At 41.3% G+C, this 264382-nt stretch overlaps 3 protein-coding genes across 15 annotated transcripts; all 3 read right to left on the reverse strand.

Annotated features, from left to right (window-relative positions):
- Positions 1-20653: 20653 nt before the first annotated feature.
- Positions 20654-60843, reverse strand: MND1 (meiotic nuclear divisions 1). The gene is made up of 8 exons (XM_068171177.1): positions 60733-60843; positions 59423-59488; positions 58226-58283; positions 56172-56320; positions 37436-37510; positions 35513-35627; positions 22405-22449; positions 20654-20871 (listed from the first exon to the last, which is right to left on the reverse strand). Exons 1-8 carry the CDS (start codon positions 60733-60735, stop codon positions 20765-20767), a joined length of 618 nt encoding a protein of 205 aa, XP_068027278.1. The 5' UTR covers positions 60736-60843; the 3' UTR covers positions 20654-20764.
- Positions 60844-65165: 4322 nt separating this feature from the next.
- On the reverse strand, positions 65166-189615 carry TRIM2 (tripartite motif containing 2). Of its 13 annotated transcripts, XM_068137263.1 has the most exons (14): positions 189268-189615; positions 188823-188949; positions 183968-184136; positions 105824-106005; positions 103467-103704; positions 96431-96582; positions 95578-95758; positions 91859-92582; positions 83486-83589; positions 82047-82214; positions 74970-75150; positions 73357-73427; positions 70601-70741; positions 65166-69626 (listed from the first exon to the last, which is right to left on the reverse strand). In XM_068137263.1, exons 4-14 carry the CDS (start codon positions 105955-105957, stop codon positions 69474-69476), a joined length of 2247 nt encoding a protein of 748 aa, XP_067993364.1. In that variant the 5' UTR covers positions 105958-106005; positions 183968-184136; positions 188823-188949; positions 189268-189615; the 3' UTR covers positions 65166-69473. The 13 variants fall into 13 exon arrangements, with proteins under 13 accessions (XP_067993364.1, XP_067993362.1, XP_067993367.1 ...); XM_068137261.1 differs by having other exon boundaries at positions 188823-189615; XM_068137266.1 differs by lacking the exons at positions 183968-184136; positions 188823-188949; positions 189268-189615 and adding exons at positions 126080-126222; positions 127461-127744.
- A 33889-nt stretch (positions 189616-223504) lies between these two features.
- On the reverse strand, positions 223505-262223 carry FHDC1 (FH2 domain containing 1). The gene is made up of 12 exons (XM_068137274.1): positions 262147-262223; positions 257078-257707; positions 249956-250017; positions 249340-249442; positions 239618-239703; positions 239428-239528; positions 236721-236791; positions 236511-236618; positions 235534-235604; positions 233181-233298; positions 230589-230753; positions 223505-227599 (listed from the first exon to the last, which is right to left on the reverse strand). The coding sequence occupies exons 2-12, from the start codon at positions 257555-257557 to the stop codon at positions 225557-225559; spliced, it is 3408 nt and encodes a 1135-aa protein (XP_067993375.1). The 5' UTR covers positions 257558-257707; positions 262147-262223; the 3' UTR covers positions 223505-225556.
- Positions 262224-264382: the final 2159 nt, after the last annotated feature.

Below are 264382 nucleotides of genomic sequence, written 5' to 3' on the forward strand. Positions count from 1 at the left end.
AAGAGCAAGGCATGAGCAAGGCGTGAGCCAAGGCACAGACGACTGGAAATCAGCCTGTATATAAATCTTGTCCAAAGTTCGACTGGGCCAATAGGGCAACTGAAACCAGCACCTAGATACCCAGTGAGAAGGGGTGTTCTGACCAGGCTGTGGTCAATACAGATGCCCTCACCCCAGATACAGGTTGTTTAGTAGACGTGCATGGTCCTGTCCCCTTTGTTCCTTTTCCTGCGTTACCCTGACTTTCTGCAGGAAGGAGGGAGGAGGGGGGGCCATGTCTAGACACTTTAGGGTCTGTCTGGATTTGTGCTGGGGCCGTTTGGCCCTACTGTGACAAGCGGAAGCTCCTGTGCTATAGTTTATATCCATTACTCCTAGTCCTATCACAGGGTGCAACTGAGAAGAACCTGGTTGGGCAAGAGAGGTGACCTGAGCTCCAGTCTGGGCTGGAACTGAGCTCACCTGTTTCCCCTGTGAAAAGCAAGGGGCACATTTACAGCTTTGGAAAACAGAGGGGGGCCATGAGACTTTCTGTAGTACCGGTACAGCCACTTCAACTTGGTAGCGCAGCTGAACACCTTCCATTCTTGAAGATTTTTCAGATGCAATGATCAGCATTGGGAGAAAATCAGGGCCACGATGCAGCTGTTGAGATTGAAGAGGAGGTGTGTGTTGCATAACAAACATCAGATGGGAGCCGATGACCTAGTTATGTTCCCACTCTTGAGCCTCTCTGCATCACTTAACCAGGAAAATATGCCTAGGACTGTTCTTCATGAATGAAATGAGATAAAATTAAATGTACCTGCTGCTAAATTAATGGGGATGCTCCTAAGCCAGCCCCAGGAAGGCCAGGAGAGTTGTCACCTACCATTGAAGGCACAGGAAGACAAGGGAGGGAGAATACTGGGTAGGTAGAGCAGAAGGGAAGTGGAAGGGGAAGCTTTTCCTCACAGATGAGGCTCAAAGTTACTTCTGCAGTCATAAGAGAATGGATATTTGGGTTCTTTCAGGCTGAAACATCCAACTTTATGGACCTTGGTTGCACAGGAGGGGACCCAAACCTCCTGTGTCTCGCAGTACCCATTGCCCCAATGGTTTCTGCTGCCCCATCTTCTCTTGGCCATGCTTGATGGGTGCCAGCCCTGTGCTCTCCCAGTGAGGGTTCTTCTTCCCCCATAGCCCATAGAACTTCCTGCCACAAGCCAGCATGTGACAAAGAATCATAGAATGGCATAATCGTTTAGGTTGGAAAAGACCTTTAAGATCAAGTCCACCACTGAACCATGTCACTAAGTGCCAAAGCTGCACATCTTCTAAATACTTTCAGGGACTGTGAACTAACCACTTCCCTTTGTAGCCTGTTCCAAAGCATGACAATCCTTATGGTGAAGAAATTTTTCCTAACATGCAATGCCACTCTCTGCTCACATCACATCCCTACCATCACATCCCTCACCATCTAGTTATGCGCACATTGACACCTCACTTTTGTAGCCTCACTGAAGATCTGTCAATGAGAAGGAGCTCTGTGCACAGGACACAGGAGGGAAACAAAGGCTGTGGGTATGTCCCCGCTCACCCTTTTTGCTGGTACTCTTCCATTCCCCGGAAAGTAGTGACTAATCCAGAGCTGATAGACGGACCCCTCTCAACTAGAAAAGCAAACAACTGCTTAAACATTTGGGTGAGGAGCTTGTCAGTAGGGAACCTGGCCCATGCTGCTCCCCCAGCTACCTGTAAATGTGTCAGTGGTCCTCCATAGCTTGCAGAGATATTGACAATGCTGTTTTCCAGTTAGGGAAGAATTTTTTTTGAGGCTATACACGTACTTACTATTCATGTGAAACAAATCACTGTGCTGGCATACTTTAAGATCTTTGACTTGTTTTTCAGTAGTAGGACGTGCTGATGAAATATTTATTTTTACTTTATCCTTTTCCCGTGAACTGCAGAGAAAAAGAGCTGAATTTCACCTACAGCAATCTGGAGATACTGTTGTAAAGTTCTACGAATCATAAAGAATATTGCAGTTAATCCAGCCTTAAATGCCATTACAAATTCCCATTACTTTCAGCATGGGAAAGGCTACTTGGCTTTCAAAAAAGGCATGGTGCTTTATGGGAACACTGGGCAAAATTAACTTCTGGGGGAACTGAGCCCAGCAGAAGCCTTTTTAGTCAAAGTATGCAATCGTTTCATTTGCAGCCACATATTGCACCACGTGGCTTGTCATAAGTATATTGATCTGCTTAGGGGGTTGCAATAGGTACAGTTGGAGAGATGGTTTGCACCAAAGGTGATATGTTTTTAAAAAGAAAGCCCCAGGGAAGTGGTCAGCCTGCTCAGGAGTATTATCTTTACCTTGTCATCCCCAGTCAGATAATCAACAGTCTTAAGCCCCATTGGTATGGGCTAAAATATTCCCATTATGGGGTCTGCAGCCATCTCTGGTGGAGTCCAGGGCTTCTTCTCATCTTCCCCAGCAGCCTCCCCACCTCACTTGGGCTTTGCATTATCTGCCCTGTGGCTGTACATCCCCACACCCACCCTGCACACCCAGGGCTGGTCCTATCAGCAAGTGCAGCTATGTTCAGTCTTCTCTGATAAGGCTGCAAATCCCAAAGGGAGATTGAGGGAGGATAGCACCTTCACTTGGGTCACCCCCTCTCCCAGTTAGCTCATATTTCATCAGAATGGCAGCATTTTCCCAAACACCTGCCACTGGGTGACTAGGCAAATCATCACAAGTTCAGTCCTACACAGGGAAAATTGAGTCCTGCTGGCCTCTGTCATAGAGCTACATGCTCCCCAAAGATCAGCTCATGGGTGAGCACACAGGGCAGGAAAAAGAGATAGAGAAAGAGGACCTGGCAGGGCACAGCCATAAATTTCTGCACTTGGTTCCCTGTGTGAAAACTAAAGATAAAGCAGCCCTCCCTTTTCTCCCCCGTGTTTGCCCAGCTTGCTTGTTTAGCCAGCCGGCTTTCTGGAGCAGAGGTACTTCTACCATCCCAGTGTTTGTGTAACTCCCGGTGGAGCAGGGCCGCGATCTCCATCAGGCTGCCTCTGCATCATTAGAATAATAAAACAATATGGGAACAAGAGATTCTCTCTTCCTCCTGGTGACAATTACCGTCATGCACCTCCCCCATCTCTCACTTCCCCGGCAACGATTTTCAGCAGAGCTCCTGAGTGCAGCTCTGGCTGTGCTGAGTCTAATTCTTTTAAAGTCTAATTCAGCCTGATGAGAGCACCCAGGACAAAGCCTGCCTTGGCAACGTAATTAAAGAAGTACAAATTGTTTCTAAAACCTCATGCTGGCAGGACTCTTGCAATTAATGACCACTTGTCAATGTTGAGGCTTGTCGGGAAGGAATCACTCTCATCTTAGACACCCCATCTGGGTCAGCAGCCCATCGCCTCTTTGGGGACGGGAAAGCGAAGAGGCAGCATGGCACTGCCCCAGTAAGCTGCTAATGACACCATACTCATTACTACGGATGACAAACACTCTGCTCTTCTTTCTAAGCAGAATTTTTGCCAGCTCACTTTGACTTTCCAGGCTGTAATTAAACACAGACAGAAAAATAGGGTGCTTACCTACCTGGCCTACTTTCTTCATTTCTCCCCCTCTCACATGCGTTTTACGTTGGAAAAATCGGCACAGTAAAGCAAGCATCTCTGTGATGACAGGGAAGACTTGATGACTGCAGGAAAATCTTAAGTTATTTTAACAGGGGGGGTCTGTGAAAAGTCAAGGAAAAAAAATCCCAGCTTTTTATGGGATTCTGTCTCTGGAACTCAAATAAGAGAACAGCTTTTTATATATGTGTGTGTGTGTGTGTATATATATATATATATCTCCCAAGCTTCTCTGTGTACTACATTAAAATAAGGAAAGATAGTACATTATTTTTATTTTAGAAAGTGAGGTTACTGTTGTGGTATCAATAACATGCTAGGTAATTCAAAAAATATGCTGACACACTCTGTCCTTTCCTTGCCCTGCTCTGCCTACATTTTTTAGCACATACAGTGCATCCACTTGAAAGCGTGGTGGATCCTTGCACACAGCAGGATTTTGCAGTCTCCTGCGGGACCCACCATGTTACAATAGCGTTCAAAGCTTTATAAGCTTCATTTAGTTCCAGCAAGCTTGTTGGAGCATTGTCTGTGCTTAAAGAGGCATTTAAAACTGAAGCGAAGCTTTGAAAGCTTCAGAGACAATGACGCTGGACTCCCTAAACCCGTGAGTTCAGTGCATGGTTTGAAGTGGTGGCATGATGTACAAAACATGACACGCTGCTCTGAGAGCCCTGTAGTAACTAGGCACCAGAGAGGGGGGGAGCAGAAAATCTGGGGTGCCTGTTGGCTTTCACGCCTGAATATCACACTATACTGAGGGGAAGAAAAGCATCCTTATTTTTTTCTGCCCTTGAGATTTGTACCCATGCACATTTATTCTGTCACTCTGGAATGATTTCTAAGCCATTGCCAAGTGCATTTCTAAGCTGTTACGAATAAAAGAAAACGGTGCCTGGAGCGCACACAATAAAAACAGGCAGCAACGCAGCAGCTGTGCCACGAGGAGATGTCTGGCTTCTGTGACTCCCCCGTCCTGCAGTGTGAGATGTTTGCACATCCCTGGACTGAGCAAAAGGCAGCATTTAATGCAGAATTATGCTGTCTGCGAGCTGAGGGAAATAGCAGCAAAACAGGCACAGTAAAGCCAGGCTTTCCCTGAAAGGCATTTGTTTTTCAAGGTATAGCCCCACTTGTCACCATTTCTAGACAAGGGCATGTTATGTGTATAACCACAGTGATAACTGTGCCAATGGCATCTCAGGACAAGAGGAAGACATCTTTTTGACTACCCTACCCCATACCACCTCACTCAGGCTTTGAAGGTCATCCCCAGGCTTGGGCTGTAGCAGCACAAAGTACCTGCTCCTGCCTTGTAGTACTTCCCTGGTAAAGCCCCTGGTGCTTGGCTGCGGGCAAAAGCTTCTCAGTCACCTCAGCTGCCAGCAAGAAAGATGAAGAGAGTGAAATCCATGCAAAAATAGGAATGATCCATGTAAAATCACACCTGATGGATCAAGTCAGCTACATGATGCCCATAAGCAGATTGAAAGGACTGTCTGCAGCAAACAGGTACTCTGCATGCCAGTTTCGTGCAAAGCCATGAGGCATGACTGGGTTTGGAAACTAAACAGTAAGACAGGATTTAACAGAATGACAAATACTGTCAATAAAAGCTGGGCATACCTTGGTGCTGTGGCAGTGCTTGGAGAGCCACATCATGTCTTAGGGGCTGCACCTTGTTTTTAAGACCACAGTATTTCATCGGGGTGCAGCTGCAGGGAAAGCTCAATGGAGTGGAAAAGGGAGGGGGTGTAAGCCACAGCAGAGTGACCATGTAGTTTAATTTTCAACTTCAATAGCTGTAGGAGGTTGTATCAGAGGTAAAATGTAGTTTCACTTAACCTCAGTCCAGCAGAGCTGTTTTTCACTGCAACTGAAAACATGGAAAATAAACCAGTTGGAAGCAAATAATGGGCAGGGGAAATTTTAACCCAAAGGCGTAAAGCCTCATAAAGGTGTAAAGCACTCAGAATCAGTTTAGAATTGCAGCATGTCAGAAGAAAGCTTAGCTGTTAAGGATGCAGCTGTTCCATGTGTGTGCAGATGCATTTGAGGGAGGAAAATGCACTGATACTGGGAAAAAAAAAAAAGGCAGCACAAAAATCAGGAAGAGTTCAAAATACAACTAAATTGGAAACAGTACTGTTAAAAGCTTACTTAAACACTGTAAAATATTGCTGTAGCTCCTGTCTGAAGTCCTGAAGTGCTACTACAACAAAAATAAACATGCTGATAAAATATTAGAGAGAACAGCCACAGCAGACTCCCAGAGAAGTGAATTTGCCCATGCCATGCTCCAGGCCTGCCTCCAAAGCTGGCTTCCCAGCTCAGGATCTAATGTTAATAGGTTACAGATGTTCTGTAAGAAAAAAGAAGTTAAATGTGTTTATTTCTTTCGTGGTACAGGTCAGAGGGCAGTTAGGGGAACAGTCAGAAACCTGTGAGTTGCAGTTACATGATCAAATAACCCCTTCTGGAAAAAGATGTTGCCTTGCAAAATTATCCCCTGCCCCACAGCCACCCCGTTTTGATGGCAAGTGAAGTTTCACTTCCACCTGAAACTGAGGGGGAATTTAGGTAACTTAGAAAAAGCAGTGTGAAGTGCAGAGTTTGTGAAGTACCAGGGATTTTTCAAGCCACAGTCTTAAGACCATCTCTTTTTCTACACCCTCAGAGAAGGTGGGATCTGGCTGCTGCCCTGCTGAGTGCCAGGGCACCACAGAGCACACACAGGTCAGGCTCTCCAGCTCACTGCCTGTTCTGTGAGAGCTGTTATGAGGAGGCATTACCTCTGGGCATTTTCAGACAACTAGCACAGCTGCAGGCACCACTTTCTCATCAAGCACCCTTCCCCAGCACCTTGCTCTTTCAGTAAATTAAGCAAGGGTCTAATGCTTTAGGGCAAAGAAAAGCCAGAATAACAACTCATCTGACATGGAAAAAGGAAGGAGACAGGACCTGAGCTCAACCCACAGCATCAACAGCACTCCTTTCTGGATGTCTATATTGTGCAGAGCAGTAAAATCCTAGGCAAGAGTTCAGTATCTCAGGATAGCCCTGCAGATACAGTGTACTGAAGTCCTCTCCAGGGCCCCAACTCCACCACCACAGAAGTCAAATGTTCCATGGCATGCTCCTTCCAGGGGTGGCAAGCATGGCTGCCAAGCTACAAACAAGCATTTCTCAAAGGACACAAAATATACATGAACCCCACAGAAAGCTCAGCTAAGGAAATGTGGGTAGGTAATACTTTGCCCTAGGTCAGAAGCCACATCATCCCCTCACTTGAAATGGTTGGATTTCTGTGGAGTCTCTGCAGAAACCTTTGATATGTGGTGGACCCCACAGCACAGCAGAGTGCAGGGGGTCCTGGGCTGCCCTGAGAAAGCCAAGAGAGCAACACTTCTATTCCTATAGCCAGGGATCAGGCTAGATACTTTTGACTTTCTAATCTGCTGTCAAATGCTACCAAGAAAAACACTGCAGAACAATCAGATTATTTGGATGTTTTAAAGATTTTTATAATTTTTATTTCCCAGAAAGCAATTTTAGGCTTGTACATTTCTTTTCATGAAACATCTGCAGCTCCCTGCAACTGTAATTGCTGTCATTGTCTTCTGAACATAGCTTCCTTCCAAATAATTGCAGGTACTTTCAGTTCCTTAGGGGGCACATATTTACCTGCAGGGCTTTACCTCAAAGCACCTCTGCCATTTCCCCAGGGATGTGCTTGCATTCTTCTGCTGTACTGACATCCCAGGGCCATGGTCTTTCCAGGTCTTTCACTCACCAGCTATTCCCAGCAGCACAGCTTTCCCAGCCGGATGGGAAGCTGTATAGCTCCAGCACAAGCTGGATGAGGAGCTGTGTGGATCCCATCAGCCGCAGGAGCTGGGTGCCTATTTCTCCATATACCATGCTGAAAGTGTACTCTTGCTAGGTGCCTGAAGGCCACATGGCATTGCTTTTCCAAGCCTGTCCTATATGCTGGGTAACGCTTAAATGAAGTGGAACTGCAGTGTTGCTCTAAAGGGCTTGATAAAACATTAAACAGATTGACCTCTGAAAACAACACATCCATCCTGAGAAATACATTTGGGTTATTCTAATCACTTACATGTTTACATCCAAAATCTGTTTAGTTTCTAGCAAGAAATAAGAAGATGGCTAACATGCAATATTTCCATAGATTCTGCCAAAACACCCATCTGGTGGGTACAGAAGGATGGGGATTTTCTTTAGGATGTCAAAGACTATCATACAAATAGGTTAAATAATAATGGGCTGTGTTTCTATGTAAAACTGTTAGCTCCCTAACATTCAGTGCTTCAGCTTTGCTCTCTGCTTTCTGTGGCATTATTCCTTATGCTGCTGACTGCACACTTGCACTTACATGTTTTCTTATTTTTTGGCTCAGCGGAGCAAGCAGTCAGCTTTTCCCTCATTCCTGAGGGATATCAGGTTACAACAAGTGTTGCTCTGCTGTTCTATACTGACCCAGTGGCATATTAAAAAACACATATTTTCCATTTGATTTTTCTCCTTGCCAAGGTTGGGTTTAATGCCGCTTTTATTCTCCCACATGCTAGTTACTGTTAACAAGCAACTAACTTATTCCCAGATGTAAAAAGGCAGTCAACAACACATGCTGTATTCAGACCCAGTTGGGGATATAGTCTCTGCCAGTCACAAAAATGTCAGTTCATTCCTAAGGAAGGAAATTTCTAGTGCATCCCTACAACTAAACTATTTTTGAGTGAATATATCTTTTGAGGCAGTGGGCAAAGATCTGTGTAGGGAGGCTTCCTGGCCACGTAACAGCACCCTGCAGCTGTGCACATTCCTGCCCCGCTGATGCCTGCCCCTTTCGCAGGCCCAGGTGGGCTCCAGTCCTGGCCCATGGGCACCGTGCCTGCCCCTCGGCCCTGCTATTGGAGCTCACAAGAGCCACCTGGCACATGCATGGCCATGGATGAGCACCTGCCACTGGAGCTCTGGGAAATGGTCAGGTCCCCTTGCTCTCGGTTTTGTTCCAACCAAACCTGAGCAGCAAGTTCAATGGAAAACCAGCCAGGAACACAATGCCAGCTCATTAGAGGTGCGTGCTGAAGCCTGCCAGGTGGTGAATATCCACCTGTCTTCTCCTTGCCCGCCACTGCCATAACTTAGTTTAGTGGTTTCATCTACGTTCTGCAAGAAAAATGTGAGGATAAAATCCGCTGGGGTAGGTCTGACTCCCCACTGGCATTATCCAGTACTGCTCCACCAGCCTGTACCACCATTCAGCTGCCCAGAGCCCATTACCTGAGCTGAGGAGAAACCTAAATGCCACAAGGCCAACATCTGCCCCTGTTTTCCCTTTCTGCTCCCTCTGATGTAGAGGAGGGGTTCATCAACCCCACACTCTCATGAGGGTCAAGGCACAGCTAACACATGGGGTCACCCCAGGATCTTGTTCTGTCTCCAAACTCCTGAGGTCTAGGAGCAGGCTTACTATCTTGCAGATGTGTGCCTTCATCCTTACAGTAAAAAACAAACAAACAACAAACTCCTTACCAGCAGACTTTTTTTTCCTTGTTTACAATTAGGTTAAACAATTTGAATCATTAAGTAGAACTGATGCTAGTAAAATTCTTTTACAGATGTAGTAGAAAATGTTAGTATAAGAATCTCAAGAGGCAATTTAATCACGTCATGATTCCCCAAACACCAAGAGGAGGGATGTAACAGCATTTCCTGCAGCAAAAAAGGGTGAAAGTTTCAGCCTGAAAATACTTTTGTGATTTGGTAATTGCCATGCATGAAAAGCATGAAGCTAGAAGACTAAATAGGCAGAGAGGGACAGTAAATAATACCATATAAAAGCTAGAAACATGTTTTAAGGAATTATGTTGTCTGTTGGCATATTTAATTTTCTCTTAATTAAGGATATAAAGACACAGGATCACTGCTCACTGCAAAACTCTGAATTGGCTGCTTCACTACTGGAATTTATCTGTGAACATATGATAATGGATGTTCATTGCATTAAGTAGCCATCTTGCCAACAGAAAATATGTGAAACTAAAAAGTCAAAAAAAGTCACAGGATAAACTATTTTACATTTCTTTGTATATTTATATCCTAGTATGACATACAATAGCAAGGATGATACTTCCAGAAGTTAATTTTTTGGTGTGAGTAAGGAGCAATGAAAATACAGAAGCATAGATTCCTCATGAGTCATAGTCCTAGCAACCTGCTCTCTCAAGCAGTTTCCTGAGGTCCTCCTTGAACTGAGGGGCCCAGAACTGGACACGATAATCCAAATGTAGCTTCACCAGGGCAGAGTAGAGAGGGAGGACAACCTCTCTTGACATACTAACCACACCCCTTCTAATACACCCTCACTGGCTTTCTTGGCCACAGGAACATATTGCTGGCTCATGGTCAGCCTTCCATCCACTAGGACCCCCAGGTCCTTTTCCCCATCACTGCTCTTCAGCAGGTCAGCTCCCAACCTGTACTGCTCCATGGGGTTGCTTGCTGGAACAGGCTGCCCATGGAGGTGATAGAAGCCCCTTCCCTGCAGGTTTTTAAGGCCAGGCTGGATGTGGCTCTGAGCAACCTGATCTAGTGTGAGGTGTCCCTGCCCATGGCAGGGGGTTTGGAACTAAATGATTCTTGAGGTCCCTTCCAACCCTAACAGCTCTATGATTCTATGAACCTGAGGCAGGAGTTTGCATGGACATACTCCTAACCTACAAAGGGATTCATCAAGGTTTTATGCCAACTCTGCATCAAGAGAGCCAGAGCATCTTTCTTTGCTTTACACAAATCTAAGCATTTTCACTTGGGAAACATTAAATGTAAATTTTAAAAATTGTGTTTAGCATGACCAGCATGTGAAAATAGACCAGCAAATGCTTGATGCAGCTTTCTAAGGAAAAAGAATGCAAGCTCACCTCTAACTCTCCTGGGAAACCCTCCAACTCCAAACATGAAAACAAGGGGGAAAAGCCCAATGGACTAAACTTGAAACTTGGTTTATTTCAGTTTCTAAGTAGTTGAACATAATGCATCTATCCCTCAAAAGCTTTGAAAGCTGATGAGACCGATTCTCAAGGAAAGGACACGAGACTTTTGTCAAGTCCAAAACAAGTTATTCAGGAAAAAAAAAATATATCTGATTTACTGCTTGTTCAGACTCCACGTCCAATCCAAGATTTTGGTCTCTGAAAACAGTAGTGAGCAAAATTACTTCCATTTAGTTTGCACATTCCTGCTGTTTTCAGAACCAGGCACAATGTCTCCTGCAATAAAGGACACTTTACAATCCTGCTGTCTCTGAAAACAGAAAGCTTAAGTGAAAAACAAAATCACAGAACCTCCCTTATTTACTTGGATTCATCTAACTACCCTAGGAAAGAGACCTGAGACTTAAAACTTTTTATGTTTCCACTAATTTCAGTAGAACTTGTCTCCTGAAAAACTCTGAAAAGAGACAGATTCAGAAGTGCCTTGCAGGGCATTTAGCAGAGCTGTACTTGGAAGCCCTGGGGATGTCAAAGCAGATGCTAAAAACCACTTAATGACCTGCTGAGAGGCTGGGAGCAAAAAAAAAAACCAACCAACAACTGTGTTGGGCTTAGAGCACGTTAGCAAAGCTTCAAGTAGGAGAAACTGCACCATGGAGTAAGATCTTTTCCTTAGTTTGCAGATTAAAAGGAGGTATATATAAAAAATAATGAAAGAAAAAAGGATAGCAGCACTATGATGCTCATGGAGAGATGTGTTCAGGCTGGTGCTTTCCAGAGGCTCGGCTGCAATATACCCGCACTTTAAGTTGAATTTGACAGGAGCACATTTTTCATCAAAACTTCTTTGGTCTCACAGCCTTCTGATGCTGCAGAGAGCTGCTTTTCTCCACAGCAGGCTAAAGCTGCATCTCCCATCTCTTTTCAACACACAACAGCTGTTTCTGCAGCAAGACATTACAAAATATGTCGCACTCAAGGCTTGTTTGCAGAGACTCTTTGCATGACTAATCTCTGAGCAATCACAAGCTTTTCTCCAGAGAAGCTCCACAGTGTACAACAGATCACCAGGCTCTGCCTTGACATCAAGTGGTCTGGCTCAGAGGCATCCTGGGGCTGAGATGTAAGGACACATCAGCAATGAGGGAAAGGTGGGAGGTGTGGTAGTGTTACGCTACTTCCCAGGCCTGCTGCAGAGAGTGCTCCAGCAAAATTATTCTGTTTTGATAAAAACGGTGTGATTCAAGAAGCTTTAGTTAAAAGGTAAGATGGAAGCCATATACCAAGGAATTCTGCAGCACAAAGCTTTTTACCCCTGAAGCAAAAGGTACCAATTTCAACTCAGAAGGCAGAAAGGAGTGGGAGAGGGACATTGTGGGGGTGAAATCTAGGGCACACTTAGAGGAGGTGAATGGAGACAAGAGTCCTGGTTCCCTAGAGATGAATAGGATTCAAGTAAAGAGGGAATTTTATTAGGGCTGAGCAGAGAATTCCTAAAAAGGAAATTATTTTCCTCCTTTTCATCGACAAAAACATTGTTCCAGTGACAGAGTTACCATGGAAACCAATTTGGAGAATAACAAGAAAGCATTTATGGTGCAGAGTTTATTTTAAAGGTTAGTGAACCAGCAGCATCCCATTCCCCTAACTGTATTGATAACCTGATCAGATGGCCCCAATAACTAAGATAACACATTTTAAAGTGGTGTGGAATGGCAATGCTAAATGGAGCTGCCACAGCTTTGTATCAGTCTACCTTTATGACCTTCAAAACTGGTCAGGGAGAGGGGACTCAAGTTTCTCCTAAGACACAGCTTTAACCAGGCTGACTGGCACCGCATCTCTCAGCAAGTGAAAGCCAGAGAGTGGTGAGCACCTCTCCTTGGTTTATTTCAATTAGCCTATCCTTTTCTTTTGTGTCATTCCATTTTACTATGAAGGAAGGGTTTTCTCCTCCCTAGACTGAAAATTCACATTTACAAAATGCAAGCCCAAAGAGAGGAAGGCAGCACTCCTGTTCACCAGTGCCTTTACACTCACATACTTTGCTTCTTCCTCTGACTGCTGCACAGACAAGGAAAACTGAAAAATGCCTGCTACCCCAATGGCTACTGTCATGCTGACTACACACTTTGGTGGCAAATAATTTCCTCACTATCTGTGGGGAAGCCACTGAGAAAAGCAACGAATGTTACCTGTAAACTCTAGCATACATTGAAACAAGCACATATCCCCAGACTGCCCATCTGTAATTTACTTCAGCCAAAGCAGCAACAGGTCACTTTTACATTAAGCAGGAAGGGGTTTTCCCATCATTCCAGCCCTTTGATCTCAATAAGCCAGGAAGAGCTGTGACCTTTCAGAAGAGTCCATCACCTCCTGAGTCTGCTTTTTACAGTGAAGGGGTTAATTTCTGCCAGGGTATCTCAAGTCCTAAGGAAGGACAGCTTGCACAGCTGGAGGTATTCTTAATGAGATCATCCCTCTGCAGCAGGGAATAAAAAGCCACTACAATAATGGTTATTGTGATCACGAAATCAATGACACCTAACATTTTCATTCCCATTAAAAAGAAAACAAATAAAAACTGCTTGTATATATTGCCCCAAGGTTTCCCACCTTGAGAACAGCTTTTAAGGCTGAAAGTGGTAATACTCATCATCTGTGAAGTGGAAAAAAAAAATCTGAGGTTCAAGCATGAGGCAGAGATAAGGGAAGACATTTCTAGGGTCTCTCAACATATATGGTCTCTTCTCCCAGGCAACCAGGGGCAGAAAAAGAGGACACAGTCTCAAGTTGCGCCAGGGGAAGTTTAGGCTAGAGGTGAGAAAGTTCTTCACAGAAAGAGTAATTGGCCAGTGGAATGTGCTGCCCAGGGAGGTGGTGGAGTCACCATCCCTGGAGGTGTTAAAAAAACCCCCAACCTGGGTGTGGCACTTGGAGCCATGGTTTAGTTGTCAGGAGGTGCTAAGTATTGGGTAATAGGTTTGAGTTGATGATCTCTGAGGTCTTTTCCAACTTGGTTGATTCTGTGATAAGGTTAAAATGTTGACTTCAGAGTAGAAGTCATGAAGCTTTTTTCTTCCCCTCATCTTTAGTCTTCACTCTGTCTTGTATTTACTTTCCATTTTTATTGCTTCTCCTAGAACAGGAGGCTGGACACATGCATTGTCTGTATTTCAAACTGAAAAGAGAAAAAATATGTGGACATGAGCTCTAAAATAAAGGGACTAACATTCTACTGGCACTGCCACATTTTTTTTTCACGCAAGGCTATCAAGAGCTTTTCAGATTTCCACATGGGTATGAGGCTGTTCCCTTGTGTGCTGTTGCACACAAGCAACCGAGGAGCAGTATCTCCACTCACAGCCACCTGCAGCTCTGCAAAAAGAACCTCGAAGCTCAGGCTTCTGGGGCCAGCCTCTAACGATTACAACCCAAGATGAGACGACACCTGTCAGGTGGAGCAAAGACAAGAGGCAAACCCTTGGCTTTTGCAGGATGTGAGCACAGAAATGGATCAGAAAATAAAGTAACTTAAGCAGATCTGGATACTTTTTAGAGTACTCAGAAATCAAGAAGGTAGTAAAGACTTGACTGCAGAAATGTTTCCTTTTCAAGTAGATTGATTCTGCACAGAACTTCTTCTTCTGCTAGTCTCCTGGCAAAATACCTTTAATTTTAGTAAAAGCTGAAGCTATGTGTCCCAGCGTAATTGTAGTAATTCGTACAAGAGGTGACAGAACCATTCTATGAGCACTGGTGAGGTGAATGGAATTAGCCTCTGAAAAAGAGTACCTTGAAAAAAAAATTACACTGTCAAACAGACAGCTTGACATCAAATGGCTTCTTGTAGTAACTCCACACTGCACCTGCAATCTTATGCCTCTGAATTTATTTATTTGCAAGTGATTGCTTAAACTATTGTAAACTAGTTTACGATGCAAAAGTACTGGCATTAAGTACACTGTATTCACCACTCACTTGCCAAGATAAGCATTTATTAGAGTTATTATATCAGAAATAAAGTTGTCTAGAAGAACTGAGAGGGGAACTGCTGTCAAAATGTAGATCTAACTACAGACCTTGCTAGTGCTTTTTAAGTAGTGAACCCTCCTCCCTCTAGCCAATAATAGCAAACATAAATAGGCAAAAAGCTTTACAACAAGTTGTCACTATTGTTCTACATCTGCTGCCTACCAAAAGCTGGATGATGCAGTAGGGGATTTGTATAGGGCATATTTGCATAGCAAATCAGGAATCAATGCTCTTTGTTCATGATTTTCTAATTTGCAAAGCTGGTGCAGAGAAAGAGGTCAGACAATGCCCGCTCCATTGGCTCAAGACTGACAAGGCAAAAGCCTAAAAAGAATGAACAATATTCAAAATTAAATTCTTTTGTAATTTCCCAAGTTCTGATCAAGCTTACAGCCTAATTTGCATGTCAAAGGGCAGTGAATAGAAATCTCCCTCTGGTTCAGTAACTAGCATAAGCATAGAAGAAAGAGTAAGAATGAAAAATAAGCAACTTCAAAATGCCTACTCAAAATAGTGAAGCTGTATGTCCTACTCGGGCACGCATGGTTTCCTGAGGTTTGTACCATCTTCTAATGAGACAGACAGGAAAAGGCTCCTAGACTTTTTTGGTAAAAAGAAAAGACAACTTCAAAGATACGATAACAAATTTTGACCAAAACATTTTAAACTGAAGGTTTGACTTTGAATTATTTAAGCTATGCTCCTTTTTACCAACTCCCATCTAAGGACAGAACACTAAACCAGTACTTCTGTAACACCTTAATTTTGAAAGGGCCAGAACAAGGTGATGGTTTCCCAAAGATGGATTGGGAGCTGATTTGTTCAAAATAACTTGGCCAAGACAAAATTTACTCACTCATTAAATCATTGACAGTAGTTACAGGAAAACCAGAAGGTATCATCCAGGCCCCTTTTCCTTCCCCCTCCCCCCCTTAAGTAGCTGAAGATGTTAATGATAAATACCTGGTTCAAATCAGTATATAGTGGACAATAATTAAAAAATAATAATATTTTCATCTTTCACATTTCCTTCTCAAACAGGTATGATATTGAGGACCAAGGAGTAAAAAACACAGATCTGCTACAGAGTCTTGACCTTTTTGTTTGTTTTGTTTGTCTGTTGGTTTTTTGGTGGTGGTTTGGGGTGTGGTTTTTTTTTTGTTGGTTGTTTTCTGTGTTTTCTGTTAAAAACAATTAAAATTACTGATCTCACAAACATGCTGACTTAGAATCATAGAATCACAGAATCAGTCAGGGTTGGAAGGGACCACAAGGATCATCTAGTTCCAACCCCCCTGCCATAGGCAGGGACACTTCACAGTAGATCAGGCTGACCAGAGCCTCATCCAACCTGGTCTTAAACACCTCCAGGGATGGGGCCTCAACCACCTCCCTGGACAACCCATTCCAGGGCTTCACCACTCTCACGGTGAGGAATTTCTTCCTCAAGTCCAGTCTGAATCTCCCCACCTCCAGCTTCATTCCATTGCCCCAAGTCCTATCACTACCTGATATCCTGAGAAGTCCCTCCCCAGCCTTCTTGTAGGCTCTCCAGCCACTCTGACCCCAGCCTGTAGCTCTGCATGGGGTTGCCGTGGCCAAAGTGCAGCACCTGGCATTTGGACTTATTAAATGCCATCCCACTGGACATTCTTGACATGCAATCTTCTGCACACAGTTTGAAGAGCCAAGTCTAATGCTTGCCTGCTTATATGCCTGTGCACTGGAAGGTGTGTGTGCTGACTAGGTGTGTCAGCAAGGAGTAAGACAGACAACCATCTGTACAGCTTGCTGTTTGTTGCTTGTTCAAGCTTACATAGTTTCTGTAAGCAGATAGAAAAGGGAAGAGACAGTGGAACAATGGAAGAGAAAATGCTAAAGGGACAAGGAGTAAGTAAGCTGAAGAGAAAGGCTATCACTGCTGTGAAGGCTGATCCCTTAAACACAGGAATAGTCACATGAGCACAGGAATATTCACATGAGAACAGGAATACTCACACGAGCACCGTATCTAGAGAGCACTTAACTGCAAATGTCATTTGTGTGACATCCAGGATTAGCCAAAGACTTTGGCTGTTGAAGCCACCAGATGTGCACTTCTAGGGTGTGCCAATTCAGGCAGGACATCCAATTGCTTCCTCAGAAAAGCTTTGTGTAAATTTACAGTGCCACAAACCCGCAGACTAATAACCATAGCTCCACGAGCAGCAGAACTAACGTCTGGCTGCCAAGAGACAAATTTCCTAGATCCCAGTTCTGAAATGATACACACACTGTCCCATCTCACTCCAGCAATGCTGCCAGACCCTCACAAACTCTATTGCCAGCAGGCACCAAATGCCTTCAGGTTTTTCATGACCATCTTCAACATTTTTCCTTCCTCTTCCCACCTCCAGCATGCTCTAGCCATTCTCAGGTCCCTACACTGGCAGGTGGGAAAGGGAAGGCCGGTATTTATCAGGAAGCCAGCCAAGCAGAACAGATGCATTGTGAGCTTGCACTGCAGCCCTTCAGACTAAACTTGGCTGAAATCCACTGCAAAATTTAGGAATAACGGAAGGGAAAAGGAGGAGGGAAATGACAAAACCCGTAATTGTGCAAGCCTCAGAGCTACAAGAAACGAGGTGCAGATCATCAGCAGCCAGGTCACCTGATTGGTAGAAATGTGCCTGTGTGACAGGAGGGCTCTGTAATGAGCTCTCTAACATCAAAATTCTTAGTCACCATTACAGGTTGATGTTTTTTCCCCATCACTTTCCCATCAAGTTTCAGTTCCAGCTTTGTGACTCAGTCACAGCATCACTCTGCTCTTTGCTTCAGAGCCTGGATTTTCCCTTTTCAAACACATGTGTTACTACACCCCTAAAAAATAATGACATTTCAGAGGCTGCATTAACGAAAGGTTTGCCAGCTGGATTATGTCAAAACCTAAACCTTTGTGACTCTTAGCATTTTGATACTCTGCAAGTACCATGGAAAGGAACCCTGGAGCCCATGCTTGGCTAGATAAAAGCTGAAGAATAATAGGTTGTTTCGGGGTGGACACAGTCACTAAACTTCCATTAGACTGCTATGGTTTTCAAGTAGATCAGGTACAAACAATTTCTCCTATGTCTAGGTTTGTTTCACACTGGCTTACCCAACACTTCAGTCTGCTACTGTAGTGATAAACTCATGAGATTATTTTGAAAAGCTGGACCTGATACTGCTCCTGTCACAGCTGCAGACTGCTGAAAACAACAGCCTTTGATTTTCACACTTTGTACCAGCAGCTGCTTTAATTATAAACCTGAATTGCAATAAGGGCCTAACCTCTTGACTTAACAGTAGAAAATATTTACCTTACATGGGCAAAAAACCTACAAGGCAGAAGGGGGGAAAAAAAAAGAGGAAGACAGATACATAATACAGCTGTGACGTAACCACAAGAATGACAGCAGAAGTGAGCATTTAAACCACGCTGTTTTCATGCCAGATTGTTCAGAAATATCACAGGTTCTATCTGAGGAAAGCTCTGAAGAAACTAACTGCGATACAAAATGAGACCAATTGCTTTCATGTTTGTTACAGGCCCATAATCACAGACATTTCAGGAGAAGGAAAGTAATTTTAACTTAGCAGAAAACAAAAGTCTCAGCTTCTCTTAAAAGTTAGAGTGACCACACATCTCAAACCACATAAAAAGACATGAAACCATGTATGGTGAAGAAGAAAAGCTTCCAAAAGTGAGCAGATTGCCAGTGCCTTGGAATATTCAATGTTCTGTTTTTTGTCTCAGAAAGGATTTGAATTTGCTTTTCCTGTTGAAAGTCACCTACACTAAAGATACAGAATCAAGACAAAGGTAGCACAAAATCAATCGGCTGCACTCGAGGAATAAGCCTCAGTTTGTGAAAACGCAGCCACTTCTTCCGTGCCTGTCTTCAGCTGAGAAATTTCTGTTCTGGCTGTTCCAAAACTGTGTCCTCACAGAAGGAGAGACATTCTCCTGCCAGAATTGCTAACCAACACCAGAAGACAGGAGCAGAAAACAGAGTACCACTGCAGAACTATATTCTATTCTGTACCTATAAAACAAAAGCAAAACTCTAGATGAAAATTATATTGCTAGAAATTCCTTGCACTTGAACTACTCGCTTCCAAAGTATGAGGGCTGTGTTTGACATTTTAAAGGTATTGCTCCTGTTGGCTGATTGTAGCATCTCTAAGCAAGTCTACCTCAGGCAGTTCTTTAGCTGCTATTTATTATACTAAATGGTTTTATTACAGTCCACAATTCTTTCACGCTATGGACAAGAAACCACAGTATTGCAGCTGAACTTACATAGTTGGTCATCTTAATTTTTTTTCTTGAATTTAGAAAGCATCAAAAGCAGTAGAAATCAATAAGAAACCCTTACCCCCACAGGAAGCAGAGAACATCTCCATGCACTAGCTGCTACAGGCCATAAATTACCTGAGACTTCTAGACAAGTAGAAGTTCAACCATGCAAAAGTGATTCTAAGAGGTAAGAGCCACCAAGAAATGTATATGCTCAATGTTCCTTCACACAAACAAGCCTTATGAGTCATCATAATCATCACTTGTGTGTGGCAGATACATGCTGTCAAACACTGATGTGCTAAGGAGCTTCTGACATCCATCAGGTGGTACAGAATAGATTCACAGGAAAGCCAGACATTTTGCTGAAAAAGAATCATTTAAGACAGATAGTCTACAAAGAGCAGAATGAGCTCTTTCTTTAATGCTTCACAGCAGAAAATCCAAGAGTAAAAATAACAACCTAAGCTGCACATGCATCAATACTTCGGTTTGGCACTGTCTCTGAGCTTTGGTGGATGGTACCCCATTCATGGGGCAAAAGCCAGGCCTGGTAAGAAACACTGCGTTCAGCTGAGTACTACCTACCTGCATTAAGCTTTTAGCTGATCAGCATGATGAGGGAGATGATTCTCCCCCTCTATTCTGCTCTTGTGAGACCCCATCTGTAGTTCCGCATCCAGTTATGGTGCCCCAGCATAAAAGTGAGATGGGACTGCTGGAGCAGGTCCAGAGGAGGGACACAAAGATGATCAGAGGGCTGGAACACCTCCCCTATGAGGAGGGACAGGCTGCAAGAGTTGGGGTTGTTCAGCCTGGAGGAAGAGAAGGCTTAAGGGAGATCTTACAGCAGCCTTCCAGTACCTGAAGGGGGGCCTACAAGAAATCCGTGAAGGGACTTTTTGACAAGGGCTTGTAGTGATAGGATGACAGAAAACAGCTTTAAGCTTGAGGAGGGTAGATTTAGACTGGATATTAGTAAGAAATTCTTTACAGTGAGGGTGGGGAGACACTGGAACAGATTGCCCAGGCAGGTTATGAATGCTGCCTCCCTTGAGGTGTTCCAAGCCACGCTGGATAAAGCCTTGAGCAATCTGGTCTAGTGGAAAATGTCCCTGCCCACGACAGGGGGGCAGGAGCTAGATAATCTTTATCGTCCCTTCCAACCTAAGCCATTCTATGAAATCTATGAACAGCAAACAAAATATTGTCACTAAACTTACAAGCAGTTCTAGCAACACACTAAAGACTAACTTGAAATCAGACCTCAGCCCTTCTGCTCACATCCTTACTGCCTTGCTGTTTTCTATTAATGGAGAATGCCTCTTTTCAGTTTCATAAGCAAGATGAAGGAAAAATTGATTCTACTCCATGTTGTCCCCCGATAGTTCCACTCCAAAGTCTTCAATATGTTTAAACATATATCCCTGGAGCCTCTAGCTCTTAGTACTACTTCTAGTTAAGCAAAAGTAGAGTAAAAGACAGTGTCATAATTATTCCCTGTAACCCCTGTCCATTCTTAGTCTGTGTCACAAAAGTTACCAAGAGATTTAGTGTCCAGAGAGGACAAGGGGGAAAAAGGGAAACGCAGCAAATATTTTTAGAATTTTATTAACTTTAACAAAACCTGCAATGTCAAGAGTGGTCACTTGTTTACAGAGGATTCAGATACACATTTAAATGCCAACTGGGAATATTTAACAAGCTATGTACAACTGTGTCAGCCGTCAGCTGCTGAACACTAATCAATGTAATCCAAATCTTCTGGGATTCCAAAGCTTTTGTTAATTCTGTTCTCTTCACATCCGAATTTACGTTTGGCCCAGGACTTTATTGAAAAGATGTTATCTGTAAGCAGAATGAAAAATATTCACTTCTGAATAGTTAGGAAATAATTAATTACAGTCTCAGCTACAACAAAATCCTTTGGTTTGCATTATCTCTGTGTGTATGAAAAAAGCACATAGTAGGGAGCGTCATTAGTAAGTGGAACAGAAAATAGGAGGCTTTTATAAACAACATACTTTTATACAGTACTAAGTAAAATAAGTCTTTTTTTGGAGGCTACCTTTACCTTCTCTTGCTCCTCTTCTGTGAAAACTGAAAACTAGAATGACAGTGTAAGGCTGCTATAGAGTGATGAGGTAAGTGTGAATATGCATAGTAAGTATTTAAAAACTAAGACACTTACTGTGTGACTTAACTACAATCACTTAACTGTAAGGTCCTTCCTAGTTCTGTGTATGTTTGTTCAGACAAAGTACATTTTGTTTGAAAGTTGAAAAAGACACTAAACTAGCTTTATTTCAGTCAACACTTCTCTTTTAGCATCACATTACTATTGTTTCAGCATGTAACTTTTCAATTTAACCTCATTTTTCACTGCAGCATCGACTGAAACTCACTGTGTCATTCCTAACACCCATAAATTGCAGCATTCCTCAAGACAGGAAGTGTTCTGCATCTGCACATCTTAGAAATATTATCTTTTCCTTAACCATCAAACATTGTTTTCAAACTGCCTTTTCCAAATAAGTATGTTACAGCACATAATCCTAATTGTCTAGTTAAATAGCCAAGTACTTTCTACAGGCTGAGGCATAGCTCCTCTCTCAAGACCTTAAGAACAACAGCCTGTCATCAACAGCAGAAAGCCCTGACAACAGTACTCCCAGAAGTTATTTTCAGATACATGAATTCATTTGCCTCTATGCAGTGAACAACCCAGTGCAAGTCAAGGTATAGAACAGTAAAAAAAAAGTGAGATAACCAACGATACTAAGCAGTTCATGAGTAGCAGATGGATTAAAAAAAAAGAAGGACATAAATGTTGATCACTTTGCAAAATGCAAATATAGAGCAATATAGCAAAGCTAAGGAGAGTTAACCTTCCTCAAAAATCATGTAGCATTCTCCCTGCATGTCTAAGATGGTGATTTAAGTTCCACAAACACCTGCTTTATATTAGCATCCATCACGTGGTAGCAGCAATAAGGTTCCACAAAGCATTCTACTCTTGAGAAACATGAAAATTCAGAAAGAAGAATTAAATTTTCTGAATAACTGGATACAACCATCTCTGGCCACTTTCTATTAACAGTTCCCTCAACTTAGGAAGTTTTAACTCAACCACGAAAATGAGCTGCAGGTTTTAACATGGCGTGCACGACAGCACCAGAAGAGCAAGCACATGACATGAAGTGTGTTCAGTAACTACACCAAGAAACTATTATTTTTTTGAATCATGATCATTTATAAGCAAAATACACTTTTGCATGCTTTTGTAGGCGAGGGCTACATCAAGCCTTAATCCAATTTAAAATTAGGTCTTTTACTGAAACTGCTCTGAAGCTGTGTTAAGCAATGTAAATGCATACATACCAGTCCATCTATTGGCTGCCTCCTTGGCTATTTTGTTTGTTTGGCCTGAAAGAAGAAAACAAACAAACAACATCATACATCAGAGTAAAATCATACAACAGTTTCAAGGAAGAGAGATTACACTTTTCTTGATGTCATTTTTAGAGAACCACACAATATAAGGAAGTTATTCCTCTGCTTCTTAAAGGTTCCAGCAAGCAAAGTTAGGTTAAAGAAAAACATGACTAAAGAAGCATAACAGATACTGTATGAACAACTCTGAGTTTTTGAAGTGTATTTTAAAATAAAATAATCCCAGTTTGGTTTGCCTGGGGGCTTAATTAGATGTACCAAGATAGGAACTGGATACATAGCCTGAAGATACTAGAGGCTCTATATAGATAAGGAAACTGCCAAGGGTGGGTAGCAGTCTATCACATTAATCCAAAAGTTTATCATACAGCTCTGAAAGGTCTCCCAGGCTTTGAGAACCCCCTCAATGAAATTAAGACAAAATAATACTCCTAGTTACTAAACCTGGCTTACCTCCCTCACCTCCACTACATAAGACACAACAGTGTCAAGAAAAATTCTTGGATCAGCTTGCTCCCATTAAAATAAGCCAAGAATCAAACCAAGCAAGTTGGTTCGTAACGTGGGAATTTATCAGCATCATTATGGTTCTCACGCCTACACATAACTCAGTTATTCCCAGTCGGACTTGTTAGCACTTGCATGATAATATTCATTTGAATGGTCAGCATTAAATTTGTCTCCAGGGGTACTAAGAAGTGAATACATGATCAGGTATCCATTGTTATAAAGATTGTACTTCAGGCAAAATTCAATTACGTTGACAAATCATCTGCGATTACAGACAGCTAAGCACTCATTATTCTACCCTTACTGCTTCGGTTAGAGAGCTGAAAAATGTTTTGATTGGAGTAAAACACAGTTTCAGAAACAGCACAGTCTCTAGAAGTGACCTACAATTAGAAAGCTTGGGCAGAACATGAAGAAAAGAAAAAAAAAAGGGCAGAAAAAAATAGGGAGTAGGTGAGAGGAAGGCATTTTTGCTCGTTTGCATGCATCAGAAATTCAAGTTATTCCTAGCTTGAGAAAGTTATTCCTCATTTCCTTTGCTGACTGCTCCTTGCCACCCCCACCTTGGTTCAGTTCCTTGGCTGGCAGCAATAGCATTTTGAACAGCACACTACCCAACAAGTCTGCAGAGTAAGGGCTTTCACCGGTCAAGTTTTCAAATGTGTCAGCTATGAGACTTCCCTCAGCACTTTTCTGAAACTCTAGAGCAGCAGAAATGGAAAGCTGTATTTGACTCCTAAGCAATGAAATTTTAAATGAAGGGGAGGAATGTTGGATAGCATTAAACTCCGTGGATCAGAGCTGCAAAGTGACAGCATCCTGATGGCAAGTGAGACAATCACAGCACCTGCTAGATCTCAGCAAAAAGCTCTGCTTTGCTTGAAGCAGCTAAGCAGCTGAGCCCTGTGTTTCTGCATCACACAGAAGCTCTAAGTTCCTGTGGCTTTCAGTAAACAGTCCTGTGCTTAAAGCCCAGTGACCACATGGTATATTAAAAAAAACCACCACCACAAAACCAACAAAAACCCCCACACAATAGTGGCAGCATGAGGCAGTCACCCTTCAAACATTGCTTGTGCATGTTAAAATATGTATATGTGATCATGTGATTTTAATACAAGAATTCTTACTTCTGTCAAAGAAAAGACTGAGGTGACCAACAGATACAGGTTGGGTGACAGGATGATTAGAATGGCAGTGGCTGCCTATAACTGAGCTGTAGCTGGAAATAAAATCATGGTAGCAAGAGTAGGAAGCTATAATGGGGAAATCCCACAGTGGACAGCACCTTCAATGACTGAAATAGCAGAGAAATAACAAACAAAAACCGGCGAAAATCTCGCAACACACCAACCAACCAACATCCCAAAAACCCCACACCCAGAAAATATCCCACACAAACCCACCCCACCAAAACAAACAAACAAGAAACTTCTCAGGGTGAAAGTTTTCATGCACCACCCGGGACTGATCACAGACTGGCAGCAATGTCATGGTAGAAGTGTGGAAGGATGTGCACTGGAGGCAGAACTTCAGGATGGGGAAGGTGACATTCAAACAATCCAGCTCAATATTGAAGAAGAGGTTGCTTCAGTCCTTCAGAGACTGGGACACACATCCCCCATGTTACCCTGCTGCAAAGGGGTTTGGGAGTTGGGGAAGCTAGAGCTGCTAGTAAAGCCTCAGGCACCCGACGTGCCAAGAAACACATTCACAAGAGGCTGGGGCAAGTGTTTGCTGCTTGCGGTTTTCCTTTTATACCAGCTGGCCCACATACCCATGTACATGACAGCACCACAGGGATACACATATGGATTTATCCTGCCATGCTGAAAGTTGCTTAGACCATCAGGCATATTGTACTGATGGCAATGCCAGTTAGCTTGACAAGCAGTAAGACACCCCTGTGTTACTCATGTCCAACCTGAGCAAACTTATGAAAATAAGACAGCTTGTACTGGCTCTTGCCATCAAGTGAGACTACCACTGCAGAATGTCACTGTGCTCTTCTTAACCACTAATTCCTTCACTTGAATTTCCCCCTCACATTTATTCTTTTTAATAAACTACTGTGTCATCACCCCAGCTGCTGCCTCATGGCTACAGGCTGAGCATTTCACAATCTGAAGGAAAGACTGAAGTCCCTTGCGACCAGGCTCAACTCTTGCCTATTATCCCACTGCAGGATCTTGTCTGCCTGCTGTATCCCACACCATACCTGAAAAGAGGAAGGAGAGACAAGCACTAGCAGCCACAGACCTGCCTCACCTGAAGTCACCAGCTACATCTGCATCTTCCAGAGGCCACCAACTCCCATCACAAGAACTGACAGGAATGAAGAAATCTGCACTGTGACTACTTTCTGGAAACCTTTTATAGTTGGTTATTGGGACTTTCATTGGTTGCATTATGTGTATGTGCATTGAGGGTGAGGGAAAGGAGGCTTAGTAAAACAGACATCCCCCAAACACACCTACTTTATGTACTTATGGAACTCAGAGACTTGCTAGTTCTGATTATCTATTCTCTAGCTCCACAGACTCACACAGCCATTAGCCTCCTGGTTTTTGAACAACTGCACTGAAAAAGAAGGTTTAAGATCTAAAGAAGGCATTAGCATGATAACTTAAAAATGTATAGAACAAGAAAGGTTCAGGACATGAAGTGTGAGACGTGTAAAAGAAGCAGCCAACACTGAGGGCAACTGGCTAATTGTCAAAACCAGCACCACTGGGTCCTAAGCTCAGCGGCATCCTGCTGCTGACCAGAGCTGCTGTATTGCACTTGATTTTTAGCATCTACTAAATAGAGTTCCAGTGTAGAAGGCTGTGCAAGACAATGAAAGGGCCAAATTGTGCAGTAGAGGCAAGTGATGCAGGGGGCAACACATGTTCCAGACGCTTCCAGATGTCCCCCTTACCACTCTTAGGCCCTACTTTATATCTATACATCTGCATATAGATATACAATTGCTGTCTGGAAGCAACAGAATAATGCCTTTGTCCTGGACATCACATATTCATTTCCAACAATTGATGGGACAATGCATCAACAGACATTCCTACTCCCACATGTGCAGGACACAAGTCATTCACTTGGCTGAGGCACACACTTGTATCCTCCACTGACCAATTTCAAGCATACTTGCTGTTTTCTAAGCAGGAAAATGGAAACTTGCATTTTGTTTCCTTAAGAAAAGCAACTACTGTGTGTCTAACAATGCAAGGCCCAGAAGCAGCACAACCAGCAACACTAGTCTGTCTGTTATGTTTGCAAAACACACCTGGAAATATGCCCAAGACAGTTGGCCTCTCAAACATTCTCCAAACCTGCTTTCAGGTTCTTTCTAAAAGCTGAAGTCCTGCATATATCATAAAAGGAATATGAAAATAGTAATTGAATAGCATTCAGAATTGGACTGAAAAGGTAACATAGTCCAGCTCCAATAGCTATACTAAAAGAAAATAATTAAAAAAATAATATCTCAACAGCCAGAAGCAGCTCACAACCACCCACAGAAATTAAGAGAGCTGCAGCTTTCTTTCCTCTCAGCTTCTACTGTGTAATTTTCAGGATAACTTTAAAGATTATTGTAAGTAAAGTTTTTATGTGTAATGTGTAAACAAAATTCTCAGGTCCAGGAACTTCTATTTCTACAGAATGACAAAGGCTAGTTCTATTTATAAAACTAGAACAGTTTGGTGCCAGTTTAACCTAGCACAGCTAATGCCACAAGAAAGTTGCATGGATTGCCTCATATAAGACACCTGACTGCAGAAGGAACTGGCACCTTTTCAGGGAGACTGTCACCCATCAACCAGTGGGACTGTTACAGATACATACAACACACATCTGCAAACTTCAGCATTTAGGCAATGGGAGCAATTTTACAGCATGAGTCGCAATTCTTCTGCATGAAATGCAGAGAACAGCTGCAACTGCTCTCAGGGGCCAGTGGGGATTATTAGCCCAAAGATTCCCAATCTCTCCCATGAAAAAAATAAATCAGTCAGGGTAAATTAATTTCATTAGGTGGATTTGAATGCCATTAATAATTTTGCATCCACTCAGATAGAATTTAAATATGAAAAATGGCAAGTACCTTGAGTATGTGAACCTGAACTCCCAACGATTCATTCTTTTGCAGAGTTATCCATTCTCCTCCTCGCAGGCTGCCCTCACTTTCCAGAAACATTAGTTACCTTGGTGTTACCCCATTGTGACAGATTTGTTTCCCTACCTCCCCTAAGAAACATCATTAAATCATCCTTTGATGCACTGTTTCCAAAAATCTTTTCCACTAATGAAAATGTCTCATGCAAATAAAGAGCCTATCTCTAAAGGCCAGGATAGAAGGTGAACACAGAATCACAGAATTATTAAGGCTGGAAAAGACCTCTGAGATCATCAAGTCCACAACATCAGCTAAACAACGTCAAGTGCCACATCCAATCTTTTCTTCAGGACCTCCAGTGACGGTGGTCCACCACCTCTCTGGGCAGCCATTCCAGTGCCTAATCAGCCTTTCTGTGAGGAAGTGCTTCCTAATATCTAAACTAAACCTCCCCTGGTGCAGCTTCATACCATGCCCTCCTGTCCTGTCATGTTGCCTGGGAGAAGAGCCCAACCCCTACCTGACTACAGCTGCCTTTTAGGCAGCTGTGGAGAGTGATAAGGTCCCCTTCTAAGTTTCCTCTTCTCCAGGCTGAACAACCTCAGTTTCCTCAGCCTTTTCTCATATGACTTTCCCTCCAGCCCCCTCACTAGTCTCATTGCTCTCCTGCGGACCTACTGTCCTCCAGAGTATAAAAAGGTAATCTGTAACTCTTACTGACATGTCCACAAATGGACACTCGAGACCCAGACTGAGACTGTAGCTTGCCATTAGAGACCATGGCAATATGGTGATACTCATATTTGAGTATCCTTTGAACTAAGTAGTCTGTAACACCATCAGAGTAACTCACAAAAGAGCAAGAACTGCTTCAAAAGAACGTTTTGTAACCAAGTACTAGGCAGAGATACCTTCACAATGTGTCTTTAGCTTCCCACATGCTTCCCAAAGAAGTATTTCCTCTTACAAGCAGAATAAAGAGCTCTTGTGTAGAAGACTAATAGCACATCAGAATTGTCAGCTCCTTTGAATTCAAAATAACACATCATCCTTCCCCCATATTCCGGTATCCCACATTAGACTTCTGCCCATGATATTAATCAACAGGTCACAATGCTTTAGAATTCATGACTAAATTCAAATCAATGCATAAATATCTTATTTAAATGACATCCCAAATTCAACAGAACTATTTATAGTGACATATTATTAAGAGTATATCTTCTTACATTTAGACTCTGAATGAAATTTCAGAACTACAAGAAGCAGCATTGATGATTATGAAACCTACCTACTGATCCACAGCTACTTTGAAAAGCAAAGAACACAATAAAAGCCACTTGTGGAAGAAAAATACTCAAGAATTTTTTATATATTAATGAATTGAATTAGTAGTTCTGCTGCAACAGATCTGGATGTGTGTATATAAATATGCTTGAAAATAAACTTGAGCAAATACATAATGTAGAGCCAGTCTGGCCTATATGGAGAGAGATGGCAGTGCAGAGTAGAGCTACTAAGCTGATCCACATCTCTAGAAATATGCTTTTAAGGGGTCTATGATCTTTGTTAGTGTGTTTGAAAAAAAAATGTCAAGTCTCATCAGCAAAAGCTCCCCCTGTTCCACATGAAAAGGTCACACTGTCAAATTTCATCAGGACATACATAGTGTCTCTCTGAAAAACATCCAACAGAATCTTTTGGTAGCAATTCTGATAAATTCATCTGTGCTCTACATGCTCTTGCACTTAAGGTTACTATATTCACGTACCCACGGAAAAAGACTGTTTACCTTTTGAGTACTCTACCTGAAAGCCCACAATGAATTCTGAGCTGCAAATCTAAAACACTTTTGTTCCTATCCACACAATAGAGGCAAGCAGTGTGCTTACAAAGGGAATTGAGCACACCAACTTTCTGATTCAGGGCTCCCTAACTCCACTTTGTTTAATTTTCAGAGGACAATTCCTCCTCCCTCACATCATTCACTAACAAACTCTATACACAGAGCACAGCTAGAGGATCTTGCAACCTTCTGTGCCACTGAAGTGCAATTCACAAGGAGGCCCACCACAGCGCGATATGTTTTTTGACCGGTTTAGGATGCAACATTGCTGCATGCCTCATTCATCTCAGAAGCTGCGCAGAAGAGTCTGGAAGGCATTTCAGGAAGTCCTCTCGTCTCTATACCCATGACTCAATGCATTAATACCAATACTGAGCAGATGCACAGACATGACAGACCCTGTCATAAAGCATCATTGATTCTACCTCTCTGACACTGAATTGCTAATCAATACACCTTGAGGACCATTATAAACCAGTTTGAGATTCATGCTGATGCTGTTTCAGAATTGTATTTCCCCAAGTTTGATAGTCACACCACTATGGTTTCCCTACTTTCCTTACCACAATATCATGCAAAACTGAGTCAAAACACCAGATGAAACTTCTCCCAATCTACAAAGGTCTCTTAGAGTGGCAAAGGCCAAAAGGGTCAGTGTTCTTCTGGGTCCTTCTAAATTGGTTCTCTGTTCCAGATATTTTTCTGATATCCCACTCTTTAGTACGCTGTTATGTTTAATTTGGTTAAAGCATTTTGCTTTCTTTTTTAATATAACTTTTGAATTCAGTTTGCCAACCTTCCAAATTAATGATCAGCCATTCAAAGAACAGTATAAGGAGTGGGGGAAGCATAAACCCTCCCCAACCTTAGCATGATGCAATTAATTAAGTTCTTTCACTACTGGTGCACTTCTATGTACATTCTGGTGGAGGGAAAAAAAAGGGGAGGAGTGGGCTTTATGGTTTGGTTTTCATTAGTAGGAAATAGCCCACAAGTTCTATACATTAACATACACTATTTCCTGTCATATTCCTCATCCTGCCTCATCCAGATCTTTGGGAGATGAATACATTAGATATGCAACTTTTTGAAAGACAAGACTAAGTAAAAATAAAGAAATAAAGGAATGCTTGCTTTTCAATCTGTTGGTTTTCTATGTATTTTAAGCGAGTATCTGCTTCACTCCAGAGAAAGTTTAGTTTAACCTTCTAGGGCTAACATAAGTGTGGGTGGAACCCTAGTCTAACTTCAACAGAATGACAAATTTCTAATTGCAGATCTTTGTTAATGGTATTGATGCATAAACCATAAAAAGCACAGCTTGTCTCTCAAATGCCAGGTGCATATTTCATCATCTGTAGCTAGAAAACATCCTCTTTAATTGCAAACTGAACATATTGGATCTGGAGGCGATTAAAAAACCCCCCAACACTCTACAGGCTTGAATCTGTACCCTATTGATCTTGGTGGCACCTAGGCCAGGCTTAGAATTATTTGTAGACATTCATTTTTTTAAGTGAATCATTACTTTTATAAAAATAGCCACTTAATTCGTAACTCAAAGCACCCACAAAGCTCTTCAAATATATTTTCTAAGCCATAGTCTTTGCCACAAAACATAAATGAAAACCCATCATATAATTTTGTCTATTATCAGTGTTTTGATGCATTTGGAGTAAAACTAATGCAACCCATTTTAAAGCCTCTCCATTAGCTAGGGTAGTCGAATCTTAATTTAACTTACCCTTTGAGAACAGGGACTATTCCCAGAATTAGGAAGAAACTCCCCAAAGAATCCAAGGCTTGGTACTAAGTGTTTGTAACATTAAATACATCTGTGTGCATAAAACATTTTCAAATTGATTTGAACATAACAGAACATAATAGCTGGGTGTATCAACAACAAAAATCAAGTCAACAAACAAACAAACCCCCAAAACCCAAACTACACCCTCTGTAAAATCCAACAGCTAAATCAACATTACCTTTCCAGCTTTCATCCTCCAGGTATTAAGACAAATTAAAACACTGATAAACCCAGAACTATTTTCTCACACAGTTTGTATATCCCAATATAACCCTTCAGAATAGCTTGTCAAGCTGAAATTTTCAGTGTTTAGACACATCATTGGAATGGGCTGCCCAGGCAGGTGGTGGAGACACCATCCCTGGAGGTGTTCAAAAAAAGATTGGATGTGGCACTTGGAGCCATGGTTTAGTTGTCAGGAGGTGTTAGGTATTAGGTAATAGGTTGAACTTGATGATCTCTGAGATTTTTTCCAACCTGGCTGATTCTGTGATCAGAATCAGATATTTTTTAAGCACCTACAATAAAAAGAAGATACTTTGAAGTACATACCATGTATAGCAAGACATCTTCATGGTATTCAGTAAAGTCTGGCTGTTTTCTCAAAATTTTATTTTCACACAGCCAGGTAAGTATTAGTTTTAGAAAATAATCTAATCCTGAACTGGGCTGGTAGTGATGCCTCTGAGACCACACTTTTGGAGATGCAAAGGAATAACTGTTTGGGTATTTGTGCCGTTTGAGTCACATACGCCTCTTGCTACAAGATAAAAAAGATAAAAAGAAGTAAAAAGGTTGGCACCAAAATTGTTACATTGCACACCTTGTATCTGGCAGTTTGCTAATTTCTGAGAATTCACACTGTCCACACACGTTCCGTTTGCTGTTTTAAAGGTAAAAGTCTAAGACATGAAAAATTACCAGCAAGTGGACATTCTAAAAACATGGTAAGTGGCCTGAGATTGCTGACTGGCAACATCTAAGACCAGCCCCATAAATATTAGCAATCATCCAGATGGAAGTCACTTCCTTCAGTCAGTGTGTAACTGCTTCTGAGATTAAAGTCCTATACAAAAGGCACAAAGAAACAAAAGAATGGCTACTGTGAAGGGGAAAAAAAAAAAGCCTAGACCAAATAATGCTTAATATAGTATAAATCAACATTTTTCTAATTGCAGTAGAAGAACATGAAGTTAGAAAAAAATCTAAAAGTGTTTATTTTGCAGTGAACACTGAAAATGTTTATCTGCTTCCAGTTACAAGCTGGCCAACAACTCGGAGCAAAATGTTGACACATTTAAGCTGCCAGGCAAACCTCTCTATAAAACTGTCAGAAAAATTCATTAGTTCCCAAAAGTCTGTCTCTGGTGGGCAGAAAGAGATTAAACTTACCAACTTATTATGCAGCAGGTTAATCTTGATCTTACATCGAACTTTTTTTTTTGTCAGCCTTGCAAAAATCTGAAAACTGTTTAAAGTTTGTACCCTCAATGCCTTTGTCCTCTACTGCAATCTTCAGGGAATCTAGCAGCATCACATGTATCCAACTTTGCATACATCCATATTATATTCTATAAGCCTTTCATCTGGAGTAACTAAAGAATCTCCTCTCCACAATAGCTGCTTTCCCATGAGCATATCCTCCAGCCTAAAAAAATCTGCCTCAAAGCTGAGAGACTCTGTCCTGCACCAGCTGAATAAGGATTACAAGTTTAACAGAGAAGTATAAAATCCCACTAGCTTTTTTTTTTTTTCCTTTGGGGGTGGTTGGTTTTTTTTTTTAACTTCAGATGACTGTTGTCAGTTTTACTGCCTTTAATGTTGAGGAAGAATTTATTACTGAATCTTAACTCACACAAGATGATTTGAACAACATTTCCAGGCATCAAAGATAAGCTCAACCAACCACTGAACTGTAGCAGCTGGTGGAAGAAATCCATAGATTAGGCAATTCTAGATAGGTTTTTCACAATACCCTACCTGTAAAATGGAATTATCTCCACAAGACCAGACTATTATGTAGCTTCCTCTAGTGGTCAGTCCCTGTGTATCTTGTTTCCTCTGCTATTTACTGTTGTCAACTGTTACATACAAATACTGAAATTCTGTGTTCAAATGCTACAAAATTGGGAAGGCATTAAAGCTTATACTTAATACAGAAGCCAAGGACATTAGGTCAAAACATTGAGCAAAACATTTGTTACCAATACTAAAAGGACAAGCAGTGAAGTCAGCAAAGCCCAGTATTTTAGCATTCTGATTTGCCCCCTTGAGAATATGCAATATAATGTATTTAGTTACATGGTCAAACATGACTTTCCCATCATAACTTTCAGGAAGCAAGACAGATATTTAACTTCTAGTTGAGTCTTCAGATATTTGTTATGAATCCTCTAGATTTTGTTGTGGCCCTGGAAGTAGTACATGTGTGACTTAATGAGGCTCACTGCAATACAGCAGGTTTGTCTTTGCAATACTCCTTTGAAGGAAAGGGCAATTAAAAAGGCATAGCAAAGAATTCACCAAAATTAAAGGTCACCGAAATCAGATGACAATTTGATAAATCCCTAAAATACCACAACAAAAACCAAGCTCTAGGATATGGGATGAAGGGAAATAGAGTGAAATTTCATACTCAGCATCAGGAAGATTTTCTTACAGGTTGAGCTCATTATGGAAAACCCCAAACGTAGAAATTGGCGACTTCCCATTACAAAATGTATCATATTGAACAAGCCAACTCTTAAGAAGAGTGCAGTTATGTGATGTAACACCCATCTCTGATTTCTGACTCAACATTAATTTATAGTTAATAACCCACTCCAGTAATCTAACTGAAAACAAACCTAATCCTTGTGATATCTGGTATCTCTGAATTGCACACTTAGTACAAAAATCTTATCACATGAAGACCCTAACATCTGTGAACCAATAACTCCAATTACAAGGTTATTCTAAGCAGCAGTAACATTCATGTCTAGCTGAACACCTTCCACTGACTTGAGATTATTTACTGCCTTCCTACTTAAAACCTAAGTTCCTGCATCTTGTTTTGCTTATGCACTTCCCTGCACTCAGGAATAAGAGAAAAGCCCCCTCTACTACTTTTTCAATATTTTTTCCTCTCTTTCTCTTAAATCCTATAAAATTCCATTCAGCTTTGACACAGACATTAAGTCCCCAAAACTGACATCACCATTTATTAATTTCTCTACTGCCAGCAGCAATGTACACTGCCAGGGCAATGACAGCTGATGAAACGTAATGAAGCAGACAAATAATTTCTGAAGCAGTGCTGTGCTAAAGGTAGCCCAAAAAGGCTAACCTCATCAAATTCCTAACTGCTCATGCCTCCACTCCAGAAGCTCATGTGGAGCTTCCACACACTTCAACAAAACCAAAACAAACAAAAACCCCAGCAACAAACCAAAAAACAACAACAAACACCAACAGCAAAAGAGAAAGGCATGACTGAAGTAATGCACAATTGCAATTATTTTCCCTTTCCTCCCCTTTTTTTTTCAGAATGTTAGTCTCTGGCTAAAGCAGTTTGTCTGTCCTAACATTCAAGCTATGATTTGTCGCCTTGTGCCTAGTATTTAGGAACATACCTATTGTGTCTCCCTCAAAAGAGAGGTTCCTCAAATCATGTGGTGCAACATGGGAATCTCAGCAGTTAAAATACCTGGCTCTACATATCCCTCTGCTGTGGGTATCTGCCTAATCTCATTCATTTTTACAGCTGGAATCAGCTGGAATGTGTCTGTTACTCATCCTCAGGAGAGTATCCAGTGAGGGATTTACCGCACAGTAACTAACCTCAAGTCTCAAGTTTGCTTACATCCTTGGGGAAAGATAATGCAGCTGACAAAAAATGTCACAGCCCCTCAAAATAGATAGTATCTGTACAATTTTGAGGTATGCTGCCAACTTTGTTTATGTTCCTGGCTTCCTCTCAGCACATTTCTAAAGCCGTGGACTTTGTTAGAAAAATAAGAAAGATTCAGTCAGAGATCTTCTCAGAAAAAGGTCTGTCTGTGCCTGTTCCTCATCACTCTGCAATGGCATTTTGATATTACAGCAACTGAATATGCAATGGTGTTTGGATAGTAACATCAAAGCCCAATAAATAAAACATGAAGCTTGAAGGAAAGAAAATTCAATAATATTTCATGCATGCTTTTCATTTTCCATTCTCAGAAGGAGACTATTACAAACATTTCAGTGCCCATTTCTGTATTAGTAGTCACTCAGCTCTCCTTGCATTCCATTACAACAGGAAACTCCAACTGGACTACTCCAGCATATCAGACACAATACAAACAGTATAGAATCAATAAGGTTGGAAAAAACCTCAAAGATCATCAAGTCCAACCTGTCACCCAAGACCTCACAACTACTAGACATGGCACCAAGTGCCACGTCCAATCCCCTCTTGAACACCTCCAGGGACAGTGACTCTACCACCTCCCTGGTAGAATCATAGAATCAATAAGGTTGGAAAAGACCTCAAAGTCAACAGTGTAATACCTTACTTATGTGGAAGTGACAATTAAGCATCTCTAATGAAATCCTTAACGAAAGAGACAAGAAAAAGTTAAGTCAAAAGATACCTTGTTTTGCCAGCACAGACCTGAAGGTAAATGGGAGCCAAAGACTCCTCTTGCTACACACAATCTAGGGTTCAGCACACTTAGAAGCTCAGGAATTAATGGCAGAATTAAGGGAGGAAGTTCATAGGCAACACCACAGAACGTACGCATTTCTTCAATGACGTCCGGGTCGCATTCCCTGTACTTGTCTATTTCTGCCTTCAGCTGCTCTTTTTTCTGCCGAAGAGCAGCAAGTTCTTCTATTAGAGCTGCACGTTCTGCCTGAGGATCCCAAGCAGGGCAGGAGATAGGGGAAGATAAAAAATAAACAAAAATCAGTAATTATTGCACAGAATGTTTTTGAAGGCATAAAAAGAGATGTAAATTTAAAAGCTGTTTTCACTGCTGCTTTCTGCGATGAACCAGAATGAGCGTTTTATGCAGAGAGAAAACTCTCAGCAACACTAAATGACACACAATACAAAATGGAAGGTGAAAAAAAAATTAAGATCAGAATCAATAAACAAAAGCACAATTTTCTACCCCTTTTGAATGCAGTACAGTTTGACAAACTCCAAACAGGTCTCTCAGTTGTTTGGTTTAGAAGTTTAAATGATATTGAGTAGTGCCAGTCTTGTAATTAAAGACCAAAATAAAAATCCACAAATAGGGCTGCTGTGTACAAACACCCTCTGAATTTATTTTTCTCATTTTTCCCCACAATGTTTAAGACCAGTGGTCTCAAAAATAAGTTTAGATATTTATGACACGGTAGTCTTTGCTGGGAGAGTGTACAACATTGACCTCAAATGATTGACTTATCAGTAAGGATCTGCAGACACTGACTCAACACAAGCTCTCCCATAGCCAACTCAGCACATACTTCTAATTCAGTCTGTAGTTACTGGCTCATATTCCAAGAATTCATGATAGTGCACTGGACAGCATAAAAAAAAAAGACAGATAGCATGAGTTTGTAAAACATCAGGGGTTTTTTTTAGCCAATGACAATCTCCACAGCAGCCCAGCAGTCTGAGGTGTTTGGAAGTTTTGTTTTGGTTTGGGTTTTGGGGGTGGTTTCTGGTTTGGCCATTTTTTCCCCCTTTCCAAACTTCTATGTTCCCTGTGCTTTTGCTAACAGTCTAGATTCAGCATGTTTTAAGAACACATAATGGAAATCAAAAGCTTCCAGATGCCAGGGGATGGAGGCCAGCAACCTACATCATATTCTAGATTATTTCAAACAACTTCTTGATGTATAATCCAGAACCAAACTGTTTAAGGAATGAGTCAGAACAGGATTTCCAGGATCAACAGCTTCTTGTAACTGGGGCAGGCCACATGGCAGAGAAGCCCAAGTCTCAAACAGTCCATCTGGAAACCTGACAAGCACAACTGCTTGAAAAACCTGCTTGCAATTCCCTGATTACAGTCAAACCCAGAGTATTTCTGTAAGATTTGGCACTTCTCTACAAAATTCAATTGCACCTTTTTATGCACTCATATATTGGAGGTTTAAACCACTTTAAACTGAGCACCTCAAAACAAATGAGTAACTTAGCATACCATATGAAGTGTTTCTAGATAGTGTGTTACTTCATATGTATGGCAAATATGAAGCCTAAACACTATTTTTCAGCGTTAACAGCTTCAGCATCCTAAAAGCACCAAGCTTACATGGCTGCTCAGAAGACTAATTTAGACACCTAGATTATAAATAAGATACATGGAAAAAAAAGACAACCCTCAATGCCTAAGTTTGCAGTTACTAGATTTGGTAGGTCAGCAATCATTGTCAACTTTGGTAGGTTCTGGGTGCTATCTTTAAATTGGAAAGCCTGTAAGATTACCAGCCTTCAGGCAGTCACACATTGTCTCAGCTTTGGAGCAGCCAGTTGACAATATTTTATGCATTAGGGCATGACCAACTAACAAATACACTAATAGCTGATTCTTGTTCTGCCCCTTTCTTGTCTCCAGTACTTAGAATTCTTAATGGATTTCCAAGAATTGCTTTAGTATTTGCAAACCATGCATACTTGTAGTCCTATTTCCCAGTAGGAAATCCTTTCCCACACAAAGCAACTTACGGTGTCTTCACGTCCCATTTTTGATTTCTCAATGCTTTTTTGTAATGCCTCTTTCTTCTGAGTGCTTTCAGCAAACTGATGAAGGAAACAAAGAACAGAACCAACATGTTCAGTAAGATATATAAAATGTACCTATAAAATGTACATACATAGAATTAGATTTAAATAGGCGGACATACACTTCAAAATGTAAAAAATTAATAGATATTTATACCTTGTGTAATAAAAACACATACAAAAGCACCCAAATATAAGTCTGAACCACAGAAAAGAATCACAGGAAGCAGTTTAAAGCCTAAGAAATTTTCACTGTTGTGGCACATATGCATTGTTATACATTGCATGTTCAGCATGGGATCAAAATCCTATTTCACACCATAATATGGTATCTCTGCACAAAGAACTCCATAACATGGAGGCTTTGGATTAGATGATTTCTTTTGGTCCTTTTCCAACTCTCTTTATTCAATGGAAACATTGACAAAAGCTGTAGCAGATCCACTTACTCAGCTGCTGATACCACTCTTCCCAGTCTGGTATGCCATCGGCATGGCCTTTCGCATACTGGTGATTAGAAGCCTCCATAGCTCAAAGGCATGTACAAGCATGACCCTCTTTCTGCACTACATTCACACTGATAGACTTCAGCATCCCCTTTCTTCAGGTTTGAGGCAGAGGAATCTCACAGAAGTCACATCTCCCAGGGCTGTTGTGAATACTCCCTGCATTTTCCTATTATTCCAGGAGGAATAATTCATTAAAAAGGCATCCCTCTCCATTAACCTGCTACTCATCTCAAACCACACCCTTCCAGTTCAGCTGGAAGTTTTCCAAAGACACTGTAAAGTCAGTGTGGGCAGGATGTATGACTTGTCCCTCAGGGACCCAATAGTCAGGATTAGCCAAATAACCATGAAGTATTAAGTAAGAGGAATGAGAATTAAATACAACAAATAAATCTGCTAAAATACAGTTTGGGAACTACTAATTGCATTGGAAACCAACATAAAAGAAAAAAAAATAGTACACTTTGAAAGTTCTTGCTTTTTGCTGAAGCTTTAAGATGTTCTGAATACCAGTCAGGTAGAAAATTAGTATATCAGACTAATTAAGATGATGAATGTGGCTGTCACCAAAAACCCTCACATGAAGCCTTTACTTCCACCTTCCCTTTCTTACTCAGGATCTGAGTGGAAAAGCATTCCTAGATATTCCTTGCTATCCAGATCCGTGATAATTTAACCATATCATTTATATTCCTATGCAGCAGAAACACCAAAACTACATTCATACAATACAAACAGGACTGTTCTGGGACTGTAATCACCTCTTAATTTCTATTTAAACTTGTTTTCAGTCCTTATTTTCAGAAATACGTATTAGCTGCAAATGCGAAGTAAGTACCGGGCAGAGCTTACTGCCCAGATACATATGTGTTCCTGCATGTGCTCAGCCTGGATACATGTGTTCATGCATGTGTGAGCACACATACAGACAACAAGGTCTCCCTTCAAAAACAATGCTTTCATTTTTCTTTAATGTGCATGGAAAATACACTAAGGGCAAGGCATATATAATTTGGGGAAAATTATGTCCAGCTGTTTACTCATGACTCTCACTGCAAGCAACCACAGAGGCAGTGTGGGGTTTCAGTATGTGGCTTGAAGTACACCAACATCTTAGTTTTGGTGGATAGTTAAACAGTACTCTTCCTAGGCTTTCCACAAAATTCTGTAAAATGTTAAGTGCTAGTCCCCACATTATACTGTACCAAGTAGAATCACCAGTACAGAAGAGGACAAGTACTTGGGTGCAGTTTGTAGTTCACAAAGACCAGGGAAGACAAACACCAGAGCACGCATCATTCAGTACCTCTGAACAAAGAATTTTTCTGGAGCTAAGCTTGCAGCGGAAACAGAGAATCCAAAGAACAACTCTAGGCCAACGTACCCCAAGTGCAAAAAATAAACCAGTGCTTTCTGCAAGAGAGGCCATAAAAATGTCACCTCCTGGTTTTGCATATTCATGAAGTTCTCCAGGAATGTTTCTGCACTCTCTATAAATGGAAGCACAGAAGGAGCATTGAGGGAATTGCAATAAAATCATAAAAGCTGGTTTCCAGCTTGGAAGCATGTTTGCAGTATGGCATCTTATTATTTTCTTGACCCTCTATCTTCAACAGCATTTAAGCATGAAAGACGAACAAATGAGGACTATATTTATCAGATTCTGACCTACATAACACGTTAGGTGCCCCAGGGTTAGAAGATCAGATCTTCCTCTCTCAATGAAATGATGATTTTTATAAAATTTTATTGAACATTTTACTTTCTTCCCCAACAGATTTTATTTTTTGTTTGTTTGTTTGGTTTGGACTTTGTTTGTTTAATTCTGACTTCACAATCCAAAACTTCCAAAATAAAATGAAACCACAGCTCTTTGTGTGCATTATTTAGAAGACACAGTCAGTATTCCCATGACAACAAATAAAAGATGAGGACAATGAAAAGAATTGCAGGAGGCAAGACACTGAAAAAAACCCAGAAAATTAAAAATCAAACCTAGGACAAGGGTGCAAACGGCAAGGAACAGATGGCAAGGGTCTGTGGAAGAAATCTATAACGATGGCAGAAGCAGGAAAGCTTTGATACAGAACTGGAAACAAAGCTCAAAATAACTGTACATGAAAGAAGGAAAGACAGCAAGGATAAAGGAGTTTGAGGAAGGATGAATACAGATGATACAATACTTAATTGAGAGGTAAGGGCAAATTCCAGATAATAAGTTACAGGGCATTAAAACTAGAGGGGGGAAAAATAGCAGAATTTGCAAGTGCTGTGTATGCACAAAAGCAGAGAATCACATCTGGCCAAATACAGTGGCTTACTTTCCCACTCACCAGCCTGACTGCAAAGGAGCACAGCAGCAGATGGGAGATTTCAAATCTTGGAATATTTTTCAAGGGAACAGCAAATAAATTCTCAATGAACACAAACCACCCTGAGAGAAATCTGATTCTAGCCCATAGCAATGGGTTGGATCTGAAGAAAAAGCTAACTGTGGTGCTTCTGTGTTTCTTAAGTGAGGTGTCTGGTCTGACACACAAAACAATCTTCTGCCACAAGGGTAACTGACCAGGTGTGGAAAACTATGGCAGAAAGATATTCTACTGTACAGGAGAGTTTTGTCTCTTCAGTCCATCTGACTGCTCCATATCAGTGTACGATTAAGCAAAATGCAAGAAAGCTGGAAAAATGTCACCCAGGGAAAAGCTGTTCAGAGAAGAAAGGGAGACTAAATAATCAAGTTAAAAAAAGTAAAACCAAGATTCTTCACAAGAACATTTTCAGTGTTTGCAAAACATGGTGGGAGTCTGCAAGGAGACAGATTAATGAAGTAAGTAACTAGCATCTACAAAAAAAGAGTTGGGAAGCAGTTACTTTAATTTTACAGACCACTGCAGTAGATTAACCACTGGCCCAGCTTCAGCTTCAACACTAATTCAGACCAAAGCCCCCCAAAAGGACATTCATTCTTACTCTGCAAAGGTCTTTCAATGTTTAGCTATATATTTGTGTAGCAGTTTGCCTGTGCTAAGTGCTGTGTGCTGACGATAACCATCACTTCCAGCACAGTCCTTGGGGTCTGGTTTGAATGAAAGCACACAGATTAGCTGTATACAGGCAATTTATAATGCAGTATGCACACATTATTGCTAGGGTTCCACTGTGGCAGGTCAGTGATGTATGTACATTTGGAAGTGGAACATTTGACCCTGATACACAGCAGCATGTTTCGGCTCTAGCTCTAGACAACTGGATTTTTATCCTCTAGCAAGTTTTTGTCGGTTATATTCCTTCTGGTTCCTCATTCTTAAACCGCTCTAACCACCCATATCCCACTAACCATGTAGCTTGTCTCCCTAGCATGTTAAAATATCTACAAATCTGCTGTAAGCCATGCAAACACAGACCCTAGAGTATGTACACTGGACGAGAATCAAACCAAGGTCTCAAATGCTAACCACCAAGAGCACTCTCAACTGTTAGCAACTGTCATTAGGGTCTTAAAGAGAAATAGCATATGCTCATTTTTCTTTCAGCCAAAAACCTCAACCAAAAATGGTATTAAAAAACTACCGAGCACCACTCACTGAGGCACTACAGAAAAATTCAATACATCAATTTTTTAATTGTTTATAACTTTGCCAAGTTATTTACTCTAGGTTTGAAGCTTGCTATGCTTTGTTTCAGGCCAGAGGCAAGGGCTTGTTTGCTTTTAGCTTAAACAAAAGCAGTTTGAGAGTTTTAGGGTGACATTTGCAGTAGATGGTTGTATTTCTTTCCAATGTTAAGCCTAACCTACCACTGAAACACTTAAATAGAACTGACAGAAAGCACGGAGAGAAAGTACTTCAAAGCGTTCCTCAAGATTTTAAAGAAAGATCAAAAAAAAAAATTTGAAGCCAGAAAGCAGAGTAATAACATACAGAGTAAAAATGCAAAGACTAACAGCCAAAGAACAATCTGAAAAGATTGAAAACAGACCTGTTGTGTTAAAACAAATGCACAGAACAGTGCTAAAAGAAACCAGGCAGTCATTGGTGACTAAAAATACAATTTAAGAGGGGGGAAAAAGAAAGGAAAAAAAAGGGCAGCACACTGATGTGCAGAATTGCTTCCTGTAGTACAAAGCAAGCAACACACAGAAGTAAACTCTGAAGCTAGCTAATTATGCTGGCAGCAGTATAGAGTGTGCTGCTGTGAACTGCGGTGCTGTCCTTTCTGCTCTGCTCTGAGGATGCCTGCCCACCAGCCCTGAAATGACGTTTTTGCACATAACCCACCCAGTGAACTGAACTACAGTAGAAACAGGTCCCAGGTTCACTGGGAGTTTGGTCAGGGATGTGATGTACTTCTAGTGAAGCACAGACAGCAAACATATGCTTGTTAATTACATGCAATTAAAAGATGAGTTGTTTGTTGTTTTTTTTAATGTTTGTGAAAGGAAAAGCAGCATGCAATATCTCACCCCAAGTCACCAGAAGTCATTTCAGCAGTACAAAGTTGGGAATCATGCTTGCTGGGGCTTAGAACAAGCATGAGAGAAGCATCTGGGAAACTGCAATGGTTCAAGACACACAAGGAAGGACAAGAGTAGAGATAAAAGCAATACAGAACAAGATTTATTAACTCAGAAAATTAAGAATAGGCCACAAGATGGTTTTTTTTCCTCAGAGACCACCATAAAACAGATCAGAAACAGACTATAGAAAAAAAGATAGTGTTATGGCTCAACATGTTTCTGTAAGATTTTTTTTCTTAAATACTGCATTATAGGTATATTAGAAAAATGTCCATATAAGAAGCCTCTTCTTTTTATCCATGCCACAAACATTACTTAGGTTTTAATGCAGTGTTTGAAAGAGTCTGTTCAAAAAGTTTGGAGAAGATAGGGAATACACAGAATTTTTCTGGAGGGAAAAACCCCAAAACAATAGACCTGAGCCAAGTTATATTCACTATTCAAGATCAAGGGCTGGTACAATGATGCTTTCAAGTGAATAATACTTGTTCCAAAATATGCTATTAATTCTGCCAGTGTGCAAGCTCTGTCTTTTGAAAGGAGTACTAAAGAGCTTAGCAAGTGAACATTTTTCAGATTTGGATTGTAACTTAGGCCAGTGATTAAAAAAAATTATCAGTCACTCAAGCTAAGTTAGTGATTTTTTTTTCAGGGAACTGAGTATCTGAATTTCCATAAGAATTGTCCTACAAAGCACTATAAAGATTCTCAAAAAATTAGAATTCAGAAGTTACCTCTCTGCACTCATAAGCAGTATTTTTATGTTTTGTTGAAGTATTCATGTGAGTAACAGTCATTTACTTGCTCCTCCCACAAACAACCCCTTATGTGTTTTGAGATTAAATTTAGAATAGAATAGAATTAACCAGGTTGGAAAAAAACTTCAAGATCATCAAGTCTAACCTATCACCCAACACCATTCAATCAACTGAACCATGGCACCAAGTGCCTCATCCAGTCTCCTCTTAAAAACCTCTTAATGGTGACTCCACCACTTCCCTGGGCAGCCCATTCCAATGGCCAATCACTCTTTCTATGAAGAACTTCTTCCTAACATCCAGCCTAAACTTCCCCAGCACAGCTTGAGACTGTGTCCTCTTGTTCTGTTGGTGGTTGCCTGGGAGAAGAGACCAACTCCCACCTGGCTGCAACCTCATTTCAGGTAGTTGTAGAGAGCAATAAGGGATCCTCTAAGCCTCCTCTTCTCCAGGCTAAGCAGCCCCAGCTCCCTCAGCCTCTCCTCATAGGGCTTGTACTCCAAACCCCTCACCAGCTTTGTTGCCCTCCTCTGGACATGTTCCAGCAACTCAACGTCTTTCCTAAACTGAGGGGAAAGATGTTGAGTTGAGTTAGGCCTGTAATTCTCATTTATTTCACATGCTAACACATGAGAATGAGTCTGAAATATCACATGGTAAATTAGGCCTGGCTTTATCCTCAGATTACACTGAGTGTGAGATGAGTCCTCCTTCCTGCAATTGCTTTTTGATAAAGAAGTCATAACAGGTGGGATATCCAGAAGAAACGAATGTGAAATTCCCCCTCTACTGAAACCCTTATCCATACAAGTAAAAACCTTAAATTGTTAGCTGCAATTATTTTAAAGATTATTATTATATAGTGAACCCTTCTACATTAAAATTAGCTTTAAATCAATTTGTTTTCCATCTTTTTAGATTTGCCATCATAGTCAACTTGACGTTTACTTAAAGATGATGTCTTGCCATGCGCCCCATGAGCTTCTGGGTTGGCTCCATTCATTTGCAACCCCATTTGATAAGTATTAGTTATGCAACAGAACACAACCACTCCAGGCCAATCTCCTTAATAGACAAAAAGTGAAAGAAGCAGTTGTGCAGGCTAAATGAAAGAACTGAATTTCTCTGGCTGCTTTCAGAGTTGGCATAATTGGCATGACCTGTGAGACAGATGGCTGTCTACTCAGGTCCAAATACCAAGTATGCCCATTCAACCTTAAAACAACAACAACAACAAAAAAAGCTGCAATGTCTCATTCTTCAATCCCATTTCACTAATGCAGATCAGTCTTTGGCTGAAAGAGCTAAGAGGCATTCACATGACTGCCAAAACAATACAAAAGTATTAAAATTTGAACATGTGAACATGAAGGATGCTTCTTACTGTGTATTAGTGTATTTACTAAACTGACAAAGGCCAAGGAGGCAGATAACAGGTCTGTTCTAGGCAGAAAGAACACTAAAAAATCATTTTGCCTTGGAAAGAAGAGGGGAAAAAAAAAATCCTAATTTTTCCCTGAAGACCTTTTAAATAGTGATACTCTGATCTGCAGGTGTGTGCCCTGACAATGCCTTCAGGGACTAAGCACAGACAGCTCCAAGCTAAAACACAGTATTAAACTGATATTGCCTAAACTTCAGCCCTGCCTAAAGACAACAAAAAAACAAATCAAAACTTCATTCCATAGACTTTTTATTTTTAAAGCCCAAATTCTACAGAGATCTTATCAGCAAAATAGAAACCCACAGTAAAATACATCTATCAAATTTCACATATTCACATTTCTTGCATATTCACTCTTTAGGCCAATTTTGTCATTTCAAAGTAAAGCTCAGATAATGAAGCCATCTCAAATTCCCAATACAGAGAATGAACTACCATGTGTTCAACAGTAAGTAGTAAGCTGTCTGACTGTGACAAGAAAAACCTTTCCTCTGAAGTCTCCCTGCTTCAAACTAACTCCACACATTTTGGTTTTATGCTGGGGTTTAGGGTTTTATTTTTTCCTCATTTCATTCCTTTCAGAAGGGGAAAGTGCTATGTTGTGAGACTTACACAACTGCATGCTAATTTTCTAAAAAAAGAAATATTATATTGCTTAAATGACAAGATTTCATGGTGAAAGTGAACACCCAAATTAAATAAGGTTACAACTAACTGTCTTCATCAAATCCAGCTTTGAAACCAGTGTTGCTTCCACCCTACCCCCCTTACAGCAGAGGCAAACTTACACATTTGCCAGACAGTGCAAAACATGCCTAAGCCTTTAAAATTTCTTGGGATGCTGGGTTTCTGCTGATATGCTGAACTGTCCACACACAGCTGCCATGCCTGCTGTGGGGGGTGGAGAGATGTGCAGAGCATGGGACTACATCTGTGCCACATTTGACTGGGCTTCTGGAGTGAGAGCCCCGTGTTTATTCCCAATTCCTTTGCACTTTAGATGAACAACTTAATTGCAGTATCAGGAGTGGAGCTAGCAGCCAGGATGCAAGCCTCTTCAAAAAGGAAAGGCAAACTCTGTGATAGTATCTCTAAAACCCAGAAATTGTTAGTTTCACAGACCAAAAAAAAAAGTTAGAAAAAGCTAATGTTTCTTCCTGCATTATTTCAGTATGAACATATAATATACACTACTGAGGCACAGTAATAATATACCCTTTTTAAGAGAGTAGGATTTTTCCTTCAAACCTACTTTATAATCTTTAGAGTTATCACAGAGCCAGGCTGTTGGGTTTTTTTAAATTGCTCTTAACTCATGCCAGTTTTCGCTTCTGCTCATCGAGAACGCAGGAAAGGAAAACCTACACTTCACAGTTGCCATCAATCTAGTTACATATTAACAGCTAGTAAAAGGAAAAGCATGGAATTCAACTAATGAACACCAAATTACGAGGTTGCTTAATTCTAACAGAAGCCTCCAGAGCATTGTATTTTTAGAAGCCTGCTATGACAGCAGTAACTAAGCATACTCTCCAGGGCTTTGTAGCATGCTACTAAACATAATTCCAGAAGGCTCTAATTAGTTACAGCATTAGAAGAGTATTCTCTGCTGGACACTTTAGGACTTAGTACATTCAGAATTGTTTCAAGACATCAGCATTTTTCAAGCGCAAGGTGCAAAGAGGTAACAAAAACTCTGGACTCTTTCAAATAAAAATTCACTTTCATCTTCTAAGAGACTGCTCAAGGGAATAAGCTTTACAGGATCAACAAACAAACAGAGAGATAATCAACACATCCTCAGTGTTTATATGACAAAAAAATTCTCAGCCTACTCTTGTTTTTAGGATACTGCTTACTGCTACAGCTCCCACTGGATGGTATGAAGTTAGCTTACCAGCTTCATAGTTACCATACCAGGTTCACAGTCGGCCATTTCTTTATGCATCTAGTCCTTTATTTCAAAACAAAATGTGAGGGTCAGAGGAAGCCCGCAGGCTAAACATAGGGAAGAGTCACTAATTGCCTCTGTTGGGAGACTCTACTATGTACAAGTGACCCAGAAGGGAATGGAATCGACCAGCAGACTGGGGCAGCAGATTACCAAACCAGGCAGGCCAGTGCAGGGAATAAAGTAGAAGGCTAAATGAGATGCCCACAAATATGAGGGAGAAAAGGGAGGCACAGCAGAGATATGGGAAGACTGCCATATCAACCAGCTGAACATGAGCCAGCAGTGTGCCCAGGCAGCCAAGAAGGCCAATGGCATACTGGCCTGCATCAGAAATAGTGTAGCCAGCAGGAGCTGAGGTTGTTTAGCCTGGAGAAGAGGAGGTTCAGGGGAGACCTTACTGCTCTCTACAACTACCTGAAAGGAGGTTGTAACCAGGTGGGGGTTGGTCTCTTCTCCCAGGCAATGAGCACCAGAACAAGAGGACACAGTCTCCAACTGACCCAGGGGAAGTTTAGGCTTGAGGTGAGGAGAAAGTTCTTCACAGAAAGAGTAATTGACCAGTGTAATGTGCTGCCCAGGGAGGTAGTAGAATCACCATCCCTGGAGGTGTTCAAAAAAGGATTGGATGTGGCACATGAAACCATGATTTGCCACGAGGTGTTAGGTATTAGGTAATAGGTTGGACTTGATGATCTTTGAGGTCTTTTCCAACCTTCTTGATTCTATGGATCCTGCCTATGCCATTATAAGGGGCATGAAAGGAGACAACTCTTCAGCAATTGAGACTTTTATTTTTCCTGGAAAGGGACAATTTACTACATCATCTGCAATCTAATAATATTAAATTGTAACTGCACATATTGCAGACAAATGTGTAAACAAACAATTCCTAACACAAGTCACACACATTAGCTGCAAAAGCAAAGATGCACTTCTCTGGTCCTACAGACAATTCTTGAACTATGTTGTCTATACCCTAACATTCATAAAATACATACTAAAAAGACCTCTCTAGGCTTTTCTAAAACATATTTCAGCAAAGCTTAAGATGACAATAAACTTCAGGACATTTGATGCACACAAGTCCTTTACATCCAGTAAATGAAAAAAGTATTAAAAAAAACCATACTGGATACTGAATTACTGCAGCTATTCAATTGACCATAATGTGTAAATCTTGCACCCAAGAAATAAACCATTCTATCAAAAGCATTCAGACTCCAAAAGTGTTGCACATGTACTTCTTAAGGACAGTGCATCACAGCCACAAGCCGAAAAAACAGTGAAACCCTGCATTCAAAGCCATGGACAGTGGTTGACAGTTGGAACAGAGACCTAAGGTACACAAGAAATGCTGTTAAAGGCTGATACACAATCTACTGAAGACACTTGTATGAAGCAATAACAAAAATCTTGCTTCACAGCACTAGGCTACATAGACTCTCCCTGGCAGATTGACCAGCCAGGCTATTCATCTTATCCAGCATCTTCAGCAACCTTACATGACTCCAGGCATCATTAGGCCTGTTACCCCTCACTGAACATCTGTCAACATCTCCATGGATTTGTGCTTTAGTCCAGGACTGATTACTTGAAACCAGTCATCTCCAAACAGTTTCATCTACTCGCAGTCCAGAATCAATCTCCAAACTGTGCCAAAATACCCTGACAATTGGGCGAGTCAACAGAATCAAGGAGGAGGCTGCTGACTCTAACAATGTGGAAATTTCTTGTGCTTTAGTCAGTGCTCTCAAGCAGTCTCTACTCAGCAACTTTTCATGCAGTAATCCAGTAAGAGTATTTGAAGAGGGAAATACACCTGTCTAAAAGGATAGAAATAAACCAAGCTGTGTCTTGAAAGAAATTTCTATTGGTTAAAACTCAAAAGTTTGTTGTGCACATTCTGGACAAATATAGTTCTCTTCCTTCTAGTTCTTGCCAAACAACTCGAGGAGGCTTCAAGCCAGCTTACCCACCAATATGAGTATGTTTTCCATTAACTATTTTCAATGTGCATTTCTTAAAAAAAAATAAAAGGTAATTCCTAATACAGCATTCCCCATTCCTTGAGTCTTTCTTAATATAAAATAAAGCCTTCCTCTTTTCATATTGCAGTGCTCATAAAGACACAAAATTTGGTACATGTGAAGTCACTATCTGCTTGACAACTTCATTCATGGGCTTGTTTTATCTAGCTGTAAAAGGAGAGTTAGTATGTATTGACTTCTACTTTTTCCCCCTTGGCTCAAAACATGAATCATAGGAAGCAAAAATCCCTCCTCTTACCAACCCTAGGGCAGGGATTTAAGGAAAAAAACATCAACTAATCCCTTCCATCTTAATTACCGCTGGCCCAATGCAATACTTAGTGGAAGACAAAAAAAGGAACACCAGAAGCTCTCCATAAGCCTTTGCTTCTCACACAGATCTTGGAAGTGAACACAGGGAACAGCATAAAGTCCACCCTGCAGCCTGCTCTAGAAAGACTTTTTAATCTTTGTTCTAGTACAAAGAGACACCATCCTGCTCTGTCTTACAAAGAACAACAGCTATAATACTATTTAACTTCCCTTTGCAAAGCCTGAGAATACAAAAGAATAACCCAAAGATACAGAAAAATGCAGGCATGAGAAATAAGGTGTGACAATGAACAACAAAACTGAAATTGTTTCAAAGGGAACAGTGAAATGAACCATCACAAAACTAGACTGGGAAAAGGAAGTGAACTGGGTATTTCCCCAGGCTACCGAGTTACAGTGCTCACAGTAGATAGTTACATTAACAAGTGCAAGACATGTGATGATTTTGGTATTTCAGATCCCTAGCTGTTAAAAATACTATACTATGCTGTGGCAATCCTCTATGACCTTATGGCTCAGGCATATATCCCCTGTCATACTGAATGCCAGGCACTCTGCAACGTCACCAAGGACACTGAAATTGCTTCTGCTTTCCTTAAGCTCTCTATCATCAGTACTAAACCCGCCCTGTGCAACTCCAGCTGAGATTCCCCCAGTCAAACTGGCTATGGTGAACACCATGCTGGAGAGATGGGACACTCCTTAACTTCTGAGTGTTGTGGATTACAGAGTCATCAGCCCTTCAGGCTTTAAAGGGGCCTCATTGTTACTAGTCACTTTAATAAACACTTAATTCAAGACACAATAAAGCAAACGAGCAGTAAATCACCTTATCTAAAGCAGACATCACAATTTCAAGTGTTTTACCAAAGACATACATGAAAAAAATGAATGAAAATCTACACTGAATCTGTTTATTCTAAAGTTACATAAGGGAAATTTTTCTTTTCCTCACTCACTGATATCTTCCTACCTTCCTGAAGTGCAGTAAAGTTTTGGGTGCACATATGCCTTCTCCAGCAGTCCTTCACATCTGTATCTCTTCCACAGAAACACGTATATCTTGTGAATAACACACATAGCAACACACAGAACGCAAAAACTGAACAGGCAGCAGCTCTTGCCCTAGCTTGAACATGACTGTGATTAACATGCTGGAGTTGCTCATCTCCAGCCTTTGCATTTTTTGCATGCTATGAAAACGATAAAAGGCCGCAGAATCATCAATAAATGATGACCCTTCTGCTTACACTGCACAGGCTGAATTCTTCCTTAGTTTAATAAACCCCTGAACTTCCAGTATTTTTAGGCCAAGAATGAATCTCTCATTTTGTCAAAATAAAACTGATCATAGGCAATTCAAAACTTCAGAACCCAACTGCCAGGAAAACACTGATAAAGGATTGAAACCCTATCCTTTCACCTCTTCTTATGATAGGGAAAAAGTCAAATACCCTCTCTGTAAAGCTTCCACAGTGCTCTCATCAAAGGTGAAAAAGGTGAAGTTTCATGTAAAAATTCTCCCCCTGTAAGACTGTTAAAACAGTATTCCTCAGTACAAACTCTTGCTCTAGTGTCACCATCTCATAGCTGTACCGATACAGCTATAAACCCATCTAACCAAAATGCAACTTCCAGTATCTTTTTACTTTTTCAGTGGTCCAATTCACAGCTGCATAAACATAACCAAGGGGTAAAGAACAAGCATATGACAGACAACATCAACCTTTTTAAGAGTGGCCACGCCACAGCAAAACAGATTGATACAAAAATCCATAGGGACATATTTTGTGATTCTTACTCTATGAACTATCAGAGAAAAAACTGCAGCAAATGCTAGACAAACTAAAGAAATTCACTGCTCTTTCTTTTCAGAAAACCAGGAAAAGTAATAGTAAACCTGGGTTAGGGAGCAGCACCAAATCCCTAATCAGATCAGCACAAGATTTGCCATATGTGTCAATGCAGGGGATAGTGCCCCTGATAAGGCACCTGCCCCCACAAAGGCAAGTGAAAGATGTGGCAGAGATGGAAGCTATGTCAGAATGATAGAATCGTTAGGAGTGGAAGGGACCTTAAAGATCACCTAGTTCCAACCCCTCTGCCATGGCAGGGAACCCACACAGTAGATCAGGCTGCTCAGAGCCACATCCAGCCTGGCCTAAAAAGCCTCCAGGGATGGGGCTTCTACGACCACCATGGGCAACCTGTTCCAGTGTCTCACCACCCTCATGGTGCAGAATTTCTTCCTAACATGCAGTCTGAATCTACCCATTTCTATTTTTGTTCCATTCCCCCAGTCCTATCATTACTTACAAAAAAAACCCACAACCTCTGTTTCAAGCATTTGTTTTAATTGTCATATCTCTGCCTTAGGGGATCACAGTGATGACATGATAGAATAGAATAAACCAGGTTGGAAGAGACCTTCGAGATCATTGTCTCCAACCTATTATCCAACCCACCTAATCAACTAAACCATTGTACCAAGCACCCTATCAAGTCTCCTCCTGAACACCTCCAATGATGGTGACTCCACCACCTCCCCAGGCAGCCCATTCCAATGGGCAGTCACTCTTTCTGTGGAGAATTTCTTCCTAACCTCCAGCCTAAACCTCCCCTGGCACAGCCTGAGACTGTCCTTCCTGAAAAAATATCTAGAGTATACACAACCACTCTGAGGTGCAACTTCAAACATCTAGACAAAACTGACTTGCTCGTCATTATGAATAATTAGAGACTAAGCTTGGGTGTGGCTCAATAACCACTGAAAAAGCTCTGAAACAAAAAAAAAAAATTTCCATGAACAGTTCCTAAGCCAGCCTCCTTATAGCCACATGCACTGCAAGATGGGAAGAACCATGAGCAACTTGGCTAAAACACAAAGTTCCAACACATGCAGGCAAAAAGGTCCTGCAGCAGGCAGGACCTGTCAGATGTAAGCCTCAGTGCTATGAAATAATATTGAGAATTTGCATCATGGAAAAGACTATTTGTTTCTTCTGTGTTATTTTCAAATGTCTCAGTTCAGCATTTGGGATCACCCTGGGTTTTTTCCCCTATTTACCCATGCCCTCAGCATACAAAGGCCTCCTGGTAAAAAGATTTAACTGCACGATGAAATGAACTGCTAGATTTTTACACCTGCGCTTTAAGTAAGGTGCCTTGCTTCTGGCTTTTAACTGCTGAAGAAAGAGACCAACTCATGTAGCTAACAAGTTACCCGGACATGACATGGGAAGAAAATATATCTCTCAGTGTGCCACAAGCTGTACACAGGAATGATCCAAGAAAGGCAACACACAACAGAAATGGTACAACAGCTTACTTTTTCCCTCTGCCCTGCGTGTTCTGACAAGAAGTTTTCTGATACTCAGTGACTGGATTTAGAAACCCTTAAGTAAATCTGTATGTGTTCACACAAGAAGAATACAAACACTAAAATAACTAATTTGAACTCACAGACAGAATCTGTTATCATCCTGTAAAAATGTTCAGAGATATGCACTGAAAATGCCACCTTTCCACTGTCAACAGATAAGTTATATACAGCTACTGAAAATGTTCTTCTCTGAAATATTTCCACTCTCATCAGAAAAGGTAATGAAAGTAAGTATTGTTAAGGACTTACGGTCTAAAGAGAGCTGACATATCAATAAGCTCATACATTCAGAACAGGTCTTGGCTTGCAACAAGACTATTTCTTTCAACTGGAACAGACTGCAAAACTGTATCAGTAGACTTCCTCACTAAATCTCCTAACATTACAATACATTAACTACATGTCTCTTACAAGTCATAGAATGGCTTGAGTTGGAAGGAACCTTAAAAAAAATCACCTAGTTACAACCCCCCTGCCACAGGCAGGGAGACCTCCCACTACCCCAGGCTGTTCAAAGCCTCATCCAGTATCCACAACTTCTCTGGGCAACCTGTTCCAGTGCCTCACCACCCTCATAATAAAAAACTCCTTAGCCTGGAGAAGAGGAGACTCAGGAGTGACATTATTGCTCTCTACAACTATCTGAAGGGAGGTTGTAGACAGGCAGATGTTGGTCTCTTCTCCCAGGCAACCAGCACCAGAACAAGAGGACACAGTTTCAGGCTGCACCAGGGGAGGTTTAGGTTGGATGTTAGGAAGAAGTTCTATACAGAGAGAATGACTGTCCATTGGAATGGGTTGCCCAGGGAGGTGGTGGAGTCACTGTCATTGGAGGTGTCCAGGAGGAGACTTGATGGGGTGCTTGGTGCCATGGGTTAGTTGTTTAGGTGGGTTGGATTGGTTGATGGGTTGGATGCAATGATCTTGAAGGTCTCTTCTAACCTCATCTATTCTATTCTAATCCAAATCTACCCTGCTCTAGTTTAAAACCATTGGCCCTTGTCTTGTCACCACACACTGTTATAAAAAGTCCCTCTCTAGCTTTCCTGTAGGCCCCCTTCATGTACTGCAAAGGCTGCAAGTCTCCTCAGAGCCTTCTCTTCTCCAGGCTGAGCAGAACCATCTCCCTCAGCCTATCCCCACCGGGGAGGTGCTCCAGCCCTTGATCATCTTTGTGCCACTCCTCTGGACCCTCTCCAACAGATACATGTCCTTCTGGTGTTGGGAACTAAGGAGCTGAACACAGTACTCCAGCTGTGATCTCACAAGAGACTGAATGACCTCCCTTGACCTGCTGGCCACACAACTTTTGATGCAGCACAAGGCACAGCTGGCTTTTTGGGCTGCCAATGCACATTGCGAGCTCATGTCAAGCACCTCATCAACCAGCACTCCCAAGTCTTCCCTAATTCAGTAACAACAAATCAGTTTACATTTCATAATGTACCAATACAAAAAAAGCACAGCACATGTTTGTAGATAACCCCTGGACACTTTGGGTGAAGTACATTAAGCAGATCCTGCAAGGCATTCCAAGGAAGATATTCATCAGAGTATAACAGAGACCTACTCGATTGATTGTCTTTAAAATTCATGATGGGACTGGACCCAAGGGCAAAGACAACAAATATCAACTCCTTCATTGAACCAGTCAGCTTTAATATGGAGTATGAGCAAACCCAGTAATTACCCTAGACCAAATAATTTGCATTCAACAAAACAGTGACACCAGAGTGTTTTACGAACAAAGATTTTTGGCATGGATTTGTTCGGTTGCTCAGTTGGTGTTTACATTTTGGCAGACTAAAGAGCCTGTCTAAATAGCCAGTCTTAAACTTGTGTCAATATATTAATAAGTTCAGGAACTTTATTGGGAAACTCAATTCAAGATCATTGCAGAGTTAAGTTCCATTTCAAAGCTTCACTGAAGTAGGAATCAGTCCATTGTTGCTACCGGTCAATAAAAAGGAATTTAAGCCCTGTCATGCCAGATTGAGTCCGTGCCTGACAACAGTTACAACTATGCCCAGGTAAATCGAGGAAATTTTTCATGTCTGGGCTCATTTGAGCTCTGGAAAGAAAGGCAATAAAGGAGTAGACAAAATTGTCAGTAGCACAACTTGATATTAACCAAGTCTCAGTACACACAAGGTCCAGTTTATATCCATGATTCTAACAGGTTATCTGAGATGTTGAAAAAGTTACTCAAACCAGAGCAAGTCAGTGGTAGAACCTGCAAGTAAAGAGTCGATAATCTTGATGATATATACAGTACCAAAAAAATCTATCTCAAGTAGCATTTTACAACTCATCCAAAGCACCTGCCTGAAAGGTTGTCAATACACAGTTCCAGATAATGGAAAACTGCAGTAGTCCCACCTTGCTGCTACAAACTGGCTCATAAAAATGACATGAAATAGTGAATAAGGAGAACAGAAGTGAAAGTTCTAGCAAGTCTTACTCTTCATTTTGAAAACTGGAGCAAATGCGTTGAGTGTGTGACGTAGTACCAGTACACTCCTCTCTCTGTCAGACCCATGCAAGCAGACACAGAAAACATCTGCAGGTAGCTGTCTAGAACACCCAGACCAGCAACAAAAATATTCAGGGCAAAAGGAAATGATCTAATAGGATGGTTAAAACAGAACAGTGGATTAGACTCTTTCAGTTTAGCAATGACTGAGATTTGCAAGCAATGACAGCACAGTGAGAGTGTAGTGGTCACACTACACTCTATGCATAAGCAAGCAATTTCAACTGCATTGGTCAGGCTACTTAATCTGCTTCGGGAAATGGTCTACAGATTCACAAACTGCTTTTTTCCATTCAAGATGGGGGGGAAAAGGCTTGCTTTTACGCAATTAATTTGGAGCTTTAAAGAAGTGGATGAAGCTGACAATGCTGTACTTAAGATGGCAATGGTGGTCCCAGAGCTGTACCTGAGGAAAATAATGTCTGTAAAAATGTTTGTCTAATTTTGCCTTAATTCAAATAGCTCTTTGATGAATGGACATAATGCTGAACAAGCATGGGAAATGCTGGCAGTATTGTAGTGCAATCAGACCAGAAAGCTAATTTATTGATCTTGTTATCTTGTACTCCAGTTGTATGAATACTTTTCCACTCCAATTATAACAAAGACAGACAGTTCCTAAAAAGTAGGAAAGAAATGGATCAATAGAACAACAACGTCGCAATAAAAGACGCCTTGCTTTCTGCAGAAGATCATGACCAATTTGTTCTCCTCTCCTAATAAAAGCACAAGACAGGATTACAAGTGTTCACAAAGTAAGCTACCGATAAAAGCAGAGAGGAAAGGAGGAATAAAAGAGAGGAAAACACAGCAGGCCAAAAGTAGAAAACACTGACACAGGTACTGGGATTATGATTTTCAGTCCTCTCGTGGCTTTTAGATCATCATCACCACACGATGGCCTACATTACATAGAATACATAAAAGCATATGCTGCCGAAATAATTAAAGGAAGTGCTGTTTTGCATCATGAGTAACATGCTTTCATCAGCAAGTAGACAAAAAAATTCTCTCAACCTCTGACAAGAGCAGCCTCCAAAACTTCTCTGACATGATACCATGATAACAAGAATGTCATACCATGATTCTTATAGCCAAAGCTCTGTGTGTGCACGTACATGTGCACACCTTAGTGCAATACAAACAAGAATGACGAGGTGGTACAAGAGAAAAAGCAAACTCATTCAGGTAAACAAGTACTTTCCTTAAAACAGATTTACCTGAGACTCCAGTTCTTCCAATTTACGCTTCCTGGCATGAAGAGCCTTACTTGGAAAAGCCCAGAAATAATTGGAGGTTCCAATTCTATCAGTGTCCACCATGCCGTCATCAACTAAGCTTTGCAGAATCTCCTTCACTGACATTGAGGCTAATAAAAGAAGTAACACCAAATTAGAACTGCACAGCATCTCAGTTATGGAGAATTACAAATATCATAAGCCATCATCTACAACCATCTGCATGAGTATTTGACTATAATGTCAGCTAACTGGAAGAATTCTAGAGGACACCATGCCTGACATTTCACTTGAAGGGATGAATCTCTTTGAAATCAGCAGTTTATACATAAAGGCTGCTCTTCTGTACAGACTACTACCAGATGTCTGTTAAACAAACACCAGCCATGAATACCATAAAACACGTGCATATTGCAGCACAATACCATAACAAACTCATGAGAGGCTACTTGAGAAATTGCCTTGCAATCTCAATTCTAAAATGGATTAATTTATAATTTCCTGCTTATTAAACCATTTAACAGCAGTACAGACACTGAAGGGATCTGTCTACAGGCTCAGGAGGAGCAGATTTTCCTTTTGATACATTGCTTCAAAGTCATCTGCAGTCAGAAGGATCAAAAACATTTCTGAACACAATTTCTGAAAACATGGTATAATTCACCATTTCAAAAAGGACACCTGTTCCACAAAGCAAAGGAGTGATTACCCTCAAGTGTTGCAGATATAATGACTTCTGAGCTAATTTATACTTTTCAGTATCTGATTTTCAATTTCAAGTTTAAAGGGGATCCCAGATTGGGAACATCCAATCTTTTGAAAGCTATAGGCTGGATGTCAGTATGTCAGGGTTTCCACAAACAAGATGCTTTTCAGCCTAACTAGGGCTTGAGTTGTGTGGCTGAATGCTTTCATATGCAGAGGCAGGATGAATTTGGACTTTTCAAAGGTGTTAATAGCTTTAGAAACTCTACACTTCAGATTTTTAAGTACAAAGTTCTACTGCTTGCATTTACTGTTTTGCATCCTCTTCCTGCACATTACAATAAAAGATGCTCCTTGTCAAACCAATCAAGACAGCACCACACCTTGTCAGCAGCCTGAATGCCTGTTAGTTGCTGACATTAACTGGGGAAAAAAAACCCACAACAACAAAAAACACAACCTGCTTTGCAATATCCACAGGTCTGTATTTCGCTCAACAAATCATTGACTCTGGTAGTGCCACAAAGGTATGCTAGTCAAGGACAGTGGCAACCACACAAACATTATGCTTCAGCTCCCTTTTGCCAATGAACATAGAAAAAGAATGAGGAACATGTTGGAGGAGGGGGGTGGAAATCAACTGCACAGGATAAATAAGCTTGGACCTAATTCTAAACCAATAGATCTCATCAGGAAGGCCTTCATTGAAAAGACAAACCCCTTAGATTTACAGCTGCCCAGTTATTATTTTGAGGCAGAAAGTTCACTGTGTACATCTGAACTAACATTTTAAGGTATTTGTGACAATACAGACAAACATTTACATTCTCTGTTCATTACCTGAGTACATGTAACAATTTCTAGGCGTCTCTGCAAGTCAGGCATCTCAGAGCCTTGGAGAAACCTCATCCTATATTTTAGTGGTTAGGTTGAGGTTAGCTGTGACATTTTGATAATCTCCCATTTTGACCCTAAGTGACAAACACTAGCAAATAGAGGTAGGAATATATTTTTGACGTCACTTTTAACACAACAGCCCTGCCATTGACTGGTCTCCCTTTTTAGCTTTTTCCTTCACATGGGCAGTGATCACTACAATTCCCAGACCTACTCTAGAGGCAGTCTTCTGTCCAGCTCAAAACAAGCAGACTCTGGCAGCAAACACCCAAAATTGGGGGGAGACTGAGCCCAGATGATCCTCAAGGCCCCTTCCTACCTGGGATTCCATGATTCTCCATTATTACAATCATAAACAAAGTTGTCAAGAAAATTTAAACTGTATGGCCAGTCCCAAAAAGGATTAAAGAGTAATAATTTTTGTAAACACTTACTAATCCCTTTTTCTTTTGGAGCAATCTTCTCTATATCCTTCAATTGGAATACATCTTTCTGTGCAAAACATAAAAGACACCTTAGTTCCAAATGGCAGCATCATCTAAACCTGGGTGTTGTTTTACACTAAATCAATGCCAACAACAGTAAGCAGGAAACACACTGCATGTTAATGTTTTGTTAGGCTAATAGGCTGCATATCCCTCATCATAATATTCTGAGAATTTATTGCTATTATTACTAAGCAATAAACTACTACTGTTGTAACAAGACCTGATCTTTTGTGCTCTCAAGTCACCACGTTTTGTGTCAACTGAAACTATGAACATCTTTAGGGCAGAGGGAGCCCAGATTAGATTATCAGCACCAGATGCAGCACGTCGCTAAAGTACTCAAAACACCATGGTAGTTCTTTTAATCAGCAAAACATTACAAATTATATGTCACCATTGCAAGCATAGCTCTGTGTTTGGATCCCCACATTTCCTCTCCCCAGTAACCTCTTTGAGGTCTGCTCTCACCTTTTCTAACATTCAGATTACTTCCTCCTCCCATAAACTGGAATGAGATACTGACTAATCTCATCCTCTCCCTCTTAAGGCTAACAGACTCAAAATGGTAAGATTTGAGCAGGGAGCACATGAAGCATTTGACACCATGTATGCCTTAGCTCCACCTGGGGACAAGTCACCTGATCAGAAACTACATGAATCAGGCTCTGTCCCTGTAATTTATACACTGATGACATAAGGCATCAGTGAAATGCACAGCTGGATATAGAGAGTACATCTACATCTTATTGATGTCTACAACTACCTGAAGGGTGGTTGTAGCCAGGTAGGGGTTGGTCTCTTCTCCCAGGCAACCAGCACCAGAACAAGAGGACACAGTCTCAAACTGCACCAGGGGAAGTTTAGGCTTGAGGTGTGGAGAAAGTTCTTCACAGAAAGAGTTGTTTGCCATTGGAATGGGCTACCCAGGGAAGTGGTGGAGTCACCATCCTTGCAGGTGTTCAAAAAGGGATTGGATGTGGCACTTGAAGCCATGGTTTAGTAGTCATGAGGTGTTGGGTGACAGGTTGGACTTGATGACCTTTTAGGTCTTTTCCAACATTACTGATTCTATGATTCTATCAAGCTCCTTTTAGGATCTATTTTCACACTGATATATACGCAGGACCATTATGCGTAACTTACTGTTTCAAAAAAGATCTCCATCATGCGAGCTCTCTTCTCCTCAAAGCTCAGACCTTTTTTCTTGGACTGTAACAGGAGAAAAAAAAAAAAAGGGGGGGGGGCAAAACCCACAAACAAACAAAAAAACACAACCAACACATTCAGCAATTTGAGTCAATGGAAGTGGGGATTCTAATACCATGATGCTCTGAGAAAGAAGGTATACATTTGTTTCCAAGCCCTGGCAGAAGTTAGTTTATATTATTTTTCACTTCTTAACTTGCTGCTTCCTTCTTAAATCAATCACGCAGTTTTGTGGCATAGCATAAAATGTGAATCGAGCAGAACAGATTAATTTAGATTTTGAAAAATAAACTGAAAAACCAACTCATGTAGCTACAGTAACACACAGACGTGAACTGAAGGAATCTGGTATTTCACAAAAGCACAATTAGTATTTTTTAATGCCTCTTCGTTCTACTTCAGCCAGTGATGCCCTACATCAGCTGTCCACTGTCAGTGTATTAACAGGATCAGAACCAGGAGGCACCATGTACATGCAAGCAAGCACGTGAACAGGAAAGACTGACAACTTCTTCCCAGACAGCCCTAACACCATCAACAGCGACAAAATCCAGAGGCCCACGATGTGAAATTTAAGCAGCGTTTTATTAATTTTCAAGTAGGGCTCTCTTTCAAACCTCTTTGCCAGGTGTTCCACACAAAGCACACCGTTCTTCCTGCTTGAGCCCACTTCCACGCGACCGCAGCCAGAGCAAGCGCAGCCTCTTTACACAGGGCCACGGCTGCCCATCCCCCTGTCTGTCTGTGGGTCTCAGCGGGAGTAGTGGGCACCGTGACCACCTCGAACTATAGTTACAGGGCCTGCTCATCCAGGTTCCAGTTACCTATTTTCACATTTACATTTTCTTTTCAACAAAAATGGACAAAGCAGTGGTCCACGCCATGGCAACACTACACTCCCAGGCCCGGTGTCGTGGCTGTCCATCAGAAGCCCTGCTGCTGGCCCTGCGGCCGCTGGACACATGCGTCCGACAGCAGGCAAGAACCTCCCGCCGCTAGTTCTCGGCGGCCGCATGACGAAGGGAAGGCGAGGCGCTGCCGGCGTTATCCTGGCCCCTCCCCGCTGTTCAGACTGGCGCCAGCGCCGCCATACCCGCCTCGCTCGCCGCTCCCTCAGCAGCCCCACAGCTTCATTAACCTCCCGTCTCAGCTCGGGCACGGCGTCGCGCCACGTCCCGGCTCAGAGTCACCAACGACAGCGGGTAGAGGGAGGAAGAGCAGTCGGCCTTGCCGCGGCCGCCGCTTACCATGTCGCTTCCTGCGCGGGTCAGCGGCGAAGTTTGATTTCGGCGCCACGGGGAAGGAAAAGGACAGCGGGAGGCCGCCTGCGCGGCTCACAGCGCCGCCTGCCGCCGGCCCCGCCCCACCCTGCAGCACGGCAACTCCCGGCGCGCTCCGGGCTGGCGAGCGAAGGGCGATGGGGCGGGGTCGGCTGTCTGGAGCGCCGCGGAAGCAGAGGCGGCCGCAGTGTGACACGGTGAAATTAACGAGAAAGGGAAAAATCTGTTGAGATACATCCTGGAACGTGTCTTTGCGTTTTTATAAAGCGGTCTCGCCGTACTGTAACGCAGGTCGTCACTTCCCCCTCACGTTATGTATTGTACCAGCTTGGATTGTTGTTTTCTTCAACGCTATCAAGGCAGGCGCAGACAAGCGAGGCTGGGCAGCGAAGCTTGTGTCACCAAGTATCTGTGAGCTGCCCGTGGTACAAGTGACAGAGAATGTGTTGAGGTGTAGGGTCACTGCCTGTCACATGCTCTGCATATTGGTTTTTCTGCAGGGTCCAGCACCAAAGGTGAAATAGGAACACATTGATGGTGGTCTAAAAACACGTGTGTTGCATGGCCAGCCCCATATAAGTACAACAGGACATGGAGAAATTAAACCCTCTCTGCCCATATAAAGGAAAGGACCTAGGCACATCTGATGTTACTTGAAACAGCTATTCAGTGCAATGAATGTTCTACCAACTTTAATTACTTTCAGTTTTATTTATTATTTGTGCTGTTAATTACCTTCCTTCAGCTACAGCACTTCAGGGAAATTGCAGTTTAACAGCAGTATGTTGGTTTCTGCCATACTAATTTTAGAGTTTAAATTCAGGCAAGTGAAAACTGCAAGCTGAAATGTTCAGCAGTCACCAGGAAGGTTTTCCATCACTTTTGCAAGCTCTACCTTTTCCTGAAACGGAGGTTCTCCTGAATACAGTCCTGACCCATGTTCATCATTGTGCACACCAGTGTATTCCTAAAAATTAATACAAGTTAGAGCATTATTTATATGAAGCTTGGTACAAACCACAAAGCTTCTTGGACCTTCATACTTCCTTATGCATCACATTTTTAACTCACTAACCTGCAATGAAATCTGTTGGCGAGCCTCCTTATTGGTTGTGAGAGCTCATGTTCTGTCCCCCTGCTTTTCTGTTCCTTTGGCCAGCCCTCAAAGCGAGTATGTCCTCACGCTCCCTGTGGCAGTTGTTTCCCTTCTGTGACTATGATCTCCCGTCTGCCAGGACATGGCCCCCTTCCTGTGCTTTCACAGCCTGAAATAAAACTGGGCTCTGCTCCTTTGTTCACCACTGCCAAGTAAACAGTTGCTATGACGTTTGCAAAGCACCTGTTGCAGCATGCGTTTTCTCCAAGAGACATGTGAGACCAACAGAATGGGTGTCAGAGCTAAGCATGCTGCTAGGAGGAGAGAGAGAGTTGTTTCAGATGGATGCACACTCTGAAGTGGGCTTGAGGCATGTACCTCAGGGCTTCTGTTCAACTCACTTATGAGGCAGCAATTCACCCATCTCCATCAGACCTGAAAGTAGGCCAGAGGAACTACTCAGGTGTCACCTCTGGATGGCTAGAGCACACAACTTAAAGCCACAGCTGGAAGGCATTCCTGGTTTCAGGAGTTGAATGTGATCACAGCAACCAAGCCAGCCTGGCACGTTAGGTCACACTCTGGGGCAATGTTGGGGCAGAAGGCTCAGCAGGTTTTCTCTGCCTATATCCCCTGAGGACATGCAGGCTCAGCCATCCCAAGTGCACTAGCAGTCCTGAAGCCCTTTCATGGCCAAATCACTCGGCCAAATTCATTCTGTAATAAGAGGTTCCTTATCATCATCCAAATTTTGCCGCACAGATCAAAACTAACTAGTTTGAAAGACCACTGGGTGGAAGAGGTCCCAGAGGAAGACTACACAGAAGTAGCTCATGCTGTGCCATGTGAGGTAGTTTTCCATTACTGAAGTAGAATGAACAGCTCCTAAGGGGCTTCAGAATGTCTAATGTGCTATTTCACAAAATGGCTATTCATACACTATTAATACAAAAACAAAACAATGTATGGGAATACTGTGGAATGGGGACTCACAACTGTGGCTTCCTATTAGAAGATTGTTCTCATTTCCCTGTGATTTTCTTAAGTTTCAGTAGTTTGAACTTACCTATGCTAGAAGTCTGACTGACAGTTTAAAGCACCAGTCAAAACAGTTTTTCATCATTGGTGAGGAACAGAAAATTCATTGCTTTGTCAGTGTTGAAATATGCTTAGACAAGATTAAATTTGTGCCCTCCTTCATTTTGCTCTTACAATCTGTAATTGAATTAAATTAATAAACTCTGTTTTGAAAGGAGGTTAAAGTGACAATGGCAGGCAGGAAGGATGGGAAGTAAGAGTGCAAATTGCTCTACTTTAGTTTTGTTACTTTTGTATATATGCACCATGGTGCTGTCTTTAATTACAGGAGCTATTTTTTCATCAGATGGGAAGAATTCAAGGTGACTAGCAGATCTGTGGCTGCCTCCCACAACATCCCTATGACTGACAGTAGAAAGATACTTCAATAGAGCTAGAGGGTGGAGGATGAGGAGAGGTCTTGGACATGCTCACCCATGGGAGGATGTACCAACTCCAAGGTCCAAGCAGTCTGTGGAAGGATGTGGCTGGTTATCAGGAAGCAATGTGATCCACGAGTAATCGAAATAGAGGCCTGTCTCTGCAGCATTTCCTGCCACATTTCATCCTCAGATGAGTGTTTGGACTGTAAACTGGTCCTCCTCCAACACTTAGTGCTGCCACAGTTTTGCTAGCAGAGCTTACCAACTCTCTGAGGTGATTAGCTTAAATACTAGTTTTTGGTAACTAGACATTTCACTAAAACTCAGCCAACAGATCTGAAGTTCAACAGCCTTCATCTGGAGATAGCAATTAACAGCAGTGGCAACTATCTCTTGCACCAGCACAGCTGGGGCCCAGAGACACTGTGTGTCCACAGAGATTACATTGGCTGTTCCAGTTCACCGAGATAGATTTGTCTGCTGCAGATTAGGGAGCACTCACGTGACCTGGCAGCAAAACTATGGGGATGGTTAACTGCAGAACAGCACAGCTGGATGTGAGAGAGAACTTCAGCCTAAGGAAAAAATAAACACCTTTGAACATTGAATGCTATGTGACTGATTATCACTCTGAAGAGAAAGATCCTGATTATGTCAAGATGAGAGCTTAAAATACATTCACCCTTTTGCTATTTTGGCCTTACTCTCCCTGCTGTTGTTTCTCACTGGTAAGACTGGGATCTGGGTTCTGATTTGCAGGACTTCTGTTGCAGCATTTGAGCTGATATTTGAATAAATACCACAGAAAAGCCAAAGAGGAAGTTGGCCATTTACTGCAGAATTTTCCTGGTAAAGGGCAGCATTCCCCAGTTACAGCACCCTGCTTGTCTGTCTGATTTTGCTTACTGGTTGGAAACCTCTGCTCTAATAATCCAGAGAATAAAAAAAATTCTAGGAAGAAAAGACTGGGAATGCAACAAGAGTCAGCTGGTCATTTTGCAGCTCCCAGGACATCCCATGCCATTTCCTTTGTTCTTCGATAGTCTTTATAGCATGGGGAGGAATCGGTGCTCTACAATTCTGAATGTCAAACCAACACAGCTCTGCTTTGAGCTGTGGGACTTTTCTATCTGGCAGACAAAGCAAGCCTTTTGATTACATTAGAGGGTTCAGGGTAAAGATATTGTTTCTGAGTGTCCTGAGACCAAGCAAACACACATCCTCATTATGACCCCTAGGTCCCTCCAGTGAGATTTGTTTCCCACAACATGAGGCATCTGAAGGCTCTCCCTTACTTCTTGAGTGAGTTCCAGTCGCACTGAGTTCTCAAAGGATACAAATTTGAAGAGTTCAGCAGTGACCAGGAAGACATTTACTATCTAAAAAAAAAGTTGACATGAGCTGAAAAATTGTTCTTGCAGGAAAGGAGTCCAACTGAACTCCTAAGACCAATTTTTTGTTCTACAAGAATTTGTTCAGTTTTCTGCAGCAGGCCCTTGAAAGGTTGTAGCATGGCATAGCTGAAAGGTATTGTGTACTTCCATGATACAAATGGAAAAGCTTGCTACTGATGGTCTAACTTCCAGCAATGGAAATGTTCATTCTTATGACTGAAGAAGTAAGGGAGAAGACAAGGAAGCACCAATTCCCTATCTTCTTACCAAGAAAGACCCAGGTCCCTCTTCAGTGTCTACATAAAAGCTAAATACACTCGAGACAAGCCCAGTGTTCTTGGCTTGTGACCTGTGGTGTCAGGGCTTTCTTTCAGAAAAATTACCTGCAGTGTAGGGCCATTTTTAGGCACAGTGAGCATGAGACACATGAAAAATAAATCCTCAACCATGAAACAGAGGAAACAAGCTTTATTTTTATTATTTGAAATTTTTGTGCGTGGTAAAGGTACACATTTGATTCAGGTTTTCCTACATTTCCAAGACAGAGTAATTAGTTTTTGTAATTGTTGGCTAAAGCATCAAGAATAATGTGGCACACAGGAAGCTAAAACTACACACACACACACACACACGCACACACAAACACTTTGATGCGCATCTTTCATCCTTGACCGTAAGTAGACAAAGTCTGTATATAGCCTCAGAGGGATTTAAAAAACAAACCAACCAACCCAAACGAAAGGAACCGAAACTAGAAGAATGTTTCATTATGAGTGTCAAGAGAGTGCAAGGCTTACATGTACACAAAACATATGAGATGGATCCAAAGATGGAATGTACAAAAACCTTTTTTAAAAAAAAAAAATCAAGAAAAAAGACTTACTCCTAGAACTGGAAAGTTGCAGCTTATCAGCTGGTAGAGATTTCTAACAGGGCCTACTGCCATAAACTATGCAGCTTAGGGAACATTCCCATGTCATAAAACCAAAGTAAAGGTGTCAGACTTAAGGCCGTGTTGCTCGCAAACGTCAACTGAACTGCTGTACATTCATTGGAAATGATCTTCATACTCTGTAGCACAAATACCTTCTGTATACTCTCCACAAACAAGTCAAAGCAATCACCGCTCACAATTCCTGCAGAAACTTTTCAGCATACATCATGATTTGATAACTACCTGGCACCCACAACTGAAAGCCATTTCTTCATAGCAAACACAACATATGGGGCACTTGTAGTTCTCATTATGGCAACACTAGATCCTTAGTTATAAAAGATATTGACATAAAATAAAAAGTCCTCTAGTTTTTACAGAACAAAAGAGCATTTACTAACAAATAACTCTTCATACACATTAGGTGAATGCTTGCCTAAACCATTTTCCTTTTCTTTTTCAGCTACATTGCTGTGGCCTGTGTAAAAATCTCTGACTGTCTATGCTGGATTTATCTGAGCACATTCTTTATTCTATTCACAAGACAACGAAAGTACCGTTGGCTAGTTTGTCCTAAAATGCTCCAAATTACACAAGATCTGATAACCTTTTGCGATAACTTTTGAGTCAAAGATTAGTCAAATGAAGCTCATATATTGTTCACCACTCATGCTGTGCTAGTCAATTAGCATTCTGGGGAAGTCAAGGGATCATTTGGTTATACCTGAAATCTGGCAGCAGAATGCCTGTAAGGCCTTTAATAATTGCTAACAACTCAGCAAATCAAGTAGCACAACTGTGATGTTCACTTAATGAGAAAAGAATCTGCCAGATTTTTAGAACAGAATTTCTGCTTTGGTCTCTCTTTGTAAGGTGTGTAAGCCAAGCACTTTAGCTAAGTTGGCTTCAGAAGCACACCACAGAAGTAGCATGTTTCTCAGTTTCCTGGTGCCAGGCAGATAAGGTCGGACCTTAGAAGGGAATGCCCTGTGCCACTAAATGTGGAATTGTAATGGGCAGCATTTGCTCTCAGAAAGAACTCCAAATTAGTGACTTTTTTTTTTTTTTTATGTTCAATTAAGTGCTGCTCTGGTGATAATGTCTGAAGCCTCACTAATGTCTGAAAACCCAAAATATTATTCAATCTTAAGAAAAAATCCACATCATCTCTAAGAGCTGTTAGGTGGGTTGTAAGGGGGGTGTGCAGAACTCCCTATTTCGTGTAGACACACTGGGTTGTCAAAGGTTATAAAAAATCCAAGTAAACAATGGTGAAACAAAGGGACTGAAAATCATCTGAGAGAAAAGTCAATACACGGAACAGCACAGTCTTCATTATATGTTTTGATTTATAGGTTAGGGTCTGATTTCTGTGGTTCTCAGAACAGAAGATTTGGCAATGTTTCCTGAGTGGAAACCATGGAAGTTTAGTAAAACATTCTGAGAATCCAAATCTGGAACTTGATTTTATTAGTAGTATTGGTAACTGACAGCAGCAGCACACCTCTCATTTTCTTTTTATCTCAAACAACCTTTGCAACCTCTTTTCTTCGCTAAGAGATGCAGTTAAAATGCTGCATACCTTTTCTTCATTGATAAATTAGCCATTTAAGGGCATTCCAATGTCAGAAGTTGTTTGCTTGCCAGAAGTTTGCTTATAAGGACACTTCAAAGAAAATTACTTGATCATCAGAAAATTTGATCTACCACTTAGTTAAATGTTGATAGGATACTTTATTGTTTAACAACTGAGAGATCATCTAAAGAATTTTAGGACAAACTCAGTTCAAGCAGAAGATATTTTGTTCTTTCGGTAATAACAGACTTGGTCTTTGTAAGTTCAAAAACATAACCACCAGTTTCTTAGCTGCATTATATAATCCAAACCTTAAGCCTTATACACAGAATTTTTATTCCAGTGAAATAAGAAAACTCTTCTTTGCATGAGAATTTGTAAATTGGCTCTATGTGAAAAAACAAACACTGGAAAGAAAAGAAAACATCTTTAAGAAACAAACTCCAGACTTAAGAATTTGGGGCTCTGCATTTTACAAGTCAAATACATCTTTACAAAAAAAAAAACACTAATGTTCTCAAATTCATTGAAACAACAACCTTAATGGTTTAGAAATAAGACAAATACTTATTATAAGCAATTTAACAAAGATTTATTTCAATTTTGCAAACATGCTTAATATACTCCCCTGTTCCTGACCCAATGCCCTTTTGTTTCAAGGCCCTAAAATGAGAAAAGAAAGACAGTACTTCCCAGGCTACTGTGGGCATTGGCAGCAAGCTCACCAGCTCCTCAAATGAGGTTTAAGAGTGAGCACCACTCTGTCTATACTAGGCTATGTAGCAATTCATCCTTTGACCATGGGATTTAGAAGTAAGAATAAAGCCAATGCTAGTTTATAAAGGACAAGTTCACACTTAAAAAAAAAGCATTCAAAACAGAACAAGTCATATGATTGTAAGCATTTCCAGTTAAATTAATATTTCAACAAAGAACACAGTAGAGGGATCTGGCAGGAAGAAGGAGGGACGCTTTTCAGAGCACTGCCATTGTTAAATGGCATACATAACGTTCCAGTTTGCTGAAATAAGCTACATTTACTTTTTTAAAGTTTATTTCTGTTTCAATCAGTCATACATACATACATACATACAAACAAATTGGTACAAATCTCACAGTCCTTATTTTGTCCTCTAACAAAATTCCCTTTGATGAAGGACTTCAGGAATTGGTTCAAATTCATTCTTATTTGTAATGTATTTTTCATCAAGTAAAACCAAATAGCTTTGGTAACCCTTGGCTTTCCTATACAACCCCTGTTTACCACAGTTCCTTTGGTTGTACAATGTAGGTCCTCCATAGGGGTACCTCTTCTGGCTTTCTGTCCTGTGTGACGCTGCATTTTATTTTGTCGGTTAATACAATGAGTTGCCTTAAGGGAACATGGCAATGAATGCGTATGAAAGAGTGGCACACATGAGGTTAACTGAGTTAACATTGTAATAACCCTGATCCTAACGAACTAGTTTGGTGTCAAAAGGTCTGTCGTTGTACAGGAATCCAGCTCTCACTAATGTATCACTACAATAAAGTTTTTCCAGAGTTTTAGAAACATCAGGGCTCTGCAAAGTCTTTCCAGCACACTGAGCAAGAGGAAGAGTGAAAAACAAGCATGTGAAACAATCCTTCATTAATCCCACATGAGCAGGGAATTTGCATTGATTCTCGTAGTGCTGAACGTTGAGCTGTGTTAGGTCTGATGGCTAGAGCTAGATGGGTTTTGTGAGACTTAACCTTATACTAAAAGGACTTAGTTGTTACAGATAGCAAGACTGAAGAATGTTAAAAGTGTAATACCTACAACGATAATGAGATCTAGAAGATTCCCAGGATCACCTCTGGGTTAAATAATGCATAACAGTGATACTTCTTCAAATTTGGAAGCTCTGAGCAGGAGCTACCCTTTGCAGTCTTCAAAAAGCTTTGGGGACTTTTCCCAATTTTTTTCTCATTTTTGCCTAACTAGTTAATTCCAGTTCCATAAGTTGCAGTTTGTGTTTAATATCACCTTGTCTTTGTGAATTCAGTTAAAGATTCTGTGTATTAACCCTCACAACAAAAGTTCAGTGAGAAACTTAGGAGGTGCAAGTCCTGTGTAAACAAAGTAAGTTTGGAAATTAACACAAGAAGCCTGTAAGAGACTCCTTCATTATTAAAAATGAACTCAAAGTGGGAGATACCCTGCATTGGATCTCTAGGACCAGTCTTTTCTTAAGGATGGACAATTATTCAGCTCCAGAGCTCATGGCTACTGTAAGTATCGGTAGACCTTGAAGCAGTGATTTCCGGAGTCTGCAACTACAACATGGCCATCAGAAGTAAGGGCCAGACCTTGGGGACCATAAAGTGGGTCAGCAGAGGTGTTAATGTAGGATAAAAAGGATCCACTTCCATCAAAAACCTTTGAGGGTGAGAAAGCACAGAAGAAATGATGTTAATAAAAAAGAAAAATAGCAGACACGAGTCTGCTCTCAATTACACCATCACACATCTCATTTCTGAAACAGCTGACATACGCTAGAACAAACAAGGGCAAAATATGATCCAATAAAAATGGGTTTTCTTACTAAAAGAACTCATTAAAGCTGTCAGGATGTCTGGCAAGAATTAAACATCCAACGAAATAAAAAAATTTAAAAAGCACCTTAGCTCTTCCTGGTTCTAAAAGCAGACAGCTACAATAAATATGACTCATTCAGGAACTCAACCAACACCTTGTTTTCCTAACAAGTATTACTGTTTTGGCTAGCAGGACTCTAAGGTTCCCACACAGAGAAAACCAAGAATTTGTTTCCAGTGCTGACGGTGCTTCCTGAGAACAACTCAGCTCTTTCATTTTATATTCAGTGAAAAAAATACATGCACTTATTTATTATAGGTTCTTTTGCAAATAAGATGACTTTGTGATTAGCACTTGAAAGATAAAAAGAATGCAATTCTCATAACATAAAAGCAGAAATTTTTCTCAACATTTAAAAAAGGTGATATAAATCTGCTCCATTTGCCTCAGGACCTCTATAGATAATTTGCTTTTTCATATTTTCCACCGTGTCCCCAGTATTCTGTTATGATGATGATAAATTACTATAATCTCAGCAATGCTTCTAAGCCTCCTAAGCCATCAAACAGCTTTTGGAGAACTACTTGGAAACAAGAGCCTTGATCACAGTAACTATTGGAATTGCTATCAATGACCCTGGAAAGTCCCTGGTCTGATAGCCACATCAGAACACATCAGGTGAACAGACCACCACAAACAACATCATGTCTAATGCTGCTATCCTGTTACTTGGGAAGTCAGAAGACTTTGGTGGCCACAGTTACCAATCCATTAGTTTTCCTAAATAAGCACCTTTGAAACACACAAATATCTACCTGTATCCGGCTGTTTCCCCAGTCTGCTACGATAATATTTCCATTCGAATCTACAGCTACTCCAGTTGGTGCATTAAATTGTCCATTTCCTTCTCCATTTGATCCAAACTTCAGTAAGAATTCTCCCTCCTGATTAAATACCTGCATGAGTTAAAACAAAAACCTGAATATGGAATTAATTTTAAATGTTAGTCATCTACCACTACCAGTTCATTTGTTAACAAAACAGAATCGAGGAGTTCCCAGGAACACAACCCCTCTATCCCTATACACACACATACACATACTGAACAGACAAGAAAAGGTACCCATCTCTTCCTCCAGCTCTATTACACCATGAAATATTTCCCTTCTCATTTGAGCTCATATTTAGCTCAGACACAGTGGTAGATGTCCCCAGAAATCCTGCAGTTTGTGCATCTTAAATTAAGCAGAGCTGACTGGGAGTTGGTCTTACAGAAACACAGCCAAGCTGATGTAGTCTTCTCTGACTTTCATATCAACATATACTGAGAATTGCAGCATGCTGCTCTCTGTACAGACAGTTCATCAACAAATTCTCTGTGATGTTACCAGGTTTAGATGGCAGAAAGATGAAACTGATCAATGACAATTCTGTCAGTGTCTTGGATGCACCAATGGGACCCAGTGAGATACTGGATCTGTCATTTACACACTACCATAGTGTCCCTATTTATTTTTGGCCCATCCTAGACCCTGTCCCAGCTGTTCCACAAGGTCCAACAGCATTCTTAGGGACTGGCTGTGGGATGCAAAAGAGAATGCAAAGACCTGACAAGTGACAAGTGCACACAGAAGTGCAAAGAAGGTGAAAGAAATTAGGAAGTCATCCTATTCTTGAACACCCATAGTGAACAAAGTTAAAAACATATGGGGGAAGAAGTACCAGGTTGGTGCCTTAGATAATGAAATAAAGTAGAAAAAAGTCAACTATTATGGAAAAAAACCCAAAACAACAAACAAAACAACCAAAAAAAAACAACCCAAAATCAAACCCATGAACAAATAAACAGGCAAAAATATATTGCTTTCTTCTTGGGTTAAGACAAGGATGGTGAGTGACTAAATGAGAGCAAAACCCACACTGAGTAGGATTTTCCATGGAAAATTCATGAAGGAGGGAAAACATGAAGGTTGGTTGGAGAGAGATGTTTAATTCAAGACACTGGTGGCATAAAGAGACTTTGGGACCCATAACAGTAAAATTTCTTTATTATTGAACCTAAACTTTACTGTCTGCTTTTCCCCTACCATCTAACAAGTGATAACAGCATCACCCAGATTGCTAATTGCTCTCTAAGTGTTGACTGCCTGTATCAATTTAGAGAACACACAAAAATAAGAATCTTTACCAACTAGTACCCAACTGTAACAAATAATATTTTTGTCCCATTGAGTCACAACAGAAACAGATGGGAATGCTATGTTCTCGTTAGGAATGCAGTAATTATAAATTCACTAAGATGCCACAATTTTTACATCTCTTCACTTGCTTTTTTTATAATTTTAGTTTGCCCTTGTTAACTCTCTCCAGGCATTGTCCTTACCACAGTAAGCCTTGCTGGTAGAAGGGTAATTTATAGAGCCATGGGCCTCCTGCTGCTAAACCACCTAAATGATGTGCTTTAGAGCTCCTGCAGCAGTCTTGGTTTCTTTGTTGTAATCCAAACCATGTGAGTTGCTACTTCCACTCTAATTTCCCAAGGATAAAAGATCTAGATCCCTGTTCAAAAGCTAGATGATTCAGCACTGCTCAGGACATGAGGGTGCCTATGCTCAGTGACAGTGATTTTCTATTTCAGGTGAACAGATAAGATTAACCATTTCAGTTATCAACACTAAAGAATTGGACTGAGAGTTCATCTCTGTGTTCACTCAGAACAGGCAGCCATTAGTGAAATCCCAGGGATTTCACTGGTGTGTGGGACTAGCCCACATGGCCTGAGAACTGAGGTAGGACAGTGTTCTACTGCCTGTGTCCTCCTGTTGCTCCTGCTGCATGTTGAGGGAAGGAAGAAGAGCACAGAAAATGACTGAAGGGAGTTTCATTGCCTGAAACATGCATGGGTAGGTAATTTCTGAAATGGCCTGTAGATCTTTTACATACATTTGTCACAAGATGACAGCCCAACAAGCATCCTTGTTTTGCTTTATTATTGAGACAAATACACCACCCTATTTTACTATGACTGTTTAATAGGCTGTGAGTCACAACTTCCCATGGGCATAAGAACTAGTGGCCAGTGCGAAAGGTACTTGATGAAAACAGCTGCTAAGAGGAAGGGGTTGTAAATGGAACCAGTAATCATAAAGCTTATAGGTATGGAATTAAAGACTGTCAGGTATCTTTCCTTTGTTGTAACTTTGTTCCATTAGGATGTTGGAAGCTTTTCCTGAGAAATTCAAAAAGTTACCAGACTTAACTTAAAATAGGAAAGAACACAGAGTAAATAACAGGTTTGGCAGAGAGCTAATAAAAAATAACTAAGCTGATATTATTTATCTCAGGTGCAACTTATATTTAAGCAATTGAATGAGACAACATTATAATGGCACCAAAAGCAATGGAATGCATCTCCATTATGCAATGCACTGCATGCAAAGGTCTCTGAATGTGCAGCCTGACTTGATACAAATACAGTGTATTCTCTTTGTTTTCAAAAGTACTTCAGTCTCCCCAAGAAATTACCAAGATAAAACAAAAAGCTTTCTAAGTTACCATTAACTGACAGTACCTTGACAGAATGGTTATGAAAATCTGTAACAATAATTTCATTGTTGCTGTTTACAGCTGCAAAATGAGGACCTGCAAGGCAAAGAAGGACAATTAAAATAAAAATAATAACCCCACTTAGCAAAAACAGTTTGCTTAAATAAAAAATATTATTCAGCCTGCCAGAATGTTGTTTTTGGCTTCTGATCAGTAATAGTCAAATTGGGAATATCAATTATGAATTAAGAGTAACTTCATGTTTTAAAAAGCTCGGCATGCCTTTTTGTAAACACAAGTAGTTTATTTTTCAACCAGTTGTCAGCTTGTGTTATCAATAACCATTGATATATACATATATAATAACCATTTCATATACAGATAACTATGTAGATATTTTCGTGCTTATTAACAAGACAAAATATGCTGTGCTTAGGCATTGAGTTGTGTATATACTGAAAATAGTTCTTAAACATGTCCATGCGGAGTCTTCATTGAAATCTCCTATGCTTTGTGTGCTCACTTCTTACAAATGGTAGCTTGAAAACAAGCAAGTACCCAAATCAAAATACTTGATGCTATTTTGAGTTATTAAAAGGTCAGAACTCAGTGTAAACTATAAAAAGAATGAAAACATTTACACTGAAAATACTCATGTGATGACAATTCACCTATTCCATGTAGCCTACCACCAAGAAGAAGTCATACATTTCTCAAAAGCTTTGTTACAGACTTTGCACGCTTATTTGCAGGAAATATTCTTACAAATTTTGAAATAAAAGAAAATAGACATACTCAGAAAATTTTGGTGACACTTAGCTGTGTTAGAGCCAGAGCTCTTATATATTACATATATGGCACTTGTACCGTAAGACACTGCAAAGCTCTCAATTTTTAAATAATAAGCAGTTACACCATTGATGCTATTTCTCTCTTATGCTGTGAACCACTCAGAACATCAGACCAATCTATAACTTACTTATTCAGTGACCCAACACCTGCAAAACAACCTGCATATGTAATTTGGCATCTTATTTTGAATTCTGAAAGAAGAGATTTTCACTCAAAATACATCAGTTTTGGTTGGTTGTTGTTGTCGTTTGTTTGTTTTAAGTTAATTGCATGTTCTAAGTGAAAGACACCATGTGCAAGCAGTCAGTTGACTACAAGTGGGAATTTCCTCCAAGTGGCATTTTCCTTTTGCATAACTGTCTTCCTAATCTCAGTCTTTACACTGATTTTTTAATGGGAAGATACCACTTAAGATACTAGTTAGTGTGTGTGTGATCACTAGAAAACACAAAGCACAGTATTTGAGCTGATTATCATGAACAGCTGGATGTGGGCATTACAAAGCATTTCTAAAATGCTAGTTAAGATCAGTCTTTCTTGGGTCACTGATATTAAATGCTTCCAGGCACAGAGAGGTAGATAAAACAATCTACTTGCAGCTACATTTGCAGAACAGATGTTGCAGTTTTCCTGACCCATTAAATAACTGCTGAGGAGAATAGGAGCTGTATGTTTAGTAGAACCTTTCTGCTACAGGAAAAGCAAGTAGGATATGGCGTCTTCAACATGCTCAAACTTCATGCAAATGTGAGCAGAAGAGGCAAGAAAAGGGGATTTACATATTACCATCAAGTGTACCTGCAAACTGCTTGTCACCATTTCCTCGACTACCGAACCTGGTGACTATTTTCCCATTTGGCTGGAAGATGAAGACACAGCATGCTTTATTGTCCACTACAATTATGTGTCCGTTACGATCCACAGAAACACCTTTAGGGCCCATGAGCTTTCCAGATCCAATTTTGGCCTAAAGGGAAAACACAAAACAGGAAAACACATTGGCATGATAGAAATAAGTTAGTGCAGTTCAGAGACTGTATTACAGAGACAAAGCTGGACAGAAAGACATGTTTGTCATCAAAAATTTCCCAGAGGGATGCAGGTTTTTTTTCAGCTCTTATCCTGTCTTCATTAATTTTATTTTAGCTGAAAATTAAAAACTGCTTTCTGTACATCCTTTCTAGAGTGGAAAATCTGCCACCTCAGTAACTGAATCCAAATACACAACCCATGAGAAACACAATCATCACTATCTTGAAAAACTGCAGCATCTGTCAGAAACCATCACAATGGCAGAAAAGCATAAAGGACTTCAGCCTTCTACGGCATAGTATTCCCTAGTCCAACAACCACCTGATTATGGACGGGGAAACATGGTTGTACCACTGCCTGTTGTATCAAAGCAGTCAGAGCTCATTCTTGGAGCAAACAACCACGTTAGTATCTGAAGGAGATCAAACACCCTTAGTAAGCCCCACATTCCTATTCCATGCTACATTCTCATGGACGAGGTTGCAAGTAAAAATAGGACCCATCCCAAAGTAAAGCCATCTAGGTTCCCTGAGGCTGTCTAGTACAAAGACAATATTATTATACAACTTCTTTCAATCTTAAGTAAGGAAAACTCCAGAGAGTAAGTCTTGCAGCTTCAAGACTATTCTTAGCCAACATGCAATGATCATGTGTTTATTTTATGTCCAGGTACATATGCTGTTATAAATTTCTAAGTATTTAAGCAAAAAGCCACATAATTAAATCACGCTAAAATATCCCCAGGGAAAACTATCAAAAATTACTTTGTGTTCACCAGGGGAAAAATATGAGCAGACCTACAAAATGTATTCAGCTTTGCCTAACAACAAAGCAGCAAAAACATAACCCCAATGCATATATCAGTAGATATATTTCCCTTTAGGGTGACTAAATCATTCTGCCTTCTTTCCTCTGGGATGATTGTGTGTTTGCCTGCATGTGCATCACACCACCTCCTAACCATCACTCCAGGATTCCTATGGAAAAATGACTTAGACTCAAGAGTACAGTGTCTTCCTGTCTGTATAAATACATATGGAAAAAGTAATGAATAACTCTCATACTACATTAATGGGCAGTTAGTGTTGAGAAGAATAATAAAATTCACTATTCTTGGGCCAGGAATTTAAAACTAATTTGCAGGCAGCAATAAACTCTGCCTAGCTAGAATTTGCAGTGCTTTTTACTAAAAATCTCTGTTTCCAGTTTAGATCAAAATACGCTGATGACACATTACTGGGTCTGGCTGAACATATGCTTTGTGTATTTTTATTTCTGAAGGTTTCTTAGAATTAAAGGTTTTATTATTTAGAACAGAACATTATGAAACCAAGTCCCTCCTGTTAAGTGTATGAATGGAAGCATTTTCAGAGTTTTCTGCCATTAGAAATGAATAAAACATAATGAATCATATGACCCCTTATTGCAAATAATGTGTTTAACTGAATTCAGACAAGGACATTACACCCCTTATTTTATAGGCTCTTTATTAATCGAGACTGGTTTTGAAATATGTGTTTAGAAATTCACCCAATTTGAGTGGAAAATATTCTGCTGTGGGATATTCCTAGAAGTAAATAAATCAACTAGCCTATATAAAAATTCATAAAGACTCTTCCAATGTACAAGTAGGTGTGTTAGGGCTTTAAATTTAACTCCACCAATCCTGTTGCTGTCTGACAGGTTTACGATGGTCAGGATTTCATTTACAGATTTCCAAACATTTTTCCTAAGAACTTCCCTAATACAGAGATACAGCTTTGTCACACATTGCAATGTCACATAATAAATGGATTTATCATTCATGTGACTTGTCTTAATTCAGCTGTCACCATTTAACCATACTTCACAGAACTGTTCCTATGTGCACATGCCACCAGTTTTTAGCAGCTTTCTTAATTCTTCTAGTAAGACAAGAATATAAAGAAGTCTGACATGCAAAATGTTTTCTTTCACCTTTTCCCCTTCAAATAGATCTTGACTTGCAGTTGTTTGGCTGATAACAAGTTATCTTACATACAACCATTTAAGACTAGAAAGAAAGTAATTCTCTCCACAAAGGACCAAGAATTGTTCTCCTGGCTTTGTTCTCCAGTTCCTTCACTAGGTTTGAACATGACCACTGGTGCAGAAGTTGATGCTGCTGCTTCACCATGTGTTCACTCCTTAGCATAGCAAGATGTCTTCTCTGAGTTTTCTTGAGCAGTTTCAGAGTAATTTACAAAGGAAGCCAGCACTGTTATCTGCCTTTTATAGATGAGAAAAATAAAGCACTGGGAAGTGAAATGGAAGATCACTAGTTCTCTGTGAGACCCATGGCACAGTAAGAAACAGATGCCCCAGTTCCTAAGACTGTATCTGAGGCTTTATCATTCACAGGACAATACAGCCCTTCATTTTACAAGACTTGTGTTTTGGTGTAACACTAGATTAGAGTTTGTCCATCTCTGCCTTATGCAAGTTTTACAGCCTTGAGAAAATGGAACATCTGCCTCTGTTGCTACCAGTGAGTAAGGAAGGTGACACTTTTCTGCCTGGCAGTGGAGGTTGCTGGGGTGAGGTTGCCCAGTGCTGTTACCAGGGAGATGCCTGGGCCTGGCTCCAGAGGAAATTTGCCTTCTGGTTCACATGACTTTTAAGTCATGTGAAGAGTAAGTGTAAGTAAATACCGAAAGAAGGGGAGACCAACAAAAATAGATCAAGTTCAAAACAGCCCCCTGATAATGCTGAGTTAACAGCTAGCAGCCCACCTGCATCAACAATCATATACAATGGCTTGCAGACCTGGTCCTTTGAAGCAAAACACATTAGGCCTGCATCTATCTCTTTGTGTATCTTAGCAAGAATTGCACAATTAATCTGACAAAACCCCTGTAAGAATTACCATTGCCAATACACAAGAACCTACAAGGCTTTGCCCAGATTCCCACAGGCTAGATCTGTTATATCTGTGTCCTGTGTTTCAACTATATTGTTATGCCTGTCTGCCACATATAAAATGCTTCTACAAATATTTGTATATTTTTCTCTCATAAATATAGCCTGTTGTGTTCAAGCTAAAAATGGTATTTTCTATCATTGATATTTCATCTCTCAATCAGTCTAGTCTCAAGAACTATAAAGTTCAGTGCATTAACCTGTATTAATTCCACAAACTTTTACAACTTTACATGAACTGAAAACAAAGCTAAGCACCACATCAGAGGAACTACTTTTATAATTAATCTTTTCAGTACCTCTCTCCCTGCTGGTAGTGTATAGCATGTAAGTTCCTTGCTTCTCCAGAGCAATGGCTTTTTCCTGGCACCATCTAAATGCTGGATTTACAGCATGTCTTCAGAAGGAAATGAAAACAAGCTTTCCACGCTTGCTGTCCAGATCAAGCCAGTTCACATTTAAGATGTTAATTATTAAGACACTCTTAGGTTACTCAGAATATTTGGATTCTTAACTAAATTACATCTTTGGGGTTCTTGTTTTGCTTTTTTAAATCTTCATGTAATTCAAAGACTTCAGCCAAAACCAAGGGTTTCCTGTGTAGCTGAACATTTTCAAAACTACTTGACAAGGAACTCCCACACTCTCTGCAAACACAAGTAATTTATGTATTTTTAACACTTTCATTGCATATTAGTATTGTCTTTTTGCTTCAAGTCTACACCGTATCTGGATACCTTTAAAAGCATACACACATCTGTTTCCCAGATAGAAGTCAATGAGGACTATGCAAGCACAATTTCCTGTTCACTACAGAGCTTTGAAAAGACTACTCCAAGGAAGGCCATTTCAGGGTACACAAGTTAGCAGCTCAGGACATGAGCTTTTTGGTCATTAAGCTGCCAGCAAATAATCCAAATGGGCAATTTCTCTCCAATGCAAGACACTAGAACTAGGTGACTGTGGTAGAATTTTCCCTGCATGTACTAAGAGGAGCTGGAAGCCTTGTTAGAGCAGGGAAGTTATGACATAGTTGCCATCACAGAAATGTGTTGGGATGACTCACATGACTGGAGCACTGTAATTGATGGCTACAGGCTCTTCAGGAGAGACAGGTGAGGGAGAAGGGGTGGAAGGGTGGCCCTGTACATCAGGGAGGCTCTAGACACCATGGAACTAGAGATTAAGGATGATTGAGTGCCTGTGGATGAGAATTAGAGGGAAGGCCAACAAGGCTGACATCCTGGTTGGAGTCTGTTATAGACCACACAACCAGGATGAAGAGGTTGATGAATTATTTTATAGGCTGTCTCAAGATCACCAGACCTTGTTCTTATGAGCGACTTTAACCTGCCAGATAGCTACTGGGAGCTTAACACAGTAAAAAGAAGGCAGTCTAGAAGGTTCTTAGAGTGTATGGAGGATAGCTTCTTGTCACAGCTGCTGTGTGAGCCTACTAGGGGTAAGGCTTTGCTTGACCTTTTTACAAACAGAGAAGGGCTGGTGGGAGATGTGGTGGTTGGAGGCTGTCTGGGGTCCAGTGACCATGAAATAATTGAGTTTTCAATATGCAGTCAAGCTAAGAGGGGCAGCAACAAAACCTCCACTCTGGACTTCAGGTTACTCAAGGAACTAACTCAGAAGGTACCTTGGGAAAAAGCCCTTAAAAACAAAGGGGTCCAGGAGGGCCGGACCTACATCAAGAAAGAAATCTTGAAGGTGCAGGAACAGGCTGTGCCAATGTGCTGGAAGATGAGCCGCCAGGGTAGATGGCCAGCCTGGATGGGCAATGAGCCTCTGAGTGAAATAAGGGGAAAAAACAAAGGTGTATCATCTTTGGAAGGAAGGAGAGGTAACCCATGAAATGTTGAGGATGTTGCTAAGTCATGTAGGAAAAAGATTAGAGAGGCAAAAGCTTAGAGTGGCCTCTGCTGTGAAGGACAAGAAGAAATGCTTTTATAAATATATTAATGGCAAAAGGAGGGGCAAGGACAACCTCCGCTCCTTAGTGGACATGGAGGGGAACATTGTAACTAAAGATAAGGAAAAGGCAGAGGTGCTTAACACCTTCTTTGCCTCAAATTTTAATAGCAAGATAGGTTGTCTTCCAGGCAGCTGGCCTCCTGAGCTGGCAGATGGAGTCAGGGAGCAGCATAGTTCCCCTGTAATCCAGGAGGAAGTAGTTAGAGACCTGCTCAGCCACTTGGATCCCCACAAGTCCATGGGACTGGATGGGATCCATCCTAGGGTGCTGAGAGAGCTGGCAGATGAGCTGGCCAAGGTGCTGTCCATCATTTTTCAACACTCCTGGCTCATTGGAGAGGTCCCAGAAGACTGGAAGCTGGCCAATGTGGTGCCCATCCACAAGAAGGGCCAGAAGGAGGAGCCAGGAAATTCCAGACCTGTCAGCCTGACCTCAGTGCCAGGCCAAGATTATGGAACAGATCATCTTCAGTGCAATCACACAGTACTTACAGGATGGCCAAGGGATCAGACCCAGCCAGCATGGATTTAGGATTCCAGAGAAGGGCAACAAAGTTGGTGAGGGGTTTAGAGCACAAGCCCTATGAGGAGAGGCTGAGTGAGTTGGGGTTGCTTAGCCTGGAGAAGAGGAGGCTCAGGGGAGACCTTATTGCTCTCTACAACTACCTGAAGGAAGGTTGTAGCCAGGTGGGGGTTGGTCTCTTCTCCCAGACAACCTGTGACAGAATGAGAGGACACAGTCTCAACCTGCACCAGGGGAGGTTTAGGCTGGATGTTAGGAAGAAATTTTTCACAGAAAGAGTGATTGCCCATTGGAATGGGGTGCCCTGGGAGGTGGTAGTGTCACCATCCCTGAAAGTGTTTAAAAAGAGACTGGATGAGGCACTTAGTGCTATGGTTTAGTTGACTAGATGGTGTTGGGTGATAGGTTGGACTCGATGACCTCGAAGGTCTTTTCCAACCTGGTTAATTCTGTATTCTGTAATTCTATTTTGTATTCTTGTCTCACTAACAGTGTGTATGGCTAACCTCTGCTATAGGTGGCTATTTCTAGCATGCATCACCAGACTTGGTAACATGGATTCAGAGAGCAGCACCAAATGGAGGTAACCTTTACTTCTCTCTGAATTGTATCTGAACCCAAGCAAAATAAATATTACAGAGTGGCAAGCATCAGTGGAGTGTAGTAGCTGCCTTCTTACTTTACTCCTGTTAAAAGGATCAGAGTTGCTATAAAAATAAGTGTACTTTTCTCAGAACTGTAACCCAAGACATTATTACTACCTTTCAGGTTTTCCAGCACATTTCACCCCACTTAAAACACTCCTATCTATGCTGCATCACTGTAACAACGTACTGAGTTGCCTTTCCTTGCATTTATTACAGGAATAATACACAAATTATACACTTGATTTGGTCATATGTATGGACTAAATAGAGGAAGTCATCATCAGTCTGATACCTTATTTTTCTCCTCCATATGTCACTGAAGAGCCTCATGTTCTCATAAGTCTTTATGTCTGTTTGTATGTATACACATATATACACACACCTTTCTGTATCCTCACAATAGCAACTACTTGAAGGCTGTTGAGCTAGTCCAGCTAGACTTGATTACATTGGCCATCCTCAACTGTAAGTTACAGAAAGGCATCCAAGCACCCAGCATGGAGAACAATAAAATACAACTTATTGTCTCTGTTTGGTATAACATTAGCATAACAGCTGTGACCTCTTTCTATTACACAGCATGGCTGTGTCATGGGTTTCCACATCGGCACAATGGAATTTGGACTGAGTTGTAACCAAGCTATGTTGTTTCTGGACAGGACAAAAAAAAAATACCATAAACATTTTGCAGTCCTTTTTAAGATGGAGAATGCTCAGGAGAGTTCACATGGCAGTTCATACCTTAAATTTTCCATCTGATGAGAATATGCTAACCCATTTGTTATCATAATCTGCAATAATGATGTCACCACTTGGATGCACAGCCACTCCTGTTGGCCTCTGCAACTGGCCGGGAGATCTTCCTCGTATGCCAAAACGGCTTTTGAACTGACCATCATTGGAAAATATCTGGAACAGAAAACATCCATTTTAAAATTAGGTCTGCATAATTACATCATCTATTTATTGGAGCCTAGGTTTCAGCAAGTCACTAATAGCCAGGAAGAGAGTTAGGAACATTAAGCACTTTTGCACAGTCCATATTTGAAAATGATGTGCCCAGCTTAAGAAGAGGCTTCTACCTGGACTCCAATTTCAAAGTAAAAAACTTCTTTGTACTTCTATTGCACTGTTTCCTCAGTGATCTCAAAGGACTTTAAAAACATAAGTGAATTAAATTTCAGTGTCCCTCTCAGCTGGAAGGAAGTTGCATTATTCCCATAGTAGAATAAGGAAACTGAGGCACTGAGTGACTCAGCCACAGTCAAACACTGCCTGTAGAAAAGATAGGAATAAAAGCTAAAAGAGAATTTCAAGGTTTAATTATCTGACTTAGAGATAAGTACTAGGCCATTTCCTGAGAGATATGTTAGCCACTCAAAATTCTGGTTGTGTCCCCAGGCCAGGTAATTAGACACTAAAGTTCCTCTGAAGTAGCTGCAGATTGTGAGGCTGCTGGTGAGTATTTGACGCTGTCTCTTTGAAAGGCCTGGAAATGAGTTCTTACTGGATGTGGCTTGCTGGTTTTCGCATATTGACGAACAAGCCACACACTGCTGCCTTCATCATTACTACCACATGGGCAGCTTGAAGAGTGATGACAAATTGTTAATGGTAAAAAAGATACATGGCAAGCAAAAGAAAAAGCACAGCTTGATTTTCACTCAGGTCCCAGAAGCCAGTAATTCATGGCTGTTAGGGGTGCTAACACAGAAGAGATTTGATCATGTTATCAGACAGAAAAGTCAACTAAGTAGACTAAATGACATTTGAAAATTACATCCTACATGTTTATTGTTGTATTTGTATTTGCTTAAGAAATTGTTTTTGTGGCTCCTTGCCCTAGCTTTGTATTTGGACGCATGACATGATAAAGTTACAATATAAGATTATAACAAGGAATTGTTACAGATTATTGCAGTGCTTGCTTTCCTTGTTCACTGCCAAATGTCACACGGAAAGGAAATAAACTCTGATATAGATATTAGATATAGTGTAGATCTGAAAAAAGATACCTGTATGTCAAGAAGATTAAATGATAATGGACAATAAACAAGTTAAGCTTCCTCTGCATTTCCTGTATCTATTTGAATTATACAAAATGTCTTTCCCAGAGGACAAAGGTGGCAGAGGTGTGAGGGCTGAGAGACAAAAGTGCTGGAAGCAGCATGTCCTCGTACCTGCACACACTGGTTGTTACTGTCTGCTATCAATACTTTTCCATTTGTAGATGCAGCTACACCTTGAAGATTTGTAAATTCCCCTTTGTTTCTTCCTTTGGTGCCTAGAATTGAACACAAAGCACATAAAGAAATCAGATTATACAGATTAATAAATCAGGACCTAAAATGCCAAGACATGCATTTATTACATCCATTTTCTGTATTAAAGATCCATATTGAAGAGTTCTTATAACTGCTACAACTTTGAAAAGCTATCTTAGTAACAGATCCACAGCTCTAAACACAAGAAGGGATCATTCTTACTCTTTGGCATGTGTGCCATCAAAGCTCCCATCAATGTAATTGTATCTTTGACCTTAATAATTCAAAGTGTTCACACTTTGCCTCTTGAATGAGGGAACTAATAAAATGTTTTCTCCTGAGTGATGGACTTTTAAAAAAATTGTCTGGATTTTTATTCAGAAAGAAGCCAGTGGAAGGGCTGGTACAGTGGAAATACAAGAAGAGAAGCCAAGATAACAAAAACCTGGACAAATGACAAGGGTTTAGTACAATTGGCTAGATCTCCTCAGTGAAGTCACAAAGTTGAGATAAAACATATCAGTGATCATTCTAGCTGGGGCCATTTCAAGACAAGGAAGTTTCCTATTCACTTATACGCAGTTATCAGTTACAGGCTTTAAAATTCCCTTAGAAGGGAAACTCAGATTAAGAATTGGTTTTGAATAATTGGGACTTGTGGGCCAATGAAGATCAACACTTGGAAACTGAATGCTTCTGCAAAGCCATTAGGCTATTCTAATAAAGCAGTGTACGGGCACACCTAGAGGTCCCATTTTTACCAAGAACAAATTCAAGTGATTTATACAGATGTACATGTTTTTCCCCCAGTGGCTTATGGGGATAAGGAGCTGTAAAATGTTGAATTTTCACAAAAGTTCATTAAGTTTAGGGGCCACATTAATTAGATATTTGTTCTGAGACATTCCAAGGAGAGTCACACAATAAACTGATGTCTTAAAAAGGTCAACTCTAAAGTGGCTGGTTCAAATTACACCTAGAGCACAGGAACAATATACAAATTCCTGCTTTGTTTGTAAAGGAGGCTCAGGAGTCTTTAGACAATACTGCAGTTATGATCTTGGACACAAGGTTATTCATAATGAATGAATTAATTTTGAAACACAAATACTCTCTATGCTGTTCTTTCCAAGACTTTGATGCAGTGCTATTTTTCCTGGTAAAGTATTTTTACAAGTATTTGCTGGCTATATATTCACCATTAACTGGTTCCAATATATGACTGAAAAACTTGCGGTTTCTTCTAGCCAGTTAAAAATATCCTGGAGCTCAGTGATTAAAACTGTTCTGACTGTGATGCCCAGTAGAAGACACACATGTTAGCTCTGATTGTATTTAGATTTCATGAGGGGTGTGTATGCTTTGAACCCTCCTTTCTGCTGTGGTGATGGCTGTGGCATACATATTTCCTATCACTAGCTAGAAAGTGGTGTTTAATTCCTTTATACTTGGTGCTGCAACCATGTCCCTTTGTTTCAGGACTTGTTTTCTTGAACTCCATATGCTTCATCTTCTGAACAAGGCAAATACTTCTACATTTTTGTACTGCAAATGGAAAGTACATATTCAGGGAATAGTGAGTTATATGCAAATTACATTACCCATACTTGAGCCATTTATGTGTATTCTTTTAATGAGCAGTGCCTGAGGGAGGCATGCAGTAATTTTTTTCCACCATATGCTAATGATAAATTTCCTTTTTTGCCTTTTAGCCAAAGAGAATGGATGAAAAGGGAGAAACATTTGTCAGAACAGAGCAGGCATAAGCTAGAGCATCTGGAACCAACTAGCACAAAGTTTATGGAATGTATGCTCTCTACCCTTAGAAAAATGTTCTGGAAAGTTGAGGAATTTAATTTTTAAATGTAAGTGATGCCTACACAAAGAGTTAGTGAGAGTGTGCTTCATAGGGACCTTATAAACATAATCATCAAAGGAGAAACAGGAGAATTCACCCAATAATGCCACAGTCATGTTTCACAGGAGTTTAGGAAATCATAATTTACTAGCACAGCCTGCAGATGAAACTCAGTTCCATGCAGTGTCCTTGTACATAGCACTTTGCAGCTATCAAACCTATCACAAATGTTGAAGAGTTCACTATGCCAGCAAATATCTGAATCCAAGCACAGGCAGTGGCATCAGTTCAGACAATGAGAGGAAAGCTTGTAGTAAAGTCAGCATTTGGAAAAGCTGGCTTCTGCAACTTACTCTGACACACCAAAGGATGGTAGTTTCTTCCTGTAAGTAGATTACTCCCTTATAAACTTATCTGTCTGAGACAATCTCCAACAAATCTTCTGCTGCAATACACCACCCCTCTTTAAGCAAGGCACCCCATGCTTTGTCTTCTTTCAGTCATGGGCAGTCACCTATCATTCCTTAGCATAGGGAGGCACCACCATTTCAAATGTACCCAGCTGAAACCAGAGAATGGTTGTGGGATCCTCATTCCTGTTTCCCAAGCAGCCTGGTTTACAGATGAAAGCCTGCATCTTTCATGCCTATCTTTACCCAGCCTTACCTCCCTCCTATTTTGAGCTACTGAGGGGCACAGCTTTACTGCAACTTCTGAGGCAAGTATCTGTGAACTGGGAGAGTTTTCAAAAGGGGACGGCTGAACAGAGTTATGAGGAAACACATTTGTGACATTTGGAACAGCTCCTTTCACACCATCTTTGTATACAGATAATTAACAATCGGATTTGCCTCAGATCTATCTAATTTCTTCTGGCATTACTGAGTGTAGCCTGCACGCACTAATTAATTTAGTTTTGTTGAAAGTGTACAAAAGAGTATCCATTTTCAGCTCAATACAGTCTAACACCCATAAAATGCTTCATAATTTCAATCTTTTATTCTTGAACAATAGAAGCCTGATTGAATTTCCCCAGAAGAATGGAACAGAAAAATCTAAAAGACCATTAATATTACAGGAGATGTTAAAAATTACATTGTGTAACTGCAGAAAGAATTCTGCTCTCTAAGAGCTGGGCCTCTGGACAAACCTGTTGTACAAGGCATATTTTTGATGCTCATAGTAATAGAAGGAGTGGTTCTTGCTGTCTAAGTTTTACTAATATGAATCATAACCTCCCTACTTGCTAGCCTAGATTTACCAGATTCAAAAAAAACATGAAGAAAAACCATGTCACTGCCACCAGCAGGAAGAGAATAGATTCAGAGATATAAAAAACCTTGCAGAAAGATTACAGATTAATGGGGAGACTTTGGAAGTTGAAAGCAGCCATAACCTGTTGTGTAACTACCATTTCTTTTCTGCCTGTAACACATCAAATACTTCTTGGTCTGTTCTCTTCACAGTACTGAAGATAAGTTCTGGGCCCCTCAGTTTGAGAAGGACATTGAGACACTTGAATGTGTCCAGAGAAGGGCAACAAGGCTGGGGAGAGGCCTTGAGCACAAGCCCTATGAGGAGAGGCTGAGGGAGCTGGGATTGTTTAGCCTGGAGAAGAGGAGGCTCAGGGGTGACCTCATTGCCCTCTACAACTACCTGAAAGGTGGTTGTAGCCAGGAAGGGGTTGGTCTCTTCTCCCAGGCAACCAGCACCAGAACAAGGGGACACAGTCTCAAGCTGCGCCAGGGGAACTTTAGGCTCAAGGTGAGGAGAAAGTTCTTCACTGAGAGAGTCATTAGTCATTGGAATGGGCTGCCCGGGGAGGTGGTGGAGTCCCCATCCCTGGAGGTGTTCAAGAGGAGATTGGATGTGGCACTTGGTGCCATGGTCTAGTCATGGGTCTGTGGTGACAGGTTGGACTCGATGATCCTCAAGGTCTCTTCCAACCTTGGCGATACTATGAAAACTGAACAACATGGAAAGATCTACATATATAGGGCATAGACTAGGATCAAGGAGTTGTTTTCTTGTTCCCTATCTTCATTTCTTTTTTCCTCATAGTGCCAAAAGATATTTAGTCAAATCTTACACATTACGAGGATGTGGTACCCTCTCTCTTAACAGACACAGCTGAAACAGAAAAGGCTCTGTAATAAAACTGCATTGAATGAGGTTGTTAAAAGCTATATACTTATTGTAAAATAAATGTCAATGTTTCTAATCCAAGTCCCCAAACAAATGTAAGTCTCAAAATCAATCAGTCTGCTGGATGAAGGCACACAGTGTTTGTAACCTTTAAAGACAAATGAATAATTCAGTAGGAATTCTGGCAGATACTCCAACACACTGTTGGTAGTGAAGTTTGGGTTGATTTGTATTAATTTGCTTTGCACAGCATCTGTCCCTACATGCTTGGCCAAGACCACCTCCAAGCCTTGCTTGTGCAGCACATTTCTGGCCACCACAGCTAAGTGTGCACAAATCCTAGGGGGAGATGCACCTCAGAAGGAGTTCTTTGCTGGTACAGCAGCAAAACCCTGAATTACATGAGTTGAATCAAGACCAGGTCTCTGTCATCAGACCCATGCTATGGATTTTGCCAGCAATGTAATGTCAAAAGGTATGACTACAAAACTATGCAGTGTAGGCCTGGCCAAATTTTACACTGGCCATCACAACCACATAAAGAGTTCATAACAAGCCTCAGAGAGATTTGAGCTCATAAATTGGAAAATAAAATTCTACTTCCCCATTGCCAGGCATTCATCTTTCTACAGACATATAAATTCTGTACAGAAAGCATCTTACTAAACATCTTGCTATTTCATGCTACCTGCTAATGGGTTTGTTCCAGAATTGCAAAACAGAGAATGAAAACCAACCAATTTAAATTTGTCAGAGAGGGCTTTTGCATTTCATGTATCATACTTCTGCACTACATGGAGAAACCACACATGCACAGCCCTTTCTTCTTCAATGCCTGCACGCTGTAATGTGGCCAGGACAGGGCCTTGCTGGAAAGGAAGAGAAGGGATGGAGGAATGGGGAAAAGCAGAGGCTGCAGGAAGATGGTTTCATCCATACAAGGGGCTAACTGCAATCAGAAAAATGCATGTTTTTCTTTTCAAAGAGATGTGTACCCATATAATATACTTGGACTTTTGTAAAAGCTCAAAAAGTATGTGCCTACAGGCAGCCCTGTTCCTTTCAAACAGGACTCCCCAATACAATTTCAGGCAGAGACCTTCAGAGAAAATTGAAGAAGAAACAGCTGATCAAGAATCCTTTTGCTCCCCCTAATCCTTCTTTTAAACTGTGCTAAAGTTATTATTACACAGGCCCTGTTCATGAGTTTTAATGTGAAGTAAATTCACAGTAAGGCTCTGACTTGGTTTCAGCATTGATAGGAGACCAGAAGATGACATCCACACTTAGTAAGGAAGCTGACAGAAGGTACTGTTAGAGGCATTTAAAAAAAAAATGACACAAAACACCACACCCAGAGTGAATTACACACATTAAATGTACCAGCTAAACTTAGATGCTCAGTTACATGACTGAACTGACTGAACTAAAAACACAGTGTGAGGAAAAGGAAAATTGAACTTTATAGCAGAGAGACAACTCTCCATCTGGTTGTATCTGATGCCAGTTCCAAGTATAAATAAATGAAGAGAAAAAGCAGTTCAAGTGAGAAATAGTACCACTACTGTTAAACAGTGTCAAAAATCCCAGTCATGAGAAATGACAGATGAGAAAAAAATGCCAAGGCATATGGCACAGCACTGCAGATCTGGAGCACAAGATGGGGATAGAATAGCTAATGGATGTCACTTATGGCTCTTAGTCCTTCTTTACAAGACACAGGAGAGATTTGCCTGTAAAGGTGGAAGTGGCTGACACTGTCAAGATCCCTCACCTTCATTTACCTCTGCTCAGCATGGGTCTAAGGCACAAAAGCAGGGTAACAGAAAGGAGCCTTCTCTCTCATTTTAGTGCTTTCTACCATCTGCAGACATAGCAAAAAATGTTGTGTAATGATAATTTCCTGGCTATTGTAAACATATTCTTGTTTTCATTTACATAAATCAAGTACATGTGATGCACTGCATGGACATACTCTTAGAGATCACATCCATTAAAAAAAAAGCATGCAGATGTACATTATTGAGAGAGGAGGAAGCAAGAAGCACTCTGTTCTTGTGAATAATGAATTACACCAATATATGAATGTACAGTCAATATCTCAACCTTAAAATGTCTGAATAGAACCACATGCCGTTTTAAGAGCCATGAATAACAGAATTGACAAAAGACATAATGCACAATTCCCCATGAAAGCAAGCATTTCACTGTACTAATGTTGTATTAAAGCTGTCTCTGTTGAACTAGCACAGGAACAATCTCCTGCTAGGAGCCGATCCATTTCCTTCTGCATTAACGCCCATATGTCAGCATATACACAATATCATACTTCATATATTTGGATGCCCATAGGAATATTACAGTATGGTTCTCCAGCACAGCTGTGTGAGCTTTTGGCAGCCCAATTATTAGATTTCTTTTGCCCAGTTTAAAATACAAATCCAGATTTGTCCAGAATTCAACAAAGGGTTTGAAACAGAGATACACAGTTGTGTTGGAAAATAGTGATAAACTTTATTTTTCATTATCTTGTCAACAAGTGAACCAAACCTTAACTTTTTTAAGTAAGCTGAAACTGGATATAAAGGAACTGTTAAATCCATGCATGAAATCCCTGTTAAAATGTCAGAAGTTTGCCTGTCTTCATTAATTTTGCATATTTTGAAAGAGTGTAAAAAGCTAGGGTGTTACAGCTGCAATGACACAAGAGACCTCTCAGATGATGCACACAGAAGCCCAGAGGTACATCTCTGTGTAGAGTCATTCTGTGAAACGAGTGGCTGAGAACTAAACATGTGATAGGACAAAGTGTTGCTCTCAGCTCAGTTTTTCAATAAAATTCTGATCCATATCTCCAAATCTAGATGCTCCTGGGAGGCATCATCAAGCAAAAGCTCTGAGACATGCATAGCTTTTGTTCTGATTATTTTCTCTTCTTTTTCTGGAGTTTGGGTACTAATTTAACAAAGGTTACCTACCAGCTTGGACAGTTAAACATGTTCACTGGCATGCAGGACTAGCTTGACTTCAGTATGAATTGTTCTACATCCTACTTCTAACTTTTGACTCAACAGTCTCCATAAAATCTAGCCATAGTGACAGTAATGCTGGATATCATTGCCTCTGTAAAATGCTTAGATTTGTTGTATTTACAGAGTCACTTATGTTACAAGGAAATGCATCTAGGAAAGATTGGTCATTGAGTGGCTTCACCCAACGCTTACATTGGACTGTCCTCCTCAGGAAGAAAAGTATGCTTGCTGAACACATTTCCTGATAGAAGACCATTATGTTATTGCCTGTACTTTCTGTCAAAGCAAGGAAGCTGTTAGAAATACTGTCAGATAAGAAATCAGATGGGCAGGGTTAACCAACTGACAAATGGTGCCCGGATAAATTTTCCATACAACTACCAAAAAACCTCCATCCATTCTCTGCTACCACGGGGAAAGCCACCCTGCTGACTAGTTGTCAGACTTGGTAATACATACTGCTGACTTGTACATACTAAGAATTAGCTTGCTTTTTAATTTAGTTGTGCAAAGTGAAAAGTATTTTATAGCTATGTAAGGAGACATTACATAAACACAGTACCCCATGGTACTTAAAAAATTATGGATTATTATTATTATAAAGATTTTTAAAGGACACCAAAAGACCTGAAAGAAAACCACAGCAAATGACACCAAACTCTTATATTTTTATAGAGCACTGGAAGTCCACGTATTTAGAGATAACATTACACTATACAAAGAAACAAACATATTTAAATACTGCAGAGAAAAAAGACGAATAAAGGAAATTGGAATTTTATCCTGGGCTGACATAATGAAATGCCTTTATGTAACCACAGGATTTAGTTCCAGATTAATTAATTAGATTAATCATCAGGGAAATGCTTTTAGAGAAGGCATCCTCCTACTCCCCCTCTTGCCATGCAAATTTTGAATGAAGCCATTTAATCTAATCTGAACCATCAATATTATTATATTTCCATTTTACGGTGCTTAATAAAGCACAGAAGAGGCGGTAAAATGTCTTATCCCAAATCAAATGTATGCATTTCTCAACCCAAATTCCAACTACTTACTTGCTGCAAACAGAATTTCTGAAGTATGTGCTTTTAAAATTTACATAAGGACAAATGTCAAGAGACTGAAGATATTATCAAGTTGCTCTACTTAAAGCCTTAACCTTTAAATATTTTAAATAGTGGATTTTTTCCCCTTTTTTTTGTTTGTTCTGTTTTTTCAAGTATGTCACTACATAGCAGGCAAGTCACCTACCTACTCTGAAGATCAAATCATCTTCGATGGGATTCTCTTTTCTTTTGCCAGTGCTGTACATGCTCGCAGGTCTTTTCACAGCTTTCTGCTTCACATGACCGCTGCCAGGAGATTTAACACGCCTCTTAACGCCTTCAGTAGTAGGAGACACATCTGCTGATCTGACCACTTTCAGTTTGAACGGGCTGCCCTTGATATGTTGATCATAAAGTCTCAGTGACAAAGTGAAGTCCCCTTCTTTCTGAACAGTATACAAAAATTCATAAGTGCCGTTTTTATTGTCAAGTATTTCTCCATCTGCTACACTGCCATCAGGTGTGCTCAGCTCAGCAGTGAGGTAAGCATTCCCAGATTTACAGAGCTCCCCATCTTTGTCCTTAGTTGTGATGGTAACCGACATGGGCTGTCCGATCACTGTCTGCCTCAGTCCCTCACCCGTGGCAACTGTTTCAGAGGCGACAGCATTGGTGGTTAAAATAGTACCCAGATTGTGAATGGATTTCTTCAGGCCTTCTGTTTCAACTATGAAGTCCAACTGATCATTTTCACGAGGCTGCAACGGGAAGTCCCGCTCAGCCAGTTCATTCAGCTTGTCACTCATTTGCTTCTTCACCAGCAGAACTTCAGTTTCAGTGCCATGGTTGAGAGCTTGGGCTGTAAAGTTGCTGCAACTTTTAATGCTTTCTTGTCCTTCAAGTAAGGTATCCAGCTGTGTCTGGAGGACCTGTGTGCATTACCAAACACCAGATTAGCACTATGCCACAAGAACTATCCTAGCAAGATGCAGTATGTTATATATCTGAAGGCCTTTGTAAAAACCAAATTTATAATGGTTTATTTTAAAGCATTGTCTTAGAAAAAGTACCACACTGATCCCCCACATGACCTGGGAATATCAATGTGCAACATGAAAAATATACTGGTTTTCAGGCTTCACAGATCCACTGTCACACTAGACACAATTATTGGCCCACTTGTCTGTCTTGTCTCTTTTGTTTAAAACCAAACAAAAAAACCCCAAACAACCAAACCCAACACAAAAACCAAAGCCAAATATAAAAGGTTTAACCTTGCTCCATCTAACTCTCAACAGACACCAGTAATGACATAGTTACTGGGAACTGAGCTGTGTGCACAGAGATACAGATATTTTGGACTCATCAGGCTCATTAATAAAGAGAGGCTGCAAGAAACATCTTTAAACTATTTCTTTAGAGTCAACACAACTTTGGGTTACTGCTCTGTGGAGACAGACAAAAACACAGTTTCAAGATCTGTCTGTACACCCATCCAGATGAAAAGTGTGATTCCTGATCTAAATAAGTGAAGAAAGGAAAAGTCTCCCTAGCAGAAGCAGGTAAATTGATAGCCACTTCAGCAGGCAGAAAAGGAAAATGTAAAGAATGGTTTGTGAATATTGGAAAGAGTTAGGTTGAAGTTTTGGTGGACAGGAAGTACCTACTTTATAGTTAAGACTGAGAAAGAGTTTTTATTATAGGCTCAGTTCTAGCCCTCAGTCTAAAATCCTTGAAACGGTACTGACCTCAAAATTGTTAGCTGTGGGCTGGGAACAAGACTAATTTTTTAATTATTTTTTTTTTTCCCAAATCAGTTTTGCAATGGAATGGAAAAGGGATCCCTGAATTACAACAACCTAGCAGAGAAACTGGTGACAGTTAGGAAAGCTCAGACATTCCAGTTACCCACCATGCTCTCCACAGACAAAATCCTCAGACCAAAGTACCCAGTCACACACATGGTATGTTTTTCCTACAGAGAAGAACTAGGACACAGATATTACTGTAGATTAGAGCAGTTATTTTGTTGGTCACCACTGAAAATGCTTTCAAAACATTTCAATTGATTTTAAAGTAAACTTAGAGATGGTGTGTGTTTATTGTTATGAAATACTTTTCCCTTGCTGAGACACATCATGTGATGACACTGTATTCTAAAGGCATTTTTCTTCTGAATTTTACAAAGCTATCTGCTTTCCATTTACTGGAGAAAAATCCAAGTTACTGATATGGGAAAGCAAACTGATATGCAAGCAAACTGAATGAACACATGTCAAGACTATCCAGAAATTTCAACTTAATCTGTTTTTCTGAGCATCTATAAACCTGATAAGGCATTTCTAATCTGCCTTGTCTTTATTCAAAAATCTAAGTAGTTATAGCTATAGGTAGATAGCATAGCTAACAGAGTCCCAGGGTGACAAAACCCCATATGCTTGGGATAACAAGTTACAAACTGGGGAGGAAGACAGTTTGCAGCTATGTTCTAAACCCATTATTTTCTCAAAAGAGTTTTCTTTCATTACAAATGTGGAAAAATATTAAGTCCTACCATAACACATTTAAAACGTTTCACATATATTCAGCCCACTGGTCAACTGAAAAGACATTGCCAGTTTTCTTTTAGTACAGTGTAGTTGTAGTCCTTCCTTTTATTTTTGCAAGTACATGATCAGAATGATGGAATATTTGGGTTTGAACTATTTTGCTGGACCACTATTCATTCAAAAGTAAAACTCAATTCCAGTTACCCTTTTTAAAACAAACAGGGCAGATGCCTCTTTAACTGTTTATGTTCACCTTTGTAAAAAATTGCTTTTCTCATGCCCCAAAATGGGTCTTAGATTATTTTAAATTATTTTAAATTACTTTAAACAACTGTAAGAAAATTTAACATCATATTCCACTTGGTGTGAACTTTGTACATGCCCTGCATATGTTTGCTTGCTAAGAAAATAAGTTTTCATGAACCTGGGATCTAAGTCCAATTTTTATTTTTATGCTAAAAGCATCTCAGCTGCTGCTTAGCTCTGGAGATTAAATTCTGTGCCATAGACCTGGAGCTGCTTAACCTGCTCAGTAATTGCACAGAATACCCAAATATCCCTATATTATCAAGCACTCTTGAAACACCAGTTGTTGATGCTACTTTTTTTCGAAGGCTACTTAGAGGGAAGAGATCTTTCCGTTCTATACACCAGAAAACTGATGCCCAGGAAGACAAGGACTAAATTCTTTCCTTTGCCTGATTTAGACTTAGTAATTCTCAACAACAATCCTATCCACCAGGCTACAGGATTCTCTTTATAAAGGTACAAATTTCTGGTTTGTTACTCTGAAGCTTAGTCTACAATGCAGGAGTTAACAACACAACATTCAGTCATCCAGGTAGGAAGTCATAGAGTGAATACAGCTCTGGAATCTATCACTCTGCATTCCCCTATAAAAGTGAGACATCCCTCTAATCTTTGTGTCTTCCAGCCACTGATATCTAACATGAAATATGTTACCAGGCATTTGGAAGGAAAATAGTGCTTCAAACCAAACCAGTGAAAACTTCCTCAGTTCTTCAGGAGAAGCTGTTTGGCCTGTGGATCACAAGGTTGTAGCCCAAGGATTTCAGAATTTCCTTTGGAGTTGCCTTATTGTCATCTGCACATCAGTTTGCTGGCTTTAAGCAGATGCCTGTGTAGTGTGCTGGCCATTTTAGATCCTCACACACCATGCACAAAAGGCTACCTGCCCATACAGAGTCTGGATTGTATTTATAAGGACAGCACCCACAAATGAAGCTCTGCAGCACTTGATTTCAGGAAAAGAGTTTTCCTCAGACACAATTTGTCAAAGTGGCGTCCTGCATCATTTGTAAAACCTGGCTGATCAAATTAATAGCTTTTCATTGAAACAAAACATGCAGCTTACTTTGTGTTTAAGGCCATAATTCACTTCCAGTTCCATAAGCAGCACGCTCTTTCGCACATTTAAAGTCTTCTGGAGTTCATCAAAAGTGGAATGAATGTCATCTACAATGCTAGCCTTTTGGTTGGTTAACTGGTGTATGATTTCAGATATAAAATGAAGTGCTGAGTCGATCTCTGGAAGCCTGAGGGAGGGATTAAATTACAAAGATTGCTGTTTCAGAAGTCATTAGACATTGGCCCTTGTCCTGATACCTCTTTACGAAACAATGTCATGAGCAGGCTGTCTTTAAACGCGGTTATTTCCCAGAAGTAAGTTCATTCCTTTTATAACCACAAAGTGATTGTGGTCTGGTAAAATAAGGCTAAGCCAAGACCCTCTGTTGTGGAAATTCATTAGATTTTAGGCTTTTCCCACAATGAGGCCTTGCATCCTCTGTCATTTACGCAAATGTATCTACTTGGGAAAGTGTAACGCAATCTACCCCACATTTTCACTTTTTTTTTAGTCTTTTAGCCACCACAGCATTTGCACTTGTCTTTTAAGCATCTAGTATTATTTATTTATCATGATACTCATGACTGGTTAGTACTTTTCCCCTTACTTTTAAGCCCCTTCTTTGGAGGACATTTGCACCTCTAATGGCTTCTGATTTGTGAAGGGCAGACAGGAATCTTTCGCTCTTTAATCCTTCAGTATGTCATACTTAACACATTTTCTTTTTCTTTATGCTAGCCTCACTATCCCTGTTTTCTAGGTCCATGGCATCAACATATTAAAACATCTACCCAAGATAAGACAGGAAGCCAGAAGTGTAACTTAAAATGGAAAATACTCAGTGGAAACTTTTGTTGACCTTTTGTTGACAGCATCTAACTGGACTTGGAGAGAAGCCTTGTGTTGCTCCACCACATCCTTGAGTGGTACTGTGGGATGCTCTGCATGTTCTCCCTCTGTACACTCTCGGCACATGGCTGTCTCGCAGGACTGGCAGTAAAACTCCATCACCTGGAAAAGTGCACAAGACTAAACTCAAACATGGCAGCAGTAACATCACTCAAAGCACATTTTTTACTGGGTCTTATCCAAGCTTTGAGACGAAGTTCCTCCTTTCTTAGACAACAATAATTTACTGCCTCAAAGACGGCTGTTATATACTTCATATAAAAACGCTGGTTTAAATGTATTTTATTCTATCAGAAAGTGTTCAACCAGCAGCCTGGGAAACAGAATGCTCAACTTCAAGGCTGGCCCTAACAATGTTTCTACTGTGATATAGTAATTTTTGGTGTGTCTCTCAAGTACTCCACAAAACAACTCAAAAAGCAGGGCATTCAAGTCCCTTCACTAACCCAGTCCTTTTTCTCTCCCAGAGGGTCTGACCAAAGAAAGCGTAAATTTAGGCTGTTTTTCATAACAGGGCCACCCATGGAACATGAACTCCATGGAGCTCACCAAGCAGCATGTTTATTTGCTAGTGAAAAGCATTCTAAATGAAACCAATATGCTGCAGGGAATAAATCTCCATCTCATCCCATTACTAATCCCTTAAAACCACCCAAACCTCATACCTGAGATTATAATAAGAGTGCTGATCTACACTTGAAAGAGAAGGAGATTGTTTCAACCTGTTATCTACCCAGCAAGATGCTGTCTGAAGATTAAAAAAAAATAAATTTAAAAAAAAAATCTTTACATGCAGTAAGTACCCTGAATTCTGAATATATTTATGAAACAGAAGAGTACTGTGCCCAAAATCACACATTAGTCAAAATAATGCACATACATGCAAATTCAGCATGAGACTTTCTTTTTAATGCTAGGAAGTCCTTGAGCACAAATCATTTGGGGCTTATTAAAAGTATAAGGAAGCTTGTAGAATATACTTCAAAGTAAGACACTGCCAGCTCTCTTGCATTCAGAACATGGCCATCTGAATCTTGATTAGCTTGGCTGATGTTTCTGGCACCGCTCTCTCTCACATGAAGATGTCTGTAGTGGAGATATTGGTTGACAAGATGGTTGTGTAGAACAGGCTGTTCTCAGAGACCTGCAACAGCCCCATGCAAAGTAGCTGGCTGCTCCAGGACACCTTGAGAATTAGGAAGGGGAAGTAAGAACCATGATTTGCCTGGGGCTATTAATAGGGATTTTCCTCCAATAAGCTCCTTTCCATTTCATTTCCATTCTTCCCTCTTATCTCAATGCACAAGACACAGGATTCACACGCGACAAGGGTTTAGTTATTTGTTGACCATTCATGTATGCCACTCTACAGAAAACATAAAAGCTGCTCCAAATAAACTGTGTAAGATCAAAGGGGGGGAAAAATAGTAGACCACCTAAACAATAACAACCCCCATCAACACTACTCCAGTCACCATGAATTTAGCAGTCTCACCACAGTAAATTCTCTAAGGGCTGACCGTCGCTTTGGTGGGCACTAAGGTCTGATGCAGCCTTAAAGTGCATAAAGAAAATGAGTTAGAATTTAATATTTAAATTATTTTCAAAGGCTTCAAAAATTTGCAACTAGAAACATCAAAAGGAACAACATTTTATGAGGAAATTCTTAAGTCTTCTTATATGGTCAAAAAAATTCCTTCTTTTTGAATGAGTGTCGAAAGTTCCTTTTTTTCCTGCCTCTTTAGCAGGAGCAGGGAGGTCATTCTGCCCCTGTACACTGCACTGGTTAGGCCACACCTCGAGTACTTTGTCCAGTTCTGGGCCCCTCAGTTTAGGAAGGATGTTGACTTGCTGGAACGAGTCCAGAGAAGAGCAACAAAGTTGGTGAGGGGTTTGGAACACAAGCCCTATGAGGAGAGGCTGAGGGAGCTGGGGCTGCTTAGCCTGGAGAAGAGGAGACTCAGGGGTGACCTTATCACTCTCTACAACTACCTGAAGGGAGGTTGTAGACAGGCTGATGATGGTCTCTTCTCCCAGGCACCCAGTACCAGAACAAGAGGACACAGTCTCAGGCTGCGCCAGGGGAGGTTCAGGTTGGATGTGAGGAAGAAGTTCTATACAGAAAGAGTGATTGCCCATTGGAATGGGTTGCCTGGGGAGGTGGTGGAGTTGCCGTCGTTGAGGGTGTTCAGAAGGAGACTTGATGGGGTGCTTGGTGCCATGGGTTAGCTGTTTGGGTGGGTTGGATTGGTTGATGGGTTGGACACGATGATCTTGAAGGTCTCTTCCAACCTGGTTTGGTTTATTCTAATAAAGGTTTATAATTTAATGCTTTGGTTCAAAATATTTTAGGAAGCCCTTTACTTATTGAGTATTTTCATCTTTTTATACTTCTGTTTCCTGTTGAACATCATAAACATATTTACAGCAATACATGTAGAAAGAATGCTTCTCAGTGTCATATTGAAGTTTAACCTAATCAACTGTCTTCCTCCCTCTTAAAGCACCAGAGGATCACAGAAGATAGAATGGTAATAGCAAGCAGACTACAAAGACCTAATGTGTATGTCTGCATAGAAATAATATTCTTTGCTTCAGTCAAAGTCAAAACGCCTTAAGTGAAACAGCTTTCATTTATGATTAAGATCTTTGGATTGTGTCATAGCTGGATGAGAAAGCAAACCTGATATTAATACAACTCAGGCTTCAAGTGATAAGATGATTTCCTAAGATTTTGTCCAGCATTTCCTAATCAGGTAAGACTAATTTCTAACTACAGACTGAAGTGTATTACTGGCTCTTCCTCTCTCCTCCATGCCCAACACAGGCATCACATTTTGTGATGTTCCCAAAAAGCATTTAATGATTACAGGTTTGCTTTACAAAACCTAGGAAAAAAATGTTTGCCAGAATGCCTTCCTTTCAAAATTGAAGATATACTATGGCATTCAACACTGTCTTCAGGTGTATTTCCACTGAACTCAATGAGAACATTCCCATTAGCTGTATATATTCAATGGTTCTGAAATTCCATCAACAAAGTATGCTGGTCCTCCAGACCCATGCATATATTCAGTACTGTAATTTAACTGAATTTACAGAAACTTTTGCAGAATCAAGGGTGAAGATACTTCTGAATGAGATTTCACAAAGCCATGTGAAGTTCAGGTATTGAGAAAAAAAGCTCTCACCAGTCATAAGCCCCCTCCTCTCTAAAAATCACATTGTTCACCTCTGCTTTCTATCTGTTTGAATTAAAACAGCAGTCCTGAAAAATACAATGAGTCAGCTCTTTGCCAGCATTCTTCCTTATGTAACACACATGCTTAACTCCTCTGCTCCTGGGCGAGTCTGCACCTTAGCTTTGTACATTTTCAAATATAAATTTGGATTACCTGAGGACACTTCCCAGATTTCTAATGAAATTTAGAATGTGGGATTCCATTTCTCCTAGCCATAGATTTTGCCTTACTCATGCAATAAACCTGGAAACTTAGGCAAATTTTAAACAACTTTTGGCAAACTACCATGACTTAAACAACATGCTTACATACAACTGAACCATCCAATTCCTATATAGGACTTTTCAGTTCAGTCAGATATGATTGTATCAGTCATAATACTGCTTCCTAACTGGATTAAATATTCCTTGTGAGGTAAAAGAAAATTTCACCAGCATTCAGATCAGATTATTACTTCTGTGTCTTGTTGATTGTCTGACATTCTGAATTTCTTATTTAGCCTCAGTGACATACTGAATATTGCAGAATAGAGAAAAACATAGATTATACTTTAATGAGATACAGGGAGAAATGAGATGGTATGAAGCAGAGAGATGAGGAAAAAAAAACCCTAAGTTTAAAAAGTATGTTATAAACTCACTTTATTATCAATGATAGGTGCTTTTTTGTTGTTTTTCTAAGAGAAGCATACAGACAGTAAGTAACAGCTGCACAAGTCCAGGAGATGTTTTTATAGACAAGGTGTCATACCTGTTAAGCTGCCAAGCTATTCTGTGATCTTTTGAGAAAAAGCTAGTCAGAGATAAGGCATGCTCCCTTCTGATAGTGATTAATTTAATATTAAGAATGCTCTCTTGTTAATTCTCTAGGCGGAAAAGACACCGCACCTGTAAAAACATGGATCGTAGACTCCAGGCTGACTTTCACTTCAAATAAAACCCAATCGTGGCCTTCTTGGAATGGCTGACTGCAAAGAGGCTATACCACTCAGTACATATTAGGAAGAAATGGACTTAGAATTTCACAGCTTTCCCTACCCTGGCTGTTGTACCTGCCACTAAATGATTGTAGATTAATGTTTCCACATCAAGATCCACCAAGAGCTGCAGGTGCTTAGCACCTGAGGAAAACAATCCAATACATTAATATGTAGGAAGAAAAGAATCTTCTGTTACATTGAAAGTTCATAACATACGCTACCCCAGTATAACAAGAACATGTCTTTATGCCCTGTGTTGGGTGAATATGAGGAAACACGTTTATAGTTCGAGCATGGGAAGTCATCTCTTATATTAAGGTACAACAAGCTAGGTTTCATCTTTCCTAAGAACACACACAACAAAGATGCCACAACAGAAGATAGATTTGCACAGAAGGAATAGGATATTCACATACATGTATTAAAAATGAAAGTGGTGGAAATAAAAGACCATTTGGAATTAAAAGTATCTAATCCATATGGCTTGAGGAATGCTAAATTAGAAAGAGTTATTGGCCATTGGAATGGGCTGCCCAGAGAGGTGGTGGAATCACCATCACTGGAGGTTTACAGCAGGAGACTTGATGGGGTGCTTGGTGCCATGGTTTAGTCAATTACATAGTGTTGGGTGATAGGTTGGACTCGATGATCTCAAAGGTCTCTTCCAACCTGGTTAATTCTATTCTATAAGTTACAAGTAGACAGGCAAATCCATTAAAAATTATCTGTGCATTAGTTTCTATTCCATTTCAATCAGAGAGGTTTAAATCCAGCAGGGCTAGAAAGATTGAAAAGTTTGCTTGAAAAAAAAACTTATTCCCAAGTTAATAAAAAGACCTGGCAATATCTGTATGGTATATACTTGATGCAAATGTTTCCTGTGACAGTGAAAATATAATGGGTTTGACCCCACTCCAAGTAATACGTAAAAATTAATAGAGAGAGGATTCAGTCCAGAATGACTGCTGGTTATGTGCAGGCATTCTGCTTCAGCTTTCACCTCAATCCTCCCTCACTCCCTGAAGCCTCCAGCAAAGCTGCTGTCAGCCAAGTACTTGCCACACAGTGCTCTGACGGTGTGTACGGACAAGCCAATAAAAGCATGTTTCCTCAGTCCGGTCAGGTCTAAAGTGCTCAGCGCCTTGCCCAGCACACCCTGCCCTTCAGCCAGAACCACCTAGCCACCCTCAAACAGCTCTCTCCAAAGCTTATCTCAGTTCCTCCCTTCACAAAGCCTAATGTGTGCACTTTATCTTAATTGCTTTTCCACAAAGCTTTAAATTGGAGTCATCATGTCCCCAACCCTCCCAGATACTTACTGAAACAAGAAGGTATTCCTATCACACACTACTCAGCATTCTAGAAGGCATGCTATGTTTCAAGTTAAGCCAAGTAAACTTGGTTTAGAGGACTTACAAGTCTGTATTTTCCTACAAAGGAGTTCTCAGAGCAGTATAAAGTGCCATAGTTTTAACTGCAGGCAAGCCAGTTTTTCTAAGCATACCCAAAGAATCATCAACTAAAGTTTAGTGTAAAATGCAAAACTAGTAACATCTTCATTTTGATGTTTTTTCTGCATTTCACAATCAAAGAGCTCCTGGCAGAACTGCTACACCAGAAAAGAACTGATTCATTTTAAGGAGAGGCAACAAAATGCAAGTAAAATGTCGGAACATACTAATCAGTAACCACTACACACACACAAGTATAGCACACATGTAAAAGGTTACACCAGCTATTTATCCATTAATAACCTCATTCCAGCAGGTCAGTAAAGGCAAGGGAACCTAGCTGTTCCCTGTAAGACTAATCACTACGCGTCACCTCAATTATTCCTATACAACTGATACACCTGAACTGAGTATCCAATAAAACAGGCTCCAGAAAGTTGTCTTAGAATACTGGCACGTGTTTTGTGGCTTGCATAGACGCAAAGCATTCAGTTTACAACACAGTATCACTCAGCTTTGCAATGTGGTCCACTGACATGTTTCTATATGCCTGCTATGAAACAGGAGCTCATATGCCTACCATGAAGCCACAGAGGTTAACACTGAAAATTAAGTAAGTGGAGTTAGAGCTGTGTTTGTAATAACCTAGGAATACTTACTCAGTTGGAGGTACCTGCCAGTGAATGCATTGATATGATTTGAAGGTGGATGCCAGGCAAAAAAAGTAGGTGCAGGGGAAAACAAAAAACACACCAAAACAGCGAAAGAGCCTTAGAGAACTGATATGAGAGATACACAAAGCACTGCAGATAAAGAGAAGCTTTCTGTTTCTAGCCTATGCTGACCCAAAACATTCTGAACTAGGACACCCTTTAATTTGGTTGCATGTTAATATGATCACACAGCTTTTGGTACTGCCTTAGTATGCAGATCAATCTGACTTCTAAGGTCCCTGCCACATACTGCCTGAAGAAACACGTAGATTCCCACTGCAATAGTCGATCCATGTCTACCCATCTCAAAGAGGCAAAGACACAAGGCTCAGCACTTGCAGGACAACAGTTTTGCCCAAATGTACTAAAAGACAGTATAATCCAAGATAGCTGGTAAGATAGATATAATATCCTGGCTACTTTAAGATGTTCCACTAAGAGCATTTGATTTAAGAATTGCTCGTCTTTTGTGGACACAAAAATCAAATAACTATTGTGATTCCAATTCCCTGACTATGTTTTTAGAACAAAAGATCCATGACAAACCAGACCACTCAGCACATATCAGCACCTGCATATCACAGGAGTTCATCTCACTTACATTTCCATCATGATTGGGACAGGAGAGCGGTTTGCCTGCAGCAACAGCAGTGACAGTCTCCAAGATGGAGGACTCTTCAATGCTGTTGTCCGGCGTTCGTTGCAGGACATCCATCAGGTTGGTGATAAAGAAGTTGTTCTGGAGTGCAGAAACCCCTTTCTCTGGTAGAATGGAGGTCTGGCGGCACACAGGGCAGGAAAGGGTTAAGCTATGGGCTGGAATGTAATTCTGTAAGCACCTATGGGGAAGGGAGGTGGAAGGGGAGAAAAAGAGAGGCAAAGTATCATCAAAGAGGAAAAAAACTTCCTTTCAGTTTAAGAATTGGTTTGAAATAGCGCTACCCCTTCTTGCAAAAGGAAAGGTGTATCACCAGGCTTCAGAAATAAAAGTGGTTATGGGGACTTTATTTTCCTTTGCCTTTAAACCTTTTTTCTCTTCCACATGAAAAAAAGGTTCAATAAGATGACAACATTGTAAGAATTATGTGCCCTTCTTTGAGATACTTGTGCAGAGTAGATCCATGCTTCCAGATATCTACTGCATCCTGCTCCCATGACAGCAAAAAAATGTACACTATCAGACAAAGTTTAACAGACATTAAATTACTGCACCAAGTATTTGAGCCTGCGTCTTTAACTGACTAACCAGTGGTTGACCCGTCTTTCTAATAGAATCTCCTTTACTATCTTGCTTTTGTGCATTTAGTTTCAGAGATTTTCAGAGCTAAAATCTGGTCTCAATAAAGCCAATGAAAAATCTTCCATTTATTTCAATTAGGAAAGTTATTTGGCAGTTAGCCAGAATCAACATAGCTCTTTTTACTACAGAGAGAGGTATGTCTTAGGTTATCACAGTTTATGTTACAGAGAGTTTTAGAGGAGAGTTTTGTTTGTGTTTGAGTATGAAGGGGAGGTGGTGTTGTGAGGGTTTTTAGAAAAAGCTCTGTTTCACAGAAACCGGTACAGAACTACTGTGATCAACAATATGCAGCAGACTGGTACAGGTAACAGTGCCACTTCTGGACTTGAAAATCAAGTTAGCAGTTCCTAAGCATGAAAGCAGTTCAGTGGAGTCCTATATGCACAGGAAGCTTCACAGAATGCAGTTCTCAGGGAGTCTAAAACAGGAGCAGTGCTACACAAAATTCCTCAGGAAATGCCAACCAAGAAAGTTTGACCTTGCGTGGCTGCATAGCTCTTATCCACTTCCAAGGGCTTTTGCTTGCACCACTGCTCATCCTCCCTTGGCAGCTCTCCTCCTGACCCCCCAGTAAGGGCTCCATGAAAGGAAAGCTTAGGTTTTGTACATCAGTAGTACACTGTGGGAGAGTCCTTCCAGCCTCTCTCCATAACCAGATCAGCGTTAAGAGGATTACAGTGAAAACCAGAAGCTGACCTTAGGATTTACACATGAACTGAAGTCAGGAAACTTAGAGGCATGATGGTGAAAATCTTGACTTCACTGACTTCAGCAAGTGTTGCTGCTGACTTCTGTAAAGGTGAGTTTTCCTGTTCTACCAAAGACAACTTGACCTGACACACTGAAGAGATCCACAATTTTTCTTACATCCTGCACAAAATTAGATACCTGCACCACAATTTTAAGAGGTGGAAACTGCCCAAACTAAATGTTCGCAAAAAATGTCATTTATTATAATTCTCATGCCATGCAATAAGTAGTTCACAGAGCTGCATCCCATCACCAGATAAAGAACTCTAATCAGGAATTCTGATAATCTTTCTGCAGATGCTGTATTCCCCCCACCATTCAGTAGATAATATAACATTAAAATATCGCTTCAGTAGATTCAAGTCATTCAGCTGAATACAGCAGAGAGCAGGTTGCTGTCTTATCGTCTCTCTTTTCAAAGTTTTTCCATTTCAGTCAACTAAGCTGCAGAATAATGAAGACACTTAACCACTGGTTATTAATAATGTATATATCATGTCTCACCCTTGGGCATTACAGGATGGGATAATTATTTCTGTGCTTGGTAAACCAACAAAGAAAGGGGTTTATTGTTTGTAATTATAGAACAGTCAGTATAAATTGGAGGCTATTAATTTGAGGTCCAAATTCTGATTGCCATCACCTTTCATGCTGGTTTTACTGTAAACACTAGTTTCATTGGATTTACTTTTTATTTACTCTTACACAATGTGTTCCAAACATTCTACTGCTGTCTCTTCCTGCCACAAATAACAGTGTTCTTCTACATCCCTGTCTCCCCGGCCTTCCCAGACTTTTATTGTGCCTTGACCTGACAACTAAAGACAACAGTCTCTATCCACTGAAAGATGCAGAGTTCTATGCTTGTTGCACAAACACCTAGTTACAAACAAGAGGAAAGGACTTACCTCTCACAGAAAGTGTGCAGGCAGGGAAGTACTTTGGGGTTCTTGTAGCGGTCCAGGCATATGCTGCAAATCAGAAACTGCTTGTCGATCTGACGGACCACGGGACTTGGGATACTGGAACCTTCACTGGCCATCCTAGACCACTGACATATGGGTCCTGTTCCCTTTTACCCTGCACACTGCTGGAGTGGGATGAGGAAAAGAAAAAAAAAAAAAAAAGAAGAAGAAAAATGGCTTAGAAACGCCATGAAACAATAAAACCAACAACTAATTCACTTGCATTTCATCTTCATGCAAGAATTCATGTTTCCATATAGAACCAAGTAGTGAAGAATTAAACTCCTAAAATGGTTTATTAGTGTGAGATCCTGGAAAACACTCAACCAAATCTACACCACTTCTGAACAGGCATTCTGGAAAGGTATGTTGCCTCTGGATTGAAAGAGTCACAGGGCTGTCTGCTTTTAAAGACATCCCACAACAGAAACATTTTTGTGCCAGTAAGTCCAGCAAGTGCTAACAAACATCGGATTTCTTGAGGTTACAGTACTGCTGGCAAAATGCTTCAACTGGGACTGCATCAGCCAGTCACATCACAGGCAAGACTTTGAAAATGGTTCACCTAACATTATTTTTTCTTTTCAATGCTGGTATTGATGAAGGTATAGCAGGTTTGGGCTACAGGATGATGGCAAGAAGGAACCTCCAGAACCTGTCAGCCTGTGGGATGGAAGTGCTTAAATTCTGCATTAGCAACTGGGAAGAGGTAGGTGAAATGAAAAGCCTCATGATAGAAGAAACTGAGCAAAGAAGAGGCAACTGATGGATGCTGAGAATCAGCAAAGGTAGGGTGAAGGATACATGAAGTGTATCCAAATAATAAATGCAAGAAAATAGCGTTCCAGGTAGAAAAGGGTAGTAAGAAACATGTTTTTAGGACTGAAGACTCTTCATAATCCTGGCACAAAATGAATGAATTAAAAGGGTAAGGAAAAACAAACAAACAGACAAACAAACAAACAAACAAAAACAAACAAATCCCCAACCACAAAACCCACAAACACCAAACAAAAAAACTCCCACACCAAACAAACACCAAAACTATTGACTGACAGAATTAAAATTGCAGGTTTAAGGAGTAACATCAGGCTTAAAACTCCTGCTGTCCAGAAACAAGGCACAAGGAGAGAAAAATTAAGGAGGAAAAGGAAGGAAGCAACCTCAGAAAGAAATAAACTGCCTGCTAAAATATTTTAGGAAAACCTGACAAGCAGAGAGCCTGGCAGGGTGGCCCAGCAAGAACTCCTCTCCATCAGCATTTCTAGCAGGCTGGAGTGCTGGAAGGCACAGGCTCATTCCCAGGGGAGATGACCGCAGCATCTCTGTCACAGCATTGAATTCTGCCAGTTCTCCCACACCCACAGTGAAACAAGGGCTTGTCTTCTATGTGAGCAGAGAGCCCAGGTGCACTTCTTCACTGCGGGTACAGTCTTGAGGTAACAACTTCTTCCCTAGATATTTTCTACCTCAGTTTTCATCACCCATTTCAGATAATTTGCTATTTGGCTTAAGGGCAATTTGGGCTTCTGAGGACAGCAATAACGAGCCCTCTGCCTCAGTGCGAATTGTGCTCATTCAAAGGTCACTCAGTTCAACAATGATCCATATGACCTGTATCATTTTATTGGCAGCACATCAGATCATCTTCCACTGCTGAATGCGTAGCACAATGATCTGTTAGAGCTGAATTCATGATGTTCTTCCTGAGGTATGTATTCATCTGGACCGGTATGCTTTACTTACTACACTGAGCAAGTGGCTGTCTAGGATAATGAACAGTGGTTACAGATCACGCCGTACTGACTTCCCTGATAACAGGTTCCTGTGGAACCGCCTCACTAACTGACAGCAGTAACCGGTGTTAATGTGATGCAAAATGTTTATAGCAGGCCCTTTTGTTTCCTTTTTTCCCAAGAAAGGGAAATCTGCAAGGTTAAAGAGGTTTGTAATACTCATGAAGTATCATGTGTGTGAGACAAATATGCACAATTTCAGGATTAATAGTTTGTTTTACTTTTTTCATTTCTCTCTCTATAATAAACCAAAAATGTGCATATTACATAAGTACAAATTAATTTAAATGCCATAAATCGCACACAATAAGGCTTAGGAGACCAATTAGGAACCCATGTTACTTTTTAAAAGCCTGAGTCACAAATAGCTTTACAAGAAGTGAAACAAAAATATCTAGCTTTCACAAAACGGTGTAGGAAGAGCAGATTATCAAATATTCATTAACGTATTCATGCCTTTGGCAGCAGAGAATGTGGAATTTCAGTGATGTGTTTCAAAAGAAAATCCATTTCAGCACTGATGCAGCTGTGTTTGCCTCCCACTCTCCCTCTCCAAAAGTAAGGGGTGGGGACACAAACAAAAGAAGATAATCAGAAACAGGAAGGCTTCTTACCAAAAGCACAATTTCCAAACTGGACACTGATACATTATGAAAAGTGTGGTTTGGGGCTTGTTTTTTTGTTACAGATTAAACACAGACTATAGAAAACAATCCACACTTAAGATATGAAAGCATAGGCCTCCAATGATTCCTGCCTGTCATTTAACAGAAGAAAGTTCTCCAGCAACCAGGTATTTTTTTGTAATTTCATCTTTCTGCCATAAAGTATAGCTCACCAGCAAATAGTTTTTATGCAAGGAAAACTGCTGCCTGAAAAATTTCACACTGATTTAATTTGATCTTCATTTCAGTCTTTCACATTCCCCCCAGTCTCACTTGAAGTCAGGTGATTCTTATCATTTCATGCACAAACCTCATGACAGCCTCTTTAATTTTCAAATGTTCACACTTTGTCAGTGAAAGAAACCATTAACAATTCAGAAACAAGTGCATTTAATATTTAATGTTTTGTCTGGAATATGGCAGGCCATGATCATCATTTATCCCCTCTGCTCACATAAATCAAGTTTGAAACATACATTTCAAGCTTTGGCCACTACCTGGTACAGATATTTCTCACTGAAGTGGTTCATTAAAAAAAAAACCCAACCAAAACCCCCACCACTTTTGGAGTAGAATTTCCAGGATTCTGAATCCTCCCTGAGCCAACTCTACCTCTGATGAATTTTGATGAATGTAATGTAGCTACAAGAAGGAAATTTTGCCCACTGACTAAATGAAAGCAACTGTACAAAGACTATTTGAGGAAAAGCTGCAGATTTTAGACGATGATTATGAATTTAACCAAAGACAGCATTCATTCTGATTTGCTTCTGTGCCTGCAGCAGTTCCTCACAACAGCAACACAAGTTTCAGCTGTATTAGCAGTGAGAGACTTCCCAAAATAAAGCTACTTTGATGGGAAAAAAAAATAAAATCTCTTTTTTCTTGTAGTAGCATCTGCTGAGCTCGGCAACTGCCAGAGCTCGTTTCAGAGGTTCACCATAACGAAGGGAAGATGAAGCATGAGCTTTGAAAGCAAGTCTGAGAATCACTTCTCCATATAGTTTAACTTCATAATTTAAACACACAAAGCCAAAGATTTATGAAACGTTGCACCAAACAAAACCCCACCCATGTATCTATAAGCAGCACACACTGAAAGCCCTGTTCAGGTTTGCTCAATCAAGTGCAGAAGAGTTCTGAAATGTACACCCTTTGTCATTCCTTGAGGCTCACAGATTGTTATCCTTCCAGCAACCCCTAAAATATAATTGTTCTTCTTCCTTCTGCTGAGGATACAATAATCAATTCTCATTCAAAATATACTGTACAACAAAGAAATGAGAAAACAATGGCTCTCTATGCTAGTGGAAAGCCTTGCCCTGCTATGCATGCACGCCTTCAGGAATGAAAGTCAGGGTGCGGCCCCACCCATATGAAAAGAACTTCCTATACCACTAGAAAAGGATTTAAAAATGTCAGGGTACAGCAAATAACGATTTCAGAAGAGCTGTTTCAGATAAACAGAGACATGTAGCAGGAACATGCACCCTTTACACAGGTATCTTCACATGAGCTCTGGAATTCCTCATGAGTTACCAAATTCTGTATTCGTTTTCACAGCCCAGATGAGAAAAGAATATTGGCAAACTTAAAACTGCTTGTTTGGTTCCCAGGATTTATTCCTAAAAGAGCAGAATTCCCTGTTGCTCTTACACTACTATCACTGAACTCCACCCAGCCAGACCTGAAACTAGCCTGAAAGTACAGCCTGAGGAGAACAAATTACTCGCAGCTTGTTCATCCTCTTCTTATCAATGGTATTCGCAACCCAGAGGGTCTATTAATGTATTATGAATGAATAGGTTTCCAATGGCAACCTTTCCAAAAGAACAGTTAGGCCTCAAGAGCTGCAAGAAAGGGTGGGTAACCTCAATAATGTTTCTTCAAGGGTTGGGGGAAGTGGGGTTTAAGACTTCTTAAAACAGATCTACTGCTTCTCCAAAGTCTAAGAATAAAGAACATATTCAAGCCATTTCTAGCAGCAGCCCCAAAATTAGCCGATACAGAGCACACCAAGCAAATTAATAGTCATACCTGACACACACTCCACTTGTGTAAAAGGCTGGATAAGCAAAATTTGCATTCCTTCCTCTCCCACTCTTGCAATCAGCTTGGTGCCTTGTTTAAAACACAACAACCCTCTTAATTCTTATAGCATGCAGAAGCATAATGAACAATCAGGGGCCAAAACAGAAGGAGCAATCCAGCAGCAGACACCAGGAATAACACTGAGCAAACCTGAGCATTTTAGACCTACCCATCTTTGTAGAAAAATAGCTTAATCAGTGCAGTGCTGAGGATAAAATCCTTGCAGGGACGGAGCTGCAGTTCCGCAGTAATCCAAATGAACAAACCATCATCTGTTAATATTTCAAGCCTCAGGCATAAAACTGTTTAAGAATCCCTATCACAGCATAGCCATCATTAGATGCACAACAGATTCTGTGCTCTAAGGAATGATGCTCCATTCCACGAAGAGGACAGGTGGAAAGAAAAATGGAAGAATAAGAGGAGGCCCAGTGAAGTCGTCATGAATTTTTTCTCCCCCCCGGGTCATTTACAAGTGGGAGACCCCTTCAGGATTCAAACCAATCAATCTTTATTTAGCAGATCTTTTTCTCACTCAGCCTGGGCATGAAGACTGCAGCAAATGGTGCAAGGCATTGTGGGATAGGGATGCAGCAGAGAGCTGCAACGAGATTCGCTGGGTTATTTTTTTTCCTCCCTACTCAGCAATCAGCTGTTTCGAGGCTCCGCGCAGTGCCATTGAATTTGGTCACCAGAATGTTATTACAGGATTAGCAGGCGGAGACAGCTACCACTGTGCATCTGGCATGTCAATGCAGCTAAGAAATACATATGCAAATACTCCTCACAAATCGGAAAAGGGATTTAACTCCGAAGGGAAGAGTAAATATTACGTAACGTCCATTACTAGGACAGTCATCGCAGATGAAACAAAAGCACTTTCGTTTATGAGGGAGATAAAAGCTTAACACTTAACGACCGCACTCTGGTTTTTCCAGGATTTGGAGTATTTCCTGGAACGTAATTCTTCCCCGTTCAAACTTTCAGCAGCAACAAGAGACTCCACAAACGCTCTTTGTCTCTCCAGATGTTTAAAGCAGAAGCAAAGAATCTCTTTTAGAAAGCTGTGCCACTGACACACAAACCAGCAGCAGTTTCTTCAGCTACAAAGCTGTGCATTTGACCTGACTCTGATGCCAGTCAAGTATTTACGGCAGTAATTAGTAAACTCACATTTAAGGAAGACAAGAATCAAAGTTAATCAACTGTTCAACTTTTGTGCAAACATGAATGCAAAGGTGTGTTCTCTTAGTTAATCTATTTATTTGGGGTTTTTTAAAATTGTATAAATCACAGACTGGTTCAGACCTTGCTAGGCTGTTACCAAAAAGAAATAAAGAGAAATTTGGTGTCTGGTATTCTTCAGCTGTGCACCACAAGTCTTGAAAAAGTGCTTGTGAATACACAGACATTACTGAAGCGAAACAACACTGAATTAGCTTTGTGTTTGGCATAACAGCTGGTGGGTTTTGCAGACAAGGTAGCATTTGCATCCTCTAAATACAGAGTATCTTTTCTTTTGAAAAAAACAAATCATATGCAAGTATTTCAGCTAACTGAGGCTAACAAAGCTTCCCACAGACCAAAGGACACAAAGGTCCATTTGCATCAAGAAGGAAAAGTGTAGGGTTTAAATACTGTCTGTGCTAGTCTGACTTAATTAGGACAGATATAGTTATTTTAGGAATTTAAAATGTTGGTCGTAATATCTTTAACCACAGTTTCCAGACGATAATATTTATTCCATTCTTGGACTGATGAGGTAAATAGCATTAATAATCATTTATCATTACTGAAATGTAATCCAAATTCCTGCTAAAAATACAGATTTGGTGTCCATGATTTACTTTCCACTTGGCAGTCATTTAGCCACATTGGTTTTATGCATCACGCAGGCAGCTTGGTTTCCCTGGGTAATGCTTACAGGGCAAAAGCATGTTGTAATCCAGTTTATAACCTGAAATGAAACATCAGGCAGCCTGTGTTAGGATTTTGGGTGTTTGTGCCAAAATACTGCTCCTCTGATTCCCTCAACATGCGCTGAATTGTGTCAAAGAGAGAGCACAAGATATGTTTTGCTTTAGTTCCAGCATTCAGCAGGTCAGAAAAAAACCCAGGCATCTGCACAGCAGGATTCACAGTTAAAAAAAAAAGAAAGGCAAACTTTTAAGGCATATTTTTGGAGGGATTGGGTTTTATACTTGGTTGGGTTATTCTGTTCTGAAACTGTCTACAGAACCCCCATGACAAAAAGCAAGCAACATATTTCACTTCCACAAGAAGATCAAAGGCCTTTTGTTTCTGCCATTGGAATAAAGACATATTTAAAAATCAAGTGAGAAAATTCAGGAGTGGCACCCCCAGAAATGAGGTGGAAGACTGTAGGACAGAAATAGGCAAGTATCATTTAACTGCTTTCTTTTCCTTGCTCATTTCAAGCATTAAATGTACACACTCTAAACCAGAATGAAAAGGATTACTCAAACTACCATTCCCATTTACAGTCCATAGCAAAGCCTACATACCCCTTGAATCAGAACCCGTAACATACCTCATGGCTAAAGGAGACTGCAGGAGTCACAGCTGCAGCCACTCTCCCAGGGACCCACACCTCCAAATGAGAGATTGCTTCAAAGTGCAGTTCATTTACAATCAACTCCAAAAAGCTGCCTGCTGACAATGAGCTGGTATTTTGCAAATAATTCTGCTTCTTCAACCAAAACCAAAAATAGTGTGGTACTGAAAAGGAGATAGAAGTCACAGCATTTCCCTTGAGATATTTGTTCCTACATGTTGAATATTGCTATGTGGGTTTCTTCTCTCTAGCAAAGAGGAAATTGATTCATAGCTCAATTGGCAGTCTTGCACTTTACCCCCATAGCAGTTACTACCAGTTTCAAATAGGTTTATTGTATGTGTATGTCTTCTGAGTTGCAAGATAGAGTGGGGCTTATTGTTATGTGCTTGGGTTTGGTTAGTTGTAATTTTCCTTTAAAAGAAAATTAACAGGCTACCTTCCCTCAAAAAATTGCTGCTCTCATTGCTGCTGCTGACTTACCTGTGTCACTGCTGACCAGTAAATTAAATTCTGGAGAAGAAAATTCAAAGTATACACCATTCACAAAAGAGTGATTTAGCCCCTGGAAATGTTATGGGGTTTGAGTAATTTATTCTTTTCCCTGTTCATATTCTTCGGGGTGCCATAAGCTACCAAAAAACCTCATAGCTAATTTATAGACCATAGGTAGATATTAGTATATCCTTCCCTAATGTTACATAGTTCATTCAAATACTCCAGGTTAAGATTAATGGTCTACACTAACACCTCTACTATAAATTGAATGAAAGGAGGACTAAGTCAGTCTGCTGTGAAAAAGAGATTTTAAGGTCATCAGAAAAAAAAAATAAAATAAAAAAAAATTAATGGTGTAGCCCAAACTAAATGGCCAGCTAATACAGCCCTGGCAATTAAGACAAGCTGATAAAAACAAGTTGGGAGAGACCAAAAATCAATTACTCAATGCTGACATGCTGGGAATGAGGGCTACTGTGAGAACACAAATATAGGAGAGGATGGGCTGTTACAGCCATTACCCAGCTCCACATCCTTAATTTGACCCTGGTGCCCAGAAAGCAAGTGGAGTGAAACAACCAAGCTCTGTCATTGTGGGACCATGTCCACACTAGGGCATCCGTAGTCATCCTCACAACACAGCAGTGGTGGAATTGCCATTACCTTTCCCTGATGTGCACTGATGCAGTCCCAGCAGCTCCCGCAGTCCAAGTGCAATTCCAGATCGAACCTCACATTCTCCAACAGCCCAGACTGTAGCTCACATAGTCTGGGAAGAGCCACAGCTTCCTCCCACAGTGGGTTTATGGCTAGAGGACACGTCTGCCCCAAAAAGAGCTCTGCTAGGTCCTGTTTCCTCCTGAGCCACAGCCTGCAGCCATGATCACTCTCCCATCTTGTGATCCAGTAAAGCAGATGCTTTTCCCCAAAGCTTGTGACCCAACACATGGCCTATCATAGCCTGGGAGGCAAAGAACTTTAAAGGTTTGCCTGGGATATAATGCTGGGCTGCTGGAGACATTCCCAGATCACCAAGAACCTGTCCTCTTATGCCTTTGCTACTTAATTTCCTTCTACCTTCTGCTTACGCCTAGTTTAGCTTGCCAGCATTACAGCTTTTGCAGCACAACTGCAGCCAAGCTGGGACAGCCTGACCTCTCTGCTCAGCCATCCTAAGCTTAGCTGATGTCACTGCAAAACCTACCTGTCTCCAGCACTGATGTTGCAAGTCAGACAGCACTAAACACAAACTGCATTTCTTCCTTCTGTGTTATTCTATTTCCCCTTTGGGGTATTTGCCACTAAGGTGGCAGGACCAGGCACTACCGTCAGCAGAAAGCAGCTCTATGTTCTGGCATTTCTTCTGCATGACAACAGACACTCAGTATCACTGTCAGATGTTGATGTCATGAATTAGGTTTCTTTTCAAAGCTTTAACTGTTTCTATTTAGAAGTTTTCTCACACTTTCAACTCTTAGGGACGAAGAAATAATAGGAATAGAATCTACTGCTACCAATTAAAGCCCTGCTAATAGTTTTACATGCCTGGTGCTCTGTTGCTTTTTCCTCCTTCCTTTCCTCAGTCTGTAATCTAAGTTTATAACAGGGTGAATGCCTAAAATACATGGGTGGGCCTCTTAAGCCATCAACTACTATGCTTTTACCCCAATTAGTGGAGGAGAGAAGGATTATGGCTGTACCCTCTTTTCTTCTCTATCCCTGTCCCCACAACTTCTGTCTGCCTCTGCAGTGCCATTTCTCCACCACCTTATGGCAGTGCAGTGGTCTTGCTTCCATCCCCACAGGCCACATCTCCCAGCTGTTCTGCCCTCTTGAAGAGGTGACCTGCTGATGGCTGCCCTGCACATGCCAAGGGGACAAGACTGGCAGGTTAGAGCTCATGTGATTACATAGCCATCACTTATCTGAGATATGATACTTACTTTAAGGCCATTTGTCTGTCTGAGATTTTCAGGATCTCATTTTGAGTCAGGGCATTGCACAATAAATTCCAACACAGTTGGAGGACACTGGATTCACTGCACATGCAAGGACAATTTGAGTGCTTGCAGTGAAGTCCACGAATCCCCAATCAAATGGCCAGTATTCTCATAAATGAGATTTCAGAGAGAAGGGGTAAGAAACGAGAGGGAAAGGGCATACTGAGAGATTACACTGTCACATACTAGGCTGAATGACAGCCTCACAGCTGACATTTAAGGCCCCTTCCATGTTAAATAAAATGTCACCTTCTTAGGTGAGCTGTTAAAAAAAAAAAAAACACAATAGATCTGCTGTGAGGCTGGTCCAAGTAATTATTTCAAGGGCTAGATGTAGGCCTAAGTAAAAAGATTTAAAATTGTACATTTGCCATCCAAAGGAGTGAGTTAGAATACCTATACTGAAAAAAAAAAATCTACCCTGATTAACTACCTAGTGCTGTTAACATCACCGTTACAATTCCACATTTTTGGCTCTATAGGCCTACCAATTTTGTTAATGCTGACACAGCTCTGTTCAGCATTTATAGGCACACAGACTCGAATAAAATCAAGCTGAACTGACAAATAATTAAAACTGCACATCAAATCGCTCCTGCTCTATAAACATCTGCTCTGAAATACAAGTTCTCCATGGCAACTCCATAGAAATCACTATTAACCCTTCCAGGCACAGAGTAACAGGCTGTACAGATAAAATGCAGAAGGTTAAGCAGCATTTTGTTTGGAATTACGTCCCTGGCCTTTTCTACACACTGTAAGGTATATGGTACATTGAAAAATGTTGTAGGCATTTTCAGAGTTGCTGAGCAATGGCCAAAAAGAAGTAAAAGCAAGGAACAAATGCTGAATGGTTTTGGTACTGAGCTGTGTGGTAAAGGCTGAACTGCTCAGAGACCATCTTCTTTTGTGCCACCCTGAGACACTCCTCTGGATCTGCCCCATGCTTGTATCTCCACTTGAACTTACAGTTCTGCACCTTTGCTTTTAAGAGAGGTGCTACACGCTGCACATCAAGTGCAAAGCAAAGTTTCTCTGCCTCTGTTTCTGTTTACTTCAGCAGGATTTTGTTGATCTAGCACAAAGTTCAAATTGGTAAGGGAGAAGGCAGCATGCAGCAACTACCACGTGCCATGTAACTTCTTTGTTAAATTAGTCTTCTAGCCCTTTAGATTTCTTTTTTCTCTTGCAGCTTTCAAAATCCCACTTCTCAGCAGTATATGAAATATAAACCAGGAGAGAGAGAGGGGAAAAAAAAGGTATTTCATAGCTAGCAGGAAACAGCATATGGAATCTAAGCATTAAAAAAGCAAACAATGGAGGCAGAAACTGAAGGAATCGTGTAGCTAAGTGGAACTAAGAGCCTCTCTCTAGCCTGTGAGCAGGATGATTTTGGGCTCACATCCTCTGTAGCATTTATATTGCTTAAAAGACAAATTATTTTTTGCTGCACCTCCATAATTACCTTAGCTCTTGTACAGTACCCACCTCATTTTCTTGCCCAGAGTTGAGCAGCAATGTAACCTCCTGTTCAGTCTTCTTTTGACTGGAAAAGTCTTTCAAAAACACAGCAATATGTCTGAACATTTAGATCTTCCTTGGGTTCAGGGAAAACCTTGCTCAAATGTGTCAGGCAGAGGTTTACCCAGGCAGGCTCTTTGCGCTCGCGAAAACACAGCACTCCACTTTCACAGTCAGTAAGCAAACACATTGCTGCACAGAGCAGGTAGTCTGGCAGCACCAGACATAGTGAGAAACAATGTCAGAACAACCTTGGCAAAAGGAGCTCCAGCAGGTTTTAACAATGGTTGTAGGCACAGGAGCTGAACCCATCAAACAACAGTAGCAAAAAACCATCTACAGCTCCCTTGGGGAGCCCCAAGCACGGAACACCTGAATGTACTGGCTGCAATGCTGCGTCCTCTTCCTTTGCATTCAGAGGGTCATTCCATTTCACTTAGCAGTGGTAAACTCCAGCAGTTCAAAACTTGGAAACACCCACTGGATGAACTTCACCCAGTAAACACGTCTTTCCAGTCCTCTGCAAGGACACTCATTTGCTGACTGCATGCCAGTGCTCTTATTTAAAGTACTGCTGTTATGGGAAATAGGTTAAACTTTTCTACAGCAGAGACGAAGTGCTCCAGGTATCTTGTGCCTTATCTGCAGAAATCCATCAGATTCCAGTATATATTTCCACAACAATTTCACTACAGCCACAGTAAAATGTGGTTATCTGACTAGAAAGCCCTGAGTGTGCTGGATCTCCAGACACTCCTAGTGGCCCTTCCTCAGTACCTACCAAGCAGCTACTAGGGGTTAGCCCAGGTTTTCCTCAAGCCTTTTCCTTAAGGTACAATATATCTGACACCAGCTGCAAGGAGCAGCAATAGTAAAAGGAGTCCACCTATATTGTTCATCTCCAAAAATAGTTCTCCTAAGCTTTCTATTAGGCACCTGTTCCAGGTTCTTATTATGCACAGCAGGTGCAAATTAGATGCTCAAGGCTCCTACAGGGTCATAAACAAATACCCATCACTGATGTAGGTCAGAGTTCTGCAAAGATTACATTCTCAGAAAATCCTTATAACATATCTTCCTGCATGAATACCATTTTTTTCCCCCTTCTTTTATTTTTTTTTTTAAACACAGCAATTTACAAAGAAACACCTAGTGAAAGAGGAAAGTAGAACTATCCATATGGCACAATTTTAACACTCTCCCAAACTGAACTTGCCTACACAGGACATTTGTTTCTGTAAGAAAATACATCAGTTTTACTCCACAGGAAAACCAGTACATTTTTAAATACATGAAATACAAACCAGGAGACAGTCTAGAAAATAATAATAACAGGTGAATGCACCTGTGTTTTTGAAGTAAAAAAGCACTTGGAAAAAACACTGGCATGAGGACAGCTAAGAACAATACTGTGTTAAATCAGCCACATTATCATTTCGATTGTGATAGCACCTCGACATGTCTTCCAAGTAACAGAGTCCCACTGTGACAGGCACCAGCTACACAGAACAAATCCTGTGCAACCATACAGGTAATCCAGGTCTTAGCCTTTCACAATTCAACTATTGCCATTTACCTGGCTGTGACACTAAGTATCTACTACACTGTAAATTTCCATAGCCAGATGTTAATTTGGATAAAGGCTACTTCTACAAAGAGATGCAAGGTAATAACTTACGTAGCCTGTCTCTTGCAGACAGAGAACAGGAGCGGATCCTGCCATGCTCTTCCCTTTGTATCAGTAGATACAAGAAATTCAGAAGTAGTTCTTGCAGTGATTGTGCATGATGTTATTGATGTTAGATGTAGTAAATGACAAAAGCCATTTGAGCTGTATGTAAAGTAACCAGGTTTAGGCACTACTGTTAAATACTTGAGACATTCTAGTGAAAAATCAGTCACAAACAGGCCATACAGACTCTGTACTCTCAGGTACTGAACTTCTCTCACTCAAATACCACAATGAGCAGCTGTTAGGATATATCTCAAATAATTTAAACAGTTTTGGAAGCCTAATAAAACAGTTACCACTAGGTTTTTAATAGGTGGAATATGCTCTACTCTGAGTTAAATTTTATTCACAATTTATTTTTTATTTACATTATCATGGCCTGCTCTCAGAAGCCCTTCTTCCCCAACACCAAAAAAAAAATTCAAATTCTCCAGTGAGATAAAGAGCTTTACTGGAAATGATATAATGCACAAACACCTTAGCCCACTTGCAGAAAACCACAGCAAAATGCAGAAGCCAGTGACCTAGCCCCTCCATACACACTCTTCTGCCCCACAACCCACAGCCATCCCTGCAGAAAAGTCCATTACCCTAAATCCAGAAACAGAAAGCAGAACACAGAACAGGAGGCCTCTCATGTTACAGTCTGAACTTCAAGCTCCATGATACTTTGCTCCAGCCAGCACTTTAATTTAGAAGCTGGCATGGCAGCAGTATGGTATTCTATGTCAGCAACAGATTCAACACATGACAGGTAGCTGTTGATTTTTACTCTTCCTTTCTATTGGCCATAGATGAGAAGCTTCTTTCAGGACTAGGAATAATATACTGGATACTCCCTCATCCTGTGAGCTGTGAAACCCATTGCCCCAGGAGAAATGGATAATTTTATGGTGGATAAAGACTTTAAAATACAAAGCCACCACCTCCTCTACCAGAAGCAGGAATGGAGGCACAAATCACTGAGGACGCAAAAGCATTCTGAAGAATATGATGTCTGATCTATTCTTACACTCTTCTATAGGCATCAGCTGCCAGGCGCCATCCAAATTATAAGGCCAGGCTAGACACACTTTTGGTTTGACCCAGACAAACTTTCTAAATACTCAGTGTAGACATCACAGGAGCTAAGTAGCCACTCCCTTGTGGCATAATTAATGACAACAATGGCTTCACAGGGCTGTTTTTATCACTTTGCAGAGCCCTGCCATTTAGTAATGCCAGGTGAAACGAATCCATCAAACAGTTGTTTTAACAGACTTCTGGCGCATGAAGGATGATGCTCTGGACCACAAAGTACCCTTAGCACGTACATCCATTTCTAAGTCATACAAACAAGACACAACAATGGTGACTAACTAGTCATCAACCCAAGCAGAGAATCCTTTTATTTGGGCTACAATACTAAACTGGCATTTCTCGCCACTTCCTCCTATCTTTTCAAATTTACTTTATCATTACAAGGAAAAAATAAAGAAAAAGGATAAACACTTCTAGTGCTATTTCCTTAAGAGTGACATTCATCTTGCTTCTCTATAGAGGCACTCCATTTTAGGTTAAATGCAATGACACCGAGCTTGGGGAAACCATGACTGGATTGCTATTTTGTATCTCCTTATTTGCAAGTTTGCAAGTTGTCTGCCATCCTCAACACAGGTCCATGCAGGAGGGGGACTCGCAGAGATGAAACCATGATGGTAGTTCAGAGAATGCTACCATTCAGGAGTGCAGATAATAGTCTGTACCAAAAGTTAAATATTGGAAGAAGCCTTCCTGCTTTTCTACTTACTTGTATTCAAGACTGTGTACTGTGTCAGCTTCTAATAAGACCAACAAAAATTTTGGACTTCTAAAGCACAGGAATTTATTACTGGAACTGTTCACTTACTTTTCACAAATTCACCTTATTATATACAAATATTTTTGCATTCACCAGTCTAGTTTGGTTTTTTACTCTTTTTTTTTGGTAGGAGGGAATAGCAAAAAGCCAAAAACAACAAAGCAAAAACAACAAACAAAAACCACAACCCCCCAAAACACTAATTAGAGTAAGAAAGCTAAGGAATGAGGGGATTCTCCATCTACACTGAATATGGAAGTGAAGCTCTTATAAAACAGTCCTCTGTTGCATACTGTGTTCTGATTCCTGTGTAATACAGAATTGCACTTATCTCCCCTGGGAGATTTTAAGTAAAGGATTACCTCGTGAAAGAATGGAAAAATATTAATATTTTATTAGTAATGAAGGATCTCAAAGCACACTTGTATTTCACAGTCAAAATTTATTTCCAGCTATTTTAGATGCCTAACTGCAAGGGGGGGAAAAAATAACCACTGCATATTTAATAAATAGGATGAAATCACTTAATTTTGTCTCTTTATTGTAAAATGTTTCCTGAACTGAGATGCAGAAAGATCAGTTGTTCCCAAGAATATGCAGAGCAGGCTCAGAATTAGGTAGTAAGAGAAGAGCCTGTTCTTTGTGTAGGGTCCAGCAAGCCTTTTGAGAACACTGTGAAGATCACACACTAACTCATATTATAGTATTGTCCAAGAGAATTGCTCAGAACAAAACCCAAAACCAACCAACCAAATAAAAAACAAACAAAGAAAAAGGATGATATGAAATTAGGCTGCATTTCTATATCATTTTTGGGCCATAGGTTTTCCCAACCACAACACAGTGCAATTACTTAAACTTGAAATACCAAATTAAATCTGCTTTCAAGATGACAACAAAAAAAAACCCTCTGCAGAATCTTACCTTGTGGGAATGAATTGCTGAATGTTTACATTTATGATTCCACCAATACAGGGATTAGAGAAGAGAAAGTGGTAAAAGGGGTATTTTGCGAATAGTATTTCCTCACTGGAAAACAAAACAAAACAAAAACTCTGCAAAGCCAGCAAACTATAGCAGTTTTTCCTCTTGAACTGTTTATGTATGCTTGTAAAAAGCTTGTTCCTCAGTCCTGAGTTTTCATTCCTGGAGATCCTTTTAGGTCCTGCGGAAGTTGTAAGCAGCCTAATTTACATTATTTACAATGTATAATGTACAGCTGTGCTCAGAAGAGAGTGACCTTGAAATACCTGACATCAATGAACCTGGTACCATTTGCTCATTTGTAAGTTGTGTTTCTCACAGAGCATGCAGGTTCTCTAATAATACAGATGACGGGCCAAATAAAACCATGGCATGCAAAAAGTTTCTCCAAGGACTACTATAGAGATTAATGTATTCAGAGGCACACACAAACATGTGCACTGCTCTTGTTCAGAACATTTCCAAGTTCAGAAAAACCTTTTAAGTGCTATCTGTTTTTTTTCATTTTTCTCTAAGCATATGGAGTGTCTTTGCCCAATATTCTTTGGAGGATTTTTTGCTCTGCACATGGTGCAGGAGCACCTTTGCACATGTATTTTTATAATAAAGTATCTCAGAAGGAACCAGCCACTGCTTTCACCTTGCTAAATCAACTCCTGAATGCTTCACAAAACACACAGGTAGATCCACACACCTTCAAGCTCACAAATAACCACGTTCTACTAAACTTTGACATAGGCAGAGGCAGACACAGTATAAAACTTTGCAGAGACTTGTACTTTTTCTTTAAGCCGTCACTCCACACATGACAATTTTTCAAAGAGCATGTTCAGTTAAGGGACATCTTCAAACTTACCATCCAACAATCACAACAAAAAAAACAACAACCAACAGAAAAAGAAGGAATTGTCACTCTGCATTGGCAGTATTGAAAGAAAAATAATCACCAAGCACAGAAGCTCATGGTAGCACAGAACAAATAGCTTTATATGAAAGAAGTATAGAAAGTCACCCAGAAATAAACTGATCATACGCATGTTTAGGCAGACTAATAACACTAAGACAAATAAATCCATACTGGATTAGGAACAGAGAGATTGCTGAACATTCATCTCATGTCTTTAAAACCTGATCAAAAGTCATAACATCTACTCCAATCTTCATGTTTCTTTCACAGAAAGTGTCCACCCTGATATAAAGACTGAAGATCACTACCCACTTAATTAATTGCTGCTAAAATACGTCCAAGACTGAAAATAATCAGAAGGTATTAAAGTAAGGAAGAATGAATAATATTTTCCACACAGAAGCAAAAATGTTGACCATAAGAGGGAGAGTTGTCCAGAGTTCTTCTAGAGGAACAATTGGGGCAAACATGAATACAAACATGAATTTAAAGAGTAATTTGTCTTCTAGCAGCTTTCATAGTCTTAAAGTTATGACAACCTAGACTTAATATCTAGCAGTAAAGCATCATAACCATTCCAGCAGCAGATTGTTGGTAACTATTGTAGCAGTCCAGCTATACAGGATATATTTTGATGTTTGTGTTAACAGGATCACTATGTAATGTAATCAGTGTCAGAATACATGCTGTTAACATTTTTCACATGTCTATAATTAGTATCCTTAATTTAGCTGTGCCTCATTTAACCCTACTGCAACTAACTAATGGCAAGATGGGTGGAGCCAGACAACATCAACCTGACATACTATCTGTTCAGCACCTCAAAAACTATATTCCAATTATTATTTCAAACCATCCTTTTGAATGGGATTTGCTTTGAGTTACTGCCCTAAAGTCCAGCTGGCAAGTGGGAAGGCTGCCTGGTTGGCAGCAGACTTCTGAGCTGACTAGATCCTTGGCTGTCCCTACACAGTACATTAAAACGGTATGTTACATAATTTATTTCACTTTGTACTATTACAGTTACAAATTGTGATTCCTGTGATCAAACTAAATGACTGACTTCCAGCTAAATTCACCTTTTAAAATATAGACATTTCAAATATAAACATAACTAACCATGACATGCAATCCCAAGATACATCTACAGGTTCTGTGACAGAAAATGTCTGGAGAGTCTACAGTAGAAGAAAAAGACAAATGTCTTTAATATTACAATTTATGCAATACATACTTACTTATTTAAAGCTCAGAAATAAAACTTTATGCAAACAAAATGATTCAGTAAGTCTGGTATGAAATGCCATTTTCATCTCTCCATCGGTCAAACAGAGTTTTGTTCAGTAGGAAGTGGACTTTTTTTCCAGTTAATCAAAAATAAAGAGGAAGAGAAGGAAACCTTGCACATTTTGTCACAAAACAGGAATTCTTCCAAACTACATTTGCTAAGTGCAACCAAGCAGCTCTTTCAATTACAGAAACATGCCAATGCACACCTTAGAGCACACCAAGGGACTGCCTTCCATCTGTTCATGTCGCATAACAAGAGTAGGCCCAATCCTAATAGAAGCCACCACTGTCTCTTAAAAAGTAAACTATCAAAAAATGAAGGTACAGAGAGATTAAATCTATTTGTATGAGTGCTTTAGCACTTCCCCCTTCAATATTTGAGGAACATCCAAATAATGATTGTTTCCTATCCAAGATTTCTTTCTTTCAATACACATTTTCAGAGATATTTTTTTTTCTTTTAACAACTTGTGTCATGCATGTCACGTGGCTAGCTTTATTCCATCCCTCTTCCCCCATTTTTTTAACCCACAAACATCAGCAATAACAGCAACCACAACCTGCAGTCTTTGGAAATATTGCATCTAATTTTGGTTGAAGGTGTCAGCCAAGTGTAGGACCTGCAATAGCGGATTTCTATCTGTCAGTCACTGAACTTCTCCAACATGATCCCTGAAAGCTGACTCAAAAAAGCAAGTTCCTATCTTACTCTGCAAAATGAGTATGGGCACAATTCCAGGAGAAAAATTTTAGGGATCAGAAAATAAAAAAGGTCAAAACATGCTTGTGCTGGCATTTTTAGCACATTTGTAGACTCTTTGGAACTAATGACTCCTCATAATACAGAATATTGCACTGTCCTTAAAACAACTATTTAGATTGGAAGAGCTATTCTCTCCTAGAATGCAACTTATATTAAGGATCATTCTTTATAACTGAATTTTTTATTTGGAGTAATATATATGTTTGCAGCTGTGTATAAACAAATAGTTCAAACCAGTTAGTATCCTCAGGCACATTTAATTTTGATGAGACATATGCTTGCCAAGCTATCAAATCCAATTCTTTAACATTTGGCTCAAGGATTTATTCTAACCTACTATACTCTTTGCCTTTGTTTTTGTATATAGTTCATGTGTCTAGACACAATATTACATGTTTCTGCAAAACTGTGTATGTTCAATACTTTATACAGAAGATTAAATATCAGCTTCTCTACACTAAATCACAACACTTTGTTCTCTCCATTAGGACACCCAAAAGCTTTTCAGTTCATTTAATTCCTGAGTTTTCCTCAGAGGAATGGGAGCATCACTGTGTTTATATAGCTGTCCAAATCCTAATTTTATTATGAATTAATGACATTCCATTATCAGGCAAAGACAAGCCCAGCATGTTTTGATGACAGCTTTAAGCACCAATTATCTGGGATTTTCCAGTAAACAACCTGACCTTCAAGCTAAAAGTGAGATTCTGCATAGACTATTATCATGAGCTGGAGAACACCCCCATCAGTATTATTGTCTGGTGTAATTTTCCAAACACTGAGCATGCTGCTGGACTTAGCATAATTCAGACAGCGCTCTTGTATGCTGTCAAGCCATAGACACTGCATGCCTCAAATCTAGTCTCAAACCCAAGATTTTACTCATGTATGGAAAAGAACTTCAATGAAAAAGATGAACATTTCAGACCCTTTCAAAAAGTCATTAAATATACTTCTAATTTTTATCTTTAAAATCTGATGTGATGTATTTGCTGTCTCCTTTTACAAATTCTACAAAGACACCAGAAGATTTTTTCCAGTTGGCTGAAATAAATGTTTCCATTACTTTAATTTTCCCCTTTTCTCAGAAACTCTATAACAAAATCCTGACATTTTTTTCTGTCCTAAAAACCACTTCCTGTTTCTCTTTGGACCTGAAGCAGCAAGTGTTAGTGGTGCTCCTTGAAGCCACACAGTTCTGTTTAGCCTTCTCCATGTGGAAAGCCATGTGGTACTAAAGATGAATCAAAGCCATTCCTCACTAAAAACAATCAGTCTCAAGGATTGAAATGAGCCCTCAATGAAAAAAAATGCCAACCTGTTCTTTATAGCCAGACTGTGGGTACTTCAGGTCCAGATCAGACCAGGGAGTTTCTTCATGACTCAGGTTTGTCAAATGGTTTGACTTTGAGGGAACCCTGAGTTTATATCAAACAAATTTAGATAAAGGCCAAAGCACAAAAAACTTATTTCATTTTGTCATCAGCCAACAGAATGATTCCCACACAAAAACCACCTGGAGACAGGGACTAACCTTCTCTTTCTGATGGCTTTGTTTTCTAGCAGGACGATGCAGTCCCAAGACCAGGTATTGTAGCTTCCTGGTACCTTCTCTTTCTAAAACCACTCCAGACTTTAGATATCATGAGTCCATCTTCCAGGAGCATATGGGACTAGCTTTAAAATAAACACATTTACACAGATTTAAAAAACCCAAACCTTTTAAAATGTTCTGCAAACGCTACAGTTTATATTCCCAAGTTTATGCCAAATGCTCATGTTGTCTAGGAGCTCTCATTAGTATTGCTAGTCAAGTGAATTTCAGTTCTCACACAAGCAAGAAGACAAAAAACTTTTGATGACTAGATCACAATAGTTGGCCACAGAACTGTTATCCAGGTAATAAATCCATTGTCCTTGAGGACAAAAAAAATCCAATGCTGGAACAGAAAGCAAGTTTTCCTATGCCACATCCTCATCTAAGAAATATTTATTTAGTCATTGCACATTCACCACAATTCTCTTATTAGTTCCTATATGAATTAATATATAATTCTTTTGACCTAATGAATGTTTGACTTCAGGGCAATTTCAGTCATATTCTTGGTATATTACCTGGTATATTATCATTATATTCCCTTGTTTTACTTAAAACTATTACTCTACCTGACAGTATGCCTAGACTGCATTTTGAAAAACAGAAATAAACTGAAAGGGGGTAAAAAAAGCCAACATATGTAAGTAACCTAGAAAGAGCGACACACAAAGTAATGGCTGAAGTTACTCTTCAAAACAGCGCAACAGCAGAATAAGGCATCTTCAATGCCAACTGCCAAATGCAAAAAAAAATGAACTCCTGTAAAAAGTAAAATTCTCCTAATTGAACTTCGGCACTGTCCTCTTAGATTTACAGAGATGTTATTTTGCTTTGAATAAACGTGACTATTTCTTTCCTAGGCAAACTCCTTGGCTCCGTTTCAATTATTTCTTTTAAATATTAAAGAGCAGGAAACATTTGTTTTGCCTTGTCACATCCTGTCCTGTTTACACAGCATCACACAATCCTCCTTTGATACGCCAGCTCTTACGGCAAGCACGACACATCAACACATTTGCTTTTGTCTTTTATCAACTACAAACGAATTGCTGCACAAACGCTGAGAAGGTTTAAAGGTTTCGACAGCCATCCAAAGTCGAGCTAGCGTGACTGTCAAAGAAAAGTAGTGTCAAACTGCTCGGCTTCCCCTCTACCGCCCTGACTTAAAGAAGAGAAAGAAAGACAAAAGCAATTCACCCCGTTATGCAGCAGCTCCTAGAAGGAGCTTACTGGCCGCAGAACTGCCGCTCCCACACAGAACTCGAAAGCAGAGAACGCAGACGGACAGTTTAGAGACGAGCGTTAAAGGGTAACTTACATTATTTAGAAAAAGAGTGGGGAAGGACTGCTGCCGTGTTTCTTCGTTACTGTACACTGCTGTTGGCAGAGCAGACAACCAGAAAAAGTTCACCTAAAGAAATCTCTCCTTTTAATTCTCTCTCCCAGTTCATTTACTCTGGAGTCTCTTGGCCTGAAAAGATCCAACAGTCAAAAGTTTATCCCCTTGTATTTCCGAATGATATGGCTGACTCTCCTTGGACACATACCAATGATGCAGTAAAAATAGACAAAAGGAGGGGGGAGGGAAGAAGCAATCTAGCTTGAGCCTGAATCTTCTTAACTCAGTGTTTTCAGCAAAAGCTGCTCTTATGTCAGAAGCTCCTATCCCTATACTAACTTCGGAGCACGGAAGCACGGAACCAGCATCCATCTGGTTTTCATAAACTGCAAATTACTGGCAAGCCAGGGAATGTACATAGTCCTGTTTCAGCAGAACTCCCCAAGCATCAGCCTCAGAAGTAACCTGAGGTACAAAGGCTTTGAAAATAAACAACCAGCCCCATGCCGGGATGTTCTCCCTCCAGCGGATGACTGACTGCCTCCCCAGGCAGCCCCCAGGCAGCCCCCAGGCAGCCCCCAGCAACCCAGAGAACCACAGAGCACTGAGGAAGGTGGCGGCCGGCCCCCAGCCCCCACGCCGGTGAACACAAACGAAGCGTGCAGCCTTTCCAGCACAAACAGCCTCTCTGCATGGGGCGGGGGAGGGGAACGCGGCGCGATGCTTGAAATAGTTCAACAGTTCAGCGAGTCGTTTAGAACAACCTGGGGTTGTAAACAGGGAAGAGAATGCTGATCCATCTATATCCTTCTTTAAATGCTTCCAGGTGGGAAGCGAATCTGTATTATTTTACTCTGACAAGGCAGCTCTCCGAGTAGTGGTTAGGGATCTGGCAGAGAACCTTCGCGGTGATCCAATCTATTAACTACAAGAACGGACATTCTACTAAAAGTATCACCAGCAACATTTCGAAAAGCATCCTGTGAAAGTCCCTGACTTGAAGATCCTAAATGATTCAGTCCCTGGTTTCAGCGATTTAAAGGTCTACTGCCCTGATTAAATTCTGCTACCAGAGGCTTGAGGGGTCACCTCTATTTTTTGATACCTCAAGGATTTTGAGACAGTACTGAAGAGCATTTTTTTCCCAGTAAAAGATTGGGAAACCAGTTTTATGGTGAATAAGAAAAGTGTTGCCACTTTGTAAAAAAAACCGATGTAATACCCACACATTGTTTTCCTTCAAAATGTCGAGTTATTGTCTTCAGATTTGTCAGAGAACTTTTGCAAGTTTTCAACTGGGAATTCTCTTAGTGTGAGTTGAAGAGTGCGAATCTCTTACTGAAGCATAAGTGAATCAGTACAGCGAATCACTAAGGAAATAAAAAGACCATTGTAAACATTCTGCTTTGAAGTCTTGAGCCTTGTCACTTGCTCAGTTTTTCATCTTTGCTCAACTGTGCTGACTGCCTATTCATCTTGTACCTGGATCCCTGGATTCAGGATTGATATGGCTGGACTGTTCATGTGAAAAACTGCTGGATTATTTAATTTTTTAAAAAAAAAGAAATAAAATTAAAGACTCAAATTGGTAGTAGCAAACAAGAAAATTACTACTTCATTTTCTTTGCACGTACTTCTGCCTGTGCTGTCACAACTCCTTCCAGTAGTTGTATAACCCATTGAATAACCTCAGTCACATCAGGTAGAATGCTAGAGATCTCAAAGGTATTATATTCCCTCAGCTTTTGGAAAAACAGGCAGCCCTACAGATGAGGTGAAATACAATGCAGTGATGTGTAGAAGGCTGCACATGAGCTTAGTTTTATTATTAGGCACCAGAGCACACAAAGAAGAGGTACGTGAGAACAGATTTCATGTGCCCTGCTGCTCAGCTGCTATCACAGTTGCATGTTTTTGGTCTGCATTCAAATACCTTTTCTGTTTTGTTCTCCCATCAAGGTAGCAAGCAGTGAAATTCTTGAAATGCATAGACAACAGTTGAAGCAAGTAATATTTTTTTTGTAAACAAGGTTTGCAACAGTTGATTTATTCTTTTCCCACTCTGTAAACAAGTGGGGTGAACCAATTACATCTTATATATTTTTAAACCTCATTGTATGTTCACCGAAGTTAAGGGGAAAGCGCCCCTCTTCAGCCAGTGATGGTCAGGATGTGATGCACAGTAGGTGGCAGAATATACATCCCTTTTGGCCTAGATTCTCCTCATCTACTCTAGTGTTGTATTGAGATTGATGAATTTCAAAGGTACAGATGAAAGCTACCTGTTTTCCAACCTGTTCTGTTGTAGTTTAGATACTGAGAAAGTGACAGGTTAAAGGTCTAGTTTTGGTGGAGGATGCATCTTGCCCTTTAACTTGAAATTGTAAACTTGCATAAATGACAGAAGCTCAGGATGGCAGATCAAAAAGATAGGTATGCATCACAGCTATACATTCACCTTTCATTTCAGCAGTAGACTATATGGTGTAGGATTTATGCAGATGCCTAGTTGGTTATAGTTTTATGTTCTAGATGAATCTCATGCAAAGTAGCTGGGAGGCTTTGTACAGACTGAAAAACCACAAGTCTGATAAACTGAGAAAAAACTTACCCTTGGAGGAGCATTTCAAGGTGAAGCTTCAGTACACTTGTTACAGTTTGAAAGGGGAACTTTAGCCTTGTCCCTGACTGCAAAGACTGAAAATAAATTACCATTGGATGTAAAAGAAACTAATGACAAAGTTTATGTAATTCATTGGATTGCTCATGGGCATATAGAGCAGGGGCATAAACAGTTGTTTCTCTTTTCTTCTCCTGTCGCTTTTGCTTGCAACTTTCCGCTCTCTCTCTCCATGGCCATGGTCTCCAGGGGTATCTCTGTTTTGACTACTGTGTGAGGTAAGGGGAATGAGGGAGTGGAGAGTGGGGGAGGAGGTGAATGGGTCCCTTGGATTTGTCCGGGGGTGTCTAAGGAGTTTCTGTGCCATTTATACATTGTAAATATATATGTAGTACATATATTGTATATTTTGTACATATTCAGTACATTTCATATTTCCAGACTGTAGTTTGCTTGTAAATATAGCTTCATTTGCGTCCATCCCAAACTGAGCTACTCTGGCAGTTTTCATTTCGGGGGTAGTTTTCTCCAAATTAGTTGGGAGGTAATTTCAACCCACCACAATTCTTACTATTGATGAAATAAAATAGTGTAGATTTTGGCCCTGACAATAACCCATTTTTTAAAGATTATTTAGCTGTGATATTATAAATAATTTTACCATCACCATTTTAAATCCACTACACAGAATACCATGGCTCTGGGTACAAATGCTAAGCTTGTATTCAGTTGGTCTGGCCTTGCTACCCAGTTTAATTTAGTAGTCAGTGTCTTGAATTTGGCAAAACCCTGTCCTCCTCTAGAGAAAGGCTCACAATTCTCAGCTGCTCTGGAGATAATATAGCATGTTAGTCCTTTGCAGCCTTCTTTGCAGCCTGTTTCTACCCTTAGATGAGGACTGGATTGCTTCAGTGCTGGTCCAACCCTTAAATGTATCTCTTCCACAGAAAGAAAATACACATCTGAGACAAAAACTTAATGCCTTATAACATCAATGTCATCACTGGAAAAGCCTCATCACTGCTGGTGTTTCCACTGTAGTCTGCAGTATCCCTTGACTCCATAAAAGGGAGAATAAGCAAATAAGCATAGCACTAAGTCACTTTTCCCCATCAACTCTCACTATCATCTGTGACTGCAGGGATCTGTGCTTGCCTGGGGCACATGATCTCAGTGACAGACATGAAGCCTTTTTCCTTCTAAGTGAACTGGAATAATGGTCCCTGTTTCTCACCCTGAATCCCAGAGTACAGGAGTTAATGGCTAGATTCTTCAAGTAACAAACCAGAAAACAGCATACAATGCCTATGTCCCAGTGGTTTTCATTGGGGAAGGTCACATACTGGAACTGCTTTTATATTTCTTGGCTTGGTCTTTCTCTGACCTTGCCTGCAGCTATCCATTCTCACATGATACAAAGGGCTAGTGTGTGCCTGGTTTACCCTGGACCTGTCCTACTTTCCTGCCTTCAACTACAATGAGAAAGAGGAAAAAGAAGGTATGTTGAGACATTGCACTGGAGAACTTGAGACTGTAGGGGAGAAGAATCAGCCCCTTGTTTCTCAGACTGCAAACACTAGGCTGTAGTGAGGAAGACTGAGAGTAGAGGCAGAATATTGCAAAGAACAACAATCTCTGGGGAAGTTTTCAAGGACTGGCATGGCAGGGAGAATAAGCATCTTAAATGATACAGAGCACAGAGGTTCAAGAGGATGGGATCTGGGAGATCTACTAGCTCTAGGGTGGAAGGAGAGGCATTGTGGCAGAAAGATTAAGATGATGTGAACTATGGGGTTGGAGCAGAGGGGCATGGACCACAGGGAGGAGCTAGATGCTTTACACTGGCATGAACTAGAGACTGAGTCTTAAGGATGAGTGGCATCAGAATAGGAGACACTGAAAAACAGAATAAAAGGCTGAGATGCTTAAGGCTGTGCAGGGCTTTGGGGCAGGTGGGGAGAAGATAGCTCTACTGAGAACTTACATACCTGCAGACATATATAAGAATGGTCTTTACCCACATGACCACCTCTTCCCACTCCTGCATCCTTTTTTTTTTGCAGAGCCACAGTAGCCCTGGTGTAATTGAGTGTGACAGCAGAACATTTTCCATAGCCACTGTGAACTAAGGAAATGTTCTGATGTAACTCTAGGTCCCAAAGCGTAAATGAGTGTCAAGTATAGATTTTAAGGTGATAGACAAGAGTGGATATCAGAAGAAAATGATAGGGAAAATGAAGAGAAGGAGGCATATCTCTTTAGACAGATAGCTGTATGAAGGCAATGTCTGAAAACTGTAATGTGCTGAAAGTTCAGCCACTGCCATGCTGGAGTTAAGATTAACCTCATCAAACGCCTATCAGCTTGCTCTTACACCTTTAAAAACTAATTGGAAAGATGGCCAAAGATATAACTCTAAAGTTAAGCATCCCAATTAGAAGCAGAAAATTAAACACAAATATGAGAAAAGACTGTAATTCTCACAGTCCCAAGTAACCAGCCCCCCTGTTGTCATTAGCAGGAGTTTTCCCACAGTAAGACCTGCAGAATTCCATGCTAGGATATTACTATAATGAGCAAAAAAATCTGACAGTCAGGGTACATTATGAGGTTATACTTGGGAGCACTAGGTGAAGTGCCAACTGAAGATGCTGTGTAAGGAGAGAGAGATGAGTAACAAAGGGAGCCCCAGTATGATTTGACTTCATGAGGGAAACTGCAGTGCAGTCCTTGAGTCTTAACAGGGACTACGGTTCTCAGTTTCACATGCTGTGAACCAGCAGCGATAAGAGGGAAAGGCCAATGACCATCACACTAATTTTTTCAGACAGCACCAACCAGGACAGAACACAGCAAGCTACCCACTCAATTAGGGACATTTTATACTACGAGTTTAAAATGATGCTTTCTTAGACCTTTGGCTCAGCTACACAGGCAAAAAGGAAGGAAACAGAAATATTTAAAAGCTCCTTTGTGGATAAAGGAGCAGTGGCATTTATAATATATCCTGCCTACCTGAGCACACACTGGGATACAATTTGATTTCTAGGCCTGAGAGAGGTAAGCTAGAGAGGAATCTGAGTGGGCCATCTGGAGGCTGCAGTTAATTTTATACAAGCTTGTATATACCCTACAAGAAGGTAGTTTGCAAGGCTGTGCATTTTATACACTATCAAAGCAAAGTAGCAATGCAGAGAGCCTGTTCTGTAAGCTAGTGATTCCCATAAGAAGAAAGCTCAGGACTTGACTGTGGAGTAACAAGGGAACATCTTCCTAGTATAGGAACAGCACAGCCAGTACGGATATGCCATTGATGCTTGCTTCTTTCAGCATTGCTGGCCAGTTGGAAGACTGGGCATGTTAAACAGGAGGGAGAAAATTCAAAGAGACTAGTGGACTCTGGTAGATACAGATTTAAGGCAGCACAGACCTAAAGACAACTTAACTATTACAATTCACTATGCCCCAGGCGAGGAAGGTAGGAAGCAATTCCTTTTCTTTCCATCCTTACCTGTGTTTTGTATGATATTTCAGACAGGCTGCTCTACAGAACTGTCCCTGTGGCAAATTCCTCTTCAGAGAATAGAATAGAATAGACAAGACCAGACCAGACCAGACCAGACCAGGTTGGAAAAGATCTTTGAGATCATCGAGTCCAACATATTGTCCAACACCATCTAATCAACTAAACCAAGGCACCAAGCACCCCATCCAGTCTCTTCCTAAACACCTCCAGTGATGGTGACTCCACCACCTCCCCGGGCAGCCCATTCCAATGGCAAATCACTCTTTCTATGAAGAACTTCTTCCTAACGTCCAGCCTAAACCTCCCCTGGTGCAGCTTGAGACTGCGTAACTTCCCCTATTCTTCTGTGGTAAATTCTGCACATATAAGCTGCCTTGCAATCCTTTTCTTTCCTAAATGCAGTGCTTTCTCTAGGTAACATCAACAAAATAAAATGCACACTTTAAAAGGAGACCCTCTGCTCTTAGTGTATGAGTGAGATTTGAGTACTACAACACTGCTGCTTTTTGTATTTTAATAGCAAACGCTGCATTCTTAACATTTTTCATTTTTTAAAACCAAACACTATCTTCTACTTTAGTAGCAACACCCTTTACCTGGAAAAGGATTTCAAACCTAGGAAAATGAACCTGGGGGAAAAAACCCAACCAACCAAAATAAAACCAAACCCCAACACAATGAAAGATTTGAAAAGCTTTCATAGACATGGGTGAAAGCTGAGGATATCAGCATGGAGGATATTAGCCAGAAAGTTCACATTTAAGATAGAGGACAACTTATCCAAAGAGGCTGAGGAGGGGTTGTTTGCAAATCTCAGCCACTGTCCCTATGGAGACCTGAGCGTTGATGATTGATTTTACAACAAAGTCTGTCCAAACTTGACAGGAGGCTGCCACTGCTTCTTTCAGGCCCTCAGACTTTTTACTGTTATCTGGTGGTTCAGTTTTCTGGTCAGACTCAAACAGCTGATGAGAACAGGGCACATGTGGTACTTCATTCACAGGTTGCCTCTCATCACAACCTTAATTGATATATGTCAAGAATATAAGACACATCAGCAGAGCACCTGCTAATAAACTGAAACCCTGAGATGAAAAGCACCCTTAAAGCTTCCTGCTTTCACTAAGAATTCAAATGCTGAGATTATCATGAATTACACCTCTGGTAACTCAAAACTCTTATTAATCTAGAGAGCTGTTCTTTCCCAAGAAATTGTTCAGTGCTAGGACATGAAGGGAAAAGAAGGGAAATCTAGTAGATCAGATTAATTTGTAATCTGGTAACCATAAGTATATTTGATCATGGTAAAAGGTGATGGTTTAAATCAGCATTGCTAGGAGTAAGGAGCAGAAGCTCAGGTCAGGTAATAGTCAGAGAACAGAAATTGTTTGTAAAAGCAAAGGCCTCTTTTGCCAAGGGCCTTTCAGTTGGATTAAACCTTTGCCTTTGGCATTGCTACAACTGCCTTGAAGTGGGGCTGCTGTGTGCAGGAGCAGTGCCAAGGGCTGCACTAGCATTGCTGTGATGCTGCCTGCCCCAGAGCAGGATGTGGCCCGCTGGGCACAGCATGGCGCTGAGCCTGGCTGCTGGGCAGGGCGCTCAGCAGCCGTGGGGATGCCCCTTGCCATCTCCAACTGAGCCACTTGATCTAGCTGGAGGTGTCCTTGCTGACTGCAGGGGGGTTGGACAAGATGACCTTGGAGAGTCCGTTCCAACCTGCTGCACTCTGTGATGCTGTGAAATGAATACCTTCCACTATTTGCTGAATAGCTGAACAATAGCTATATTGCAAGTGTGCCTGCAGCAGAAGACTCACACACAGGAAAATGCTGGCAAGGGATACCACAATCAACATAGAATGTACCTACAGAGCCAGGCTAAGAAAATTAATTGCAGTAAAAACATGGCCCTGGGAAGCTGATCTTAGTTCTATTTCCGTCTTCTTGCAGATTTAATTTCCCTCTTGTGTAGATTGCAGATGATATGCTTATCTGCTTCCGAGGCTATCTGAAAACTCAGTTAATGAATATTAGTAAAAAAGTTTTGTTTTCACAAACTACATACCACCTTGGAATCAGAAAGTTCAATTGCAGCATATGCAGTTCAGAGTAGTCAGGGTTTTTTGATGAAGAATGTTGATTCACCCTGTTTTAGCAAGGCCAGTGAATACATCATGAACATTATCTCTGTGAGGAAGACAAATCAATTTTAATCTTCTGCCTGTTTACCCTGATGTAAATCAAATGGGTACAGTTCGTCCCTACAGAGCAAGCCATGTTGTGTTGAGCTGGTGATGCACAAGAGTTCTTTCTTTAGTCAAAAGAGAGACAATGTGGTAAGCATATTGATTATTCTCAACCATGTACGGAGAGCACAGCAAGACCTCTGAGCCGTGTATTAATGCCTGATGTGCATCTCATGGATTTCATTGTTACTTAAGTAATGAGATTCTGCTTTCTTAATCTATAGGCAAAAACCAATTTCATTTTCATTTTTACTAATCAAGGCTTAGTATCTATCTGCTGCTTAGAGAGAGTGTCAGCAAACCCCTGGCTTGTGTTCACAGCCTGGCACAGAAGCAGCTTATTGCTGTAATTAGCTTTAGTTCATACACTACCATGCAAGCTATTGATGTGGAGGAGGCTCAGTCTCTGAGCTGAACAACTCTGAGCATCAAGACCCAGCTAGTTAAAATGTACTAAGTACAATAGATGCCCATAATTTTACCAGTTTAATTTGAAAGTTTCTGTCTGTCTAACTTAGCCACTGTCTCCCACAGATAATACTGCTTGATTTGCCCTCTACAATTCAAGACTCATTGAATGATGCAGCTCTTAAAAGCATTAAAGATGAATAGGAGGGTTGAGCCAAAGGTCTTCAGACTGCATCAGAGCTGTCTGCAGAATCACAGAAGCTGTGCACAGCCCTAAAACACAATCAGCATGACAGAGATGAAGGTACAGGCCACAAGGCTATCCCCTGTTGGGTGCATCCATAGTGGGGCAAGTCAGTAGGGCAAGTGAGGCCGGCAGGCCTCACTTCAGATTTGCTTTAATTTTTTTTTGGCATGGCTCAAAGTTAACAAAGGCCTGATTGAAGCTCAGAACTAAGGTTATTACTGTCATTTTTTATTTTTTTAAAGAGACTTAATGAACAATGTTATTGACAATGACAGCTTCTTTCCCTCCTGCCTAGGTATCCTGAACTTAAAGCCTGAGAAGAATTTTCTGGAGATCCTGGCAACTTTTGGTTCAGGACATTGCCAAAGTAGTAGTACCCTGGAGAAAGGACCATCCTGGCAATATCAAAGTGCTGTCATAGTACCATATGGATGTTTCCATCCACATCAGAAGTAGTAAGAACTAAAGATATAGCCTACTCTGAGGCTTCCCAACAAGTTTTGAGCTCAGAGCAGACAAATCCTGAGGTATTTCTCTTAGCCAATCTGAACCCTATGAGGTGCACAGTCTTCCCTAGAAATTATTATTTGCATTGTCTGATAGGATTTTGTAAACTAAATTAAAGGAAGAAAAAGAAATAATATATAGTTCAGTGATCCGAGTAATAGACTTTGGAATGCTGACACTTTGTTCTGTGGTCATGGCAAAGTCACTTAATCTGTTTCTTTATAACATGAGATCTGTAGATGAGCTCCTCAGCTGTCACGTGAAATCGAGACAGACCTGCAAAAACTTCAGGAGTAGAGTGTTTTTTGAGATTCTGCATGGTGGCCGGCTCTGACAGAGACTGCTGGTGTAAAGGGGAAAAGAGAAAGTGCCAAAAGCCCATCAATACCTGCAGTGCAGGATTGAGTTGAAGAATACTGTTGAAACATGAAATATTTTATTTAAAATTCTGACCATTAGAAAAGGCATACCAAAGATGCAAAAAGTCAAGCTCATTCAATCTCTGCAGTTCTATGGAGCTGTAGACATTACCTTCTAGTAGGCAGCAAAGAGAATTGAAATCTCTAAAACATGACATTGTTTTTTGTAGTGCTAGGCATATATCTTAGAATATGACAGCATCTATTAGCATTTTTGGGAACATGCATTTCTAGCCCTTTCACACTTTTATGAACAAGCTACTTATGCCCCTGCAAAAGCTGCTGCTGTTTGAATCACAGCTGGATGATAAAATACTGGAAATGCTACTAAAAATAAGAACTAGATGCAGATTAATTGGAGTCACATAAAAATTAACCTGGCAAGTTTAAATGGGTTGTGTCCCTATTAACTTTTTCCCTCTTGCCTCCCAGGAAGGTCTCCTTTGAGATTGAAATAGTGTAGTCCTTGTAGTCATGACGCTGCATACAAAGTAGCTGCTCTTTTACTTCAGACAGAGGAAAATACTTTAATAGCTGCCTCTGAATGACAGCGCCTACCTGCCCTGCTAAAACATGCCCTTAGTCTTAGGAGAAAAGCCACAATGAGACAGAAGGCTACTTACTAGTGTTCCATAGAGTCCACGCAGAAGTATCAGAGACTGAACTGGACTGTGCCTCTGAATGGAAGATGTAGCTCCCTGCCGCATTCAGACAGTTGGCCCCATTATGGCCATCAGGCTGCTGAGTTAAAGGGTGGCCTTGCACAAACATAAACAGCTTGTCAGCACCAGCCAAAGAGGCGGGCCTGCCGCGCCAGCCATAATGTGAGCCAATGATTAGCTCCTTTGCACGCTGGGTGCTCAAGATATTCTATTTCATTCTTGAGCAGGGGAACAAGAGGGACTGAGTGGGAAGGGCTAGGGCTGCTGCTAGGCAGTAAAATGCTTAAGGCGGAAGGAAAAAAAAAAAAAACACAGCAGCAAGTCTCTTCAGGAAAAGCACATATTTACTGCACATTCGTATCTACTGCACCTTCATACAAACACATTTAGAAAGACACAGGCATTCCCACCACATTGTTCCTTTTAGGTCACTCAAACAAACAGCCTGTGAATTATGTTTAGCCCATATTCGCTGTAAAGAAGTTTCACTTGCAAAGTCTCTGATTTAATTTCTCTCCATCCTTTTTCTCATTCTCATCCTCCCTAACATTTTGTTTGCTGACACTGGGGTTTCTTGCTTCTCTGTCACAAATGTCTTATCCTGACCTTCTTGACCTGACCCCCTAACCTTCATTGATCCTTCTATAATTGCTACTCTTTGTCTCCATCTTAACTGCTTATTCTTTTGGACCTGATCTCCCCAAAAGAGCACAGGCACAACATAAGAACCTTAAGGTAAAGTTCTGTGAAACAACCAAGCTGATCTAAGAGCTTAATGCTGTCAAAAGTGGAGGTGTTGAGTCTCCTCTTTCTTCAGCATCACACCAGCATCACACCATGCCCCCATCTGTCCCCCTCTGTCAATTCAAGGAAGGGTAACGTAGCACAGAAGCAAATACTTCTGTCAGTTCAATGATCTTAACAAAGAGACAGAAGAGGAATCGCTGCATTGAGTGAGTACTCCTTGAAATTTAAGTTCCTTCTGATCTTGTCTCAGCCATCTATGATTCCACCCATCTCTCCAAGTTCCTCTCCCCTCAGTTGTTTTAATTGAATTGAATTTTTCCTAGTTCATTGAATACCCTGCTTACAGCTGCTGATCCCATTTCATTCCCGTGCTGCCCTACTTTCTTATGCCTCTAGTTCGGATCTGAGGCCTGTTTGCTACCAAAATCAGTCTCATCAAGTCTCTTACGATAACTCCCTGCCTAAATATCATGCTTTGCACTTCATCCTGAGCCTCTTTGACCTCTTTTCTGATTTGGAAGTAATTAAAACCCTCCTTAAAAACCATGCTATCTTTTTGGCTTTCACTGCATTTTCTCTGATGTTTCTGACTAATTCTTCTCTCAGCATCTACCACTTCATCACACTTCCAAGACACCCTACTTCTTGCTGTATTCTGTCCAGCTTTTACTATTTGCTTGTTGTGCAGGTTCCTGTACCACTTTTATGTCAATGACTTCTAAGCATGCATTGCTATTTTGCGTCTTTCTGCTCTTCTCTGTTCCCATATTTTACTCTTTCAGCATACTATATTAAAATCCTTGATAGCTCCTCATTTTAAGATCCTTTTCCGGTGGCAAATTAAGGCAGTCCAGCCACACTATATTCATTATTGTATAGTCTTGGCAGAAGTCATTTCGCTCCCCTTTTGCTTTGGTAAAGGAGCTAAGCCCCGTGCAGAAGCAGATGCTGAAGTTAGCACCTCATTCAGATGGGCAAGGCATATTGCAGCTCTCAGGCTTCTGCTGACAGGCTGCGTGTGAGTTCTGGCACATATCACTGCATCACAATGTGCTGGGGCCACATTTGCAAGTCTTTCTTCACAGTGAGACATACCGGGCATGTTCTTCAACAATATCTGAGATTCTGGTGCAATTGCATGGCTCCATCAGCCTGTACTTGTATCCAGATTTCCTGTTTAGTTATGTTATCCATATTAACATTATTTTACCACAGCTCTCTGCTTCTAATATTTTTAACATGTAAATCTCTGTTTAAATCCACTGTGTGATCACAGAATTTGGTTACTTTTAATTATTATCATCAATGAGCCTGGATCTTATTCCCAATCCACCTACATTGTTCTCTACAGAAAATTCAGCAACCAAGGTCATCTTTTGTTCCATACACTGGCCACATTGCCTACATTCCTATGAAAGCCATGCTTTCTTCTCCTGAGCTTCAAGGCCTTTTCAGAATTCTTTCTTATTGATCCACTCCCACAACTCTCTTTATCACAAGGCCTTTCTTTTCAGCCTTCTCTTTTCCTACAAAGCTCTCCTTTTTTACCTTGTCCCTGTATACAGAGAATCCCCTCCTTCACCAAATTATCTAGTCTTCTTTCTTTTCTACAATCCATGTGTCACAAAATATAAGAATATAGCCGAATGAGAGGAAGGACCAATAAATAGGTGACAAGACACTCCAGAAAGAGACGTATTTCATCTGCATATAAAAACAATATTTGCTAGAAATATATACTGTATGTTATGCACCTTACACACATTTTTTAATGGAAATGACTAGGCATCAAAATTTCCTGATGGATATGGATCGAGTGCCCAAACACAGTATATGCAATTGTGAAAAGACTGCTATGAAAAGACTGTTTGCAGATGCACAAGAGAAAGCAAGTTAGCTATTGCATCTCTGATTCCCATGGCAATGTATTTAAGATGCTAATTCAGTGTAGCCACAAATAAAGAAACAAAAGAGAGGGCAAGAATGAGCTGATTTAGTGGACAATGTTGAAAAGGCACACTTTAGACAAAGTGACTCTGAATATAACTTCTGTAACTCCACTCGTAGAATTATGCCAAGGACGAAGCTGCCTTTTTGTCCTTAAGCCTTGGTATGATGCAGGGAAATTGTTACCAGCACTGCCAACAGAACCAACCCCAGGTGCCAGCTAAGTGAGATGGCCAAGCTGATTTAACAACTCACTTTTACCAAAAGGGTCAATCCTTCATCATCATTCTCACCTACACAGGCGTGTCCCTCCCTTACACATGTTCCAGGAACAGTGTGAAAGCTCCCAAACCACATTTATCTTGCTGGATATGTTTTTCAGACAGGTTAATGATCTGACTCATCTCCCTTAAACAGGGCAAAAGCCAGCAGAGCAAAGCAGTAAACACATGCGGCTGAAAGGAGGAGGGGGAGAGATGGAGACCAGAACTTCTACATAAGAAGAGAGCTGTCATCCCCAGAAGCTAGTATCCATTCTAGTGTGAGATGTAAAACAATGAGCCCCCAAAGCAAGTCACTCAAATGCGAGGTCCCAAAAGCTCCTGTAACCTGATTGATTTCCAACAAGCACTAAAATGTTTTATTGAAAGCTATTTTCCAAAGGAAGGTGCAGCTTTAGTTTAATCAAATACAAGTTTCTGAAAACATAGTAATAATTTGATTTCCTATGGCGGGGGGGGGGGGGGGGGGGGGGGAGGGAAAGAAGAAAGATTCTGAAGAGGGGGAGGAGATGCATCTGAAAACAGAAAGCATTTGGGTTATAAATTGCCAGAGTGTAACTTTGTCTACTACCTAGCTTGCAGGCTCCATACAGTAACATTTTGAGTCTGTCCCCTTTCATACTACCATGCATGCATCTAGCTTCTACTACATATTATTTGTTTGGTAAAACCTTTTTTTTTTTTCCCTCCTTTTTGTGGCCTCAGCCTTGTTTCATTCTGTCCTGTCTTCTCAAAACACAAGCCCAGCTGGATACTATTTTGCCACTCCTCTGTTTCTCCTCTGGCAACTAACAAGAAACCTCAAGTTCCCTGAGGCTCAGCCTGACCAGTTCTTATCTATGCCTCTGCTGGGAGGAGACCTCTCCCGCTTCTCCAGCAGTAGCAGCAGATGCTGCAGAATGGAGTAGAGTGAGAAGATTTTTGTCGTGTTTTACTGGCCTGGTTTCAATTATAAAGTGGGTCACAAGTTACTCCCAGAAAGCACACAAGCTCAAGCAATTAAAGACTCTGGACAGTGACAAAAGAAGGGAAATTCTGTGGATGAATTGTTTAATTTTTCTTTTAAAAATAAAACAAATGGCAGAAATGTAAGGGGAAAAGATCATGTGCAGATGCAGCACACTAACATATGAGGCTCCAATCAATAGGAACTTGGGCTTAGTCCCAGCTCAAACCATGTGCATTTTGATCTTTGAGCTCTTGGATCATTTCCTAATTAGAGAGGCAGCGACACACTGTGGAACTATTTAACCCTTTGGTGGTGCCTTATTAGTTCTAGTAAATGCCATAAAAGAATCTGGGGATATGCCTAACCCCTGGAAGCCACATCTGACTACAGGAAACATCCCTGTGCTTGAAATGACTTAGTGAAACCACTGCTGTCAGCATCTCATTTCTTCATGGCTCTCTACATAGAAAAAAGTCAGGCATACTGCTGCTGAACCCAGAATCTGCCCCTCCTCATGGCTTGTCATGTCTCCTCCAACCTTATCAGTAATGCCACACCAAGGATCAGATCAAACGCAGATATCTGCTTGGAACTTAGTAGTGTAAATAATGCCACACTGCGCACACAGACTTGCTCCTCCACATCAGCAGGGAAGCAGCAGAATATTACAAAATAGTATCTGTAACCAGTACAAGCATTAAAAGCTGTGTGGAAAGAAACAAGGGTTATATCACTGATCTACATCAGCACCTGCTGATTTCACTGTCAGATCTAGACTGGGGATTTTACCTTTTCCCTCTGTAAAGAGGGAATATGTCATCTTACCTATTTCACAGAAGTACCTTGTGGATACATTTACAGTGATTTGAAGGTCTTAAGACATTTTTGACATACAAAGTGTTACTACTTTAAATAGTGATTTGAGAAGCACATACTTTGATAGCAAATAAACAAGATAATTACTTTGACAGGGTAAATTTTGTTTAAAATTTCCTGCCACCTCTAAGGTCACTCATTCCAAACCTAACAGAAGCACACTAATGAGAGGAGCCTCCAAAACCACATGCATAGTGGGGGTTGTGGAGCACAATAAACCTAAAAGTTTTAAATTCCATCTCTGCAAGTCTTCTATTTTCCTTGAGTCTTGTGTCCTGGTGAGCAGTGGTACACGGGCCTCAACTGCCACAGAGCTCAGAGGAGGCCCTTCAAGTTCAAATCGTTACTCTGCACATGCTGTTCATCTGCCATGGAGATGTGCTCTGCCTTACTTGCAGACAAAGGGCCACAACTTCCATCTTACCTGGCAGTCTGTCAGTTAGAGTTTTTGAACCTCATGGTTTGTCTAGACTGCACTGCGACAGCGGGGTACAAAGAAATATCAAAGCAAATTCTAAAATGGTTGTCTAGTATGTGTGCTGCTGAAGTACTAGAGAACTCAGTCAAGAAGCAAAGTAAATTAGTCTGTCTGAACACCATCCTAGTGTAACTGGGGTGAATTTTCATGCACTTCTAGTGGGACTTTCCAAACAGTGCTGAAACACCCCTTAGCTACAGTTAGCTTTAGAGTTCACAAATACTTTGGCTTTGGAGCAGACCTGCATTCAGAGTGTCAGGTATTTCCAAAAAGAGCCATTGACACTAGCAGCACATGTATCCACCCTAATTTCAAATTAAAAGATGACTCCTCTCCAAGGAATGCTTTTCTAGATAGCAGTATAAACATTTCCAGAAGGTCTTTGGAACAGACAAATTGGTATGAAAAAAATATGCTGTCTACCTTATCAGGCACAGTTTTTGCAATAAATCAAAATAAAGAATATTTTTGTGAAGACCTTGCTGTCAGAAAACAAATAGATATGACTAATTAGAAGGCTGCCCTGAAGTCAGCAGTGGCTCCTGCTCTCATTATAAACTTCATTAATCTTGGAACTCAGCAGTACATATCCCTTTGGCACAGAACCAAACCTCTGCATCAACAAGAGGGTAGAATGCTCAGAGGCCAGGAGGTACTTGCCCATCACAGGGAAAATGCTCAGATTAGCAATGCAGTGACCTTGATTCAAGCAAGCAGTTTAAGATGTGTCTTCCTTTGAAGCATATGAGAAGTCCTGCTGATTTCACTGTCATACCAGTGAGGTCAGCCATGGATTTATTCAGGGACTAAAAGGAATTAACTCCTTTCACACACAAACTTACCCTGAATAATGACCAGAGTGGTCTGCACCTCACAGTACAGATGTGACTTGGCCCTCCCCATTCCCAGTGTAGATCAGCAGTTTACTTCTCCTTGAATGAGACACTCATGCATTTTATGTCTTCTGCCTACTTGCTGAATCGAAGCGAGGGAAATAACAAGAAAAAATGGCATACCCAGCTTACTTTTACACTTCCATTCTACCTAGCAAGCCTAAGAAAATGTGCTAACTACCTAGCATGCAGAAACACTTAAATAATTTAAACATCTGAAATGGAACTGCAGAGGCATAACAAAAGTCAGAATCATTCCCTTGAGTGAACATATGCCTTTAAAAGATGGTGACGTGTATTTATAGAAGCCTGCAAGCAAACACAACAGTCCAAGTTTTTAGCATCCTCATATAACAGGTTAGTGAGAGGGAATTTTGATGAATTACAGGTGTTCTCAAGTCAGGTTCATGGTGATTACCCATTTCCCTATAAAATTTGGGCTACGCTGGTTCTTAAGCAAAGCTCTGTTACAGAGGTATTCTGAACAGTAGGAGAGGGAAAGACGACCTTAATATTAACAGATATTACAACCTTTAGCCTGATACAAGTAGCATATGTCTAAAGTTGTCATGTAATCAGAACTAAATCACCACCCAAGTCTGGATTTAATGATGCCATTTTATAGCAGCCTAAGAAAATTGAACTGAGGGTCAAAACAATCCCAGAGTAATTTTTCAATCACACATATAGGAACCTGGACAAAAATGGAGAACAGTCAATATCAGCAGACTGGGCATATAATGGTTCTTATGAAAGGCAAGACCAACAAACAAGTATAAACACAAAAGGCTCACTGCAGAATAAAAGGCACCAATACTATCACATATTTCTGTATGGTGTATAAAAAAGTTCAAACAAACATACTAAACTACTGCATGCTGAAACAATGAAACTCTGTTCAATATGCTCTCATTGATTTGAAAAGAAACATAATGCTAAAATGGTTCAGAAGTATGTATTTTGTTACAAGGTCTACATGTATTTAAAACAACTTCTCCATAAGAAAACAGCTGTATGAGATTGTTTATATAGCAACTGTAAATTGTGGGGGAAAATGTATGCAAGAATGTACTTGTAATCAATATGGAAATACATAGGACATGACAGAGAATTAAACATGACATCTAAGGTTTTATTCAATTGATCTAAAAATCAATTCAATTATATACTTTGTTTGCAGTCAAAAATGTCTAGATAGATTTCTTGCAAATGTTAACTAAGGGGAAGGTGGTTAATGTTTTGAAATATTACCTAACAACCAAAGAATTTTTAGGATATGGTAAATTCTACCTCAATCAAATAATTAACAATCTGTATGTAAAAGCAATATTAATGCAATCTAAATTAGTGAAGGTTTTCTGAACACATGCAGAACGAAATAAAATTGAAATGTCTATAACTTCAATTCAGTATTGCTATGACATTTTTACAGTAATTTGAAATCAGTTCCATCTGTCTTTTTGTTCAACTTTTTGAAAGGGTATTGAAAAAATACCCCAAAACTCTGCTTTCAGCATTCTTACTGCTCTAAAAGCAATGAATATGCTGCCTCATTTCTTAAGCAAGAACTCTCTGACTTCTGTTAAAAGTCACAGCTGCCTGACTGCAGCCCAGTGGTCTGCCAAGGCCCTTGTGTTGACCCTGTCTGTGACATGGATTAAATTATACATGGATTAAATTATCACTTGTACACTGTGATTCTGTCTGCATGCAAGGAATAAAATCTGTTGTAAGGCAATATTGCATAGTACTCAGTATCTGGATGAAAAGCAGACCCTGAAAATATCCGTGCATTTGCTTGTGCTTTTCTGTGTGCCTGTCAAGATCAGCAATGCGGCACATTTAAAGGAGGCTTCTTGCTTTAAAAGGATTGCTGTTTGCTCTTGGTTGCTTTCTGACTCAAGATAAAGAGATGGCACAGAAGGAGGCAATGATAATTACAATGAAATTGCTAAAATTAAGCAATTGCTTATTTAACATAGTTATTCTGAAGCTATCTTTCTTTGTCATTTTAAGGACCAGTTAGAGACTGCAAAAAGCACAAGTTAGCCATAGAGGAAGCTTATCTTGCAGTTAGTACCACTGGCATCCCTAGATATGACGATGCATAAACCAAAACACATAATTTTTCTCCTTTAGCTAACTTCAAACAATGATTACAAACAGAAGACAGCTAACATATAAAGAGATAAAAATAGAGACCTCATTCAGGTAGATATTTTGTACCAAGAAATAACCAAAAAAAAAAAGAGATAAAAGTACCCTGTGATCTCCTCTAGAGACACCAGTACTGCAATCAAATTTACATAAAGGGTTGCACCAGAGACAGCCTTAAGTATAAACCTTGCAGTAGAGGGAGATATTAAACAAGACACATCAAACCCAATTCAACAAAAGGGGATAGAATAAATTCACAAGGCCTTGAAAGGAACTCTCTGGTATGAGGAGAAGTAATCCCATGGGCAGCTCTCTCAGAAGACACTGCTTTTACATATTGCCCTACAAAACCTCCCCAACATGAAATACTGCTCTTCTTATTGCATACTGTACTATTTCTTCACTGTCAGGGCTGTTGCTCCTCTATTTACAGCTGTATTAGCCAGCTTAAGACCTCAAGTCAAGAAATGGGCTTTGCCAGTAATAGTAGAAGGTCTTGGTCCAGACAGAGCCAGTGGGATCTGTTCAGTGAATGAAGCCAACAGAATGGAAAAAAGAGACTCCTCTGTCACTGTATTTCTCCAAGTTGGCTCTCAGTGTGGTCATACTTTGTCAATAGCAAATAAAATGGTGAACCATTGTTTGTAGCAACAATTAAGCCGTTCATTGTGCCTTTTGGAAAATGATGGATGGAGTTTCTTGTACCATCCACACCACAGCTGTGCTCTTTATCAATTCCTCCCTCATGAAAGTTGTGCTATTTGAGCATCTCTTCTGAATCAGTAGATAAACAAACCACTATGGACTTCTTTGTACATATATTCATACCCACTGAGACACAGCCCTGTAATGAGACAGCAATCCACTGACCTAGAGAATCACACTCTCAGTGTGATAGGCAGCCCTGCACCTACTTTTAAATTCCATACCTGATTAAATATATCAGTTGAAGGGCTCTCTTGAGCTCCCTTCATAAACACCTTTATTTAGATAGTTCAACAGAAGCACAAAAGATGACGTGGTTATCTTGTGCCACTGTTGCCCAGTGACAAATGAAGGGGAAGTATATCTACAGGAAAATGTTTTCCAGATAATAGGGTCAGAGTAGTGTGGGGTCTCTGTTGCTGAAGGCTCGAAGCAATCCTTTCCCTGCTCCATAAATCAGGACTGCATAACATCAGGTCTGATTTATCCTAGAGGTAGCTGGCTGAGGATTAAGGAACAAGGAGCTGTCTTCTTTCTGCCCTCCACAGCACTTGCAATCAGATGAGGACCTCTCTGTGTCTGCCTTTCAGAAGACATGTTAAGGACAGAGCTATTTTTCAAAAGCATTATTCTAAGTCAATGGTGTGGGATTTTATTGCCCAAGAGGATAAGCTCATACTTTGTGAGAAACAAAAAACAACAGTGTTTTGCACAATGGTCCTTCCTTACCTACAATCTCTGATACTGATCAAGAAATCAACATTTCTGGAAAAAGGGATTAGCTGCAATTGTTATTTTGGTGCATGAACAATCAAGGTCAGAACTGAAGCAAACCATCATGAGTCTCCTGATGACCACAATGAAACTAATGATTTATTTTCCCATCGATAATTATTGATTTCTAGAAGACCTCTGATGTCCATGGCATGGTGTTCATTATAAGTACTATAAAAAGCTATCCATATTACAAGTGTCACTATGTTAGCTCTCAACATGCTCTTAAAAACAAACACAGAAAAGCTGAACAAATTTGTCTTTCTTATTATAAAACACATAAGCCTGATCTTATAGAGAAAAAGAATATTCCAGCTATTCCACCTGGTAGGAACATTGATAGTTGGAAGCCCTTTTGGGGTAAAATTGTGCCATGAGAAGATAGATGTAGTATGCGTTACATTCACTTGTAGGGTGGCTATGTCTTGGCCCAAGGTTAATACGCGTATTGCTCTGGGAACTAGAAATGTGCTAAAATAATTTGTGTGTTAGTTGATCTAATACTTTAATCAATTTTCAGCCTCATTGCTTCACTTTTAAATAGCAATTACTTAAACACTCAGTATTAACTAATGACTAATTTAAAATCTGAGGGTTACACATTCTGCAACAAAGCCAAAAAAACACCATAGATCCAGATACATCAGTAGAGCAACACGCAGAATGTCAAGGATGTTGATGTCTACCTCCTCTTTCAATAAACTAGCCCTGCCACCTAGGAAGAATGACGTCTTTGTGTTCTGCCAAAGACATATTTCAGTAAACCTATTTCCATGCGAAGAATGGAAGCTTGTTTGTTACAATGCACTCAATAGTGGTAGCTCACGTTCCATCTGAAGATTTTAAGAATAAAACACATGAATAATAGGACAGGGTTTCAAAATATACTTAACAGCAATTCATACTGCTCCTGGGGAGTTGTTTTAATATTCCTGAACTAATGAGTTCTGCAAAATCCTTTCAAAGTGCTAGCTAACCAGATCAATAAACTGCTGCTGTATCCATCCAGATCAAGCTGTATTTATGGCTAACTGCACGCTTGCAAGTTGTCTTTCAGGTGGTTTTATTAATTGTTCCCTGAATGGAAAGGAAATTAAAAAAATAAAAGGAAGGAGGGAAAAAAAAAAAGGACCAACCACCTCAAAAAAGACATTTGATGGATACAATAGCCTTTCGTGTTTGGCAGCCTGCTTTCATTTAGGTTGTTTCAGCTGCTTTAGGGACAGGACAACAGTACCACTGTTAGAATGTGTTTCAATTTTGGATTACACTAATGCCCATCCCTAGGTTTAATATGCCACCACAGTCATACATGTGGCAGTGTCGATGGAACAACTGGAAAAAGATTATTGCAAAGGATAGTTTCAAAATGAAATTTAAAAGTCCTGAAAAATTCAAGGTATCAGGTCTTTCTATCTGCATTTTGGCCCTCTGAGATTCCTTAGATTATTTTTTTTTTCATTCCTGCATATATACATCTAGGTTTGTGACCTCATAATACAAATGACACTTGGAAATCATAGTGGTTTGCATAATAGAAATTTCCAGAAAGAATGGTTATGCCGTTTTGCTCAGTTATATGAGTTACATTCCTCAGTTATGTTATGCCCTGTATTCAAATGCTACAGCCTTGCCTCATGAAGGATGATCCAAAGAGTATACAGACTAAATAAATGAAATACTGTCAGAATGGAAAAGTGTTCTGCAGTATGGCTTCGGATCCAAAAAGTTGTTCTCATTGATTTGAGATGGCAGATTCAGTCCTAGTTTACAGTTACCTTAGACCATACTATTCAAACAAAAGGCATCAGAAAAGGTGATGTCAGAAGATGTGTGACTTCTGAAATCTCCTTGCAAGATGGGTAAGGAGCAGACACACTGGAAAAAATAGTCTTAGAGAAAATGAAGATGAGGACTCTCATCCCATACTGATTCCCACTGTTCACCTGCCTAAGTATCTGCCTAAGTATCTTCAGTATCTGAAGGGGGCCTACAGAAAGGCTGAGGAAGGACTTCTCAGGATCTCAGGTAGTGATAGGACTAGGGGGAATGGAATGAAGCTGGAGGTGGGGAGATTCAGGCTAGATGTGAGGAGGAGGTTCTTCACCATGAGAGTGGTGAAACCCTGGAATGGGTTGTCCAGGGAGGTGGTCAAGGCCCCGTCCCTGGGGGTGTTTAAGAGCAGGCTGGATGAGGCTCTGTCCAGCCTGATCTAGTGTGGGGTGTCCCTGCCCATGGCAGGGGGGTTGGATCTAGATGATCCTTGTGGTCCCTTCCAACCCTGAATGATACTATGATACTATGATACTAAGTCCATGCTGAGACAATTACCATCTGACAAGCATGTATCATGGTGCCATGGTTTAGTTGATTAGATGGTGTTGGATGTTGGGTTGGACTGGATGATCTCAAAGGTCACTTCCAACCTGGTTTATTCTCTATTCTACTTTATGCCAATAATTAACATTGAAATTTAGATCCTGTAAATAAGCACAAGTAAACGTGCTTCACTAAAATTAATAATTGTTACCTTAGGAATTAAGTTTATCTGGAGCCTTATTAATTTGGTAATCTAAAATAGTCTTCATGATTTTTAAGTAGAATCTTCATTGGTGGTCCACAACTACTTTGTAATTATAGGTATGTTTTTGTCAGTTGAGCTAATGTCAATTAATACACTTAATTAGCTAAACATAAACAGCCTAGGGGAGATACTCCAAGAGAATCAGTAGGACAGCTTTGAAATAAAGTCACAGAAATGTATGTAATTTTCTTACTTTAATTACATAAAATTTCAAGCCCCTGTCTAGGCAGACTCTGGTATCCTGATGAACAATTAAGTTATAACATACCACTGATATCTGTATTTTGAATTCAGAAAAACACACAAGCAAGGTCATAACTGTATGATAAGGAGTTTTTGCTTTCTTTGAAAAATAGCTTGTAAGCGATCTGGGACCAAGGATTAGCTTCTGTTTCTATACAGTACTGAGCTCAGTGACCTATTAGATGTGTTTCTAGATGCTACAGAAATAGTAAAGAGTAATAATAACATAAATATAGAATAAAATTATAATGCCATTAGTGCAAGTCAGAATTTCGTATCTGTTATAATGAACTGATCTGATGCTGCACAGGCCCTTGTGAAAAAACAAGCCCTGTATAATTGGAATGAAAAGAAATTACAGCTACTGGCAAATATATTATTATTCTCCTCAGAATTTGTTTGTTTGGTTGTTTGTTATGCAAAGACCATAGAAAACAGTAGGATCCTCTCCACCCCACCTTTTTCTTCTTCTTCTTCTTCTTTTTTTAAACATTATGAGAGCTGATTAAATAGATTGTGGCTAAATGTGGTGTGCTGTTTGAAGATCAAAATCCAAAACTCAGCCTAGGTATCTGTTTGTAGTAAGTTATATAAATTGGTATCTCTGTTACCTGTTTATTCCTCAACAAAGTGAGCATAATGTTTTTCTTCCTAACAGATTTTTAAGTCTTGGTAAATCTCAAATCACAGCAATGCTTGTGTCAAAGCTGACAGAAATTCAGGAAAAAGGGAGAAAGAAAGGATTCATTTCTGTAAAATGCTGGGAATTTTTCCTTGCCTACCTAATTTGCTTCCTAATCAGAATTAGGAGAAAGGAGAAGTTATGGCAGAGAGACTGGAAGAAAAGACCAACAAGATCAACATGGAAACTTAGTCTTCCCTTTGATTACTGGAAAGCAAGTGGTCATGGAATGCAGTGTTCCCAGTTTTAAAGGGTGGGGAGGGCAGGACACACTTCCTCTAGGAGTGGAAGAACACAATTATAAAAAGTTGCTTGTTTATAGTGAGAGAACTAGGAGTGACACAGAACTCCTGTCTTGGGAGGAAAAAAATGAAAGAATTACTTGAAAGGACTATGTTCCCTTCATCATCTTGGTAGTAACAACAGATTTGGCACCATTAAATCTGGCCACTGACTGCTTTGCAGGGGTTACCTGTGCTGACAGCTCACCCTGTGCTTTGCATGGAGAATACCAAGAATTTTCTTGAGCTGTCGCCAGTTGACAATCTGCCAGACAAGACTGGCCTGGTGCAGTCACTGCTGTGCCCTTTCTCATTCTCTGAGTGAGGTCAAACCCAAGGTGAACAAGTTACTTTCCTGATCAACCACGCACCCTTCCTGGCCTGGCTTTCCTGCAAGCCAGGGTAAAGGATCAGGCAGTCTCACACCTCCCAGAAATATTTATGCATGAGGAAGAAAACCCACAAGGCAAGCAATCACCGTGTCACTGATCTGTTTACCAGTGGGTAAAAGTATCTGAGAAGCTGACACGCCAGTGAGCATGGGAATGCTCAAACCTCAGTGCCTTCAAAGAAGGTTAAAAAGCACTGATGCATGTAATAGCAAATGAGGTTCCAGCTCAGGGCTGCAGCATCAAGATCTGCAGGGGAGTGTTTATTCAGTGAGCATAGACCTAAAAAGTCAGTGCACACGCTATCAGAATTTCAGCATCCTGCTGTGCATCAATGAATGCTGCTTGGGCTTCACCAGGATCCATTTATGTAGAGATTTGGGAGGAAAACTGGTATATGATGCAAAGTGCAAAAGGAAAGGCAGAAAGCTGCTTGTCTGGACATCCATCAGAATGATGCCTGAGCAGATTTAAAAAGATTTAATAGATGCCTCTGAAATGCTCCATCCACATCATGCATCTTCCCAGAAGAAATTATGCAGGACACATATGGATAATTTCTCAACATTTTAGAGACTTAGGCAGGGGCTTTCAATGTTTAATCCCGGCAAGCAATGGATTAACTGTCTTCAGTTGAAAGCCTGCCAGCTGACAAACCCTCCACACACATGGCATTTGATGTCTGCCATTTTAATATTTTGACATTTTTGTAAGAGACATTGTCCTGAAAGGTCACCACTTGTCTCAGCAGTTGGCTGGCTGCCACTCAGGCTTGGGAAGCTTAGCTCCACAGCTGTCATCAAAAATGACCATTTTCACAGCTAAGTTTCAAAGAATCTATGAATCTCACTGTATATAAGGGAATAAGGAGACAAGAGGAAGGAAAGAGATGCTCCAAAATCACTTTTCACTTGCTACAACAAAGACAGGCATTTGTACATATACATCTGTAAGATGAGGCTGAAGCATTGCAAAAAATCCTTATAAACAGATTGACCAAACATAGCTGTGTTATCAAGAGGATTATACTATAAACACCTAGCACTCTATGTGCAGCAAACAACACAACATATACTCGCCTTAGTCACTTAATGGCAGTCACCTGTTAATTGTGATAATGACATTTTCACATGGCTCACAGAAAGCTGACAGTACCACAATGGTCCTCAAGAAATAATAAAACCTTTAAATAAAGAAAGAAACACAATTTGGCAACACAAATAAGCTACAGCCTGCATTTCTTGTGCAATTATCTTACTTTTATCACAGGCTGTTTTCAGTAAGCAGATTTGATTCACAGCGCAATAAGAATTCAGTAACCATAAACCAAGTCGGACAAGAGCACTACAAAAGCTTTGAATTAGGAAGAACAAAAACCCCAAGATGCTGTTTCTTCAGTGTTGTGAGACCAAAACTCACTACCAAATACTAATTATCTTCCTTACATTATCACTGCAACACTAAGAAACCTTGAACTCTGCTGCTTCACAATCATCTTACCATCCCACCTTCATGCCACATGGCAGATAAAGATCATCTTCATGTACAGACAAAATGAAATTGGTGATAAACATGCACTGCTCACCGTGCTATGCTCATTGTCCTCATTAGGTCAGATGCAGACTTACTGGTGCCCCTTATGATGAATATTTGCACTACTGATAATAAAGTATTGCAGAGTTACTTAATGAGAAGTCCTGGTCTGCATTTGTGGATTTTTAAAGAAAAGATTCCAGGTGAAAAATACCATGGTAGATTTCTCTCTTATGCATTCAGAAGCCATCTATCACTGCTGAAGCATTTTTCTTGCTGTGTATCTGATATTATCTAATCTAAGCAGAAATCCTTCTCTCTTCGAGTATCTCCTGCATTTGCTTGGCTTCTCCCCTCACAAAGTGGCAAGCAGATGTCCCCAAAATTAACAAACACAACTGCAAAGCGTCCGTGCATCCCTTTCCCTCAGTAGCTCTTCCACTAAAGCTAGAACAATACTGCAGAGAAGCTTTCCCTGTCAGGATGTTTCTATCTTTTCTCTCTCTGCTTTTTCAAGCAGAACACTGAAGTAGAAAGCCTAATTAGCAATCCGAAAGCACCACACAGGCAAGGAATACTTACATTTGCAACTGTATTTGTGGTATTTGCGAACAGATCCAGCAAATGGTGATTACAAAGAAGAGAAAGAGCTTTTGAGGCTGCCTTTCAAGCCTCACAGCAGTGAAAAGAAGGCTGTTATCTGAAAGCTACTAATATTCTATATGCTGTGCTCTACTTGCTTCCCATGTGCATACAACACAGCTGCCAGATTTAATAACCATGTCAGCCTGCTTTCCCCATAAAGCAGCAGAGAGATGACAGAATGAAGATGAAGTAGCCAGCACGTTAATCTGTAGTTATGGCTGCACTAAGCCTTAAATGAATGTCACAGTTTTATTGCCCTTGAAGAGAAAAGAAAAAAAAAAAGGGAAAAAAAAAAGAAACAAATCAACACTATTTGTGCAAAACATGTGCAAAAGGATTTCAGAAATGTTAATCCATACTTGCCCCAGTGACATTAAAGCATGTTAAAGAAATTTCTCCTTCTCTTACTCAGTTAACAAACCCTAGGACTTGACTTAATTCCTTTTTACTGCAGCTTGATTTTTCAGAATTCATTTTTCCCCGCAGCGCATGCTTGTACCCGAAAGAATAAAACCATTAACTGACAAATTAGTTGAGCTTCAGTTCTCTCCAATTCCTCTCTGGTAGGAAGTATTCCATACCTGTCTTTGCTAATTTCCTTCAGGGGGAAAAAAAAAAAAAAAGGGGTGGGGGGAGAAAATTCTTATTTACCATTTAAGTTCTCCCAGGCACAGTGGTTCCTAGAGCACCGGACTTTAGTAACTGATGTGGTCAGTTCATTGCCACGGTGGAGCATTGCCGTACCTCCCGTCGCAAAACCAGTTCCATGTGAGGGAAGGGTGGCCAGAGTTTACATGAGAAGAGAAGGTGCCAGTCATGCAATTAAAAACAACAAACTGAAAATAAACCCAGCAATGCTCAGCTGAATTTGCAACAGTGCGAGGATGCCGCAGAGATCATATGACATCTGCGCGCTGCTTTTCCTCTGTCTCATTTATATTCTCTTCACTTCCCTTGGAGGCACCTGTCTCAGCGGGGAGTGGTTTCTGTGGAAACTACAGACAGTCAGTTTTCCCCTCAGAGAAACTGTTACTATGGCAACCTTACATAATATATATGGCCTAGATTCTTTTTAAAAAAATAATCTAACACTGAAAATCTCCTTACAAAATTAGAGCTGATCTGTCTGGGGGGCAAGAAATATAATTATTTTAGAATTACATTAGAAATGTAGGATTAAAAAACCCAAATGGTAGTAAGAATTAAATGAAAGGGTAGGGGGCACTGTCATTGCATCACTCACAAAGACAAAATAATTAGTAAGAGGAAGGGAAGCATTTACTTGATGTCATGGCTCAATGTAGCAATCAATACTGCATCTTACAGACTGGATATAACCTTGGTTAATGATGTAAGCTCAAATGCTGCTTGCATCTACCCCATTCAAAATTGAAATATCAGCTTCAAAAATCACTTACTCTACACTATGAAATTGTTAAAACTCAAGGAAGTGCCTGCAAGGAGCTGTATGAGTCAGTGAGGCATGGCATGCGCTGGAGCAGAAGCAGAAAAAGCACACTGCCGTTTATATGACTTTCCTCTCCGTTCAGGAGACAAACCTGACACAGCCATGATAGGGTGGGGCAATTCTGCTGGATTGTAACAGGAAGACAGGGAGGTTAGGACACCAACAATATGCTGAGTAGGGTGAGGAGGCTTTGCCTTCTAAGTCTGCAACTAAAGACCTTCCTGTGTTGGGAATGACATGAAGTGGTAGTATGACCCCTGTGAAATGGAGAAGTGAATGTCTCCCCTCCCATACATATATGCAGCCCCCATTGCAGGTAACTCTTTAGTTGGTAATACAAATCAAAAGTCAAATGGTTAAGACGGCAAAGCTACCTGTTGCACTCTAAACAAAATCAGTGAAAAATATTGTTGGGGAAACTTTAGTAAAAGCCTGCTTTGAGGTATCTGTGTTCTGGCTCAGTGGATCAAGATTTCTCCTGACCTGTCAGCCTAGCAACTTTTGTTATCACAAACTACATTAATATACATGGGGACTAATTTTTCTTCTCTACTACTATTCAAAAGATGAACAAGAGAGAGCACCCTGCCTACAGAACATTTCCCCAAAACTTAAGTGAGGTGCTTCTTTACACTCTGCTGTGCAAAGGAGCTTTCCAGGTGGATCAAAGTGAACAAGAAGCATTGCTTCAAGCTCCACAGGATTTATGTTCTTTTCTTGTGTAGTACCAACGCTCCTACAAAGGAGACTCATGCTGCCTGAAGCTGAGGTGATGTTTGGGATGTTGCTTCTCCAAGCAGGTGTTCAAGAACGAAGAACACAGTTTCACAAAAAACCCTCTGGGACACTGTCAAGGGACAATGTCATGGGACATTGTCAAATATAAAGTCTTTCAAAAGGGTTAGCCTGTACTGGAAAAAGTTTGACTTTTAAATAGAAGAAGAAAAGTAATCCATAAATTGCAGTGAATACCCAAATGACCTAGACAGATTATTCTGACAATAATAGAGAGCAGTATTTTGGCACTGGCTAAACAGTCACTTCCCCCCCTCTCCCCCCCCCCCCCCCCCCCCCCCCCCCCCATGAAATTCAAGTGTTAAAGGAACAAGTAGAAGCATCAAACATTATCTTTCCCTGACACAGAAGAACAAAAGCAATGTGGTGCATGGGGTGAAATTCAATTGGATTAGATAAAGTTCCTCCCCACTAGGACACACTCTGCACCTTACGCTATTGAAACTTGTATGATTTATCAAATATCACATTCCTAGTCAAACATTACACAGGGGTTAGACCTCTCTGACATTTTACTTTAGAACTTTGGGGCTCTCACATTCTATCCACAGGACATACTAAGCACAATGTGTTACACACGAGCTTCTGCCTACTAAATAAATAAATAGAAAAAATATTTTCAACAAAACATCTACATGCACAGTAACTGGACAGTGTCTAGTGGAACACATATTTAGTGGCCCTAGGAAAGGCAACATATTAAAAAGAGAAGCACTAAAATGAAAAGATTCCTTAAGCAGATGAGAAAGCTCTAATCTGTCACTTCAACTCATGTGATTCTGACATTTTTTTATATGAGAAACCTTGAACTTCAAAGAGTACACTGCACAGAGACTGTAACAGGGACAAATTGAGAAATGAATATTATAACAAAGTAAAGCAATGGAGATAATAGCTTGCTTTTTAAAAAGCAGCAAACACCTGACATAGAACGAGGAGGCTTAACTACACTGCATAGCTGTGCCAACTGTATCAACATACAAAAGCATAGCACAGCAAAAGCCAGCATGGTTACATGGCTTCTGGGCTAAGATAAGAAACATCTAGGCAGCTCAGCATGGAAGCAGCATAAAATTGGATCCCTTTCCTTTTATCTATGTAAATATTCTGTGTGCAATCCAATTCATGGACACTTGCATCTTCCTCTAATGTAGGACAGGGTGTTTGGGCACCAATCTCAATAGTGGCCATCTGATTAGTACCAGTGGACTTACAATGAGTTAGCCTCCAGTACTTGCATTTCTTACCTTAACCTCTGCCTTTAGCTACCTGGGGGTCACAAGTTAGTTGGGTTTCTGATCACACTGTAAGGGACCTGGCTGAAATACTGCTGAAAAGGCAGTCAGACTAACATAAGAAAGAGCAAGCTCTGTTCACAGCAGGACTCAGGCACTCAGAGATGCAGCTGTAACCTGTGAACTTGCTGTTAGCCTCCTTCCAGCAGGGAGTTAGCTCACTCTTGACAGCACAGGATGTGCAATAAAGGTCTCTCAGCGAACAGACTCAGAAAAAAAAATGTAATTGAGCTATTATGACCTGGATATTGTTCAGCACACATCACCAAGCGTGATAGAAATTCTATGGCCTACCAGACAGATGAAAAAGGCAGACTTCCAGTTGTTATTTAAAATGTCATTCACCCATCCCAGCAATATTTATTATATGTTTCCAGTATCTTTTCCCATATCATGACATTAAAACTATGGAAAAATATATTAGCAACACAGTATTACATATAGCTTTGCTTAGAGAGAGGAGTGCCAACAGAAACCCTTTATACAATATTACAATACTCATTCCAGAAAAATCTCCAGCCAACACACCACCTCACTTTAACTCCAAACTTTTACAGAAGCTACTTCTATTTCCAGGGCATTGGCTGTTCATCACATTTACACTGCAGCCTCTTTCCTCTCATGAGAAATAACCCCATGAATCAGTATAGGTTAGGAGCTGACCTCCTGGAAAGCAGCTTGGAGGAGGAGGACCTGGAAATTCCAGTGGGCAAGAAGTTCACCATGAGCCAGCAATATGCTCTTGTAACCAACTGTATTCTTGGGTGCATTAAAAAGAGTGTGGCCAGCAGGCAGAGGGAGGTTCGCCTCCTCTTCTACTCTGCTGTGGTGAGGCTGCACCTGCCATATGGCTCCCCCATTCAAGAAAGACAGGGAACTACTGCAGAGAGTCCAACTGAGGGCCACAAATATCATTAGGGAACTGAAGCATCTCTCTTAGGAGGAGAGGCTGAGATACTTGGGCCACTTTAGCCTGGAAAATAGAAGACAGAGAGGATCTTATAGATGCATATAAATATCTAAAAGGTGGAGGTCAAGAGAATGGGGCTGAGCCTTTTCCGAGTTGTAGCCAGTGATAGGACAGCGGGCACTGGGTACAAACAAGAACACAGGAGGTTTCACTTGCACTTAAGGAGAAATTTTTTTTACTTTGAGAGTGACAGCATTGGAACAGGCTGACCAGAGAGGTTGTGGAGTTCCCTTCTCTGGAGACTTTCAAAACCTACCTGGAGGCGTTCCTGTGCAACCTGATTGAGATTTACCTGCATTATCAGGGGGGCTGAACTAGATGATTGTCAGAGGTCATTTCCAGCCCCTACCATTTGATGATTTGTATTGTAAAGAAAAGCTCCTCCTTTCGTTTCACTTGGACTGACATGCTTTGGCTGAGTAAAAAAAGTGAAAAACCCCCCAAATAACCAAACCCAAACAAACCAAAAACATCTTAGCAGTAAATAAAGGGAAAGACAGATTCACAATGAGGCACAGGCAGGGGTGTCAGTTCAGATCCTAACCACAAGGTGCCTTGCAGTCTGCACATCCCCCTGCCAAGAGTTCTGTGCTTAAGCAATCCACAGGAATGACACCCACAAAAGCAAGCACATTAGCACAGAGCTGCCTAACTTAGCTACTGCAAAATAGTCAATGAACTTGGTATCCTCATCTGGACTGCAGGAAAATGCTCATCTCCATCTGGGATCCATGCATACCCCTTCTCTTGAGTTAACTACTCTTTCTCATGAAACCTGACTGGGTAAAAAATGAGAGGCAATTAGAATACTCAAGAGATGACAGATTGGGCTCAAATCTACTAGCAGTCAGATGAAAGTTTAACATGATAATTTAACAAATATTCTCTTATTTAATCACATCTTGTTAGGTTGTTCTAAGGCAGGAACCCTCCTGAAGCTGCTGTCCTAATATTAATTACTAAATAACAGTGTGAGGGAGAGAACAAAGACCACTATGTAGCCTAGCAGTCAGGCTGTTTTTAAGGCACTAACCTTGAAAGTCGAATCTCTCCTTCAGTAATTAGCTGTTCATTAGCAGTAGAATCAGGTTTCTGTGTCCCTGATGGCAGGAGCTATTTTGCGGGGTTCAAGAGGAGGTATCTGAGTGTTGCCAGACTACCTGCTTCAGAGCAAACAGGTACAGTGTCTTCTCTAATGGTCCTGATGTATCCAGATATGAGAGAGATTCCCAGTTGCTAAGCCCTTGCTGCTCTTTAGCATTTCCAGACACCTAGGTTATGTGGCAGGTTTTGAAGAGCTACATTTCTGCCATTAGCTACTTAAGGTCATGTCTACAATGTGGGATCAGGGCCACCCAAGCTGGCAGGGATCTACATAATGACTCACAAACCAGAAATGCTGGGGAGTTCAGTGCAGAAACACGTAGTCCTGTTCTGTGCATGGGCACTAACAAGCCATAATGCTATGCACAAGGCTGCAGTCCACTGTGACTTTTCCAGATTGAGGGTTCCTGAATTCTTAGTCTACCCCAGACAGTAGGTCAGCCTTACATCTGGCCTCGGTCCCTGCACAGATCATGCCCGAGTTCAGCCAAGGAAATAGTTATTATGGGGATTAAAACTAATCTGATTTCATCTAGCCTAGAACACATAGGAACCAGATCAAAGGTGGATTTCTACCTGGGTTTCTCATGGATTTCAAATTTAGTTTACACTCCCAGCTGCAGGCTTGCCTGTTTCTTTCATTGCTTTAGAAGCAGAAATCATTGCCAAGGCTCTGGTAATCAGGCCAGAAAATAGTGACAAGCAACATAAACTGATCTGGCAGACATCATTAAGGGCAGATTAAACACAGACAGTCCCCAAGGTTTTTGTGATATTATTGCATGACATGGCCAATGAACTAGTCACTCCATAGGGTGTGAAGCAGAGATGATGTTCACTTGCCTGGAGAGTGGAACATAGACTGCTCTGTGCAATTACATGTTATGACAATGTAACATGCAAAGCACTATCTCTAACAAGGTGCTTCACCTCAAATAACCCCTATGCATAGCTAAATACAAGTCTATTCATAAGAGAGCTGACTGATGTGAAAAAACAACAACAACAACAACATTTGCAAGAGACCTGTAAAATACCAACATAGGAACTCAACAGTCAATACCAGTCAGGATGTGTTCCCTTTTTTCTTATGCAAAGTCCACAGGTCTCATAATTTGTTGTTTTGTTTGTTTGCTTATTGGAGAAATATTGAAGAATAGTCCCCATTTACTGGGTCAAATATTATATCAGAATGTAAAGAACTCTCCTAGATGCTCATGCTCACGGATTCCTAATTCTATTATCTACTTGTAGGATGATAATTTTTCTTGTGCTGCACAGTCATGGATCTGTAAGTTTCTAATCACAAAGACCATCTGATAACATATCCCTCTTCAACTCAAAAAACTCACATGCTTCCAGATTTGCTTACATCATCAAATAAATCAATGCTACCTAAAATGTTACCACTTAACATTATGCTATTTGATTTTTTTCTGTACTCATTCTATCCAAATAAAACAAATGTGAAATCAAATGCTTTTAAACTGAAACAAACAAAACCCCAGATGAACAAAAGCCCCAAAACATCAAAAGAAGAATTTCAGCCAGAATTCTTGATCTGGTTGGTAGGCGCAGAATAGATAAGGTAGAAAGAAGCTGCACAAGATCCACACAACACAGGAGGCTGCATAAAGATAATGAAAAACCAGAAGAGTAAAATTTGTCATTGGCTACCTGAAATTACAGAGTTACATCAGTGTAGAATTGAAAAGTGAAAGCTTCATCTATGCCTCACAAGTTTATCCAGAAAAAGGGGAAACTCAGATACATTATGATTGAAAAGTGAGAAACAATTCTGCAAGCTTCCATAGAATAGAGGATTCATAACTCCAGCAGAAAGTTACCCAAGTTTTCCTGTTTCTCTGCTGAGATTTGGATTGTATCTATTGACATAAATTTGGAAGAGAAAAGACAATGCTGTTGAATTTGTCTTGTGCCCAGAAAACACTGCATGCAAGAGGCATAGCACAGCTCCTCAGCTGTCCTGGTGACAGAGCTGCAGGTTCTGCTTTTAACAGCTATTAGTGATTTCAGCCACAGCTGGACATGTTTTAAATATGTATCCAGCAAGAGCTTCCTGAATGTAGTACATGCAGTGTTCAGTTTGCAGGGGCTTTTATTGTTAAACAAAATTGTTTAGCTTGCTTACAGTTAACTACAGGACAGCTGGTAAGAGACAGCAGGTGGAACAAAGGTGTCTGTATACATGTGGGAAGATGTTTTACTTTCCCTGTAAAAAGGAAGTAAAACATCGTTTTATTTGGAAAACAGGTGAGTAGCTGGTGGCACAATTTGGATCCTGCCTTGTCCACCTTCCCTATTCTTCCTGTATTTTAGTACCTCAACATGACTTCTCCATTTGGCCGTTTTAGAAGAAGAAATAATTAGCTTTAGCTTCATTAAGTCAGCACAGAGACACTTAGTTGCCTGCTGTAACACCATTTGTGCCCTAAAGGTTCTGAATTGAATGTCTCCAGACTTCATGGATATCAGGAGGGAAATTTCAAGAAGCAGCACTACCTGCTTGGAATGTCCTTATGTTTGTTAGATATCAGGAATCAAGTCAGAACACACAAACCAAAATTACTCACCAGAATAATGGTATTCTAATGTAACTAACACATTAAGTTAGACTTCTTCATGGCTTCACCTCCAATTTAGAATGAACTGGGTAATTTTGTGGGTGTGTTAGCATTCCAGGTGGAATGGAAATGATGAAAGCACTTATTCAAAACAGTCATTAGTAATCTTTTCCAACACTCCAGTCCAAATCAACTATTTGAGTGAATTGCATAATTTAGGAACTGCACACTATGCCATGCCTAAAATAAACGGATTTCCAGAGACAGACAGAATGATGCAGAAATCACTGTAACTTAAGATGAAGACTGTTAGAGCAGGAGGAAAAAGCTGCAATGATGTACACAAGCAGCATCTTTCCTCTGCTTCAGATTTTGCACAAGACATTTTCCATGCAGAGTTCCTTGATTTCTAGAAATAGCAGGGCCCTGATTAGGGGGAAGGAATCAAAGGTGTTGTGTTTGCTCCTTCCATCATTTTCCTCAGATCATGGAGAGATTTATTTAGATCTCAGATAATCCCAGTGCCTGGAACTAATCTTTTGACTCTAGGAGCTGCAAAGTTCTTCCTGCTCCCAGGCTGAGCTTGAAATCAGGGAGCAGAAAAGAAATCTTTGGTTTTGCTGCATAATGCTTTCCTATCTACCCCAGAAATGGCTTTCTGCCTTGACATGCACAGCTTTTGTTGCAATATATCTCATTGTACTCTTCAGTCTAAAGTCAGAGAATTGACAAATACCACTACTTGTTTTGCCTTCTCCAAATACAGTCCTGTGGCAGTTGATGACATCCATAAAGGAATCCTCAGTAGAAAAATATAACGTATGGCTTTCAACTCTACCTTGTATTCCTGAAAGCAAGAAAAGTTGGACCAAGTCCTGTGCTCTCTGTTTTCTTTTGGCCACATCTATGCTGAGCTTAAAGGCTATTCATTAACTCCATAAGGTGCCTAGACATTCTTTTAGAACTAAGCATAAATTTTACAGGCACTGAAGTGTACATATGGAACTGGAGTTCCTGAAGTTCATTTTACGTATCTAAAAGCAGAATACATGTATTATAGGATCTGAAGTTATTGGCCTTATTTCTAAGCAGATTCATCGTAGCAGTGTGTAAAGAGATACTCACTTTATATTACTCAGGGATGCAAATGTTCAATTACTATATTTGCACAAACTGCATGCAGCCATGTTCCTGATTTCAGCTCAGATTGCAGTATCATATGCATCTAAGTATTTCTGTGACAAGAATATTAGATCCTAAATGATCCTACTGTGCTGAAGAACAGAATGCATTTCTCATGTAAAATAAGTTTTCCAGGTTCTGCTGTAATCAGCAGTATGATCAAGCAAACAACTGCTCTAACTGGATTCATTACAAACAAAATTCAAATCTCATTGTTTGCTACTAACAAGCCAGATAGTTCTTTTTCTTTAGCATCAGCATCTTGTTTCGTATTCCTATAAAGTAAAATGTAATAGTAAGAGCTCACATTTCTCAGGGAACAGCCTGTCTTAAATCTCTTTTGGGGCAGTTTGCATGTGGTGACTTCTGTCCTTTAAGTTAAAGAAACAGTAGCATTGTTTTCTTAACAGAAGCACCATTTCCTTACTATGAACTATTTTACACCTCCCTACAAAACACTTATTAAAATTGTTGCTTTAATATCAGTTGTTGCTTTTAGAGACTTTATTGAAAATACCAGAAATGGTGAGAAGGGCATTTTCATTTAATGCTTTCTTAGCCTCCTAAACCTTTCATTAAGCCCTTCACTACAGATCTCCATCCTGGCACCAGCTGGCTTCATAACTGTTCCAGAGCCAATTAAACCTGGCTGTTGTGGTCACATTCAGAATTACTGAATACCAGAGAAGATCATGACCGTAACTACTGCCTGACAAACAACTGGTTTTGTGATCTCATCTACAAATTCCCACTCTTCTTTTGTTGCTGTATTCTTTCCTACAAAAGCAAACAATGGATGCACACATGTTGCTCTGCATTGCTGGACTATTTGGCGTAGAAATTGTACTACCATCTTTTGACTGTAAGGAGAACTACACTTTTTAGAGAGCCTCCTGTATGAAGTGACTGAAGAAAGTAAACCTTAATTCAGTGAATGAAACATCAAAATACATTTAAGTATGGAGACACAAGATGAACAGTCTGTAAGATGAGTGCTTTACAAAAAGCAACTTAGTTTAAATATATCCATAAGAACTCCCATCATTCTGGGCAATCACAATATACCCAAGAACAAAACCTGACAGTCTTAAATGTGTCAGCCACAGTGCATCTACATTTGTTTCACATGAACTAGTAAACTCTTTGGAAGCAGCTCCACCACTATAGCTGCATGTTCCTCTGTCACTTTCAGTCTGTATGACTACAATAGTGCTCACTTCTTGGGCAGATCAACACAGATGAGAGTTGGTATTAATTACAGACTCTGATTTTCAGTGAATAGCTTCTATCAGTTCAGAAGTGATCGACAGTACCACTTAGTGAACTGTATAGTGATCTGCACAAAATTATTTCAGTTCCTAGGAAGAAGGTGCCACACAGAATTGCAGTTACCTGTCCTTATGGGAAGTCTTAGAATCAAAGGTTCTTCCACTCTTAAGCATAGTCAAAGTTCTTCTGAAACAAGTCAGAAACACATTGGAGAAGCTCATAGAGAGATCTTCAGAGACTGATTATCCTGCATTACTTGCTCATACACAAAACTGTTATATTTGGAAGCCATGCTAAAACTCCATAGTGACATTTTGGCAAATGCAGATAAATCTCATGTATTCATAAAAGCACTACAAATGCAGGCAAATATATTTAAAACTCAAAGTAGTTTGTAAAAAATGTACACTGTCCACTTGACATTACAAACAGTTTTGGGGGGCTGGAGTGTATAACAACATACATCTGCACAGCAACAATACTGGATATCTGACAATGGAAACACTGAATACTGCCTGATCTTGCAACAGCATTTCTGCCAATCTCTGAAAAGAAACCACTGGCATTTCGGGTGTGTGTTATGGCATGTGTGGTTTAATAGTGCTTTACCACTTTATAAATTCAGGGCAAAATCTGGGTTTTGAGTGGAGCCAGTGGGATATTTGCTACAGGCCTCAGTGGACCTGGGCTTTCATCCACAGTATTTAAGCGAGTCTACAGTCTGAAGGAGAGCAAAGGAGAAAAAGTTTTGCTTTTGGTTTTTGTTTGTTTGTTTATTTTCCATTGCAAACAAAAAAAGCTACAATAAATACTAAGGGGTAAAAAACTAAGTTTTTCATAAGTCATATTTCCCTATCAATTATGCTGTGTCACACACAGCTTTTAAGCAGCTCTCAATGAATTTATCTGTGTACATATGCTAAGGGTATTCGACCCATTTTCAAAATCCCAGTACCCCACCGCAAGTAATCATACAGAATAAAGAAAAAGTGAAGAGGAACTCATTTTTCTAAGCCCTTCTCCTGGCTGGTAAGTTGGCAATGCAGTATCACAGTGGAGGAAATGTCATTCCTACTGATTAACACTGTCTGGAGATATCCCCACATGCAAGAGACCTATGTGGAGAATGGCAGGATCCAGACCTCTTCAATGATTCATGCACTCCATCTAGGGCAGGCAGCACTGAGCAAGAACCCGATATGTACACATACATTCCTCACTGCATCAATAATGCTTTGAACATCCCCTGATATTGACCTTGTTCCTTGCCTGGCAATGACAAGAGATACTTTTCCCTCTGAAAAAGTACCCATCAACTGTAAGTCCGAAGTATGACAAGGCTGCAATGCAAGCAGCAATTCCCTGTGCCCTTCAGAGGTTATTACCTTACTTATTATCACTGTTCTTTCTTAAGATCAATACAAGACAAACATCCAGACAAGTGGAAAGAGTTTGAAAGATTATGTATTATGGCATCTTCAGTTGTAGCTATGTATGTATTCATGTTTAATTTGAGAAGTCTTTTCTAACAATTCTAAACTTTTTAGTTATGGCACTTAACAGAAATATCTCTAGTGACATTCCAAATGTTCAGAAAGTGACTTTCTTCCTGTTTCACTGGGGAAAAGACCAGTCCAAACAAAGTAAAATCCATTTGCATACAAAACATTCACAAAATGGCAGTGTTCACCACACAGGCAAAGCAACATTTCATTATTTTTCTTTTTCACACAAGCAACTTCCATGTGTCCAGTTACTGGCTACAAGTGAATTCTGAGATTTCTCTGCACACTAAAGCATGAAACTTATGAACTGTATTAGATCCAAAATGCCTGCCAGGTTTTTCTGATGTATGTTCTGATACGCCTTTGTTTCTCACCTCATTTTTCTTCAAAACCTTAGGCTTCTTTTTGAAATGCACCCATTTTATGCATATGTTTTCAAGCTTTTAATCTATGCTGAAAATACCTGGAAAACAGGATGTCAAGAGGCACAAGAAAAAGGTATGGAGTTATTTTAAAAAGTCAGGGCTGGCAAGGTATTCTGGAAAATGCCAAAGAGTTTGTGGAATAAATTTCATCTGGCAAGTTTGGAGATAAAAAGAATCCAGCTGCTTTCAAACACCAAATGCAGCAGTAAAAAGTCTCTACAGAAACATCTTAGATTAACAAAACTTATCATCCTCCCACACAAAACAAACACAACTACAACAAAAGAACCACAACACATTCCTATTTAGTCTTCAATGCTAGATGAAGTATGTCTGTTGCAGGCAGTTTGTCAAAGAATATGCTTCTATACAACAAAGGGCACATGGTAGAGGAATTTTATAATGCTTGAGGCTATTGCAAAGCTAGGCAGAGATGAAAGCAGCCATGCTGCTGAGGGACCAAGGATAAGGTACCAGGCTGAGCCACATGATGATCTGAAGCCTTTGCAAAAGTGTTTCTATCTACTTGATCAGAGGCTTTCAAAGACTGTACTGCTGAATAAGACTTATTGGTTGAAGGTTTGATTCAATATACTGAAGTTAGTCATGGTTTTCTACTACTTTTAAAAGGTCTTTGGATAAGATACTAACAGAATAAACTCCCATCTATTTATGTGCCCTTTCTTCCAAGTCTGGGCACAACCTGTTGAACTCCTTCATTATATGCAGGGCATGTGAAACACTTCTGGCAAAACTAGAACTTGGCAGTACCTAAGACAGGGACTAGCTACTTCATTGTAATATAATAACTGGAGGCATCTGCAGAAATGACAGGAATATTGACCTTTTATTTCTAAAGATAATCTGTATTTCCAGGCTGTTGTTCCTCATCATTGTTTCTTAAATGAATGTTCACTGCCACAGATTCCGAGCTCTGCTCCTTACAGCCACAGCCCCTCAGGCAGAAGTTAATACACTGCAGAACCCAACAACTTGTGTGACTTTACTCCAAAACAGACTTGCAAAATGGGTAGGCCCTACTGAAATGTGAACATATTTCATTCAATTTCTAAATAGACCATTTCACAGATCTAGGTTTGAAGTCAGTCATGCTGGCAATAGGTAGCTCCCAGTAAACAAAGGCCACTGGAAGCTACCAACAGAGTACTGTCTTGGGACAAGAGCATGGATGTCCAAAAAGCCAGGGAAGAGTGGAAAGAGTCCTCCTTACAGGTAACTAACACTCAAAGGTAACAATTCCATTAACTAAGAAGCAAAATGAATAAACATTCTATTGAAAGTTCCTTCCATCTCTCCTTATCTCCTCATAATGCCACAACATCTGCTATGAAGAGCCTTGACTAAGTAAAAATAAATGCCTTAACATTTTCCAATTAAAATGGAATTTACTTTGATCTGCTGCAAATCAGACTTTTTGTCATTTATAAAGTGTTTTCTCTCAGCTTGAAAGGAAGTAGCTAAGGAACATCACACTGTGATCGTGTACAATTAACTTGGCCAAGCAATGAAATATTCAGAGAAGAAACAGAACAGTCTTGTCTACGATATGTAGATTTTTATACTGTGCTTACACAGTGCTGAACATCCAGTATGGTAAAAGTACTGTAGCTCACAATATATGTGCATTTCTTATATGCTATTTTTGTATCACCTCCACAGTCTCTGTAAAATAACTGAATGAATTAAAAAAGCCCTAACACCATAGAAAGTTGTTTTTCATTCAGTAATCAGTATAGGCACTAGGGCTTCAATCCATAAAGGGATGCCAATATGGATCCAGTTGTTTAGAACTGCTGTGAGAATCACTTCACTACAGAGGGTCTGTGTTATTTCTTGCACACTACTCAGGGTTATGATATCAGATGTCTGAAGAGCTTCAAAGTGGTCTATTAAAGACTTCATTTGTACCTCCTCCTGCATATGACGTATTTTTCCAATACTATAGTTGGCCTTTGATTTGCCAGCAACTGCTTTATTAGAAAAGAAAAAAGAAAAAGGGGGGGGGGGGGGGGGAGAGAGAGAAGTCTTGCTTTTATCCCTTTGCTTGCTTTTATCCTTTTGCCATACTTCATTGCTGAAACAACACTACATCAATTCAACATCAAACTGACATGAAGCACCTTCTTGTAACCATACTGAAATGGCTTTGAATGTTTTTCCTGGTAGATTTCTTTAGGTAATAATGAACTTTACTTTTGATGCTCCAGTCTTTATAGTGCTGGACAATTTGCATACAAATGGACAAGCTACATGACAGCAGAAAGTGAAACTACTTTTTTTATATGTTGGTTGGACACAATCTTCTCAGTCTACTTATATAAGGTTGACTAAAAAGAGGAATTACCTTTTTGTCAGATATGTCCCTACTGGCAGACTGTTTTCTACACTTCCAGGAATTTAACAGAGTTCAAATACCAGTGTTGGAGCTGGCTGACTCCTATTTGACAGCTGACACTAATGTTGATCTTCTGTAGTTCATGATCACTCACAAATACTTTTCACTGTAAAGGAACACATTTTGCCCCTACATGCTCTTGTCAAATGGCTTGGCGTCCTATTTTGCAGATGCTGGTTGTTCGTGAACACACCAGCTATTGACTGTTTGAGTTACATGTATGCTTTTTGTCCATTGACTTTTTTGATGAGTGATTAGCTGAAACTTTCACAGAAAATAATCAATAGCAAACCAGAGAGAATGATTTCAATGAGTGATATTCTGGGGTTTGCAAACATCTCCATAATCATCCCACGACTGTACAAATATTAAACGCTGGCAAACAGCAAAACCACCACAGTCTTCAAGAATGCTGAATTGAAATTATTAGTTGTTATTATATCTCCAAGAATTCCTTTTTCTGCTGTCTTGTCAGCCTTAACCACTGATCACATGCCTCCGTAAGAGTGGGCATTAAAGCTGCTTTTGGTAGTAGGAATCTCATAGTATGAACATTGGCTACTATCAGGCTCATGACAAAGCACCTATTCAGAGACTTCCATCAATCCATTTAAAAACAGGTTTACAAGAACAGCTGGACAGAATTGGCTGTGCTTCACTACTGAAGGCAACTACACAGCTGAAGGCAGCACTGAAATAAGATTTTTTTTTAACATCCACACACACAAAAAAAGGGGCAAAAATAGAAGGAAAAAAAAGCCGCCTTCTTTGAAGGCTCTAATGTTTTTGTTCCAGGGCTAAGCTACTGAATATAGTGATTATTAGAGGTAGTGGTGTTCCCCTGAATGATCTTGTCATCACAAAAGGCATTCAGCACATCCAAAAACGTTGTAAGAGCCTGAAAATTAACACTTCAAGCTGAATAACCAGCTCTGAAGAACACTTTTGAATACATTGCCTTATGTCTCTAAGACCACAGACACAGAAAGTCAGTTGCAAACTCTCTAACTCCCAAAGATGTTTCTCTATCAGAGTAAGTATAAATATGAGTAAATTAACAAGCAATAATAATTTGTATGTGGAATACTTCTCTATAGAAAGGCATATGTTGGCATGACAATACATTAAAAGACCTATTGCATAGAAATTAAAACAAGAAAAATACAACAAGAAAAAGGGGATTATTACAAGGACAGTACTCCAGTGTCTCATCAAATGTGGTTTGTTAAAAATAGGAAAAAATGACACTTTCTCTACTTTGTTTGAACTTGCAGCAATGACTTTTAAAGCTAGTAATAAAAATTTCCAAATACCTAAAACAAAAGTTGCTTTTGTTGTACTCCTCTCTTTGTAACTTTTGGGGAATATTTTAGTCTAAAAAAACTTTACCAGTTTCAAGTAATGGATTTTATTTTGCCTGCATTCTTCATCACCCTGAATATATACCCTTTCACTCATCTAAAAACTGTTTTGCTCTCTGATCTTTTGTGGGTTTTTTTCCTTCATCTGAATTTCAAAAGTAAAACAAAAATTACAAACAAGGTAGGAGAGCACAAGTTGATGTTTTCTGCTTTGAAGAACCAAGACAAATGTTTTGAGTGGGGCCATGAGAATTAACATACTGAGAAGATAAAGAACTCAGAATAAGAACTGAAGTTCTCCACTGGCGTATATGTAAGTTGCTTTGCATAAATCAGATGCATTACAGCATTTGAAACAAGATACTCTAAAGAAAAGTTACTTTAAAAAGGTAAAACAAACACACACCACTTAGTATATGCTTGAAGGATTAGATTGGAGTCTTATCCTTTTACTTGAAACAATATTCAGTTATAATCCAAGTCTTGTTCTGAAGAGTTATTTTTAGAATCAATTATGCTAAGAGGTTTCTGCTACCTGAAGATTAATCTTTAGTCTCAATGGAAAAGGAACTCCTCTTCTACATGAAATGCCACTGCTCAGCTAGAGAGAGAGGAAAGAATTTTTTTTTTTCCAAAGTCCCTTCTAGGAGTTTTGCTATGCTGGGGGTAAGGTGATCATCTGACTGTAAACTGGCTCCTGCCAGCTAAAATAAAACTGTCCAGATTACACTTTCCATTTAAAGTGAATGAAGGCTTTCAGGAGCTCAGGTTCTCTTAGTAGATGACCCTACTAAAATGGGGTGGCTTTTTTTGACACAATTTCCTAGCAGAAGACAGGATTAGTGAGACATAAAGCTGTGTCCCTGGTTGGAAAAGCAGATGCAACTACACAGAACATTAAATGTGTTCATTAGTGCATTTTTATAAATGTTGACTTTGTTCAATCCTGACACATCTGCACTACCACGCTGCAATAAACTGCCACTGACATACACATGAAAGAAGCGTAGTGACAATAGCACAGGTTTCGGCTGTCAAACATTACTTAGGCACTCGCAGACCACCCCAGGCCCACGCTGTTATGACCACAGTGCAACAGTAACTTCATGCAGCTTGCCTTAATCCATCTCTCCTCTGTGTCACACTGCAGGCATGCCCCTACAGAGGAAGTTAGACCTACCAAAAACTGAAGTCCTTAGGTGGCAGGATATCTGGGTCATTCACTACACCATATACTGATGGTAATGAAAATGTGAGAGCTTTTGTAGAAAAGGCTGTTAAAAAAAATTACAATACTTTACACTTCTTAGTGACTTTTACCCAGAAAAAGAAAAAATAACTATTTAAAAATAATAAGCAGCTCAGTTTGAACAGACCAAGACTTTTCTAGAGTTAAAAAAATCTAGAATGTGTGTCATCTGTATTGTTTGTAAACCTACTTTTTCCTTCTTTCAAAGAGCTTAATTTCCCTTATTGCCAAGGCTTGTGTTTCACCTCAGGCTTGGCATAATTCTCAGATCTTTGTAGTTTTGCATTTTTATCTTCCAGGGGCATGCTTCTGCCAGCTCATCAAGATATTTTTTATTATATATTCTCTTTTTTTAGTCTCTTTCCTCTCAGGCTCTCTCTTTTCTGTGTTCATACTTACTACATACAACCATGTTTTTACATTTTCTCACTGTTAATTTCCTATGGTTTCTTTAATCCCATCTATCCCATTTCACAAGGAATATATCCACATTGCTTCCTTTGCTCCCTCAGGCATCCTCCCTCATCTCCATGCAGTTGTCAAGTTGTTCCCTCCTCTTTTTTTTTTGTTCCATCTTTTCCATCTTCAACCTTATAACACCTTCCTCTACTTCCATAAGTATCAAACCAATAAATTGTTTCTGGAGTCCATAGGATGTGGACATCTGGGCAGCACCCAAAGTCAGCATCTGTTCAGGAAAGAGGATATCACTGCCCTTCCCTAGTGGGAACTGAATTGCATTATAGCCCAAAAATTGCTGTCTCACAGACGTTTGAGATCGAGGAGAAGCCAGCGTGGATGCAACCTCCTCTTAGGAGATTTATGAAATCAAGGATTACCACATTTGATCAATATTAATCTTGTACTGATCTTTGGAACAGCTGCAGTTAAAATTTTCCATTCTTACTGATGATAGTTGGGTCACTACAAATTCTATTTGCTTCCAAAGCCTAACCTGAGCACTGAGGAGTCACTGGCAGTGTGGTAAGAGTCATATCCAGACTAGCTTCTAAACAGGCAAGGGAGCAGCAGGTGTAAAGTCCAGTAGATCTTTCACTTGGCAGAGCAAAATTGTCAGGTCAGTACTTATAAAAGGTGAAGGAGAAAAATTAGAAACCACCTTCTACAGAAAATACTAACTTAAATATTAGTGGAAACTGAGATATCCATTAGTCCCAGAAAATTTCAACTAGAAGGAGCCATAAACAAACACTAATTACTAACCCTAAAGACAAACATACATATGTTTTCCTCTACCCAAACAACACATAAGTGCATATTAGATGGTAAATTCTCTCAAGAGCATGGAAGGAGGATTACATTTGACTTCCCTAGGTGGAAGCTTCTGACCTCAGATTGGCTGAGCAAGAGATAAAAAAGGATATGCTCCCCAAAGATCCCTTACAACCCCTATAGATGGTTCAGGAGTTGGTCATGATCCTAATGGTCATTTGGTCCTAATGAGCTGGACTGAACTTTCTCCAGCACATTTGTGCTTAAAGCTGTTTTTCCTGGACCAAGGGTGCTGCCCTGATCCAATTTTTGTAATAATTCCACATTTCCCTGCCTTGTGTAATTAACTTGGGTTTGTGGTTTTGCAGAGAATACCACAGTGAACACTCTGTTCAGTGGCAGCAGCAGCATTTGAATTGCTGCAGCACCTCTAAAACCATGTCATAGCTCAGGATTCTAATGTCCTGAGGCTGTGATGAGAAGACTGAAGAAACATAATGGAATACACACTATGTGTCACAAGATGGAAGCACTGCAACTTTCTCCAGCAATATGGCAGTATGGTTCAGCATTCACATTTGGTTCTTAGTGGTTATGATTTCCTGTTGCCCAGGCCAGTATTGCCCACTGAATACTGGCCTGGGGATCAGCCCTCAGTGCTGAAATATTATTCATCATCTAGCCAGATCTGAAGTCACCTTCCTAAGGGCAGGGTCTGCTGCAGGGAGAGATGACTGTTGTAGGTATTTAAATGGTTCCCATCAGAGCAATAGTGAAGCAGCTCACTATTCCTTATCATTGTGATGCCCTTGTGTAGAAAGGTAGCCTAGGTCTTGAGAGACCTTACTGACAATGCAACTTGCCCAAGGTGATGTAGAAACAACAAACAAACAAAATCCTTTCCTTACATGACACTAGGTGTGCATGCCATATTCAAAGCTAAGATGCAAATATTTATAAAATAAGAAAACAAATGTGCTGTGTAAAAGAAAAGAAAACAAACAAACACAAGAGTAACATAGTGGCATGCTAAAACAAACACACACAATTTTGTTTTAAAATAAGACAAGAGGTTTTAAGCTTTGGGGGAAAACAAAATTCAAAGGCCCTCAATGCTACACAGTTCCATGACATTAAAGGACTAAAAATTTTCTGTGTTATGTTTCAGTGTTTTTTCCATTTTCTTAATCATGTTTTGTCTGACGTAGTTACATCAGTTCCCAAGTAACTGCTAAATAATCATATTTGCAATTCCCCTGCTTTTCATAGAATCATAGTGTTTTGTGTTGGAAGGAACTTTAAGGATCACCTAGTCCCAATGCCTCTACCAGGTGCAGAGACAACTTCCACTAGACCAGGTTTCTAAAAGCACAACCCTACATGGTCTTGAATACTACCCTCACAGTGAATGATTTCTTCCTAATATCTAATCTAAATCTACCCTCCTTCAGTTTAAAACTGTTAACCCTATCACTACAATCCCTGATAGCAAGGCCCTCCCCATCTTTCTTGTAACCCCACTTTAAGTACTTGAAAGTGGTTATAAAGTCTCCCCAGAGTCTTTTCTTTTATAGTCTGAACAATCCCAACTCCTTCATCCTGTCCTCAAAGGAGAGGTGCTCCAGTCCTCCAATAACCTTCATGGCCCTCCTCTAGACCAGCTCAAGCAGGTTCATGTCTTTCTTATGCTGGGAGCCCAAGATCTGAATCTGGTACTCTAGGTGGGGTCTCACAAGAGCACAGTAGATGGGGAGAATCACCTCCCTTAACCTGGTAGTCACACCTCTTGATGTAGCCCAGGATGTGACTGGCTTTTTGGGCTGCAAATGTATGTGACTGGCTCATATTCAGTTTTTCATCCACCAATACACCTAAGACTCCTCCTCTGGGTTGCCCTCAATCCACATATCTATCAGTGTGTATTTGTGCTTGGCCTCTATCCAGGTGAAGGATATTGCACTTGGCCTTGTTGAACTACATGAGGTTTGCAAGAGCCCACCTGTCGAGCCTGTCAAGATCCCTTTTGATGGCATCACTTCCCTCCAGCATGTCAACCACACTGCACAGCTTGGTGCCATCAACAAATCTGCTGAGGGCAAACCCTTGGAACACACCACTGTCCAGATTGCTGACAAAGATGCTGGAATAACATTGGGCCCAGTACTGAACCCTGAGGAACACTACTCATCACTGGTCTCCACTTGGATATTGAGGCATTAACTGCATGAGTGCAACCATGCAGCAAATTCATTATCCACTGAATGGTTTATCTGTCAAATCCATCTTTCTCCAATTTAGAGACAAGGATGTCATGCAGAACAGCACTGAATGCTTTGCACAAGTAACCACATTTGAGGAGAAGCTGAAACCCAAAGGGAATAAATGAAACTTCACACAGCAAGTGATCTGAGGCTGCAATAAGGCAACCCAACAATACAGGACCATCATGTGGGCCCTCTGGTTCCTGTGCCATGATTTTTGCTTGGCATGACAACAGTGGGGACCACATACGTGATCTGCTGGGAGACAATTATCACAGCAAGTCTGTCAGGAAACATACCAAGAAACAGAGTTTTAAGCAGCCAGAAAAATGTAGTTTGAAAACTAGCAATGGAAGAGGTAGTTTGAAAGCCACTGAAATACTCCATTGACAATAATGAGTCCACAACCTTAGTTTTCAATTACATTTAAATATCTATTATTTTACATTTAGATAGAAGTGGTCTGCATTTGGGGAGGAATAACACTAGGCACTGGTACAGGCTAGGGGTCATCCTGCTGGAAAGCAGCTCCATGGAGAAAGACTTTGGAGTTTTAGTGGACAGCAAGTTATCTATAGGACAGCAATGTGCCCTTGTACACCCCAATGACATCCTGGGGTGCATTAAGAAGAGTGTGTCCAGGTCTAGGGAGGCTCTTCCTGCCCTCTACTTTGCTCTGGTGAGGCCACACCTGGAATACTGTGTCCAGTCTTGGGCTCCCCACTTCAAAAGAGACAGAGAGAGAGTCCAATGGAGAGCTACAAGGATGATTGCAGGACTTCATCTCTCCTATAAGGAGAGACTGAGAGACCTAGGGCTGTTTAGTCTTGAGAAGAGAAGGTTGAGAGGGGATCTTACCAACATCTATAAATATTTGATGAATGGATGTCAAGATGAAGATGCCAGGCTCTTTTTGGTGGTTCCCAGTGACAGGAGAAGGAACAATGGGTACAAGCTAGAACACAGGAGGTTCCACCTCAACACAAGGTGACACTTTACAGTAAGGGTGACAGAGTGCTGGAACAGGCCGCTCAGAGAGGTTGTGGAGTCTCCTTCTCTGAAGACTTTCAAAACCTTCCTGGACATATTCCTGTGCGGCCTGCTCTAGGTGATCCTGTTGTGGCAGAGGTTGGACTTTAGGATCTCAGGAGGTCCTTTCCAACCCCTAACATTCTGTGAGCTGAGACTCTGTCCACAAAGGAGCATTAGGTGAAGCTGGAGGACTAAGTGGTATTGTGTTGACCCATTTAGGTCTTTAAGAGAGTACCTGGTATAAACCAAAGTTTGGTTTCAGTCTGGGTACCTCTCAGATTTTGTTTTTCACATTATTGCTCTCCATGCACATAGCTCAAACTCAACTAATTTTTCATTCAACTCAAATAATTTTTTCCTCTTACTTTTCAATGCTGCACTCAAACATTTAACCTCTCATCTCTGTCCAGTTACGTTCATCTTTGCTCTCTCACTTTGGCCCCACCCACACTCCCCCTTCCACAATTTTTTGTTTGCAGTCTCTAGAAAAGAAACTACACAAACTATTTTTTTTTGGTGAAGACTTTGCTGCATGAGTGAAGGAAATAATAGTTCTGAAAGAAAGAGCCTGATGTCTTAAAGCCAGACACAGTGAGCCCTGCTCTGAATGCTGGCCCATTTATTTACCCAGCAGTTCACTCCAAAGATAACCATGCTGATACCAGAAAGTATATCTCTGCAAACAGACTGTGGCTGCATACGCACTGGGAAGCACTTGAAAAAGTTACTTGCACAATCATGCATCACTGGTGCTGTGTTCAATATAAAGTTTAAGTGCTGTTTATGACTTTCAGTTTCTATCCTGTTATCTTTGTCTGTGTACTAAGAAGATTTAAAATCTCCAGACCATCCTTTAAATCTAATAACAGAGTAGAAAAAAAAAATTATAAGGCTGGGAGAAAAATATTTAACAGCTACATTAATAAGCATCCTCCATGCTGTAAAACATAATGAAACTGTAAGAACATAAATTACTGTTAAGAATATTTTAGTGTGTATATATATTTCCAACCCAATTCTTTTAAGGTATCTGTTCCTTAAAAATGAATCGTGATAACATGTGCAATCTTACTTTCTGTATGTTTTCTGCATATAAAATACTTTTCTTTCTTTCCTTTTTTTTTAATAAATGAATCCCAGTGAAAATGAACACCATGGAAATAAACACAAAGTAGTTACAAGGTAAAGTAAGGAGTCTTTGCTGTGACAAGTCATTTCATTGGTGAGCACTGCAAAGCCAACGAAAGAGTTATGGTATTTTATATGCCCAAAATCCAATTTAAAGCAATTATCCTGTGAGACTACAGACAAGGTGAGCTGACAGACCATGAACTCTGAGCAATTTATAACCTCTCTCTGCTGCTGTTCCTCTGCTTTCAGACCAAGAGGCACAGGCTACAGACATCATTCAGCTGCAGACAAGAGGTAAATAAGCTCATCAGCTCTATTAACGAGGAAGAAAGAAGTTAAGTACCTACCTTCTCCTCATTTTCTAGGTTCCAGCTCCTCTACAGTCCTCAGGCTTGCAAAACACTCCTAGCCTGTGCAACCCCGTAACAGACTCTTGAGTGATTCATTGTGGCAAACTTCCTTCTGTTCAGTTTGAGCTTATGTGGCCAGACTGGCTGAGGTAGAAAAAAGAAACCACCCACCAAAACAACAAACCAGCAGAAAACAAAGGAAAAACAAACAAATAAAATCATTGAGACATTGACAGGAGAAATTAAAACCATTTTAAGGAACAGTGAGTCTGGTTAAGGCACACTGTTCTTTCACCATGTCAGAGTTAGTATATTGACTATTGACTTTGGCTGTAGTTCACTAGGGTGCTAAAGCCAGCCAAGGCAAAAGCCATCTTGTCCTTTGATAGGATTTAGGGGTAATCTTCAGGAGAAAGAGTGAGAACAATTATTAGCATTTGGGGGTGTGATAGCTAATCCAGCATGGCTGATTTATTAACTGTTTCACTTGCAAAAACAAATGGAAGAAGGTTCTGCCAAGAATCTGTTCTTTGATAGAGACTGCAACATCTGAATCCCTTTCTTAGAGCAAAGCCATGGCAAATGCTGAGTCTGTGTGTTTCGCAATGAGGGATTAATTCTGCTTTAATACATAATCCTATAGGCTTACAGAAGAGAGAGTGATGCAGAGAGTTTAGGAAAAAAAAGAAAAGACACAGAAAATTATCTACTGTGTTATACATATTTATACACAAAGAGAAAGAAATGTTCCTCCATGCATTCCCCCCCTCCCCATTTGTCAGCATAATCGGAAGCTAAAATAGGTCACATGTCAAAAGTAAGCCATTAGTCCTTCTCCTGCATCTTCCCCTCCACCATCAAATCTTAATTCCACGTGCAGCACTGCCAGAAAAGCAGACAAAGATTGCTCTTCAACATGCCTCTGGGACTTTGAAAAACACTCTTACACAAGAAAACATTTTCTGTCCCTAACGGCTTACAATCCAACCATGCCCCATACTGCAACAGCTGTGTTAGCAGCTCAGACAAAAAACATTCATTTACAGCATTCTGTAAATTCCCATCCCATAGGCATCTATTTGCATGCTGCAGTGATACATCCAGGGAAAGGCTTGCTTGTCTACGCAGTCACCCAAACACAATAAGCAGAGGCAGAAGTTTCTGCCCTGAAGGACAAGGTGTGCAAAGCTTAACTTTCATGTCCTTTATCATACACAGAATTGAATCCTTTTAAGTTGAATGTCTCACTTCTAGAGTTAGTCTGAGTAACCTACAAAGGTATCCTAAATGACATGTACTCCCTATTGTAGCTTAAGACAACAAGCTTTTGAAATAAGACTTATTGATATTTGTATTATATCTTCACACCAGAGGGACTTCTCTGAGTTGTCAGTTTTGTTAATTACTTCATGTACTATATACCTCATAAAAAAACAAGTCAAGATGCAGATCTTGGTTCAAGCAATCTGCATTTAGCATTCTATAACAAGCAAGAATTGTTAGCTAGCAATAAATGAGATCAGTAAGAGAGATGGAAAGAATGTGGAGGGGAACAAAGACTACAAGAAAGGCAAAAAGTTATACAAGCCTTCAGCCTGATCTGTAAAGCCAGAGTTCTCTGCAGCTAAACATCATTGCTGAGCCTTCTACCACATTTTTCCCTCTCCAACTCTTGCCTTAAAGTTTCACAGAAGACATTATTAACAACAAAATGCAACCCACTGCAAAAAATAAGTAAATAATGCATTCAGCAGTACATTCCCTGGGTAATTTGAACAGGCAGAGTTGGTCTGCAAGTAGCAAGAGTTGGCCGCACACTTGCCAGTTACACAAGGTATGCAATCAGTATGCTATCATAAGGGATCTGCATAGGACCATCACTTACAAGCAATCAAAAAAAGGCTAAAAATTAAGATCTCCCTAAAGCTTGGTAAAACTTTTTCTTTCTTTCTTAATAATGAATGGTGTAGGAAACAAACAACACAACAAAATTTGAGTAAGTAGTTGAAAACTGTGGGCAAGAAAAGTATTTGCCTACTGCTTCTTTGTCAGCAAGTCCTCTCACTTGCACTGTGGGCAGTTTCACTGCTGATGTAAGAGCTCTGCCTAACTCTTTACATTGTACCCTGCTTTGGCTTGCACTGTGTAGTCTTATATTGTGCTTCACTTTTGCAATTAATATCAATACTTTTTCAGACAGATTTGGACCGGTCCTCTAAGTTTATGAAGCCTGCAAGCTGACCTGGGCATTGGAACATCTACTCAATTAATATACCGGCTTATATTGGTTAAGTGGTGACCTTAAAGAGCAGTACAGAAAAGACAAAATGTCTCAAGGTGGGCAAGTGCCATTAAAAAAACTGAGATAATGGAAGAATGTCCTTTCACATTTGGTCAACTTCACAAACTTGCTTTTGTCTATTCAAGGGAAAGGATAGCTTAGCAGAGGGAGGTACAGGGCACTTCATGGGGAACAAGCTGGCAACTCAGCTGAAGAAGTCTGGACTACCTCAGTCTCTAATGACAGGAGTCCCACAGGATAATGCGTTAAGTCAAGCAGAAAAATTTATCCTAATAGGCTAGTTTCCCACAAAGTACACTGCCTCCAAATCCCATTATAATCTTACTTTGTTTTCTCTAGCACAACATTATCCATCAAGAATTAAAATGATTTACTAGGTATGTAAGTTGACTACTTCATAGAAATCCACAAACATTGAAATTTTAAAACATGGCTTAATTTTCTTTGCCAGCACAGATATCCTTCCACTTACTTAGCTGATACGTATTCAGCACAAGGATAATTTAAAACACTGAGACCTTATCAACTATGTTTCCCTCTAGTATCCTAAAAATACAGCATTCTTCTTTGCTTTTTTTTTCCCATGTTCACAAAAAATAAACAGCCTTTTACACTATTATACTTTATTTGAAGGCTCAAATCAGATTGTTCCTTTAATGCCTTCATTTCCTTCACAGGAGGAAATCCAGAAACATCCCTTAGCTGTAGTGCCTAATACTTGAAGCTCATGCTATTTGCATTGAGTCCCTGGCAGTGCTACCTGGAATCTCAAACACATAGACACAAAACATCAAATAATCAACATGAACACTGTAATTGCTTCACACTAAAATATTTCAATGTGAACATTTAAATGGTATATCCCAGTACTCCTGTGATATTTACATGTTATTTCTAGCAGAAAAAACCCATCGTGTAGAAAAAAAATGGCCTAATCTATTGCACCAAGTACTGTACCACCCAAGAATTGCAGCTGGGTAATTTACAGTTTTACTCATAGGTCTGAAATCAGCTTACCCTGACAGGAAGAGAAATTGAGAAGGTTATCACCCATTGAACTGTCCATTTCTTCCTTAGAAAAAACACTGTATCCTCAGGGTTGGACAGTTTTCACACATACATCTTAACAGTTCTGTAAACATCTGCACAACAGCTCAAAAATTAGCCTTCCCTGCTTTCTGTCACCAGCAAAGTTTGGGGTGAATTTGTTTGCCTCCCTGGAGAGTGATTAAAAAAAAAATAAAAGAAAATATATATAGTCTGTCTTTTCATTGTTCCATGCCTAGTAAGGGAATGAAGAAACATGGCCAGGTTGTTAGGCTTACCAGATTCCTCCATTTTCAGTGGAGTTTAATTTCACTAGCTCCTTGAAGACTTACAGGCTTCTTGTTGCTCAGTGCTTTGAAGCTGAGGTACAATGCAAGATAGATAAGAGATACTGGAGTCACCTCATATAAAGTGATTCCATAACCAGCACAGGTCAGTACCCAGGCACATCCTAGGATGACTTTTCTTAGCACCTACATGTACATCATGTCCTAGGGACAAAACCCACATGTTTTCAAAGGGCAGCTTTGAGTCTGCTTGTTGTCTCAGTTCTGCCCCTGTGAATGAGAAATTAATTCCATTAGCACTGAAGAACAACTGAACTAGAGGCTGGATTCAGCAAGACTCAGACAAATTACCTGACAACCCTTTCAGGCCAGGCCCCTTTTCTCCCCAGTTCTCTACAGCAACTCAGCAGCTAGCTCACACCATCCTCACCTGTGACATGGGTTTCTAGGCATAAGAGAAGAGAAGGGGAGAAACAGGACTATGTGTAGAGAGTTCCATCTGCCAGTCAGGAAGGAAAGAAAAATTGCATTAAAAAGATCTGTGGTCTAGAGGTGGTTCTCACATTATCACTTACAGAATGTTACAGCTTTGATCTGTAATCCATGTTCTCTTATTCCTCCTCCTCCTTTTACATCCATGAGCAATTTTTATCTTTTATCTTACTTGAAGCTAGAGCTGTGAGTCTGGGGAGGCCAGATCTTTGTAGAGTGTTTTGTCCTTTTGTGGTAGCATTAAAAAGACAAATTTCCATAACTGCGTTTTTCTGTGGAAGTCAAATTTCTCTCCAGCAGGCATTACCCACTAATTCTGTCATTATGGAGGACTTGGAGATCCAGGACTGAAAATAAATGCAGAGTATCAGTACATATTTCAGTACATATTAAAACACAAGAGATCCTGTTGTGTTATTTTAATGTAATTGATAGAGTTTCCCGTGCTGTTCAAAGATAACTCAAAACCTCTGATCAGCGCTTTTTTTCTTCAAAGGTACCACAGTGCAACAACTGTTACAAGTAGGACAAAACACACTTGCAACTGAGGTGTCATACAAAAATTAACTACTATTTCTGTAGGACTTACAGGGCCAAATCCTGCTTAATGAGGCAACCCAGGCAAACGTTAAGAATGAATGAGTTTGACCCATGGCATTCTATTCTCTGCAACAAACCAGCTAAAGGTCATGCTCACAAAGATGTGCCCATTTCATCTGTGATATGGGTGCACAAATGAGCTTTGGACAGTGCATGGAAGAATGTAGTCAAGAGAAGAAAATTTTGTGAGTATCTGGGCAAAATCCAGGGAAGATAATTGATAGTGAGGAGTGTTCTTGTCTTCAGAGAGGCTAAACAAGTTCTCTTCTTAAATAAGAAACTGTAAGATAATTTCTCCACCAATTCATCATGTTGTGACATTGAAAGCAAGAGAATGATGTGCAATGGAAAGGGGTAATGTTGCCTGGCTTGTTACACAGAAGCTGTCCAAGAATGGAAAGAAACTGAGCTCACTCAGATCTATGCTTTGTTGCTCATCACATTTTCTGACTGGCAAACAGTGAGTGAAAAGGTTTAGGGATTTGACATCCGTTGGCAAGGAGAAAGCTCATCATCTGCATCCGTTGCAGCTGCTGATACGCAGCCAACACACTCCTACTCTGATGTCAGTGGTCTAAATGAGGGCCATACTCTAACTGATAGTTTAATCCCAGGAAATCTCCTGTGAATTATTAGATGAGGCTCTTAACTTCCACAACAGTACACTGCTCCTCAAGCACAGAGAAGATTCCCTAGTCTGATTCAGGCAGGGAAGATTCTGCAACTATTAAATCCTGGTGCAAAGTTCAAACTGACTTATAGAACTATCTGTTTACATATGTACACCACTGCCATGAGCCCTCAGTGAACAGAAAAGAATCACCCAATCCCTCAAGTGAATAAAGCTGGGCTGTATCAGTAATAATTAAGTGCAGCAAAATGTCTTGGCACAGAATAATCATATTCAGAATACATGAAAATACTGCGACAGCATTTCTAGCCACTTCTAGTGGCTAGGAAACAAAAGTCTATTCAGCTTTCAGAGACTCTTGTGGATAATTTTTATATATAACTGGAAGACTTGTTCATGACTCATCTGCCTGTATTACCAAGTGGATTTTTTTAGTCCAATAGCCAGATGTCCATTATGCGGGCTGCTAAATGATTTATGCTGATTGAGTACACATTGTAGGCAGCTCTTGCAAATTTTATATGCTGGCTGTATGGAGAATGAATGCTTGCTGATTATGCTCCAAATAGCAACGAACATAATTACCTAAGCCACTAACTCCTAGTAAGGAAGCCAGAAATACAGCTGTTGCTTCCCTAAAGAAGCATTTACTGTTTGAATCCCAAACTACTGTAAATTGAAGTAAATCAAAGATTTACCTTGTGAAGAACAAGCCCGTGAGTTCAGATGGCCACTTCTAATAACGTGTTAATTCCTTATGGTTCAGAACTTGTATTCCAGAGTAAGAGCTGACCCCACACCTGGGAAGTAGACAAGAATGTAGCTACTTTGGGAATCTGAATGACTTCTGAAATGGAGCCACTAAGCCTGGGGAAAAAAAAAAAAAAGTAAATTTCAGGAAGAAACACAAGAACGTGTCTGAATCATCTTGTGGTGACAACCTGACTTTTGATCATACACAGCCAGAATGAATGAGGCATGGGTACAAATGATGGCAGAAAAAAAAATAATATTTTGGCTGAAAGTAATGTGTGGAGGTCACCTAGTCCAAATGTATTTTCTACACAGGGCTGGAGTCATGTTAGATATTGAGATTCTGGGCTTGTCCACTCACAGTTCAATGTGGACTGAGATATCACATCGCTGGCACTGGTTCCAGTGCTCTGCCACTCTTGTGGAGAAGACACTAGTTTTGTCCCTGGTGACAGACCAGAACCATCACTACACGTGCTGCATACAGAACAATGATAGCAATGGGCCTGTGTGAATGCAAGACCATACAGACATCACCACTAGAGGAAACAGCTGCAGTTCTACAGACTCAAAACAGCTAGAGATTTAGCCAAGAGCCTCACTTAATAGCTCACATTGCATTTCAGGGCCCTGACACACCTATAATAGTCTGATGTCACCACACAACCCTGCTGAGTCTGTGCTTCAGGGAAGGACTTGAAGCTAGGACTGGAATAACAGGAAAATCAGAGAGTAAAGAGCAAGTTTATTCTTCTAGGTTCACTAAGCGCCTGTCACACAAAGCACTCCTTCCTTTCACGAGCATCAGAGAAAGTCACACAGTGTATCACACAACAAGAAAAACACAAACCACAACCAACTTAAAATTATCAGTGTGACTGAAATTAGACCCCTGTGCTCTTGTTCACTGAGCACATTATGAAGACCAAGGACTTCCAGTCCAGTCACTGCTGAAAGTGATGGCCATAGTGAGTAAGGTTTTTAGCTCCTGTTCCAGACTCTGAGATATATGAACAAGTGCATTAGCCAGTAGTTTCATAGCTTCATTCAGGGTTGGAAGGGACCACAAGGATCATCTAGTTCCAACCCCCCTGCCATGGGCAGGGACACCCCACACTAGATCAGGCTGGACAGAGCCTCATCCAGCCTGCTCTTAAACACCCCCAGGGACGGGGCCTCGACCACCTCCCTGGACAACCCATTCCAGGGTTTCACCACTCTCATGGTGAAGAACCTCCTCCTCACATCTAGCCTGAATCTCCCCACCTCCAGCTTCATTCCATTCCCCCTAGTCCTATCACTACCTGACATCCTGAGAAGTCCTTCCCCAGCCTTCCTGTAGGCCCCCTTCAGATACTGGAAGGCCACAATTAGGTCACCTCGGAGCCTTCTCTTCTCCAGACTGAACAGCCCCAACTCCTTCAGTCTGTCCTCATAGGAGAGGTGCTCCAGCCCTCTGATCATCCTCATGGCCCTTCTCTGGACACATTCCAGCACCTCCACATCCCTCTTGTAATAGGGGCTCCAGAACTGGACACAGTACTCCAGGTGGGGTCTCACCAGGGCTGAGTAGAGGGGGAGGATCACCTCCCTCGACCTGCTAGCCACACTTCTCCTGATGCAGCCCAGGATCTGATTGGCTTTGCGGGCTGCAAGTGCACACTGAGAGCTCATGTTGAGCTTTTTGTCCACCAGCACCCCCAAGTCTCTCTCCTCAGGGCTACTTTCCAGCCAGTCACTGCCCAGCCTGTATTTGTGCCTGGGATTGCCTCGACCCAGATGCAGGACCCTGCACTTGCTCTTATTGAACTTCATAGGGTTGGCTTGTGCCCACCTCTCCAGCCTGTCAAGGTCCCTCTGGATGGCCTCCCTTCCCTCCAGCGTGTCTGCTGCACCACACAGCTTGGTGTCATCAGCAAACTTGCTGAGGGTGCACTCAATGCCACTGTCCATGTCCCCCACAAAGATGTTGAATAAGACAGGTCCCAGGACTGATCCCTGAGGGACTCCGCTTGTCCCTGGCCTCCACTGGGACATGGAGCCATTGACAGCCACTCTTTGGGTGCGGCCATCAAGCCAGTTCCTTATCCATCTAGTGGTCCACCCGTCAAACCCATGTGTCACCAGCCTGGAGACCAGGATGTGGTGCGGGACAGTGTCGAAGGCTTTGCTCAGGTCCAGCCAGTAAAAGCCACGAGGGGGGAGGCCCCCTCTCACACAGTACATGGGTTCACACCTTAGCAGTCTCAGTGCAAATGTAATCTCTGCAGTTTAGTAACATGATCCAATTAAAAAAACAACCCCCAAATAACACACATGCTACCAACCCCCACTCTTTTTTTTTTTTTAAATAAAGCTTTTTCATGTGAGAATCATCTGCCTTCCAAAACTCTCAAATGATTCTTACTGATATTAATGGATAAGGCTTAACCGTATTGTGGACCTCAAGATGGCTGCCTGCACCTGTGTCTAGAATTTGGGAATGGGAAACAATGCACACCACCAAAATGCAAGTTTCCCAGTTAGCAGAAGGCACAGCATCAGCTGCATAGAATCAGGCAAAGCAGAAGGAAATTAATTATGAAACTCCTTTTCACAAATGCGATTTGAGGATTCAATCCCTATCCCCTTCTTGCTGGAAAGCAAGATAAGGGGCTTTGGAAGATCATTCTGGAGGCCAGTTTATCCATCCATTCTCTCCCCTTCTCTACATCTTTCAGACTATTTTGTACAGCAGTTAAAAGGGAGGATATGAACAGATGGCTGTTTGCTCTGATAACTGTGTCTGCTCCTATTCAGATTAATTGGTTACAACCCAGTTAAAGATTACAGCCTGGTAAAATGATACAGATAGTCCTTCAGTTACTCTTCACAGTCCATGTGAAGAGACTAAAATACATTCCTAAGAATGAAATAGCATTTCAATACGTGCTAGGGATTTTACAAAATGTATTGCTTGTACTGTACAGTACAGTATCTGCCCTTCCAGACTACAGTTTTAAGGAGTATAAAATTTACAGGAGCTTGAAGATCAAACGGAGTTTAGAGATATGAGGCACTCATGAGGATCAACAAACCCTTGGATACATGACAGAATAGTATCAGTGTCATGACTGCTTTTTGTTTATCTAGGCCTTTGGCATCAAGCTGTTCATGAGACTTAGGAGATGCAGCAATATCTAACTTCATACCTCTACCGACTACGCAGAGAAGATATTCCCTTTCCAGAAACTGGGAATATGCCCAAAGACTGGAGCACTGTAACAATAGTCACTAGAGGAAGAATGGGTTGACCTCCCTAATTATAACCCTCAGTAGAAGGCAAGATAATGGTGAAAAACCTGCAATGCAATCAATAAAGAATGAAAGGATAGCAATGTAAGTTTAGCTGGTCTACCAGATTATATTGAAAATAGCCATATCAACCTGATTGCCTACTCTAAGGCTATAGGATTGACTGCTAGCAATAACCACAAAATGGTAACAACTTAGCAGTGCATTTAACATAGTGCTGTAGGTACTCTACTTAGAAAAGTAGCTGTTATCCATCAGTGAAAGCACAATAAACATATTAAAAGACAGATAACTGGTGAACTCATAGAGATAGTGCAGAAACATGATCAGTTGAGGTTTCCAGTGGGGTTCTGCAGGGTTTCATTTTGAGTACCTTTCAGATGAGGTGTTTCTTCTGTCTTCTATGAAACATACATTTACATAATAGATATATTGGCATTTGTGATACATACACATTGTTTATCATACTGAGGGCTGCAAAAAGCAAAAGGACTTCATCATAGCTAAATTCAGCTCAGTAACACATAGTACTCGAGCAAGTACAATGCAATAAAGGTAAGAATAGCAAGCACAGGCTGCACGGGACAGGTGGATTCTGAAAAAAACCAAGGAACTTGGAAAGAATTTGGGTTTACTCAAAACAACAAGATTACAGACATCTGAGGAAGCAAAATGAGCGAATGTCTTCCCCCTGTTTGTACTCTGCTACAGATGAGTGGAGAAGCAGTAGAGATGAGCTTGTTTCTCCAATCTCTAAGAACTGAGGAGGAGGTAGAAGAGCCACAAAGAAGAGGCACAGCTCAAGAAAATGTTTTGCAGGACAGACCTATGGAGCTCCAGCTGCTCAAGCTATCAAAAGAAAGTTAAAGAGATGTTCTGGTTACAGTATATAAATCCTTCAAGAGGAGAAAATGAAAATTATTAGAAACATGTTTAACATAGCAGAGAAACACACACACACACACAAACCCCCAGTGGTTTAAGCCAAGAAAATTAATTTGTGTAATCAGACCAAGTTATAATCTACAAGGTGATTAAACAGAGGAGCAAAGTACCTGGGGGAAGATTTTTCATCTTTGCTTGGCATTTCTAGACCAAGACTGGATTTCCTCATGGAGAAGAGAGGATTTAGTCTGACTCTTCAGATCAAGGGGAAAACAAAATTGAAACTCTGCCAAAAGCACCAGTTTTTCAGCCTGTGGTGCTTGTTCATAGCTGACTTCAGAAGTTGCATGATTGCTCTCTCAGTGCTGAGATCCAAGTCTTTTATCAGTCATCTACACTCAGCCAAGATTACTTTTCTCCCACTACTAAGTCTCAGGTTTTACAACATACTCCACATCTCTAAGCAGGTTGATGAGTAGGCATGACCATTCTTAATACATGCAAGGAAAGAAATATATTATTCTCAAGCAGGTATCTAAAAACCCAGGGAAATACACATCACCCACGTGATAAATAACCACAGCACATCCTTCTGCTCTCAACCCTGACTTTGTCTCTTACCTCTGCTACTGATGCACAGTTTAAGCTGGGCCAGTACATGTGTTCCAAACTACTTGTCTTGCAAATACAACTGGTGAAACAGATGACTTCACTTCCTTGCTTTTTTAATTATTTTTTTTTTTTTAATCTGAAAAGAAATGCCAGAATGACTCTAAAAACATTTTTATTAGCCGATATCTCCCCTTGTAACTTGGATGTTACCTCTGCACCAGCAGGCAAAAAACCTTCGGCACACACCTTAAAAATCCTTCGTACACATACTGCTTTCTTCCTGTAAAGCAACTTGCACCTGTTTGGAAACCTACGGCCAAAACGTGCCTCGCCATGTACTCCCTCAGCACATCCCAGAAACACACAGCCAGCCTCCACCCCTCCGGCTTTCACTCTCCATGAAACAGACGCAGGATCCAATTACCACGCACGGATGCAACCCCTCCACACCCACCAGAGAGAGGCCCTGCGCTTTAAACGACGCCTGGGCGTCCCCTCTCGCATCCGAAGACACACGTCGCATCGCTGGCACGGCACAGCGCAGCACCCCACGCCCTTACACACCAGCCATAATGCGCACAGCCCTGGACGCGGAGCAGCGAAATGGCCCCTGGCCCCCGGTCACTGCTTCCCGCGGCCACTGGCCTCTGGCGCCACCGAGCGGGCGCCGCGGGCCACTACTGACAGCCCCCGGTGTGAGTTGAACCTGCCGCCGGCCCCGCTCTAGGACATCTCTGCGGTCGGGCCATCCCGGAGAGCAAGACCCTTCCCGGAGAGTAGATCAGATCAGAGCCGTGGGTGGGTTTAAATCCTCCATCTGCTCCCTGAGACCATAAGGAAGAGAGGAAGTCGGGTTTCCTGCTAAAGCAGCCCCTGCCATCCCACAGCACACAGTATTTCCTCTGCAGAGCAGCACCGCCCGAAGAGCGGACAAGATCCCGTGTGGCAGGATTTAGAGCGTAAAACGTCCTGCTTCAGGTCTACAGACAGTGGGGATAGAGCTCAGCTGCAGCCTTGCAGACCGCTGCCACTCCCATCCCTCGTTAATTATACCTCGGCCAGGCTTTTCTCTCCCGTTTGCAAGCAGGAAGAAAAGCTCTAACGTGCTTTCTAAAAGGCACCATAAATGCCATCTGCCAAAGGGAAGTTATATGAAATGGCCACCTCTGCTGTCCTTTTGTGACCTTTCTCATTGCTGAGGCTACAGTCGTCAATCATGGGTGCATCAGGGCATCAGTGACAGGGCAGCAATTAGCATGGCTGCATCTCCATTCTGCCGCAGCGCCAAACAACTGCAGTAGTAAAGTGCATTACTCCTCAATAATGCCAGTTCTTCTCCACAGCCCATGGCTCCATTGGGCTGAAGGTCCTTCCTAGCTTTCAGGGATCTATGCAGAGAAGGAGCAACTAAAGATGTGTATGCATGGTGCACATTTTAATAAGAGTTTTTGGGGCTGGAGGGGGAGGGTGGTGGAGTGATGTGCATAAGAAAAACTCCTTGTATTTATGCGGGGTTGTATTTGTGAAGGATGCAAGTTTCAAAGTTTGCCCACAATGTGGGCAACAGATTTTCTCTTCTGTTGAATCAATCCACAAAGTGAACATTCATTTAGGGCAAACATTTTTAGTTCTAGCACCCAACCCAATCTTGACAAAAAAGTCAAAGGCAGCCCCTCCTCTGCCCCCAGCTGTGAGATCTAGGCCTGCAAATTTGCTATATAATAACAAAAAGGGCAATTTTGTTCTAAGAATTGATGCCAAAGTTTAGTGGTAGGACCACACTGAAGTAGGTGCAACAAAGAGATACAATAACATCTTCAGATGTCCTTGGATGCAGTGCCTTCTTCAACCACTTAACTGATATAATGAGCTAAATGAAAGTGGGTTGTTTTGGTTTTTCTAATATATCACAGAGCTGCTGCTTACAGTAGGTGAAGTAATTCCGTTTTAATGTAATGGCTCAATCCCTTGACTCTCAGCATCTGCAGGCGCTAAGATATAAAGTTCAGTGATGGCTGATGTGCAGACTTCAGGCATGATCTGAAGTGATTCCTGTTCTTTGTCCTTTCCACCCAAGAAATACACCCCTTCTCCCATCTCTTCCTTCAGTATTCTCAGTCCTCGCACTGCTTCCCCACCTGTAGTATCAGCAAGCCAAACCCTTCCTTCCTCCCCTTATTTCTTCCCACCACTGAATGTTTCTGTCTTCTTATGTTACAGGATCACTTTGTCATGGCTTTGTTTATGTCTTCTTATGATAGCAATGAACTGATCATTATTCACAGAGAAGACAGCATCTCAGTTTCTGCCAGTTGTTTTGTTTTGTATATCCTGTAATTTTTTTTATGACCTTTTTTTTGGTTACCTGCAAAATTATCTTATCATCTATTTGTATTATTGGTTTCCTCAGGTCTTCTCAAAGCCTTCTGCTTTTTATAATCCTTTTTCCAAATCCTGAAAATAGCAGTTTTCTTAGAATTTGCTTTTTAGCACTTGTCTTTTGAAGTCTGCAAGTATCTTCCCTCTGAAAAGGAGAATGCAAATACACATTCCAGAACAGCCTGTCCTTCTCTATCTGAAGGGGCATCACCTGAGGTATCCAAGAAACTGTTCTAAACAAGCTATTTTCCTATTAGCTTACTGTGTCAGTGATCCAGTGACACCTGGCAAAGGAGTTATTTGTTAGGTCTCTCCCATGCAAATTGCTCTTAATAGGCCCTCATACCTTATACCCACACAAAGCCTTGCTTGGTGGGCTGTGTGGGTGGACTTGGGCATGCATTCCTGCAGATACTTATGGGTACAACCTAGTCACATGTCCTTACACTTAAGTGTTGTCTTAAGACAGGTTTAAGATAAGTGTACATTTCAGATTATTTTTGTCTCAATTTTGCACCCTTTAAATGTTATGGACCATCTTGTCACCATGTTCAGTGCTTGCCACTTTTCTGTCATAGCATGCTGTAATGTTTGCCAGATACTCTGCCCATACACATGAGCCATAAGAAGTAACAAATTGTGGTATGGAAACCTCATTGGTGAGGTTTCTCTGAAGATAAGACACAAAATTTCATACGTCCTACATATATAAGACAAAGGTGCAAAAGGGTGTTTTTAAATTATGATTACCTTGAGAAAAACAAAAGTGGGATTGAGTTTTAGACATGTCTGATTATCAGAATTGCTAAGTATATATAATTGCCCCAGTAGCCAAGGTCATGTGAGACTTCTACATAGCTGCAAACCTATCTGCAAGAGTAGTAGCATTGTATTCCAGCACCGAACTCGTCATTCTTAGCGCCAGTTTAAAGACAGAGACCAGGACCTTGATTTCACTTAATACATGACTGACAGTGCCATTTTAACAGCAAAATCCTCCATCCACACGCTTTTAAGGAATGAGGAGCCAGAGCCTGTCAGGTGGATTAGCCATATGTCAGCTCCCCAGTGCACTACAGCAGACCCATCGTTAATCTGAAAACTTGATCACAGGCCAAAGGGAACAATTATATAACCTAGAAATCTAAAAGGTGAATAGTACAAAAACAAACAAGAAAGAACAATCATCCCTTCTTGTGCATGTGCACATTTTACTACAACTATTAGGCAATGAAGATTGTCATATAATTGGCTTTTTTTTTTTTTTTTAATTGCAAAAATGATGGAAGGGTTACCGTAATTAAAACATCCAGGTGAGTTGTTGAAAGGTGATAAATTACATAAAGGCAAAGTGCAAATGAAGCAAAAACTTTGCAAGTATTTATTTTCTTCTCCACAACTTAGAGACTTTGTGGATTTGCTGTTTGTTCCTGACTGACATTGACAAGACAGTGTCACAGTAGTCAAAAGGAATCGAATCACCAGAAATCCTGCTTTTAAAAACGGTGTGAAGTCCCAGGAAAGATACAAGCCATAGGAGTGGGGCTCTTCAGCAAGATAGAGTGCATGGGCAAGTTCTGTGTCACATGCCTGAATTGCCATGAGCATCCAAAGCAAACTTTGGAAAACTGACAACAGAAGAAAAGGTCCAGTAGCATTATTCCTCCCACATGGGTAAAGGAGATGATCACAATATTAATTCAGCTTATTTATTAGGGCAGTGCCTAGGGCCCCTCAAGGTGGGGCCTTATTATGTTAGACACATAAAAGCAGGACAAGTCTCTGCCCCAAAAAGACTTACACTCTTCTTGTACAAGGTAAGAGAGAGGAGGATAAAATATAAGATGAATGAACTAGAGCAAGGTTCTAGTTCATTTTCTAATTCAATTTCAGCTGTGCTAAAACACACTGGAGTTTATTCTAAGAGGAGAGTGTCTACCTAGGTGGTTTGAAATCAGTGTCAAATCCCACAAGAAGGTCTACAGTAAACTCCTAGTGTCTATCTGATCCTTGGGGCTGATTTTCCACAGGATGACTCTTGGTAAACTAATGATCTCCTTACTTCAAGGGTCCTGGTAGCAAGTCTCCAAACCTAGCATGCAGTTTAATACCCGATATCCTGGACATGTGTGTTTGTATTAATACCTATTGTCCCCTGAGATATTATTTGCAATACATAGATTTCATCCAAATACTTACTTGTATTTGCAGCTTCCTTAGTTGTTTATTTAGTTTGGTTCCCCTTTCTCCCCTAACCCGCAAGATGCCCAAGGTTGCAGAGCCCTCAATCACTTTACATGCACATGTCTGAATTTACTGTGGATATATGGCACTGCTCCTCACTGGCATGGGCAAGTTCTTTATGTCAAATACTGCTGGTAATAATAACATTTGTTATTTTTAATGTTCCTTTGTATCTTCAAAGCATTGAGCGCATTAACTATCTAAGCTGCTAGAAAGGATTGTCCAGAAGTATTTCAGATTTCAGCAACCCATCCTTTTCCTCTTAATTCCAAGCTCTCAGTGTAGGTATGATGGTAATCTATAGAAGAAAAACGTCAGACTTGACATAATCACCACTTCAGCACACATGTATGTATATGCAACCCTCTAAGTTAGATTATGTGAGTTTTTCATCTGAGCTCACAGAGAATGAACACTGTAACTGAGAGGGTTTTAAAATACATGATGTGTAAAGAATGATATCAATGAAAATAGTTTGGATTAAGGGACCAGAAGGAAATAACGTAAACAAAAGATTAGCAAGAGGTTATCACACAGTTTTGTCTGTATTAGCTTGTTCTGAGCTGGAGACAAAATGGCTACCAGACTTGCTTGCTAACTTCAGTATTAACACGAGGCAGGGAAGCCCGGAGATTGCACGAGGGCTTCCAACTCCGGAAGCCTGTGCACCGCAGGCTGCCAGCTGAGTGACACAAGGTGTACTTTGTTTCCTTGTGCCTCACTTTTCTTTCGCACCCATTGCTACTTTTATAGATTATGAACTCATACAGAGAGAAGCTGTTTTCTTCTTCCCTCTATACATGGCAGAGCCCTGAGCTCAGTTGGGCCTCTAGGCACCAGGTAAATGCGTATAATAATAGTGTGGTGCAAAAAAAACCAAAGGCATAACAGTTTCATGACAGAACGCATCTCAGATGAGTTAATGTGTGCGATGCACTTTGAAGTTGAAAGGTTCTGCAGCACGTAAAAGCTGAGCTTTACTTTCATACAGAGGACTTGCGAAGCTGCTCAGAACATGCCTCTACTCAGTGAATTGAAGAGCAAAACCCTGCTACACACTCCAATCTCCAAATGGAATAGCATGTCCAAGAAATTCCTATTTGAGGATGTCATTAATAGCCCCCCTGTCATTATAAGCTAATATCTTTACTTTTAGCACTTCATTATATTAAAAATCAGCATCCCTGGGGAAAAAATGCAAATAGGCTTTTCACAATCCTGCTGATTTTGGCATTACCCACTCTCCATTGCTATGAGCTGCTCTTGCTTTCTGATTCTTCTGTGTTAAGTTGCCATGGGAAATTACAAAAATTCAAAGAAAAAAAAAAGTTACAACTTGCCAACAGGTTGACATGAATCTTATCCATTCTGGCTCCTGGATATGAACTAACTTTCCAAGGTTCACTGATCTCTGGCCAGGAAAAAAAAAAAAACAACCAAAAGAGCATTCTGTGACTCCATATCCAGGCTTGCTGGCCAGGTCCTTTCCAGAGCCAGAGCTGAGACCCAACCCAAATGCTCCCCAGACAGATTCCAGATCCAAACTGCTACTTAAGATCATGCTTGCTTTAGTTGCCCTCTGTATTCTACCAATCTACCAATGAAATTCGTTTAGAATATCTGATTGTTTTCGTTATTATTCCAAAACATTCAGCCAGAGTGTCCCAGCACTGTCCCTTTCTTAAAGGCACAGCCTCAAATGGTCACACCCTCACACCTCACCACCTCTTTTGATTATTTACTGTATTGCAGAAGCAGGGAGCACCCTAGCTCAAGATTAAGGGCCTGCCTCATGAAGTGCCACCCAGGCACACCCAGTGGTGGTCCCAGAGCTCATCTTCTGACTGAGACAAGATGCAGCAACTGAGCAAAATTTCCCCTAAAGAAAGCAGAACAGTTGAGGAGAACAAAGGGTTAGGTAGAGCAGCTTTGTGACTAATTCTGGTGGTTCTGCATCATTTCGCCTCTCCTGCACTGTTTTGTGTATGTATCACTGTAGCGATCCCCACCAATAAGCACGCTAACCAAAAGCAGAAAAGGCATAATTAAACACGCCTGACGGACGCCCACTGCGCCCTTGGGGCGCGCAGGCTGCCCCGGCCACGCGCACACACGGAGCTTTCCAGCGACGGGGCCACTAGGGGGAGCTGAGCGCCAGAATTCCTGCCAGGCTCATCTGCACAGCCGCCGCAGCAGCCGCATTGCCCAAGCCACAGGTCTGAACACGCTTCTTGCTTACCGGGCACTAATGTTGTTTCCCTGGCCAGTTGGTACAGGGACAGGCTGTGGCGAATTGTCATTAAGAAATTGCAAAACCGTGCTCCCCAGCCGCCCTGATTCACCCTTAGTAGAGGATTATGCTAGTCCAGGTGGATTTGGCAGCCAGAAATTAGTTTGGGAAACAAAAGGAGGGGCTTCTGCGAGCCCCACTGTCTCTGGGATATAAAATCCTCCTTTGTAGTAGCTTCTTTTAGTTATCTAAGAAACAGGGGTCAGGTAGCTCTTGACCCTTAAAATGAAACACTTCTGCTCATCAACAGTCTTCTGAGAAGTCTGAGAGACAGATGGGATTCATCTCTGCTTCCCCGTGGTAGTCTCTGTCCTTTCAAATTATTTAGTGACAGCAAACTGGGCACAAAGCTATCTTCCTTGGTGAGGGATGACAGAATTACAGGGAAAAGCAGTAGTAAAATAACACCCCAGCCTTATGGTCCAGACAGAGCAGAAATTTTAGGGAAACAATGAAAATGCAGGCATATGTGGTAGCAAAACAGCTGTCACTCATCTTGCATGGGTAGTGATGTGGAGAGGCTAAAAACTGGTGCTGTAGAAACATGCAGCCCTGTGATGCTCCACCTGAGAGAAGTGACATTGCCAGGTCTTGTTTACACAGAGTGCTGGCAGTGATCTGTCTCCATCTCATCAGAGGCAGGCAAAATTGTGCACTCAGCTCTCTGCAGCAGAAGGGATTATCCCACCATAAAGGTTGTTAAAACCATCCTGTTTATTTTGTCAACTAGTTTACCTATAAACTCTTCCATATCTAAACAAGTATAGTGACAGGAAATCTGCTTATAGAGGAGATAAATGAGTATAGAAATGAAAGGGGGGAAAGGTAAAAAATCATAGACATTTGCAAACTGGGTAGTGGCAACATCTAAAGTTTTTTTAGGATGAAGATTGTCAAGGCTAAATGTGAACTATATCTGTTGAGAAATATCACGGACAGCAGTGAGCTAGGAGCAGAATGTGAATACAACTGTGGCTTATACCATTTAACATTATTTAGCTTATATGATGAAATTGGAATAGGGATTTGCTAAATGTGCACAGCAGTGGGTCCAGAACAAACTTCAGAGAAACTGTTGTGAAAACAGAATCAGATCTTACACTTTACAATGCACTAATACAGCTTTCATGTTTACATGAAGAAAAAGACAAAAAATCATTGCAAATCACTAGATGAATCTGCAAATCCATTGTTTCTGTCCAGGCCTAGGGGTAGTATGCAAAATGAGCCTATTTTTCTAGTTACCTAATCAAGTGATCAACAGAGGTCTGGTATATCATCTCTCACTTTTTTTATTCCACATCTGTGTCACACTGTGGTAACCTTTGATTTAGATTACTGTAAAATGGATTCTTTCTCCATCCCAGCTCTTTACATGGCAGATGTTTGCAGGCAAACACCACTAGGATGTTTTAACGGAACATTATGCAAAACGAGTCGTACGGCTGCAGGCTTTTATAATGGTAGCCAAGTGGCTAATATGTCTGAGGACCACTTTTCTCAAGCCAGCAATACTGAGATGCTTTTCAGTCAAGGTGTGTTAAAGCCTGCAGGAAAGGGTGTGGTGCACTTACAAAAGTGTGTCTGAGGCCAAGGTGTTCCCAGGAATGTGGGTTGAATCACGAATGTCACATTGCTTAGGTGTGACAGGTGACATTTGCTGGCCACATTATTACTAAACAGAATTATGAGTGAGCTTTGATACATGCAGGCACTGAAGTGTGACGTGATTATCCTGTCCTTTACAGAAAGCTTCAGGGAGCACGCAAGACTAAAGCTATAGGATTACAGGATGAAAAAACCTGAGCCCTCTGTACCTGGTGAACAGTTTTGAGAAGACTGATAACTTTCAAGAGTCTAGCCATTTATTGCCCCACTGTAATGAATGGACATAGTTTCTTTATGATTTCTGATCTAATCTGATAATTAATTTTGTCTTCAGAAAGCAAAGCAGTACCTACTGTGGTTGAAATTTGATGCCAAGAAGCTGGAAAATAAAACTTTTCTGGTTTTTTTTTTCTACTCTGTTGGGTTTTAGGCAAACTTAGATAGCATTCTTAGCCAAGGCTAATTCAGTCTTTGACTTCAGCTGTGCCACCTAACTTAGGCAAATGGAAGCCCTGATGTGGTGCTATCACTTTAAAATTTCATTGTCTGTCCCCTGAAACATGTGGAGGTGCTCGTTTCCCAGGTCTCACGTTGCACCATTGCCCATGCCACCAAGGAGGCTTGCCTCGAGACTTGCTGAGACTCATTGGCCACCCAACATGCTCACATGCTTTAGGTTAGAACTTAGAGCTGCCCCAGGGCACTCTTAGGAGAGGTAAAACTCAAACACCCTTGTGCAAGCCCAGCCCATCAAGTGTGCAGTGCCAGAGGAGCTGGACACAGGTGGCACCAATCCCCACACATCCCAGCCAGTCAGCTGGCAGCCCAAGGTGACTCTCCACAAGAGCATGCAGGTTGCAGGGCTAAGCCAGCAGAAACCTGCCCCAAGGGATTTTGAGAGCCTTGTCTTTGTCCTGTAAGAAATACATGGTAGCCTTTTGCTTCTGCAGGCCTTCTGTGTCTCTTGCACTCACCAGTTTTATGTGGGCTCAGAGCAGCCATGTGGAGCCTCACTGCCCAAAAGCTCAGTTTGATTTCAGTTCATAGTGCCTATGAAGAAGATCCTCCCTCATCCTCAGCAGCGCAAGGAATGGTGGCAGCATGGATGCAGAGGAAGATGTCCTGTCCAGTGGAGCCCCAGCTCCCGGCCCCCCAAGCCTGACATTATCTCCTGCACATCCACTCTACAGTGGTGATGTTGAGCACTTTCAGCTGCTGCCAGCCAGCCTGCTTTCTAGTGTCCCTGTGCCTTTTGACATGAATGTGAGCTGAATATAGCCTCAGGCTTGACACATGTGAATTCTACTACAAGTCTATACAGCCTTGTTCAGCCACAGAGCTCAGTGTAAGAAATGGAAGAAGGAGAGAAATGAAAAGAGAATGGGGTGGGGAGCATTGGCATCTGTGCTAAGGACATGGCAGTGAGCAACTGAAGGATTTCTGACAATTTCAGACCACCTTTCATTTACAAGGCAGTTCTGTCTATGAGCTGCAACACCTTACTGTGACTTTGAGTAAAAAAATCAAGCATAAATCAGTTTTGGGCTTCAGGAATTTTGTCTTGTACCCCTGAAGGGGAAAGCTGTTGAGTTGCAGCATGCAGGAAGAAGCTCAAGTGCTGGTGTCTGTTTCTACCCAGGGACCCTCACTAACACAGCATAGCTGAGTATAGGGTGCGTTACAGTAAAAGGAATGAAAGGTACATTTTTTTCACTGGAAGCCAGTGGTTTGTCCTGGGAGCAGGAGAAAGAGAAGCTCTTTCAGCAGTGGGAGGGCTTCTAAAACTGCCAAATCTCTGTCATGTGGCCATTGTTTGCAGCACCTTCCAGTTAGTTGGGGATTTGTGCAAACCACTCCTCTTCACTAAAAGGCAGGCTGGATTTGCCCAGTGGCTGATGCAGGGGGGAGAGAGACTGATAAATCCCTTGTCCTCTGACAGGTTTAGTCCAAACTGATAACCTAGGCTCAGGCAGTGTCTCTCAAGAGTCCAAGCATTGATGGGATAATGGGAGCACAGTGACCCTTATAACCACTGCCTACATACAGTTCCCTGCCTGCACAGGCAGCTGGAGAGAGAGCTGTAAAAGCAGCCTCTGGCCCGTAGTAGTCACTTGCCAAAACCATGAGTACAACCAGATGCAGAGGAAGCTGTGCTGTTGGTCCCAGGCTGCCACCAGGCCAGTGCTGTTGGATACCAGGGTTCAGCTGGGGAAAGCGCTGCTCTATGCCTGGAGGAGAGCAAAAACTGGCCAGCACACAAGAAGGGTCCCCTGTATGATATGGCAAAAGGTTGCTTCGTCTCTGCTGCTCAGCTCACAGATGACACTGAGGAGAGGTGAACAACCTGGAGACAGAGTAAATCCTTTTTGCATCTGTCAGAAATGACATTTTGTATATTGAGCTTTCTCTTTGCCTGCCAATCTCCCAAATCAGATTTTTAGCCAGCATTAACAGCTATTTGAACACCTGGTCAGGAAAGATGTGAAGTGAGGTGTCTTTTGTCTGTGTTTGTATGACTGTTGACATGTTCACCATGTTCACCAGAGGTTTAGTCCTAAACATGGTGGTGCTTTTTAACTCCCTTCCTTGGCGCCTTCTCTGCCAACCCCCCAGGATGGGTTCCTGCACTCATAAAGGAGTTGTGTGTCTTCTCAAGACAGATGAGAGATGATTTTTGAGTCTGCATCTCTTATTTATGGTTTACAGTAAAAGCTTCAGCTTTGACCTGAGATCAATGTGGTTGCTGTAAGTACCGGAGAAAGCGTTCAGTTATCTCAAATCTTCATGGCCTTTGTTAGTGTTCATCTGCCATGTGCTCAGGCTGCAGGCTACAAGCTTCAGCAAAGCCTACAGAGATGGACTGCAAAGAGAAACATGAAAGACACACACACACCAGTTATGCCAAGCTGCTAAAATTAAAGCTGGTTAGAGCAGTCTGAAACACCCTGGAGGCAGCAGGATAGTGTCTTTTTCCCAGGACCCTTTCACTGGGTAATGATGAGAGCACAACTGTCAGGGAAGCATCTTGCTGTCCTGCCTTAGCATGCAAAAGTTGTATTTGCTTGGCCCACATAAAGCTGGTGCCTCTCAACAGCAGAAATGTTCATGGCCTGGAAGTGACCTGCCTTGTCGCTCCTGAGGTGTCTGTTGTGGTCACATCCAAAGACCCCAAATCAAGATTTGAGTGAGGCTGTGGTAGATAGTGTGGAGTGATATGCTGGTGCAGGAAGTCCCACACCCCTGCCACAAACAGTTTCCACCCTGATGAGGAACAAGCCAGGGGAGCCAAGAACTGGCAGCAGGGAAGGTCATGGCTAATGGCAATCCAATTAGCCTGGAAAGCATGCTCTGGGAACAATCTGATCCTTCAAAATTACTCATAAAGGAAATCAAACAAACCCTTGTACAAATAGACCCAGTAGGCTTTGAAAGCTGTTGCAGTCAGCTCTCAGTGTCCCTCATGGGCTGACAGAGACTGTCATTGCCTTTGTGGTCGTGCTCTGCACAGTGAGGGTGTCACAGACTTCTCTGACCAGTAAGGAGGGCTGTGGGAAGCCCTGTAGGGCTTCCCAATCCTCTGTCATAGAGCGCATGTCATGCCTGCTGCTACCTCCTGGAGAGCTCTGGGCTAGAGCTATGTCCCCTTGTGCCCTCAGTAAGTCTGCCCTTGTCAAAAATTGGGTGGAGGGGGCCCAGCCCCACACAGCTGGAAGGCAATTACAATGGGAACACAAACTAAGGCCACCCATTTATGTAAAGTACCTCAAAGTACTGAATACAAAAGCAGATGCTTAGAATTGCAATACCAGTTTCAGGCAGGATCCACCAGAGCACAAGATGAATTATGTACATATAGGATTTCAAAGGGGATTGTTAGGACAGGCTGAGTTCTGCCCACGTCTTCATGACCTGAATAGATTAGCCTCTCCCTTGCCTCACTGCCTTGTGCTATCTGGCTGGGGATGGAAACTGGAGAGATTTTTGACATGCTTCAGGCCTCAAAGCACAGCTTCAGCTTTGGTGGGAGACAGAGGGGTGATGACATGGTGTTGCATCCCAAGGAGCTCACATTACCCTGCTGGAGGTGGCTCACTTGTGGAGACAAACCCTGGGGCTGCCCTCAAAGCATAAGACAGGCAAAGGGGAAGGAGAAGGAACCTAGCTGACTGCTCTTGGATTGAGCAAGGAAGGATGATGGAGAAGAGACTGCCTGAAATGAGTGTTTCTCTGGTGATTCTCAAGCACCTCTAGGGGAAAAAGAGAGAAAAAAGACAATTAGCAGAGGAAAGAAACAATGAGGGAAGAAGTACAATATTAACTGGATGGAGAGTTTAAACCCCCAAAACTCAAGAGATGAATGAATGAATGGATTAGGAGATGCTCCTGCACTTTGGAAATCCTTCCAGTATTTCCTTAAAATAACTTCTCTCAGTTCTGCAAAATAGTTGTCCAGTGGTGGAAAGGCTGAACATGGCCACCCCACAGCCTGCACAGGGTTTCCCCACAGGGCAAGTCTACCCACCCACATCTGCCCACCCTGCACAGAACAGCTGTGCCCTTCTGGCACCAGTAAGTAATCCCATGCTTGCACACCTTGGGATAAGTACATTTTTCTTAGGTGAACAGCTCTGTTATTTTCCAAGACCAATTTTCAATGGTAAACTTTGGTTTGCAATAAACAGCCTTGGAGTCACTCTGGATTTAGTCTCTGTAGTTCACATCCATTGACTGTCCCCTTATTGGGGCAGTCAGTGTCCTTGTGATCCCAAGCCTGTAGCCACTGACACATACCTGCTGCAGCCACAGTGAACACCCCAACAGGTTTCCCATGTTCTACATGTAGCACAATGGGTCAGAATTGCTATACAAAAGCCCTCCTCAAAACTATGATTCCTTGCATAACACCAGGAGCCCTTCGGGTAGGACAGACCCAGGGCCAATGTTAGCATCATTTTAACCCCAACCAGAGGCAGAAGAGGCAACCTGACACAACTCACATCCTGTCTCTTTGCCAGGCAAAAAAATGCTGCCATTTGGGTTCCCATGCAATTTATGTTATACCCTTTTATCCTAAAGCTCTGGCTGTAATCTTCAATATAATAAACAAATCCCAGGTCTTGTTTTACATAACTCCACACATGAAATCTCTTTCCGGCACTTTGTCTTCATGCTTGTCTTTAAAGTGCCTAGCCAACTGCTGCATTAAACAAAAATGAAGTCAAACTTGGGACTGCCATACCTAGAGCCCTGGGGTTTTACGGAGCTTTCTTTGAGCAGCTTCTATTTCTGTCTAATTAACCTATCTAATTCTCAAAGATTCAGCTAGCTAAACTGACTGAGTACTGAAGCATTTAAAATGTAAATGCACTGAGCTTTAATCACAGCCTGCAGCCTCCCCCCACCCTCTATCTGTATGTACGTGGGGGCTGTTGCCTTGCAGTGCCTTGACATTGCACTTGCATCTAGTGACACCTTCACATCCCACAGATAAATGGAGACTGATGAGGTGTCCAGCTATATGGATGCGAGGCTGAGGGTGTGGCTATGGCAGCTAACGTGATCCTGCCTCTCTGCTCTGTCCTACTGCTCAACCAACCTCACGCACTTTGTGTCAGCACCCACAGTTGTTGGCTTTCCCTGTGGCTCAGCTTGCCCTTGGTCAGGCAGCACTGCTGCCAGCATGAACTTGAGGGTGGAGAAGAAAGGAAAAACGCACCTCTCTGAATGGGGCCAGCTTATGCTCCCACAGTAATGTACTTCAGAGAAGTGAAATCTGCCAAGCTTTCCTCCCTCTGAGTACCTCATCATGATATTCATAAGTTCTTTGATTTTTTTACATTTGAGAAAAATCCTTATGGAGGGAGTATTTCCAGCCTGGTATGGTGAGCCCTGGGAAGAGAAGACACCTGATAGCTGTTCTCTGTGTCTGGCCCGTAGGGGTTACCTGGGGAAGAGTGTGGTGAGCCTGACGCAACACTGCAAACCCCAGCATTCAACAGCCCAGGGACTTCCCAAGCCACAGGCTGCATCTACAGCAGCAGCTCTAACAGGTCTCCATAGACTGCTGTCACATTAATTTGCCTAATTGCTTTTTGAACTGATGTATAGTCACAGCACCTGAAGCATCCCATGGGAATGAGTTCCACCAATTAATTAAGGTTGCACAGGAGAAAAAAAAAAAAAGAGAGACTTCCTCCTCTATGCCTTAAAAAATATCTGCATTATGATTTCACTTAACATCCCTCAGCTCTTGTCTTTTGAGCCATTCCTCCTGCTATTCTGCTTCTGTATCTCTTTTCTAAGCTGAACTTGATTAATTCAGTCTCATCCCATATGGGTAGCGTTGCACATCTCTTATGAATCCCATCATATGTCTCTCCGCCTTTTCCCATTCAAGTACAGCCTGGGTTGGTGGAGGGGTGGTAGCACTGTGCCTGGCTCCTAAGGCTTCTGCAGGCATTGGCTCTGAAGGGCCAGCTGTGTCTAGCTCTGGCACTTGTTTATTGGCACCTCTGTCACTAAGCCTACAAACAATAGATGACTGCCACAACATTTGTATTTGAGATCATGGGGACAGCGGAGGAAATACATTCATTGAGCAATTGTAAGCATTGCCTCAATGAAACAATTACAGGCTCTTACAGCAGAAATATTGCAGATAGGAAAAGAAATTACTTCAGACAGGATCAAATATGCAAAGCTAACTGCGGCTGCAGACTTCTCCCACAAGATAAACAAGTGGCTCAGCCCTCGAGTGGAATAGCAGGAAAAGGGAATCCCGGAGAGCTGGTCCTGTGCCTTCTTTTTTTTCCTTCCCCCCCCCCCTCCCACCCCCCCACCCCCCCCTTTTATTTTTTAAATTTATTTTTATTTTCCCTGAACTTTAGCAGGAGTGGTGTCCGGGAGCCTCATCCAGACAGCCATGCCACCAGACCTCAATGTCCCCAGAATCCCTTCCCCCAAGCCCTGCACACCTGTCAGCAGTTGCTCTGAAACAGAGCAAAACAGAAACGTAAGCGCAGGTTATGAAAGGAGGAGGGGAATGTTTACAAGGACTGGGCATGTAAGGTGACTTTCTCCTGCTCCTGAGATACAGAAGTGATCCCAGCTTTCTAGCTGCTCCAAGATAGCCACAAGGAGGAAAGACAAAATGTGGGGCAGGGGAAAAGTGCTGATTCAAAGCACTATGTCCATTTCCCTGTAGCTCTTGGCTGTGGGATAATAACCTGTCAGCCGCTTCTCCCTGTGACATGAAAGTGGGAGATCTGAAGCGTGCCAGCTCAGAGAATAATCCCTGGCACTTTTCTAACTCATCATATAATCCATCTTTCTTTAAGTACTCTGTTTTTCTTAAACAATGTTGCCATTCCCTGCAAAACATAGATCTGTTTATTGAAAACAAGCAAGGGTTGGTACCACACCACGCCAAATGGCAGCCGCCTTGCTGCTGGGTGGCGCTTGACAGCTCCGAGCTGTGGGTGACAACTCCTTTTTCCAGTAGGTGAAACAGGCAAGTGCCAGCAAAGATATGCCCATAACAAACCACAACTTTTCTGTTGGGACAGAGATTTTACCTCTGGTTGCCAACGTGTATTACAGCCTAACTCCTCCCTTTCTTTATCAAAAAGTGTTTACAGATATTTCCACCTTTCCTTCCCTTAGCTTATTCTGCAAAAGATGAGCAAAACAATGAAACTGTAGCTTAGCAGAAGTGAGACAGCTCTTCTTTTAAGCAGAGGATTTTGAGAGTGCCCTGTTATTTCATCTCTTTAGAATATTCACTAGACAAAGTAATTTTCCTGTCTCTGAGCAATGCTAAGCTGTCAGACTCCTTTTCTCTCAGCAAAAGCTAATGCAGCACCTACCCCACACACAAGTTCTTTTTTTGGAAAACAGAAAAGAAACAGAGAAACCACCCCCATTCCCCACTGGTCAGATAAAGGTGTATGATTTTTCCATAGACAGAACTCTGAAAATTGTGGCTGTACCTGTAAAACCTCAGCACCCAGCAATCATTCCTAGCAGGATTGGCATCCCAGGAGAGTCAGCTCCACCTGGTTGCATAACATCAGGAGGCTCATTTAGCAGCTAAAAGAACCCATCCTACAATTATCCTTCCATTTAGTTTCAAACAGCAATGGAGACAAAATAGGGACAGACTCAAACACTATGGGGGCAGGGCAAAAAGAGATTGTGTGGAGCCCTCCCTTGCAACCAGTGCAGACACTGCCCATGTTGTTTCTTTAACTGGAGAAACAATGTGCTCTTTCAGGGACTGCAGGTGGCTAGGGGCAGTGCAGAAAAGGGACATTATGGCTTTCCATGACGGCGTGGTTGAAAGGTTTGGAGCCATATGTACAAAAAGGCCTTTGCTGAGGGCATCACTGCTTCATCAATGAAAGCTGCATATCTGCTGTTATGAATCCGATTGCCACAGTAAATGAATGGGAAGCATTAAGAGTAGTAAAATAGCATTTCAAGCTGCAGTGAACAGCATCCAATTCAGCGATGAACAGCAGGACTGGGGCAGTGAAACAATACCTCTGTTGGAAAGAAATATGGAAGAGTCTTGAGCAGTCTGCAGGAGCAGATGTGCAAAAGAAGTAACCAAAACTGCAGGCACTTCTGAGGTCTAATGTACAGCCAGTGCTGAGCCAGGCAGTCTGGCTGGGCGTAGGGTCTACAGCTCCCTGTGTGAATCAGTTTATGGAGCCTTTAACAGCATGCCACTCCCCTGCCTGTGGAAATATGCTTCACTGAAGAAGAAAGCAACCTATATTTGCAATAGCATTAGAATTCAGCTTAGTTTACCAGCGAATGTCACAGCCAACCCTTCAGAAACCAAACTGGCATGAAAAACATGAAGACATTAACAGCATTTTTGCAGGTAGGAAACGTAAGGATGTATATTAAAACCAGAAACAGAACTTGGATGCCCTAATTTCCAATCCCTAATCTGGACCCTACTTTTCAACCAGTACTCATTCCTCTGAATTCTGGAGTGCTGCAGTGAGAAGAGATGCAAAATTCAAAACATCACGCAGCAGCCACAGCAGCATAGCGTAGCCTCAGATTGTTACCAGTGGGTGCCAGGGACCAAGTGCAGGACCAAACACCTGCCTGCCCACAGCCTCTGGCCAGGGCTCAGTGAGCTCTGTGTAGGTTTTGTCCTAGATGTGTGGGATCCACTCAGTGCTGGTGAGACCCTGATGATGACACCTTGCCACACATACTGCATACTAAAGGGAGGACATAAAAGCTATGTGCTTGGCAGGGAGCTAGCTGGAACCTGAGCTCTTGGCCTAATGGCTGCCAGCTTCCTTCCTCATAGGGCTGGAATAACCCCAGGACATGTCCTTCCAGTTCTGTGCTGCTTTGGGCTGTACACTGAGCTTTTACTCAGAGATTTCTCTGCCTGACCTTTCTATGGCAGATGCTGTCTTCAAGGGGTGGTGACACAAGAATATCAAGACAGCTGATAAAGTTTGATGGCTCTTAACTTAGGGGAAATACTCTTGACTACTGCCCAGGGCAAATAAGACTCAGAGGCCTAAATTCCCAGAGGAGGATCTATGCACCAGATCAAAGTCTGCTTTCCAGCTGTTACCACAGAGGCATTACCGCCAGCCATAACAGGAGGTTATAAAAACAAGGCCTTCCCTGAACACATCCCAAACTGCAACAAGAAACCAGCTCCAAAGGAGGGAAGGCAAGAAAGAGCTGACTGCAAAAGCACTGTAGACTGTGGGTGTGAGCTCCCAGAAATGCTGTGAGACAGTGTCTCTGGACCCAAGGGTGCTCTCAAGTCATGCAGGAGCTAGGGCAGGGGCAATGCAGGTTGCTTTGTTCTATTGCTTGCATTTGGACACGTAGGCAGGGATGCATCCATTTGCTTTCACTGTTACAGTATCACACAAGGGAACTTAAATCCAGAGCACCATGAGGTTCTTGAGTTATTAAAAGTTCTGGCATATAGTTCTGAGTTTTTAAACCAATGGAGGTATGAGGTCTTGCTGCTGGCAATGTGATTTCTGAAAAGCCTTGCCACTGCTAGTGCCTCATCAGGAGCACAGCTTGAGTCAGGCACAGGCTCTATCACCCCACTCATCATAACAGCCATGGGACTCGCTTACAAGGCACTGTGTGCTCTCACGAGAGTGGCTGCCCATTGGGGCCAGGCTGCCAGCATTGCTGGCACAGATTGTGCCAAGCTGGTGTCAAAAGCAGCTGGCAGCCCCACAGAAAACTTGCCTGGCACGGAAGAGGCCAGAGTTGAGTTGTGTTAGTTAACAGTGCTTTGATAATTTATATCACATTTTATAGCTATTGATGGTACAAGTCTTTCAAGGTACTTCAGCATGAAAGATGGCAAGGTCCCTGCCTCAGAGAGCTTGCAGTCTAGTACAGACAGGTAAACATAACAAGTAGAAACATTAAACCTTAGGTAGGGAGTGGGGACAGGTTGAGGGAGTATGTACAGAAATTATCTTTGGCACATCAAAGAGCTGGAAGAAGTCCATCAGAAGTACCTTTAGGCTATTTATGTATTTCAGGTAGCAAGATAAAATCATGAATAATGAGTTCCTGCAACCTCTTTGCAGAACCAGCACTGAAGCAATGCTTACAGGGGTGCTTCTCTGCTAATGTGTGTCCTTCAGTTGGGGAATGCCAAATCCTTTCCAGATTTACATTGCTAACTTTTAACCTGCAGCAAAAATAGAACTAACAAGGACCATAAGCACAGCCAGCATCCTCCCTGCTTTGGTCCCTGTCTGTGGCTACCCCATCACATCTATCTGCTCAGTACCATCCTCAGCATCTCTTTCTTTTCTTCATCTTTGTTTTCACCACAGATTGCTGCTTCTGAACTCTGAAGCTAACTTTCCCCCTTAAAAAAAAACCCAGTCTTGAAGTCAGAGTTCCCAGTCCTTAACCCTGCTCTGCCTCACTATACACAATCCATGCTGTCTTCTGTGAGACATTGCTGAGCAAGGGAAGTTGCACATCAAAGAGAGGAACAACTAGACCCAGTTTCTACAGAGCTTCCTGTCACCTCAGCTCCTGTGGCTGAAGAGCCAACAAACACTGATTTGTGATACAGAGGCTGTCCCATCAGTGCTACCCTGCACAGCTTCTTTGGACAGGGGGCAAAGGACTCAGATTCCTCCTGTACGGGTTTTCAAAGCCTTTTGGTGCAGAACCCAGGATCTGATTAGGGAAACAGAAAGTCGGGTAAGCCAGTCATGCTACGCTGTCTGACTGTGGGAAGCTCAGGCTCACAAGCACCAGAGATAGTTGGGGGTGGGGATGCAGAGCAGGAAGTGTTTCTATGTTTATTCTTCTCATTTGTGAGGGTTCCCTTGATCACACCAACTATAACAGGGACATTTTATATCACACACACAGAGTATCGCCAAGGCTGGCAGAGACCTCGAGGATCATCGAGTCCAACCTGTCACCACAGACCTCATGACTAGACCATGGCACCAAGTGCCACATCCAATCTCCTCTTGAACACCTCCAGGGATTGTGACTCCACCACCTCCCCGGGCAGCCCATTCCAATGAGTAATGACTCTCTCAGTGAAGAACTTTCTCCTCATATGGACATGAAGTTTTTCAAGTACAATTAAAAAATATATCCCTCCAAAAATAGACAAATGTATGTGGGAACACTGTTATCTGTTTCATCCCCAAACAGATCAAGCCAAAACATCAATCAAATCACAAGGGGGCCAGTGCATACAGAGGCTGGAGACCCCTTATGCCAGGCTGGTGCAGTTGCTGCCAGCCTAAGCCCCAGCAGCGATGGTACGAAGTGAAGCAGCACTGTTACAGAAAAACTTACACTGTTACAGCACTGTTATACTGCACACCCCTATTGCTCCCACCTCCTGTGCTGCTCCTCCTTCCCTACCAGTCGCAGCACTGGTGCAAAGAGCTGGATGGAAAAACAAAATATCCAGATGAAAAAAACCATACTGTGGAAAGCATTATTCGGCAACCCAGCTAATCCTGTAGCAGCACCTGGGGGTTGTATCAAGTTAAAAGCTAGTCAGACTCCATCTGCCATCATTCTCTGGACGACTGAGTTACTTGGTGGCAAATCATGAAAAAAAATTGCTTTTGTTTGGTTGTTTTTCTTTTGGTGTTCCAGCCCCAGTTTGCTGGTAGCCATCTCTTCTGTGGTGGCTGAAAGGAGCATGTTGGCATTATGGTATTTTTGACTGGAAAAGGCCCTCCCTAGATAGCTTGCACTGCTTCCTTGCAGCCTGGCCTCAGGACATGCAGAGAAGCCTAGACAAAACCATGCAATCCAATGGCGACAGCTGCCATGATATGGGTTAGGTGGTGAAGGGGCTGACAGGTCATTTCCCCTAGGGCTAGCAAGATGCTGCCTCTGCCACCTGATAAACTTGTAAACAACTGTAAATTTTTTTTTTTTGTCTCCTTTATTTTTTGGATAATGTTCCCTCCAGCCAGCACCACCAGACACCTGCACTCCCTGATCAGCGAGGGAGGACCCCTCTACTCTTGCAGCTCTCCAGATGCCTTTCCCTACTGCAGTACCACCTACCAGTTACACAAGCTGGGATACATCTCCCTACCCATGCCTTCCCCTGAGCTACAGCAAACACCCCCTTGTTTCCCTTCTGTTTTGACGACCCTATTGAACTACTGTGGAAAAGCAGAGGCAGATGTCCAACACCTCCTCCTCAGGCTGGTGAGTAAACAGAGGCACTGCGGCAGGGAGGAGGCACAGTCCCTTCCACCTCTGTGAGCAGCCACTCCTATCTACAGAGGGCATACAGATTTGAAGGCACAAAGCACTCCAGAGTATATCACACAAGGAGGTAGAAAAGGCTCTGAAGTCACTCAGTGTCCCCTTTCCCACTGGTTTGGCAGTGGATGTGGTAAATCCATGGCACTCTGTACACTGCAGCTCTCTGACAATGGGGACATCTGCTTGCCCTGCTGGGCATAGAACCTGGCACTTTGCACACAGACATCCACAGCCTTTCTGGGCTCCACTGCTATAAAATAAATAAATGAATAAATAAATGGGAAAGGAAAAAAAAAAGGCAGGCACACCATGTAAGTAAGTGGAATTACCAATCACTTACAGGCAAAGTAAACAATCAGATAGATGAAAAAAAGGCTGTAAGTGGGTTGTCTTAATCCATGCCAAGAGAAAAGGATGTTTGTTGCACAAATAAAGTGAGTGGGAGCAAGACTTTCCTGCCTGACTGGTGGAGAGGTCCATAAATTAAGACTGGAACTCCTTGCCACGTATATGAATCAATTAAAGCACTCAATGAATCATTTATTTTCAACATAGGCAATCAGTAACAATGGTTTGATGTTCAATTGATTTCTCATTTGTCTTGCTCCCCTGAGTAACGACGAACAGCTCACCACTTATATAGTGCATGCCTCAACCCGACTGCTCCTGGAGCAACTTCTTCTGCAAGGAATCACAGTGGACACCTGCTCCTACCTGAGGACATTTCACACTTCTTGGTCACTACTCAGCAATGCTTTTGGCTCTGCTTGTCTTTGCTTATCTCACACATCATGCTCTTCCCCCCAGGTTCCTCTTTCTTTCTTTAATAAAATGAAATAAATAGTTAAGCTTTGTTTTCAACACATGGCAGTAGAGGCTGATTCCTCACCAGAAAGCTTCAGCATTCTCTCAAAAGCTCAGAAAATTGGAAACTGCCAGAGAGGCAGCACAGATCTCTATACAGCAAATGATGTAAAACACTCTAAGGAAAGAAGGGAGTCTTTAGGATATTTTTAATTAGATACCATATCCATACAGCATATTTCCTTCATTCAAAGTTCCTCATAAAGTGTATCACAGTATCACTAAGGTTGGAAGAGACCTCAAAGATCATCGAGTCCAACCTGCCACCACAGACCTCATGACTAGACCATGGCACCAAGTGCTACATCCAATCCCCTCTTGAACACCTCCAGGGATGGTGACTCCACCACCTGCCTGGGCAGCCCATTCCAATGACCAATGACTCTCAGTGAAGAACTTTCTCCTCACCTTGAGCCTAAACTTCCCCTGGCACAGCTTGAGACTGTGTCCCCTTGTTCTGGTGCTGGTTGCCTGGGAGAAGAGATCAACCCCTTCCTGGCTACAACCACCCTTCAGGTAGTTGCAGAAAGCAATGAGGTCACCCCTGAGCCTCCTCTTCTCCAGGCTAAACAATCCCAGCTCCAAGTGCTTTGTGTAGACCTCTAATTTGTATTTTTAATTCCTTGTGGTACATTTCAGGCCCACAGAAAAGGAAAACCTTGGTTCAGATGCTGTGCTGTGCTGAAATCACAGTGATTAAGACATCACATTGATTGTGAGGAGTACTGTAGTCACACAGTTAATTTTAGGGTGTGCAATTCATGTGGCCCCAGATATCTCTCCTGAAACTCCAAGTCTTGGCTGTGGCCTTTGGTTGTTCCTAGCGGATGCAAGGCAACCCTGGCATTGGGCCAAGGTGAACATTAACATAATTCTATTATGACAAACTGACAAAAGACAGGGGAGACAAAAAAAGAAAGTGTTGGTGCACACTGAGCTCAGAGCTTTCCCATTCATTAAAACAAGGCACTCATACCCAGCTTACAGGGCTGAGAACTGATTTAGGGGCAGAGAAACCAGGTTTCCTGGGGTAGTTGAGGGCACCACCAGACTGCCACATTTCCACCTTTCTGCAGAAAGCAGAGGCAGGAGCTATGCTGTCTCCTGTGCCTGGTGGGACCTTGGCTTGGCCACTGCCAACACCCCAATGTCTGGTGTCACAAGGAGCAGCACAGGCTACAGATGAAACTAAGGTGTTGGTGAAGGACTAAGGGCAGGGTCCTTCGGCTGTATTACAACAAAGATCAGAGATACATGAGCTGTGCTTCACCTTTGGCCACCTACAGTCCCCCAAGAGCATCCCCTCCACTGTGGCAATGCCAGCGACGAGCAGTGTGAGCAATCTGGCAGTGCAGGCCTAGAGCCTGACATGGCGGTAGGCCATGCTCAGCATAAATGCAGAGCCAGCCAGCAGTGTAGCAAAACAGTGCTGTGCCTGCAGCATGTAACTAAAACAAGACACTGGTAGCTATAAACATGGACAGTTATCATGGGACAACAGGACATGCACCTGCATCAACAACCTCGTTGTGTCATTAGTAGTTGGACCAATAATCTGTAATAGTGCAGTGTGTGGTCACTCAGAGGGAACCTATGGAGCTATGCCAACAGGGCACTCCGAGTTTATATAAGTTGTAGCAGTTGCCTTGCTACGCACTTCTGCCTTTCCTGTCTCCTGTTTCTTCTACACTTTACAGTGCTATACTTGCACTACAGGCCTGCATCATCGGCCTGCAACACTGGAACAATAAAGGAACAATACTCGATCACATTGGTCAGTCATATTGATTCCCATCTCCGTCGTCCGATACTCCACCACAGGGCTTGTTTTTCCCTCTGGTGAGCAGGGCAGCAGACGAATAGGTCTTGCTTCTTTGTCTTTCCTCATCACCATGTAGCTCTCCAAAAATAATTTTTGGCCACTTTTGTGCATAAAGCAGGTCTGGGAGAGCTGAGATGCAATAAACAACTTATTTCTGTGGCGCTCAGAACGTTTCCAAACACTTTTGCTTTTCAGCTGCTTGATTGGAGAACATCTCAAAAGCCCTCTTCCATTTATAGCTGTGATTCAAAGATTTTAGCTCCTTTGCTCATCTTCTCCTCACTAAATCTTTCAGAGAGCAAGGAGCATCTCAGGAAACCTGCTGCAGGTGCCACCCTTTCAGGTCCCATAGGAATGAGCCAGGGAGAGCAGCAACCACCTCATACCCCTTCCCATGCACACATGCTCCAATTTCATAAAACTCAATAGGAAAATATCTGTTTCCAAGATTACTCAACACCCCACACTGAATGCTGTTGAGACACCTCTCTCAAAGAGCGAGACTTGTGTCATTTGCTGCATTTGGGCAACACCATACTCACTGCAGTTATGACTCAAATGAGCAAGTACGGCAGCTAAGGAAAGTCTTTTCAAAAGGCTCCAGATTCACCTTCAAAGAGCAGGCACATTCAGAGTTCACCAATCCCAAATTTGGTGTTAGCTGCCTGATGTCATTGTGATTGCAGCTCACTTCCTTAAAACTCTGCAAGCCAGAACAGATCTGGTATTCATGGAGGCTGTGCAAATCGTGCCCTTGGTGCTCCTGCTCCAACATGGGCCATGCTCAGATACAGACTTGCACTACTGAAGGAATTGCTCTGGAAAGGCACAGAGCCTTTTATCTGCCAATTTCCATGTTACCTGCAAGATCACCAGAGAGCTTCCCAGGTCAAGCAGTGCATCCCACATGAGCAGAAGGGATCCTTTGCTCCAGTTTAGCAGGGAAGCAATAGGGCTGTCCCAAAATTGATAGATATTAAAAGCAGAACAGGAAACTGAACAGAAAGAGCAAAATATATCAGGCTGATTTTCAAAGTACTTAATGTGAGGTTGATGCCTTCAGACTAGTGCACCATGGAGGACCACAACATTCATCCTCAGCTGAGATTTTTAGGAGGCTTCTCCATGACACATACCAACATCAGGCCTGGGGAAGGGAAAAGTAATGGACATGAGTGGATGTGGGCTTGGTGGTACAGTCTGACGGTCTACACTGAGAAAGTGCCATCTGGGATTGTTTTTTTCAGTCTATCAGCACTTACCACAATAATTTCATTACCTAACCTACACTGTTAAATGTAGCTAGCCAACAACATACACCTAAGAGTCAAGGAATGGAAAGTAGCTGATGAAATATCGCTTTGAGGATTGTCAGCACTGTCCAATTAGCAACGACGCATGGGGATGCCTTGCCTGGGAAGAGGGATGATGGCCATTGTGCTCACAGCTCAAGGAGCAATTACATGTGGGAGTTGGTCCATGCTGACTGCTCCTTGTGGCAGCCCACTGGCTTCCCACAGCCTAGGCACACACTTTGGAGCCAACATATGTGGCATCTTGAAACCACAAGAATTTCTGGGATGAAGTTTCCTCCTCTTTTTCTTGAGATCTGAGCTCCAGCTGCCAGCAACAGAGGCAAGGAGCGGCTCTGAGCTGCTTCACTGGCACAGATGCAAATTCCAGCTTCACCAAATCCACCCCACCAGCCTTTCTCAACAAAAAACAAGCTGATTTTTAATTTTGGTAAAGTTCTCAGCCCTACACAACTTCAAGATGATTAAAAAAAAATCCACCAATTTTCTGCACGGGTCTTGATTTTACAAGATGACACATTTAAAATAAGTAACTTTTCACACACATTTAAAATAAGTAACTTTTCACAACATTTTGAGATTTGTCTTAGGGGAAGTAGCACAGGTGTATTATTTTTTATGTTTAAAATAAGAAAAAAACACTTGATACCTGCTCAGAAATCAGCAATCTCTTTGAAATAATGACAAATCCAATGGACATGGAAAAGTGTCATGAACTTACTTTTTCAGCAGAGGCAACAGCACTTGATTTCAGATGGTGTTAAACCTGAATAACTCCTTCAGCTGGGTTTGGTGAGCAAGTTTGAACCAGTATCATAGTAATTCAGCTCCAGGAACAGAGCATGATATGCAAAGATCAGACTTTACACAGTGACCACCCATGACAGGCAATACCACTTGGAGAATCATAAAAGTGAAAAGAGGCACTGCAAAGAGAAATACCCTGTGCCATATCATTCCTCCTTGCCTTACAGGTTTTGTTACGAAAGCCACCTGAAATTATTCGTATGCATCTTGCAAACTCTTTTTTCCCTGCAAGAAGGATCCTGCCTTGTTTGGTCCCAAAACACACAATCACATGTTCAGTTAGGTCACCGACAAGCTCTTTGCTGGAATGCCATTTTCCCCGGCTCTGAGAGCAGAGCTCCATGTGACTTACTCCCCTCAGCAGGCAATGAGATCATCCTTCTGGTGGCCCAGGAATTGCTGCAAGTCTTCTCAGGCTGCAGTGATTCACGGGGAAGCTGCCGGAGGTGGCTTTGGTGGAGCATGGCACTCATGAGTCACCACCGTGCTGGATAAACATATGCGCCACAGCGAGCTGGCAGAGCGCCAGTGCCAACCGAGCTGCGGCTGCTGGAGCAGGGCTGGTGCCCAACAGCAGCTTCAGCATCCTCCCTCCCTCCACCCCACTCCAGTTCCAAAGAGTACAACTCCTGTGGTTGCCATAGCATGGGGCTCCACAATAACATCAATAATGAAAACTTACCTGGGATGAGGCCACCTGTCTAATAGTCCCCTCAGGCGCTGCAGCAAAGGTGTTGTGCTTGACTGGGAGAAGCTTCACATTGCAAACGTGAGTGATCAGGGAGCAAACGTGAGTGATCAGGGAGCAGCACAGCTCATGTAGGCTTAACAAAAGAAAAAGATTGTGGGAGAAAAATGAAAAAAAAAAAAAAAAAAAGTACCTCTCTTTGTCAAAGGCAGCCTTAAAACAGAGAAAATGGTCAGCACAGTCAAAAAACAGTCAACTGATAAGCAGGTGGCAAAGCTACCATCTGATCCACAGAATAGCTCCAGGCTCCTTGTAAATCTCAAAGGAAGGAGGGAAGGAAACCGATGAGAAGAGGGGACAGTCAGAGCTTCCTTTTAAAAGAATGTCAGTAAATTAATCACTTGATGTTATCACTGCCCCCTTAATTACCAAATACTTGACACAGTCCCACAGAGGGAGGGAGAGAGATATGCTTAAAAATGCATATTCCTATCTTAAGAGACAGTAGGACAGGGCCAAAGAGCTGCCGGCCAGCTGCAGAACAATAAAAGGGTGAGTCGATAGGGTTTATCAGTGTTCACATTGTCCCCATCAGGTAGAAAGGAACAGGGAGTACAACAGGTCTGAACAAAGAAAATCCTGGTGATTTCCAGCAATATTCAGGCTCTGTGATTGGCCAGATAGTGGATGCCTAACTAAAACCAAACATCTGAACACAACTATCACACAGTTGTGAAGAAAGTGCCTTTGTTAATCACATTTTTAATGTGACAGTCTAAACTAGGTTTACCAAGAGCAGTTTTGGGAAACCACTGCAGCAAACACAGATCAACCTTCCAGAGCTTCCACCTCATGTCAAAATAAACTCTGCCAAACAAGTTTCTAAAGAGTTCCTGTGGGTCTCTCCCCGGCCAGTGGGCATGTGGCAGCCTGCTGGCCAGAGCCACTCTCCCAGGGCAGCTTCCAGCCACACGTATTCAACAGTGGGACTGGCCAGAGACAGAAAGCCAGTGCCTGTGGGTAGAAAAACTGCCCCTGATACCAAAAGCCACGGTGCCCTTGTAGGAACAATGTTCCCCCTGCATCTGCTTGGCAGTAGGAGCACAGTGGGACACCTTCTCCCACACATTTCTGCACCCTGGATTGTGGACTGGCCCCAGAACCACGGAGGGTCTTCACCAGGGGAAATCACAGCTCCTTTCCTGCACAGACTTAATTTGAGAAGCAGAAATCTGATAACAAGAACTTGCCAGGTTGGCACCCAGCATCGTAACAGATCCAGTTACCAGCAATTACACACTCCACCCCGATTAATTTGTGCAAGAAAAACTATGACAGTTTTAGACAGAGAGCTTGATTATCTCTTGGAACTATTTACCAAAGGTTAGGGTGACTTCTCTGTCATTTAAAATGTTGTAGATTAAGGCTGGACATTTTGTTCAGAGATATTTACTGTAGCTTAAATGAGACATTCAGAAAAGTATTTTCATTAAACAAGAGATTAGACTCAATCATACAATGGACCTCTTTGATTAGTCATGGACCCACTTTGCCAATTCATGCAGCATTTTCAAGCTACACATTCCTGCAAATCTCTGCTTTGTAGTCTCTTACAATACTGTCAGTTGCTTCTGCAATTACAAAATGTCTCTTGCTGAATTTCCACATGCCCTCCTTCAGTGGGTTGCTTATGCCACATTCCACATTATTTCAGATTACTGTCTTTGTGTGTGCTGAGGACACCCTGTCTGCTGGGATGCCAGGGGCTGTGCCTGGTGGCCTTGCTTCTCCACTTGCTGCACAGCCAAAGGGCAGACGATGATTTTGGTGCTACTTCTCACTATAGTTTAAAAATTTCTCCCTGCTAACACCCCACTCCTGGCCAGTCATCCCTGCCTCTGCACTGTATCTTCAGCTTGAAACTCATCTGTAAATGAGGTCTTGCAGGAGTCTGGTTTTGGCTGGTTGTTTTGTTTAGTGAGTCCAGGTGGGCAGTGAGGATTGGTTATGCTTCTACAAGGTACACACAGGGAAGGCATGGGTTCAGATTTGGCTTACACATTTATGTTTTCTCTATAGTGATCTTTTGCTGCCATAAATATATAGCCCTTCAGAACCTGAGCTCTGATGTGGAACCATCTCCACTGGGGAACACACTGGTCTCATGTAGTGCACCAAAAATACCAGCAGAAGCTGCTCTATGCTCCAGCCCATGCTCCCTCCAGCTGAGTTACAAGTCTCCAGCAATAGATTGTATCAAATTCTACAGAGCAACCCAGGTACTATTTCACTGCAGTGAAAAAATGTTTGCTTGATTACCAGTTAGCTGCTGCTTTCTACATTTGACATGAGCATTTGTATTACTTGGGATGACCACAGCAGCTCTACTGTAAGTGTGGAGGTGCTGATTTCATCAGTAAAGCCATGCTGCATGAAAAGACATGCATCAAAACTATCACATTTATCAGAACAGTTGTTGCTTAGTTGTATATGCAAGTACAGGCATCCCATCCTGCAGGACACAAGCTAGTCATGAAGAATACTTGCTGTAACTTACTCTTCTGTTTGGCCCTTAATTCCTTTAAGAAGGTAAGCAAATATCTGCCATGAAGATTTGAACTATTGAGCTTACAAGGGTCATTCCTGGCTTTCCCATGGATCAATTACGGTGTTGCCAGCTGCTGCCTGCATTCAGCATCCCCATCTGTGCTGAGGTTAACAGCATTGGATCAATTAATAATCTGTCTGCTGAACATCTCTCACCTCTACTTCTTTCTCTTCATCCAAACTGAAAATATCTGCCATTTCTCACAAGCCTCTGCAAATTTTAATCACTTTTCACAAACATCTTTCTTTCTTGTACCCAATAGGTTTCCCTCAAATTTCTTTCTTGACTTCTGTCTTTACTTTCTTTACTGACTTCACATCATCACCAGCCACCTAAAAGTTGCAATATACTCTGTGGGGTAGGTGGCAACCCATTTCCATACCATAGCCTATACATCAGCACTTTTCTTACTGTTTTCCCATCTTCAGTACCCTTGTTTCCCTTGTTTCAGTAGCAAAATCATATGCCTCCCTCTTATAACCATTTGTGCTAAAAACAACATCCTATGTCCCTCAGCAAAGTGACCTATGTGTGAAGTTAGCTTTTCTTGGAGGAGGAGGCTGCACTGGCTGACCTCCAGACATGCCTTCTTAGCTCAACTATTCAATGGCTTAGGCTATAACTTCCTGGGAGGAAAGGTCATCTTAACCAGGATTTGGTTCTTTTTAGAAGGAACCCATGTGAATACCAAGTACTCACAGCAATAAGCAGTGCATACCCTATGTAAGTACATGCATTCGCTATCCATGCCTTCCAAGTGCTCCCCATTTTATGTAGTGCTTATTTACTTCCAGCAGACTGAAAACTAAGTTCCTATTCTCCAAAAGCCATCTTTAGGCTTCCAGATGCTATCTCTTGTTGTAAAAAGGTCTTGGTCCTTGCACTGCAAGTGAAAACTGGACTCTACTGGAGGCTCTAATCTGCACCATGAAAAGCTACATGCTAATTTAAGAAACAATAATATAATTATTTTGCTCTGATGCACAGGGTAACAGCATGGATCTGACTGCATAAATTTATTTTCTTGTGCTCCCAAGATTATGGGTGGGTTTAGAAATCACTTCAAATATTTTCTTAAGGTGTTGAGTTTTTCATTAGGGCTTTTTAGACTTGAACCACAAATCTAAATTACACACACCTTTATTTGAACAGACTTTCCTCACCTACCTCTGCAAAATCAGCCCATGCACTCAGCTCCTCTGTTCCCCCTCCTACCTCCCCACAGGCTGCTCAGTGTAGGAGGTAAGCAATGTTCACATAGAAAAGACACAAAGATGTGCCTCTGCTCGGTAATAGCCTCCTCCAGCTACTTGCTTGGAATGACAAGGCAAAACTGCAAAATATATACATGTAAACCTTAAAAATTAAGACCATTTGTTGTGCTATTCCCACATCTTACTGGAAGCTGGCAGTAAAACATCTCAGCTTGCAGATTCTGCAGACATTTGGGGGAAGACATTGGCAGAAAGAAGAAAGCAAGCGACAGAGCAAAATGGCCACTGGAGTCGAGAAATTGAGAGGAATTCGAATGGAGTGAACAGAAGAATACAGAAAGCCTGCCACGTGAAAAGAAGATAAAGAAAAGGGATGAGTTATTAGTGGAGGCTGGAAAATTTGAGTAGGACAGAAAAACATAATAGAGAAATAGGAATGGGAGGAAGCTGTTGTGGGATGTAAAGGGGCAAATACAGCTGTAAAAGGGTGGGGGAAAATCAAAACCACATTTACACCCGTTTTTCATCCTAAAAAAATAGATTAAAGATCTGCATGGGGAATACGTCTGCATCAATGTAAAATGCTGTGTGAGAAACACCAGAACCCAAAACACGAAGCTAGCAACGTGTCATATTTACAGCCCAAGAACTCAAGTGACTCTAGTGGCTCTGCAGTGATTCCATGGATTCAGGCACAGGGAAGTCTCCTTTCTCCTGAAGACTGGTTTAAACCCGAACTTGCCAGAAAGAGCAGACACGTAGGGAAGTATGAGGATGCTAATGACAGAGAGAAAAAGATTCATATAGTTTTTGAAAACTTGTCTCCAGTGCCTGTCCATTCACTGTCATCACATTTTCCCATATGTACATTTCTCCTTATTTCCAAAAGTTACTGGGCTTCAGTAGTTCCTCATGCCTGCTGTGCATGTATCCATCTTAGAAATATATTCAGGTTTCTTCCCAGAACCTGTGCTAGGCCACTGGAAAGATGCAAAAATGTTAATTTCTCAAAGAAACTATCAAAAGGCAGATAATTAACTCACTTTCCCCCCTAACCCTACAGAAAAGGGCCATGAGGAGTAAGTCCCAGGGAAATGATGGAGCTGAGGGTTATGGCTTTGCACCAGCCAGCCCTGCTGTACTGCTCTCCATTGAAGGTAGCTTTTTACTTCTAATGATGAAATGGAAGAGTAATGGGTAGTAAAATCTATGTTAAACAGCTATTTAAAAGCGAAATAAAATATTTCCTAGTCAGCTTCTTTTGGGTGCCCAAATGAACATTGCCAGTGTTCAGTTGCTGGGATGGATTATTTCAGAGCAAAGAAGAAATTGCCACTTGGATGTACTCTGGAGCTAAACAGAGTTCTTGCTTTTATGCCTATTTTTCTGCTGGATCACTGCAGGCAGTGAAAATACCTGGTGCCCCTGTGCAGCAGTTATTTGAAGCTACCAGCTCTATTTATCAAAGTCCTATTGTTTAAAAAACAAAACAAAACAAAGTAAGTAGGGCAGAGTTCATATCTTTCCTCCATTTGATCCAAGAGGAGGTAAGGTTTTTTCTCCTCTTCCCAGTAAGAATGGAATAGGATAAACAAGGAGCTAGTGTTCAGACCTGACCAAAACAAAGAGGCACATCTCTGTTCAAAGGCAGTATATCCAGAGCCTCTGCTTCAGATGGAGTGAATGGTCTCAGAAATGCGGGTAACCCCATCCCCTATATGCTGACAAGGCCACCCTTGCTGAGCATTTGCTCAGCCTCTGCAAACCTCACCCTAACCACTACCACTAAAGTCAACATGCTGAGGTCCCCTCCCTCCTCCCCAGCGGTTCAGTGCAAAACCGAAGGATGTCATCAGCTAGATGTTAGCAAGGATTTTTAGTTTGTGGGGTTTTTTTTAACTAATCAGAGTGAGTTTCTAGCTGAGGCAGTGCATATCCTGCAGCCTCAGCCTTCAGCCTGAAACCAACACAGAATCCAATTACATGGCAAGGAAGAACTGTTGGCAAATAATTCTCTTCTCAGTGCAAGTAGCTCAGGCCGGTGGTGATGATGACACATTGAGAAGCATGCTTTCTTGCCTCAAGAACCTTCACATGTCCTTCACCTCAGTGTCACTTTCCTCTACAGTTGCAAGGATATTTGCTCAGCTGCCGGCTTTAACAGCATGCAAGGTTTCCAGAATGCATCTTTCAGCCAGGAAAACAAGACAGATTTTTTAATATTGGCTTACGAGTAATAAAGAAGTAATGCATTTCTGGCTATTTAGATAGTGACGTGGCTAAAACAAACTCCTTTGTTTTCAGCAGCTGTTAACAATACCTGTAGCGAGCTGTTCCCAAGGCAGTTATCTCTGGCAGTGGCGGCAATAGGATGTAAACAGTATCAAGTTAATGGAAAACACTGAGCAGCCAAATCTGAAAGGAGCTGTGTTGAGCTGGGCCTCTCGCAGGGATTATGTTCTCTCATGTAGCAGCAGCAGTGATGGTTTTTGGATGACGGTTCTTCCTTGGGGTGGACAGACAGGGCTCTGCTGCAGTGCTGCTGAAGCAGCATAGTCCTGCTGGTGTGCAGAGAGCTGTAGGCAGTGAGCCTGGCTGAGGGTTTGCAATTACAGCCATGGTATGCAAGCTCAGGGTCAGCACCAAGCTAACACGCTGGATTCCTCCAGCCTGGAGTTGGCTCAGGTCTGGTTAGGTTGGAGCCAACGTGTGGCTGTCTGCATCTGTCCACACAGACATACCCCAAGATTAGAAAGATACTGATAGGTTATTTTGAATGACATAGCCCAGACTTGTACAATGTGGGAGGCGTGATGGGAAACCTTTCTGTCTTTCTTGAAAATTTAATGAACTGTTGTAATGAGGGATGCATCAAGCCCCTCATTTGTATGCAGTTCCCACATGGGATGTGAATATTAAATTCCTCTATGTATGAATCAGCACCTCTTACTCCCACAGCTCTTCCCCCTATCTCTCAATCTCCACCAGCTCCACAGCTCCAGATCCCCTCATGGTCCCCTGGGTTCCCCACTTCACTGGCATCAGAACAGCCACCTAAGGAGAGAGATCTGTCCCTGCTCACAGTCAGAAGAATCAGCCATTTGGCAGAGCAAAGCTGGACAAAAGTCTTGGCTCTTTCTTGAAAACCAACTGCAACCAGGCTGGCCCTGCGGCCTGCTCATGTTTGGGAAAATTGCATGACATGGGAAATTAAACCTACAGGGCATCACAGCCTCTGACAGCTGGTAGTTTAAATAATGAATTGGTAATTATAAACCCTTTTGAAATAAAAAAGAAGTTTAAAAAAACCCCATAAACTTCTGAGACACACCTTTGGATGGTGAAGGGCTTTCCCACGTAGCTTCCACCAGCAGCCATCACTCAGCACTGGCAGACAGCAGGTGCTTGCCACTCCATACAAGGAAAGACACACTCACCAAACAAGAAAAGTCAGGGGCTAAACAAGTTTGCAAATAGCAGCAATTCCTGACCAAAAATAATTTCCATAGCAGAGGGGAGGAAGTGCTCCCTGAGGAAAAGGTGGCTGGCCAGCTTTCACTTTTTGACTTCTGCTAAATAGATGTTCTTTTGTATGTAGTGAAGGAAGAATGATGGCAGAACGGGATGAAACGTAAAAATTCGGCATTAGAGCCTAAAAGTCACCACCTGCTGCTGCAAAACAAGCTATTCTTTCTTTCCAGTGTCCTGGGAGTCTCAAACCAGGATTTCTCAATAAAGTGTGCTAAGCTAAAAGGCATGAAGACAGTGACAGATCCAGACTTGTTAGTGCCATGAACATTTGTCTTGGCCACGGCACACAAAGCACTGCATCTACCGTCTAACGCCTTCCACGTTAAGCCTAAACCCGAGCAGAAAGCCCTGCGTCAGAAGCGTTCAGGAACTGAAGCTAAATTGTGTGTCTTAGTATAAAAACAAACCTAGCATTTTAAATGCCAGGATTTCCAGTGCAAAGACCTTCCATCCGGGCCTCTTCCACAGTGACCTGCATGAAGACTCCAGCTGCTGGAGATCTCCAGGACCAAAGACAAGAGTAAAACAGGGAGAAGAAAGTACAAACCTCATACCCAGTAAATGGGAACTTTATTAAACTACCAAGTTACTCCGAAATGTATAAATGTTCCATTAAATACATTCAGTTTTCTTTTACACAGAGTTATAGAAATTTATTTACAAATTCCAAACATTTAAATTATTTTTCAAGCTTGCTACCAATCATTTTTAAAAAGTTTTGTTTTTTTTAAAAAAAAAAAAAAAGAAAAGAAAAAAAGGCAATCATCTGCTCTTGCAGATGTGCACACACACACACACAGATACAAATAAGAAGGGAGATGCTTTTGTGTCTACCCCACAAGGCAGGCAGTATCCAAAAAAAACTTACGGGGTTTCAAGCAAAAATTCTCCCTTGCCAAAAATCAAGCTGTAGAAATTCTCCCCGTGGGACAGAGTCAAACAAGAGGCCCTATGCAATACTTCAGGTTGTTTGGGTATGATGTCTGCATCAAGATTTGCTGGTATGTGGGAAGAGCTAAATGCTCCTTGCCAACTTCAAAACACAAAGCTAGCTGTCCCTGATACTTGCCCATGAGAACCATGTGAGCAATTAAATGTCTCTTTCTCATTGAATTACACTCTCCCAGCAGGGAGACAGGGATAGAGCAGACAAACAGATCTATCTCTAGTAAGTCAATGCCACTTGTCCAAAGAGATTTTCCTTTTCTTTTCTTTGATTTTATTCTTAAATGAGGCTTCACTCATAAGTGAATAAAAAGGCAGCTCTTTAAACCAAACGCTTAGGAGAGCAGCGATCAGTTTCCCCACCTACGTACATTTCTTTTGGGAAGATGCACAGCATGCTGAACAAGTTTTCCCTCATTCTCTGTACTTTAGTCTGACAGGAGTTAAAATTTGTATCTGCAGGAAAAAAAAGAGGTGTTTTTATTTTGTAAAAAGCTTATCAAATACTAGTTTAATTCATCCTTTAGAGTCTTTAAACATTAAAATCCACATTCAGAGCAACCAAGGAAGTCTACAAAAACATTGTCATGCGTAAGCTCTGTGTTTCATGCTAAATATTCATGTTGACAAGGAAAGAGAGGGCAGGAGGAGGAGGAAGGGAAATCAATGGCTCAATGAGAGCCACTGCAACATTCAAGTAATTTGGTAGTGGATAAACCAATGGAAACACAGAATGGTAAGAAAGTGCTCGGCACCACATTGCAGCCTTCAAGAGCTGAACTGCAAACATCCTTGATATGTATCATAAATATATGGCACTTCTCTATGACCAAAAGCTGGCAAGTTTGTGACCAAAACTAGTCAGGAGTAGTCATCATCCCAATGGTTACCGATGGCCCTTCCAACAGGCACAGCCTCCAGCTGTGCTACTCGATGCAGCACCAGCCATATTATTTGTGCATGCAAGACAATGCTACCACATTCTTGGAGAATAAACCTCCTGCCCAGCAGAAAGCCACCTCCAGGCACACGTACACAATCATAAAACATGCTATAAATTCTTCAGTGAGGTTAAAGACAGCCACAAACAGCAAATGTCTTGGTTTACTATTTTTTGGCCAGCAGTTCCCAGTCTGTCCAATTGCCAGCAATGGACTTTGCAACAGGCAAGAAGAATTCCTGAATCCAAGGAGCTGAAAGCAATGGAAAGTACAATCACCTAAGTTTGTTTTCAGTACTGTTCCACAGAATTCACTTTGATGTCAAATAAGGAACCAACCTGCACAAGGGCTGGAGTCTTAGCAATAATTTTATATACACAAAAACTGGCCTCTATCCATGTTTTCTGTTGCAAAGCTTGTAGTTTAACTTCTTAAAACTTCTTGGCTTTTGTTGACCTTCTGTATTGCAAATATGTAAAGATTTGCTGTTACACTCACATTCTGTCACAGCAGCTTCAAATACATTCAAATTCATTAAAAAGGATTAAGACCAGAACACAACTACTTGCCCTTTTCCAATGGTGTGCTGTACTTAATGAGCACATGATGATGCTTATTGGCAATGTTACTGTTTTAAGGAATTTCATAACAGACATCCAGTGCTTGAACAAATGTTCACATTCCAAGACTCAAAAAACTCTCTCCCTTATTTCAGTAGTGGCTTCAGTATTTTACCAATTGTGGTCCGGTTTGCATCCTTCAGTTTAAGAGAGGCCTTTTCCCCTGCTCCCTGCTCCTTTGGTGCAGGCTCTACTTTAGTGCTGACAGCTTCTCCCTGCAGGATGCTTCTTCCAACCATTCTGGCACTACTTGCTCTCTTTAAGGTACTCACACTGTTGTCCTTTGGACTTGGATCATCAGAGGTCGCTGCTGCTTTCACCTTAGGCAGTCGCTGGGACACAGACCTTGTGATGGCTGGAGGTCTAGATGAGGTGGAAAGATCCACCTTTGCACGTTTTGAAGAAGAAGCCACTGTATTCCTTGCAAAGTTTGGGACAGTGGATGGTGTTTTGGGAACACTGACTGTGGCAACCTTGGCATCATCTGTAGGAGTCTGGGGCTTTACACTGGAGCGACACATCTTTGCTTCATCTACCTTTGATTTGACATTATTCCTAACAGGTTTAGAGCTTGGCTTCTTGAGAGATACTCTGTCCCTCTCAAAATGAGCACTGCTCGAGGTGACAGTACCTCTTTGAAACTTTGGCTCTTCTACCGATATGCTGTGCCTGTAAGGACTTCTTGGCAGGGTGTCTGTTGTGCCTCGGACAGAGCTGCGACGGGACAGTCGACTCTCCACTGTACTGGTTTCACGAGGTGCTGGCTTAGCTTCTGGCTTTTTGACACTGCTTGGTGCTCTGTTTGACCGAGAAATAGGCACCACTTTCCTCATACTTTCATTCTCAGAGGCATTCAAAGTTCTTACAGGTCTGGAAGGAGCTGTGTGGCTAGGGCGAGTGCCACTAGGTTTTGAAGAGGTTGGAGATCTGTCTTTTAGAGAGTTTCTCTTTGGTCCTGCTGCATCTTTAGCTTTTATGGTCCCTCCTTTAGGAAGGGAGTGCTTGCTATTGGCATCGTCCTTATCATTTGTGGAAGTGTGAAGAGACAGATCCTTGGCAGAAGAATTCAGATTTGAGAAGAATGTTTGAGCCCTGTCCTGAGTGTCATTCCCAGAAAAACGTGCTTTGACAGCCTCACTCCTTATTCCATTGCCTGCTGATTTAAAATCATTTCCCTCTTCAGAGTCCAACGTCAAAGAACAATCGGTTGTTGTATCTGACATGTAGAACGCTGGCCCATCTTCCCTACTTCCTGAAACACTTGTATCCATAGACACTTGGCTGCTGCTGCTGGGCTCTGAAGCTTCACTTTTGCACTCTGTTGCCTTGGCTTTATGGTCATGGGCCTCTCTGGAACTTCTGCAAACTGGGGGCAGGTCATCATCAGCAGTGCTAAGGGAATGAAAACTTAGATCATCTAAAGTCTCCAAGTCTGTTCCACCAGCACCCTCCACATACAGTAAAGGTGTATCCTCTGTGGGCTTTGCTCCCTGAATATCAAACTTACACAATCCTTTAACAAGTTCATGCTCCTCAATTGCAAGGGACAGTGCATTTATATCTGTGGACTCCTCGCAGGACACATTGGAAGTGTGCATGTTGTAGTCAGTATTTCTTTGTAAGTAACGGGCACCAGGACTGGTTGAGCCACTGAAGTGACTGGGCTGAGCTGAAGACACCTTAAGTAGGCCGCCACTTTTCACTTTGGTTTCAGAATGTTGGTGTAAGTGCAAGGTATTTAAGTTGAGATCTCTTGTTTCTTTGGATTCAGCCCAGGCTGTGTTTGGTCTTGCTTGTCGGGTGTTTACACGGGGAAGGCTGTTAAACTTGTTTGGGTCCTCATCTTTTGAGATTTCCAGGAAACTCTGCAGTTCCCTGTCTGCAGCAAGCCCCAAAGAAAGTCGAGAGCGTCTCGAATTAGGGTTTCTGTATGAAGGGCTTTGAGGTCTCTGCTGTAAGAAGGGAAGAAATTCTTCAAGTCCTTTTTTGGCCAACATCTCCACATCATTTTCACTGCTGCTCCGCCCAAAGCTCCCAAGCTCTCCAGCTGCCCAGGATCGACGCTTCTCCTCCAGCTCCTTTTGCCTTTGCAGACTATGAAGCTCCTGGATCTCTCGTTCTCTATTTTCCTGATGAGGAATAGCATAAACACGTCTCAGAGGACAGTATCCTGTGCATGAGAATGAGTCCTTTATCTTCCCATGCAATTAGCTCCTACTGCTATCACCCTCCTCCCCAACCCCCAATAAATACACACAAGAAATAACCATGGTAACCACAGCTTGCATGGAGAGCAGTTCCCTGCATAACTAATGCTGGCAACACATCAGTCTGGCCAGCACAAGAAAAAAAAAACGCACAAATGCATGCAGAGACCAAGAATGTGACCTGTCAAACCCTACTGGGTTTGCAGGCAAACCCAATTACAATTGCAGGCAAATAGTTCCAGCTATAGGATGAAGAGCATTTAGTCCCCACTAAGTTTAACACTGGCAATTTTATCAGGTGAGTAAACCTCTACCTGATCACTACATTGATATTTTAAGACAAATTTGCCTGAAAAGTACACAGCCAATGTTTTCCATTACCTCCTCCCTTATTACAAGTGCAATTGTTCGTCAGCACATGAAGTTTTTACAGGATGCTACTTACCTCTGACTTGAGCATAGCCAATTAGAAATTTTAGGGAAAGACATTACTTAATTGCATATGAAAGCAAACCCAAAAGTTTACACAATGTCTTAATCATCATTACTGAGACATCAACTGATAGCGCTCAAAGACTATTAATCAATGCCTCACTCCAGTTTTGGATCTTTCATTCACTGTTGGCTTGAAAAGCTGGCAACTATTGCACAGAGGTTGCCCAGGGCAGGCTGGAGATCTTGGCAGCTAGGCTGAAGGGTTTTGGTTCAGGAAGCCATAAGAAGAGGTAGTTTGTATTTGAACTACAACGTAGTAACACTTTTTTACTAAAATCATTAGTGATGCATTACTGCAAATATCAACATTCTGCCACCCCTAGGCTTTAGATTTAATCTAGCTGAACCTTTGGTTGAACTTTCCAGGTTATTTTCTAAAATGGAAAACCTAATTTTCTAGAGCCAGTACAAATGTAGCAAAAGAAAGGAGCAGACGAGTCTTGACAGAGGATTCCAAAATTACATGATTTTCCAGTATGTTGTTAAATCTAAGTAATGATACACTGTGTAAAAACCCCACACCTACATTTGTCTGAAGCACTGTCTAGTTTGATCTTCCCATTGTTGTGACAACAGAGGAGCTGCACAACTAGAAAAAGTTGCCTGAAAGCTTTCAGTAAACAAAAGCCTAATGCTGAACGTCTTTTTTGATGAATGGGTTAATTTACACCTCCTGAGACACAGTGAGCTCTGAAAGCTAAGATGCAGGAATGACCCAAGAAACCTGAACGCTTTCAAAACGAAAAAGGAAGAAACTTGCATTTCAGGAAAAATGTCTGTGACAGGGAGCTTTCCTTCACAGGTATGGAAATACAGAACGCATTCTTGCCAAACGCTAAAGCTCAACTTTAAACGCCCCCTTGTAAAAATAAATGGCTAAAAATATTTGTAGATATTATTATATTCCACTCTAGACACAGAAGAGCATTTTAACTTCACCCAAAACATGTTTCAGGAGACTTTATTCAAATGAAGCATCTATTTTAAGCACACACAGACACGTTAAAAACTTTAAAGATACGTTTAAAGATGCAAAATACGTGCACATGGCCACTGTGGTGCGAGCCATCCTTTTAAACTGCTGGCCATGCTGTCTCAGGATCGCATGCACTTGTCAGAAGTGCAATCTTTATCCTGAACTATTCTGCTAATTTGGTAGGGACCCCCTACCAAAGGCTTTAACCCCCACAAAATACCTACTAAGCAAGTCTTCTCTGCATTTGCAACTAAGAGACCAATTTGTCATTTCTAGAGTGTAACTACTTACTACAGAGAGAAGGAGGAAGGATCCCAATTGGAGCTCAAATTAAGAGCTACCCCACAACCACTTGCAATGTGTGACTATGAATTAAACCCCCAATCCCAAATAAACAAACATCTATGCGTGCGGTCACCTCTCTACAATGTCTGCAATAGTTACCACCATTTGGTTTATATATTTGTATAACATTCACACACATGACTAACTGCTTGCTGCCTTGGGTGGTAAAGGTTAGGTAAGCTAATGGTACACTAGGCAGGCCAGCTGAACACCCTTGTCAGCTTCCTTCAAATCAAGCCTGTTCTCTCTTTTCTGAACTAAAGCTCTTACACAAAGTGCTGTCAAATGCAGATTACCTAAGGCAGAAAAATAAAGAAATGTGTGGATATATCTAATTCATGCTATTCAGAAGGTCTAAAAAATATCATTTGTAACAATATGCAAACTTTGCTGAATCAAAACTGGAGACAATGCCAGTACTGCTCCTTTGCCTTAGTGTACTTCTCCAATTCTTTGGGCCCAATTTGGGATACTTTGCAAATGAATTGTCACACTGGGGCTGAGGTATGTTGATGCTGTAGATCTGTCTCATTTTTTGACTTTTCACCTACAAAAAGCATTTGAAAGAGTGAAGTAGAATATGCAGTCCTTACTTGGCAAAGTGTGTCCGGCCATGTAAAGTATGGGAGTGGGAAGCCTGAGCTAGTGCTGATTCATTCTGGTACGTCTATGTAATGGGGTGACATATCTCAAGACCTTTCTAGTCATCTAACATTACCAGTCCAACACCTGAACACTGAGTACTAGTCAGAAATTCTGTGCAATCTGTCTCACTGCTCATCTTACTGTTCCACCGACCTCACTAAAAGAAGAGGAAGAAGCCCACTTACAAGCACACCAATACCCCGACATATGATCTCAATGGTCTAGCCCACCTGCAGCAGAAGATGCAGGGCCATGGGGCTTGGCAGAACCACCATTTCTCACCTGCCTTCTGGCAAAGATTGCTTACAAGAGGGCAGTTTGCTGTAGCTATTTGAGCAAATATATCAACTACCACAAGACATAAAATGTCCCCTGAGCAGAATAAACAATTCAATTTCTGTGAGCCAATACCTATTTCAGATGCGTGAGAAACTCATTCACTGCTCTCACCTTAACGGCCTTGTCGAATCTTACGCAGAAGTCCCTAAATATCTGGAAACATTCATCCAACTTCATAGTTTCTTTGTCTTCACAGAAAAAGTCAATGAGAGCATTCCCCTCCTTTTGTAATTCCCGTTTCTGGTGTTCAAGCTCCTTTAGATGTCTTACAGCAAACTGTAGCAAAAACACATTATGGTATGAACCAGGCAGAAAAATTAAAGTCACAACAAGTCACGTATATTGTAGGAACTTAGGAAATTCACGATCTAGCCTAGGAACTCTTACAGAGCCCAGGAGATTAACACTTTGAAGGAAAACTCCTACTTACAAAAGGAAACCTGTCATTTCAGCAAACTGAGTAAAGAAGGTCAGGGAAAACAGATCAACCAAAATGTAAATTGTAGTGACTAGGATACAAACCAGGCAAAACTTCAAAAGCCCTTGAACAAACTTAGAACTTTAATTCTTAGATGAGTAAAACAAAATACTGTACTAGAACACTGACAGACTACCTGGGAACCTCTTGGAAGTTCCACATGCCTTGTTTTCCCATTATTCCTGCTCCTTTCAACTAAGCATAAACAAAATACTCCTTCATCCTCACTTTCCTCCCAAAACCATGTGCATAAATTAATGGATATACCTCACACAATCAACTTGTTCCTAAATTAATCTTGGACCAAAATAAAAAAGGCTTTCATACCAGAAAGATAAGGAATTGAGACAGAAAACGTCCCCATAAAGTAGACCTTTGAATTGCTAAGTGTAGAGCTCTACAGATAGGTTTGGAGGAGATTAGTGGAAAAAGGTTCAGGAGGAAGAAAATAAGGCTGTGGTAAGATTTTGAGCAGATCTACTTTAAATGCTTTCAGCAGTTGCTTCTGTCTCCCCTATCCACATCACCATCCACTCCCATTCTTGCACAATTCCAGATCTGACACCACATGTGGCTCAAAGTAACCTGTGGAGAAAAGTGTTCTCTGACACTAAGTCAAGATCACCTAAACACTTGATACTGCAACCCCAAGATGGCAACAGTCAGCTGAGGCACTGGTGATCATTTAAGTCAACCCTGCTATCAGAAAGTTGCTTGGCTAATTATGCCAGTAAGTAGGGTAGGAACAAAACTTACTTGTTGGTCTTTTAAAAAGAATAGAGTAGAGTAGAGTAGAGTAGAAGAGGTTGGAAGAGACCTTCAAGATCATCGCGTCCAACCTATCAACTAATCCAACCCACCTAATCAACTAAACCATGGCACCAAGCACCCCATCAAGTCTCCTCCTGAACACCTCCAATGATGGTGACTCCACCACCTCCCTGGGCAGCCCATTCCAATGGGCAATCACTCTGTCTGTGTAGAACTTCTTCCTAACATCCAACCTAAAACCTCAGACCAAATCCCAAAAAAGCACCCAATAAAAAGTTGGACTGAAGATAAACTGGACAACTGATAAAAGCATCCATAGAAAATGAGTTCCTCCCACATATTTCAGTAATTTATTCACAAGGATGAGATAATGAAAGCTGACTTTTAAATCAGCTTGGTTATCACCTGTAATTTAGAAACAAAAACCGGAAGTGTTTATGTAAGGTATGCATTTGTAAAATGATTTTTTTCCCCCAACATTTCTTTTGGAATGTGGCCTAAACAAGGTTGTAGTGTTATATAAAACCAGCTATTAAATTAAAAAGCAAAAAAAAAAAAATCCTGAACATGTTAGAACATAACATTAAAGAGTCTGAATGCGATGGACAAAAGCCAACAATTCAGAGTGAATGAGGACAGGTATTTTAATCTTAATCCGCCCCCTTCATCATCAACTTCTCATCTCCTGAAATACTGCAGGGACTATTAACTGCATTTGCAAGTTGAAAATCAGGGTGGGTTAAGTTCCAGATCAACACCTGCTTTCTTACTTTTAATAATTATCTGTAGCCCAAACCAGAAAAATCATTTAATTGAAGTATAAGATGTGTTTCTCCAAGCATCATCACGTACTCAGAAAATACCACGAACTCTGCTTCAAGGTTCAGTGCTATACACATTCTTGTTCATAAAATCATTGCAGGTCTAAATAAAAAGAAACCACCCAGAAGTAATGGTATGGCTCAGAATAATACACTCTGTGCTAAGGGTAAATCAGCATAGATAACAGCTGCTTAACCTTCCAGGTTCTAACAATATCTCTTCAGTACCCCAACAATCAGGATTCAGATACACAGCACAGGCTCAGCTAAAGCTGGCATGCCCCAGTACAGCTTAGCATGGAGATACCACATTTTGGGTAGTTACAAAGTACAAAACCAGTGACCAGCCCACACTGTCTTACATTTTAACTACTGATCTTCATCAGCCATTTCACAGGCATTATACATGCTTGCCTAACAAGCCTGGGGCAATGTACACTCAATATCCCTCCCCGTAAAAATACAGTCCTTCCAACATTCTTACTGGACAAACAGCATGCAAACACCTTTGTACAACTGATAGACTAGACATATTAGCACAACACTTCTGTTTATTAACATGTTCACACAGATTACATTCAGCTGAGGAATGCTCCTGTATTCAAGCAATAGTAACATGGATATCCTACAAACCTGGAGAAAGCTTTCCATTTGGTGAAAGAGTTTTGGGTCTTTCCGAATGCTGTCTTTAACAGATCTTGCCTTGAAAGACAGTGACTGGAGCTCTGCTTCTATATTATCAATGGATAACCTAAAAATAGCATATATAAAGAATGTTTATCAAGGAGGAGGGAGCTGCCCACAGGTTAGCCACAATATGCTTTAAAAGTGGATGTTTAATAAGAGGTACAACCTGGCTATCAAACAAGACCTGCCTGTTCAGGAAATCTTTCCAGAGCAGACACTAAAAGTTATGAGAGAGATAAGCACATTTCTTCTTATTTGCAACCTGAAAGGATTCCCATGGGGTGTGGTTTCACAATTAACTCCAGCCAGTCCCATCCAACTTTACCATGAGAAAAGGTAATGCTGCCCTGCCACTGACCAGGCATTCCTTTTCTCTCCCTGGTGCCTGGCACTCATTTTCTAGATGGCTGGCCATGTCTGTGTACTGAAAATTAACTAGGAAAAGGAAAAAACAGTTTGCTTCCAGATGGATAATTCACTTGCTCCGGATGCTAACATGGCTGTTTAAGTACAGGAGCTGGCACAAAAAGGGAGTCACAAGGGACTGTCAGCCAAGGCTATCCATTCTGGCAGTAGCATTTGGCATCATGAAATTGCACAAAAAGTTCTTCTAAGCTGTCTCAGCAACATTTAATCCTTCTATCACATACTAGCAGCAGAGCTGCTCCTATGGAGAGCTCAGAAATTTGAGACCATAGGAAAAAGCTCTGATCTGCTGTAATCTAAGCTTTATCTTGGGAGACCTACACTACATACAATGGAAGCACCCACCCAAATCTCTCAGTCATTTGAGGACAGATGCTTCTAAACCTACAACATTTCCTTCACAAGAGATCTGAGCTTTGCCCAGGAATTGAGGCACTACGGTTTCCAAAATGATAGAATTTAACAGCTGCACACTTGCTCCTAACTAAGGTCAGTTCACCAGCAGCATGACTTAAAATCAGTGAAGCTGAAGAATTTATGGCAGACAGATTGAAGTCCATGTAGCAGTGGTTAGTGACAGCATGCTTAAGTTTGTCAGTGAACACACAAATAAACACAATGTGTGCTGGTTATAGTCTACTTATTTCACCTGCAAAGGTTAGTTCCCTTTTGTGAGAAGATCATAGGTGGTTTTGCAAGTAAGAAAAGCAGTGGAAGATACAGGTTATATTTTTATGATCACAGCCAGGAAGAGGATGGTCTACAAGTAAAGAAGGGAAGACTGAAAAAAAAAAAATAAAAGAACACACTGGCAGTTGTTTTAACATGCTCTAATTGGGAGGATTTATGAGCAACTTGTACATGACAGTTGGCTGTAATTAAGATCTTCCTCATGCCCAATGGTGAGACATGAATTTTGTTTTGTTTCATTTTCCTGTACAGAGTGCACTCTCTGAATAGGTTTCAAAATGAGTTACAACAGAATATTTTCAAACACAAGTGTGATCAAAGAACAAAGTAGTTAAAAAAACCAAAATCACCATATTTGGGGTTCTGCCTGTTCCCCTGTAGTTTGCCAGGGCGCTTGGATGCATAGAGAAGCTACATTCCCCAGCAGGCCACGTGGAAGACTGCCAAAAAGGTGTGTAGGTTGGATGGCAGAAAGCCACACAGGTGGTCTCTCAAAAATTTTCAGATTAACTCTATGGCCACTCCTTTCCTCTGAAGATTTCAGAGTCCTTTGCAGACATAACTTAACCCTGCATTAGATCTAAGAGATTGGACCCACTTTATAACTAGAAAAGAATGTAAATAGACTGCCCAAAGCTGCAGAACTGGGGAACTCCAGCACTTCTGGCTTCCATTTTTTGGATCATAGATTGCACTTGCTTACTGTACTTGCTTTTGTAAAAAAGGTACGGATGAAAACAACACAGAGCCCCAAAACCTTTAGATTTTCCATCCAAAACAGAAATGGAGAAGCAAACAAAATATCAAAAAAAGCATCTAACAGAAACCAGGGCTAGTAACTGTACCTGGTATCACATTTGGAACAGTAGTGTAGCCTGCTCAGAGACAGATGAAAATTTGCTTAAGGAAAACCAGTAACAATCCCTTAAAAACAACATACACGCACATGTATCTGACAGAGACAAAACTACCAAAAACTACTGAAATTGTGCCATAAAAAAACCCTCACACCTGAAGGCACATTGCAGGAATACTTCTGCTAGCAAATAGAAACAAAATCCTCAAAGCTACAGTAAACAATTGTAAAGACCTCAGTTTTTGTGCCAAGACTTCTCTGAACAAGTCTCGTTGCTCCACAAATAAGAAAATTCCAAGTCACGGTTTGTGGTTTTCTTTCACTTACCTGGCAGCATCATGAACATCCCTAATTTTTTCTGAAAAGTTGAGAAGAGCTGCATCTTTCTTTTGGGCTTCCTGAAACAAAGAGAACACAGCCAAAACACATACAATCCATTAACATTCCACCACCATGGCAAAGTCCCTGAATCCAGCCCTTCTAAAGCCTCTGGTTGGGCACTTAAAAGGTTTCTCTCCCACACTGTTTTTCCTCCTGTTCAATCCTAACACAACTGAGCAGAGGACACCCCTGAACAAAAGGCAGAGATCAGAACTGGAAACTTTAAACAGCAGCTTCCATTTTGCAGTGTATGATAACAACTGTTTCTGCCAGTGAATGCAAGCCACACATATTAATGAGGAAAGTCAGGGAAAGACAATTTAGTGATGCCCATTGTTCAAGAAGACATAATGTTTCCTGCACAAACATCAATTAATTCCTTATTGTCAGGTGCTGGAAATCTGTTAGGCTGGTTTGTACACAGATAACCAAAGTCATATACAGAAGTATTTAAATTCTCTCCCTGCTAAAATCAGTAAATTTGAAAGGGAACAAGGGTCATTGGAAAAAAAAATGAGTCTTCAGCAGTTTAAAAATGCATGTCAGTCACTGGTGGAGGGGGGAAAAAAACCCCTCTACCAAAACCACTGCTCAAAAGATTCAACAGGATGGCTGAAAGAATATTTATCAAAAGAAATCACTTCCACAGAGCAAGAATTCAGGACAATAAAAGAAATGCTACACTGAAGATGTCAGATGAAGGTAAAATTTTATGTGATATAAAAATTTTCAGTCTTCCATTAGTTTCTGGATAGGATGATCAGACATGGGTCAACTGGTGAATTTTGTGTCAAGATCAAAAAAAAGTGAAGACTAGAATCAAAACTGTAAAAAAGCTGCTTTTTCTGAAGTACATGCCTCCTTCTATTGTCTATCATCTATGGCTCTACATTTGTAGCAGTTGCAACACAGCTTTTCTATACCAGAGCAACAAAATGCAGCAGACTCATCCCAGGTTTGTTTGCTTTTGTGTCCGCCAGCTTGAGCAGTGATGACAGCTTAAATCCAACAGCATTGCCAGCATAGCCTCCCTAAAACAAAAAGAGCAAACAGCTGAGGCATGACATCAACGGACTGCAATACTTACAAGGAAGTTTGGTCAACCAGCCATCTCCATTTTGGATGTCACTTACCGCATTCATAATATTCCCAGCCTGAAGGACCAAGTGCAATATGGAATGCAGCTCCTCACAAGTCATCAACTCTGTGAGGAACAAGAAAATTGCCATCTAACAATTGTTTGCGTGGAAATACACATGGTTGCAAAACTCCTCTTAATCTCAAGCTTTTAAAGGTGAAAATGTTTATTTTAACATGAAACTACAATAAACTGAAAAGGTCATGGAAAAAAAATGGTACTGTGTAATTCAAATTCATAAGCTCAGTTGACAAACCTCAAGTACATGTACATGTTCAGACTTCAGCTTAGCAAGAGTAGTATTTCCAAGGCAACCCCTAGCAGCTAACAAAACGTTTGGGTCCAATCCTGCAATGTGCAAAGTGGTCAAGTATCCTCACCACCTATTAATTCCAGCATGAGGCAAGTGTTCTGGGCCCTGCACGATCCATTTGCCTTCTGCTGGGATTGGGCTTTTGAACAACTACTCCTTTTTTCTTTTGGGAGACTTAGCCAGCAGGCTTGAAAAGATAACAGGCAATGTGTAAATTTCCTTGCTTATCCCACTCCCACTATGAATCATCACTTTATTTCTGTGTGATCACCAACTTGGAGCAGCATTTCTTTTACTTCAGTCACATCAAAGACAATTTAGCACAACATTACACTCCGTGTGATGGAAAGAATCAAGTGGAATAAAATTGCCTTTCAAGGCTTTTCCAGCACAGAAGCACATTTGGCAGGTATTTCCATTTTTTGCCAAATGCACAGCAGTGCTCTGTCTGAATTCATACACCTTTTCACCCAGCCACTTCTGAACAGAAAATGATACATATGCTTAAAAGTCACTGGAGGGATTGCCTTAGAAACAAGACACAGACATTCAGAACTGTAGAGCATTAATGAATTAGCATGATACAAGTGGCACAGCAAACCAACTCCGAATCCACCAATGACCATACTGCAAGAAAAACAATGTGAGCTGGTTTCAGTGTAAGGTACTGTATTTTACACTGATGACCTTCATAAAAGGTGGAATCCTTTTGATTGCAGTGTAAATACTTTTAAAAACTATTTTGCTTCCAAGCTCACATTCTAGCTTACCCTGTATTTAACTGCTCAACATAACGCACTCATCTATCATTTTGAAAGCAGATGGCCCTTGTGTTGTTGGTGTTAGCAGCCTAAACCCACACAACTAATACAGTAACTTTTGATCTAACAAGCTATAGGTGAGGAAGTGAGGAGGAAGAAAGAGAAAAGAATAACAAATTTCATAAGGCCAAGAAAAGGCAGCTTCTAAAGATCTTGTGTAGTAAAAGCCTACAACCACTTGTTGGCTAGGTGAGAATCCATAAGGCTATTTAGACCATCCTAGCATTAGACTAAGTAAATATTCTCTCAGCTTAATTACAAGGAAAGAAACACAGGAGATATAAATAGAAAAGTAGAGATGATTCCTAAACAACTTCAGGCTATCAACAAACCTTGCAGTGAACGACCAAATGGAGAAGAGCACATGACACAAGTGGACTGAGCACAGGGAAGCTCAGTCTGATTTGCATGACTGGCCTGATGCAGGAGCCGGAGACCAAAGTGTCTCCTCTGGAGAGAACAAATTAATCAGCTCACAGATGTTCTGGGTGAAGGACATGAAGGACAATAGGGTGCAGCTGCTTTTATACATAACACATTCCCTTGCATATGTCTGTTGCTCAAAACAAAGAGTAATGATTTGAAAGAGATTCCAATAAAAGGATAAACTCAAACCTTAGCCCAAGTTAAGTTTTCTGTTGGTGGTGTTGGTGGTTGTTTTCTGGTTTGTTTGTTTGTTTGTTTTTTGAGTCAGGAAGGACTAGTTCAACCTCCACTGATAAGAAAAACACATCAGGCTTTTCTCTCATTCACTGAAAGTGACTATCCTAAGCACTGGTGCTCAGAGTTGACTATTTTTACTGCGGTGCCCTTTTATACTACTAGAAGCAGTCTAAGTAGTGCTGTAGAAGCCTGTTGAACAATTTGCCAGCATGAAATAGGAATTTCATATTGAGGTACAAAACAAATAGGCACTCAAGGCATTTGAAAAGGTAAGCATTGATGTTTAACTGAAATTAGGAAATCAGCTATCTTCCTGCAAAGTAGAAGACAGCAGATTACCTTTTGAATAACCTGCTGCAGCATTACAAAACTTGTGAAATGTAGAGGACAGCAACGTAGAGAAACATAAAGAACAAAAACAGAAACCAAAGGAACAGCAATAGTATTAAGTCTCTACATGAAAGATTTTAGCCTACTGATACTGCCACCTCAAAAGGCATCAGCATATACAGGAATCTGGAAACTGTACCATGGTTATCTCTGCAAATGTGAGCTGGGAGGTGTAATAACCACATTAATCAGCAGTGATGAGCATGAAGGAACAAACTCTACTCAAAAGACAATTTATGCTAATTTGGCTATGGACATATTTTCTTCTGTCAGTTTTTCATACACAGCTTGTACACTCTGGCCATGAACTCATCACCAGCGTCCAAAGTCTCCAGATTTTTGATTTTGGAAGCAAAATTTCACCAGACACACCCTGATGGCATTTGTCAGAGGGGAGTTAGCTTCCTCTTAATAGCTAAGGTACCTGAAATTCAAGCTCTAGTCTTCATAATGCAGACTAATTAACATGCTAACAAAAACAAGAGTATTATTCATGTCCTGACATGTTTAATTACCTTTTGTTGCCCGTCTTATAATTTTCATGTCATCCTGTAGAGAAGCACAGGAGGGTGAGAACTCCCTCTCTAACACCATGGCTTCAATCCTAAGAGCATAGCTGAAGTACACAAACAAACAAAAAGGTTTAGAGCTGACAGCCAAAAGAGAACATCTATCATGAACAGAATAAACCTACTATCTCCTTACTTTGGCACCTGGATTAGTAAATACATGAAGGAATCAGCTTGAGACAGTTTTGATACATCTCCATCAAAAGCTTTTAATTTCTTCACCTAGAAAAGAAAAACAAAAAACAAACTAGAAAAGAATTCTATCAAAGATCAAGATTAACTTGGCTTTGGAAGGAAACACCTTGAAAAGCAGTAAACTTAATAGGAGGCATCAGAAAATCTATTCAACTGACTGAATGGCTTCACTGTCCAAGCTCTTGTAATTTACACACACCCCAACCACCAAAAAAAACTCCAACCCAGGAACATTACTCTCAAAAACCTAGCAAGACAGTCCAGTGGAAAAAATACAATATCATCCACTCTGATTTCTGATGTCAGATTCATCATTCTGATTTCTGGTTAATGACTGTGCTCATCACTTTGTTTAGAACACTGCTGTTCAAAATCCATCTATCTGCACAATCTGGGAGTCACTGACCTGCCCACATATTTACTACTTATTTAAATAGGAGAGCTGGAAAAATACATGCACATGTTTAAGTGTAACTGGAATTTCTTCCACATCTTCCAACACAGCAACTGTGTCCAAAAGCAGAGCTCACTCTCAGTTACAATATTTCTTCATGCAACCAAGTTCACACCCAGTATCAGTTGTATGTTTCCATCAATTTACACACCATCATCCTTCCCTTTCATAACACTGCACTTAAAGCCCATTCACAACCACATTTACACTGACAGTCTTCAGTTTTAGAAAGTGTATTAAACTATCCTGTAGAGATACACACTACACCAAGGCATCAATAGTGATGAGGTTGCCATGATTTAGAAAGATATCTATAGCACCTTTTAAAGCTCCAGGTTCCAAGTGAATCACTCAAGTTATTTTTTATCCTGGTTTCACAGTAAAAAATTCAGTGATTTGAAGTGGAAGACAACATATGCTATGCTAAATCAGAGATTTAAAATAAAATTTGGAGTAGCAGAATGATTCCTTTAACAGTTTTGTTCTGCTACTGGTTCACTAGTGGTGTCCCCCAGGGATCAGTGCTGGGCCCCATCCTGTTCAATATCTTGATTAATGATCTGGATGGGGGGATTGAGTCCATCATCACTAAATTTACAGATGACACCAAGCTGGGGGCAGGAGTTGATCTGTTAGAGGGCAGGAGAGCTCTGCAGAGGGACCTTGACAGGCTGGACAGATGGGCAGAGTCCAGTGGTGTGAGATTTAACACATCTAAGTGCCGGGTTCTACAGATTGGCCACAACAACCCCAGGCAGTGCTACAGGCTGGGGACAGAGTGGCTGGAGAATGGACAGGGAGAAAGAGAGCTGGGGGTACTGGTTGACAGTAGGATGAACATGAGCCAGCAGTGTGCCCAGGTGGCCAAGAAGGCCAATGGCATCCTGGCCTGCATCAGGAACAGTGTGGCCAGCAGGAGCAGGGAAGTCATTGTGCCCCTGTACTCAGCACTGGTTAGGCCACACCTTGAGTCCTTTGTCCAGTTCTGGGCCCCTCAGTTTAGGAAAGATGTTGACTTGCTGGAACATGTACAGAGAAGGGCAACAAAGTTGGTGAGGGGTTTGGAGCACAAGCCCTATGAGGAGATGCTGCGGGAGCTGGGGTTGCTTAGCCTGGAGAAGAGGAGGCTCAGGGGAGACCTTATTGCTGTCTAAAACTACCTGAAGGGAGGTTGTAGCCAGGTGGGGGTTGGTCTCTTCTCCCAGGCAACCAGCATCAGAACAAGAGGACACAGTCTCAAGCTGCACCAGGGGAGGTTTAGGCTGGATGTTAGGAAGAAGTTCTTCCCAGAAAGAGTGATTGGCCATTGGAATGGGCCGCCCAAAGAGGTGTTGGAGTCACCATCAATGGAAGTGTTTAAAAAGAGACTGGATGGGGCACTTGGTGCCATGGTTTAGTTGATTGCATGGTGTTGGGTGATAGGTTGGACTTGATGATCTCAAAGCTCTTTTCCAACCTGGTTAATTCTATTCTATTCTATATTGCTTTGTTTTCGTTCTTTTTCCACATCACAAAATAATAAAAATGTTGAGAACATAATAATAAAAAGAAAATTTACAAATTAATCCTAGAATAGGAAAAATTTCCTTTTCAATTTAAAAACAAACACCAAATCTAACACCAAAAGAAACACCAAGAAAACCTTATCCGTGAGAAAGAGAACTCTAATCAAAGAACAGTTTTTATTAATGGTAGCTAACTAGTGCCTCCTAACACCCTCCCCCTCCACCATTTAACTCAAGACACTCAGACAAAAAGCTCCTTCTAAGATAAACAGTCTAGCCATTTTTTGAGGCCTAAGAAAACTCCTAATTTACAGAGTAAGAAGTCTGCCAACAAAAAACAGGAAAGATCAGACTTGACATTCATGATATTTCTGAGGTGTTAAATGAGTAAGAAACAGACACAAAATAAACAACACTTTTTTTTAAATGAAGTAGGGAGACAGAGACATCTATTTTAGTCTTTGCAGGTGTTCTTCAACCTAGCTTCCAAAAAATAGTGTTCTACAACTTCAACAAAGACTTGCAAATTCTCCAGCCTCCTTTTAATATTACGATTACCAGAATTTGCCTGAAAAGTGATATAGGCATTCAGATTTGGAGTAGGGAGAGAGGGGGTGGAGAAAACCAAACCAAACCAAACAGCAGCCCACCAGAAAACCCACCCCAAGTCACCAAAATCAAGATGATAGAAACCACAGGCACATATAGAAAGATGCAATTTTAAGGTTTAAATGCACAACGAGTGAACAATGAAACATCATGAAATACTCATTGGGATATCAACTTATTCATGCCACCTGTACTATATTTAAATGTACTTTCAGTAGTAAGCAGCAAGCAATGTTATCTGTGTGAAATACTAGTTTTAAAGACAATAGATGAAATCCTCTTTCTTCTACCCTATTAGGAAAAATGCTTGGATTGGCACAAGGGAGTACTAAATCTTAGAATCGTCCAGAGGAGGACCCCTTCTATACGTGTACAACAGAACATTGACAAGGCTGCTTTCTGATGGGTACTTAAGGTGTCAATGTCACAATGTAGAAGTTTTGGGCAGTAGTTAACCCAAAATACAGTCTGCTTATTCAGCCTTAAAAGAAAGACTTTCTTACTGCCTGATTACACTTTTTCCAGCCCACATCACAGAATCACAGAGGTTGGAAGGGACCTCCAGAGATCATTGAGTCCAAGCCCTCTGCCAAAAGCATTAGCCATCTTAGCCTCTACTGCCGTTGCCTTAGATGTCTAACTCTATCTGTAAAGGTAGAGAAGCAGCAAAGAAGCTCATCTGACAAGCCCCAAACCCAAGCAAGGTGGAGAATAGTGACCTTTCCCACAGACAAAACAGAAACACAAAACAGTTCTAAAGTCCTTTTCATCCCGGAACTCAGCATAGCATGGTTCTCCATACATGTCTAGGTTTTCAACTCAAGAGACAAAACCCTCTGTTTACTAGGCCTTAAAACAGTAAATACTCTGGGGAATAGCTAAGTCAGGACAAGAATTTATTTTGTATTCACTTGTAAATACAAATTTCATAACTGAAAAAACCAGTTACCTCACCATGAAGCAGATTAAAAAAACCCAACCGAACAACAAAAGACATTATTTGCCTTAATGGACACTACATATAAACTAAAAGGAACAGCTTCTGAACCTCAAAGTTAAAAACTACTGAAACACATTTTGAATGGCTGCTCCTATATGTTCCAAGGAAGGTTACTCAAAAGCCTGTTGGATTGGACTGGGCTCTCCCCTTTGCAGTCATGGTGTCCAAGTCTTTCTAAAGAGAACTAAGATTCACTGATGGCTCCTAGAAGCAGAAGTCAAATTTAAAAATCAGATGCAGACTGCAAAGAAACTATGGGGACTGAAAACAATGTTCATCGTTAATCAAGTGAACAGATACAGATAGGCCTACAATTAGTCTGAGAGCACAAAAGAGCTAAAAATTGTGGTATATTTTAAAATCACCATGAATAACCACCACTTTTTGCCTTGACCTTCTCCCTTTATGCACTTCTTTTTCACGACAGTATGCAACATCTTTTCCACAGCAGTATGCAACGTTTCTGTTTTATTAACAACATTTTCAGCTTATCTGATGTGAATAAACATTAGATTTATGCATTATTAGAAGTGTTGTGATACATAGCTACATTACCTGATTGTTTCCCTGGTCACTAGTTTGACATATGTGGCATATCTTACATCATTTCCATCCATATTATGTCAACATCTTTTCCACAGCAGTATGCAGCCGTGCCCCAAGATACGGCAGTCTAACACATACACACAGAATACAATTACACTGTATGCTCAGTTCTGCATTACTCAAATTGGGTGAAGCGATTTAATTTTCCATTCCATTTATATAGGGAATATGCCCTTGCACTGTCCATGCATGCCTATGCACACTAAACCAGATTTTAGATACAGAAGGTTCGCACAGATGTAATTTGCTTCACTATGAAACAGAGAAAGTCTGATCTTTGATTTGTGAACAATTGGAGTAGCTGTGTCTATTTCTAGTATCTCATTATCACTCACAGCCAGGAAAGGTACTGCATTCCTGCAACTCAAATTTTCTGTAATTTCTGTGCAATCACAAACACTTACTTACAACTATTGGGATTTTACTGTATAGCATAGAACAAGTATGTTGCACTCCCATGGAGGATCTTTGAAGACAAGTATAGAACAGCACACTACTCATCCTCATATATGCTTGCAAATGAGTTTTTCCCCACATTCCAATCAAATAAGTGAAATATTCCCAGTGCTGAAAATAAAGAAGTAAAGCCAAGTGCAATAGTCCAAAGAAGTAAACATTTTCGCTGTTTTGGTTTTGTTTACTTGTTTGATTTTATATTTCTATACAATTGCAAACATTCAGGGTGCTGCAGTAAAACAGAGATAAAATACACCAAAATCCCAAGAGGCATGACAGGGAAATCCAACTACAAGGGTGTATGGGAAATATTAGGTGGGGAGGCCCCACAGGCACGTGCCTGGGCAGCGGCAACTTCCATCAGCAAATGACAAAAGAAGAAAATCCTGCAGCTATCAGAAGTGGCAAAAGAGGAAGCAAGATATGAAAGTTATGAAGGCTGGTCAGCCACATACAGTAGTGGCTGAGGAAAAGAGGGGGCAGTCAACCACACCAGCATGGTTTGAAAAGAGCAGAGCTTACCAACAGAAACAATTCCAGTAAAACAAGTGACAGATGACTAGGGTTTTAAAACAGAATAGATGAGCAAAGGACAGGCTCGAGACATTATAAAGGAAGCTAAGACAATGTGTTGATAACCTGGGTGTGTGTGTGAGCTGATTGGCAGCATGATATGCTCCCTTCTGAAGTATAAATTCTGGCTATTCTACCTCATTAAACACTGGACTCTCTCAGCTTTCACCAGTCTGGGCCTGCTGAAGATATGCACATAAAAGCAGCTATAAGCTTCTCCTCTGTCTTGGCCAGGACGCCAATAAATGACAGTTCTCTTCCATTACATCTTGCAAAACAGCTAACCAAAGTAAGGTACAAACAGCAGGAATTCTACCAAGGCTTAAACAAAATCAGTGATGTCATTGTGCTTGCTAATGTATTAAGAATTTCTATACCTTGTCTTGGTCTTTGTTTTAACCACCCTGATGGCTAGGCTGGTGTCACACTCACAGCCCTGAACAAAACATTGAGTGGAACCCTGCAGCCAGGTCCAGGTTTTCCACTTTGAAGAATTTGCCCAGTTTTCAAAATTAAGCATTTGAAAATACTCCAAAGTTTTCAGTTTGACAAAAGACTTCACAGCACTTCCAGTATTTCAATAATGGTCTCATTCAGTTTGACAAAATCATCCAGTAAAGAGCCAGTATTTGCCACTTACACAGAGAAATCCCAACAACTTTCACAGACAGTGGGATTTTTCATGGGAAAAAGCTAGAAAAGTACTAGCACTGACACCTGCATGTAAACAGAATTGCCTTATTACAATATTAAGAAAAGAAAGAACAACTTTGAAGACAAGATATTGAATGTATTTGTTAGCCCATGCACATAGACATTCCAGCTGTTTGACAGTGGAGGCTATCAGATGCATGACATAATACGGATGGAAATGATGTAAAATATGCCACATATGTCAAACTAGTGACCAGGGAAACATTCAGGTAATGTAGCTATGTATCACAACACTTCTAATAATGCATAAATCTAATGTTTATTCACATCAGATGAAGTGAAAATGTTGTTAATAAAACAGAAACGTGACAGTCCAGAGTTGCCCTTTCTGCAGCCATGACCAAGAATGGTGGTTCCACTCTCCTTTCACTTTTACAGACTTAGGACTTGTGATACTATGAAAAAGGAAGAGCCATCTCCAAACACACTTATTGAGGTGGAGCACATGCCTGCCAGGGGGTACCTGGCTCTCATTCCAACCTGCAAGACAACTGTGCTACTGGGATATATGACTGTAAATACCTGACACAAAGAGGAACTGCAGAATTACACCCATGGTTACACCAGAACAGTCATTTTTTATTTATTTAGAATAAACCAAACCAGGTCGGAAGAGACCTTCAAGATCATCGTGTCCAACCCATCAACCAATCCAACCCACCCAAACAGCTAACCCATGGCACCAAGCACCCCATCAAGTCTCCTCCTGAACACCTCCAATGACAGCGACTCCACCACCTCCTTGGGCAGCCCATTCCATAGCGCAATCACTCTCTCTGTATAGAACTTCTTCCTATCATCCAACCTGAACCTCCCCTGGCGCAAGCCTGAGACTGTGTCCTCTTGTTCTGGTCCTGGCTGCCTGGGAGAAGAGACCATCATCCGCCTGTCTACAACCTCCCTTCAGGTAGTTGTAGAGAGTGATAAGGTCACCCCTGAGTCTCCTCTTTTCCAGGCTGAGCAATCCCAGCTCCCGCAGCCTCTCCTCACAGGGCTTGTGCTCCAAACCCCTCACCAACTTCGTTGCCCTTCTCTGGACTCGTTCCAGCAAGTCAACATCCTTCCTAAACTGAGGGGCCCAGAACTGGACACGGTACTTGAGGTGTGGCCTAACCAGTGCAGTGTACAGGGGCAGAATGACTTCCCTGCTCCTGCTGGCCACACTGCTCTCCAGCCACTCTGACCCCAGCCTGTAGCTCTGCATGGGGTTGTTGTGGCCAATGTGCAGAACCCGGCACTTGTGCAGAACCCGGCACAGTCATCACTGATAACTGAATGACAACTAACCTCTTAGGATCTGACTGCTTAGCTCCTGCAACAAAGCAGGTCTTCATGAGAATGGGAAGCATCTAAGGGTAACCCAGGGAACCCAAGTGTAACACTCTGCCAGGATGGGTCAATGTGATGACAACACCTTACCAAAGCTATCTCATATGATACGATAATCATATTAAAAAGAAATTAGGGACTATTAAACAGAACAGGGAACAGTCGAATAAGTAGCATCACTTCAACCTGTAGTGATTTGGGATTATTTCTATGTGGGTGGAGAGAGGCTGTATAGTTCTGGTGGCTGCCTCTTAGCTCTGGTGGCTTCCGCTTAGGAAACAGTGAATCACTATTCTAGGAGACTAGGAATGAAGCAATAAACCAACAAAAAGAAGGGGACATACAAGGAGAACCATAAATGTACATTTAGGGAAAAAAACACACTGAGAAAGACCAACAACAAAAGGTCTGAGGAATGAATTTTTCAACTGGCTACACTAAAACCTTAGGAGACACAGTAGTAAACAAGTTACAGGACCCACTTAATCTTTGAATACCTGAAACATGAGGACATGAAGGTACTGAAATAGTTTTGCATACCAGCAGAACCACCAGACCCTCACACTTGGGATCTTCTCCCTGTCTTGCCTCTCCATCCCAACTCACCCTGAGAAAACTCCCAAGAGGTTAAAAATTTACAGTGAGAATAACAAGGGGAGCTTTCCTTTTGCTGATGGTAAGCATGGAACTAAATACATACAAATACCTGCACACTGGGAACAAGTCTCTTCCCATCCTTCCCTTAGGAACAACAATAAATCCAATGTCTAATGCCCCTTAATTTTTAATACTCCTCTGCACCATAAAATCTCGTCTATTAATCTGTCAAATGCCTCCTTAAATGCACTGCTTAAGTGCTCTGGCCTGACTATCTTGACAGACAAACCTGTTGTCAAATAATCTGCTAGGAAAGAACATTTTCACTCTTATCACACCTATTGGATAGCTAAAGCATCTAGCCAAGTATTGCAGACAAAATTCTGACAAAATTCAACAAGTTATATTACAGTTCTGTCTGAATTACATTTATATCATACAGATTTTCAACATGTTGCAAAATAACAACCATGATCTAAATCAGAAAGAGGAAAAGAAGAAAAGAAGCCCCTTTCTTTCAGTCTAATTTGCTGGATATACACAAAGTTAACCAGAAATCACTCTTTTAAATCAGTACTTTACTGCTCTCCTCTGACTCTTTCAGAGGAAGGAGATAAATTCTGCTTAAATACAGGAATACATACTGAAATTGAAACAAAGAGGGAAGGAGGGATAGTTTTGTGCTCCTAGATGTACTATCACCACATTTTTTTTCCCCCAGACTAATTATATTTCAACTGGTTGGTATCTACCCAACCCCAAAAATATATTCAATATAATAACAATTTTTACAAGATGTCCTGGAAGGGCAGCCCTGTTTAAGGGTTATATATTTGACTGGATCAGAGATTTGCTGCTGCACAGAGGAAACAAAGTGCCTTTGACAGTGTAACCTTGGAGTGGTAAAGCCCAGCAAGATGAGGTTGATCTGTATGCAGATGTTAACTAGCAATTTCCCAGGTTTCAGCCATCACTTTGATGTGAAGCACTCAAGCAATTTTAATGCTAATTTTGTCAAGTTTGTGCTATACATTTATCTCAAGTACATACAAATGGGTCAGTGCAAACACTTGAGCAGTCCAGGAACCATGCATCATTAAGCAGGGCTCCCAGGTCAGTCCATGAAGCTTCAGCTCTTTAATCATGTGAATGGACTTGAAGGTTGGGACTGGGAGGGGAAGGAACACTTGGCATGTTGGTCATATAGCAAGCACAGGGATGCTGCGGAAAGTGCTGCTGATAATTCTGTGCCTTCTAGCACGTCTCCTTTGTAGCACTAAGCCATAGTATTCTATGGCTGCTGCACAGCAGAGAAGCCTTTCAACCCTGTTGGAACCAATGACCCAGGCCCAGGAACAGGCAGATCCTAGATGCACCAAGCAGGCACCAAATGAGAAGGGAGAAGAAACAGTGGCAGAGGGCTACCAATATTCAACTCACAGGCACTGCAATGGGAAAGCATGAGGCAGGTGCCAAAGAAGTGAAATTTCATTTGTTTGAGTTAAGATATACTTTTGATTCTGAGTTTTCCACCCCCCTCAGAGCAGAATTATCTGCTTACAGGAGGGTTTCACATCTTATTAAAACTTTTATGGGACAAAGGGGACATCATAAGGGACATCAGAGAAACAAGAATACCTTATCACCACTTTTATGCAACCTCAGTATCACACGTCAAATGCAGATTCAACTTTTGTACTCAGTGGTTTCTAATCCCCTGGCCCCAGGAAGATTTTGGTATTCATCTTTTAAGGACCTTCCTAACAGAATCCCACACAGCAGAACTCTACAAGTAAGTTCCATGTAAAATCATTATTTACCTCCTCTGCTTCTGGTAATAATTTAAGAAATTCATGCAGCAGTTCAGAACTATAGGGCTCACTTCTTCCACGATAAATATCTTCAATGATGGATTCAGCAGACCTTGAAAAAACAATTGAGCACACACATTTCTAACACTTGCAGGGTGAATAGTTACATGAATGGAAAAAAAGAAACCATACATGCCTGGGCTACTCAAAGTGATCAATGCTTTTACTGAAGGGCAAATGATCCTGTGAACATCACCAGCTGAATAAAGATATCATTGAACCAGCTTGCTTTTAAAAAAATAACTAGAAATTCCTCAGCCCTTTCTATTCATTCTTTACAAAGAAAGGAAGGCAATGAAAACCACTTATCATGCAGTATTACAAGAGCTATAAAGGATTCCCTTATATACACCTGAAAAATCACTTGTAGCAAACTCTCATAATGGCTCAAATCTAAACATACTAGAAAACCAAATTATGAAATGCAGTTACTTTGGCAAACCTGTGCAGAACTGTAAACTCTGCAAAGAACAGAGCAAAACAGACAAAATATTTGCTGAGAACTACAAAGGATTTAACACATCTACAGCTTGCACTAGCTGCATGGAAAAAGATCAAATCTTACTTTTTGAATTGTTTGAGAAATATCCCAATGTTCATACTCCTTTTTGCATCCAAAATGGAAACCTGAGAGAGAAAGCAAGAGAGATTAATCTACCACTACCTAAGAAAATACCACATGATGCAGAAGTAATTTCTTATATTGCAATCTGTAGATGATTGTTGGCAACTGCCACCAAACTGCAGGCCAAATGAATAGACAAGAGTTACTTCTTATCAACAAAGATAATGTATTACAGAACTAGTTTTTACCAGGGAAATACACAGCACATCCATACCTTTATTAAGTGAAGCAAAACCCCAACCCCTTAGTAACATTTAAAGAAGAATGAAATCACAATAGATTCTATTTCATTACAAAATAAAATAATTCTTCTTGCTTATTTCATAATGAGGCTCCTGAAAAATGTTGCTTATCAAGTAATACGCTGTACTGCACTCTGAGACCCCAGTTAGTGAGCACTACACTTCAAACCCCCTATTTTTCAGAGTTTTCAGTTTGTAGCGCACAAGACCCTTAATGGGAAGGTCGTGAGTTCAAGCCTGCAGTGGGCAGTGGTGTCCTCCCTACTCTAGTCAGGAGGTCTGTGGTGACAGGTTGGACTCGATGATCTTTGAGGTCCCTTCCAACCTTAGGAGTACTGAATACTTAGGTGGGTTTTCTAAGCAGAGGTCAGTATGCACTCCATTTAATTCATGCCAAGTAATAGCTGTGCTGATCCAGAGGAAGATAAGTAGGTCCACCTTGAATCAAAACCTGAGACATATAAGGCTCAAATCTGTTTGCTTTATCTAGAAGTTAATAGAAACCCATAACAAAACAGCAGCCTCCCTCCACTTCGTGTTTTTAAGGTGAATTGCAGTATCATCTTACGTGTACAGTTCTGAATAATGTGCAGAAGGAGGTGGGTTCCCCCCTCCCCCATTTTATAAACTTTTAAATGAAAGTGATATTTCTTTTTACACTAGCTTTCCTTCCTATTACAACGCACAAGTTCAAATCTGAGATGTTTGCCCTGTTTTAGCAAATTATGTCCTTAAGGTTAAAATTTTACCCCAGCGGTTTTGGTGATAATAGGTACAAGTCATGAGATTTACAAGGGCAAGAGAATTGTTTCACACTACCAGCGACACCTGACTGCCACAATAAAAAACCTCAGTACACACAGATGTTCAAGACTGCTGTTGGACTCACATGATGTTTGAGGGTTTGAAAACTGGAAAGGTGTCTTGACCTCTGTGCCAGTGCACAAATTAGAAATACATAGAGAAATGCAATGTTTGCCTTATCACAAAACTGAATTAGCCTGCAGTCAGCAGGTGACAGTGAAAATACAGGCATATGAATGTGCTATCCTCAACATAAACCCAGCAGACAGCTTCCTCAGCTGCTGTGAAAGAGAGGATCAAGTATTAAAATTTTCTGACATTTTTGGAGTTTTTTCTCTTCCAAACCCAGCAAAGACTAGAAAACACAGGAAATACCAGTGTATCAGTTTTAATTAGATAATTGCTAGCATGAAGCCCTTAAGTTTTAGCATGTGCAGAGATAAGAGGACAGATTGTGGTTTATTCCCCTGTTATCTTAGGAGCTGAGAGTTCCCCCAACAGATCATGAGGGGAAAGTCCTTAACATAAGACAGGTTCAACTATCTCTCCCCTTAAAATATCTAATCTTTTTCAAATGCTTTACAGCAGGGACCTCTCACTGACCTCTCAAACTGCAGCTTCAATTTCCAATTGCTCTGGTCACTCCTAATTCTCTGATTTCTACGCACAAGTTTAAGCCTTTAAGCGTTGCCATTCTGATTCGGCTTTTTGTTTGTGGGAGGGTTTTTGGCAGGGTTTTTTTGGTAGTTTTTGTTTGGGTTTTTTTTGAGGGTGGTGCTTTGTTGGGCTTGTTTTTTTCTCCCCCTTTGTTTTTTAAAGCATATTAACAGTTAACCTTCTGTAGGTATTATTTTCAGTTGCAGTCCACAACTGTTACAGTAAGAGTGACCACAAGCTGGGTAAACCTTTGGTTTCCATGGCAGATCTCAGATTCAGATTTACAGTACAACCTCAGCAAAAGCAAAGATTTTTTTTGGTTTTTTTTAACATCTTCCCTTGAAGAAAAGCAACAGATGGCCACATATACAGCTGCATTTGTCTTACCAGGCCAACATAAAAATGTCATAGCTGTTCTTAATTACAAGGACCTTACACACACACACACACACACACTTCTTCCTCTGTATACAACTATACTCTTCTATTTATTCTGACTTCTTGTTCAAGTACACAACCAAAAGACATGGCTCAGTTTCTGATCCTGGTTGCTTGATGTCCACTTCAAGATTATAAAATGTGTTTGAAAAAGATGTCATTATGTAACTCCCTTCAAAGAGTTTCTAGGTGGCAGAGTGAAGACAAAAGGGGAACCTGGCAGATACTCTATAAATACAAGTTGCTACTTTTTGCACACAAATGCAGTATCTACCATCTCACATTCAGCTGCATATTGAGTTTCATAATCTCAGCCTTAACATCTGTTTGTAATGTGTACTCTTCTTCCCCACTGAGCTTTCATTTGATTTTGTCCTTGCAAGAAGCTGTCTGCACCAAGTTGTTGATTTTTACCCTTTAAACATTACCTTAGCTTTTTATAAATTCTTCTCAGTCTGCTCCTATCTTCTGTTCAAACACACCTTTGGCACTGGTGTCGGCACAGCATGTTCCACATCTCTGTTTGCCACCTTAAGAGGTCTTGAAGTGCTGTCCACCAGTAATACCCTTGGTCTTCATGACTCAAAAACATACACTGAACTGTAATCAAAGAATTAAGAGCAGGCTTTCCTAATCTTGCTGGGATTCTCCATACCAAAGAAAACTCTCATACAGTTTCTTATTATTTACTTCAGATAAATTCAGGAGAGCTTTCCCCACTGTCATCTTCTTCAACTATCCTGACAGAGAAAACTATTAAATTTTTGTTCATCCTATTCTGGAAATATTACATTTCTCTCAGATACTTTGCACCATCTCAGTACCTGCACTTTGCCAACAAATGCAAGTGTCACTGCCCTACAAACCTGCCATCCCTCCTTCAGAAACAGCTCAATCTTTGAAACAAGGACAGATGATTCGCTCATGAATCTGCTTCTCATCACCATACCACCCAACTCAGTGTTTTTCTGAAATTTGCAGCAGGCACAGACCATGCAGGGTAGTAATAGCAATGGTTTGACAACTATTAATCCACTACTGAAATACCTGCTGATTTAGATGCATTAAGGAAAGGGGAAAACTAACTTGAGTACCACAGGAAGACTACTTCAGAACTCTGACAAATTTGCAATCAGTGCAAAAGATTCAGAGCAGTGTTCTGGGTGACACAAAGAGCCCCAGATCAACACTGACTTTGCAGTGACTGCAGAAGTGCAATAGGAGTTCCCTGCCATAAGATTGCCAGTGAGGAACAGGAACTCAACAAAATGGATTTATGAGAGATTACTGAAAGCTAAACATTGTTATGTATTCTCTGGATAAGAACAACAGGGTTTCACATGGTGGGATACTGTTTAACAAATTACAGCAAGCATGCACCAGCCCAGTGGAGCAGGCTCTGTGCTGGAGGTTAGGAAGGATATAAACAGTTTCCTGCTTCAACTTCCACTTCACTGCACAACACACTAACCATCACTGCTGAGTTTAATGCAGTGCCTGGAGTGGTTAAGGAAAGATGCACTTCCACAGTGTGACAGAGTGAATTCAGCAGTTTACTACAGGGTTATCCCACTCCATGTCATCTTTCATTGTCACATTCCTAGCCTGCTCTTTCCCTTTGGAGGGGACTGCTACTCATCTCATTGTTTTTTTGCTGTGTTAGTAAGGTGGAATGAGCATCTGATCCAGCACACGGGAAACAGAGTGGGGGGATGTCTAGGAGAGGGGATAAGAGATATTCCTTTTCTCTCCAGCACACAAGTAGGGTGAGGTGGGGGACAGAAGTAGAGGAACAGTTTGATGGAGAAATCAAGACCAGCACCCCTGGTTGGTAACTAGCTGTTCTGTCCACTCTGATGCCAGGCTAGCTATAGCCTAGATGAGCGTATGTTGTGCCATACTGTGACACTCCTAAAGGAAGGGGAAAGTAAATGGGCATATAAACTTAACTCTACACCCCTATTTTTTCAGAGGCTTAAATTACATGAAACCACAGGACAAATTAAACCTTTAGCCAAGAAAACATGTTAATTAACCTCCTAAGGGTTTGGGGAGTGATTGTTTACAAAAAGGAAAGCATTTGCTCTAGGGGTGACTCAAATCTCAAAAGGGACTTCTGTTTATAGAATGGCTTTGGCTGGAAGGGACCTCAGAGATCATCTACTCCAACCTCTCTGCCACGGGCAGGGACGCCTCTCAACTAGACTCAAGGAGATGTGGAGTCCCTGTCTCACCCCCTGCCAGTGTTCCTCCTGCTGGCCTTTCTGCGAGCACTCTCCACTGAAAACCGCCTTTTTGACACAAAAAGATCAGTCACTAGGTAGTTGTAACTCCTTACATTTGGACACCATGATTGTTCTACTCCTCCTGACCTGGGATTCAACAACCTGAGTTAGATATCTAGATTTTCTGTCTAAATCAGTAAAGAGGGAAGAATTAAAAAGGACATGCAGCATTGTAAGCTCCTACACAAAAAGAGAGAGCTTCATCCAAAACTTACGACTTCATACTGAACAGTGGTATCTGGAGAAGGTATGAAACTCCTATTTCCACCACAGTCTCTGGGGGATACCCTCAACACTGGAGAGTCACTCTTCACTGCTGTCACTGAAGATATGCCACTGCAGCAAGAGGAATGCCACTGAGCCAAAAGAGCAGACTCTCCAGCCATGCACATCTGTATAGCTCTCTGGACATGTGCTGGTTGCACAGCTTTGGATCTACGCAACACTTGAATTCATGCACTTGAAGTTTTCTTGAAATTCTGTTCTTGACCTACTAAGATGACCTACCTAAGGAGACTAATCCCACTGTTTAATTTTTAAAGAACATTTCTCAATGCTAGACCATAAAGCACTATCTAAAATTACCTGTGTTTTACACAAAAGGAATAGAGGTACAGAAACACAAACTACCTTTCACCACAAGGCTGGCAATGCAGCCAGGAACAGAACTACAGGTTCCTCACCCCTACATTAATGTGCTCTCCACAAGGCCACCAAATAACCACCACGGGTTAAAGCAAGCGAGCAACAGCCAACAGCACTGATGACGGAAATTACTAACATGCCTATGCCTCCAATCTCCATACTCCTGCTGAATGCTGGCACTAGTAACATCAAGCATGTGAGCTGTTGCATATCTGTGCTTCCACACTTCCAGTAACATATAGCTCTTTGGGATTATCTCCTTCCTAAGCAGCTAGTACTACAAAGTCCATTAACTCACAAGGAGTTGCTCATCACTGTCTGACACACTGCTGTGTCACATTTGAGGAAGCTTAGCAACAGAGTTGAACATTTTGTCACCTAAGTAGCATAACTCAAGTCAAATCCTGTTGCCTCACTGCCTGCCACCTACAAAGACAGCCTGAGAGCCCTGAGCCAGGATGGAGAGGCATCACGCAGTAGAGATGCACTGTAACAACCTATCAGCTCCAGACGGATGTACCAAAACATTAACTTGAAGCAAGGCAGGTTTTGTTTTCTTGAAGAAACTCTTGTTTGGCAGATCTGTAATTTTAATCTTAAGCTCGCCAGGATGCCCTTGAGTTTCAAGCTGTACATGAAAATGCATGAGTGCTGTAGCATGCTGAGGCCTTCTCCACACCTGCTACTGAACACCAGGGACCACATTCAGTTTATGAAGCTTATCATAGTTTTACTAGAACTAGATCTTCATTACATAGTAGTTCTGAAAGGAGGAGCTTCTAAGGAAACACAGGAGGCCAGAGTTGTGTACATGTGTACACAGCACAGGAAGTCCACTCACTGCAATCCTGATTTGAAGATGAACATAGCCTGAAAATAATGCAGAGGTTAATGACTACATCTGATGATGGTCCTAATTACTCCTTCCCCACGTCAGGGCTTCAGAGTCTGCAATACACATACCTCTTTTAAACCCCTTGTTTTGGCCTATGTATAACATATATTGGTTTCACACCTTGCCCCTGTCAATCTTATTTTGACATCTTCTGAATCCTGTAGGATAATAACTTCAAGTCCCTGTTTTCTCACTAAAAACTGATACATTGTTGTATCTCTTGATACCACACCCTCTGTATTTTGTTTATAAGCTAACATGTACCTAGACACACACCAGTCATTAAATCTGCATGTCAACCTTCCAATTACTTCACAGAAAGATCACTTGAGACAATTCAATTTAGGCTTCACAAAGAGCCTGTCTATAAATCAGGATTAGGAACTAGAAAAGCTACTTATCAGTTCACCAGAGGGTGTTTGAACCTGGAAGTGCCTACTATATACTTTCCAATACAACAACAGAAATCAGTAACAATCTTCAAACCTTCTTGAAAGTTTATTTTAGCATCCAGAAAAAGCAGGATAAATGAAATAAAGTTTTCATTAGAAGGAAAGTATGGTTTATAAAAGCTGAAACTTTAAAATTGTCTCAATTAAATATCAAGTTCTCTTGATCAGTATGTTATCATTTATTTCCTTGCCGTCATGTTGGTACTTCTCTTCTCTGGGATATCAAGGGCATATACAGCATTAACATTTGCAATAGGATTCTTTTCCCTCCCACCCGGTACATGTTCATATGGAGAACATTTTGCTTGCAAAAAAGACACAGTGGAACAGCTGAAGAGAACAGAACACAACGGCTATCCAACAAGAGGAAAAAGACATGCCTTCACCTCTTACTATGTATTGGTATTCAACACGTCATCAAATCACAGCACTTGCCAAGTCAAAACAATAAACCACTGCAAGCTCTTCGAAAAATAAACGTGTCCACTAAAACAAAGAGTTAATCCTCCCTGTTGTTCCCCTCTACTTCAAATCAAGACAAATTTGCCTTAAGGATGAAGCATGACAGAGAGAGAGATGAAGGCAAATCACAATTCAAGTCAGTTCCTATGGCATTACAAAAGAGGGTTTACTTGAGTTCTTACCTCCTCTTTAGTCTCTTTAAACGAAGACTTTAAAGATCGACTTCGGAGGTCTTGGGGCTTTGTTTCTTCCTGCTGCCCAAAAAGTTCCTCTATAGTCTTTGTATCAATCTGATACTGTGATCTTGCAGCAATTGTCCAGATGTTGTTTTTACCACGGACTTGTTCTTCAGGGATAGTTTTCCAGAAAAAGCTCCGTATTCGTTTTTTTTTGCCATGGCTGTCATGCCCATTTATTAGCTGTGGTGGCAGAGGTACGCTTGGCCCAGGCAACGGAGGAGGAGGGGGTGGTGGGGGCGGCATCCCTGGGGGAGGTGGAGGGGCTGGGGGTGCCCCTGTGAGGGGACATGGCAGAGGGGGCGGTGGTGCTTCAGGCTGAGCAAGTTGAGATGCTGTCGTGTCCTCATTCATTAATCCTGTTGTAACTGGAATAGCCCCATTTTCTTTGTCATTGACCAAGGAGAAACAATTCATAACATGCATTTTATGTCCTCTCCGAAGAGGAGAGTGTTACTTCCTTAGAGCAGTTTGAAACATTGAATAGCAAGTGCAGCAGCAACTGATACCACACTCTCTCAAACTCTAGTCTGCCAGCAACAGCAACACGAGAGGGGACTGTACCATCTTCGCAACCTACAACAAAGGACAATAGGGAGACTCAGATCAGAGACACTGAGTATTGTCCCTTGTACTGAAAAGACATTAAAATTAAGGTGTATCAAGTTTTTAATCCAGAAAAGCAATTCAGTGAATCAAAAGTCTTTCCCAGGGTAATTGTATAAAATTTATCCACACCATGATTTCAAACAGCTATAAGTACTTGGACTCCAAAAACATATACAAAAATAAAGGTACCTCCTAAATCTAAATCATCCACAGTGTTTCTGAAACCCACCTATTACAGTTCGGTGCACTTTTGTAAGAGAATATATTTATCTCAAATTATTAAAACAAATATTATTCCACTTCTAATCTTGAGGGTTTTTTTTTAAAGGTGATTACACACAGTTGGGAAATGTTAAGTACTAACTATGGTGGTGGACTAACTGGACCACACAGACCGTGTTTGAATCCTTTTAATTCATGAGTTAAGTCCAAGCTACATTAAAATAATGAACAATATGTCGAAGATTTAACAATCTAGTCTATTGTACTGCTCTTTTGCCTTCATGTTTTTCACACAATTGTCAATAAGGGAAAAACAGCCTGCAGTCCCTAAACTCTCTGTATTTACTGAGCATAAACTTACAATATTTAGTTGTGCTTTATCATTACTGGTCTAATTACACCACCTCCCAAAATGCTCTAAGATAGGAAAGACCACAGTTTGATGAAGCTGCCCCACATAATTTGCTTCAGTGTCTCGGTTAACACAGCTGGTTCAGACTGGAACAGTAACCCACACATCCTAACTAGAGTACATACACAAAGCTTTAACTATTTAGGGAAGCTTTTACATCTGGATTACCTCATGAAGAAGCTTAACAGGAATGGCTATAGTTTTGAGCAACCTCTCTTATGTGGTCACCAACTAAATGAAGTTGCTGATACTGACAGTAAATCTTCAAAACTTCTGCAAAAAGCACAGTTTTGACAAACCAGGTCTATTAAAACATATTTACTTCATAAGTCTCACAGAACACAAATAAAGGCATTTCAAATAAAGACCAATGAAGAATTCCATGGTTCTAATGAAATTTGCAAATTATCTCAAAAACCCCTCAGAAATTAGCAGAAAAACCAGAGATACCACTCAATACAAGTTTAGATTGAAGAAAGATAGCCTCTGAACAAAAATCAGTCATGGGAAACCTCAACAGAAAAAGCTGAAGTAATGGACTGGCACAAGAACAATAGCAAATCAGAAATTTGGCACTGATTGAGTTGTACGCCTCTTCAGCAGGGTTCACATAGAGCTAATAGCAACCCAGATCAATTTGACATTGAATAATAGTGATGAAAAACCTTTGCTGTTTTTGCCAGACATCCGTCATTAAGAGTGTAGACAAACAAACAGACACAAGTCACAAAACAAGCCTTAGGGCAAATTCTCTCTTGGTCTGCAAGGACTCAGCCACTCACAGCTTCACTGGAGTCAATGGAAACTGACAAAATGATCCACTGCACCTTCTCTTCTCAAAAGATAACAATTAACTCCTTTTCCCTGCTTCTGATTTTCTAACCCTATAGCATACATCACCAAGGTATTTCCAAGAATAGGAAAAAAAAAAGTCTGTAAAAACCTCTGTGAAGTTTAAGTCATGGTAATGATGGAAAATATGTTAATGGCAGGTTAAAAAGGGGAAGAACTACAAAGAAGTGGATCAGAATAGAAGGTTTCAAATTTAAGGCATCATCAATATCCAGTTGCTATTACAGAGCTCTGTATGTTTGTGTGTCTCCAACCAGGCTCATGATCATAGAGTCAGAGAGGCATAAAAAAAGCAGGTGTGAGGTGGTGGAAAGAGATTAACCACTCAAAGCAATTAAGTGCCGCATTAATTTAAAGAAATATTCAACTAGGAAAAAATGTTTTCCTCCCCACCACTCATTTAAAAATGAAAAATGTATTAGTTACTCTCCCATAATCACAAAGCAGTATTCAACAGTAATTACTTTCAAAGTTGGGTTCCCACAAAGTTTAAAAAAAAAGAAAAAAGGAGACAGACAGACTGACCAAACGAGCATGCACCTATGCAATGTGCAAGAACCTCATTTTGAAATTTCCAATAAATTTAGATGCTTCAAGAAAAATGGGATCAAACCCTAATGAAACAAAGTTGTAGGTGATGAATCATCAGAGTCCCAGCGCTAACACACAAGAGTGGAAAATGACTGATCTCAATCCTGAGGCTTCTGAACTAGACAGGGGACACTCCTAGTGAAAGGAGTGGAGAATGTAAGGGGAAGAAAACATCCCAGCCTAGATGTAAAGATAGATCAATAGATAAAACCGGAAAAACTCTTTTCAAGCCAACCAGTCTTACACTGCTTCAGATGAGGTAACTGTCACCCAGAACCAGGAAAAATCAGCATCTGGAAAGAAGGTGTGAAAGGAAAGGCACAGCATAAAGGTTGGCATTCAGCTGTGTCTTCTGGCAGATAAGCAAGATGCAGGTGACAGAGGTCACCTGCTTGTAAGAGGATGGCAGTCTCAAGTTACCAGATACCTGGAGACTGGTCAAAATTGCCGCCTTCCGCTGCCTCTCAGAGGAGGGACTCGAAGATGCGCCCAGTGCCCCCACCATTATCGTTGGTGGGAGAGGAGAGAAGTTGACAGCCAGGACAAGCCCTGGGCTGCTTGTTGGTATGTGCAGGTGCCTTCCAGTAGGATGCACAGCAAGAGGAGATGGGGAACAACACAGCTGTTTCAACTGCAAACTATAATTTGCCAAGATGCACTGGGACTGAGACGTGTTAACAAAACCCAAGCAAAATGTTAACTCCTAGGGAGCCTCTAAACACTTTTCAAAGGATTAAAGGGAAAAACGAGACACAAGAACAAACATTTAAGATGCCTCAATTACACTTCCTTATTGCATGTTTGTTATCCAAAACATCCCAAGAAGCGCAAGAGCTCTAAAGTAACATCTTCACTGCACGTTTTCATTGTGTCCATATTTGGCATAAAGTATTTTATTTCATTGTCTCATTCATTGTTTCAGCCAACCTAATCTCACTTGGAAATGTATTTCAAAGTTAGAGGGTGGGGACAACTTTCTCCCCAGGTAAGAAGACAAACACTCTAAAGTAATTTGTTTCTTGCAAAAAAAAGGCAGTTGCCACTGAGACAGACATACACTATATTTGCGTACCCAAATTAACAGGTGAAATGCACAGTGCGCTGAAGGGCATTTCATAATTCATACTGCAAGATATAACGCCCTTTAACTTACACTTTATGTTCTTTGCTGCCCACGTTTCTATGTCAGGGCTCCTCCAAATTCTCATGAGAACAACGCCAATCCTGACACCAAAGTCCAACCACACTATTTGGCTGTCTGGGTCTCAACAACAGCAATACAAAAAGGTAAAAGGTGCAACTAGTTGCTAACTGCAGATAAAGGCACTGCTAGCGCTGCCTCAGATAACCAGCCGCTGATCTTGCCAAATCTCATGGGTTACAAAGGAGACACAGCCTGCGCTATCACAGCAACTTAAGCGTTTAACCACTTAATGCATCCAACAACTCTCCCAGCGCGACCGCCCGGCCAGACAGCTCGGGGAAGGAAGCCCAGGCTGTTTTACCCCGCAGCGGGATGAGCAGCAGCCAGAGGGGTGCTCTGCCAAGCAGGGACCTGACGGGTTTTGTCAGGGTGCTCGATTCCAGCTGTTTTTTCGCTTGGGCTCCCAGCGAGTTGCACTCACCTCGCCGCAGGGCAGGGGACGCCAGGAGCGCAGCCCACAGCCTTACCACTGCCACTCTTGCTCGGAAAGCGATCCTAACTTCGTGAGGCCCTTCGACCGATGCCGCAGGCCACGGGGGAGCACCGAGGGCTTTTTGAAGGGAGAGTCCGTGGGAGAGATGCTGCTCCAGCGGTTAGGCTGGACCCAGGGTGCAATCACGACCCGCTCAGTCCGGGCTCCCGCCTGCTCCCAGGCAGGAGCCTCGCTCCCTCACGTCCCGCCCAAGCCGCTGGGCTCGGCCCCGCCCGCAGGGGGCGCCCTTGCGCCCGCCACTCGCCGGCAGGAGCTGCCCGACCACCCCTCGCAGAACCACCGACGGCAGCCGCCAGCTTGGCCCTAGCGGAAAGAGGTGACAGTCCCGGCGGCAGCCCCAGCCTCACCGCACACACCCGCTGTGCGAAACAAGCGGCGGCAGCTCCCGCCCGCTGACAGGGCCGGGCGAAGAGATCAAGGAAACACCGGGGAACACCGAACCCCAGCGTCCCGAGGGGAGAAGCCCTTTCCCCCGGGAGCACTCTGTCCCTCCACGGTCGCTGTAAGGTGGAGGAGGACTCACGCAGGCAACGACCCCGCTGCGCTCCCCAGCCGCGCGCCCCCGGCCCTGCGGAGCCCCCGCCCAGCCAACGAGAGACTCGCGCGGAGTCCCCTCCGCCGCCGCCGCTCACCTCCGCGCCCGCGGGAGCACGCGGCGCCGCGCGCAGCAGAGCCCGGTACCACCACCTCCTCCCATCGCGCCGCGGCCGCGCCGCCGGAGCGGGCAGGGGCGGGGCTGCGCGCTTGCGCGACGCGGGCGGGGCCGCGGCAGGTGACGGCGGCTACGGTGGCGGGCTGCGAGGTCGCACCGGCCTTCGCTCGCGGGATATCGTCGCCCCGGCCTCTTCCATCCGCGGCCGAGGGTACCCAACGCCTGCGCAGGTGGAGGGGAGCCGGCCCTTCGGCACCGGGTGCTGCCGCTGCGGCGTGCGGAGGTGTGTCCCCGGTGGGTTTCGGTCCAGACAAGCTCCGATGGGTATATAAACGTACGTATAGTTTACCAGGTGCTCTCATGGCCATCCCTACAAGGAAGAGGGCAGGGGTGCTAGGAGCCACTATCTCGCGTGGAACAAACATGGTAGAATTTCCCTTTAATCCAACCCTGACTGAAGCCTTTGTCCTCTGGCCTCAGTCCCAGGCAAGTATCCCCTTTTCCCATCCCAGTTCCCACCGCCCCCTCACCCCGGCACTAGCTGCTGGGTCAGGGGAGCAATCCTGTAGGAGCAGGCCGGCAAGAGGATCAAGCCAGCACACTTTAGGAGCCCCTGCTGGCAGTGTCTCCGAAGCGGACAGTGTAAAACAACTATAGACAACTGTTAAGAGGTGACCACAGCCCTGGGTTATGTTGTGCATGCAGCTCAGAGGACTTCTGGACACCTAAAAGCCAAAGCGTCATCCACAGATGATACAACAAACAAACGCTGCTCTAAAATACTTTGCCAAAATAAAACCATTTTTGCACGAAGAGTAAAGGTAAAGAAGTTCACTCATGTAAATAGTGAGAGCTGTTACAAACAAACACAACCCCCTACACCTCAACATTGCTTTTTACATGAGGTCAATTCAGAGGCAAAATCAGAAACTGTCCTGAGGTGGGAGAGAGAAAAGCCTCACTTCTAGCCGTGCACAATCATCCACCGGAGCTTGAGCTGAGTATACCAGAGAGAAAGTAATACCTTGGCACGACCAGATGTGGGCAGGCAGGAGCACTGAAATGTGTCTCATCTTGGTGTGAAGTGACTAACCTGCGCACTGCTGTCTCTGCCCAGGGTTCAGAAGTCAGGAACCAGAGGAAGAGTGAGAAGCCAGGCAGCCTCTTCTGGCCCCAGACCTAGAACCCAGGCTCATGTAACCTCAACAACCACCATCCTGGCTTACAGTTCTGCAGCCACAAATCTGACCTACTGGTCTGGCCACACAGCCTGAGTCATTCAATTAAAAAAAAAAAGGGAAAATTTAAGGAATGCAATGCCAGAATCTGTTCATTTGTGCTCAAAATTCACCGAGTGAAAATGGTCCAGCTGCAGGAAATGGCAATTCATCTCATGCCACACATCTCCACTTGGCAGGGTCAGCAGCAGCTGCAGAGGACATGTTCAGCTTTGAGCCAGCACAGACATTCCTAGAGAGTGTCAGGTCACTCCTGAGGTCATCAGCAAGGAAGTGCATTGCTGCATGGACTGTAGCTGCTTGTGTTGGAACCAAAGAAACATTGCTTGCTAGTCATGAGCATAAATGTTCCCTCAAAAAGACGGAAAAGAGCAAGCCAAACAAGGGACTTGCATAATGGCATTGTGCTAAAATAAAAACAAAACAAAAACCAAACCAAAACCTGAACAGGGCAGCAGAGGACCTGGGCGCCAGTCCAGATGTGAAGCTAAATTCTTAACTTTTCTGGTGGTGTGGGGGTTTTTGTTTTGTTGGTTTGTTTTTACATCAGAACTGTTCTAAAACGTTAGCAAATTGAGGTTTTCAGCTGATTTCTCCCCTCTCTCCATGTCCCCTCCTCCCTCCCTTCCCCCCCCTCCCCCCCCCCACAAAAAAAAGTGAATGCTCAGCAAGCAGATTTTGCCCACATGGCTGAAATAAATCCGAGTTGCAAACAGCTGAAAACAGGTCTTTACAGTAGGAAGTATTAAGCAACTTTAATCATAGCAGCTCCACCTATAATAAGCAACAGTGCACCTCCCTAGAACAGATAGCATTTAGATAGTTTGGTATATATGAAAACGTCCTGTTGTGAAGATCTTAAAATTTATAGTTAATGAAATGCTTTTAAGGCATGATCTTTTTTTTTGTTTTTTTTATAAGAGGAAAAAGGTCTTTTGTAAGCCCTGCTTTCGCTTAGAGCACAAAAAGCTTCTAATG

The sequence above is a fragment of the Melanerpes formicivorus genome, unplaced genomic scaffold, assembly GCF_026170545.1.
Source record: "Melanerpes formicivorus ecotype bairdi unplaced genomic scaffold, bMelFor1.0.p_v2 SCAF_4, whole genome shotgun sequence".
Lineage (NCBI taxonomy): Eukaryota > Metazoa > Chordata > Aves > Piciformes > Picidae > Melanerpes > Melanerpes formicivorus.

Bases quoted from the DNA above. Each gene is read 5' to 3' on its own strand.
- TRIM2 (XM_068137263.1), bottom strand. From the start codon at position 105,957: ATGGCCAGTGAAGGTTCCAGTATCCCAAGTCCCGTGGTCCGTCAGATC. The intron at 96,583-103,466 runs GTAAGTGAGATG...GCACTTTTCCAG, and splicing joins GTCCCAATCATGATGGAAAT to GTGATGGAGTTTTACTGCCA. The intron at 83,590-91,858 runs GTAGGTGACTTG...GTTCAATTCTAG, and splicing joins TGATTTGATCTTCAGAGTAG to GCACCAAAGGAAGAAACAAA.
- MND1 (XM_068171177.1), bottom strand. The intron at 37,511-56,171 runs GTAAATCTGTTT...TTCCTTCATCAG, and splicing joins TGGAAGAACTGGAGTCTCAG to TTTGCTGAAAGCACTCAGAA. The intron at 22,450-35,512 runs GTACGTTCTGTG...TTCTTCTTTCAG, and splicing joins GGACGTCATTGAAGAAATGC to GCCAAACAAACAAAATAGCC.
- FHDC1 (XM_068137274.1), bottom strand. From the start codon at position 257,557: ATGCATGTTATGAATTGTTTCTCCTTGGTCAATGACAAAGAAAATGGG. The intron at 239,704-249,339 runs GTAAATAATGAT...TTTCTTTTCTAG, and splicing joins TATTACCAGAAGCAGAGGAG to GTGAAGAAATTAAAAGCTTT. The intron at 236,792-239,427 runs GTAATTAAACAT...TGTTCCTCACAG, and splicing joins TATAAGACGGGCAACAAAAG to AGTTGATGACTTGTGAGGAG.